The 288,358-nt window shown below is 38.2% G+C and overlaps 11 protein-coding genes, 1 long non-coding RNA gene and 1 pseudogene across 30 annotated transcripts; 8 read left to right on the forward strand and 5 right to left on the reverse strand.

Moving 5' to 3' along the window:
* Positions 1 to 1,234: 1,234 nt before the first annotated feature.
* rprd2a (regulation of nuclear pre-mRNA domain containing 2a) lies at positions 1,235 to 22,317 on the forward strand. 2 transcript variants are annotated; one of them, XR_015779476.1, is made up of 12 exons: positions 1,235 to 1,664; positions 7,725 to 7,854; positions 8,159 to 8,310; positions 9,879 to 9,931; positions 10,687 to 10,813; positions 10,962 to 11,137; positions 12,058 to 12,400; positions 14,180 to 14,383; positions 15,108 to 15,287; positions 15,410 to 17,461; positions 20,662 to 20,925; positions 22,121 to 22,317. XR_015779476.1 is itself a non-coding variant. In XM_042506857.2 (10 exons), exons 1-10 carry the CDS (start codon positions 1,490 to 1,492, stop codon positions 17,146 to 17,148), a joined length of 3,279 nt encoding a protein of 1,092 aa, XP_042362791.2. In that variant the 5' UTR covers positions 1,235 to 1,489; the 3' UTR covers positions 17,149 to 18,126. The 2 variants fall into 2 exon arrangements, 1 of the variants encoding a protein (XP_042362791.2); XM_042506857.2 differs by lacking the exons at positions 20,662 to 20,925; positions 22,121 to 22,317 and having other exon boundaries at positions 15,410 to 18,126.
* A 4,335-nt stretch (positions 22,318 to 26,652) lies between these two features.
* Positions 26,653 to 69,681, forward strand: celf3a (cugbp, Elav-like family member 3a). 8 transcript variants are annotated; one of them, XR_015779468.1, is made up of 16 exons: positions 26,654 to 27,131; positions 28,548 to 28,700; positions 35,028 to 35,110; positions 51,830 to 51,878; positions 53,163 to 53,201; positions 53,522 to 53,647; positions 55,467 to 55,546; positions 56,024 to 56,167; positions 58,369 to 58,513; positions 61,587 to 61,736; positions 61,968 to 62,060; positions 62,628 to 62,732; positions 64,223 to 64,366; positions 64,477 to 64,609; positions 65,730 to 65,814; positions 68,777 to 69,681. XR_015779468.1 is itself a non-coding variant. In XM_088090352.1 (15 exons), the coding sequence occupies exons 2-14, from the start codon at positions 28,556 to 28,558 to the stop codon at positions 64,602 to 64,604; spliced, it is 1,431 nt and encodes a 476-aa protein (XP_087946478.1). In that variant the 5' UTR covers positions 26,655 to 27,131; positions 28,548 to 28,555; the 3' UTR covers positions 64,605 to 64,609; positions 68,777 to 69,680. The 8 variants fall into 8 exon arrangements, 7 of the variants coding, with proteins under 7 accessions (XP_087946479.1, XP_087946478.1, XP_087946481.1 ...); XM_088090352.1 differs by lacking the exon at positions 65,730 to 65,814 and having other exon boundaries at positions 26,655 to 27,131; positions 68,777 to 69,680; XM_088090354.1 differs by lacking the exon at positions 65,730 to 65,814 and having other exon boundaries at positions 26,659 to 27,131; positions 62,001 to 62,060; positions 68,777 to 69,680.
* Positions 69,682 to 74,285: 4,604 nt separating this feature from the next.
* Positions 74,286 to 91,223, forward strand: cers2a (ceramide synthase 2a). The gene is made up of 11 exons (XM_042506189.2): positions 74,286 to 74,684; positions 83,215 to 83,388; positions 83,524 to 83,641; positions 84,377 to 84,495; positions 85,038 to 85,095; positions 85,285 to 85,335; positions 86,157 to 86,249; positions 87,033 to 87,161; positions 87,474 to 87,580; positions 89,245 to 89,398; positions 89,491 to 91,223. The coding sequence occupies exons 2-11, from the start codon at positions 83,216 to 83,218 to the stop codon at positions 89,629 to 89,631; spliced, it is 1,143 nt and encodes a 380-aa protein (XP_042362123.1). The 5' UTR covers positions 74,286 to 74,684; position 83,215; the 3' UTR covers positions 89,632 to 91,223.
* Positions 91,224 to 91,361: 138 nt separating this feature from the next.
* On the forward strand, positions 91,362 to 96,195 carry LOC148186656 (cortexin domain-containing 1 protein pseudogene; annotated as a pseudogene). 2 transcript variants are annotated; one of them, XR_015779405.1, is made up of 2 exons: positions 91,362 to 94,223; positions 95,772 to 96,195. The product of XR_015779405.1 is annotated as a cortexin domain-containing 1 protein pseudogene, transcript variant X2 (transcript). The 2 variants fall into 2 exon arrangements; XR_015779404.1 differs by having other exon boundaries at positions 91,362 to 93,922.
* A 984-nt stretch (positions 96,196 to 97,179) lies between these two features.
* LOC148186657 (histone-lysine N-methyltransferase SETDB1-B-like) lies at positions 97,180 to 103,235 on the forward strand. 2 transcript variants are annotated; one of them, XM_088090551.1, is made up of 8 exons: positions 97,180 to 97,544; positions 98,730 to 98,843; positions 99,239 to 99,592; positions 99,762 to 99,929; positions 100,011 to 100,212; positions 100,345 to 100,418; positions 101,704 to 101,894; positions 101,991 to 103,235. In XM_088090551.1, exons 2-8 carry the CDS (start codon positions 98,747 to 98,749, stop codon positions 102,096 to 102,098), a joined length of 1,194 nt encoding a protein of 397 aa, XP_087946677.1. In that variant the 5' UTR covers positions 97,180 to 97,544; positions 98,730 to 98,746; the 3' UTR covers positions 102,099 to 103,235. The 2 variants fall into 2 exon arrangements, with proteins under 2 accessions (XP_087946677.1, XP_087946676.1); XM_088090550.1 differs by having other exon boundaries at positions 97,181 to 97,544; positions 99,239 to 99,595.
* Positions 103,236 to 104,576: 1,341 nt separating this feature from the next.
* Positions 104,577 to 111,749, forward strand: LOC121958155 (uncharacterized). The gene is made up of 10 exons (XM_088090742.1): positions 104,577 to 104,686; positions 105,951 to 106,125; positions 106,624 to 106,721; positions 106,865 to 107,425; positions 107,812 to 107,976; positions 109,592 to 109,793; positions 110,127 to 110,200; positions 110,694 to 110,884; positions 111,006 to 111,129; positions 111,223 to 111,749. Exons 2-10 carry the CDS (start codon positions 105,956 to 105,958, stop codon positions 111,225 to 111,227), a joined length of 1,590 nt encoding a protein of 529 aa, XP_087946868.1. The 5' UTR covers positions 104,577 to 104,686; positions 105,951 to 105,955; the 3' UTR covers positions 111,228 to 111,749.
* A 1,983-nt stretch (positions 111,750 to 113,732) lies between these two features.
* On the forward strand, positions 113,733 to 125,469 carry clk2a (CDC-like kinase 2a). Its single transcript, XM_042506171.2, has 13 exons — positions 113,733 to 113,924; positions 115,026 to 115,243; positions 116,171 to 116,456; positions 117,623 to 117,713; positions 118,493 to 118,559; positions 120,044 to 120,160; positions 120,382 to 120,548; positions 121,160 to 121,254; positions 121,558 to 121,687; positions 122,196 to 122,278; positions 123,676 to 123,755; positions 123,872 to 123,962; positions 124,058 to 125,469. Exons 2-13 carry the CDS (start codon positions 115,026 to 115,028, stop codon positions 124,244 to 124,246), a joined length of 1,614 nt encoding a protein of 537 aa, XP_042362105.1. The 5' UTR covers positions 113,733 to 113,924; the 3' UTR covers positions 124,247 to 125,469.
* A 365-nt stretch (positions 125,470 to 125,834) lies between these two features.
* Positions 125,835 to 143,145, forward strand: LOC148186658 (uncharacterized). The gene is made up of 4 exons (XM_088090511.1): positions 125,835 to 128,061; positions 128,292 to 128,663; positions 128,987 to 129,074; positions 142,768 to 143,145. The coding sequence occupies exons 2-4, from the start codon at positions 128,437 to 128,439 to the stop codon at positions 142,921 to 142,923; spliced, it is 471 nt and encodes a 156-aa protein (XP_087946637.1). The 5' UTR covers positions 125,835 to 128,061; positions 128,292 to 128,436; the 3' UTR covers positions 142,924 to 143,145.
* A 317-nt stretch (positions 143,146 to 143,462) lies between these two features.
* Positions 143,463 to 179,088, reverse strand: dnajc8 (DnaJ (Hsp40) homolog, subfamily C, member 8). The gene is made up of 9 exons (XM_088090510.1): positions 178,954 to 179,088; positions 177,561 to 177,662; positions 176,931 to 176,987; positions 176,724 to 176,790; positions 176,467 to 176,561; positions 176,269 to 176,340; positions 144,267 to 144,358; positions 144,037 to 144,112; positions 143,463 to 143,930 (listed from the first exon to the last, which is right to left on the reverse strand). Exons 1-9 carry the CDS (start codon positions 179,023 to 179,025, stop codon positions 143,808 to 143,810), a joined length of 756 nt encoding a protein of 251 aa, XP_087946636.1. The 5' UTR covers positions 179,026 to 179,088; the 3' UTR covers positions 143,463 to 143,807.
* A 652-nt stretch (positions 179,089 to 179,740) lies between these two features.
* Positions 179,741 to 190,516, reverse strand: hnrnpr (heterogeneous nuclear ribonucleoprotein R). 4 transcript variants are annotated; one of them, XR_015779480.1, is made up of 14 exons: positions 190,314 to 190,490; positions 188,854 to 189,014; positions 188,622 to 188,740; positions 188,421 to 188,528; positions 188,194 to 188,307; positions 187,859 to 188,035; positions 187,534 to 187,669; positions 187,202 to 187,407; positions 186,250 to 186,399; positions 186,038 to 186,159; positions 185,415 to 185,953; positions 182,815 to 182,875; positions 181,819 to 181,879; positions 179,741 to 181,204 (listed from the first exon to the last, which is right to left on the reverse strand). XR_015779480.1 is itself a non-coding variant. In XM_088090509.1 (12 exons), exons 2-12 carry the CDS (start codon positions 189,008 to 189,010, stop codon positions 182,841 to 182,843), a joined length of 1,863 nt encoding a protein of 620 aa, XP_087946635.1. In that variant the 5' UTR covers positions 189,011 to 189,014; positions 190,314 to 190,490; the 3' UTR covers positions 179,741 to 182,840. The 4 variants fall into 4 exon arrangements, 3 of the variants coding, with proteins under 3 accessions (XP_087946635.1, XP_042362315.1, XP_042362314.1); XM_088090509.1 differs by having other exon boundaries at positions 179,741 to 182,875; XM_042506381.2 differs by lacking the exons at positions 179,741 to 181,204; positions 181,819 to 181,879; positions 182,815 to 182,875 and having other exon boundaries at positions 184,514 to 185,953; positions 190,391 to 190,516.
* A 1,262-nt stretch (positions 190,517 to 191,778) lies between these two features.
* Positions 191,779 to 196,583, reverse strand: LOC121957852 (ATPase inhibitor, mitochondrial-like). The gene is made up of 3 exons (XM_042506639.2): positions 196,422 to 196,583; positions 193,774 to 193,886; positions 191,779 to 192,088 (listed from the first exon to the last, which is right to left on the reverse strand). Exons 1-3 carry the CDS (start codon positions 196,491 to 196,493, stop codon positions 191,947 to 191,949), a joined length of 327 nt encoding a protein of 108 aa, XP_042362573.2. The 5' UTR covers positions 196,494 to 196,583; the 3' UTR covers positions 191,779 to 191,946.
* A 1,366-nt stretch (positions 196,584 to 197,949) lies between these two features.
* On the reverse strand, positions 197,950 to 204,751 carry LOC121957428 (uncharacterized). Of its 2 annotated transcripts, none has more exons than XR_015779479.1 (3): positions 204,671 to 204,751; positions 202,774 to 202,936; positions 197,950 to 198,603 (listed from the first exon to the last, which is right to left on the reverse strand). It is a non-coding gene; the product is annotated as an uncharacterized LOC121957428 (long non-coding RNA). The 2 variants fall into 2 exon arrangements; XR_006106774.2 differs by lacking the exon at positions 197,950 to 198,603 and adding an exon at positions 198,615 to 199,165.
* Positions 204,752 to 211,807: 7,056 nt separating this feature from the next.
* adgrb1b (adhesion G protein-coupled receptor B1b) lies at positions 211,808 to 236,136 on the reverse strand. Of its 4 annotated transcripts, none has more exons than XM_042506715.2 (32): positions 234,937 to 236,136; positions 231,004 to 231,896; positions 229,974 to 230,123; positions 229,777 to 229,875; positions 229,256 to 229,420; positions 228,663 to 228,827; positions 227,370 to 227,534; positions 227,108 to 227,272; positions 226,911 to 227,012; positions 226,716 to 226,822; positions 226,394 to 226,588; positions 226,216 to 226,284; positions 225,064 to 225,172; positions 224,475 to 224,618; positions 224,311 to 224,380; positions 224,025 to 224,127; positions 223,585 to 223,628; positions 220,449 to 220,575; positions 217,310 to 217,413; positions 217,098 to 217,200; positions 216,846 to 216,996; positions 216,666 to 216,735; positions 216,505 to 216,571; positions 216,312 to 216,397; positions 215,954 to 216,125; positions 215,723 to 215,818; positions 215,568 to 215,604; positions 214,751 to 215,373; positions 214,612 to 214,647; positions 214,403 to 214,507; positions 214,137 to 214,187; positions 211,808 to 213,907 (listed from the first exon to the last, which is right to left on the reverse strand). In XM_042506715.2, exons 2-32 carry the CDS (start codon positions 231,704 to 231,706, stop codon positions 213,710 to 213,712), a joined length of 4,581 nt encoding a protein of 1,526 aa, XP_042362649.1. In that variant the 5' UTR covers positions 231,707 to 231,896; positions 234,937 to 236,136; the 3' UTR covers positions 211,808 to 213,709. The 4 variants fall into 4 exon arrangements, with proteins under 4 accessions (XP_042362649.1, XP_042362650.1, XP_042362648.1 ...); XM_042506716.2 differs by having other exon boundaries at positions 215,568 to 215,607; positions 229,256 to 229,417; positions 234,937 to 236,134; XM_042506714.2 differs by having other exon boundaries at positions 215,568 to 215,607; positions 234,937 to 236,133.
* Positions 236,137 to 288,358: the final 52,222 nt, after the last annotated feature.

Raw genomic sequence — 288,358 nt, forward strand, 5'->3', positions numbered from 1 at the left:
CTCAGCAGGAAATATTGTAGTTTTTTTCCACCACTTTTATTTGACAGATATAGTTCATTTGCACATTAATATTTTAAATATGAAACAAATTATCATCGTACAAATGATGCATTAATACTCATTAATCTGCCCAACAGAATTTAAATACTTGAATAAATAAAGAAATACTTGTTTAGCTCAGAGATCGGGGTTGGTTGGGGAAAGTGCAGGACCCTCCCTCCACCATAAAAGAGTTAGGCTATTAGATTTCAAAAACTTATGCTGTGATGATTGAAAATGAAAAGTGCAAGCACTTTATTTTTGGCCAAATTTTGAATGAGTCATTTATAAAAAGGTGATTTTGGTAAAATATCAGAATTATAAGCTTAGATTTGTTTCTGTTTTTCCCTGAAGGAAGCACTTGTCCCATGTGATGTGTCCAAGGACAGTTTGAAATTTGAAAATTCAATGACACCTTCTGTTTTAACAGTTTCTAATTTTTTAAAAATCAGCGGCAAAATAAATACAAAATACAGCCATTTAAAGATGTATGCCCCTTCCCTAACACCTCAGTGCTTAAAAAATTCAACAAACCTGAAGCGACAAGCAACTTGGTATAAAAAAAAAACACATACTGCAAAAAAACTAAAATAAAATAAATAAATAAATATATGTATATATAAATGAAAAGGGGAGAGAAAATTACCTTGAAATTATTTTTTTTTCTTAAATCTAAAATGATAATAATTTTTGTAACATAATTTAAAATATGTAAATATGATCAATTTAAGTTGTTATCCCTAGCTTTTTTTTCTTCCTTTTTTCCCATACAGTTTTCCCAAACTTTTTAAAAATAATTTTCTAAATCTACAAATTTTTTGCAATTTGTAGTACATCTCTTACCAAGTTGCTTATTGCCCCCCATGTTTTTGAAAGAAATTCTTTATCTATTCATTTATTTTTATCTTTCTATTTAAAAGTTTGCCTCTGGTGTTTCCTCACTTATGGTAGCGTCTCTGGCTTTAGTTAGTGCTGTAAGTAATATAAAAATAGTCTGACTGATTGATTGACCGAAAAAAGCACTTTTGATTCTAATTCTGATTTTCTTCCTTCACCACTAATAACCATGGACGTATTATAGTGAAATGCTAATAACACGCAGCAGGTGGCGCTGGCAGACGTTACCCTCCGCGGCGCTGGGTGGCGCCATAGTCGTGTCGTGTTTGCGGAAGTGTCCTTCATCCCTCCACCAGCGACGAGTAAACAGACCTCCAGGATGTTGCGAGGCGCGAAGTTTTAGCCCTAAATGTTAGGTTACGACACTAATAAGTGTGATACAAAAGCTCATTATAGATAATTTATAGAGTTAAAAGGTGATTAGAGTCAGCGCAGCGAACATTTTAGCATTGTAACATTTTAACGGCAGCTGAGAGGCTGCTGAACGCGATGGTGTCTGTGCTACGGTAAGCTAGCATGCTAAGCTAAGTGGCTACCGCGAGCTCCTCCGGACATGTCAGCCGGAGCAGGAGCCGCTTCTGGCGGCTCTCTGGAGTCCACTCTGGATAGGAAGTTCCAGGGTGTTTCCAACACTATGGACTCAATTCAAGGACTGTCAACGTGGTGCATCGATAACAAGAGGTACCACAGCCTGATTGTACGACACTGGATGAGGATTTTGAGGAAATGTGAGTAGCTTTAATGTTACTAACCGTCCAACTGACCGTTGCTGCTTCAGTTAAATAGGTGATATTTTTACGGCACAACAATGGCTGTCATCCTAGTGTCTAAAGTTACTATTATAGTATGTTATTTATGTTATTATATTATGTTATTTGTCAAATGTGAGTAGCTTTAATGTTACTAACCGTCCAACTGACCGTTGCTGCTTCATTTAAATAGGTGATATTTTTACGGCACAACAATGGCTGTCATCCTAGTGTCTAAAGTTACTATTATATTATATTATGTTATTATAAAATGTTATTTATGTTATTATATTATGTTATTTGTCAAATGTGAGTAGCTTTAATGTTACTAATTGTCCAACTGACCGTTGCTGCTTCAGTTAAATAGGTGATATTTTTACGGTACAACAATGGCTGTCATCCTAGTGTCTAAAGTTACTATTATATTATGTTATTTGTCAATATTTGTGCTCCCCTACGGAAGGTGCTGTACGTCAAACGACACAAGAACATTTCGGTCGGTCTTACGTGATTACTCTGTGCTGCTAACGTTACTCACAAACATCCCCTCATCCCATTTTAGTTTGGCCTTTAATGCTACAGGTTTTAATTTAATTAACCAGTGTTCATATCATTGGTCACAGATGACTTATGTAGTGTATAACCATGCATACATGCACATACTGTGCATAAAAATCCATCCAGCATGGCCGCAATTAATTATTATGTTCATTACGATTAATCTGTAGATTTTTTCGATTAATCGCTTAATTGTTCTGTCTACAAAATATAAGAAAACAGCGAGGAAAGCCTGTTACAATATCATAGAGTCTGAAGTGACTTCATCGAATGTCTTCTTTTATCCAACCAACATTTCCACACTCCCAAATTTTACAGTTTCTTTAAAATGTAAAGCCAAGAAAAAGTGGCAAATCTTCACATTTTGGAACCTGGAAGTATGACACTTTTGGCATTTTTGCTTGCAAAATAATTATTCATTGATTATTTAAATAGTTGCAGATTTTTGAGTGTCTGTAGAATAACCTACTACTTGACTAATTGTTGCAGCTTTCATTCAGTTTTAATTTCTTTGCACTATTTGTGTAGTTTGTAACTTACTGAACGCTTTACTTGTATATTGATCTTTTATTTTATTTATTTTTTTCTCATTGTTGGTCGTTGGTGCTTTTTATATATATTCACACCTATTTTTTCATATTCACACTGTTGTCAGTGTATGTGAAAATACTTAGCCAATAGAGGTGATACTGATTGCTTACGCTTCCCCTAAATTAACTATATAATTGTGACAACTATATCTGTTACTTTTAAGTTGACTTTTTTCTCTTGTTGTGAAAGAAAGAAGTTAACTACTGCTGCCTTATCTGTTGACAGGACAAACTTCACCTACTTGATGTTAAGTTACTAAAGTCCTTGTTAAGGGGGGCGTTTGATTTTGCGTTGATAACTGAAGTAGCAAAGTGTTTTTCGAAACTTTGATACAAACCTGGAGAAGAATTCCAGGGTCCCAAGTATCAGTTGCTTTTTGGCATTTTGATTATTTGCAGATTTGTACTTTATTTTTACCATTTAAGTCCAGCATCAGCTGGGACCTGCAATATTACACTGTCTTGTGGTATTATCCTGCAGAGGGGCTTTGTGTCAAAATCTAATTTAACACATTTATTATTTGAGTTTAAATTGTGCTGCCATGATGCATTTTTATAAATTAAGTTGTGTCTCGGCAAATATCTTCAAACTCACTGACATACTGATAAACCAGGGACACTTAAAAGCATAACAGACATGTTTGTTTTCGGGTCACTGTGCAAAATGGATCAAAGCTGCCATCTATTGTGGGATTTGTGCACTGTGCTAGATGGTAACTTGGATACAACAGGGGCCAGACAGCAATGTTTTTTTTCCTCAGGGCCCCTGAAACAGTCTTATTCAGCCATTTGTGCTACAATGTTGTTTTGTCCTAAGCTGAGTCTCGAGGACTGCTGTAGTAAAAGTTATGTCATCTTATGAAACAGTGTTGATGAATTGCTTTGTAGTTTACTGACTGTTGAAATTAAGGTTGAAACATAACCTCATTTGTATGATTTATCTCAAAAACAAAACTTTTCTTGATGGTGAAGGTGCGTTGTCGTCAGGTTGCTCTCTATAAAAGTATGATAGGCTTTGGTAAGAATTCTTTGTTTCTTCATACCGTAAGTATTAGGTAACCATTCACCACTTAATAATAATAATTAACTTGCAACTCATCTCTAGTTTTGATGCTTTCTTTGATTTACAGAACAATAGCAGAGGGGGAAATACATGCTGAATAGTCTTGATTTTCACCAGTCCTCAAATACAATTGAAGCATGACAATGAACCTTCTGATCACTTTCCATTGTCGGGGGGGATTTCAGTGGGCACTGCACAAACAAGTTTTCTCAGTTTTGTATGAGATTCACGCAAGCGCTTTCTGTTGAGTTGAGGTCCTGAAGCAATCATCTGTTTTGTTGGTTTAGCTTTGTGTAACTTAAGCTTTTTGTGCTTCTCAAGTTTGTCACTGGTGTTTTGCAGTAACAGATTGTGCATTTCAGGCTGCGGTTGCAGTGTGGTGATGTCCCCCGAGATGCTGTATTCTTGTAGGCCTTGGTTACACATATGTTTACTTGTTTGAGTATCTCTTTACTCAAAAAAAGTATTGCATAAGCCTGTGCTGCAAGATCTGACAATATTATATGACTTGTAGACTTGAGTTCTCTGTGTGTTATAAAGTCCATCACAAATGGTATTTAAGTGGCCTGGTGCTGGACTAATCCTTGTTAACGGACTCACTGAAATCTTGTATGTGTCATGTATATTTTGTATTTGTATACTCTTTCTTTTTGCACTTTCCAAATACCAGTTTTTGGTCATTGAAGATTTGTTGAGAAAAAAAAAGATTCTTTTTTTTCTTATAATAGTTACCAAAAAGGAACATTTTGAAAGACAGCCGAGCTGTTACTAAAGGTTTTTTTTAGTTATTTTAGCAAGATAGTTGTGGATTTGTGATATGCCCTTTTCCTTTGGCATATCTGGCACTCAATTTTTTGGGGGCCATCTTCACTAATTCACCAAAACACAAAGTCAAATTCCTTGTATATGTAAATGTACTTGGCAATAAAACCGGATTCTGATTCTGATTCTGATTTTGAAACTATTTTAGATGTTTGACTTTTTCAACATCTGTAATCCTGTCACGTGCGGTCACAGTTTCGGCAGTGCTGGACTGCTGGTGACTGACATTAGTTGAGAGCGAGTCGGAGTCACAGATACTGAGATTAGATGTCTTTGTCTGAGAACAACCTGTAAAAATGCTGCTTTTCTGTGTTCTGTATCAATGTAAATTAAATGTATTTTAGTTGGTCAGACAAAACACATGTAAGACATCACCTTTGTAGGTAGTAAAATGTGACGTGTGTGTGCCATTTTCACTATTTTTAAAAAATTCATTTACTTTAAACAATTGTCAAAAAATGACACATAAATAGATAATGAACATAATTGTGATTTGTATGTGCAAGATAAGCGGACAAGTCATTTAAAAGAGCTGAATAATCATTTGATGCTGGACTTTAGCTATAACAACGTAGCATCTGTTTTTTGTTAGCTATTTAATCTACAGCTGCAGTTGCATTCAAAAGTACATTTAAAAAACAATTATATTCAGTTTTATTTAGAAAGGTTTATTGCAGATACCAACATACCAACCTGAAGAGCTTCTTGTTTTTAATGGAGGTTGTCCGGCCTCTGTCGTCAAAACAGGTGTTTGTTTGAAATAAAGTAAATAGACGAGTGACCCACTTGTGTTAATGTTATGCAGGAAGCTTTTATTTGTGTGTTGACCCCATTTTGTGTTTTTGGTGTGTTGCTGTTTGATGTACCAAAACATATCAGTGTCTTCACACCCGCTGTGGACAGGACATTTAACACAGACTTTTATGGGATGATTGGCTGGCAGATTTTACTTTAGATTTACTTAGATTTCGTTTTTACTCCCATACGTTTGTTAAAGAGAGAGAGCCTTGCCTCACGATTTTCTATCTTTCTCTCTCAGCTTGCTTTTTGTGTTTAAGTTAGATCAATTTTAATTTGACTGAGAATAGTCTGAAATAAGTCTGTTTATAACAGCTTTTTGTTTGTCCTGTTTTTCAGTCAAATAGCTATAACTTTCTTATGTTTGTGCTTTGAGTAAGAAACTTGTCCTCTATCTTCTATCACCTGGATGATTTAAGCAAATCAATGAAAACTTTTCATGTAAATGTGTTGGCTTTGAATTAAAAGCACTTTTTTTTTTTTTCTTTTTATCTTTTGTCACAATTAATGTTTGAAACAGATGGGGTCGATGTGGTAATTTCTATGATAATCTGTTTCCTATATATCTAATTCCCCCCAAATACCATTGCAGTCCAAAAATTGAGTTTGTGTCTATTAATTAATTAGATCTATTAATTAATAGAACAATCTAGCATTTGTATGGGGGGTTAGTGTTGCCCACATATTCTGTGATGAGATAATAACATTATCCAGCTGAGAAGTTTGATTCTTTCTGTGATTTAGAGAAAAGGTTTTGTGGGGAAAAGGTGTGGTCTGTGCGAAAAATATCAATTTGGTGTCTGATTCAGAACTCGGGTATCATGTCGGCACAGAAATCAAAACATTTCAAACTATACTCAGTCTCATGAGTGTGAAAACGAAGGAGGCTGTGAGGTTACCCCCTCTTCTTGAACACTCTCTGTTGTGGTATTATGTTGCGTAGTCTTCTTGTTTGTTAAATGTCATATAGCCATTGATCACATGCTCTCTTAAATGACTTGCTCTTTCTTTGCCCTCTGATCACTTTGGATCTCTGATATAACGAGGTGTTGCTTGAGAGTTAATCAGTCACAATTTTAAAAATTCATAAGAAACAATGGTTTTCACACAGTGTATCTGTCCTTAGGTTAAACAGTGTCTAATAAATCATTATTGTTATTTTTTTAAATAAAAATGCCAAACGGGGTGAAACGTTCAGGTGTTTGATTCAATTGGTTGGTGGAGTTGATCAGAAATATACTGGAATATATATATAAAACAGCTAAAAAGGATGTGTTTAGCTGTTTTTTCACTGTTTGCTTGATTGTCGATGGGAAAGTGAGTTTCTAGATTTACTCGCCAGAGGAGGTATTTTACTCGCACTGTGCAGTTGGGCACTCTCAACACTTATTGTTGTACCATGTTTTATATTTACAGTTTAACATAAACTAAAATTTGTTTCCTTTTTTTCTTTAATGTCATTCCAATATGAAAATATTCTTTGTTGTTTGGCCCCTTTAAATTTGTAACGGTCATAAATGATGGATGCGTCTCATTTTACATAGTCATTGAACAGTCAGCTAATCATAAAAATAGTCAAATATTTCAAAAATTGCAGAAAGACAAACCTGTTGAATCCAGCTGTCTTCTTCAATGTGTGCCGTCTATTGTTTGGACTGTGTTAATGTTTCAACTTAATCTGTGTAAAAGGTGTAATTCTGTTGTTTCTGGTGTCTGGAGGAAACAAAAATCTAAATTGAAAAAAAAATGATAAAAGATATGGGCCTCATTTGAAGTTATCTGGACTCTGCTGGTTCAGCAGAACTTCTGCCTGGTTGTGGCTTGATGGTAACCCCAGATCAGATTTTTGTAAACCTGCTTAGGTTTATGCAGAAAAAGCACTTGGTTAGAGCTGGAGAATGACAATGGTTTGGCTTAAATTGATCACTTAAGCTCACCTGGTAGAGCGGGCGCCCCATGTACGAAGGCTTTGTCTTTGCCGCCACAGGTTCAATTCCGACCTCGGCTCTTTGCTGCATGTCATCTGCTCTCCCTCCCCCTTTCACGCTGAAGCTGCCAAAAAGCCCCAAATGATCCTCAAACAAACAAACAAGCGAACAAAAAGCATGAAATCTCACAGCGTTTTTTGTGAATCTGGGGTTACCCTCTTTACACGACTCCTCTGCCGTCCCCGTAAACTAACATCACTGTCTCTCTTTCCTCCAACAGCTGATGCCTCACACAGACTCAACCTTTTTTACGTCGCCAATGATGTCATTCAGACCTGTAAAAGGAAAAACGCCATTGTTTACCGCACGGCATTCGCAGAGATTCTCCCTGAGGCCTTCTTGCTGGTCAAGTAAGTCGTTTTCGGAGATGTGGTTTTATGGAGGGCTCAGCTCTTTCAAAAATAACTGTTGTGTTAGACAGTCCTGATTTAATGTCCCACATATGTTCCTTTATTCTTCCTCCCCTTCATTTCGACCTCATCCTTTGACTTTAGCTTTTGTGTCTCACTTTCTCTGTCTCCTTTGTCCTTGTTTTTTTGTTTTATTCATTCAGAGAAATCCCTCACACATAAAACACAAATGTCATTACAACAACAAAACATAAATCCCTGCGCTCCCTCGTCCTCATTCTGTCTTTCTGTCCCCTTCCTCCAGCAACGAAGGTGACCCCAAGGTAATTAAATCGGTGGAGAGGATACTGTCCATCTGGGAGGACAGAGGAGTGTATTCAGGGACACTCATTACTGAGCTGAGGAGTAGCTTAGTCAAAGAGGAGTCCCCTCCTGTGACACCCGCGGAGCAAAAGAGTAAGTGTCTTGGCTTTTTTTTTTTCTCATTTCCTTTTGACAGTTAATTAATGCCTCCTCTCATCACTGATCTTGCAAAGTTTTGTCTTCAAACACATTTCATACACAGACTTTGTATCCACTTTGTTTTGTAAGTTACAGTATGTTGTTCTTCTGTTAGTTACTGTAGATTCATTCTTATGTGTTGTGAATTTGTATTATTTTATCCAAATACTGAATGGCATTTCCCTGATAACAGCTGTTTTGGTGGGTGGTGCGGCAATAGTCCTTCACTGAAATAAGTCAATAGGCGAGTTTCCATTAAACCTCAAATTGTGCGAATTGAAATAGCGAATATAAAATACGCTGAATGGAAACTCATCAATTTGAGGGGGTATTTCAGGCGATTTGAAAAAGTCATATTTCGCAAAACTGCAATGGAAACACTTTTTTCCACTTTTATAGGTAACATGATGCTATGGTTATGTGCTTGTTGTTAGGAACTGGCTTCCTTAGGCGTGATGTAGCAGGCTCATACATGGCCACCTCACGTATGAGGGATTATCGCTCGCTTAACACGCCTATGTTGCCTTCGAATGGAAATAATGACGGCTCGTGCGATGGCTGCAATAGAAATAAACTTGCTAATGTTATGAACATCCATCATGCTTATGGGAATGTTATCGTGAGAAGAGAAGTCTCATAACATCACTCGCTGGAAATGCAGTCATCTCGCAATTGTGTTTAATAGATGTTTCAAAAATATTGCTTCGTTTTGCACAACCTGCCCAGTGATTAGCCCAGTTCACACAAGGGTAGTGTTATCTGAGCACCTCTGGTAATTTGTAATAATTACACAGGTCGTTTGTGATATTAATCCCACGCAAATCTGCTATGTCAGTAATTTGTTAATTAAAAATTCAACCAAAAATTACCTACTAAACTTTGACAAACATATATGTTAGTATATCAGTCCCATGCAACTCGGTATCTCAGTGTTTTGGGATTGTATTTAGGTTTTTGATTTTTCAGCACCTCATTTCTGTGTCTTTTGTGGTCGAGAATTACGAAGGCTGTGTTGGCAATTATACATGAGAGTTTGAACAGCATTTTGGGTGCAGGATACCCATTTGGAGAATGAGCAGCCTTGAATCCATCAGAAGAGCGAAATCTTGAAAGATAATGAGACGGATGACGTGACAATCTGCAGCAGAAACAGTTGTTACACATTTAAATGCTTGTGGCCACAACTCCATATGCTACAAATGAAGCAAATAATGTTTTAAAGATAAACAAGTATGAAAAATTAAATTATTATTCAAATAATAAGAGAGCATTCAATAAAGCCATACCTAAACAAGACATGACTAAGGAACATTATTTCCACCATAAATGTCAAGTTTATTTCCAAATCTATTTATATTTATTATAAAAAAGAATAAATCCATTATACCATAGGCATGATGAAGATGCGTTCCCCATTTTAATTGTCGGAGAAACACTGCTGAATGTCGCACACCTTTGTGGGGATGCTCAATGTTTTCCGTGTGATGGGATCTCTAATTTTCCGTCTTATTTTTTTATTAAAGCTCCAGGGGAGTCTAAAGCAGATCTACAGTCCAAGGTTGTTGCTGAGTTTGTGGTAAGTAACACATTTAAATTTTGAACAGAACTAAACGGCAACTTTGTTAATTTAGATTATAAATAAGTATTTCCATGCTGGAAAGATGGTCATTTTATAAAACCGGGCTGTTTGTGCAGTAGAAAGACACAAATACTTTTGAAATTGCTGCTAAATGATCAGAGAAAAGAGCTGAGGCTTCCACTTTTGCTTAGGAGATAGACAACAACTACCAGAATGCACTGTGCTGCAGCAGACAAAAAAGGCTCCTTCTTGTGGGTGACGTACTATGAGTTTGCTTTGGCTCTTTTAAAAACAACATGGCCGGCTGGTAGCTAACAAACTGGTATTACAGTTAAACAGTGCACTAAGTTATGTTTCTGAAGACATTTTAGGTGAGAAATAGGCAACCCAGAAACAAAATCTTGGTTCATATTTGATCAGCACGGCCTAGTTTTACGGTTTGAGTTTGGTCTGCATTTGAGAGAAAAAGAGAGAAGCAGCTCCCTTCCCTTCTATACTCTTTGCGTCTGAATGCAGATATAATGCATGTATTATGAGCAACAGCCTTAGAGAAGTAATATCTGAGTGCTGGTAAGATGGAGGGAAGTTTAACTCATCTCATTAATACCCATATTGTTATGATGCAAATCTTTTTTGAAAATCATAAGTATACCTTTAAGCTTATATAAGAAGTCATTCTTGTTGCTATTTTTCTCCTTTACTCTAATACTATGTTGCTCTCACGTTCTGGCTGACCGCTCCCTCTGCTTTAGCCCCAGGCACTTATCGACGAACTGTCCAAGTATAAGAGATCTCTGGACGAGGTGGACCTGAGAGAAAAACAGCTGGCAGCGATGAGGATTAACATCTGCAGTTCTGATGCCCTCAAGAGACTCAAAGGTGCTCGCTTTAGTCGTCTTCTACTGTTGTACCATCTGTCCCGCTGCAACGCACAGATGGGTCTTGGTGTCAAGATCATCAGTGTTCCTTTTATTTATTTATTTTACATTGCCTCAAATATTATTCTTACATGCTTGATCCTGAACAGATAAGGCTGGGGGAAAGAAATTCTCCAAGGACTTTGAGGAAGGAAGTGCGCAACTGCAGGAGTTTGTCAAGTTCTTTGACAAACAAATCAAAACGGGGCCTCCTCTCATGGAGGCCCTCAGCAACGCAGATATCTTCTACGAGATGCAGTACAAGGAGGTCAAGATTGTTGCTAATGTGAGTGACAATGCATTTCTTTTTGGAAAATGATGTACCTGTACCTGTTCAAAATGATTCCTTCAGTTTGATGGAAGTATGAGTATAAATTTAATTTAAGATGAGATGAAAGGCACATTTTTTCATACATGAAAAGCTCCGCTGTAGGAAGCTGCAGAAAAAGTAGTAAATGATGCATGTATATGAAAGCAAAAAAGAGATGAAAATCCTCAAATTTAAATAGCCACTAAATACTTCAGAATGAAATTTAAACACTGCTGAGTCTATAGATTTCAAACATTTTAATTTGAAAGCAGTGTATTTAAATTTATTTGACCTGACTTAACCTCTTTGAAATTAAAATATGAAATCTCTTGATTGCAATTTCAAAAGCTGAATTATTTATTTATTTTTTTAAGCTCAAGTTTTTAAAACTTGGATCTAAAAATTCAAGTCTGAAAAATTAAAATAGCAAAACCCGAGCTACCCAGGATGATTTATGTACAATCAAATACATATAAACAGCACAAACTGGCCGACTTACAGCAGCTCTGTTGTTTTTCCTGGTCTGCATTTTTGGGTTTCGGTTTTTGAGCCACTTTCTTGTATCACATGTGTGGACAGACTGTGCTCTTATTCACTTATATCTTTTATTTACTTCCATTTATGTGTAGGTGATGCAATTATGTACAATAGATAAAACTTCTTATTAACTGAAATGACAGAAAAGTTATTATTATTATTATTATAACTATAATAATGATAATACTTGTTGTTGTTATATTTTTTAAAATGCTACAAAAATGTGTACATATTTTTTCTTTTTACAATTTTCAACACTTTTTCTGGTCATTTTCTATTATTTTAATTGTAATCTGGCTATAAAAGCTGTTGGTAGCTTGTGTTTCATTCACTAACACTTCATTAACGTTCCTCTGAAGGCTTACCAGACGTTTGCCAACCGGGTTGCCCACCTGAAGCGTAAACTGGACACTCTGAAGGCCACCTTGCCAGACCTGGACGATTCACCCATCCCCTCGCCCTCTGCAGACGCACCGTCTCCAACAGGCTCAGAGTCCCCTTTCCATGGTATGGATATGGCCGATCCTGATCCCGATCTTGATGGCTCTGCTATGGAAGACGAAGCGGAGCCGCCGGCCCCGAGCCCTCTGTCCTCACCCGGAGGATCCCCTAAACACACAGAGACTGTCGGGCAGAATGACAACCGTGACGTGGAAGACATGGATCTCTCTGAGGAAGAAATGGACAGCGGTGGTATTATAGGTAAGGAATGGACTCAGTGACGGCACAGTGAGAGCCTTTAAAATGAAATATTTTTTATAAATGTGGAATTCCTGTGGCAGCATTGTGCAGAAAATGTGTCAAAATAATAAAAAGCACCATAAACAATAGACATTTAAGGTACTAAATCACGCTAGAAATCCATACATGGTTAAAAATAATGTACGTAGCCACTGTGATGTTAACTGTTGGTCTGTGGACTAATGTTTTAAATTCTTGATTTCGCATTTTGGTCGTCGTGATCTTTTTTCTTTTTTTTTTTTTGGAGCCACAAGTGACCATATTTGCATGAAAGGGTAAAGCATATACTGTATACTATATACTATATACTATATAGCGCTAGCTTATATGTAACTGCTGGCAGGGAGGGATTCTTTGAGTGTTTTTTTAGTGCAGTTAAACGCTAAAAGTGACCAAAATGTTAGAATTTCATGAACTGAGATCACACAATGAAAGGCTCAAAAAAAGATTTTAAACTCTTTATTTATAAACAATTTTCATGTTTTAAGTACAGTACAGAACTAGGTAATAAAATAAAGAACACAAAGTAGAAAATAAAACAAACAGAGTTTTAAGATGAAAACATTGGACAACACCCAAAAACAATTTTTTACAGTTATTTAAATATATAGAGTGCTATGAAATAGGTTGTTTTGGTAGCGACCTGTCAGTCATGAGGTAGCCCCGCCCTAAAGCGTACCCTGCTTTATCAGCTATTTTACTGTAAATGGCACGAAAGCTTACGAAATGAACATCATACTGTTTTGAAGGAAACTTTAATCTTGTTTTTGAGACCATAAACTAATAAATCAACTAGGAAGTAGGGTCATTTTGCTATTGGCTTGTATACAGTCAGAATTCTTTTTGCGAACAGTGGCGTCACCCTCCTGCAGTTTAAAAAAAATGCAGGTTTCAGAGACTTCCACACTGGCTACGCCTACTTTTGTGTTTACAGCCTATGAGAAAATCACACAAAACTCACAAGCTTCATAAGTCAAGTATTCCTGACGATTTTTGTTCCTGACAATTTCCAATGACGATTTTGTTCCCCACATAGAAACACATATGCTGTTTTTGTTTTTGTTGTTTTGTTGTTTGTTTGTTTTTAATAAATAGATAAATGTTTTATTGCCTCGAACACCTGCAGCTCACCTTATAGGATCTGTGTTAACCACCACAGTCAACGCCACTGGGTTAAATATGACCTTTTATCAGCACGTACATTTACTGAAATTTGTTTTTAAGACATATGTTAAGATGATCTCATTGTTATACTACGTCTACTATATTTTACCATTTTATTTAGCTTTCACTGCTCAAGTAAAATTTTCACTGAATAAAATTAGCACATTAATAAATAATAAAAATAACTCTTCATGCAGCCCTACATCATTTCAACATCATGCACAGTATCTTATAGCTAGGATAGGATTATTTGCTATTACAGTGTCAGTGTGTTAAGAAAATTTGTATTTTAACTTGGTCGCTGCACATAAACTTTTTTATTCAGACTTCATTTTTTAGATGGATGACCTTTGTATTACAGTTTTGTTTTTCACACAAAGCTTGAGAGACTAACCTTCGGTGTTTTCAGTAGCATGTTCTCCTCCACTGATTTATTAGCGGTGCCTTTCATGCTCCCATAAATTATGTGTGCTTGTAGAAAAGAAATGACTAAATTAATTGTGGTGCTTAATAACAAATAACTATAGTTGTCTTGTTTCATCAAATAGAGTGTCTCACTGCTGTTTTTTTTCTCAGTTGAGGAGAGGATGGAAAGTCTCGCCCCCCCAAAGGTGTCCACTTCAAAAACGGAGCCATCAGTGTCAACAGAGCAGCCCGTCACGCAGGTCACGCCCCCTGTGGCGGCTCCTGTGGCGGCTCCTGTAGCAGCAGCAGTGGGAAGCATTGACCTCGGTAAAATTGGCTCCCTCCTCACCAGTTTTTCGATCAAGAAGAACACAGGTGAGCACTGGTGGCTGTTCCAACATCATATTAAAGCTGTAATAAAACCACAACCAACCAAAATTATAAAAATGTTAAAACAGAAACATTCAAAATATTTATTGTGTCACCTTTAAAAAAAAAAAGAAAATCTTTGCACGGATGATTGGATGGTGTTTTGTGACGTCTGCTATGAAAAATACTTTCCCTTTAATAATAATAAGTCTAAATTTAATTTCACCTTTAGTATCACAAAAAAGGATATATTTCTTTTCTTTATTCTAAATATAACTGGATGTCATTAGTCAATACCCATAAAGTATCAACCAAAATAACCCAGCATTACTGAAACATCTCCAGTCAAATGATCCTGTCTGCACTGTCCTATATCTCATCTGCCTCTGCCTGGATAGCACGAGTTAACACACACTCTCACAACTGTCCTGGGCTTGGAGCTCACACTCGTGTTGCAGCCACAACCGATACAGTCTGTGATGCGGTGAAGTCAAGTGCGGTGTATTTGATGAAGTTGAAGCTCTCTGTTTGAATCGGTCACACTTCAAAGTTACTGGTATCATATTCTTTTAAATGCTACTCAGCCCTGATTATAAATGTGGTTTGAGTCCCACCATTCTCCTGCAATAGTGCTTATTTCTAAGAAAGTGCTTTTGCTGATTAAAAAATCGTCTCCATAATCAGTTATGGCAATTTGCAGTTAAAGTGAGTGTCCCGCTCTGTCTCACAGGACCAGTAGTGGAGAGTCCTCCTGCAGCTGCCCCTGCTCGCTCCTCAGTTAAGACAACACTTGCCTCTGTAGCCTCTCAGGATGCCAGTTCGTTGGTAAGCCTTCTCTCCAAGGTGGACGTGAGCCCCGCAGACCTCCTCGGTGCTCTCTCCAAAGTCCAGAGCCAAGGCGGCCTTGAGGGTGAGAACAAGTAGTCGTTTGTTTAATTTGAAAGCAAAAACTTTCTTGTTATATTATCTCATACATTCAAAGCCTCAAGGTTGTTTAAAGTGCATTTCTGTGTTTTCTGTTTCTTCACTTAGGCATCACGTCTCTTCTGAGCAGCCCAGCTGCAAATGTCTCCTCTGACTCCTCCAGTTCAGGCAAGATCCCTCCCTCTCCCTTACCCACATCTGCATCCGCAGGGCCCTCTCAGAGCCTGTCTCTCTCCTCTGTCGCACCTGTGCCTTCTTCACACAGCTCCACTGTAAGACAGAGCACAAGCTCCCTAGCCCCCACTCAGACTCCCAACCCAGCCTCAGCCCTGGTCCAGGCTCTCCACAGAGACATGGATTTGACAACAGAGCCAGAACCGTCCCCGTCTTCAGAGAGTTTAGAGTCTAAAATCCACAGCTTCCTGCAGGGGAACCGTGCTTTCAGTGCGTTCAGCCTTGGTCTTTCCACAAACCCAGCACTTGGAGAGGACAACAGTCCAGTAATTGGGACAGACACCCAGGGTGGGACCCCAGTGCGGGATGAGGGCGGAGGAACCCCAACTCAAGATGAGATTATGGACAAGCCGGTGGTGGTCCCATTCACGTCCAACACAAATCAGCCATTGTTTGGAGAAAATGTCGAAACGGGTTCTCTCGTATACCAGAACCGCGGTCAGCAGAACCTCAACAATCCCCAACAGCAAGCTCACGTGCAGCCGAGCATGCCTCAGAACGGGCAGATCTACCAGCCGTACACATACGGCAAACACGAGATGTCAGAGCATGAGATTACTGCGCCTGTTGCACATTACCAGCAGATTTCTGCTCAAACAGGAGGGCCAGTGCCTGGAGAAAGAGCCCCGGGCAGCGCCAGTAGCACACAGACAATAATAGGCTTTCAGGGGGTGAGTGAGAGGGGTTGGTACGCTGACGCTTACCCAGAGGGGAGCTCCCAGCAACCCAGAGGCTACAGCGTGACAGCGCCTGGAGGGGCTGCAGAAAATAAGACCTCAGGACTTCATCCGTACCAAACAGAGAGATTTCAGGAACCTCAAGATTTGGCCTCCCAGCAGGGCGCCACCACGTCTCCTGGCATCCTCAGAAGCAACCTTCCTCCTATCCCAAGGTTCCCTCCACCTCCTCATGTCTTTGACGCGCCCCCTTCAGCGCCCAGCAGTATGATGATGCCACCAGAGCAGCAGCCGTCGCAGCAGCCGTTGCCTAGCCCGGGCTCGGGGGAGGTGATCGGGACCAGAGGCAACAGCGTCATCAGTGGGATGGTGGTCCACGACCATCAGCACAAATCCATGTTTCCTCCTGATGATGCGCCGTATGATCGTGACCGAGCTCGTCCTCCTCACCCCGAGCTTTTCCGCCCTCCCCCAGATGACCCGCGCTACCAGGACGAGCTCCGTCACCGTGATGCCCGTTTCTTTCAAGACGACCCTTACCGCCACCCGGACGATCCATACCGCAGGCCAGGCAGCCCTCCACACCACTTCCCAAGAATCCGAGGCCGCCCCACGCCTCCTCGCTCACCCTCTGATGACCCTTACTACGCCCAAGACTACAAGCGGCACAGCCCTCCTCTTCCTCCACACTACGCTCCAAGGAGACCACCACCGCCATCTAATTTTGAAATTCGCCATCCGGGTCCACGGCCTCCACATCGGCCTCTGCACCCAGCACACCACCCACAACCCAGAGCGCCGCCCCCACGTGCACCATTTCCTCATTTCCACGGCCCTGATCCGAGGTTAAGAGGCAAACGTCCAGGTCCAAGAGGAGGCGGGAACCCTGGTCCAATGTTCCCCCCGAAAAGACCCTTTCCACCCCCGCGGTACTGACTGCTTATGTAGCTTTGAGCTCTTCATCACTGTGGTGTCATGAAGTCAGAGGCAGCGCTTTTAAGACTGTTGGTGCACACCCTGTCAGGAGAAACCTGTGAAAAATCTGGGTGGATAAAAGCGCAGGAACAGAGGCGGGCACCGGGAGACGAGTGTGAATTAATTCAGCAGCTACCTGAGGAAAATGTGACCGGCGACGAATAAAGGATGGTGGAGAACAAGAGACAACACCAGGAGATGTGAGAGAAATCAGAGGCTCTGAGAGGGGCTGCTGAGCTGAAGAGTGAAGACAGAAGATTAAAGAAAATAAGAGGTGGATATATATATAATTCACTTTTTTTTGTGTTATTTGCTCCAGTACGAAGCATTGCATTAAATATGTAATTGGGCAGTCAGTTTGATAAAGGTCAGAGTGTGTGCATGGTGTGCGTGTGTGCATGCGCTCAAGTGTAAGTTTGAATCTAATGAGTTATTTTTGCTAAGAAAGTAACAAAAGAATGTAGCTGGAGCAATGTTTCTGCTGTTATTTGGTTTCTCGGTGAGCAGTTTTTACTGCTTCTCTTCACATCAGCAGCTTCCCGGTAGCTTTTGGTGAAACATCCAGTTTAAATTAAATCACTTTGGTTATGAAAAACAGAGTGTATGCTATAGAATTTATGTTCCTCCTACTCGTTAGCATATTTAGGGAAATTATTTTGTCACTACTCAAACTGCGGTTGTTATATATTTGTGAAGCGATGCCTTCTCCAGCAGCGCGTGAGATCCCTCCGGCGATAATTTTTTTACGTCTCGTTAAGATCCTTGAAGAAGAGCGGCACATGTCTACTCAAAAGGGAGAAAGAGGTGTGAAAGTTTTTTTTTTTTTTCCCTGCCTCCCAACACCGAGCCAGAAGAAGTGCATTTTCGGCGGGGATGAAGATACTCGTCTTCGGTTTCGTTTTACTTGTACTGACTAATAAAATCTGAGTTTAAAAAAAATGTGTTGTTTTATTTCCTTTGATCTTTGAACTGTGGCAGCACTGACCTAAACTCTTTGTTATCATCTATCCGTAGCATGTTAATGCATTTTGCAGGATTATTCTTTATTTGACGGCAGTATTTAAAGGCATACCTTCACCAACAAAAATTACAATTTGTATATTATTTAGTTATACTGTGTTTTCCACATGCCTCCACAACAAAAATATTGATTGATTGGGGACCACGTGGCACCACAGCAGAACTATATCAAAACAATTTTATACAAACTCACAGAACTCATGCAGTATAATCCAAGTCTCATTTATCCAGACGTACACATGCATTTACTCTAAAACGTCTCTCTTTAAAACTGAAGTGAACCTATTTGCTCTCTTCAGAGCCACACTCCAATAATGAGGGTATTTTTGTGAAAAAGCATTTGTTTGGAAAGCACTGAGATAAATGAGACTTGGATTATACTGCATGAGTTGTGAGAAAATTTGTGGGCCGATGTTTTGATGTTGTTTTGCTGTTAAGCGTGATCCCAAATCAATTCATAAATTATGTTTGCTGTTTTGTGTAGGGGTAAAAAAAAAAAACCTAATTTTTTCCCCACAAATTCAGCATAACACAGCATGACTAACTGATTTTGTGGGTAAAGTATTATTTTAATCACTGTTTTTATACTCATAAACTGATTTCAGTTTAGCTGTAAAATAGGCTGCTGTTTCAACATTATCCCAGAGAGGTAAAAGTAATCAAAGAATGAAAAAATATCTAACTCCTCTTACAAAGGCGCATTTAAATTGAAACAAGTTGAATAAAATGTACTTTTTTATATTAAGATTCTGCTATTTTAAAAAGGAAAAAATATTGTCATATTAAAATCCTTTAAAAAAAAGAAGAAAATAGTCTGTGCTCTAGCTAAATTGCCAGTGTTTGAAATAAGGTTTAAATTTAAGCCGCAAAGAAAAAAAAAATCACAATTTAGGGAGAAATATCCACACAGAGGTTTCTTGCTTTTCATACTTGGATGTTCCTGTTTGATATCGCTTTGTTTCTTTCTAGGTCATTTTTAGTTTTTGTGAGCTTTCTCAGATCACAGTTAATTCGACCGACCCTAAAAGTCTGTGTAGGTTACTTAGTTTAATCTAAGACAAACAAATCTCATATTGCAATCTTATTATTTTCTCTGATCCGCTTTAACCAGCACAATCTTGACATTTGTGCATAGGTTTCTGTTCGTTCTGGAAACAATAGATTTGTAGACTCTTATTTTCAGTGGAGTCCATTATGCTTTATTCTCCACTGATAATAAAGTTGAGACATTGCTTATGTTCATCTGTTCTTTTTGAGCCCGTAGAGTTCGCCTCAAATCAGCTTTTAAAAAATTAAACCAGCTACCAAATCTATTTATACGCGGCTTTCCTGCCTCTGCAAACATTGAGCATTAAGTCAATCAAAAAAAAAAAATCCTTCCTCACGTCCAGGTCACTGTTTTCTGTGCTGGTTGTGTGCTGAACATGTTCTCAGCTGAGGGTTCATTGTTTCCCTTTGGGGGAACAGATGTTTGTTTCCCTCATGGCACAGTAGAAATCTCTCTGGCTCCTCAGCTGTTTTCTGCCTCTTAAACGCAAAAGGGAGAATGAGGGCTCTTTAATTAAATTATGACCAAACTGACTTCAATATGAGAAATTGTGTGCAAGACAGTGATAATCAGTAACATTGATTGGACAATTACAAAACAACTATTTGAGTTATGCTTGATTAATTATTTTGCAAAAATCAAATCTTATTAATTAGAAGTTTGGATTTTGAAACTCTAGTGTACCTTGTTAATGTTTTAATTGTTTTATTTTATGCTCTAAAAATGAATAGATTTTTATGGCATTTATCAAAATAAATGTTTCTTCTAAGAGTCACTAAATTAATTAAACAATCAGATTGACCCAGTTTTACTCTAAACTCGTATTGATTTGAATTTTGTAAGTTTAGATAATACACAAAACCTCAACTCGTGGCCTTAAACGACACGCGGAAATGTTTATTTCACAACCACATTGCAACTTTAACAAAGCTTTTACTTATTATCTTTATTTGCTCTAATTAAGATTCACTCTGTAATCATTACAGTTTCATTCAGGGAAATGAGTGTTAACTATATGCGCGCGCACGTTTTCAAAATCCTATATTAGATGAAATAATAAAAAAATATTTTGCGTAATAAAATAAGGCGAAAAGCGATGATCAGACCGAAGTTAACCGTTATTGATTGTTTTTTTTATTTCTCTGATAAGAGGACGTGCAGTGAGCTCAGGTGCGCAGACCGTCGCCAGATGTCAGTAGATCTTTGCAGCATCACTTTCACTTTATCACTCTGCCTTTCAAGACGAAGAGCAGCAAAGAAACTCTTGTCATGGACGTTGTTAGTGTCGTTTATTGCGCTAAAAATGCATTATTATAATTGATGTTTTTGTTTATTTATTTATCCTGAGCTAGAATTTTAACCCCTTTCCTGTTTGATCCCATCCCTCCTCCTGTTGTCCCCCTCAGGGATCCAGAGCCTCACTTTGATGTGTCTGATGTGATGGGAACCTTCTCCACATGTTACTGAAGAAGAGGAGGAGGAGGAGGAGGAGGAGGAGGGAGTCTGATGCTGTGGATGCTCTCCTCTTTGAATCCTGCTCAGCTCTCCCAGTGAAGCCGCCTCATGCTCTGATGTGGATGCTGTGCACCGCAGCAGCTCAGTGAGTTTGGTACATCACAAACTGAGTGCCAGCAGCAGGACATCCAAAAAGCCAATACAGAAGATTGCTGGTAATAATTGTTTTGATTTATTATCCTTTGTTATGAAAAAGTGCAGATCCTCCCCTGGTCTCCATGTGCTTAACCCTTTGAAACCTGGGCAAATAGGCTTTATTTCTTTAGAAAAACATGAGGAGAAGGCAATGACTTATTAGAAAATGATGAAAATAGCAAGAATTTATTAAAGAGTACAAGAAAATTACCTGAAAATAAGCCCCAAAAAAATAAGAAAATATAACAAACAAACAATAAATAGCTCAGAGAAAATGGCTTAAATTTTATAACAACTCTGAATTATTTTAAACATATACCTGTGATAATTACAAGTAAAGTTCTCCGGACATTTTTTCCTAGTTTAAAAAACAAAACAAAAACAACGTCCCAATTCTATTAATTTCTTGTAATTTGCAGAATTTCTTGTCAAGTTGCTCATTGCCTTTTCTGCCATGTTTTTTTTTTTTTTTTTTTAAAAGAAATCAAATCAATTTGCTCAGGGTCCAAAGGTTTAAATACTTGTGAAAAGTGTCTGAGCGCTGCACAAGGAAAGTGATGTCAATCCAGGTTTTAAAGGGTTAAAGGAATCTCCTCCTACATGACATCAGAAAAAAAGTGAAATCCTAAAAGAAAATCACATCTCTTTAATAACTGCTGGTCTGGTTTCAGGAGCTCCATCACACGGTTTTAATGAGATTTGTCTAACAGTATAGACACTAATGCTTTTATTATGGCCCTTGTTTTATGGGATTATTATTATTTAACTGTATTTATTTTATCTTTGAAAATGCAAACTCTGTAATAGCCTCCTTTTGTGTCTCAAAAGTTAAAACCAAACGTCACCAGAGGACCTGAGGGCAGCAGAGGGGGTTGATATATTTAAAGCAAACTCAAGACCTTCCTTTTTAGTTTGGCTTTTAATCAAACTTTACTTATTTATTTATTAACTATGTATTATATATTTTAGTCTGTTTTACTGTATATTTTATTATTATTTTTAAACATTCTTATCTGTTACCTGTTCTAGTTTTGAAGCATTTACAGTTACAGTTTTGCTTGTATTAAAAAAGCTATACAAATAAAGTCTGATAGATTGAATGTGTGAGAAAAATTCAATAAATAAATAAATTAATTGTTAAGAAAACCCCCCACAAAGATTTGGAAACATTAAATGTTTGACTAGTTTCTTTTTCTTTCTTTTTGATGTGTTTAGGAGGAGAAAGGAGAGCAGGAAGGACGGACTAACAGGCCCATGTAAGTGAGTACATTCTGGATTATTATATACTTTTTAATGCACAATGGCTTCACATTGCTGTCAGCAAACCCGGGTATTCATACACACACAATTGGTGAATAAAAATCTATTAAATGCACATGTCTGTGAAATAAAGACTTATTGTTCAAAGTGAATCGAGGTTGTGTTGTGTGTTTATTTACGATATCTCACGTCGATCAGATCAATGCGCATCCGCTGCTTTATGTCCTATTGGAACCACTTATCTCCAAATTTCAGCTTTGCACTGAGCCAAGACAAACTGTCAGAAATAAATGCTACTTTATAACTGCTCCAGTTGACTACATGTCAAAGAGAAATATTTTATTCTTTACTTCTCTACATTTATTTAAAGCTCCCCAGTTGGATTGTAATATTAATAATTTTGTTTTTATTAGTTTATGATCACCTGATAATAAGGATTTCAGTGATTTTTTTTTTTATTTTACCTTGGAATGGACTATTTATAAAGTTTACAGCAACCTAAAAAAAAGGAAAAAAAAACTTTATGGGAAAAAAGGTCCCAAGTCAGATATTGACATAGACAAAAAATTCAGAAGTTCAACCAATTCATTCAGCCATTTTAATTTAGTTATAATGCTAATTACTAAATAAAATAAAATAAAATAAAATAAAATAAAATAAAAACTGCAAACAAAAGCATGGGATCCTTAGTTGTTAGTCAGTCGTCCCCCACCACTACAGCTCCCCTGTGTGTATACCAAATATACTTTGCAGGATCATGAGATTATTTATAGAATTCAGTAACCCTACATTGCTTTCAAAATAAAAATACCATTTTTGAGATTTACCCTCACAGAGTGACAAGCCTTACTTTAAATAGTCGTAATGTCTATATAAATCAAAATAGAAACAGCAGACATCATTTGTGTTTGCAGCTTGTCACCAGATGTCGTTGTTGGTTTCACTCTGGAATAAAATAATTTAAAAAAAAAGACATCCATTGTGAAAGTGGCACAAATCACGTTTTCTAAGCGCACTTACGTACAATAATTATTTTTGGTTAAAGTCAGATGAGCTGCTGGCTGCACTGTGGGCTTACAGTGAAGGGCGGAAGGCGGATAGGATTTAGTGACTGATGGCAGATGGCAGTCTTAACGTTAGAGACAAGCCGAGGAGATATTCAGCTGTGGGGAAACTCGGGAATTAACGGTTCAGTCTGTGGTGTTTTTAGATAAACAGCGAAATGTTGGTGAAGCCGAGCAGGAGCAGGTCGTGACTCGTTTGAAGTGTCGCCGTGTGCGCAGGTCGGGTGTGTGCAGCCCCCTGTGTGTGTCATGTGGGCTCATTGTTTACATGCTGTCGAGATCTCACAGAGGGCGTGTGCGCGTGTGCATGTGTCCACCCAAATTACGGTCCCTGCATTTTCGAGCACATTTATTGAAATAATGTGTTTTTTTTTCTCCACTGACTGAGAGGGAATGTAGTAGCCATGACAGTGTGTCACGAGTTGAGTGGACCCATTTCAGCACCACGGACAGCTCCACGGCGAGAACAAAAGGCGGATTTGCATCGCTTGATGTCAGGGACCGTCTGCTTTTTCATCGTGCACACGAAAAACGAAAAATAGGATAAATCTCAGAAAATAAGCCCCCTCCTCTTAAAGCTGTTATGAGAGTAATATATCATTATTAAAAACTTAACATAGATGCCATACGATTAACCAGCCACACATGTGATACAAAGTGTGATGGTTATGCCTTTATTTATTTATTTATTTTTATTGTTTTTTATTACAATGTTAAACATTTTAAGAATAGGAGAGATGCAGGGGGAATCTAGAAAATCCTCAAGGGGCTTGACAAGTGGAGTTCCCTGCTAAACTTTTAATCAGTACATACAATCCCTCAAAGTGGCCCAAACAATTAATATCCAGTGAATGAATGCAATCAGTAATGCAACTATTAATTTGAGATATTTTTTGTGTTGCAACATTATGGTGCTGCAATTATGCATCATAATGCATGTTACAGTCACGCAACCAGGTAGAAATTGGGAAAATTTACAGCATAATTCTTCCCTATTTACTGTTTGATATTTTGTACTTACAGTGTACAAGTACTTTATGTACCAGTAGATATAAGGGAACCAGATGTGGAGTTAGGAAATAAAGGCGTTACTATTAGGGAACTGTACTGGTATATTATGCAAGATTTTCATAAACAGAAAAATAACTGTTTCAAATCATCACCTGCTATTAGTTTATGCTGTCAAACAGCCCTATTTTTGTTCTCTATCTTTTGGCACCTAATAACATTACCTAACATACAGTATGTTTTGCACTCAAAGTGCCTTTCAGCATGATTTAAGTGTGTAGGTTTGTAATAATCCTGTAAAAGTCTAGCAGTGGCTTTGTTATCTGGTAATTGAACTTTAGAAACTGGTTGGACTTTAATGGCTCCATTTTAAATGGTGTCCTTCTGTGTGGATGTGGATGTTCTCTCCTCTGCCTGTGCAGTTTTCTTGGTGTCCAGACGTGTAGATTAGGTGAATTGGTGACTATTAATTGCCTTTAGGTGTGGATTTGCTTGCAAATGGTTGCCTGGACATAGACTGCACAGGATCAGTGGGTACAGAGAAAGGATGGGTTTGTGTGCATTGGAGAATAGATCTATAGTATTGAAGGGGTGCCCTGTTGATGTTTTTGTGTTATTGTTGTTGTTGCTATTATATATTTATTTGACGATTGCAGTATGGCACACAATTAATTTCCAAAATGACTCTATCTATCTATCTATCTATCTATAAATTTCATATCAGAGGAAATTGTGTTTAAAGTTATGAAAAACACCCATTTGGAGTCAGTTGCGTTAAACTCATTGGAGCCTCATATATTTTCTCTCTCTGGTGCGATTGTATTTTCATCATCATTCTTCTCAAATGTATTGTTATTAAAAACTTTGATTACATTTTTTAATTAGCCTCCAAGAAAGTGATACAAAGTACAATCATGTAATAAGGAAGAGAAGTGGGAGAAACAAGATGATTTTAAAGTTATTGTTCCAGTAAGACCATTTGTCTTAAATATTAGGGTATGAAAAGAAAAACAATGCATAATCATCAAGTCTGATTTTGATACGCAGTTAGTCATTTGAGTCATTCTTTTAAATTACCGGCACCAGCTTCTCAGGTGTAAATAAATATCTGCTAGTTTCTTCGTAGAATATATACAACTTTTGGACCACTGGCTGAAAAAAACAAATAATTATTACCAGCTTGGGCTTTGTGAAATTTAATTGGTAATTTACTTTAGTTTGTGACATTTTATGCAATAAATCAAATAATCTAAAAATAGTTGTTGCCATAATGTAAAAAATCATTAGTAGCAGGCCTAATTATAAGTGTTTTGGGTGCTGCCACTAGCCAGGACTGTAATGCATATGACAGTAGGGTAGCATCTGGGAAAAAAACATAATATGAAAGTTATGAAACAAATTACCACCAACAATGCACAGCAGAATTTACTATCAATTTACAGTGTCATTTTTAGTGTACCAGTACATTATGTACCCACAACGAACAAGATGCAGAGTTAGGGAGTGACTTTAAAGGTGTGCTATCCAGAGTTTGTGGCAGTGTTTATTTCTCTTCCCTCTGCCTGTATTTTCTTTTTCAAGTAAAATACAAGAATTTCTGTAATTTTATAATATATAATGCTGCATTAATTGATGTGAGTCAGGACACTCCTGCAACATGGTCATATTTTTTTCTGTCTTTCTTTATTTTTCCAGACACATATTCTCCTATTGAATAATATAGATATTTCAAAGGTTGGGTGGGATATGGGGAGGGGGTCGTCACCATTTATTTTACTTTGTTTCATTTTTTTTCTTTTGCTGTAATGTTGTGTGTCATGCATATCCTTGCTTGCAGATTTTCTTATAATTCAAAATTTTTAACAGCACAAATCAAATCACACATAAAGTAATCCCCAAAAAACACCAGACAAAGGAGAGACAAAAAATAAAATAAAATAAACAAGGATTGAATAACACCAAAAGACAAAACAAGAACAAAGCACTAGTGAATGATAAACTCAGGCAAATAAGGACTGAAGTATTGACATGACTTGAGAATTAAAAAATAAATAAATAAATAAAATATAGGAAAGTAAAAAGCTAGTTTTTAAAGGATTAGCGGCCCTACAAGGTCATTCGCTTTGCATATTGGGGAATCAATAAATACAGAAACTGAAAAATCAGAAAAGTCTGCTAGGGGAAAAGATACACACAAAAAGCCTATACACGTTAGCATACTTAAAAGCTTACCTTAATGTGTGAAGCTTCGATTAATAAGCTCTAAACACTAAGGTATCACATTTTGCAGCCATGACTGTGTTGTACTTACTGTCTTTTCACTCTCTGCTCCTGCCTCTCCGGCTGTCACAGGGCTGGTAGTTTAGCGACGGTCCCTGGCGGCAGACATCACGGCTCGTGCAGCCCAGGGGAGGAGGGATGGAGCTGAGATGGACAGGGAGGGAGACACCGGCTTACGACGTCAAAGGAGTACAGACACACACACACAGAGGGAGAGGACAGCCAACCAGACTGCCAATTCCCTACGGTCTGCTGAAGGAAATTCATCTATCACTACTCTCTGCACTCAGCAGCACCAGAGACAGAGATTTGTTTATTTTTTATATCAGATTTATTTGAAAGGAGAAAAAAAAAATCACGGGGCATCTGTCAGGAAAAATAACAACAACAAGCAGATCAAGAAAAAAACACGCTCATGCCGAAAAAAGGACCGTCGCTGGATGTTAGTTGTGTTGTTATAGGGGGGGTGCAGGCCTAACTTGTTACAGGATTCAAAGACGCTCTTACAGACAAATGAACTGAATAATTGACATCCAATAACTAAATAACAGCGGGGGGAAGAAGAAAAGGCATCCACCGATCTCGCCGATTCTTTGACACGAACAGCACCACAGGTATGGTTTGTTTTCTATATATTTTTTTTATTTTTAAACTCTTTGCTGTTTTTGGTGAAATGTGTGAAATCATGTGCGGGTCATTGTTGTTGTCACCCATGTCTTGACAAAGAGAGCGCGGGTCTCCAGCTGTGTTGACACTGTCATGTTTCTGTAGGGGCTTCAATGTACACGGCCTAGACCGAATATCAGAGCGAGGAAAGAGGATTGTGTGTGTACTATTATTTACTACAATACCACATGTGTTTTTAGAGTCATTTTTATGTCAGCTCTGTAGCTACAAATCATCATTACTGACGCCTAATGTGCACGCACTGCAAATATTATAAAAGTTAGCAAATAATAATTGAATCTTCTTCAATTGATATGTTTTTATTTGGTATTTTATGCAGTGAAAATGCAACACGGTGGCTCTAGATGGTGGAAATATATAAAATAATATGTATAATTGCATATAATTCCATGTAAAATACAATTGAATCACTATTACTGTAGAATTTATAGTACTTAGGGACTGTTCTCTATTTGTCAGGGCAGGGGTAGACAGGGGTGTGACTTTGCTTTTTTTATTTATTTTATTTTTTTTACCTGAGGGGGTGGGGGGTGGGGGTGGGGGTGCAGTGCATGACCCTGCCTACACAATGTAATAACTGTTGGATTTAACAGTTTATTTTTGCAAATTTTTAAGTGATTTTGAGGAAATATCACAATTTAAAACTCACGTTTGGATGTTTTTGGTGTTGTTTTTTTCTCTGACGTAAGCGTTCGTCACACATAATGTGTTCAAGGACTTTCTGAACTTTGAAAATGCAATGATCATTTCTATTTTTACATTTTCTGACAATGATGAATGGTATAATTTTGGTATTTTTTAAAGAAAAAATACAGCCATTCAAAGCTCTATGCCTCTCCCCTAAGCAAAAATTAAAAAAATATTAGTCTCTCCTCAGTGCTTAAAATATATTTGATATGCATCCCTCTTTTTGCACTTCGCCTTCCCCTCTCATAAATAATGAACAGTCCCTTACAGCTTTACTATAAGTGTGATAGTGAACGGTGAGTGTATAGTGGCCCAATGATACTTAGTAAGAGTTTAACTCATTAATATGTAAATATCATATTCTAATTGTATGTGTTCATTGTGACATCTCTATTCAAAACTCCTAAAAATCTACTATCAGATTAGTCTCCAAGGAAACGGTTATTTCAGCCCCTCACTCCCACCAAACGCTCCCATCTGCATCTCCATCCCCGGCCTCCTGTTTGCACCTCCTGTGCAGTGTGAATTTAAGCCCGCAGGCTCCTGTCTGCTCCTCCTGATCGCCTCCTCCACTCACTCTGTGTGTGTGTGTGTGTGTGTGTGTGTGTGTGTGTGTGTGTGTGTGTGTGTGTGTGTGTGTTATTATTCCTCCCCAGACTTCTCAATGAAGGAGCCTGACGCAATCAAGCTCTTCATCGGGCAGATACCCCGAAACCTGGAGGAGAAGGACCTGAAGCCCATCTTTGAGCAGTTTGGCAAGATCTACGAGTTGACGGTGATAAAGGACAAATACACGGGGATGCACAAAGGTGAGGGAGAAACGGCCAAGAACTCCTGCTTGATAAGATTTTGTCTCAGGGAACTCATCTGGGGGAAAAAAATGTTAATTTAGTGTTCATTATGTGGGGAATTATTGCAAAGGAAGGCCTGTTATTAAAATATTACTCTTATATGTCCTCCGGTTAGGATTTAATGCTCAGTAAATATCAGAGAGGTTAGACTATTCCTCATTTAGCTGTTGTCCCTCTGGAGACTTTCAGGGCCCCTGTGAGGCCAAAACCTGATATTAAGCACCATCGATCTGAAAAAACAAACCTGATTCACAGTTAGTGAAATGTTTGTATACTCAGGTTTCACGGTCTGACTAAAATCTTTAATATTTTATCCATGGACTGACTGAAATATAAATCAGTCTTGACATAACATTATTAAAATGACGTAATGATTGACACTAAATACTTTCAAGTCAAATCAACATAATACCAACTACCTCACTAACAATGGATTTTTAAGTCAAGGTAAACCATTTATTCAAATTGTATAAGAAATTTCCTTTGTGTGCTTTACATATGACCACATACACTCAAAAAACAAATTATTCAGCTAAAGATTTACGTAATGGTTTGCATCAATCTTTTTGAGTTATGATGATGACTTCTTATGAAATTAAGTCCCTCGAGTGCACTACATGGAGTTAGGGGAGTTAGTTTCTCTTGTACTATCAAATGCATTTTTAAGTCGCACTTACTTAATAAATGAAAGCAAAACACAAGTTTTTATGTGAGAAAGTAAGGAATGAAGTGTTGTAGTTGTTTGGCCTGCAGGTCCCTAACACAGTCCTCACTGTCTGAATGTGTCCAGGCATTTTAAATGGGCAGGAGAGGGGATTTTGAATCCTGAACTGAAAGTAAAAAAGTTAAATTATCAAGCCAAGTTTCATTACCTTACTATAACTTACAATTTGTTTTAAATCAATTAACATGTAAATTTGAGTTAAAATCTCACACAATATTAAGTTGATGTAATTATCCTCATTGTTATGTCAACACAAGTCATCAAAATTATTTTTTGCAACTTGCAGGGTTTATCTAAGATCAATAAACTAGATTTTTTATCCTGCAACCGAGCATTTAATTAGCTAGTGGTGACAGGTCCCTTGAATTACCTTTTAGAGTGAGAGTACAGCATTGTGTTGTCACACTGTCATACTTTGCAAGCTCTGGCCTGCTCATCAAGAAAATTGAAAGTTCAATGTCCTGACTGAGGACAAGAGGAGGAGACACAGGTTTTTTGCCAACAACTCTTAGATGAACAGCTGGTACACTCTTAAGGCCCAGACACACCAACCCACATCAAAGAATAGTGGAGACAAAGGCCGATTGTTGTATCACTTACATCTGCTGTGTCTCGAACAAAAAGTTGCACTTGAACACCCTGCAAAGAGTACAGCCAACAGCCAAGCAGAGCATACTTTAATAACTCTTTACACTAGCATGCGGCAGTTGTCTTGCTGACTCATTTTTTACATAACATAACATAATTTAAAAAATGAAATTTCAATTTGTTCTTGATCCTGCTACATCTTTGGAGATGAGGGATGAGTTGATTAAAAATCACCAGCTACTATGAAATTTCCATCCGGTTGCTTATGCTGCTGCTGATGGCATCATACATTCCTGCAGTGCATTTTTTGAATTTGCATCAGAGTCTTGTGTCCTGTCAGCTCTGAACAAGGTCCGCCCTTCCAGTGCAATAGCTTATCTGGGATTTTGGGGGTTAACCATGTCTCTGCAAAGGTGTGTGCAGAGCACTCTCTGATATCTCGTTGCTGAGTGAGCCTCAATCACATCTCATCCACTCCCGCGACCGGACTTTAGCCAGAAGAAGGCTTGGTAGAGGAACAGCTCTCAGTCCAAGTTGGGTCAGCCTTGCCCTGATGCTGACTCTCCTCCCTCTTTTCGTGCGGCACTTTCGGTTTCGTTTCTTCCCTCCGGTCTGACTGGCCAATTGGCATATGCCGTTGTTGAAGATCCTCCTGCGGTCTGTTGCATTCAGTCCAAAACCCACACAACTTTTCCTGATGTTGAGAAGTTGTGAGAGCACTGCTGCTAGGCAACGGTCACATGGATGCTACTAACAGGATCTAGAAGCCACCAAGGCCAACAAAATAACAAGTTAGCAAGTGGGTCACATGTTGCAGGAAATGTAAAGGCATAATAACAGAGGAAAAAGAAGGGGACATTTGGAATATCAACAGCTCCTTAGACAAACACTTACAAAACAGCATTTGTGGCCTCAGCCATTTCTTAAAACATCCACAAAAAAAGCTCAGACTTTTGGCACCAGTATGCCCTTATTGGCTTTTTCAGGTGATTGAGCATGTTGTATTAGCACCGAAGACGGCAAAGCCCGTCAGGGAATGAAATCACACTGATTGACAGTTCAGCTCCACGCACAAGAAAAGAAATGGAAGTAGGAAAGTCAAGAGATCAAAACAAACTTGTTATATTAGATAAGATTGTTTTTCTGAGCTCTTTAGAAGAAACGTTTCCTGATGGTTTATGTTTTTTTTCACTGACACACAGTCAATATTTGATCTTTGAACAACAGGGTTGCGTTGTTATTGTGCATCCTAAATCCGTCCTGTTGCATGTCCATTTTACTTCTGAATGACAAATACTGACTACCGCCTCCTGCAGGCATGGAAGTACACAGCCATAGAACTTAGCTGCTAGTCGGTCGTTGGCTGTAGTCTTTGCAGTGTGTGCAAGTGAAGCTTTTGGCTAACAAGGGCAGACTACTGCCAACGTTGCAAGACACACTGCAAAAACCAGGGGGACAGAAGCTTACTGATGACCCGACTTTGACCAACGGCTGACCTTCAGGGCCCTTAAACTCACATTGGGGAGCTAACTAACTACAACATCAATTGAAATTTGTAGAAACATTGTTGACCATAGTGTTAAGCACAACTAAAACACGTGAAATAAGGATTATGTTTCCCTTCACGCAAACCTCTGACAGTAATTGAAACCTTTAAGAACAAATAAGTCGTCTCGGGCTGTTGAATTTAAAAAAAATGTTGCTCAGCACTCTATTTTTATAAATTGTCAGAACCACAAAGGTGGTCGTCTAAAATCAGTCTCACAAAAAGTATTTTGTCAGTTTATAATTGACCTCACGCGGAGACATCATTGTCACCCACTACTACTGCACGTCGCTCACTGAAACAAGCTTCTCATATTTAGGAAGTAAAGTCTCAACACATTCAAAATCCTGCTCGACAGATGGACTAAAGCTGGTTCAGAGTGATCTAAGCTAAACAACGATCCTTACTGTCATTTCTAATGCAAATCTGAGCGCAGAAAAACAAAGGCTTTTATAAATCCACATAAACCATCAGACATTTGGGAGACGTATAGGCCAGGTGGTATCAGTCCTCTAACACCTATAACACCTATTCTGCATACATTTACATATTCATGATTTGTGGGAGCCCTAAAGGTTAATGAAGGCCTTTCTCTATTATGTGGGACTGCATACATTTGGCCTTAGCAGCATGATATTAAATACTCATTCAGCCTGCTTGTGTCTGAATAGTCTCCAGGTATTATGATTTAATAATCCCATAGATCTTCAGTGCCACAGGAGAACTGTTTAACAAAATGACAGTTGTTTATTGTTTTTATTTTTTCGTCTTTGTTTCATGCAACTTTAAATACATATTAATAATGATGGCCTGATTAAAGGCGGTAGGCATTTTTAGAAATTTAATGCTGACCCAGAACTGTTGCTAAGATAAAAACCAAAGCACATATATCAAATGGCATATTAATAATAGGACAATAAACTCCAGCAGCATGTTTCTGCCGCAGGTATTCAGGGCAAATGGCCAATTGAGATTTAGTTACAATAACATCTAGACATTATATTTAGAATATGAATCTGACATTAAAAATACATGGATTTATTGTCCTCTAGTCTTCTAGGAAACAAAATCGATTCTTGGATGTATCTTGATTCCTTCTTGAAATATTATGTCTCAATGGAGAAATAATTAATATTTAGAAATTTAACATGAAAATCTTGACATTATGATTGCACGCAACTTTTTTGTAAGACCAGGCTGTACATTCAGCATTGCTAAACCAACGAAATGGTAAAGTATAACAGACAAAAACAATGGATATGCAAAGAGAACCACACCCAGTGCTGGTCTTTGAAGCCAATTTTACATAGTGGCCAAACAGTCGAATTACAACCTCCGGGTCCAACACATGATGCTATGGGGGACATAAATACTTTCCATAGACTTACATTGTGAAAAAGAGTCTCTAAATCACTACAGATATATAACATTTACAGTTTCACATTTACAACTCAAACGAGTTACATCATTTTTTTCTCCCACGAAATGACTTGTTTCACTGTCAGGATTTGATCCATTTGGTCCAATAACATCTCCAAAATCTAGACAAGATTCACAACTAAATCAGTTTTTTCCTCAGTTTAGTTAACGGAGCACTAAACCACAGGTTGGTCTGCATGGACTTCAGCCGCTCGGCTGTTATTCTCAAGCGCCCCTGCTCTGGGCCCCAGACTGGAGAAGATCTGGGTAATTTCATGTGGCAGAAATCAAGCTTTTTTTTGGCTTCATGCTCCAATGAACAACTTTCATAGGAGGCCTGCCTCCAATGCTGTATCCATTTCTCTTTATACATCCATGGTTCAGTGGTCTATGAGGCCAAAAAAGTATGAATTCTCGGGTATAAAACGATCTGGATCATCCACATCCATGGGCCACAGAGCAGGAACACCATAGACTTCCACTGTTGGAGCTGGATGTGTAATTCCACAGTTTGGCTATCATGTCAAATTGGCTTCAAATCCTGGCGCCATTTTTGTGGACTTGATGTAAACGTGTCGTGTTTACGTTCCAAGCTAGGCAACTAAACAAGTGCAGCTTTTATTTTATCAAGTGATTCAGAGCATGCCGAAGTCCGTGTTGGTATACTACAGTGAAAAGCGCTCATAGTGGTCATGATTACAGCAATCAATCATTTATATGGATCAAAAACTAAAGAACAGAATTTCATACAAAAACTGTTTAAACAGTTTGCTTATATTGATCAAGTCTTGCACTCATACCGTTCGTTTGGGGTCTGTTTTTATATATGATAACCTGGAAAAGCAAATTTTTAACTTTTTTGTTTTTACTTCCATGATACTTTGCCTTGCGGTAACCAGTCTGCCTTCAGTTGGCTACCTGAAGCTGGTTCTGCATCAAAGTTGAAATCATGGCTGGAAAAAGAAAGTAATTTATTCAAAACAAAAAGTCTTTTCGGAGCTTCTGGTTGCCAAAAACAAGTCAAGATGCAGCAGTGAAATGTGGTGTTCTTCAGGCTACCTTGTGTAATCAAATGGTTTTCAGTAAAGGCAAAAAATGGCACACACACTGCAGGGCTCCAGTTATCACTTATTTAATGCACCAAAGTGACGTTTTGAGCTAGACAGCTCTTCATCAGACTAGATTTACACTGCTCATAATTCTTTGCAATGCTGGGAAAAGCGATGGCAAATGTAACTTTCCAGTTGAAACATGTCTGCCATTTCTTACTGCTGTTTATTAATAAAAATAATAGTAGTATTTTCTTCTGTTTATTTAAATTCTTTGGCACCTGAGTAAATAGGTTTGATTTCTTTTAAAAACACAGAGATAAAGGCAAGAAGCAACAAATCATTCCCAAAAAATTAGCAAAAAGAACAACAAAACAACAAGAAAATTACCTAAAAACTAATTTATTTGATGTATTTTACAGTATTTTTTCTTTAACATAATTTTATAATAATACTATTTTAAATAAATAATGAAATATAATTTAAAATTATTGATTAATAATATAAATTAACACTAAATTAATATATTTATAAATATCAATTTCTGGACATTTTCCCCAATTTTGGGGGGATAATTTTGTAATTATCCTCTCCTTTTTTTTAAACTAAATTTTAGGAAAGTTTTTGTCACCTTATACAAATTTCTTGTAATCTGTGAGACATTTTTTGCTAAATTGGTAATTGCCTTTTTCCCCCATGTTTTCAAAAGAAATCAAACTAATTTCCTCAGGTTTCAGAGGGTTAAATAGCTTGTGAAAGGCGTCTGAACACAGCACAAGAAAACTGGTGTCGATCCCAGTTTTCAATGGGGTTAATTTTGGATCATTACAAACACACTTTGTTTTTTTTAAGCAAATTAAAAAATAAAATCGTTCTAAAATTGCAGCCCTCTGAATCAAATCATGAGTTGCCTGGGGATTCCCGCCTGTCCTTCTCACACTTTGTCTCTTTGTCTCCAGGATGTGCCTTCCTGACATATTGTGCACGTGAGTCCGCCCTCAAAGCCCAGAATGCACTGCACGAGCAGAAGACACTACCGGGGGTGAGTGTGTCTTTTCCAGATCCTCAACAGCTCACATGTGTATATATAAAACAGGAGCAGAATAACTGGCATGCTCGGCTATGTGAACGCACCACACAGACACACGTGAACACACAGTGACACGGGAAAATTAACCGAGTTTGACATGCGGGCCTGACTTCCTCCTTTAGCTGATATGCTGCAATAAAGGTCAGAGGCTGCTCTCCCTCTTATGTTTCATATGTGATGCATCCAGACATATCCATCCAGTTAAGGCATGAGTCATCTTGCTACATGTCACGGGTCGAAAGAGACAGCTATGAGGCTCGCTGCTGGAGTGACTTTGCCAGTTCTTATTCTCTCTGATGTTTCTCTTCCTCTCTGTCTCTACGTCTCTCTCTCTTTCTTTCTTTCTTTCTTTCCACCCATCGCTCCCTCTGAATTCTAATCAAAGTTAAACCTAGCTTTATTAGCATAGCCAGGCAGCAGGTGTGCTGCCAAATGACATTTCCAAAGCTAAATATGACATGACAGCCGCATCTCTATAATAACCGACTATATGAGAGACAAGGCGACAAGGCAAGGAATTACTGAGACAGAGTGTGCTCCCAGACTGGCTGCTGCTTCCTCTTTTACTAACAAGGCTTCACCCCTGTTTCCTTTTGGTTATTTTTGTTGAAACCTAAATCACTCGCTTCTTTTTTGACTTCCCCCTCCCGAGTGGCAGCTCATGACCATAGTAGCATTTGAGGAAAGAGTGGAGAAGCAGGCGAACAGTGTAACGGTTATACGCCATATCGATTAATCTCATTAATCATTCATTAATCTTTGTGATGTGGTCACATTGCTTATATTTGTCCTATGAACAGTTCAGAACCCAAAGATATTCAATTAAATGTCACAGAAGACAAAGAAAACAGACAATATTCACTGCAGAGAAGCTGGAACTGCTGATTGAAAAATGTACAGATTCATCAATTTATCAAGTAATCGACAAAAAGATGATTAAGTAATTTTTCAAGCATCTGGTTTAAGCCTCTTAAATGAGAGGATTTGCTGCTTTTCTTTGTCTTAAAGGAGCAGTTTGTAGGATTTAATGGCATCTAGCAACGAGGATTGCAGATTGCAACCAGCCGAAATGTGCCAGAGTGAACTAGTTAATTCCTTCAATGTTCATTGTTCAGGAGGTTTTTATCAGGAGCTGAGTTATCCGCAGAGGTCTCTTACTCTGCAAATCAAACAAACCAGGTGATTTAAATTGGTAAATAAACTGAATAAAGCAGTTTCAGGTTACAAACATACACTGTATAAAACAATCAACGTAGTTTCCATGACATCACACGTTGTTCTGGGGACTGCCGTTCTGCATTTGAGCCGTCGCTTTCTTTGTGTTTTAGAGCCAGAAGTGACCATATTTAGGTGAGAGGGTGGAGCTGTGGAGGAGGCGGGTGGATCTGACCCACAGATAGTGGTTACACGGTCACACCTCGCAGACAGCTTTTCACTCACGCCACTCCACCCTTAAATATGCATAACTTTAAGCCTTAATAAAATGGAAACCGGTGAGTTCTAAATAAATTCGCCCCCACACAGTCGTCATGAATGTTGAAATTAAGTATAGAGACCAAAACTTTTTTGTACCAGGCTGTAAACATGTTTATTTCTGCTGTTAAATTGGGCATTTTAACATACGGATCTATGGGATTGACTCACTCTTGGAGTCAGTCTCAAGTGGCCGTCAGAGGAACTGCAGTCTTTGGTACTTCGGCGGTGGCTTCGTTTTTCAGCCACAAATCATTGTTTCCCCAATGCTGTACGGCTCGTCAAAGACAGGCCACTAGCTCAGCACCTGCTAATGTGTGCTCACCTTTTCGTCTGATAACCAGACGCTCAGGAGGTTTTTCCCTGGTGCTGAAATATCTGCAGAGTTCTCTTCTTCTCCAAAACAAACAGACCCGGTGATTAAAGCTGTAAAAGCACTGAATGCAGCAGTTTTATCTTTAGTAACATAGCAATGCAACATGGCGATCTGCACAGACGAGGGGATGAAAACACAACAACCCTTACTTTCAGAAGATTAGAAAAGAAACAGTATATTATATTCAATTTGTACCAATATATCCCCCTAAATCCTACACAATGGACCTTTAAAAAAGCCATTTGATGACGTTACCTTGTTCTCTGGGAAATCATGTTGGCCATTTTTCATATTTTCGGACATGTTATCGATGGCACAATGAATAGATCAATAAAAATGATCATTAGTTGAAACCCTAAAGCAGACATAAGCACCAACTCTCACATTTTGATAAATAAATGATTACTTGACAATGGAAATTGTTGACTTAATGTTTCAGCAGAAGGTTGTTGTAATGGCAGGCGGGGGGTTACAGAGGGACACAGAGGCAGTCTGTAGGAGCAGGCTGGTATTAGGGTTGCAACAAAAGAAATCCCATTGTTAGCGTGACAGTAGCGTGACCTTTCTGACCTCTCATAGGAGGATCAGCAGGGCCCAAGGCCCCCCCAATGCTAAAAACCCTCTCCCCCCTGGGTTTTCAACCCCAGCGGCTCTCCTCCTCACAACCTCTTACCTCTAAGCCGCGTGGAACAAGCTAAACCCTCCTGTGTTCTCTCAGTCCTCCTCTGCCCTCCCCCATCTCTTTCCAAAAGGGGAAAAAAAAGACGAAAACCATATTATTAGCTCCGTACACGCCCACACGGACAAGAACTGCCTCCCACCCCTGCTACCAGCTGTGGTGTAATTGTCATCTAATTGCACCTGCACTGCCAAAGAATAATTAACTTTGGCATCTCATGGTCGGGGCGATACAAAAGAAATAACATGAAAGCAATTATTGGACTGAGAGCTCGAATGAAAGCACACCTGAATGAGGAGAAAGCTGAAGGATGTCATTAACACTCAGTAACGCTTTTCTGTAAGCGTTTCTCCCGGCAGGAAAGTAAGAGTCGGTTTTAAGGCTTTCTGTTTCTCTTTGCTGTTTTACTGATTGATGATTCTGTGTCGACAATGGAAAAGACGAAAGAAAGAAAGAAAGAAAGAAAGAAGTCAGGCAGGGGCGAACAGATGGTAGTCTCGGAGCAGCACCTGGCCTTGTGTTTAATTTCAGGTGAGGGTCTCTAAGTGAGAGGGGGAGGAAGAGTGTCAGAAGTACATTCAGCGGAAAGTAAGGGAAGAAAGTGAGAGAGTGGTGGATTTGTGAAGGGGAGAAAAAAGAATGGCGGGAGCAATAAAGCAGATTCAGTCTGAGAGGATGTGTGGAAATGGAGGTCGGAGGGACTCGCATTCAGTCCTACTTGAACATCTTGTACTCTTGTCCCCTTTGTTCTTATCACTGTATCTCTCAGGCCACTTTGTCTGGCCGAGTCAGCTGTTATGAGGCTCCCAGAGACATTAACATCCAGTTTAACCAACATGAAATTCAACCACCTCAAATATTTTCATCATTCATTCATATTTTATAGCAAAATTAGCAAAAAAAAAAATCACTGGTTATAGCTTTATAAGCAGATATTTGCATATGAATGCAGAATCTGAAGGCAATGGGATGAGAATTTGGTATTGGAAGCATTTTGGTTTCTGTTTTGTAGTCCGAGTATCATTGACTTATTATGTTAAGAGCAAAAGAGGTGGTATGCATTGCTGAAATCCAATTCTGTTGGAAAAAAAATGCTTTGAGGTTGGCTTGGAAACCCAACATTTACCATATGTAAGACGATTTAACATTTTAATACCTTTCAAAAAAATTTGATTTACATTTTGTAAACAATGACTGGCAAACAAAAGAGAAGGTCTTGGCCTGCGGGCTACACCGAAAAATATCTAGAGGCTTAATCGTTGTCAGACCAATAGCCAATGGGTTGCAAAATTGCACTTAGCCTAGCATATTTGGGGGTTTCAGACAATTACACATAGGCTAATCAGGGTGCCCATTCCTGAGATGAGACCTTTCATTTAGATGAAAATGTAACTTAATGTGATATATTAACAATAAAACATTTTTTAAACATTTTTTGATGTTTATGAGAATGTTGCCCAAAGTTTTAAAAGAACATTTCAGGAACAAAAAGAAAACTTACCACTGAAAACCTTACTAAAACATTCAGTGGTTGCATTGTGCTATTCTGAGAACATTACTAAAACCAAAAATTGCTAGCTGGCTCTGTAGCTAACAAAACCCACCTAAATCTAAAGCTCACTAATAAACATGTTCAATCCTGTTTGTTTAAGAGTCGGGCTAGCTGTTTCCAGTCTGTATCCTAAGCTAAGCTAACAGGCTACTAGCTGTAGCATCATATTTGGCATACAGACATGAGAGAGGTGTCAATCATCCCATCTATCTCTCAGCAAGAAAGCAAATTAGCACATTTCCCAAAATGTCCAACCTTTCATCTGATCGATAAGGAAAATAATTGTCAGTTGCAGCCCTAAAGCTCATATCTGCTTCAGTGGAGACACAATATATTTCCCTTCATGAACACTCACTTACCTGAATTAATATTTGCAACAATGCCTCCCAGTTAATTTTAAATGTAATAAGTATTTAATAGTGCGACTGTGCCCAAGTGAGAAAGTGTGTGTGTTTGGTGTATTTTGCATGTGCAGCGGGGGGAAGGGAGGGCAGGTGTTCACACTAACACGGTTTAATGAAGGGTGTGTGTGCTTTTGTGTGCGTGTGTGCACGGCAGCGTGTGAAAGTCTGTTTGCTTTTGTGTGTGTGTGTTTCCATGGAGAGTACACATCCAAAGATATGGATGGGTGGATGGAAGTTGTTGGGTTTATTATAGGCTCCTCTCAGGTTTCTTCATTCATTATCTGCCCTGTGTGTGCGTGCATGTGTGTGTGTGTGTGTGTGTGTGTGTGTGTGTGTGCGCGTGTGTGTGCGCGCGTGTGTGAGTAAAATCTGAGCTGCAAGGCCTTCTGTGTTTAAGCTGCCCATACGAGAGGAAAGAGCCCTCTTTGAGTGGAACATCTGACTAAGCCTGACATTTACTCAGCCATAAGGACTTAGACGGAGCAGACAGAGGGGTTTTATCAATAGTCTGAAATAAATGCATATGCTAAATATAGCCCAGGCTTTTTACGCAGGATATGAGATGGGAAGTTGTAGTGCCAAGGCGTTGTGCTCTAATGTTTGAGCAAACGTTGTGCTGTCGAAACACGTGGGAGCCATACAGTTGCAGGGTGATGTTAACAGTGTCTTATAAACTCTATCTTTTTTGCATTTTTTTCATTATAACCACAGATGGTGAAGCACTTAGTAACTGTGTGTTTTATCAGAGAAATTATGATTATGATTATTATTAAATAGGAAACTGGTATTAAAGAGGACCTATTATGTCTATTTTCAGGTTTGTTTTTTTATTTTGGTCTTCCACTATGCTTTCATGGTCAAAAAACACTTAACTTTCCTCTTACTGTCTGTGCTGGGACACATGTATTCTGAGACGCTCTGTTTTAGTGCCGAAAAATGCTCAGTCTGCTCCAACTGGTTAGTGTTTCTGGGTCCTCTGTATATCGTGTCTGCACCGTTATTGCAGCCGTGGAATGACTGTAACGGAGGATAGTGGCACTCCCTACCAAGCAAAAAACAAACAATAAAAGCTTCTTAAAATGGTTGGACATGTTGCAGCAGCAATATAATCCAAAATCAGAGAAAAATTAGTAACATCAGCGACCGAGATTACATCTCACTGATGTTAGCATGTAGCTACATGTAGCAGTGTACTTGCAGCCGAGGAATAACTATGTAAAGCTGCACTTTATCCTGTTAAAAATCACTCATAAAAGCCTCTAATCACAGTCTGACATTATCTAGGGAGAACATAATCTGAAATTGGGGGGAACTTTACTTTTACAATAGAAGCAACTGAAATTATATGTTTCTCTGACCTTAGCATGAAGCTACATGAAGCACTGTGTAAAGCTGCACTTTCTCTTGCTAAAAAACAACAACAACAACAATAAATTCTTCTAAACACAACACAAGTGGACATGTTTCAGCAGGATTATCTGAAATTGGGGAAAAATGAACAACACCAGCAGTGATGGTTGCATGTTTCTTTAATGTTAGCATGTAACTACATGTAGCATTGTACATTGTGCATTGTAACATTTGCAACCAAGTTTGTCTGATAAAAGCATTTAGCTACATGTAGCAGAGTACTTGCAGCTATAGAATGACTGTGTTAAGTCCCTGAACCAAAATCTTAACAACTGGAAAATTTCCAGCACGAATATGATGAGAAATGGGGGAGATATTAACATTATCTGCTACCAAGAGTATGTGTCTCCCTGACGTTAGCATGCAACTTTATGTAGTATACGTTCACCTTATTATTTGAAACAATATATATGACATAAAAATAAATAGTAGGTCCCGTTTAATGTGCAACAAAGAAAAAAAAAAGACAAAAACACAATGTAGATGCTCAGATTTGGTTCACTGGGGCCCTAAAACACGCTGTCATGATGTAAACATGAGCAAGTAACATGCTGTAAAGTGTTACTTTGTGACAATAAGCAGATAAAGCAGCTTCTCCATATGTAGCTATGTTCTGATGTCAGTGAGCTGCGGGGATGATGATGAAAGCAATTAGAGCGACTGTGTTCACTTGATGAATCTATCTGGAGTTAAGTGTGCATTCATGCGTCGAGTCATTTACATATGCATGCATATCAATGTGTGGCGGGCACGATGCAGGACAGGCGGCCGCTGACAGACAACAAAAAGAGGTCCCGTCCCCTTTACGTCACTCCGGGGCAACTGTAGTGATGGATGCAGATTGGATTTATAGAGGTGGTAAATGGGTGTGAATTAGAGAGAAATTAGATAAATGAAGGAGGGAGGAGGAGGGGGCAATATGGGGGAAGGTGGGGGGTGGGGAAGGAGAGATGAATGAAAGTTTGACATAATGAACAGTGGGTGGCAGCGAGGGTGGAGGGGGTTGGAGGTGCACTGAGGCAGTGTGTTTATCAGCTTAAATACAGACATCTGTTACAGAGAAATAGTGTGTTTTGGGGGGTTGGGAAGTGTGTGTGTGTGTGTGTGTGGTAAGCAAATACACAGAAAAGTGGATAAAGGCTGCTGTCACAAAACTCATTAGGCTCTTTGAACTACACATACACTGGACTACGATGGAGTTAAAGTGTGTAAACGAGTGATACTCAATTTACAGCCCGTGGACCAAATCTGGACCCCAGCAGGGTGCTGGGTGGCCCCCCAAATATTTTCTAATTCTCAATAAAAATAAGTCTATTCACACTGGGAACCAGAGTGCATAAAACAGCATCAAAATAGAGCTTGTTTATGAAAAAAAAGTGCCAGTGGATGATCTCGGATGATGTCCTAAATTCCATCAAACATCCAAAAATTCTAGAAACATCCTAAAATCCCAGAAATGTCACAAAATCCCAGAAATACACTAAAATCCTAGAAGTGTCCTTGAAATGTCAGAAATGCCCCAAATCCTAGAAATTTTCTTAAATCCTAGAAACAAGTATGAGGCAGCTGCGACTGACCTCCCGTAATTTAGCAAAAGTGGCCCCCAAGCAAAACAAGTTGAGCATCCCTGGTGTTAAGGATGCCTGAATTAAAAACAAAGAAAAAACAAAAGTAGGACATGGACCCTATCTGTACCCTCTCACACACACACAGAGAGAAAAATGTGTCCGTGATTCAGTTTTTTCCCCTTCTGCTTCACTGAGTCGAGTCAAACAACACTTGACATGAATATTTAACAGTCAAAAGAGACAAAACAATTGAGAGTCAACTTGAGTGTTGTTAAAAATTTACTCTTTGATATTCTCCACTTTGAGGGATTTTTGTTGGCTGTCTGACAAAAAAGTGTCAGCTTCGAGGAGCTGTCAGCTTCGCCTTGATACTGGACAGACTAGTGAACCCTGTAGGAGAGGGAGACAGCGCTGGGAAAGCAGCTTTGACACTGAAGACTGGATCATTGATTAAATATTACTGAACTGTATAAGCGCTGTGCTGTCTTTGTGTCTGATTGATTTAGCGACTGGCTAAATCTAGGAGATGGTTTGTCTGTGCTTTGTGTGTCTGCCCCCCCATATGTGTGCAACCACATGTGGAAACATTAAGGGACTGTTCATTATTTATCAAACAGGAAGGGGAGGCATGTGTAGTCATTTTTTGAGCACCGAGGAGGGACTTGTGTGTAGTTTTCGGCTTAGGGGCATACAACTTTAATTGCTGTATTTTGTATTTATTTTACCACATGTTCTCTTTTTTAAAAGATCGCCCAATTACACAATTTATCATAGCCAGAAACTGTAAAAACAGAAATTATTGTTGAACTTTTACAATGGGACCCAAGCAGCAACCTCTGAGGCTGAAAAATGAAGCAAGTGTGAAAATGCCAAAAACTGCAGGCCATCAAATGGGCACTCAAGGTTGACTCCAATGCAGAGTCAATCCCCATAGACCCCCCAAAGTAAAATGCATAGACATGTTTACAGCCTCGCAAATAAAAATGTTTGTTCTATATACCTAATTTAAAGATTCATTACAACTGTACAGGGGGTGAATTTTTATATAAAATACTTGTTTACATTTTATTAAGGCTTAAAGTTACACATATTTGAGGCTGCTTTAGTGACAGGCTGTCTGAAAGTTGCCCCCACTGGTCGCTGCAGTCTGTGCGGTCCAGTCTAAATTTGGTCACTTCTGGCTTCAAGTAACCAACATGGTGACTCCCAAAATGGTGAGCTCAAGGCTTCAAAATGGCTTTTCACAAACCAACGGATGATATCATGGTAGCTATTGGCAGAAAAAAAACATCACTTTGTCTATATGTCTCATTTAGAATTTTGCCAAAAAGTGTTTGCATGAGCAAACCAGCATGCACAGCAAGACTGAAAAACCAAGGATTTTTAAAACTCCTAGGATTTCATCTTCAACTTTTCACGTTTATATAGCAAAGGGTATGTTTTTAAAATTTAAAGCCCCTCTCCCACTGCATAAATAACCACTAACACCTGCTGACATCTGAATTTTCAGCATTCACATCTGGGTCAGATGACTCTGCATTAGTGACAGTAATATATCGGCACCAACTGCGATCGGCATTGATGGAAACACAACACCGGGATGAACACGCTAATTTTAGTCCCCTTTACCCGCAAAATGCAATGACGTTTGTCTCCACCATAGCAGAGCTCAAATATTGATCAATACAGTCTGCACTGAGTTTGAAAGAAAGACTGAAGAAGTAGAAATATAAAAGCGAAGTAACCACTCTAACATTTTTCACTGGCTTCCATGCTGCTTTCAGCTGTTTACTAATTTATTTTAAGGCCTGGTCGTGACATAGAATGTGACACTCCAGCAAAAAAAAAAACAGAAAGGCAGAGACGAGTACACAGCTCTGGTCTACTGGCAATGGAAAAGTAGACTATTGCTAATTTGAAAAAAAATGTTTACTCATGCTAATTTTGGTGAAAAAGGGTTTAACAACTAATTTATGTTGGAGGGAGGTTCACACATTTTCCCCAAGTCACTAAGGGAGGCTCAAGGAGAAATATTTGTAGCTATGGAGAGGGTAAAAAATAAATAAATAAACAAAAAATGAAGTCACATCACAGCCAACCCTTCCTTTGATAAATAAAGAAAAGTCCCTAACCGTACTTGTGCATCTCTGCTTTTTTAGTCCCTGTCTCTCTTGCTTTGTTCCAACTCTTTGTGTGAGCTCACAATCATCTGTGTCTATTAATCTCCTTTTTTTTTCATCCTGCGAATATACCAATTTCCACCTGTGCTTGTTCTTTTCCCCCGGGTGAATTCACAAGTGCGTCCCGGCGTTAAGTGCATTTGCGATGAGGAGGAGGTGGATGGAGAAAAGCGAAGGGAGCAAAAGCAGCAGAGACGAGAACAGAACAGAGAAGGGAGGAGGGGAGGTGGCAGGTTGATTACGGTCGCAGGTCTCGTTGCCTGGAGACGGCGGGGACGAGGGATGCCAGGTTGCTAGGCGACCGGCACGATGCAATGACCAGCGCTGTGTGATGGAGCGGAGGGGAGGCGAAGACGGAAAATTGTCTTTGTGCCCCCCCCTCCCCTCCGCCCCACCCATAAATGTTCTTGAAAGAGCAGGGGAGATGGTCTCCGCTGATATATTTACCATTCAGAGTGGCAGAATGGATTGATATAGGAGAGAGAACAGGCGACAGAAATGTGTCACCCTCCCGCAGCAGCGGCAGCAGCAGCCGCCTGCTATATCTAGACTTAAAAACACCGGAGCTGAGAGAGTATAGAGATTATCATCTGCTGTGCTGCCTCATAATAGAGAAAAATATCACCACAAATATGCTTTACTCACTCCGACTGTAAACGATCCAAAACAAATTTAGGCAGTGAATGAAAATACATTTACATGGGAGTCGTATATGGACGTTATGGGGGGTCATGCATTATGGCGAAAGGGTCGAGCTGTGATTTGATTGGATAATCTATGGATTTAATATCTCATAATCCTAGCGAAATCCCCCTGCGGCATCACAGGGCAGAAAGATTAAGTAGATGTTGCTGTGAGCGACAGGAGCAGACAGAACATGTGTGTGTGGGAACAATGAAGTCAGATTGTATATAAATGTGTTTGGAGATGGAGCACAAGAGGGAGGGTAAAAAAAATCAGATGGGAAAAAAAGCATACTAAAATTGGGGCCGTTGATCAGGCAGGTTTTGCAGAGTAGATAGGAGAAGATTCCCCACTTAAGAACAAAGTCACTTCACTGTAAAATAAAATAAAAAATACTGGATTTGGAGGGGGGCAATATAGGCCTATATATATATATGTAAGCTTTCTATGTACGACTTAATATAAATACGGTGAAGTTATCTCATATGGGATTTAATTGTTTAAAAAGGAAAGAAAACATGATTGCCCCATTTTACCTGAACATGTCAGTGAGGTAGGGCTTCTCAATGTGTTTGAACTAGGGCTGTAAAACAATTTATTTTTATTTTATTGCGATTAAATGCAGACTTTCTATAGTTAATTACAATATCACAGTTAATTGTGATTCACATGTTTTTAATTGCACTATTTTGCATTACAAAATAATTTTGAAGTCCATATTGACAAGATGAAGCAATTCTTACCAGATTTTCTTAGATTATAAATCAAATGACAGTAAAAAACTGCATGAGACTAGCATAAAGTGGGCGTGTTTGTGAATGGGAGACCCATTTTCATTCAGATATCTTGAAGTCAGAGGTTAAGGGACCCCTGTGAAATGGCCATGCCATTTTTCCATTGTCAGAATTTAGTCTAACTTTGGTGCATTTTTCTGCCCCTTACTGAGAAGCCATCATAGTTTTAATACTCAGCCTATTGCAGCCTTTTTAAGACAGGAATGTTGGTCAGTAATTAACACAATTCAAAAAAATTAACAGACTTTAATTGCATCTAGATTTTTAACTCTGCAGCCCTACTTTGAACATCCAAAGTTTCTAAATTAATTTACTTTGCAACAATTTTTCTTTATTTTGCTAAATAGTCTTTTCTTGTTTTTTTGTTTTTTCTCATAAGAAATAAATCAGCTTCTGTAATTACAGTTTACTCTAATAACAATGTTTCACTCCCTGATGTGTCTCTTCTCCCCTTATTTATTTTTATTACTTTTTTTTCTCATGTTTTTTTCTCTTTTTATTTCCTTTTCTATTTTTTCTCTGTGATTTTTTTTCTCTTGTCTTTTACAACTAAAGTTGGGATGTTAGTTATAGTTTAAGAAAACTATGGTGATATGTAAACATGAAAATGTAGTGCTTTTTCTGTTTTTATGAATAGTCGGAAAAAAAAGAGAAATAAATCTGCTTTTTTTTAAGATTACTAAATTCCAATCTTTGCTGTGCTCATGGGTTTCTCAGAGGATTCTCAAGTCTGAAAACCTAAAAAATGCAAAAGAGTTAAGACTTGGATTTGATCACTGAGACAAATTTCTGAAATTGTACAGGCTCTTTTAAGTGCATCAAGTTTCCTTTAGCTCTTACTTTTATCTCAAATAAAGATCAGTGCAGTGAGGGAGAAAAAAATAGCATTTCAAGATCTTAAATCAGAATCAGGCTAAGACAATAAGAAGGTTATTTCTCAGGAGTTAAAGCTAAGAAGTATGAGAAAATAGTCAGATTCTCATATTGATGTTATGTTATGTTGAAGAGTATTTTCCTTTCCTCTGGGTAACACTTAAGGTGGTAATAGGAGTTTAAGGTGGCTTTCTTTCTACCAAAAAGTGTCCCAAATTACATGACTTCACCCTATGAGTGTTTGGAGATGGAGCACAAAAAGAGGGGGGAAAAATCAAATAGTAAAAAACAAAAAAAGAAACACTAAAATATGCTGTTGATCGGGCAGGTTTTGCCTCGTAGTGTGTTTTTCTGTGCACTGTATGGGACTGTTTTTGTAAACAAGCCTAAGAGAGAAAGGGGAGGGGAGCAACAGGAGGCGGAGGAGGAGGAGGAGGAGGAGGGGAGAGAGCAAATTACTGTAAAGTGTACGTTTGTGGTTTAGGCTTAGAGGGAGATATTTTTCTCCCTGCTTCTGCATCTGCTCTTCAGGCAGCGCCAACATTCAACAGGCACGAGCTCCCTCCATCTTTTTTTTTTTCTCCTCCTCTCCTCCTCCTCCTCCTCCTCGTCTCCTCCCTTTCCGCGTCTTTAATCCTTCCATCTCTCGACCTAGAAGCACCCTTTGTCCTCCCCATTTGTTTTTCACCCTTCTCTTCCGCACAACCTTGTTTACCTGATGTGGGGCTCTCATCACTGGGGTTGTCATGACGATGGCCATGCGCGCGCGGTCTTCGTCAGAGGAGTGGGGCCGGTTGCCGTGCCGATGTGAAGTGGCACAGCCTCGATGGCCTCCACTTCTCACTGTTTTCCCTCTTGTATATTCTAATACCAATCTCCTGAGCCATCTGCCGCGCTTCTTCTTATCACCGCCGCCGCGGCCTTCGCTGTTTGTCTTCCTGCAGTGAAATATGGGCCGTGGCATTTTTTTTTTTTTTTTACAGGCGTCAGTCAAACATGCTATCAATCAAAGGTGTCACATTAAACCACGAGGTCGTAGCATCAGCTGCAACTCCTTCACTCTGAGGTTAGACAAGATATTTCACTCGGTGTTATCTTTTATCTTTGCATTAAGCAAATCATCCAAGGGACTGTGCTCTATTTATCAGAGAAGGGGGGTGGCTAGTGCATGACTTTTTATTTTTTATTTTTATCCTGACCTTTCCTGGAGCTTCTGTAACCCTCCCAGCTTGCACAAAGAGTTGGAACAAAGCGAGCGGCAGGGACTAAAAAAATCAGAGATGCACAAGTACAGTTAGGGACTGTTCTATATTTATCAGAAGTGGGGGGTGGCTTGGGTGAGACCTGACTTTTTTGTTTGTTTATTTTTTACCCTCCCCCAAGCTATAAGTGTTTTTTTAGCCTCCCCGGGTGACTGGCAGAAAATATATGACCCTCCCTCCACCATTAATTAGTTGTTCGATTTTGAAAAGTTCCCTTTTGTGTTGGTAGTTGGACCGAATCACCAGCCCAAAGCGTTGGTATTTGATTACCCAAGAAAGAGACAACAACAACAACAACAATCAACTATCTTGCAAGAGTTACAGAACCTTTATAATAATTAAAGGATACGGATTAAATTTCAATGGGCAGCAGAAGAGTACAGAAACTTTAAAAAGTAAATATGTACAGCACAGGTTGCTATATTACGGTTGCTGCTAGACATGGGATGATATATAACTTTATCGTTCATCACAATAAAAAAAATATTTTAAAAACCCTATTCATAATAAGTTGACCGTGGTGAGTTGCCATTATCAAGATAAACAAACAGACTGCTGGGAAACCAACAATAAAAGAGACTCTGCAAAAACCAGCTTGGTTTCACTGCCACTCAGCAAATAAAGACGCAACGTCAGACACACAGAGGTGCCCTTTAGCGGTGGTATGAGACTCACCAGGTGGCACCATTTTTTTTACTTTGACTGTAGTATAAAGAGTTAAAAAGTTTGCATAATGGAGGGTGGACGGGAGGTGGATGGGCCAAACTGCAGACTCTCATCCAAGAGAGTCCCATGTTTATGTCCCAGTGAAACCAAAAGTCAATCGAGTTATTTTAATAACAACGTAGTGTGCTAGTATGTGTAATATACTACGCTAGTGATGTATGTCACATGTCCATACGTTGCGTTAGAAACAAACATACTTATTTTAAATCAAACCGTGATGTTTATTTTTAACCTAACCATGTACTTTTGTTGTCTGAACTTGAGGAAGTAAACCTAAAAATGAAGTGTTTCACTTACATTGTTGAAAAAACCTTTAACAAGTGGAAACTTTACATTCACTGTGCTTGTTTTTGAGCCTGTAAGCGTAAATTAACATGTTGTCCCTAAGTGTCCTAAACTGACACTGGTCGGGTACCTAGAGCATCATATTTTGACTTTTACTGCCACTGACCAAGTGTCAGTATTTGGTGATTTAGGAGAATGTATTGGCAATAACAGGCTGTATAAGCACCAGCCTCAAAAAGTACAAGAGATCTTAATCAAATTGGTATATTTCATATGAATAGTTAAAAATATTGACTTGTAAAGATCGTTTATTTCAGTGTGCTGACATGGACAGCGCCAACCCTTTAATAGTTGGGTGTATAAATTATCCTGTTTATGTGATTGAGCGTGTAAACATGTTCATGTTCAGTTTATGAGCAACCCAAATATGCTAGCTGGAGTGCTCAGAAAGAAACTGGGATGTATACGGGGAATATGAATAACCTGTTTCTCTGTGCTTGTGTAAATACCATATCTCGAATATGATAACTGGGATAAAAGCCTCATGTATGGGTTATTAATGTCCATGTAAACCAAAAAGGATATTCACCGAAAAAAAAATGTGTCCTATCTGTGATGCAATAAAAAATGCTTGCTTCTTTAAGTTAAGGAAAAGTGATTCCAAACTTGTTTTGTGCCATTTTAAGAGTTTTCAGCATATTTTGATAATTATGGGGATAATTTAATGAATCGCATTTATACAGAAGAACCATGACGTGAAACTTTCATATTGTCCCATGTTGTTGCTTTTGGCACTGTGGGCGTAGAGGAGCAAATAGCAGGAGCAGTAATAGTGGTAAACCTTTGGTGAATCATTTTCTAATATCATAAGTGATATTTGTCGAGTGCTTTTCTCCAAAGCACCTCACAAAACCACAATTTTAGGATGTGGGTTCAGTCAGGATGATGTAATCTTCACTGCAAACAAAACTAGAATTTAAACAAAAATTATTATTCACTGCCTGCAGGAGCAGACGCCTGCATTTGCTTGACTGATTGGAAGATGGTTTTGAGACTTTGCCCCTCCATCTTCGCTATCATCCCATTAATTGGCGCAATCAATTGCTTGCTCTCTGTGAGGAGACACGGGGGCCCTCTGCAGCAGGTGTTACTGTTTTTTTTTTAGCCGGTGGTTCGGAACGCTGGTGGCATGGAGGAGACAGTGATTGTGCATGCGGGTCCTGGCGATGGAGCGCGACCGATCAATAGTGTCTCCTGGTGACCGATCACGGCGGATCAATCAGTGACACAGGATCAGTGACTGGCTGAAATGTCACCAGCTCCATAATTAAGACCTTCATTAAGCCACAGTTAACAGAGTGTCACTCTGTCGCTCTCACCTCGACTCCTCACCGACATCACCCTCCCTCCTCCTGCTCCTCTTCACACACACACACACACACACACACACACACACACACACACACACACACACACACACATACACACACATCCCCCACCTCCATCCTCTCCTCCATATGCTCCTTCCCTTCAACTCAATCCCTCTCAATCCCAGCCTTCTCCCTTCTGACCTCTCGTTCTTTTCTTTATTTCACTCAATGCCTCTTTTCATCGAGCTCTATACATTTGAAAGGCCGGCGCTGTTTCATATAGAGGTTTTGTTAAACAGCGGGGAGGATAATAATTGTGAAGAAAAAAATAGTATTTCAGCAGCTTGTCTTTTGATGAATTATAAAAAGGTCGCCTAATCCCTCTCTGCATGCTCTCTTTTTTCTGTCATTCTCTTATTTGTGGGTTTTTTTTTTCAGATATTATTCCTTCCTTTCTAACACTGTGTACCCTCATCTCTGTCACTACTCTGCTGCTGCGTGCTCCTGTAATCCAGATTAGCCGGCGAGTGTTCTTAATCTTATCACTTCCCCAATCCCGCGTGGGTGTGTGCTTTTCCTGGTTTTGTGTGATAGGGGGAGAGGGAACGATAGACGGCAGGATTAGAGCAGATTCTGAGAGAGACTCGGAGAGAGAGAGAGCGACTGTACGACAGTGTGACTGTAATATCACACATATCGGTGTCAGCCGTGGTCTGCTGGAGTAGAATTGGCAGAAATTTGAAGTTAGTGTGGTATCGTAGGAGGCTGGAGCACAGGCCACAGTCACCAATATCCATACATGCACGCATCTGTGGCTGTTATGTTATATTAAAGCTTTAAAAGCATTTCTAGAGGGTTTGCATGAAGTCAGTACACATGAAAACATCTTCTGCAGTTTACAAAACAGTGGTGGCTTCCTTTTGATGAAGTGCCAGTGTAAATAAAGTCCATTTATTTTTTTATTTTTGTGTTAATATCACTATCTGTGTCTTATATTTAATACTGACCGTGCCATGTGGCCTCTGTCTTTTCCAGATGAACCGTCCAATCCAAGTGAAGCCAGCGGACAGCGAGAGCAGAGGGGGTAAGAGACACCTGTCCCCATCCAGAAACACAGCACCTGTCCAAACAACACCTTCACAGATGTACACAATCAACAGTATTGGTCTTAACAAGTCAAGTTTTTATTCCAACAAGTGAAATTTTAGCTTTTTGAGTTCAGTTCTTAAGAATGTGACACCGTAAAGAAACAGTTCAACCCCCAAAATCAAGACATATTTTTCCTCTTACCTGTAGTGCTGTTTATTAATCAGGACTGTTTTGGTGTGAGTTACAGAGTGTTGGAGATATCAGTAGAGTTGTCGGAGAGATGTCTGCCTTCTCTCTAATAAAATTACAAAGACGGCACTCGGCTTGTGGTGCTTAAAGTGCAAAAAAACACATTTGAAAAACTCAATGTTTCTTTGCAGAAATCATGACCCACTTACTCAAGATAATCCACAGACCTTGTTGTGAGAAGTGTCATAGTGAAACTATTTTCATTCTGCTGAAAAGAAGGAAGAGTGCATCTACTCATGGACGAGAGGCTCGTGCTCATGACAGCGTGAGATGCAAAGATTAATGGCATCTTCCTCAGCTGAGGTGTCATGTTAGTTAGCTCAAGGTCTGGATTATCTTGAGTAACTGAGTCATGATTGTTGAGTTTTTCAAATATATTATTTTGATGCTTTCAGCTCCATCTAGCTCCGTTATCTTGGAGTGAAGGCTGACATCTCTATGACCGATATCACCGACACTCTCGACAATCTCATAAACAGTAACACAGTTAAGAGGAAAAACATGTCTTTTTGATTCTGGGGTGAACTGTCCCTTTAAAATTTTGGGAACAGAATCACTCACAGATACTAAGCATGTCACAATCTGTTGTCATAATACATTTCTGCAGTTGTTACATGAGATTGGGGTTGAAAATGTGGGTTGGACTGAAAACTCTGCATGGTGTATCAGTGTGTTAGATTTGAGAGCTGGCTGTCTAAAGCATTACATTCACAAACTATGATTTAAAAAAAAAAAATACATGAAAAGTACAATTTGGTCATTTCTTGTGTAACATGTTGTGATTTGATGGCTGACATGCAAGACTCAACAGCACAAAATCAAAACTTGAATCTGTCGCTTTAAGTCTCTTGACTGATGATCCCAAAATGAATGGGAGAGAAATGGCAGCCTGAACGTTTGGAAAAAATAAACGCGACGATCTGTAAATCTGTCAGCATGCTTTGGAGAATATTCTGCTGGAATGCAGCGTGCATGTGATTTGTAGTGAATGGGCTAAAACATGCAGAAACGCTGGTTTGATCCTTCACAGACGGGGACAGACGGAGCAGCTTCTCTGACAACACAGAGGGTGACAAACATTTGAGTCACCGCCAGATGCTGTTTGTTTGTTGTGATGTTCATGTTACTGCACTCTGGTGGCGCTGCGAAGCATCGCAGGCTGATCCCTCCTGCTTTGTAGCTTCTCATCACACCGTTGTTGTCCTTTATTATTCATGCATGTACAGTGACGTGGCACTTCTCCCTTTTTCCCCCTTTTCCCCCGCCTGTATCACTTCTTCCATCAAACATCTACTCCCTCTTTTTCCCTCTGTGACCTCACTCACATTACCCACACATTATCCTGTTTTCTCCCCTCTCCCACCTCGGCAATCTCCTTCCCCTTAGAAGACAGGAAGCTGTTTGTGGGTATGCTGGGAAAACAGCAGACGGACACCGATGTGAGAAAGATGTTTGAGCCGTTTGGCAGTATAGAGGAGTGCACAGTGCTCCGCGGGCCCGACGGTACCAGCAAAGGTAAAGTAAAGGTTTACTCAGGTCTTCTAAATCCATCATCTAACACGGGGATGCAGAAACTAGGGGTTGGGAATCAAAAAAAGGCCCCATGATACGATATTGTCACAATACTTTGGTCACGATACGATATTATTTTGATTTAAAGCATTTTGCAATATGCAGAGTATTGTGGTAACATATATTTTGTGATTTATTATCTTTTTTCAACCGCAAATTACGTGTCTCAAGGAAACTCTTTAATTTTATCTAAGTTTTTGGTCTTTTCATCTCACTACAGTCATTTTTATTTAAGTCTGATAAGGCAATTGATTTTATCATTGTAGTAGGTTATCAAGAGTTTTGATTTGCAATATTTTAATAATTCATATAATAAAAAATATACTACAAACTACCTCACATCCTGAGCACTAATAATGTGTTTTTCAAGCTTTTCTCCACACTATTTTCAAAACACACTTAATTCAGGTTTCTTTGAACGAATGAATGAAACCTTTATTGCCCCTGAGGGAATTTGACTTTCATCAAGAGCATAAAAAACATGAATGACACGAGACACCAACATCCACAATGGAAAGCATATAAAAACATAAAACAAATGAGTAAAATACATTATTAAAAATATACAAATATATAACTAAAAACAATCTTTCAGCTTTTAAAATACTTTAATATAAAGCTGCATCTATTTTAATAATATTCATAATAAACTGCATTTAAAAGCACCTTCCCCCTTTTAAATACTGTCCTGTCTAAAAAAGGGGAAAAATAATCTTAAAAAAATAAAGTGCTTTTACAGTTTTTACAACACATTTAAAGAAAAACCCCAAGTGGAAGGAAACTAACCAGAATGTCGTACAATGTCACTAAAGTAAAAGATCAAATAACAGAAGGCTAAAACTATTATCAGGATAAAAAACAAGAATTAATATCACTAAGATGGCAATAAAATAGACAGACAGCTCTGATAAAATCAGGATATGCTTTCCGTTTTTAATAATCAAATAATTGTTTGCTGTAAATATATTAATAATCCGTAATTTTTAAGCAAAAAAAAAGACCAAAATTTTCAAGTTTCATGCTTCTTAATTGTGAGAATTTGATTCTTTTTTGTCATATATTTAAATCAACTGATCAGCTTTGGATGTTTGGACTGTCATTTTAAAGAAACCATTTAAAGATGTCTTGGGGCACTGAACGTATTTCACTTCTTTCTGACATTTTACTAACAAAACAATCGATTAATCGAGAAAATAACCGGCAGTTTGGTTAATAATAAAACAAACATTGGTTGTAGCCCTGCTCCTAATATGAAGTGATTACAAAGATCACGACTCTAAATGTGACACTGACGTTGCTTAACTGTTTTTATTTTTATCCGTCCCTGAGAATTAGGCCTCCGGCACTTCACCGTCACGTGAATGTAAATCACTGTTGTCACGAACAACAACGCTGATGATATTTGCCATGTAAATCAAAGTCCGGCGACAGTTCAAACACAGATGCTGGATTTTTCTGTGTCTGCTGCATGAGGCATGACTAATGGTGCAATAGGTTTTATGGGTCATGGCTAATGATGCGTTTGGTGGTTTACGGACTGTGATTGATGAAGCAATGAATGTTTTGTGGACCATGTTTAATGATGCCACGGTAACTGATGAAGCGCTGGTTGTAAGACGGCTCCTAATGTATTTTTAAAGGGAAGTAGTTTCTGTGTACCGCGTGTGTGTGTGTGTGTGTGTGTGTGTGTGTGTGTGTGTGTGTGTGTGTGTGTGTGTGTGTGTGTGTGAGGCCACGTTTAACAGTGTGTCATTTCATGTAGGGTGTGCATTTGTGAAGTACCAGAGCAACGCAGAGGCCCAGGCCGCCATCAATGCCCTGCATGGGAGTCGTACTCTACCAGTGAGTCCCCCCTACACACACACACACACACACACAGAAACACAAGGTCACACACACACAGAAACACAAGATCACACACGTACTCAAATACAGTATACACACTTTTAGATGCTCCAAATACAGTCATTTAGACACTCAATGTGGTGACTCAGCTAATAGTCGCCACTTCTCGTTTTTGTCCCCCTCCTCCACACACACACACACACACACACACACACACACACACACACACACAGTAGTTCAGGCTGACTAAATTACAGTTACATCTAACTGTCTGTGAAAAATAGATATTTCATCAGATATTTCATCCTTTCACCCATTTATTGTTTAAACATTAAACTGTGTTTTTCAGGGGTTTATTTTTCCAACAGAGGAGAAATGACTTGGCACATTGAATCCCTTAGATCAAAATGATGTTGAAAGTTATATTGATGTGAAAAGTGTCAAACAGATTTTTTTTTAACATTTCCTCCGCAGGGTGCCTCGTCCAGCCTGGTGGTGAAGTTTGCTGATTCAGAGAAGGAGCGAGGGCTCCGGCGGATGCAGCAGGTGGCCTCTCAGCTGGGTGTCATCAGTCCCATGACCCTGCACCTCGGGGCCTACAACGCCTACACACAGGCCGTGAGTAACAACCACACACACACACACACACACACACATTTCTGAAAAAACACACACTCTCCTTATTTATTTATGTATTTATTCAAACATTTTTTTAACCAGCTAATAAATCAGAGTCTCTTTTTGAGTATATGCTGATTACATACAGACAATAAAATACAAAACAATACATTTTAAAAGGTATAGATTTAAAACCACTGTCTGCGCATCAAAAGAAAAAGTTAAATTTTCAGATAATATACAGCACATACAGACAAAACAGCATCAACATGCCAAAATTGTTATGCATTGTAGCAAGACCAGTTTGTACACAGGACTTCTGTTAAGTCTAAGCCTGCAGGTCACTCCAAGACTGAAGGCCGTGATAAAATAGACCCCTTTTTCCAATAATAATAATAATAATAATAATAATAATAAGTTGCCAAGTGTGACAGAATATTCTGGTGGACCTTCTAATCCAATAAAAAAAATTGTCATAAAACAAAGTAAAATTAAAATGAGTCTGAGAGGTCCATATCTATTGTTTTATTTAGTAAATATCCACAATGACATACAGAGCAAATAATTTCATGTTTTACATCTTTTGTGCCAACTGATTGTCGATAACACAGTTGGTGATTGGTCCTCAACATGAAAACATGCTTTGCAAAAAAAGTTGGGTAGCTCTGACTTAACTTATATTTTATTTAAGCAGTAAAAGCTGATGTGACAAAAAGTGAAAAATATTAACTCAAAATGTACAAATTATTTCAGCAAGTGAAACTTACTATGTCCTGTGTGTTTTTACTAGAGAGTTTAATGTCATACAAGACGATTTTAACAGGAAAAACTGCAATTTACAGTGTAGAGTAAAATCACATTACTGCTCTTGTCGTTAATTGACCGTTTACCACAAATGGCTTCAGATTTGGCTCATTTACAGTCGTTCACTTTGTGATGTTTAAGGAGGCCTGAAAACGTGTTTTAGCTGTAATGGATGTGTTGATTTATTGTGACGCTCCATATTTCAGTAAAAGTTAAGCTAAAAAAATAAAATAGCTTTCTGAGAGGGTAATTTTCTGCACAGGTGCACTTAAAACTACACAAAACCGAGGCAGGATTTAACATGATCGTGTTATCCTCACAGCGCAGACACAGAGCACGCTGCACGATGTAAAGACCACTTATAACCTGATTTGTCACCAATTATGAAGATCATGAGGCATCTGGACAGGTCTGCAAAAACAGAGCGAATCACAAAGGACAACTGGTCTGTCTGTGTTGTGTTGCAGTGTGCAGAGAGGCGGCCCGATCAATGTTCGGAACAGTGCCACTGAAATTATATTGAACATGCTAGTTAATAATAGAAGCCTGATAATTAGTGATAAAAAAAAAAAAGAAAAAAAAATGGAAATTACCTGAAAAAAGTACTGTCTTTTTAAACTGTAACATAATTTCAACCCTTTGAAACTTGAGCAAAATTATTTGATTTCTTTCAAATAATCGGGAGAAGGCATTATCAACTTTAGAAAACAGAAAAATGAAAATAAGCACAAAAAAGTAAAAAACAAAAACAGAAAAGAAAATTAGTCCTGAAAATACAAAAAAAATGTATTTATTTGATATATTTATTATATATTTTCAGTAACATAATTTAAAAAATAAAATTCTTAAAATTCCAAATATAGTTTGCTGGAGATTTTGTCCCTAATTTAAAAAAAAAATTAATGATCCTCCCCCCTTTTTGAAAACAAATTTCTTGTCACCTTTTACTAATGTCTTGCAATTTTGTGGGGTCCTTTTTCCAAGTTTGTCATTGCCATTTCCCCCATTTTTTCTGAAAGAAAGCAAATCATTTTGCTCAAGGGTCAAATAGCTTATGAAAGGCATCTGAACATGGCACAAGAAAACTGATGCTGATCCAGTTTTCAAAGGGTTAAATATGTAATCAACTATAAAAATTATTTTTACTTTTTTCCCCTTTTTTATTTTTTCACTGGACATGTTTCCCTAATGTTTTAAAACTAATATTCTAAATATTCGAAAGCAGCAAAGAAAAGTGATGCTGCTCCAGGTTTAAAAGGGTTAAATTCCCCTGGTTTCATTTTTCTTCTTTACATGCCTGAGATTGCACACAAAAAAACACAGACAGATCCCTCTAAACATACTCCACAAACACCAAATATCCTGACTCCCTCCCTCCCCCCGCCTCTGTCCTCCAGTTGATGCAGCAGCAGGCCCTGGTGGCGCAGTCGGCCTACCTCTCTCCTGTTGCCACGGTGGCGGCGGTTCAGATGCAGCAGCTCGCCGCCCTCAACCCCAGCAGCATCATTGCCACGCCGATCGCATCCATCACCCCCTCCTCAGGTAATGAGAGGCAGAGATGTCTGGCCCCGGCCGGCCTTGATTAGATTTCTGTTTGAAATATGAGGACGGATACACAAGGAGAGGTGGACCTAAGAGGACAAAATAACAAACATCTATTCCGCAGGTTTATTTTTCTTTTTTTCTCAGTCTGTCATGATGTTAGCAATGTTTTTGATTTTACATTTAAGAGGAAATACAGCTAAACGGTGAGTGCTGCAAGTATAGTCTGTATTACAGCCATGTTGATAGTGGATATACTAATGTTGATTTTTGAAAGTTTGTTTTTGTTTATTATAAGGATCCTTGTTAGTTGACAGCTAGTCAACAAGCTAGTCCTCCTGGGGTCCAAGACAACATAACATTACACTACAACAAAAACAAACAGTAATAAAAATTAATAATGATAATAATAGTAGTAATCAATAAAATAAATAAATAAGTAAACAAAATATATTAATAATAATAGAAAAATAAAACTACATTAACAATAGTAATCAGAAGATAATAATAGTGACTTCACCAATCAGTCAACCAATACAAATAAAAAAAAAACACCAATCAAGTCTTATTCTTAACTGTCTTACTCAAAAATCAACTTAAAACAACCAATTGAAAAATAATTGGTGAAAAAACCGAATACCTAATAACCAACCAACACACCACAGCGGCTCAAAGAGGACAATACATACACAACAAAAACCTCAAATTAATTCATGTACACATAAAAAAGATCTTAATTTCTGTTTAAAACATACTTTGATTAAACTTTTACTTAAAGTAAAAAAAAGACTTTAGAATGATATGAAATAGACTTAAGCAGCAACTTTAAACTAATGAAACTGTAAACAGCAGATACACAGACATTAATGTCTCCCTCAGGATGAATTGTAATAACTTCGGTGATCCCTGAGCAAATTAATCTGGTGGCACCATCAGGCCAAAATTTCACTGTGTCCAACATTTTGATTCACGACCAAATATCTGCTAAATTTATCAGCTGTAGCCATTTTTGTGTGTAGAGCTAATGAGCACAAGATGATGATCGTGGTAAATGTTACCTGCTTAAAGGGGCCCTGTGGAGTTTTCATATTTACAGTGAACGATTTTCACCAAAATGCATTGTGTGTATCCTTTGGGTCTTAAAAAACACTGAATGCATTTTCTTTTTTTTACTATACATTTGCAAAGCTGATTTAAAAGAAATTCAATCCTGCATTGTTGACATCCATGTTACTAGCCTGCAGTCTTTGGGTCTGGCTGCGTGCCGCTTTTTTGAGTCCTCAAATCCATCATTGTCATGAGATGCATTTCCATACACCTCTTTTAATGCACACGTTTAATTTTTGCATTTAAAAAACAAAAAAGAATGTGAACACCAAATATTCAAGAAAAAAATGAAATATTGCCAAAAGGTTTTCTAGCTTGGGGGAGATGGAAAAGTTGATGTGTCGATAAAAGGTAAATGCAACTAAGTGCAAAGGAAACAGATTGTGCAAATAAATGATGACGCACAGTCATTGCACAGGCCGCTGCAAGTACTCTTTGTCATCTCTGGATGGCTTTTTAACATGTTTCTGCACATAGGGATGTTACCAGAACTCCTTGGGGAGCAGATAGCTGTAATATTAGTCATTTAAAACTTCATTGTAGAGTTTGGTATCTGTTAATATACATGCAGTGTTGTTCTTTGTTTGATGTTTGACTCTGACTCGCTCTCCTCTTCTACAGCGGTATAATAACACCTGACTGGAGATTTTACGCCCCCTGCTACTTATCTCAATGAAGCAACTCCCAATATTTGCAAAAGTCGACATCAATTTGCATTTTTTAACAGATTTCCTGAATATATAATTTGGACTGAAACCCAACTAATGCAAACGCGAAGGTGCGCTCGAAAGTGAGAGCAACTTTGTCTTGGTGACCAAGCATTCTTAGCGCCTATTTTTTGGGTTGCATCTTGTGTGCATCACATGATGACTCCTCATGTGACGAGGAACAACCAAACACAGCCGACAGACATATCTTTACTTTCTTGTGTAAATATTTGTCTATGGTAAATATGTAGGAGAAATTGATCATTTTACAGCAACACTAACAAGACCTTTACGGTCTGTCCCATGGACAATATTTTAATACACACTTATTGTACGGTTGGGTTCAGTGGCTATGGTTACTCAGCAAATCAGATATAACCTGCCTCCACAACCTTGAAATCTGGCACCCAGTCGGCACCAAGTGGCCAACCAATGCATCTTGTTTTTTGTTGGCTGTAAAAGCAGACCTCTAGGAAGTGCCAGGCTTTGAAGCCGCATTTTGTAGACGCCAAACTGTGGAATTACATTCATCTTGTGATGCCATGTGGCCCCAAAAAAGACTTTTTCTCATTGTCATTCACAGTGAAAGACTGTTTGTGTCACAACTCCTGCAAAATGACTCTGAATTTGATCCATTCTGTCCGATAACTATTGGACAGTTTGGAAGAGCTGCACAATTGAATCATTTTATCCTTATTCAAGTTAACAGAGCACTTAACCAGAAGTAGCTGGCTCAGTCGACAGAAGTCTGTGGTGCCAGCACCACAATTTGTAAGCAATCATCCAGTTCTCGGCCTTTTTTTCTTTGCGTCTTACAGCCACCTGTAGATCAGTGGAGTAGTTCGAAACTGAAGGCAAGACTGTGTATCATTTCCCCCGTGAGCATCGTAAAAAAAATGTTCCAAAAAACTACTGTATGTCAGAAGCTCCACAGGGTACCTTTAACATCAGCATGTTTGCATTGTCATTGTGAGCATATTAGCATGCTGATGCATGCATTTAGTCCAAAACACCGCTGTGCCAAAGTGCAGCCTCTCAGAGATGCTCGCCTGGTTTTAGACTTAATGGAAGAATCGATCGTCAAAAAGGAAATCAAGTAATTTTCTCTTCATTGACAAGTCTATTAATGTTCTCGACTCATCATTTCAGCACAAATCTGTGCTCATCTCCTCTTTGTCTTGCTCTAAATTCTGTTTTCATGCTGCGGTTTTCATTCATTTGAATAAAAAGATTTGCTTTTGCATTTAATTCGTGTCCAGGTACCAGCACTCCGCCCTCCATCTCCGCCACACCTGTTCCTGCTCTGCCTCCACCAATCGCAGTGAACAGCTACGCCTCTGTGCCAGCTCCACCCAACGGCCAATCAGCAACTGAAGCCCTGTACACCAATGGAGTTCATGCCTATCAAGGTACAGCCACCACATCCTCCACAGCAGCTACACTGCAAAGTAAAGAACAACTGTCATAAAGTATTCCTCCTCAGACTCACAGGCTTCCTGTTTTGATGTGCAACTGCGACAGTCTAATCAAGAGGAAATGAAATTATAGCTCTGAATGTTATTTGGAGCGTGCTGATATGCCCCAAATAGCATTCAAGATTTATTTTCTCTTTTTTTTTTTTTTTTTTTGTGTGCATATAGCAGTTGGTGATGAAGTGTTTACTGTGCACACAGCTCAGAGTCCTGTCCTGGACCCCCTGCAGCAAGCTTATACAGGCATGCAGCACTATACAGGTGAGTGTCACTCAGGATAAACTGTGTTAGATAAACATCAAAAACTGTGACATAGTTTGTCATTTATTTATTGAAATATAATTCTGTATACTCGTCTTATGGCTGTTACTGATAATAAGCTGTATATTTTTTTGAGGTGTCACTGTTTGTAGGATAAAAACAAGTAAATATACATAACATTTGACTGCTGGCATCAGTTTTTCTAGTTTCAGTTCTTAGAAATAACCTTCCAGTCTGTGCAACTAGAATGCAAAACAGTTTTATGTAACATAATGGGATGCAGCTCCATTACCTTTGCACTCCCCGACTACCCAACACTGCATGTGTAAAGTAGCAATTTACACCCAAAGTCAAAACATGCACATATATTACAAAACGTAAATACTTGCAGCTCTATAGAATGAGTCACACATCACAAACTGAATGCAAAGCATCTCCTGGTTTTAGCAAATCTGTAGGAGGGGATGCAGCACTCTGTCAGATGTTGTTTTGAGGAAAAAAGCTGATTAGTTTGCAGTCCCTCTCTCTCTCTCTGCTCTCTGCTCACCTGTTCCTCCTCCCCGTCAGCCACCTACCCTGCTGCCTACGGCCTGGTGGGACAGCCGTTCCCCCACCAGCCCACACTGGTGGCTCAGCAGCCGCAACAACCGCAGCAGCTGCAGCAACGAGAAGGTAAACTCAAAGTGCACAAAAGTGGAATAATCATATCTTAGAGGAACATCCCAGTGGTTCTGCATGTTTTAGCCCATTTACCACAAATCACACACACTTACTTTACTTCACAGATATTGCAAACAATGCTGCAGCTGTTCTAGGTATCTGTTTTCCTTCTTTTCTGTATGAAATTGAGTTTGCGGACTTGTACAACTTGCTTGAATGATATAATTTGTCACAGTCAAGATAAAGTCTGCATTAATCTTTGTCAAAACTTGGCTGCAATTTATGATTTTTTTCCATTACGGACCAATCAATGCAATATTTCTTTGAGTATTTGATTACTGTTTAGTCTATAAAATGTCAAGCAGCAGTGAAAAATGTCCATCAGTGTTCTCTAGAACCCAAATTAAATTTTCGGATCTTTTGTTTTGTCCAACCAAAGACCTACAGCTGCACAATTATGACCAAAATGATCATCACAATTACAGTATCTTTGAGATCAGTATTATTTACCACGATTATTAATTGAATTCAGGGACAAATCATTTTTAATGCACTTTCACAATAAACAGAGCACTGCTTTTACTTTTAATGTTGTGCTACATTCCTGCAGATTAATAGATATTTGAATGAGAATAAGACTTAAAATAAGAATCTTCTTCACCTGCCTAAAAATATACTGAATATGACACCACAGAATGAAAAACTTTGATCGCAATTAATATTTGATTTATTGTGCCGCCCTACAAAGACCCCAAAAGTATTCAATTTACAATGAAATTCAACACCCCTAATGCTCATTAATTAGTATTGGTATGCAGCTTTTGTTACCTTTGCACTGCTAAAATAAATTGACCAGTTGCTGGCTGTGGATTAGGGGCGAAAATAACAATAACAATTTATGAATGAATCTATAAAATATGAAAAAAAATGTGAAAAAGGCTTCAAATTGCTTCTTTTGTCCAACAAACACTCAAAAACCCAGACTCTTTACTTGCATAAACTACAAAGATCAGCGTCAAATTATCACATTTACGAAGTGAAAAGCAGCATGTTTGGCATTTTTTCTTAAAAAATCATACGCAAATTAGCTGGCGAATAACTTTCTTTCGATCATCTATTCAATTCATCGACAAGTCGTTGCAGCTCTACAGTCGATTCATATTTCCTTTGCAGATGCTCGAGTGGTATCAGTTGAGCTCACAGCAAGAAAACAAAGATGAATATTGCAAAATTTGGAACTATTCCTTGAACCTGCTTTTATTATTTGATTTTATGTCATCTATCCTGCCATTCTGCACTTATATTGTGTGTTAGTTTTTTCTTTCACTTCCCTGACTTGTCAAGTAAAACATCTCTGGGTGTCTATAAATAAATAAACTGTAATTGTTGCACATCGTGTTTCTCGCGCTGACTCCACACTGCATTTTTCACTGATCGTCGAACCCGTCTTGTCTTGTCATGTCATCTCTGTGTCGTCGTGTCTCTCCTCTATTTGCGTTCAGGTCCTGAGGGCTGCAACATCTTCATCTACCACCTGCCACAGGAGTTCACCGACTCCGAGATACTGCAGATGTTCCTTCCCTTCGGAAACGTCATTTCTGCAAAGGTCTTTGTCGACCGCGCCACCAACCAGAGTAAATGCTTTGGTGAGTCACTGTTTTTTTTTCACAACACACATCGTCTCAGCTCTATTTATTTCACCTTTTTTTTTTACAGATAAATGTTTGAGTATTTCGTTCTGTCACTTCCCCCTCAGGTTTCGTGAGTTTTGACAACCCATCCAGCGCCCAGACTGCCATCCAGGCCATGAACGGCTTCCAGATCGGTATGAAGAGACTGAAGGTGCAGCTGAAGAGGCCCAAGGATGCCAACAGGCCTTACTGAAGGAGGTGAGTTATTGTATATTGACATACTCGAGGGGCTTGGGGAGGGAATGATAGACAGCTGGGAATGTGTCTGGGAGTTCAAGTGACAGAGTGGCTGTAATTTGGGGGCTCAGTGCTTAAATGGCTGTCTTTCATGTGGAACTGAAGAAGTCAATAACTCTACAGTAGATTAACTTTAATGAGGTGGCAGCACTCATCAGTTTGAAATGCATTGTGTAAAAGTGGCTGCTCCTTTTTCTGCTAAGGGACATTTTGATTGAGATCTACAACCCCAGTTCCAAAAAAGTTGGGACGTTGTGTATAACTTAAATAAAAACAGAGTATAATGATTTGTAAATCTTTTTCGATCTATATTTAACTGAATGAGTCCGAAGACAAGATATTTAATGTTCAAACTGATGATATTTCCTTTTTTTTTGTAAAATAAACACTTATTTTGAGTTTGATGCCTGCAACAAGTTTTAAAAAATCACCTTTGCTTTTAACAACACTCAGTAAGTGTTTGAGCACAGTAATTGTTGAAGCTTCAGTCAACAGTCCGAGGGCTCCGTTGCCATATTTTCGGCTTTGTGATGTGCCACACATGTTCAGTGACTTACAGGTCTGGACTGCAGACAGGACAGTCCAGTACCCTCACTATATTACTGCGAAGCCGCACTGTTGCAACCAGACTTTATATAAAGTTTGATGACGTGTCACCACTTAGTGAAGCCAAAATATCCGGGATGTTGCGGCTGCATTCTTGCACTGGTGACATCATACGGAGCCGGAGTGAATTAACCTGTTTACACAGCCTTTAGTTTCCCCTCAACTTTTTTGGAACGTGTTACAAAACAATAAAGTTTATTAGTTTGAACGTTAAACATCTTGTCTTACGACCGTATTTAATTGAATATAAATCAAAAGAGATTTGCAAAATATTGCATTCAATGTATAACCAACTTTTTTTGGAACTGGGCTTGTAGATACTCAAATGTTGTGTCTAACCAGTGTTCTGTCGCAGGGTTGAATGCTGAAACTACTGTTCGTCATTAATTTTTTGTTTTATTTTTTTTTTCATTTATTGTTTTTGTGCTGTGCCATATGCCATTTTTCCTGAATAAAACATCACACCACTCTCAAGACTGTCCCGCCCATACATAAATCGTGTGGAGACGTGCGTCGATATGGCTATATAAAACCTCTCCCCCCTTCCTTCTCACTGCGTTGTAAGTTAATTGGCCTGTGTTGGTTGCTGTGGCGATATTGCCTGTGATGGTTGCCATTAGCAAATTTTTTTTTTTCTATTTTGGGCCGTTGCCTTGATTCACCATGCTCAAACTGCATGGCGGGTTACTGTGGCGACCATGAACTGTGTTTGGTGCGTTGTGAGTTTCCTCTTATTATTTTGTCCTGGTTTTTAATCCTTGCAAACACTGATCAATAACTGTCACTTTACCTCAGCATCTGTAAGTAACTGATTATCATGACATGCTGGTTGTTTTTTTTTTTTCTCTAAAAGCTTCAAAGCGAAGAGCTAAATTAACCCTTTTGTCCATTAAATATGGATCTATTAGAACTTTTTTCCTTTTTGGTTTCTGATTAGTTTCCTTTTTGTCTGTCATGATTATCATTCTTACACACTCCCTCTGTTTAGTTGGTTGGTGTGGTAGTTTTCGGTGAGTGCGGGGTTTTCGTTTGGTTGTAACTCAATTCCAAGTGACTTTGTGCCTGAACTTTGTTTGGTTTTTGTGAAACTGGAAATGTACTGCCCCTGTAATTGGTTGACAAAATGTGTGTGAATGACTGCGTGAGGCAACGAAAAAGGTGCGTGCATTTATATCCGTGTGTGAGTGTTTTTGTATTTGACTAGATGTGAAAAAATATTCATGTGTAAGTGAATGTGCGTGTGTGTGTTGTATCAACTGAGACACTAACCTTACTTAAGAAGGTTTTGGGTAAAGCTGTTTGGTTCCTGTGACACGTGCTGCTGGCTGAGGAACTGCATTCCTCTGTAGGAATTCTGGGACTCCAAAAACGTAACAAAAACAACCAAAAAACAGTCACAGTAATCAAATATTACATCCAAAAATGTCCATTTAACATTTAAAATAAAAAAAAACAAAACATAATGTGTCTCATGCACTCGGTATCTGCAGGTTCAAACAGGTAAGAAATTGATTCACATAAAATAAAGGACTTAAAAAGTCTGAAGTCTCACATCAGAACAGTTTGAATCCATTTGAACCTTTTAAACCAACTTGATTTGTATCATCTCTTACAAAACAAAACCCTAAATTCAATAAATCAATATTTTGTTTCAAATTAAGAACCCCTTAACATACGGTTTTCCATGTTTTCCCCCACCTTGTGTAATTTTAAAGTCATATAGTTTTATAGATATTTTATATATTAAAGCTATATAGGTTGGTTTTTTTTCATGGCTGCACTTTTTGTAAAATAGAAATTTCTTTCTTTGTACACACTTTCCTTTTTAAGGTCCGGCGTGTAGGATTTAGGGGCATCTGTTGGCAGAAATGGTGTTTAAAATATTCATAAATGTGTTTCTATTAGTTTAAAATCACCTGAAAATAAGAATTGTAGTGTTTTCCTTGCCTAAGGATGAGTTGTTGTACCCAATCTGCCATGTTATTCTGCAGTAACTGGGAATGGTCAAAGGAAAAACTGACTCTCGTTTGGGCCATTCACATTTTCACGTTTTACCGTCAGCCACTCGATGGCACTAAATTCTACGTGACACCTTTAAATTCACCCTGTCATACTTGATATCTTTGGAAATTTCAGTATCTAAAATTAGACAATAAACATTTGAGTATATATTTATTATTTATTATACTATATTTTAACGACACGATTATCATGGCTGAAAGAATTCACGATAACAATTTTATCGCGATATCTGTAGTAAAATTGAGGGGAAAAAAATTGCTGTCAGTGAAACTAATCTGCTGCTAGATTTATTTTGCATTTTGTCTTTTTTTGCAATGAATTATGCTCAAAATAAAGTGTTGGGAGGTGGAGAGAGAATCTGTAACCATAACTGTACAAAATAATAATAATTTTAAAAAATCAATAAAATTATTTGGATTATTTATATGATATTATTGGGTTCCTGCATATCCTTAAAAGGCCTTAAAATGCATTGAATTCATTATTCTAAGAAAAGGCCATAAGTTTTATAAAAATGACTTAAATCAGCATTTTAAACATCTTAAAACAACAGAATTTAGCCAAATTTATTTTGCATTAATGTCATCAAAGAGTCACGTTTTATGTTACAACAGTTATTTGGGTTAAATTGTCTCTTAACACATAGTAATTGGTATCGGTTCATGTTTTCTTTTTTTCTTTGTTAATTTCATTCTAAGTGACATTAAATGAAAACCTATTTAAAAAAGTCTTAAACCCAAGCTGTTTTAAGCTGTAGGAACGCTGGATTATCATATAAGTCTAATTAACTTTCGATCAATATTTCATTTTTACGTACCTCTGTTATTGTCAATACCAGTATACTGTGACATGAGTTAAGTCAAGAGTTAAGTGACTGCTTGTTAAGGGGTTTTAAAATATACAGTCAACATTTATAAGGGCACAGAGAATTAATGTTTTCTGCTGTGTCACAAACGGTGTTACATTTCGATAAACCTGCGTTACAAAAAGATCTTAAAAAGTAAAAAAAAATAGATTGTTGTGGTACCTGCAGATTCCCTGTTTGCAGCAACCTGCATCGCAAATAAATTACCTGGTGGATGATTTGAATAATCTTACCTCCCCGAGAAACTGCAGTTTGCTAAACGACACGCTTCTGAATCTCATTAGAATAAATGCAAAATGATATCCAACTGTTTTCTAAAATATTTTGGAGGTTACAGTGATCCCCACCAGAATTCCTACTGTGCATGTTCTGAATTAATTTGCCTGCCAAAAGAGATGACAGACTGTTTTCTAAGAACGTGCATACACTTGCAGCAGTATGACTGTCACTATTTGAGTTGCATGGACACTAGTTGATTACTGAGACTCCCCGTGAGGCGTCAGTGCAAGCAGTGTGTATTGCAGACACCACTCCACTTCCAAAGTCTTAAATGAATGTGTTTTTATGTGTGTGATTTGGTTTAAAATGCTCTGCTCCTTTTCTTTCTTTTCTCTCTTCTTCTTCTTCACCTCCAGGAAAAACCTAAGAGTTCAATCAAGAGAAACCACTTGGGATGTCCCAGCCTTTTTTGGTTGTTTGACCAACCGTATAGCACAGGAGCAACACTTCACAAAAAGCAGTATCACGTGTATGCGCTTACAGAAACAACAAACAACAGCAGTAATATCAGCAACAAAATACATCTACAGAATCCGCATCCGCAATATCCGAAGTGCTCCAGATTTCCTATCATTCCACAGCTGGATCCATTTATATTATGTACATACTCTATTGTCGGCAACGAGATCTACGTGTTAAGAAAAAGCATATCACTGATGTTATTCTTCTGAACAGGGTTCTACTGTATAGTGTGATTTGTGGTCATTAACAGAAGGCCAGTCTACACAGTCGGAGGCAAAAGAAAATACTATTCTGTATGATTACCATTGGTAATATTGTTATGTAGAGTTAGTTTTATTATTTATACGTAAATTAAAAAAACATGGGGTGATTAAACTGGAAGAGATTTCCTCTCACTGTATATACCTTGGTTTTAAAAATGAAGTCAAAGGAGTTGAGATTCTCTGCTGCCACTACTTTTCAAATTAACAAAGCGGAAGGAATGACTGGGAATTTTTCTATCTTGATTTTTTACGTTTAATTTATTTGGTAATCAATTTGATGAGGGCGGGCGGGTGGGCGGGGAGATGTGACAATTTTCTTTTTTAATTTAAGAAAAAAAAAAAGAAGAGGATTCCTGTGGTCTTCAAGACGATGAACACACTTATTATTATAGAGTTTTTAATTACATAAATGTACCTATGGAAGTAAAAAAAAAAACAAAACATAATGTTTCTTTATTTATTCTCTACAATCGCTGTTTTAAAACATATGTCTTTAAAAGAAAATAAAGTTCAATTTAGAAAAAACTGTCTGCTGCATGTGATTTATCAAAAATAAATAAATGAATAAATAAATCCCCTACACCAGGGATATTCAACATTTTTCACCACAGCTAATAGAAAGAGGGAGCGGGGACTCGCTAAAACAAATATTGTATAAAATTTAATTGCATATTTACTTTCTGAAACTTGAGCAAATTTTGCTTGATTTCTTTTAAAACATGAAAAGAGGGCAAAGTGCAACTTCACAAAAAAGACCCAAAAATCAGCAAAAACTCTGTAAAAAGAAAACTCCCTGATATTAATAATATTGAATATTAGTTATTATTCTTTACATAAAACAAATGTTGAAAAAGGAAATTACCAAAAAGTTTTTAAAAAAGAATAAAATAAATAATAAATATATATCATAATAAAATAATAATAAATATATATTATTTTTTAGAATATATCGCCATAATGATTATAAATATAGATTTCTGATGATTCTTTCCTTTTTTACCATGTTTTTGAAAGAGATACAACCAATTTGCTCACATTTCAAAGATGCTTGTGAAAGGTATTTAATTGCAGCACTGAAAAATGTAATTGTCAGTAACAATTATTGGTCGATTTCCATATTTGTGTGTTTGTTTCAGAGTCTCTTGCTCGAAAGGTTACACAATGAGCCCTCACAAGAATGTCGCACACTTGAAATAATAATACAACAAATTAGCCAATATGTTTCAATAGTACATTACTGTTAGAAACTAGTTCACTTGCTGTTATGAAAAGGTGCTGCACAGTGATTTTGCATCAGCTGTCTGACATGATTGCAAGGATTCATGGGAAACACTTAGACTATCAGTGGTGTGTGCTGTAAATTAAAAGTGTTTTTGTTGTTTTTTTAACATAAAGGACGATTTATCTTTGCTTATAATATGTTGGAGTCATGACATGTTCCATTTTTTAAAGCAAACATAAAGTAAAATGAATTTGACGGCCCCCCAGCAGTAACTCTGAGGACCCCTCAGGGGTCACAGGCCCCCTGTTGGAGACTCCACATGACAAATCAAAAATGACACTTTCTTTTGTTTCATTTGCTCAGGCGGGATCTCAGAATAGACAGTTTGGGTGTTTGATCATAAGTGAATTATCCAGGGGAGTTTGCTGCTCTCTATAGGCCTCGAAGAAGAACTGAAGAAAGTGGAAAACATCTGGCCTCCAGTCATGGTTGCATGTGGACCAAACTTACCAAGTGTTACAGGAAGTTAATTACAGAAATATTTTAGTGTTTTTATTAGCCCTGGGTGAATAAATTGTCATTGTTAAGTGGAGTATAATTTCAAGACTGCACACAGTGTCCATTATAACTGCACATAATTATGTTAAGTCATTGATAATCCCACGTCAGACATGATTTACTGACGAAGCTGCAGCAGAAATATTCAGGTGAGGTATGACGATGTTGGAAAAGGCTGAGGTGTGTGTCTGTAACCACAGCTGGTGTGTGCAGTAAGACCGTCTGCTTGAAGTTTTTGGGTTTGGTCTGATGCGTCCAAACACGCCTCAGCACTCTCTGGCATGTCTGAATGTATGACGGGTGATCAGTGCCGCAAACCACATAGCAGGGTGAGTAAGAGAAATCTGATGTGTTGACGCTGCAACCTGAGGAGAAAAGCAGCTGCAAATGACTGTAGTTTAAGATCTGCTGTTATTAATGACCATGACAGGGCAGAGAAAGCATCAGGGTCAGAGGTACTTTATTGATCCTTGGGGGTTAACTGTGGTTTGTTACAGTCGCTCTGACGTAAACAATAAAGAAATATAGAGATAAGTATTAAGTACAAGTACAAAGTCTTGAAAGGTTACATTTAAATATATGTGCAATATTAACCCTTTGAAACCTTGATCAGTTTTCTGGTGCTTAGTTCAAACGCCTTTCACAAGCATTTAAATCTATGAAATGTGAACATATTGGTTTTATTTTAAAACATGGGAGAAAAAGCCAATCAGAAAAATAAAAATAATAATGACCATAACAATAATGATAATAACAATAATAATAATAATAATGCATTTTTTGAAAGATATTAAGCCTTTATATAAGAAATTATATTAATTTGGCCAGGTTATAAACGGCTCACACGAGTAGGGTAAATATTTTAAAATAAAAATATGTATAAAGAGCGGACAGTGTGAAGTGTGTAAGAAATCTAAAATGATGTGCCTTTTGCCATCACCTGTTGACAAACTCTTGTAATGTATTGCGATTAAGGATGATGCATGATATTTCGGTAACATAGTCCATCACATTGTAAGTCGACCTTTAAGACACCATAAAGATAAATCAAGAACAGAGCACGCTCAAGATAGTTTTGATACAGAGCAGCATAAAGGTTACTGTCCTTGCACCTTATACATATTGAACCTTTGTTGCAGTACATTAATTAATAATTAGTCCATCGAGGTAAATGTACATACATTTAGGCTGGGCACAGAGGACAGATAACCAGGATAATGATTGCAGGATAAACACGTCCTCTGTGCCAACTAGAAAACCTACATAAACTCAGCGTGCTTAATTAAAGACCAACAAAAGAGAACAGAGAAACTCCATGTGAAAAGGGCCCCGGGGACATTCAAATGTAACATAACTGAGTCTGGCTCAACTTGAGTCCTGACTACCAGCACTGTTTCCTGTCTGAACATGCCCAAAAATAAGCAGCAGAGCTACAGCTAAAACTTTCAAGATAAAAAAACAAACCATACACTAGTTTTTAAAGGAATAGCCCACAAGAATGACACAAGTAAACTCAGTTAGTTTTGTTTTATTTGAATGAATTTTATCAGTCCCTGTATAGTCAACTACAGTTAGTAGGGGGGCCCTTTTGTGCAGAGTTTGCATGTTCTCATGTGTCTGCGTGGGTTCTCTCCGGGGTCTCCGGCTTCCTCCCACAGTCCAAAGACATGCAGCTCAGGTTGATTGGTGACTCTAAATTGCCCTTAAGTGTGACTGTGAGCGTGAAAAGTTGCCTGTCTATACGTGTTGGCCCTGCAATAGTCTGGCGACCTGTCCAGGGTGTACCCCGCCTTCCCCCCGATGACAACTGGGATTGGCTCCAGCCTCCCCGCGACCCTTGCAGGGACAGGCGGTTACGGAAAATGAATGAATATATGAATATACAGTACTGCGCAAAATTCTTAGGCCACCATAGATTTTTTGGTTTTATAAAAGTTGTAATGAGGACATAATACTGTATATGCATTTATTGCTTAGTCTATGAAGATACAAAGAATACAGCGAACATGTGCAGTGTTTTAAAACAGCAAGAAAGTTTAAAGAAAGTGGCTTCTTCTCACTAAAGTCAGTATTTAGCGTGAAACATGGAATCATACAACCATAACAAAAGGTAGCTCAAACAATCAATATTGAGCTTTGGACATGTCTTGAATGCTACCTGGTGTAAATACACCAGAAGATTAGTATTGTAAATCTCATATTGTGTCCCTAAGAGAATGGAAATGGAGGTCATGGTAAATATTTGCAACTTGAGCCTGATGAGGTTGTTTTATTCTGATATATTTGCATTTTAATACTGTATACTGTCATCCGCCAGTCAGTCATTTTCTGTAACCGCTTGTCCTCGTAAGGGTCGCAGGGGGGAGGGGCTGGAGCCAATCCCAGCTGTCATTGGGCGTAAGGCGGGGTCGACGTATATATAGAGAGACAACCATACACGCTCACAGTCACACCTAAGGGCAATTTAGAGTCACCAGTCAACCTGAGCTGCATGTCTTTGGACTGTGGGAGGAAGCCGGAGACCCCGGAGAGAACCCACGCAGACACGGGGAGAACATGCAAACACCGACACGCTGACCCTCTTGCTGTGAGGCAACAGTGCTAACCACGACACCACTGTGTCGTCCAATACTGTATACTGGTTGTATTTTAGTAAAGAGACTACTTAGAAATAAATATGTGTGATCATTATAACCTTTCTAAAATAAAGTTGAAAGTGGCCTAAGACGTTTGCACAGTACTGTACATATAGGCCTATACCGTGAAGACTGCGGTGGAGAGGAGGACACTTAAAAAACTGCTTGCCATCATGAACAATGCTGAGCACCCCCTCCACCGCACACTGGACCGACAGCGGAGCACCTTCTCCAACAGACTGATTCAGCTTCGCTGTCGAAAGGACAGATACAGGAAATCTTTCCTGCCACAAGCCATTCATCTGTACAATAACTCACCTCTGTCTGCGCTTTAAAATCCGGTCTTAGCTCCATGTCACTCTACACTGCTGACTTTATTTTTATTTTTATTTATTCAGATACTGTTCCGCACTTTACACATGTATATATGTATATATCTCTTAGTTTTTTTAGGTTTTTTTTTTTAAGCGCATTCCTTTATATTCTATTAATAATGTGTGCTCTTTATTCTCTGTTCTTACTGCATGGCGCTGCTACAAGATCAATAAAGTATATCTATCTATCTATAAGTTTTTTTGGGGTTTTTTTTGGGGTGTGGGGTGTGGGGGGGGGCAGTTTGCCTTATACGCCGAATGTGCCAGCTCCGGCACTGGCGGCACTAACCACCCCTCATACAGAGCAGAGGCTCACGTCACTTTAAATAGCCTGCCCCCCTCCCAACATACTACCATAATATCCACTATATCCGACCAATTGAACGACCCGGCTAAACTGCAACAAGCCGAAGGAGGCCCACCACTTTGATCAGACGGAAAAGTAAAGACCGAAACACTTTTTTCTCCTCGTCGGACCAGCCTGAAATCACAAACACGACACAGACTTTTCACGACAAAGTGCGACAGCGTTTTTTTTTTCTCCGAGAATGTGGCGAACCTGCGGTTAGAGAGAAGAAGAAAAAAAAAGGCGGATTGCTGCTCATTGAACGATCAACAAGTTGGAGTGTCTTTGATGGCGACAACTACATGAAACCACCACCGCTACGACAGGAACAGAGGACGAGCAGCAGCAGCAGGAAGGAGACATTTTAAGACTACAGTTCCCGCTGACAGTGAAGTGAAGAGAGGTAAGTTGGCTGCACCGTTAGCTGCGTGATGGACGTGTCAGTACGGACTTCACACGCTAATGTTGGTCATTTTCACGCCTCAAATCAGAGACTTCCTCCACTCAGGCTGCTATTTTTTGACAGAAACACGAGTGTTATACTCCCGGGAGGATTTATGTGAAGTTTTAACCGAAGTAAACCCGTAAAACTTTCGTGTCAGCCCTGTAAGTGAAGCCCTCTGTGATTCAGCCGTTGGGAGACGTTGATCAAAGTTAAGCTAGCTAACAGGCCTTTGCCTGATATCGATGTTTATTTAAGAACAACCGCGATAACAGAAGGTCACGAAACCATTCATGCCTAACCACCAAAGCTCAACCAGAGGAAATACAGAAGTAGTTTCCAACCGATTAACGGCCGTTTATGTCGTTTTATGGCGCAAAGTATCAATGCGCAAAAAAACTTTTCCAACGTAAAGTGGAGATGTCGCCGAGTAAAGTCGTCTCCGCGCTTTGTTAACACGCGGATGATACAAAATAGTACGTTTATGCGAGTCTTTGAGGGAAGTTTGTAATGTCAGGGGGATACTTTGGTGTTGGGAAACTTGTTTCAAAGCTCCATCTCACTGAGTCAGACTGTCTGTTCCGCTATGTCCGGGAGACTCCCCGCTTGCGCCATGCATGCGCACTGAGCCACTCCCTGCAGCCTGCGAGAGTTTACGCAAACAGCGTAGACACTGACAGACACAAAACTGCTAACTTTAAAAGATGACCAGAGGCGTTTCAAGAATTTAAGGACACCGAGGGATTTAGGGCGTCCCTCTGTGGCATTTTTTAAAAACATTTTATTTCTTTTTTTTCCTCTTCTTTTTGTTCTGCTTTGATTCTTTTTGTAATGCACCCTAGCACAATATTTGCCCTTAAAAGCCCCACTGGTATAACCTGGGGACCTCATGTTATTTAGAAATTACCCCCCAGGTCTGTGTTTTATGGGATCACGACGTCTGCATTTTGAAAAAACATAAACATAATATGTTACATTTATTTTGAAATCTTACAATAAGGCAAAAAAACATAAAATCCTGTTTCTCATGTCAGAGTATTTGTGAAAGATTGTTTTTAGACATTTTAATACCAATTAAGGCCTTAATTTTTTAGATTAAAGCTTTTTAAGGATCCACGGGGACACTTTTATATAATGCACATCTCCAGTTTATAGAAATACTTCACCCAAAAATGATCATTTGTAATTGAATACATAAGGAAAACTCTGTTTGTACCACCACAAAAAAAAAAAAAATTGATTGATTTGGGCTGGCATATAACATCGGCAATATGATATCAAAACATCTTTAGAAACTCTCACAAAACTCATGCAGTATAATTCAAGACTCATTTATTCAGTCATGTTTTCAGTACTTCCCAAACACGTGCATTTTTACTAAAACCTCAGTATTGGAGTCTGGCTTTGAAGAGAGTGTATTTAACTTTTACTTTCAGTTTAGTTTTATATAGTCAGGTTTTAGCAGGAATGCACGTTTACTTAGCATATGACTTTTTGCTGTTTTTAAATGTGGTCCCCAGTCAAACAATCAAGTAATGCTTGTGTTTTTTCATGGGAGAATGCAAGAAAAATATCTTTCTTCACAAATTCAAGGTAACACAGCTTGACTAAGTGATAAACAGATGTTTTCTTTGTGAGTGTAGCATTCCTTTAAAAGGGGGGTTTCCTGTTAAAGGTGCCATGTGTAGTTTTAAATAAAAGGTCATGCAATACACGTTCCTCACGCACTAATTTAACACTATTACACCAGTCTACAGGTGGTGGTAATGCGTCAACCTTTTTTAAAAATTGAACCAGCAAAATGGATTTTGGATGGATGTGGACAACACAGGTTTCAAATGTTCACAAAAAATAAAAGTAAATTCCTCAGGGCACGTGTACAAGTTTTAGCTCTCCAATGACATCATTTAAATTGCATTTTTATGGGTTTTCTTTCTTTAACAAAACCTTGAAGGATGTCGGCTGTCTTATGTTGTACAGGCTGTAAAGTCCTTGGAGGCTCAGGGACTGTTTGTTGTTTACGAGGGGGGAGGGGGTGGTGCAAAACTGGGGAGGCACTTAGATTGTTAAGCATTGGGGAGGGAATTTTATTTATTGATGTGGCTTAAGAGAGGGACATGCCACTTAAAACTGTTGTATTTTGTATTTATATAAAGTGATAATAATAATAATAATAATAATAATAATAAAAACCTGCAAAAAAATTCTCAAAAATCACAACATGTCACATAACCAGAAGCTGTGCAACATGGTTATTTATGGTAAAGGGAGGGTCAAGCATTTCCCCCCGTTCACTCAGAAAGGTTCATGATATAAAGAAGAACCAATGTCATGACCCAGCCACCTCCCTTACTCTGATAAATAAAGTACAGTCCCTAACAGGATAAGACTGATTTCGCAACAGGAGACAAAATACCAACCCAAATCTTCCATCTGAAATAATGTCAGATAGTCAACATTCCTCAGAAGTTGGAGGCCGTTGTATAATTTCAACTTCAGGATCGTTGTCAGGCCCTGGTGTCCCAGGCTTCAGCCCCTAATGGCCCTGATCTAAATGTATAATGAAGTATTCAATTCTGAAAATACCTTTACTACTAAATGCCTTGATCATCGCTTTTAATGAGTAAAATTAAAGAAACCTCAAAAAGAGCAACAGAGGAAGGAAGATCCCCTTTTCTTGGACAGACAGGCTATATATACAGTATATATAAATATATAGGTGTGCAAAGATGCCATTCACACAGAGGCAGGAGATGTTAAAAGAAGGTGAAGCAGTTAAATGCAGTGCGTCACGTTGCTGAGCTTTGAGGAGCGACATTGTAATTCACATTAAATAAGTGAAGTAGTCACTTTGGTGCCCGTCCAAGAAAACCACTCTGTTCCCAGACACCAAAGCCATTTGTGCCAAAGTGGCACAGTGCACTTTGGTATCTCCAAACACTGTTATTCAAGTTGGAAATGTGCAAGTACAAACTGAGTGGAGACTGATGATACCGGATTAGATTATATAGTCATGCCAGAGAGCAGATGGAGGATAATGTAACAAACCAATTAATACAGACAGCAGTAACACACAGATGCAGTGAGCACTGTTTGTTTCCATTTAAAATAGCAAAAATGTAGTCTGAATTTGCAATTTTTATTCAAAAAGGTCTCGCTAAGCTGCCTCGCTAACTGGTCTTACTTGTTTGTTAAACTTCATACTGGATGATCTGTCAACATAGCTCAGCTAACAGAATTAAAAGCAAGTTTACTTAAGCTTGGAGCAGTTGCACCTGCTAAAGTCAACCTGTTCTTCTGCCAACTATTGATTTCCACCAGTCAGTAAACTCTTGATGGAGCCAGCAGGAGCAGACATCATAACGTTGCTGTTTTTTTAATTGAAAAAGAAGTCTGCTGTCACTAACCTATCACACAAAAACACCCAAGGAAACAGGGACATTTAACTTAAATAATCCTTACACACTTAACGTTTGGTTTGGAGATCTTCATGTGCTGTTTCATACAATGACAGTGAGCTTTTTTGTTTCGATCAGTAGCAGAAAAATAATTATTATTTTACAATAGAGTTGCAAGATGAATAAAAAACAATAAAATCACGATCTTGATTCATACATCTATGCACATGTCAAAATGACAGTGATTCACTCACTCGTACTTCCCTATACGTTCATGTTAAGCTGCTGCAGGCTCAAAAAAACAATATTTCCTGTTTTGGCTGATTCGCAATAAAAGCTATTAAATGTAAAGAAAGTATAGGAAATGAAACATCCATTGTTTAACAGTTGCTTAAATCTCTGCTAAACGCTAGGCTAATTCATACAATGTAAAATGCCATAGGCTTGTGTTTATAACATTAGCATGTTGCATTTGATGTGGAAAGCAAAAGACAAGAGTTTTTCTCTGTGAATCTTGAAAGTTATAATGAAGCAGATTTGTGTACTTGTGTTTGGAATTGTTGCCAGTAAGCCATATTAAATGTGTGTTTTAGGAGTTTTTTGAATCAGTCAAACTTTACAGCAGCTCACAGAATCTCCACTGCTGAAAGTCTTTTGGAGATGTAAAAGCAGAGCAACACAGGACAGGTTTCCATTAACCCTCAAACTGCTAATACAAAATACCCCTAATGGTAACGCATCACTTTTGAAAAATTCCCATTTATCACAGAAAGGTTTTAACGCTCGCATGAGCGTGAACTCAAAATAGGAGTGGATCATCTTGAAGTTTTGAATCCACAAATTCTCTGAAGTTGTTAACTATCACCTCCCAGAAATCCCTCATACGTGGCTGCTCCCATGTATTCGGGGTTTGCCTTTCCATTATCGCTCCCATAACGTTGCCTGCCAGTGGAAATACTGACGGCTAGTGGCTGAAATAGAAATAAACCTGCTAAAGTTTTGAACATCCACCGCCATGCTTCTTGAAATGTTATCAGGAGAGGAGAAGTTGCATCCCATCACTCTCTGGAAACGCTCACAATTGTCTTTTATCGACATTTTGAAAATATTGCCTGAGTTTTCTGCAAATTTGTAATGGATCCCGCTTACAGACACACCATCACAAAAGTCACGATTTTTTTTTTTTTTTACTAGAGACTTTTAAGTTCAAATCCAGTGCTTCAATATAAGTTATAAGTAATCCAAATCTTATGTGAATGTCATTTGTTTAAAATAAGAATCGTAATCTCACTTCTATAGGAGAAAAATTGTGATTAACAATTTAGCAAGAATAGTGCAGCCCTATATTTGCACCTGAGCAGTGGGGATGTACCCATGAGAACTTTTGCAGCCCCAAGGTTGGTTTCCAGTTCCCGCTGTTAGACAGAAAAAACGTCCCAAATCCCATAACTCACTCTGGGACTGAATACAAAACTTGCACTCATTAACATATTTTAACACAATCCACAGAGAGCCCATTCTCTGCTCTCTGTTCGAAGCATTCAAAAGACTTAACATGATCTGCAGTCCGCTTAGCCTAACTGTGGACGCACGAGGGTGTTTCTTTAGAGTAAAAATACAAAGTTATGGTAGATTGCCGACAGGACAGGTGGCAAACAGGAGGCAACAGGTTGACGAACATCCCCGGACTGATTAACTCTGAAGGAAAGGAATAAGTTGATATTTCACTGCTGTTGTCTCAAGGTGAGGAGATCCTTTTGAAATGAAACCCCCCCTTGCTAACAAAGGCAGCCTGAATGAGTTTACTGTGTTTTCACAGTAAGCTTATAAGAGGTTAAAGTCCAACACACGCAGAGTCTTTATTATGGGATCTGGCAGGAAATAAGTGACAATGAATAAATGATTTGCTGATGCAGGAGCAAAGGTGCAGCAGTAATAGGAGATCATCTGATGATCAAAATCAGCTGATGCCACATTGCAAAAGTCCACAGGTGCCTAATGTTTTATTGAGGAACTGCCAGTGATCACAGGCGCATTAATTACACCTCAGATTGTTTGACAGCAGATCCTGTTGCCGCGTCTGCACTCTAACAACAAACTGGTACGAATGTTTGGGGCTGTACTTAGGCGCTGCGGCGCTTTTAACGAAACGATAAAGTTTGCAAATTAACAATCAAAGTGCAGCTGAGGCTTAATGTCATTAATTTTGCAGGTGTTTTATGTTGTAAATCAAAGTGTGAGTTTTAGGGAATCAAATAAGTGATAATGATTAATCATTTGTCCATTGAATTCAATAGATTTGATTATATTGCAATAAAAAGCAGAAATGTCACCCTTGGTGGCGCTATCTTGGATTTCTGAAGAAATAAATGGAAACACTGTTGGAGGTGGGGCCCCATTAATTGCTATAAAAGTTTCTTAGTGCCATAAAAGTTTGACTTCCCGGTAGAGCTGCTGCAACAATAAGTCAATTAGCTATCAACCATTTAATTATTTCCCCAACTAATTTGATTATAGATTGACCAGTTTGCATAGTTAATTTATTTTTTTTATATTTAAAGGAAAGTCAAACATTTTCCTGAATATTTTCTGAGTAAACTAAATGTTTTTGGGTTGTGGACAAAACAAAACCTTTGAGGCCGTCAACTAGAGCTTTTGGAAACACTGATCAACATTTTCTGAAATTTTATAGACCAAACAACTAATGAATTAATGGACAATGAAAATTATAGACAGTTGAAGCCCTAATGGCTATAAAAAAAAAAACCCAGATCTTCTGTCTCATTGAACGCTCATGGAGTCACTAAAGTCAGTAGCGTTTCTCGTCTTGGGACCACAACGTCAGTACAAATTTTCACGGCAATCCTTCCACTAGTTGCTGAGATATTTCAGTTTGGACCAAAGCGGTGGACCAACCAACCGACCACATCCCTAAAGCCATTTCGCAAAGGTGACACTGGCTGCTCGACCACTTTATTGGTGTCTTTCCAAGTCTCTAATCGTACAAACCAAGAAAGTGGATCACATCAATGTCGTTCTCAGGTTTTTGCACCAACCTCCTGTGTGTCGAAAAAATTGATTTTAAAATACTGTACTCGGTGGTTTAGGGCCAAAAAACATGTGCTGCAACGTTATGATTCATCCAGATCCCCACACCTCTAATATCTGGAACAAGCATTTTTTTCTGCGATTTTATTTGACCTCATTACAGTAATGTCTTTTCCTTGCCTTTTATTGCTTCAGTGTCTTTCACATCTCTGCTTAATGTCTTTTTTTATGTCTTGTGCAAAGCACTTTTTATACAAATAAGCTTGCCTCGCCTTCTGTAGTTGACATTAAGATAGTATGTATGTAAAATACTGAATATCTGACTGTGACATAATAATAAGTTTGCCAGAGTAGTTGTTTTTTATAGATAACTAACAAACTAAATGGCTTCCACTCAGTTCACAGTTAAGTTGTCTTGCTCAAGACATTATCAGGACATGGCATGTTAATTGTGCAATTTCCTTTTTCTATTACAGATACAGAGTGTGTAAGAAATAACAGGAATTTCTTCATAACGTAAAAATACCCTCATGTTTTTCAGCAGCCATTTACTGCTAAAACTATTGATAAAGGTTGGGTGTTGTTTGGGTTTTTCTGATAGTGGTGTGGTGCCTTAACAGTGCCTTAACTGATACTTATTGCAAAATAAAGCAAAAATGACAGGAAAAAAAGTGGAACAAATGGCTTTTTTTCATTGCAAAAGCAAATTTGAACTGGAAATGGAATATATTACCTCTTAATTATGTAAAGTACACTTAAATATATAAATATGAATGAATACAAAACGCTGTTAACAAATTCACACAACACTGTGTTTGTCTGACGGCTGCACACCCACGACACAAATAATCCGGCACCAAAATAAGTCACCGAATTCTGCGTCATGATATGATCCGGGAAGTGCCTGTTGCATAGTAACCAGCGCTATATTGGCGCCAGGTTTGGTATCCAACGCTAGCATAGAGTTCCCCAGGGATGATGTTTTTCTGTAGGCCGACCCAAGGGCTAACGTCGCCCTGGTTCTCTCATCAAAAAGCCCATGGGAATTTTCCATTGGATTTTTGATCACTGCAGAAAATGAGCTTTGTGGTAAACAAACGTTTATGATACTTGCATGTTTTGTTCGGCAAGATAATCTGGACTCATGAATTCAGGATTTTTGAAGTCTAAACGCAATTGCCAAAAGTAAAAAGCTAAAGCTAAGCTATAATGAACTACACTGCGGTTGCGTCACTAACACTATGAGGCTGTAAAGCCGCGTCCGTCATGGCTCGATGTGATGATGCTCTGTAGTGTCATTTAGACACTTGTTAACAACCAACTTTTTTAAGACTCATAAAACACACACAAATCAAACTTCACAGAAGGGTATTTATTGACTTATTTTATGTAGTAGAACAAAACATGAAAGTCTCTTAAGATGGTGTTAACCTCAGACTTTACTTAAGGCTTCTAACTAAAAACCATTTCAAAAAAACCCTTTAACTCTGAGACGAGGGAACCAGAGGTGCTAAAATTGCAGGTTTTAGGACTCATTACTGGGGCTCTCTATTGAGCGTTCATTATATCAGGAGAAGAGGGTGAGTGAATGGGGGAGTGATTTCTAACGCCTGCGTCTGAGTAAATTTGTCTTCCAGCTGCAGAGATATTTTCTCAAGAAATGGCTATTTATGCCAAACTCAAGTCCACGTTAGAGCTCCAAATGAAATCTCATTGGTTTTCTGATTGCGTTGTGTGCAGCATCGTAGAGCCCTCCCTTCATCATTCCTCTTCATCTGGAACAGGAAGTGCCCATCCACGGCGCCTGTTGCAGATGCCCAGCGAGATTAATCACTTCTAATCAATACTCAATCCTCTCAGCCCTCTCTGTTTCCTCTCCTTCCTCTCAGGATATTGTCGCAGCTGAATGAGCCGCTGTATTTATCTAACAGGAAAGCTCAATGGAGATCACAAAGCCAGACAAAACCGTCTTTTTTATTACCTCTTAATTTCCTTCCATGTGATACAAAAGCACTCACAAGTCCTTCCTCTGGTTCATCTTTTAGGATGTTGTCTGGGCTGAGAGAGATGATATGGGCCGACTGGATTTGGTTTCCAGAAGGCCACGGCTGGGCCGACCTGAAGGACCACGACGGCAAAGTTTTCCCCAAAACGCAGGACCTCTGGGCGACTGTACCCATCGCCCTCTGCTTCCTGGTCTGCAGACAAATATTTGAGAGGTGAGTCATCTCCAGCAGAGACTGCTTGTGACTCAGTATCATTTGCCTGTTAATTGACCTTTCCACCAGTCTGATTTGCATGTTTATCCCTGACATTTTGAAATGAAGTGTAAGCTGCGTTTTTTTTCTTTCCAGGACAGTAGCGACTCCTCTCGCCTCCCTGTTGGGAGTGAGTGACAAGCAGCAGGTTCGTGCTCCTCCAAATCCTGTCCTGGAGGCCTATTTCTGCAGCACATCAAAGCATCCCACACAGGTAATCATCCTGCATACTTCAGGAAACTAGCACTGCTTCATACATTTTTTTGTGTCCTTTGGCAAGAGCACAGCTTGAGCCTAATCGTAGAATTCAGAGATGTTTTAGGTGAAACATGGAGGAGAATGACAAAATGATAAAAATATCATTTTATAACTCCAGACATTAAAGACATCACTAACTAAGGGTTGACCAATATTGGTTTTTCAGCGACAATACTGATTATTAACGGTTAATGAGACTGATAGCCGATACATGTTTTTACAATAAGAATGAAAATCTTTCTGTCAATATTAAGAATTTGGTAGATAACAAACTCCAACGCAAAACTTTGTTTAAACGCCTTTAGCAAATGTTTTATCAAAACTGAAACATTCATCATACACAGCAAGTTCCCAGCAACTTTTTTTTTTTTGTGAAAGCAAGTGAAAATTTAAATAGAAGATGGATGAATAAAAATAGCTCCCTGAGGTTATACAAAGTAAAAGTTCTTCCCATGCTGACACTTTATTTCCACTTTTTATGAATTAATTTTATCGGCAGCCATTAAAATAAATAACTGATACAGATAATCGGCAAAATGCCAAATATCTGCCCCAATAATCGGCTGATAATCTGTCGACCCCTGATAGAAATATTATTTATCTTCACACCAAAGCTTATATCATCATTTTATAACTCCAGACATTGAAGACATCACTGACTCGTCTTTCCTCTTCCTGCTTTCGTTGTCAGAGCTCCATAGAGAGTTTAAGTAAACAGGCGGGCTGTTCAGTGCGACAGGTCCAGAGGTGGTTCAGGAAGCGGAGAAACCAGGACCGGCCAAGCAAGCTCAAAAAATTTCGGGAAGCAAGGTAGGTTAATGTCTTTTGCCAGAAAAGGAATATGTCACCCCCAAAAAGTGAGCAGCAGGTGGCACCTTTCCTCAGCCACCAGCGTGTAAATGTGACGTAGTAGTATTGTGCAAGCATTTTGAGTGACCAAACGAAATAAAAAGCTGAAAAAACTTAATAAATTAAACATTAAACTTAACACAGAGGGCACAAATAAGAAAGAAATGACACATTTAAAGTGCCATTTTCTAACCATGCTTTCTTTCAACTAACTCAGAAAACCGGAGTGAAATATGGCAGTCTGCTGTGATGTGTTTATCATACCAGTTGACATGTGTTGAGAAAAAAAAATAATACTAACAATTTGCAGCCCTACTGGCATCACCGATGAACCGCATCCACACATAATCATTTCTTAAATGCTGCTTTTAAGCAATCTGCAGTGAAAGATTCAGCAAAATGTAATCCAGGTGTCTCCCATCAGCTTGAAAATAACTGTTCAGGGCAGATGTTGTTACCGTGCTGTCTGTCATGATGTGTAACTGAATGTGATTCTCTTACAGTTGGAGATTTACCTTTTACCTTCTTGCTTTCTTTGCTGGCCTGGCAGCCCTTATTGACGTGAGTACTGTGTCCGAATCTGGGAAATCTAATTTTGACATTCTTTCCACAGTGCAATGCAGACACTTTGAGACCACACAAACATTGTTTTTCACTTTGTCTCTCTTTGGTGTTTGTCCATGAGAGTGCTTGTGGTGTTGTGTGGGACACATATACTCTCATTAATATTGAGTATCTATCTTTCTTCAGAAACCATGGCTGTATGATATGAAGCAGATGTGGGATGGCTTCCCGAAAATGGTATGTCAGTGCTTTTCAATTAAAGGGAAAATTTGAATTGGGGTTGTATGAGGTACTTATACATAGTCAGTGTATGAGCTACGAGAGGTGGCGGTCTACACGCCCCCATCAATGCCAGTTTAAGTGTACGCTATATTTAGAATAATTTGACCACTTTCCATCAGACAGCCCTTTCCGATGTGTTATATGAAACACCAGAGGCCGACGCTGTTGCGTCTCTTCCAGGATGCCAGCATGCTGTCTAAAATCACACACTGGAGTGACACATTGCCACCGTTATTTGGTTCTGTGTAAAAATGCAAAGGCAGCATAAAGAATGGGTTTCGTATTGGCCCTTATAGCACAGTCTCTGTTTAAAGAAAGTGTGACTTTGGTGTTTTAAAGGGTTAACTCGGGTTCATCAAAGTCACACAATAACACAAAATAAACCAGAGTCAGCGTTCTGCAAGGTCAGATTACTGTTTTTGTCAATGAGGTCTGGCTTTGAAGAGAGCATAGATAACAGCTTCAGTTCCCCGTTGCAAAGGCTGTCTGAGGCAAAGAGGTTCAAATATTGTAGATGCTGATATTGATTTTTCGCTGCTGTCCTCGTCCAGAGCAGTACGATATACTTCCGTGCTCCTGTCTGCTTATCCAAACTGGGGTTCAAGGTCCTGACTGAAATGTACTTTAGGTTACACTGACCACGGTACCTCATACAACCCCACTTCAAAATAATCTGATCCCCATCCCAAGTTTAGAATTGCATACCATTTTAGGATGTTAAAAGAATAAAAAAGTGCATAAACTGACTTTTTTTCTTCCTTCCTCTTTTCTTCCAGCCACTGTTGCCTTCACAGTACTGGTACTACATGATCGAACTAGGCTTCTATCTCTCGCTGCTTTTTAGCGTAGCATCGGATGTCAAACGTAAGGTAAACAAGCAAGTCTCCTAAACTTTATTATCTTGTGTGGGCGCACTATAAAACCCCTCAGAAACCCTCCATCGGGAGAGATCGCTCCCAGAGTGCATGTAATAATGAGAATGATCTGTTGTGTTGGTAGTGTATTTTGAGGTTTGGACATTGATTTCTCCATTAAGATGTCCTGACTGTGTTGAGTGGAGCCGTCTATTAAAGATATTCTTCAACTCCGCTTATCCCCCTTCACTTTATCAGTTTGAAAAAGTCAGAGTGAGTGTCCAGCAAACTAAACTGTCTCTCCAGTCAGGGATGTTGCATCTGAAGGAGCCCTGTGAGTTAATGTGTGACCGGAGCTCTGTGGCATATCAATCTGCGAAAAGGCAGATTAACCGTTTTGTCCAAATGTCGTTGTGAAAGATAGCGTGACCTTCGAGCCTGCCACTTCTGTGCCAGCTCTCGTTTTATAACCCCAGCTCACAAACACAACTAATCTTTTAAACCAAAACAACAGTTTTCTGGGCTTTTTCCGGAGATCCTCTGTGTCGAAATCTAAAGTGAGGATTTATTTTGTTTTGCTAAGTTCCTTTTTCTGCTGCCATTTATTGATTTAGTGTCTTTTCATAGCAATAAAGCCACATAATCTGCCATGTGCGGAGAGGTAGTCATCCAGAATCAGTAAGAACACACACTTGTCGATTAGTGACCGATCTTTACGGCTCAATCAATGAGTGACCAAATGGTGTTGTATTTTGTTTTTACAACATCCCTTTCCGTCCCCTTTTCTTGTCTCTACAGGATTTCAAAGAGCAGATTATTCACCATGTAGCCACCATTCTCCTCATCAGTTTCTCCTGGCTGGTCAACTACATCCGCGCAGGGACTTTGATCATGTTAGTTCATGACGCCTCAGACTATTTAATGGAGGTATGACAGAGTGCTAACACAGCAGAAAAAATGGAGCATCTCACTGATAAACATTTCTTGCAATGTCTCTTTGTTTTCGCATATTAATTAGTTTTTTGAGCAAAGAATTTAAATACTATAACACAGAAGTATACCTAATTAAAGCTACAAATGTGCTGCCCTCCCTCTGGTCTTAACATTTAACATTGCTGATAAATGATCATGTTGGGGTCAGAGCACTGAACACGTCACACAGTTCACTGTCTGCCCTCTAGAGGAGAATACATGAAAAAGGTGAGACACTGACTGATCTCTCGCTGTCTTTCCCTACAGTCAGCCAAAATGTTCAACTACGCAGGTTGGAGGAAAACCTGCAACTTCATCTTCACTGTGTTCGCTGCAGTTTTCTTCGTCACGCGTCTCATCATCCTCCCCTTCTGGTAAAAAACAATGTCACGGCAGATTTACTATAGCTGTGATGAGTCACTGGCTTTATTGTACGGAAGGAACAATTGAGAAATTTGTGCAACATTGACTTATTGCATACATTTTGTAAAAGCACTGTGGGATACTTTTAGCTGTTCTTTACAAGGCTTTTGTGTATTTATGGGCATGTTCAAGTTGTGCATTTAAAAAAATACAAATGGAAATAGCATAAATTTGAATAAGTTTGCATATCTTAAAAAGAGTTTTATGCCTGGCTCAGGTGGAGCAGATATGTAAAGAGAAGAAGTTGTGAGATAAAGGCTGAAAGAAACTGATGTTTCATAGAAACCTGAAAGGGTAAAGTTTCTAAATCCTGTGATAGTTAATAAATCCCATAAAAAGACCAAGACCAACAATGAGTGTATCCCAAAATTACACGTTGTCTGTGTAGACAAAGTGAATCAGGTTATTCCACTGTGGCTTTGAGCTCGCAGTTCGTCCAAGAGCGATTCATTATGATAAACACAGGTATTGTAGTCCCCTGAAGAAAATGTTGGCATTGTATGTTTCTGCAAACCACAAATTTGTTACATTTCCACTTTCATACCTGTCATATCAATGTTTTAAGAGTGACATATATTATGACTGTCATTGGGAGGTGGAAGGGATAAGGATGATCCTTTCTTATCCGTATCTAAGTGGTTGAAACTGGGCTCCTCTCACATCATCCAACAGCATGCGTCCATATCAGGTGCCTCTAGCTCAGGAACAGAGACTTTCCAAGGGAGAAGAAAAGACCGGAGCACCCTCATCAGTTTACAGCCTTTATTGTACAAACATACTAACTTTAAAACACCACTGTGTCTTCATCAGAGGCAGAGACTTGACTCGAGGACCCTAACCCTTGACCCCAACGCTCCTTTTCCATAACCAAGCTGTTACTGTGCCTAAACCTAACCACACAATAACTACATCCTTGAAACGAGAAGTTTTAAAATATCCATGACATGCAAATGAAACATATCTGTGGGTCGCAGAAACATATAACGCCATTTTTCCCCCTGCTGATAAACTTTGTTATTTTGAGTCAGTTCCACATAAACCACATCAAATGGATTTTAAATGCGTGGCTGCAAATAGTCCCCAACAAAGGCACTAAAATTTCTACTATTTGCTTAAAACTACAGTGCCTGGCTGCTTTAAGAAGCAACTAACCCTCTCGATATTTGTGACCTTCTTTTTTTACCGACATTTAGAAAAATGTAGAATAATACCAGCATCATCCTTTTGAACAGTGCCTTTTTTACCGAGATGACACATTTTTGATACGCTCCAAAGGTGTCATCGGTTGCATGTAACCCCCCCATCACAGCAGCTTAATAGATACATTTAATTCGTTAAGAAACGAAAAATGCTGCAATTAAATGCCATAATGACTTACTCGTGCTAAATGTTATGCAGTGTGGTCATTTCCACTTAAACATTTTGCAAAGAGGTAATGGATGAAACATGCAGTGATTTGTTTTGCAGAAATATCATGAAAACTTGAGCAACAATTTCATGTGAGCGTAACAACGGTCACATTGTGTACAGTGCTGGCTCCTCTCAAAGGCCCTCTGATGGTGACTGTAGGTGGCTCTGACTGGACTCTCTGTTCTGCCTTTGTCTTGTTGTCCAGGATCATATACACGACGTGGGTGTACCCCCTGACCCTCTACCCCCCCTTCCTCGGTTTCTACTTCTTCAACGGGCTAATGTTTTTGCTGCAGACTCTGCACATCTTCTGGGCCGCGCTCATCCTGCGCATGGTCATCAAATTCCTGCCAGGCAATGTATGACACGCCACTTTCAAATGTATCTACCACAAAACACTTTTACCTCAAACCAGCAATTGCACAAATTTTGTCTTGTTTTGCCCGTGCAGCACATTGTCGAGGACGAGCGGAGCGACAAAGAGGAGACAGAGTCGGAGGATGAAGAAGACGAGCAGAGAGAAAAGTTTAAGAACGGCCACGTGCAGAACGGCCACACCTTCTTCAACAACAACCACAGTAAGACGGACTGATCGGACTGAGAGATGAGGCTGTGTGAGGAGTGACGAGGGGCCCTCACATGTGGCCCTCAGCTGAAAAGCCAAAGAACGGGAATGTGGCATGTTAAAAGGGGCAACAGGCAGCAACACACACACGCACACACATACACATACACATACACATACATATATATACACACACATGTCTTTACCCTCCTCTCTGAAACCGCGCTAATCCAGTGTGGGTGATTTCAATCCCTGTGGATTAAGCGTCGAGAGGAAGACTGCGGTGGAGAACCACAATGATCTGTAGCGGAGTGGTAATCTCATTACACACTCCTTCTCTTCTTTTCTCTCCCCTCCAGTCTTTTTTTTGCTTTCCGCCAAGATTTCATGCCGTTTACCAAGTTGCCACATGCCAAATCTGCCTGCTTGTAGCTTTACGTTTTGTTCCTGGAGGTGTTTTAGAGAGACGCTGTTGTTAGGACGGGCACTCCCTTCCTGCACTGTCAGTTAAAACTCCTCCAAGTATTACTGCCCTTAAACTTGACTGATTATGTTGCTCTAAATAACCACACTGAACGCAGTGACACGGTGCGGAGCTCTAAGCTGAATGATGTCTTTCTATGGACCATAACCTGATTTACGTCTGTTTACTGAAGTATCAGATAATAACCAACTCGTTGGAAAGTTTAAAACAAAATAATTGGAGGTAAATAATGTTTTGTTTTTTGTTTTAGCAGTCTGGGGGAAAAAAAAAAAGTGCGAGAAGGTGCTGCATCCGCCACGTGTTTGAAATGTGCCTTGTGTGGAAGTTTGTCTTAATGCGTCGCCTTTTTTCGGGAAGCAGATCGCACAGAGATTATTTTTAAATGTTTTGTTAATATCTTTTTAGTTGTCTGATTTTATTTTATGTTTTATTTGTTTTCAGTCCAGTCGACGGTTTAAATTTGGGAGCAATTTGTTTTGAGTGTAACCCAAACCAATCAGTAATTGTTTATGAATTCTTTATGGGCTGAAGCGTCGATAGCATTTCCATTCAGTGTTGTTTTTCCCATCCATCCAAAGATGCACTTTATGGTTTCCTCTATAGTTCAGCGTTGACTAAAAATAGTAAACAAGCTTAATAATAGTGTTTGATTTCACTTCAAACCTGATTTATTTTTAGTTTAGCAATTTAAATTTTGTTTCATATTTATTCATATTATTACACCCGAGATCTTCCTCGTTGTCAGTGTTTTGGTTCATTTTGTAGAAAGAAAAATAAGTTTAATGAAATCTTATAGAGGTAAAAATGAAACACCAAAGTATGGTTTACATTTTGTGCTGTCTTGTCATTTGCAAGTGCCTTCATCATTTCAAATGTTAATTGTAAAGAGAAATGTTATTTCTGTCCCTTTTTTCTTTGTTTCTGCTGTCTTTGTGCCCCAACACGTCCAACACTCGATGCACTGTAACGCCCTGGGCCTCTAACTTTTCCTGCCGCGGCTCATGACGACCAATCACCTGCAGCAGCTCCCTCTAAAGAGCTTAGCTTCTACAGAACCTGTTTTTATTCTGCATTAGGTGTTGCTGAGATGTAAAATCATAACGAAGACGATGATAAAGATAATTGTGGATAACTATTCTGTGTCTTTAAAGGGTTTTTTTTTTCTTTTAATCAGAATCTGTAATGGCATGGAGTTTTTGTCTAATTATACAGAAGCTAATGCTGAAATTATTAGTTGATGAATTGATTAGTCCGTCAACAGGAAATTCCAGATGTGATTATAAATTGAAAACTGGTCAGATAAAAAAGCAACTTCAAGACTTCATTTTAGGCTTTAGGAAATGTGGGATCTGCTTTTATTTTTAACCTCTTAATTAACTGAGAAAACAATGAATAAATTTTGTTTTCATTCTCTTTTGTTCTTAAAATTCCCCAGAAGTTCTAAAATCCTATAAACATCCTATAAAATCCAAGTTATGTCCTATGACATCAAATGTTTTGGGACATACTAAATCTTTCTCTGGCATACTAAATAGTAGCCTGTAGTAGTTTGGGTTTTGGAGCGCACAGTCAGTCACTGTGGCAGTGGAGCAAACGCCGTCTGGCAGCAGCACCATCCATCAGTCACTGGTTCCGCTGGTGTAGAGTGGACCTGAGGGCTCCACGGAGTCATTACAATATCAGATGGCACAGTGTAGTGATGACACACTGAGCACCACCTCGCTGGCACACCTTTGGAGGTCAAACAGATGCTTTTCTATTCATGTCCTAAAAATCCTAGAAACCTCGCAAAATCCGAGATTTCCGACATTTCTAGGATTGTAGGAGTCAGATGGATAAAAAAAATCTCAGATTTTTGGAATCTGAGAGAAATTTTAGGATTTTTGGACATTTCTAGGAACTTATAATGTTTTGGGGAATGCCCTAAAATCCCCAAAACGCTCTAAAATCCTAAAATTGTCCTTAATTCCTAAAAACCTCCTAAAATCCTTGAAGTGTCCTAAAATTCCTAGACACCTCCCAAAGTCATAGAAATGTCACAATACCCTAAAAAACGTCCTAAAATCCTAGAAGTATCTTAAATCGTGGAAATGTTCTAAAACCCCCAAAACATCCTAAAATCCTAGAAATGGCCCAAAATCCTACAAACGTCTTAAAATCCTAGAAATGTCCTAAAATACTAAAAACGTCCTTAAATCTAAGAAACCTCCCAAAGTCCTAGAAACCTCCTAAAATCCTAGAAATGTCCTAAAATACTAAAAACGTCCTTAATTCTAAGAAACCTCCCAAAGTCCTAGAAACCTCCTAAAATCCTAGAAATGTCCTAAAATACTAAAAACGTCCTTAAATCTAAGAAACCTCCCAAAGTCCTAGAAACCTCTTAAAATCCTAGAAATGTCCTAAAATACTAAAAACGTCCTTAATTCTAAGAAACCTCCCAAAGTCCTAGAAACCTCCTAAAATCCTAGAAATGTCCTAAAATACTAAAACCGTCCTTAATTCTAAGAAACCGCCCAAAGTCCTAGAAACCTCTTAAAATCCTAGAAATGTCCTAAAATACTAAAAACGTCCTTAATTCTAAGAAACCGCCCAAAGTCCTAGAAACCTCCTAAAATCCTAGAAATGTCCTAAAATACTAAAAACGTCCTTAATTCTAAGAAACCGCCCAAAGTCCTAGAAACCTCCTAAAATCCTAGAAATGTCCTAAAATCCCCAAAACATCCTAACATCCTTTGGAGCGCACAGTCAGTCACTGTGGCAGTGAAGCAAACGCCGTCTGGCAGCAGCACCATCCATCAGTCACTGGTTCCGCTGGTGTAGAGTGGACCTGAGGGCTTCGTGGAGTCATTACAATATCAGATGGCACAGTGTAGTGGTGACACACTGAGCACCACCTCGCTGGCACACTTTCGGGACGCAGACCAATGCCAAAAATCTCTCCGATGCTTTTGTAATCATCTCAGAGTGAAAGAACCCATCAGCCTCAAAGTTTCACAGCAGCCTCTTTTTGAATCCATCCTAACAGAAATCTTCTCGTTGCTCTGCCACTTTCACCTGCAGTATTTTGGCCGCAGTCTTAAAGGCCTCCTTGGCTAATTGCATATGGAGTGGGATCACTTTACCCCTCTGCCCCGCTCTCCAGCCTCCACACTTCTTGTCACTGGCAGCCTCACTGTAACAATCTCCATTTTAAAGCGGCAGGGTCAATTTCCAGCCTGCTCTCGCATCTGGCTCTGCAATTTAATTGCTAATGCGTCTCCTGTTTCTGCTGCTCCAACGTCTGGGCTTTCCTAAACACACCCCCCTCCTGTGTCCAGTCTTACTACTCCTCTTTAAATCTTTCTTGTCCTTTCTTGTTACGCCTCCCTTCCTTCCTGTGTTTTCAGCCTTGTGTAATGAATAAGCTCAGTGTCACCTTAAGGTGCTTGAGGTATAGGGGTGTGAAGTCCAATTGCTGACAGCGGTGGAGGTCCTTGTGACAGGAGAACAAAGGCCGAGGGGTGTTTGATTCACTTGTGAACTGTGTAGACCGTTATTCAATTCCTGCTTAAGTATTAATAAAGGCTTTACACGCCAGCGGGAGGTCGTAAGGTGCAAGTGTATGCTTGTGTATCTTGCATGTGTGTGTGCAGGAAGCTAATTTGTGGGCTGCTCATTTTTCCTGAGATGATGATTAGAGGAGGAGGACAGTAAAGACTCTGGTAACTGATGACTGTCTTATGTAACTGGAGAAATAAGGAGACTCGGAGGGATCCGGGACGGAGGTGCTATGAAAGTTTTTCAAAGGTTTGGACGGGCGGTGGAAAGACAAACACCTGATGACACTGAAGAATGGTGAGTTTGAGATTATATCTTTTTGTCTTTATGTGTGTATTACTTGTTTTTTCTTAGAAATCAGGAGTTGCTGTCAGCTCTTGCTGTGGTTAATTCATTTTTCAAGCAAGAAATATCAAAATTTATTACTAGAAAGTTCAGCATTTGCACTGTTTTTGTTTTATTAGATGGTCAACCAAACATTTTGGGGATTTGGACTGTTGACTGCACAAAACAAGCAATTTGAATACAATATTTTGCAGAGATGTGGACTCGAGTCACATGACTTGGACTTGAATCAGACTGGGGTCACAAATTTAAGGTTAGTCTTTAGTCTTGACTTCACAATAGGGATCAATATTTGGGCCGATATTTGGCATTTTGACGATTGTATCTGCATTTTATCTAAATGATCACCAGTAAAATTAATTTAAAAAATGAAATGAAAGTTTCAGCATGGGAGGAACTTTTACTTTGTAAAACCTCAGGGAGGCATTTTTATATGTTTTTATCTAAATATTCACTTGATTTATTTGAAAAAAAGTTCCTGGGAACTTGCTGTATATGATGTGGAAAGTTTCAGATTTGATTAAACATTTGCTAAAGGCATTTAAACAAAGTTTTGTATTGGAGTTTGTTATTTTCCAAATTCTGAATATTGATAGAAAGATTTTCATTTTTATTGTAGATGCATTTCGGTTCCAAGTATCGTTCTCATCAACTACTGATAATCAGTATCGGTATCGGCCCTGAAAAACCAACATCAGTCAACCCCTACTTTACAAAATCAAAAAAAAACTTGCAACTCAACTTGGACATAAACACCAATAGTAACTTGTGATTTCACTTGGACTTGATTCTTTTGATTTGAAAATACTTGGTACCTTCCCTCAAGCCTAAAGAATTAAAACCATCATATATTTTCCTTTCATAAATCAAACAACATTAACGTCAGTAATTCCCAGCAAGTTGACACTTTTTTCCCCTGATGATTCCTTTTGTTTGAACTAATCCCACAGCACCCAGTCAGGTCGCCTTACTGGGCGCCAGTTGGAAAAAAAATATACCAAAGATAATTTTGTTCATGTATAAAAACAATGCAGTGGTCAACAAAAAACAAATTGCAGTATGCAAAATGTACAGGTCAGAAAGTACTAACAAGGAAGTGAATACTTCTAACAGAGTTGTTTTTCACAAATAAAGACAGATTTTAAAATGTATTCATGAATTTTGTAAATGTAATATATTATAATTCTGTTAAAATGGCCTTACATTTGCTAAAGAGCATATTATGGATTGTTTAGGACTCAAAACTTAAAGTTTGGGGTACCTAGTAGCTCAGTTGATAGAGCGGATGTCCCATGTACCGAGGCTGAACCCTCGCTGCAGTGGCTGTAGGTTCAATTCCAGCCTCGGCCCTTTGCTACACACTTAGACTGTCCTATCAATTAATGGCTAAAAAGCCCCCAAAAATCTTTTTTAAAAAAACCCCAAAAAAACAACTTAAAGATTAGGACTCAAACTTAGGGCATGGGACTTGTTGGTCTTGACTTGGGACTTACCTGTCTTGATTTAGGTCTTGACTTGGGACTATTTGGGACTTACCTGTCTTGACTTGGGACTACTTGAGACTTGCCTACCTTGACTTTGGGCTTGACTCAGAACTATCCCGTGTTGACTTGGGTCTTGACTCATGACTTGCCTGTCTTAACTCGTGCCAAGTGCAAGACTTGAGACTTGTGACTTGAGACTTGAAAAATAGTTACTTGGTCCTGCATTTGCTCTGCAGGACGCTGCAGTAACTTGGTCTGCATGTTAAACAGGATGCTCAAAACTGTCTGTCTTTCTGATTTGTATTTCCAAAATCAAGTCATCACCATCGTCTCCGGAGCATGTGTCCACACACCCCTAGAGCGCTGCTGCTGAACTGACAGGTCAAAGGTCAAAGAAGGATCATCAGTCATCGTTGTCCACATGGACCAGGCCGCTCACCCCGCCCCGCCTCCGTTTGAGGTGGACGTGGACTTGGGCTTCGCTCTCTTCTTCCTCTTCCTCCTGTGCTTCTTCCTGCTGGTGACGGTGGTGCGCTGCGCTCAGACTGTGGTGGATCCGTACGGCTCCATCTCTACCTCCACCTACCAGGAGGAGCAGATCACCTGAGAGAAGGAGAGAGAGGAGGAGGTGAAGACAGTCAGGAGTAAGACTCTGCAGGACAAAGAGCTACGTCATAAATAACGATGTCCTGATCACGTTCATTCACCTCTGATAATAATAATAATAATATAATAATATGATCTGAGTCTGTTGATATTAAGCAAATCTTAGGTGCAATTGTATATTTATTATGTTAGATTTATTTATTTTTTATATGTGTGTGTGTGTGTGTGTGGGGGAGGGGGGTTATTAGAGGGTGTTAACATTTTTAAATTTAATTTCAGTTTCAAGTCAATTTTATTTGTACAGCACATTTCATACACATTTAACCCTCTGAATCCACAGCGAATTGGTTTGATTTCTTTCAAAAACACAGACGGAAAAAGGCATTGACAAACTTGACAAGAAATGTCCTGCAAATTGGCAGAAATAAGTAATAGGTGATAAAGAAAATGGCCTGAAAATGTGTTTATTATGTATACTGTCTTCTTTGGTACTCATGGTTTCAGTAAAGTGATTGAATGATTGAACTGTGGAGAATCTTACAAAGCGGACATTGTGAGTGCTATGTCCATGTTGCCAGAAGTTTAAACATATATACTGGTATGTATGCATTATCTCCAGCAGGTATCCAGTAGTCTGGTTTTATACGTCCAAAGAACTTCTGTAAAAATGAACTGAATGGTAACCAGACTGGGCCTCTAATGGAGACAGACATTTATTTGTCAAAATGTGTCGCCACACCCAGCTTGTAAAAAGGACTGGGTGTTTAATTGGGACTAGGCTTTTATTTGATGTTTTTGCTTTTCAAATGCAGTGGAGTCAAAGTATTACGTTTTTAAAAAATACTCAAGTAAAGTACAGATAAAAACTTGTCCTGAAGTGCAGAACTTAAGTAAATGTACTCCCTTGTTGTACACTGCTGCCAATTACATTTCAAAAGCAACCTTTTTAACACAACTCAAAACTGAGAAAGCATGATGCAGTGCCATATAGGCTACCCTATGCAGGAAAACAACATTTCTGCCCCTTTTTAAAATGATTTTCGCTCCTGCCAAACAAAACGCTGCAGAACAGCTGGTGGCGCTGACGCATTATTTCGCTGTTTTTCTACCTTAATAAAAACCCACGAAGAAGAAGCGGCGGACTGCAGATGAAGACACAACAACAACACAAGTCTAAAATGGAGGAGACTGTCGTGGATATGTTAATTTCGTATTTTGCAGTCCATTAGCAGAATCAATTTCCAAATCTTTTTTGCATGATTTTCATTCAGTGACTTAAAATCGAGACGCCGGTTTGTCCGCGCGCGTCTTAAACCTGCTGTATATTCAGAGCTAAGCTAGCAGTGCCGGCTGTTGGTGTTAGCCTGATAGCTTCAGCAGCCAAACGTTGCGTCAGTCACAAAAACACACAAAATATATGTTTTGCACTGTGTTGTGACTAAACTTTTGTCCATTTCAAGAGGATATTAAGGACACGACAACAGGTAAGCAGCGAGTTTTTAATACGAACACTTAACGCTAAGCTTTTAGCTTTTAGCTTTAGCTCACGGCAGTTGGTGTAGTTCCTTAAATTAATGTGAACGACAAATGTTTTGGTCGTTTTAAAAGATTAAAACACATCAAAGCTCCTGCGGTCATCTCATATGAAAATATCTACTGAGTGTCTCTAAAAACAGTCAGAATTTGTTAATATCCTCATCGCAGTTTTTACCTGCTGTACCTGCACATTTACCTGAAGCTAACAGTTATAAGCAGTTACAACGTGCAAACTCATATTTACAATTACCAGCCTTTTTTCTGTTAAAACAATAATAATCATAATAAAAATAATAATCAGGAGCATGTAGAAGTGTTAGAAATGGCAGCCAATGCTAAGTATTGTTAATTTATATTTGCTGTGTTGAGGAGTAGTGTATGTAATTAACCCTTTGAAACCTGATCAAATTGGCTTGATTTCTCTCAAAAACGGATGAAGTAACAAAAGAAGAAATAATCTCAAAATTAGCAAGAAATCATTAAAAAATGTACAAGTAAATGAACTGAAATTATAATTTTTTTTAAAAGTTTTAAAAACCAAACAAACAAAGAAATGACATGGAGAAAGTGCTTAAAACAATTTAATTTACAAATCTGTATTTATGATAATGCAAATAGTTTGCCCTGAGCTTTTTCCCATAGCTTTTTAAAATAATTTTCTAAATTCACTAATTCCCTGCAGTTGGTGGAACATTCTTTACCAAGATGGCAATTGCATTTTTTTTTTAAAAAAAACGATAGTTATACGCACATCTCGTAGGTGTAAGGCTTTCAAAAAACAACAACTTTAATGAGGAAAAAAAGGACTGCACACTTAGTCCATGTCACACAAGTTTATTGAATCCAACGTTATTATAGAATAATTGCCTTTTTCCCATGATTTTGAGAAAAATCGCATTACTTTTTTCAGGGTTCAAAGGTTTATATACTTATGAAAGGTGTTTAAAAGTAGCACACGAAAAGTAATGCCACTCAAGGTTTCAAAGAGTTCAGTAGTTTAACTACATTTTGCTGCAGTTTGCTATTAGCTGAACTATGTTCACATTTGCATAGTTTTTTGAGTAGTGAAATGACTTTTTGCTATTTTTTGTAATATAACCACTGAAACTAAAAATGATTTTGGGCCATAAAAGAAAAAGTTACAGAGGTTATGGAGGTGGACGAGATGAGAATGCCGGAGCTCCAGGAGACGAAGGAGAGGGTAGAAATCAAGATAAAGACAGACCCTGATGAAGAAAGAGATGATGGTGAGCACGTATTTGTGTTATTGAAAAATAAACATGTTCGTTTTTAAATAAGTTTGACCTTATCATCCAAAAAGTAATCTACCATTTGCTTTTTTGTCAAATTTATAACAAAGTTATGTCCTAAATTATAAGTAAAAAAAATTCCCAACTCCAAAATGCTTTGTTAACTATACATGAGATAAACAAGCTCCAAATTCACATATTTGAGGAGTTGGAACTAGGAAGTATTTGATGTTTTGGCTTGAAAAATAACCAAATTACTCAGTTATCAAAATGTGTGCATTGATTTTTAACTAATGGTTTAATTGTCTGATCATTGCAGCACTAGAATGTAATAATCTTTGCTTTGGGGTTTGTGTTTCACACACAGTTTCACCGCTGTTTCTTCTTTGCAGATAATATGTGTGATTCTCCATGTGGGTCTGTTCCCTCCACAAATGAAACCCCCGGTAAAGAGACGCATATGGAGGACGGTTCTGACTCTCTCAGTTTAATAAAAAAAGCGGTGGTGGTTTTGACCCGGCTCCCTGAATATAAGATCAGCGCCCTGCGACCACCAACGCCTCAGCAGTTCTACAGTGAAGACGAATCCCTCAGCAGCTCGGATTCTGACATGCAGTGGGAACCAGAAGATGATTCTAGTGATTCAGATTTCTCTCTCGCACAAAATAAACAGAAACCTTGCAAACACGCCAAGAATGACACAACAAAGAACAACAACAACAACAACAGCAGCAGCAGCAGCAGCAGTGGTAATGCTTTGACCTGAACATGAACCCCACTGTCACTCACAGAGGGAAATAGCAGATTAATCGCCACTCGTATGCATTTATCGTAAAATTCCCTTGACTACTATTTTACAGTCTGTCAAGCTCGTGTTTTTAAACAAAAACATTTTGTGTTTTTCCGTGTTGTCAGAACCAGGACCCATTATAGTATCATCAGCTTTTGCTCATAGCTCCAATGAAACGACAAAGGTTCGTCCAAACCTGCCAGAAGAAGAGGTCAAAGTGGACATGATTGTCCTGGCCAGGAAGAGATCAATGCGGTGGCAACGTGGGAAAATAGTGGATATTGTAACAAGAGGTAAGAAAATTTGTCTTTTTGATGTAAAATGCTGATGTTTAACAAAGGTGATTTAACTCATTGACGTTTTGCTCCTTGCAGAGGATGGACGGTTGAAGTATAAAGTTTGTTTTGAAGAGAAGGGGAAGAGTCTGGTGTCTGGACACCACATTGCCTTTGACAGCACTCCGAAGCTGGAGCAGCTGTACGTCGGCGCTCGCGTGGTGGTCAGGTGTCAAGATAACAAGTTCAGGTTCCGGCCTGGTGTTTTGGCAGAGCTCCCCAGCAGAAAGAACCGCTTAAGGTGTGTGTTTGAATGTTTGTTGCTACATCTATGAACCACCAGAGCTTCTGAGCAATTTCAGAAGAAACTCATTTCTGTTTTCTTCAGCGAAGGTTCGATTTGCTGTAAAAACACTTTTAAAATTTTTTCCAGGTTCTTGATCTTTTTGGATGATCACACGCCGGTCTATGTTGGCTTACCTTTGTTTCACCTGGTGTGCAGACCACGTAAGTTTGGCTGTTTTTATACTCTGACCTGTGAGATTCTGTAAATTCTCAAATCATGTCCAGGGCTTTTATTTATCTACCACAGAGAGAGACTGGCCTTTATTTGAAACATGCTCTCATTAAAGAAAGACCTTTATTTCTAATTACCTGTTTTGTTTTATCTGTCAGTTATTTATTTAAAATGAATTATTTTTTAAGGTACTCTGCAGAGTTTTTGACCTATAATAGCAGGATAGAGCAGCTATGAGCAGGTACCCACGTTGTTTGTATTGTGCACATACAACAGGTCCCAAATCTATGCTACATTCAAATAATCACGTTGACTTTGGGGGGAGGTGCCTAGGTATATTAACGGTGGTTTAAGTATATTTTGCTATCCATTTTAGTATTTTTGTTCAAATTTTTTTAAACTAGTCTGAGACAACAGCGCCGTCTGCAATCATTTTGTTAGTGAACAATCTCCCCGCTCGCCATCTGTTCTGTATCTGTGCGTTGTGCTTCTGTGGCCGAAGCAGAAGCACCCAAAAGTGCCAATGTTGTGTTGAAGTCTGTCCCCTCATCGATAAGTGTTTCCCTCTTGGTAAAATGGTGCTTCCCGAAATTCCAGAAAGCGTGGGGTCCTTTTCTAAAAGCGCTCCAGACCCTGTAAAGTCTTGACTTTTAGGTTCGGCTTAACCACGCCGCACACAATTCATTCACTCAAAGTGTGGCAGTGAGCTCATACTTAGTCCAGTACACTCAGGAGAGGGAATATTTTGTACATTTCTGTGTATTGTTTTGTTGAACTTTTCTGGTTTTTTTTTGTCACCTTTATTTATGTTTACTCAATCCACGTTCTTTTACATTGATGGCAGCTGCTGTTGATATGCTTATCTCATATTCCTACAATGACTGTTCAGCACTACACTTGTGATATATACTGAGCTTTTTCACTAAAAAAGATTTAGTTTAAAAAGAAAAAAACAGGTGCTTCCTGGAGCCCCCCTCCGTCTTTATAATAAACAATAATGTAAATTATCTCGTTATCTACAGCAAAAAAAAAAGCATAAGAATAATCTATTATAAATGGCATAAAGGATATATGTGATAGACAATATTTTGATTCTAAAAATGTTAAAGTATGCATACCGTGCTCTCTAACTCTTTTGATTTTCCTGCCCCTCTCAGCCTGCTGTTGTTGAGTTTTCATTTACTCAGATTTTTAGCCCCCACCTCCTTATATGTACATTAGAAGAGAAAGAGTCATTTTTGTCATTTTTAAATTATTTATTATTATTTTTAACAGAGGAAAATGTTTTGGACGACGTTCCAGACAGCCCTCACAAGTCTTTCATGACACAGTACCTGAAGGACTGGCCGTACCCACATTTAACCCAGTACAGGGCCGGACAGACCCTCAATGTGGAGTTAAATGGAAGCCAGCAGAGGTGTGAGGTGCAGGTGATCGACTGCAGCATAATGCAGGTCGTTTTTCTGGTCAGTATCATTTAACACTGCTGTTGTTTAAACTTCTCATGCCACTTTAGATTTGATTTTTGTGGTAAAATATTGTGTTTTTTTTGTCATTTGCAGGAAAATCAGCATAAAGAGTGGATCCATCGAGGCTCCATGCGACTTGAACACATGGCTAGATTTTTGGAAATGAAAGGAGCGGAAGAACGCAACAATGATTCTGATTAAAAGTCCACAAACACAGGAGGAACGTGGCTCTAGAATATAAAAATAAATACATTTTCAGTAATATTCAGCATTGTCACCTTGAAGTGATGTGCCGTTGGGATTTACGCTCAAATTTGCAGTTAAGAGATGAACACACTAATTACTCAAGCCCGACATTTGATCCAATCTGATGTTCTTTGGTTTTCTTTTTTCAGACTTAAAGCAGATGTAATTATTTGGTGGTTTATTGTGTTTTCAACTTAAGTTGTGCACCATTAAAACATCGTGAACAATTATCATTTTCAGTTTTTCCCAGAAATATCAAATTATGGCAGCAAACTCAAGCGGTTGCTAATTCAAACAAACAACCGTGCATGTTGCAGACAACAACATTAGCTTTGTGTTTTATTTTCATTTTTGCAGAGTGACTAACCAAGCCCAGATCAGTGATTTAAATGATTCAATTAATGCTCTGTGAATTAAAATAAAATACAAAAGTGAAATTAAATACCAAAAACATTTTTGAAAAAGTGAAGGAAGGTGCTACGTGATGTTTTTTTTAAACATTTTTTTATTTAATTTTGGGAAGCTGGAACGACAGAGCTGGAATTCACTGTAAATGTTTTTTGTGTAACATCCTGCAGTTTTATCAGTTTTATTTTTTTAAAATGTCCTATTTACATCACATTTATTTAACTGATGCTTTTATTCAAAGCAATTTGCAACAGGGACATTCAACTGTGTTGGTACATAAACAAAAATTGAAAAGATGCATGCAACAAGAAAGTGCATCAATTTCATCAAATATGCTCAAGTGTTAAATTACAGACAATTAAAGATGAAAAAAAGCTGAAAGTGTGTCAAGCTTCTGCTGTCCTGATTGTGAAGCCAAGACAGCCAACAGTTGTGACTTGAGCAGCATTTGTGTTTATTCTTGTAAACTGTTAAAAAAAAAAGTGGGAACAAATTGTCCACCAAAACTCCAACAGGTTAGAGATTATTTATCGTATGCACTTTAGAGTCAACAGCATTTTCCTTCCTTGTTGTGTTTCTCCCTTCTAAGCATCCAGTTTGACTCCAATGTATGTAAATGCTTTGTTTTGTCTGTCATTCTGTTGTTTCTTTTTGTAAGTAATAAACATAAATAACGCAGGATGACCACTGCTCCTCCTGACTTTATCTTGACGAAGTGTCAGTGATGGGAGAGATTTAAGCACACACTCAGGTCTATGTAGTGTGTGCTTCAGCCTACAGGCGTCAGTATTACACTGTTATGCCAGATGTTTATTTTTTCATGTCTTATTTTGAGTTTGGGGTCTTTGGTTCATCCCCTGGTACCCCTCTAAATCCTGTTTTTTTTCTAATGGTTTGGGGATCTCTGAGTAATGATGCCTTCAGAGCCTCATGATGACATTTTATGTTACTATAAGGTGCTTCCTAATTGTATGTTTTTATGCCTGTGTGCCGGCAACAGCCATGACTGACTGGAGGCATTATGTTTACGGGTTACAAAGCTAAGAAACGGGTTTATTTTGGATCAACCCTCAGAAACCTGAAATGACATCAGATTTCTAGTGCTGCGCTCAGAACGCTTTTTGCATGCACCTGAACAAAAAATTGGTTTAATTTCCTGAAAATCCTTTTTTAAGAAAAGAGATGGAGGAAAAAGTGTTCTTAATTAAAGATTAGGAAAAATATCCAATGTATTGATTTTTTGAAACTACACCCCCCTCCCCCCTTAAACCCCTTTTCTTATATGTTTTTCTTTCACATATATATATATATATATATATATATATATATATATCAGCATCAGAATCAGAAAAAGGTTTATTGCCAGGTATAGTTAACACAATACGAGGAATTTGTTCTGGTGGGTTGGTGCAACATAAATATAGAAAAAGAAAACAGATAAAATAGAAGATACAAATATAAAATATAAAATATAAAAAGTACAAGTCTTACAGTGCAAAACAAAACAAGTAACACAAGTAACAGTGTAACAGTGCAAGAAACAGAACCATGGAATTAAAGTATATATATATATGAGATATATATGATCTCCTGATATAGACCATGGATGTATTATAAGGAAGTCATATAGACTTGTTGGTGTCTGTACAGGCACAGAGGGCAGCAATGAGCTCGCGGCTCGTTGCAGCAGCACGAGCCGAAGAAACATCTACAGTAACATCTGGGCCCGATGATTATTTTTGCCCTCATTCTTGCCTTCAAGGCATATTTATCATTGTTAGTATCATCACATTTATATACCTTTTCACTTTTTTGTTGAATTTTTATTAGAGCATAGCTTTGCTAGCTCAAAGCAGCTAGCCTAATTAGGTTGATTCAACAAAGAAGTAAACCCTCGCTTTGTTTTATTAGTAATTTCACATATGCTAGCTAAATTTTTCATCACAAAATGCTTAAATAACACAAATTAATTTATATCTTTTAAAAGTATCGATTACACTCTGGATTGTGCTGGTGTTGCTGTGATTGCTTTCCAGGCAGTCGCTGCCTTGAAGTCGACGGTGAGGGCAAAAAGCGTCCGTGCAACCACATCGGTGCTTGTTGCTTCACACAGCACACCCACCAGACATCCGTGGGTAAGACTTTTTCTTCTTTTAAAGTATTTTAAAACTTAATGCTTCACTTTACAATAGAAACCGCGTCAAGGACATATTCAGATGGACATACTCCAGCGTAAATGTCTTGTTTGTGGTCCGTTGTTAGCTAGGGACTTCACATTTTCTGTGTTCAGGTGTATCGGCTAAACTGGTAATCTAACGGTTTTTATATTACATCTGTTACTTTCGTTTTAGGTTTGAAATTAACACCGCAAAATGATGTTCATGTAGACTGCAGTAATACTGGACGGCTGTTTTTACTTTCATCAGTTGAATGGAGAAAGTTTCTCTGTATGTTAGCTTGTCACTTCAAAAGGTAAAGTCAGCTACTTTACCCATTATGGAGAATCAATAATTTAACTTATTTTTTGTTAAAGAAAGAAAAAAACACGTCAGACACAAACAGCTACTGAAAGCAAAGCGTTTTTGTCAGTTATACTCAAGGTTACAGACATTCAGCTTAGCTTAGCATAAAGACTGGAAACACTGGGAAAGACCCCACTGTTTATCAGTGTTTCAGGTGTTGTGTTGAAGACTTTTCCCCCATCGATATGTGTTAACCTTACCTAAACATGACTCACACCATCTAAGGGACTGTGCTTTATTTATCAGAGGGAGGGAGGTTTTTTTTTATCTTGACCCTCCCCAAGGCTATAACTGTTTTTCCCAATCAATCATCCCCTCTCCACCATAAATAACACCAAATGTAGGTCACACTGGAGCCAATGCAACTAGCAAGCTGCACAGGTGTTAGCTGTCAACAAAACAGAAATCGAGTTTCTTAAGTGAAATGCAAATCCTCCCTCAAAATTATGTGTTAATGGATCATTGGAAATGAAAAAAAATATTGTTTTCTGTTTTTTGCATTTCCTGGCAATGATAAATTGTGTGATTTCGCGAAATTTTAAAGAAAACATGCCTTTCAAAATTGCTCCAGAGAGTTGTGGGATCAGAGGTTATTTAAGGTAAAAGCAAAATATTACCATTTAAAGTTTTATGTCTTTACCATAGTAGTACCATAGTAAAAAAAAACAACCCATAATTCCCCACTAGGTACTTATTTATTTATTAATTTTTTTAAAAATTGATTTAGCTGTTTTGCACCACCTCTTCCTCACTCATTAATAATGAACAGTCCCTAACACTTGCCAGCTAGGGAGGTTAGGGAGGGAACGCTTTTCAATGGGGAGAACTCCTAAGCATTGCACCTTTAGCACACAATTTAAAACTTTGTGTGTTGCAGTGATCATGGAGGGGGATGAGATGGAGATGAGCACAGAGGAGCTTCAAAAGTGGATCAGAAAGAAGGTGAAGAAGAATGATCTGTTCACCTCAGATGTTCTGCAGAAATGCAAACTGCTGCAATCTGTGCTGGACAGGAGGGAGAAACAGGCTGCCCTCTTCCTGAAGCTCTGCGAGTGAGTGTTTTAAGTATATGCTTTTATCCGTCTCATGTAAAAACTCTGTGTTTGGTTACCTCTGTGAAAACAACTTCTCATATGTTGTTTATTGCTTTTTGTAGATGGCATGAAAGAGCCAGCTAATAGGAAAGAACATATGATAAGACAATGGTAGCAAAACTGAGTGAAGTCTCCTCTATAGTGGAATTAACATAATATTATTCACACTCCTATAATGATGGCCCAGCAGCAGATGGAGACCTAAAATACAATGCGTCACTGTATATGTAATATTATTCTTTGTGCAAAATAAGAAAAATACTTCAACTTAGGGATGGTGTGCCCATGTCCCTATAAAAAATATATATATTTGTATTAAAAATGTAAACTTGGTTTCTTTTATTTATTTAAAAATGAGTACTGCTCCCTTCTGAGTACTTTAAGTACATTTGTTTTCTCTAAATGTTTCTCTCTGTTTTTCACTTGGTTAATGGTGTTTTTGTTGATGTGGCTCAGGTCTGTGTCTGCGTGTGAAGCGGTTGTGAAGAAACTCTACTCTATGCTGGGGTGGGAGTACAGAGAGACGGATTCTGATGATGAAGATAATGCATCAGGTTGTGGTTAGCTGCAAATTGTTGGGTCAATTAAAGAAATGTACTTTTTGTATGTATGTGTCAATTGTTATGTGCTCAGTTTTTTCAAACATGCAAACTGGCTTATTTTAGTTTGTTTGTCCTTTGTTTATTTTCCTTTGTAGGAAATATCATCCCCAACTCTCCGACTCCTCCTGGACCTACTCCTAAGGGCAGTGAGAACCTAAAGGGAGATAATGGCAAAAAGATCGCTCTCAGTGTCTTTCGAAAGAGAAAACTTGTGGTTGTCTTGAACAGACTTTCTACAAGTGAGATCAGGTCTTTACTTAGTTGGACAACACAGAATAAAGTCAGCGAAGATGAATTCTCTGACAGTTCGGGTTCTGATATGGAGTGGGAACCAGAACATAACTCAAGTGATTCTGGTAATTCTCTTTTAAGTAGTAACAGAAAGTCAAGCAAGAGGAGAAAAATGGACAAAATGTCAGAAAAACTTCTCAAAAGTCCCGCATCACCCAACGCAAGTACGAAAAGCAATGCAACGAAAACATCAACACTCCAAGCAAGTGCCAATACCGATGCAAAGGTCAACGAAACAAAAACATCAAGTGCGAGTACCAATGCAAAGGTCAAGAAAATGAAAACATCCACACCACAAGCAAGTGCCAGTACTGATGCTGAAACCAACGTAAAGAAAACATCAGCACCAACATCAAAAGGTAAAGGTAATGGCCCCAAGATACAAAAATACTAATCAAATACTGTTTTGTTGCATTAATTCCTTTAATTCTTTATTTCCTATCGCTCTTTTCATGGGAAAACCCAGAGAAAGACATTTTATCACCAAAGTTTATGTGGTCATTTACGTCTGTCAGCTGATGCAAAGCAATTTTGCATTGTTTTGAGTGTAAAGTGATATTTTCCTGCCAATTGGCAAATTACAGTATAGACCATCGACGTGTTTTGTTTTTTGTAACTGTAATTGGAAGACATTTTCATCCTATTGGGCGTACTAAGTCTGATTGTTTTACAATTGTCTGATATGGTGGTTATTTGATCATCGCTTCATCGGTTTTGGTGGTCACATATTGTTTTCCTTTTCTACTGACAGAGTCACGCCCTGTCGTAATATCATGTCTTCGTCAAACCTCTGACAAAGATACCAAGACCCCTCCCAGTGTGCCACAAGTAGAGCTCAGCGTGAACATGGACGTCGTGGCCAGAAAGAAGGACATGAGATGGCTGCAGGGGAAAATCACAGAAATGATAACAACAGGTAAGAAAAAAAGATTTATTTGGTTGCAGAATGCAACACGGCTGTGGCTCAGAGGTAGAGTGGGCGGTCCTCTAATCAGAGGGTCAGCGGATTTGATCCCTGGCTCCTCCAGCCAACATGTTGAAGTATCCTTGGGCAAGATAGTAAACCGCAAATTGCTTGCGATGCTGCGTCACTGGAGTGTGAGTGTGTGTGAGTGGTTACTGAGGAGCTGAAACTGCCACTTTATTCACACAGCAGTAAATAAGACAAATAATCTGTGAAAAAAAATCATATTCCTCTGCCTACTCTGTCACCTTGTAGTGCTTCCAATGGCCTCGCTGCATGTGAATGAAAACAACCAGTCAGAGCTGAGGAGTCAAACTCCGCATCACTGATCAAATATAAATCAAGACTCTGTAACTGCCTCAAATGTTTCAAAAACATGCTTTAATGTGGTGGTTAGCCATAAAATGAGCAATTTCTCATTTTGAGAAATAGGCAATTCAGTAACAAACTCTTAATTCATATTTGATTAGCGCTGCCTAGTTTCAAACTTTTACTGCAGTTTACGAGCAGTGATAGATATGATTGAAAGCTGCATTAGAGGCTTCTCAGCTGTGACTGGTTGTTTTAGTGCATTGTGGTTGATGGTAGTGAGTGCCATTAGAGGCAGGAGGAAGAAGAGAGACATGGTGGATCATCTTTTTTATGTACTTCTCTTTCTTTGCAAGTTATTTTCATAAAAGTTATCAGCTGTAACTCTAAAGGTTCTCTTATTATCCAGTTGTCCCAGAGCTGGCAAAAAATAGGTTTGTCATAGTCGAGAGTGTTTATCTCCCAAATTTTCATCTGTAGAACTACTACTACTATTACTACTACTACTACTAATAATAATAATAATAATAATATAGCACCTTTAACTTTGACAAACAGGGCAAAGCAGAAGCAAGAATGGTTTGCAGAGGCAACATAGCTATAAAAGCCAAGCAATAATGCCCAACTAAGGCCAGACAAAATTGAAAGTAGATTTAAAAAAGAGAAAAACAATTACAAAACATTAACGACGCATACCAATAAGAGTAAATGCAGTTAAAAGAATATTAGCCGTAAACACAGAAATAATAGCGCTAATAATAGAATTAAACAATTGAGATGGAATAAAAAAATAAAAGACAAACTAAAAAAGATTAATTAAAATAAACAACATCACATAAAAGCAAGTCTATAAAATGGGTTATAAGACGTGATATAAAAGAAGTCACTGATTCTGCGAGTCTTATCTCGTTCGGGCAGGTTGTTCCGAAGCCGAGGGGCCCTGATGGCAAAGACACGGTCACTTTTAGTTTTAAGCCTCGACTTTTCACCGGCCATAAGAGCCCCACCCTTGTCGCCTGCAAACTGGCTTTTGGAGTCAACATTTCTGTTATGTAGCTTAGGGCCAGACCCAAATGAGCTTTAAAAGTGATCAATGAAAACTTAAAAATCAATTCTAAAAGGAGCAGGATTGGGTTGAAGTGATGTCGTCTGTTAAAACTGGTGAGATGAGGAATAAGTTCATGAAATGTAGAAACCACTAATGACTGATGCGCGGATATGACATTGCTTAAAGACGGTTTTGTTTGTTTGTTTGCAGAAGACGGGAAGTTGAAATACCAGATCTACTTTGAGGATAAGAGGAAGAAACTACTCTCTGGTCACCACATCGCCTTTAACTTCAAGCCAAAGGTAGAAGAGCTGTATGTTGGTGCTCGAGTGGCGGTCAAACGTAAAGCTGATCAGTGCCATTTCAGCCCTGGCATCATGGCGGAGCTCCCCTCTAGAAAAAATCGCATGAGGTGTGTGTGTGTAATGCATAACTTTTTAAGATGTGATCAGATTAAAGTGTGAGTAGTCGCGGCTCAGTGGATAAAGCAGGCGCCGCATATGTGAAGGCAGTGTACTTGCCGCGGCGGGATTGATTCCAGCTTGCAACCCTTTGCTGCATGTCATCCCCTCTCTGTCCCCCTTTTACGCTAGCAATCTCCTGTCCTATCTAATAAAGGCAATAATACCAAAAAAAATAACATTAAAAAATATGAGCAGTCAGTTTCTGAGATAAAATACAGCTGGTTTAGCAGCTGAATTGTTTGATTTAAAAAAACCAAAACAAACATGTTTTCTTTTTCCAGGTTCCTGGTTTTTATTGATGATCACAAACCAGTATATGTTGGCTTACCTTTACTTCGCCTGGTGAGCAGACCACGTAAGTTTGGGTGTTTTTATTAATATTTCAACATTGATTGCATAGTATTTGTTTGTATGTTTGTGTCTATCTATCTATCTATCTATCAGAATCCAGTTTTATTGCCATGTACATTTACATATACAAGGAATTTGACTTGGTGTTTTGGTGCAAAACAATTAACATAAAGGAAGAATAAAAAATATTGAATTTAAATAGTATAAGAGATAAAAATATAGAAGCTTGATCTATCGTGATAGAGATAGATAGACCCTTAATTCAAAATCAGAGCTCCCATCTTGCACTGGTCAAACAGTTTTCCACTTATTATTTTACTACCAGTAGGCTTGAAAAGTATCCAGGTATACAGGATATGATGGCACTTGAGGTGAGAAATAGGCACTATGCACTACATACAATGAGTTTCATTGAAAGAGGAGCGCCTGTATTTATGATAGTATTAACATACCTAACTGCCAGAGTGACTAACTTTGATCCTTTTTCCCTCCGACAGTGAAAGACCCTTTGGATGATATTAAGAATGACACCCACAAGGATTTCCTGAAGCAGTATATTAATGACTGGCCTTACCCGCGTCAGACCCAGTACAAGGAGGGACAAATGATTAATGCAGAATTTGATGGAGTCCTGCAGAAATGTGAGGTGCAGACGATCGACTGCAGCTTGATGCAGGTTCTCATTCTGGTCAGTATCTGTGAACATCATTTTTTATTCTTTATTTCCAGCTTGTTCTGGATATATTTATCCTTTGTTATATTTATTTAAATCCTGAGACTCATACTAGTTTGTGTGTCATCAATCTTAGAAAAATCAACGTAAAGAGTGGATTTACAAAGGGTCCACATACTTGCAACACATTAGTAAGCTGACCAAGCTTCAGGAGGAGAAAAGGGAGGAGGAGCAGGAGGAAATGTCTCCCACAGTCAAAGGTAAATTACATTTTTAAACTACTGAAATCAACATTGAGTTATTCGTAATATTCAAGTTATCTCTTCTGTGTTTCCCTATCTTTTATACTTAAGAATAATCAAAATCATCACGCTGATGGGACCATTAATGTGTAAAGAGTACCGGATGCTGGTTGCTCTTACAAAAGCCAGAGCGGCTGTTTTTGCACGTTCCAGAGGGGCTGGCGAGACCCCACTGACTCATTCCCACCTGCTGCGGTCAGCACGGCTGTTCTTCATCGACGCAGTTGCCTTTGGAGAAAATTCCTTTAGGTCAGACATGCCTGATGTTTGTGACAGGTATCAGTTCATATCACTGTGGAGCATTTCAGTAAGTTTGAAACCAAGTTTGTTAAGTGACCTGCAATTACTTCTCTGGCCAAGAAGACAAAAATTGCTTTACAGTCCAGCGTAGCTCCGCAGGGCCACGATGGGACTCATAGTATGTGCTACTGAAGGTTTTACCTCCGTGGAGCGGCTAAAAACTGTCAGCTGTCTTCACATAATGAATGCATACATTGTTTGTTTTTATAAGTTGATTTTTAAAGTATTTGTTCTGTAGTTTTTGTGCTCTTAAATAGTTATTAAAGTTCTTAAAAATGTTTAAGCGTAATTTAACTTTGTTGAAAATATAGCATCCACTCTTGATGTACCTGCAACCAAAAACCGCAAACTACAGAAGCCCATTTACAGAGGCAGGAGAAAGTCTTTGTTCTGAAGTCCCAAATCAAGTCCCAAGTCCTACACTTTTGAGTTTCAAGTCCTAAACAAGTCATAATGCATTCCTCACAAAATGTAATGACATCTTATCAGAGTGATAACAAATTAAATTTACAAAAACCATGAATGCTTTCTAAAATTAGTATCTCTTTGTTAAAACAATTTTGTTGGAATGTTTCTCTTTATGTAATTTTTGACCTATGTTTTGTACATTGTAATTCATTTTTTGTTGACCACCACATAATTTTCCATATGTGAAGGAAACCCTGGTATAGTTTTTTCCATTTTTTTTTTTTTTTTTTTTTTACAGTTTCTGGCTACCAAAAATGTTAAAAGATAAATGTTAAAGGAAAAATGCCATTAAAAGTAAGTGAAAATCATATAGGTTTGCCTTAGTAGTCAAAATGTGATCTGGCCCTTTAAAAACTGACCAAATTGTGTTTTTTTTTTAAGAAAAACATTAGGAGAGGGCAATACGAAGCTTAACAAGAAATTACTCAAAAATTGCAAGAATATTTTACAAAAAAAATGATAATGAAAAAATAAATAAAGAAAATGAGCTGAAAGTTTGCACAAAAAAAGATAAAAAAAAAAACAAAACAACAACCAGGAATAAAATAAAAGAATAAAATAAAAAGGAATGTCTTGAAAAAATGCTAATTTACAAACACATGTAGGCTACATATTTCCTTGACATTATTTTAAATTTGTTAATTTTCTGAAAATTTCTCCCATTTCTAAAAAAAAATACACCTTTAATAATGTAACCATTCCTTTTAAAAACAAAAAAAAATGAACAAATAAAATATTTTCGCGTCATTTTCTTGTCATCTTTTCCCAATTCTTTGCAGTTTCCACGGCTCCCTATGCCAAGTTGCTCATTTTTTTCATTTTTTATTATTATTTTTTCTTTCAAATTATTTAAGTGCTTGTGAAAGGCGTCTTGAACACAGCACAAGAAAAACTATGTCCGTCCCGATGTTAACCCTTTGAACCCTGGATCGACATCAGTGTCCTTGTTCTGCGTTCAGACGCCTTTTGCAAGCTGTTCGACCCTTTGAAACCTGAAACAATTTGGTTTGATTCCTTTCAAAAACATGGGGAAAACAGGCGATGACTAACTTGGCAAGAAATGTCCCACAAATTCCAAGAAAAAAAAAAATTACCAAAAAAATGCCCAAAAAACAGTTTTAAAAAAGAGGGGAGGATTATTGGAAAATTATTCAGAGAATATGGAAAAATGTCCTGACAACAACATTTATAATTGTATAATATAATCGTAATAATTTTATATTTAAAATCATGTTACTGAAAAAATAAACTACATAAAAAATATATAGGCTACTTTTTTCATCACTTTTAGGCTTTTTTAACACTTTTTTTTTTACATATTGTACGGTGATTTCCTTGTAATTTTTTTCATCACTTTCAGGTCCTTTTTTTTAAAAAACAACAACTTTTTTTTGCATTTTATCCGGTGATTTTCTTGTAACTCTTTACATTTTCATCACTTTTAGGTCATTTCTGTTTTTAACTTTTTTTTTGCATATTATATGGTGATTTTCTTGTAACTTTTTAACTTTTTTTTCCTAACTTATAAAAATATCTTGTAAAGTTGCTCGCTGCCTTATCCCCGTGTTTTTGAAAGAAATTAAACCAGTATGCTCATCTTTCAAATGGTTTAAATGGTCACAGATATGACTTGTTTATATATAAAATACAAAAAACAACAGAGTCTAGCTAAAGATATATTAATCAGTCACCTTTTATACTTATTCAAAACTTGGTTGACATGCCATTCTGACCTGATGTATTTGTGAGTGTTGCAGAGTCCTGCGCTAACATGCTCATGCGGGACTGAGTTTGACTCTGGGCGCAGGGAGGCGTCAGAGCCGCCAGTCTGAACCAGAACTACGAGCGAAAGGCAGGAAAAAAGCTGGCTGCCTGCTAGCAACACAGCTTTCAAAGACGGGCTCAGCAAGACGTTAAAAAGACAAAACTGGAACGCCAACACGGATTTCTTGTGGGACAAACGTACAGGCCTCGCTGCTAAAACGGTAAATATGATATATTTGCTGTTAAATCAGCGTGAGTCCGATCAAACGGTTAGTAGCGAAAGTCTGTTATGCTAACTGACCGACGTAGCTAAGCTAAGATGGCGGTCAAAGTATTTACATTAGCTAATGTTGCTAACAGCATGCTAACAGCCAGTGAGTCGCTTGTTGGGCAGTTAGCTATCTGGTTAGTCACTTTAAATCTATTTTGCTGTCATATATTGGTATTTTAAAACTAAAATGTGTCGGTGCTTACTGATATAAACATTAAAAACGCATCGGTAGGAAATAAGCTTTAACGTTAGCGACGGTTGCACAAGCGTATTATGAACTAGGAGCGCGGGTTTGTTGTAGATTTTTCTAAGTTAAAGCTTAACTCACAATGGCACAACGTTTTATATACTATGTAATGATAACATCAATGTTAAATGGCCGATTCACAATCGTTATAAGTAACGCTTTTTTACGTTAACCTGCGGTTGGTTGTTAATAGTCAACAGGATCATGCAACAGGGTTATTGAGATGCATCCCTACATTTGATCACTGTTTTCTTTTCGTATACTTCTTGGCCTGCTTCAACAGTTGTGTCTGTAGCTGCAGCGCAGATTTATAGGTTACATTTCTCATAGTTATGCTCCTAAAGTCGTTGAACTGCGTGTTTCTTCAAATGTAGGCCTCCCTCACAACCACGTTGTTTTTCTTGTTTAAACTCATTTATTTACTCAACTGTTGTCGTCAATCAGCCCATTTGATCTGAATTTTGTAGTTAGCTTGTTTTTCTTTAGGGGTAGCTATTTTTAAACGGCGGAGTTATTATTTACTTTCGAGGGGTTGCATGTGCAGTTCGTTTCGGAGCCAGTTTGTTTATTTGTATCTCCTACAACTCTTCCTCCTACTGACTCCCACAACTCACTTTGAGTCTGGCAGTGTATAGCTGTCCCACTTGAGGGAATATTTGGCAAAGAGAAAAAGTTGAACAGGGACTAAATGTAAAAAGGGATCTCCCACAGTGCTCTGTAGTTCTTATTTCTTTCATCTCCTGAACTTTTAAGAAAATATATTTTTTTTAAAAAGTCTTAAAAACTAATTTTTTTTCCTTCCAGATGCCTCACAATAGACGTTACTCGTCTTCGGACAGAGACAGTCGAAGCAGCTACCAAGACCGTTACAGAGACAGAGACAGAGACAGAGGGCGAAGACACCGGCACAGAAGATCACCCTCTTACTCCTCCAGCAGCGACAGAGACAGAGACAGAGATCGAGATCGAGACAGGCGGGGACGAGGACACAGACAGGAAGGAAGCTTTGTACGCTCAAGGAGGTATGTATGTGTGTAAACAGGGTTCCCACTGATCCTTAAAAAGTCTTAAAAGGCATTTGATTTGTAAATCTGAAAATAAGGTCTTAATTAGTATTCATATGTCTTAAATAAGTCTTTCAAAAACCATAAAAATGCAAACACATGGGAAGAAAGATTTTATGATTTTTCTTCTAACATTGTATTGTAAAATCTCAAACTAATAGTTAACACCTATTTTTAATAAAAAATAATTTACTGCATTAATATCAGGAAGATCAGCATAGAAAAAACAAAAACACTCATTATGTTTCTGGCCGGGACACTCGGGGCAGAGTAACCACTGTCTGCTAGCTTACTGTCATTGCGTCATTGAAGATATGGGAAAGTGTAAATTCAATAAAAATTAGCTACTTAATCAAGAATTCGTGGTATGTCTGAAACCTGTACAAGCCAAAACATATGAAGCTTTGTGTATTTAATGCATAATGGGAATCAAGGCAGTGAAATCCCACATACAGTGAGAAACACACAGCAGCCAAGGAAACCTGCCAACAAACACCAAGTATTTCCCAGTTCTGTTCTCGTCTCTGCCACGAAAAGAAGAAATTATGTTTTTTTGTTACAATAAACATTTAGGCTAAATTTTACCTAACCCTAAACCACTGATGTTGGGTCATTTTTTTGCCCCTCTTCAATTTCATATTTTGTAAAAATTATCTTAAGTTTGATTCTGAGTGGCATTAAAAAAGTATTTAAAAGTCTTAAATCTAACCTGCTTTAGGTTGTAGGAACACTGGTATAGTGAGATTTATTTGATCTGTTACGCTGCAGTTTTATGTCTACATTTCTGTAGTTTCAGTCACAAGAACCAACTTTGCTAACTTTTTTGGGGGTTTGGTTTTGTGTCAGTTTTTGGGTTTTAATGTATGCCCCTGTCCTATGATTCAGTCGTAGCTATGACAATCGCTCTACGGAGCACCGGCCTTTTGACCGACGATACTGCGAGGGATACAGACGTTTGGATCAGAGCCGAGATCAAGACCGCGACAGAGAGAGGGAGCCCCATGGAGCAGCTGAAAGTTATTATCCACGCGACTTCTCCCCAAACGTGTATGACTACCGACGTGGCCGCGAGAGGGAGCGCGAACGGGACGAGTCGTACCGGCGGAAAGGCAGCAGGCGTAAGCACAAACGAAGGCGGCGTAGAACCAGGTCCTATAGCCCATCCTCCTCGGTGAGTACAGGCAGTCCTGAGATTGTGTCTTAACTCTCTTCATCCTCTCTTCCTCCATCTCTGTCTCTTCCCCTCAGCTCTTTCTGTCTCTGTCTTTCTCTAACCGTTTCTTCTCCACAGCCCCTGGAATTGGTAAGTAGTACAATCTTTATGATTTATTTTTGTTCTGTCATAGGGGTTTTGTTTATTTATTTTTTGTTACGGTGTTTTTTTTTTTGAGTAAATTCACAGTTCTTTTTGGCAGAGTATTTTCATTTTTATGCAGATACTTTTTCAGTAGTTCATTAGAGATCATCCACTAATTCTTGATGCTCTTTATACACACGCCCATCACAGCTTTCCCAACTTTTCCTTTAAAAGCCGAGCACTTGGTCACATCTAAGTGTGTGTCTGTGGCCCTACCTTTCATAAAATTAATTTTTTTATGTTGTCATGATTCTTTTGTAAAAGGCCTAAATGCTGTGGTAACAGTTGGTTGGCCACTTGTGAACATTAGTGCAGATAGGCTAATAAAAGTGAAAATGTTCTGCCAAACACTGCAAATTTTTTATTCAAAGAATGCATTTTTTTCTTCGAATTTATTGACATTTTAAATGTCTTAGCTTTGTTAAAATATATTTTTTGTGTGGGTTATTTTTAGCCACACGTTTGTATTAAGTAGTATAATTTAAAGTGAGAAAGGGGTTGAAGTTGATGCTTTATATATGTTGGGGTTATGGTTAAATGTTTCCTGTTTGATTACATTTGGTCCTCTTATTTTATTTTCCATCTTGTCTAATCTGAAAGTCAACCTGATAAGTTTTGAGTTAGTTATATTACTGTTTTTTTTTGCGTTGATGAATGGATATGCCAGTTGCTTCCTTGTTTGTAAGCAGCTGTGGTTTAAAGGTAGAGGGGGGAGAGCAGCAGAGGACAACATGTAATCTTTGACTTGTTCCCTTGCACTATATCCCTATCGTTATATATTTCCTTCACGTGGTGTCATGCGTGAATCGCCCCATGACCACCAAACCCACCTACAACCACAACTACCACCAACACCACCCTCCTCTTCCCTCCTCGTCTACCTGTGCGGCCTGACGCCGTGGCTGCGGCTGCCCCCGAAAACCCCCTGTTCCCTCCGGTCGTGTCGTGACCTGCTGATGGCGGTTTGGGTGTGAAAACAGCGGAGCGACAGTCGGACGCGGGCACTGAGTGTGAGGGACGACGAGGAAGGGCACCTGATCTGTCGGAGTGGGGACGTCCTGCAAGAGAGATGTACTCACTGCCACTACTCTATCGTAACCCTTCTCCATATGAGTATTAAAGCATAGAGCATTTACATGACATGGGAGTGCCTGATGATGATGATGCCTTGCTAGAATGCTCTTCGCTCTAGCTGAAATGGTAGGGTGGATTGCAAGAATGATGACGATTTTGAGAGGGACTTTAGATACCTTCTTCTTTTGTTCTAGGATTTTAAGCTGTGGAGCATTTTCTGTGTTACACAGGTTACTAGAATCCCATTTTGCAGCTGTTTCTCTCTGTTGCGTTTCAGATTAAATCTCAGTTGCAGTTCAAAATCTGTAACTTAAAATAGCTTTTTCGTACTGTGAGGGTTTCAGAGATTTTATTTTCATTTTTTTAGTCAACATCTGACATGCACATTCCTAAATTAGGTACACATTTAGACAGTAAAATTCTAATAATTTTCCAGTTTTACACAATATCCCGTGACAGCCACATCTTGAAAGGATGTGCACTTATTTTTGATGGCTGCAAATTGGTCATCAAATGAAGGGAGCGCTTTACATGTTCTCCCTCATTTTGTTCACATGTATCTTCATAGTGTTATGCTTTTAATATTCATAGATTACCTCAAAGTGCCTGCCAGATTGAATAGGCAGCCATTTGAAAAGGGGATGGGCGCTAGAATTGATTCGCCTGTCTACACTTTTGCATTATGTATTCCTGCTTAAGTCCACATGTCTAATGCTGCTGCTCTTTCTTTCCCCGCCCTCCCTCTCTCCTCCTTTTCTCTCTGTGTTGTGTTGCAGATGAGATTGTCAGCACTTTGGGGGAAGGCACCTTTGGGAGGGTGATGCAGTGCATTGACCACCGCAGGTGTGTATCAGTCGACACAGTCGAAAAAACAACCTGCTTATTGTTTGATTTTTAGAAACAAGTGTGCTTGTGTCATTCCTCAGGGGTTAGACTCGAGCCGAAATAGAAGAGTATTTAACATCCACCTTTAATATTGATTACTACAGTTGTTTCCAGTGGCTGTTTTACATTTACAAACCTCTTCATCAGATTCTCCACAGCTGCAAAGTTTTTTCCCGCTGGCTCGTTGATAACATGGTACAGTTTACTGCAGGCAAATGATCTCAGCCTCGTGACTGTGTGCCTTCTCCCTATTAGAGCCATAATGGAAGATTCATTTTCTCATGATAGTGCTACAAACCTGCAGTGCTGTGCCAGAGTCTTCGGCCATCCTAAACTTTGTCACTTAAGCAAGGTTATAATGATCATGCGTATTTATTTCACAGCAGTCTCTTTACTATAATACAACCAGAATATACAGGAATTACATACAGTAGTAGTCAGTAGTAGTAGTAGTAGTAGTAGTAGTAGTAGTAGTAGTAATCGTAACAAAAGGTAGCTTGAACAATCAATATTTAGCTTTTGACATGCCTTGAGTGCAAGCTGGTGTAAATACACCAGAACATGAGTTTTATAAATCTCATATTGTCTACCCAAGAGAGTTTAAGACATGCTAAGTGGAAAGGGAGGTAACACTTCATAAATACTTGCAACTGTAGTTGTTTTTTTTTTCTGAAATATTTACATTTTTAATTCTGTACACTTATTTCCTGTGTGTTCTGGTTTTGTTTTGGTATAGAGACTACTAAGAAGTAAATATGAATGAACATTTTTGCCGTGTTAAAATAACAAAGTTAAGGGTGGTTCCTTCAGAACGTGACACAAATTCTTTGTTCATGTCTGTTCTAAAGCTGCAACGATTAGTTAACTAATCGATAAGTTGATTACACAAAGTAAATGCCAACTATTTTGATAACTGATTAATCGTTAAGGTGATTTTTCATGCAGAAAATGGTAGAAAATGCCTCAGATATGGAGATTTCCTTTTCTTTGTTTTATATTGTATCAAAGTGATTATCGTTGGGTTTTGGGCTGACAGAACATGTCATGTAAAGACATCACCTTGGGCATATAGAAACTGGGATGGACATTTTTTATTATTTCTGACATTTTATAGACCAAAAGATTAATCAAGAAATTAATAGGCAGGTGCTTGATGATGAAAGTAGTTGTTAGTTACAACCCTAGTCTGTTCACCAACTGAAGCTGCATTGATAAGGTGCTTATTTCTTGGAGGGACTTCTAATATTCCCGGTTTTAGAGATGTTGCTGTCATAGTCACAATATCAAGATTTGTGTTTTATCGTAAAGTTAAATCATGTCAATTTTGTGTCTGCAATTTACTCACACCCTTTTCTGCAGCATCAACTCCCTCTAAGGAGGTTTGCTTACAAATATAATGTATGTTCTCTGATTTACTTAAAAATGTCTTATGATTTTTTCAGAGGAGGAGCCAGTGTTGCTCTGAAAATTATCAAAAATGTGGAGAAGTACAAGGAAGCCGCGCGTCTGGAGATAAATGTACTTGAGAAGATCAATGAAAAGGACCCTGATAACAAATTGTGAGTTCTGGCTGCTGCAGTCAAATTAACTTCTTAACCATAAGCAACACTCCCTTAATGGAGTGCAGTGATACTGTAGTTCTTGTTGTTCGATAAAAGCCTCACCCAGGAAATGATGTGCTAGATTAGCCTTGATGAAAATATTAGATTTAGCTGTGTTTGCATTTAAATGATCCACTGCACCATGCTCAAACCTCCTGTATCCTGTTTATCTTTTGCAGCCTGTGTGTACAGATGTATGACTGGTTCGACTACCACGGTCACATGTGCATCTCCTTTGAGCTGCTAGCTCTCAGCACCTTCGACTTTCTGAAGGAGAACAACTACCTGCCGTACTCAATCGGTCAGGTCAGACACATGGCCTACCAAATCTGTCTCGCTGTGAAATGTAAGTCTATTTTTATGTCCTGTATTTGGATTTAGTACAAAATAAACTTGTATGATAAGCAGAATTAAGAAATCAATAAAAGCAAGAAATATATAAATCTCAACATATTGCTAATTAGTAAAAGCAGTCAATTAAGCATGTTCAGTGTAGTCATAACGTAAAGTAATTACTTTTTTTTTTCAATCTTGATGTCCTTGAAATAAGTGTAGTTTTCTAACAAACACCCCCACGCGATGACATGTCTTCATTAGTTGCCCTTAAGTGGCTGGACTGAAAGCCTCTATTGTTTTTGGTAGACAGCAGTTAGCCACATGAGGGCATTATAGTATCTCTATCAACTTGTTAAGCTTCTTATGAGGAAAATGATTTTGTAATGTAGAACTCCTGGTGAGGTCTTTTTTGAGTTTTCCAATTTATTACAATCTCACATGTCAATATTTGCTTGTATTCTGTGGGTTTTTACTACTTCAGTGTTGTTTTCCATTTTCTTTTTTTAAATGTTATCTTTATAATGATTATCATCAGAAGATGGATTGTTTTAAGTAGCTGCAAGTTCATTTGCTGGCAAAAGTTAAGACTTAAAATCCGTTCTATTGTTTTTTTCTTTGTAGTTCTCCATGACAATAAGCTGACACACACAGACCTGAAGCCTGAGAACATCCTATTTGTCAACTCAGACTTCACAATGTCCTTCAATGTAGAGAAGGTAAGAGGCAGTAGAGTATAAAGGGAAAAGAGGTGAAAACATCTGTTGTTTATAGACCTCAGTGGAGGCCTGAAACACTTTTATTGTGATGTTGAACATTGTTTATCTTGGTTGAAATGTTGCCAATAAATGTTGTGTAGCAGTCTCATGAATAAATATAAAAAACCCACAGCTGCAGTTTTGGGGGAAAAAACTGCTGGACTAAAAATTTCCATAAACCAGCATTACTTAGAGACACACTTTGCATAATGCTTCTTAGGAAAGTCCATCAAAGCTCAAGAAACACTGTTTTCTTTATTACAGAAGCGAGAAGAGCGGACGGTTAAGAGCACAGCAGTACGTGTGGTGGATTTTGGCAGTGCCACTTTTGACCACGAGCATCACAGCACCATCGTGTCCACGCGGCATTATCGTGCCCCTGAGGTCATATTAGGTGAGGAGGGGCATTAAATTAATTGAAAACCTCTGCTCAGAAAGGACTATGTAATTTAACCAAACACAGAAAGAGGTCCATACATCCAGTAAGGAAATCAGTTTGGAAATAAACACGTCTGTCTGTTTTAGCTGGCACAAATCAGTTCTCTGTCGATCAAAGATTTACCTGCAAGTTCTTGTAGGAACAGAATGAGCTTTACCAGTTGAAACAAGCACAGCTCAGCATTCCTCTGTTGAAAAGCGTTTTAAATCGCCCTGTTCTGCAGGAGATAAGGGGATTTTTTTCTTCTTTTGATTCAGTTCAGTGTACATCAGGAGATCTATTTGGGCCGCATAATGTGATAAGTAAAAAGTAACACACTTGTTTTAATCTATGGATTACTGTGCTCGTATTCATGCCATAAACTGAATTGCCCCACGTGGCTTTAATACTGAGTTATTTGAGTAATTTTGTGTGATGTTCAGCGTGGAATGGTTAATTTATTCGACACGTTTTCGGCCTTCAGAGCTGGGCTGGAGCCATCCCTGTGATGTGTGGAGTATTGGCTGTATCCTGTTTGAGTTCTACCTGGGCTTCACCTTGTTTCAGGTATGACACCCCACTGCAGCCAAGACCTGAGGCCTCATTCAGATAAGAATTTTACAGGGTTCTCATGGTCATGGAAAACCTGGAAAAGTCACAGAATCAGAAAAATCACAGAAAGTTTCAGAAAAATGATGGGATTTTGTTGTTTGGAACAAAATTGTTCGGGAAGCTCATTCACTGTTCATACGAAAAGAAATGCCCAAAAATTCGTACATATCCCGCGCAATGATGATCCATCGATTCATGCAAAACCTTCATATTTTGGAAGGCCGCGATCTCGTTACCCATATGCACTGATGGGAGTAAAGGGGGAAGTGTTTTTTGTTTTAGTTGCTGTGAAAGTAGAGCGTGCTAGTTTGCAGGTATGGAGCATATTATATGTCTTTATTTGACCAAATGAGCTGTTGGGTCAACCAGACTGTGGGTTGCCAGTCTCCCACTGTGGGAGCTCTACTGGTCCATGTTAGTGGACAGTCTATAACGATATCATAAACATTTTATGTGAAGTATACTGTTCATGTTATACATTGTGAATGGTCATGGGCATGTTATATCAGTCCTGAAAAGTCATGACTTTTTTTTCTTAAAACTAATTTTATTCTGTATCAAGAGAATACATTGATCACACACAACAGCTCATTTAACATTTTCAGATACAAATCAAAGTTCTGAGAGAGAAAAATACATTTCAAGAGAAAAGCATTAGGGAAGACAGGATAGAGAGAGGGAGAGAGAGAAAAGAGAATGGAAGGAAAAGAGAAAAGGGGGAAAAAGGTGTATGTATTCTTCTGTTTAGTCAACCACAGAATTACAGGTGTCCATCTGTGTACAAAAATGTCCTTTTTCAATTGCAACTGCACAGTAATTTTTTCCATTATGTACATGCGTCTCCTAATCCATTGTTCTGCACTGGGTGGTTGAATTTGGAACCAGGAAACAATTTTTTCGCGACGAATACCAGTAGACAGGATATACAATTTATCCCCATAGAGTGTACTTCTTGGTATACATCCCAACATATAATGCAGTGGTATCAGAGGTAAATCAACATTTAAAATGACTGTTATCTCATTTTTGATATTGTTCCTAAATTTCTACAGTCCCAAAAGATGTGTTTATTATCCAAGATCGCTGAGAAAAGTCATGATTTTAGACCAGTTAGGACTATCTTAGGACTTTTCTACTTTGATATTGATGATCAGGCCTGTATCTAACCAAACAGTGAAACATACACGTGTGCATGGCTCGTGTTAATCTGGCAGGAATTAACTCTTAGTGGCACTGTGAGCTCTGACTGTCTTTGACACTATATGTGGCAGTAGTTAAACCCTGATTATCTTCAGAATCAGTCACCCTCTGTTTGTCCCTCTTTCCTGCTGAATCATGACTGTGTTTTGCAGACTCATGACAACAGGGAGCACCTGGCCATGATGGAGAGAATACTGGGACCGGTGCCCTCTAGGATGATACGTAAGACGAGGTGAGAGAATTTATAAACATACCAAAGTGTTGAAAGAGCCACCAACACACACCAATGCCTATTTTTATATAGAAAACAACAATCACACACTTACACTGATGTCTGTGCCCTCCCAGGAAGCAAAAGTATTTCTATCGCGGCCGTCTGGACTGGGACGAGAGCTCCTCAGCAGGGAAATACGTCAGAGAAAACTGCAAACCTTTGCGGGTAAGGGGGAGTGGAATGAAAAAATGTGATGGCTAAAAAGTAAAAACTCTGCAGTTCTGCTCTTAATATGGTCCTTGCTCCCTTTCCCCTGTCAGCGATACTTGCTGTCGGAGGCGGAGGAGCACCACCAGCTGTTTGACCTCATTGAAAGCATGCTGGAGTACGAGCCCTCCAAGAGGCTGGTGCTGGCTGACTCCCTCAAACACCCTTTCTTTGAGAACGGGGGGATTGGCGAGGCGGGGAGCAGCAAGAACTGGGAGGGCAACCGGGACATCAGCCGGTGACCCACGAGTCTCCAAAGACTGAATGACAGAGGAGATCAAGTCTTTTTATATGTGGAGCAGGTGAACTGTTAAATTAAATGGGGCTTTGGATGTTTTCTGTCTTTTGTCATTAAAGCATGGACACCTTAACTTCTTGCTCCTCCACCCTGCCCCTCTGACGTCCACCTCTGCAGCCACAAGAGGCATGTTTTTGCAGCAGAGAGACCAAAATACACCCACAGAAGACTGGAGAATAATTGAAAAGAATTAATCTTTTCTATCCACCACAGCCTCTTTCAGAGGATAAAAAAAGAAGATTGTACCCAAAGTAGCCCTCTATGCAGCTCCCGTCTTCCTTTTGACTTCTGAACTACCTTCCGTCCATCTGTCTACTATTTTCATCAGCATGTAAAGAAAATAATTCACCTTTATTAAGGTAATGAGCACTTCAAAACCAGTTACACAAGTTTTGGGGAAGAAATGTCTTTGGATTCTGAAGTCTAAGGAGCGGATACAAAGGCGATAGAGCTGTATATGCAGCGCAAGTCCTCACAGAGATAATTCTAAACATGCAGACATGCAAGATTATTATGCTGACATCGAATCGTTCAAATTGAATATTGTATTTCCTCGGAAATTGCAAGCATTTTCAGCAGAGACACGTGTCTCAAGTTTCTGTTTACATTTTTGTTAAGTGAGCACTTGCATTGCGTAAAATTTTCCATGTTTCTTTTGTACGTCTGAAAGGATTATCCCTCATGAGGAGACTCTTACCCTTAACCTTGTGTTTATAGGCCTGTTATTATTCGCCAATGAGATCATGATGGTAATGGACACTCCACACTCACACAGGCCTCTGTGGTCTGTCTTATTGATAGATATATGTTTGTTATGTTTTGCAATGCTTTCTGCGTGGGAGTGTGTGCGTGCATGTGTGTGTAGGGGTGGGATGGTGTGGGTGACACGTTCATATTAATGTTTTGCTCAGTGACTTCTTAGTAGTTCAGCATTAGTCATGGGAACATTTAAAACAAAAAAAAAATCAAACTGCCTTTTCCATGTGTGATGTAGTTGGACTGGAAGTGTCTCCATTGAGGTAAAGCACACAGCTCCTGGTGGTAGCCAATGAGCCACACACAACTCCTGTTGCCGGTATTTATTTTTGAGTTCCAATAGGTCATAGTCCCTGTTCCCCCACCTGTACATTGTTTTTTTTGTATGAAATTAAAGCGTATAAAACTGTATATATGTATGATTGTGTAGAATTAAAGTTAAGTCCTCCTTACCAAATTCTTATGGTGCTCTCAGTATAAGTTGGGGCCTCTGGTGGCTAAAGGGAGGCACTCTGTCTTTAAATACCATCACTGTGTCTGAGTCCATCTCTTACCTAACTAATGCCACTGCTGGATGATGTGCAAAAGGATAAGAGGAATGTGTGAGTGAAGGTCGGACCTATGGCATCTACATTGTTCTGTTTGAAGTGAATGAATACAGATAAATATATTCTTGCAGGAAAATGACAGTTAATTGTAATGACAAAATAACAATCCTGAGTTTCAGTTTAGAGATTTGCATGATGATTTTCCTTCCAAAAATGTTTTTTTATTCACTGCTTGAAGGATCTTTTAATATTAGTTTTAATTTATTTTGATTTTTGTTTTAAGTCCTCTTGGCGGTCAACATGTATTTACTTCCTGTTGATTTCTTGTTAATTTGTGTGGAAAAATAATCTCTCTGTTATTTCCTTTAAAACCTAAGCTCAGCTGTCACCCTCGTAAAGACAGGAAGGAGAAGGAAACCTGGAAGATCTACTGCAACAGATGCACCGGTTCTTGGTCACGTAAGCTTTCCCATCTGTCAGTAATGTACCATTGCTTTATTAACCTCACACACTGCCCCCTTTCTTTATCTCTACACTGTAGTCCTGTGAATAAATGGATTATGCTGCTGGGGTGCTCTACGGCTAAAAATACAATTGGGTTTGTGAAGCATTAAGATGGGATATTAGCAAAGGACCCTGCTACATGACGAGACTGAAAACTAGAAATACTGAATAACTCCTGCCAGTTAGTAAAAATTGTGCTTAGACGCAGAAATGCTGGGACCTTTAGGAAGGTTGGTTGTCTACGTCACTGGGGTTATTTACACGCCTTGTTTGGTTGGTAATTAAATTTTTATCCCATCCTGTCATGGTCACAGAAGTACAGGGGGTCTGCAGGACCTTAAAGAATGCACTAAATAGCATTTAATTTGAATTTGTGAGGTCTCAGTTGCCATAAACACTGTATCAAAATGTATTTATCTATCTCTATTTAAGGTATGACGTACAATTTTTTTAAGGGGAATATTGATTTTTGCATTTCATTTTCACTGAAAATGTGTAATCAATTATGTGATCTTTATTAGAGACTACCAAACAAGCTTGTTCCTTCATGTCTGGAATATGATTCATGGGCCATAGCATCTCTTTAACACCACAATGCTTCATTTTTAATGGCATGTAGTGACACATTTGTACCTTGATCAAACTGCTACAGCTCCTTCAATTTGGATATTGCACTTGACCATATTGTGATTTTGATACATTTCAGATGTGGATCCCTACTCTGCATGGAAGTACATATATACTACTTACCTTTGTACTTACCTTCAATACTTGAAAACAAACTTTGTCCAAAAATCTTTCTTAAATTTGGTTTAAAATGCCCTTTAAGTGTCTAATACCTGTAGACACCCTGGAAGGAGAAAATCACACATGAGCAGATACAATTAATAATATGAGATTTCTCCTTGACTCAATGTTGAAGTGCTTACAGCTGAAGAATGTCTGTATCCTATTCTGTAAATAGGAAACTTGAAAATATAGAATTAAAGTCAGTACTATGGTAACATATTACGAATTAACAGTTTTTATTATTATATTTGCACATATATTAGATCCAGATAATGACAAATAACTCAGCAGAGGTCAAAAAGTCACAGGTTTCTACAGCTGGTCTCCAAAAAAGGTAAATTAACAAAAGGAAAAACTAGCAATTTAGAAAAATACAACAACAAAAAAATAAGAAGAAGCACACAAAATTAATAGAGAAATCAACCAATCGGTGGACAAAAATCCATTTAAAAAGAAAAAGAAAAAAAACCATAAAAATCAACACTTTTTTAAAAATATAACCCCCCAGTGGAATTGTGAATGGATTGGGAGTGTTATCGCTCTTGACCTGGATTCAGTTTTGACCACAGTGAGTCATTGAATCAATGAATTAAACGACTCATTCAACTTTGTGACTCAGCTGCAGTCAATGAGGCGGTGTCATGTCTTGGGGGACAAGGTGGAAATCCTCTCTGCGTCATGGAGGCATCACCTTCCACCTTCTCAGTCTGTCCACGCTCCATATGTCTGGTATCTTCTCTGAGAAATTGTCACCAAATCATCAGCTGTAACACAAACTACACTTTTTTTTTGTTTTTACCCCCTGAAATTAAAATTGTGACTTGTGAAATAAGACGAACCAGCATATTTGAAGTCGAACTCACTGCTGTAAATAAGAGCTATTTTAGTGATCAGATGTCAACAAGCAGCTGTTTTCCTGTTCAGGTTTGTTTGGCACTTCTCTGCTGTTAATGAGATAAACTCTTACGTCCTCTGCTAAGCCTGTTTGAGGACCAGTGGGATCAACAGTCAAATCCCCATAAGAGCTGACGGTGACAGAGCAGAGGTGTATACATGTGCACACACTGAAGCACTGGAGGCAATGCAACGGCTGGACTCCTCACTGTACAGTTTTGACAATTGATATAATCAGCTGACTGGTCTACAGGAGATAAACTTGCAGGTAAGTGCCATTGTTTCTTTAAAGCACATTATGTTCATTTGCTCTTTTGCACAGGAGCCAGACAGATATGTAGAAGACTATTAGCTGATCCAAGATGTTCTAACTGTTTATCTAAGTAAATAATCAGGTGTTTTTTCTGCATTGCTATTTTAAAAAGAACAATGGAAAATTGCTGTTAACACGAGCTGATATTACTCTTTAGTGGACATTAATATTCTTTGTATTTGCAGATAAAAGCCTGAATTCTAGTTTGACAGTAAAGAAGAGCAACAACGCTTACTTTTTTCCTAAACTTGAAAAGAGTTAAGTTAAATTCCCTGAAAAACCCAACCTGCTACGTCACACAAAGGACATCAGCACAAGACAACTCTTGAAATGGATTCGCTGATGTCGCTGGGTGCTCCTCTGAAGCAGTTCACCACCAGCTGCGTGTCAGGGAAAAACCCCCCTAACAAGAGAGGGACCAGTGGAAGCCAGTCTGTCCGCAGAAACAGCTTCACCCGCAGGAAGAGTGTAAGCAGGCGGAGAAGCCTTCCCTGCAGCAGCCAGAAAGTGCCGGACTCCTGGCTGCGATTGTACCAGGCTGAGCTGAAGAGAGAAAGGTAGGGTAACACATTCATTCATTCACAAAAATGTCATCAGCTCGAAAACACTAATTTAACTTTTTCATTGTGCTGTTTTGTCATTAGGTTACAATTTGTTTCCATTGTTGCATTTAAAAAAATTTAAAAAAAGAATTTCATTCATATCTCACGGACAGTGTGATAACTCATTGAAGAAGTTAAGAATTCAATTACTGTCTTGTTGTACAGCTGAGACTCTTGGCCAGACGGGCTTGGCTTAATGAGGATAATGCTGCTTCTCACATGAATAAGCTGCTTCCCCATGTGCTGTTCCTAATGTTGCTCTGTGCTGTTTGCCAAAGGAAACGACAGCAAGCCATACTGGCCAAGAAGAACGCGGAGAGGACAGTTAGAAGAACTCACTTCAGGAGCCACCACTGCCTTCCAAGGGTAGGTGAACGGCAAAATCAAAAGTAACAATTGTTTTTACAACATATTATACAAAGACTTTGTGATGACACAAAAAACCCAAATATATTAGTTTAGGATTTGAAAAAAAATCATAGTATAGTATGTTAAAGAGACTATAAAAAAATTGTCATAGTATATCATGTCTAGGGAAAAAAATGTCATAGTATTAGCACGTGAAAAAAAAAGCAATAGTGTATTATGTTAACTTAAGAAAAGGCAATTGTACATTATGTTGAAAAAAATAGTAAAACTGTCATAGTGCAGTATGTCTAAAGAAAGGGGGAAAAAATAATAATATAGTGTAATACTACACTACTAAAAAAGTCAGTGTACTGTTCTATACTACTATAAAATACAGGAAAAAACGTCTTAGTTTAACATGTTGAAAAAGTATAGCATGTCAAAAAAAAAAGAAAAAGCAGGTCATAGTATACATTTTGTTTAAAAAGAGTTAAAAAAAAAATGGAATAGCATAGTATGTCCAAAAACTTCAGGATGTAGTATGTAAAAAAAACAAACCAAATAAAACCCCTCATAGTATACCATATCAAATTAATAAAAGTCATAATATAGTATGACAATGAAACGACTATGTATATGATGTTCAGGGAAAAAAATGAATAAGAAAATGTGTATAGTATGTTGAAAAAAGGTCATAGTATAGTATATTGAAGATATGTCATGGTATAGTATGACGAAGTAAGGTAAAATAATCTGAGTGTGGTTTCTTTCAAAAAGTCATATTATAATTTTTTCTTTTTTTAAAATATTGAGAACACTGAAAGAAAAATGTCATATTGTGGCATGTGATCAAAGTAACAGTAAAGTATGTCTGAAAAAAGTGAAAATTGTCGTAGTAAATGAATTGTAAAAAACATCATGACATAGTATGTTGAAAAAAAGGTAAAAAAAAAAAAGTAATGGTATGTCACAAGAACTGTAACACAATGTCATAGTATAGTCTGTCTATAAAAAATGATCGTATGGTACATTTTTCACCATACTATAGTAGGGCATTTTTGGTTGTTTTGTAGACATGCCATAGATATGCTGTTTTTACAACATGCATGATTGTTTTGGCAACATTCTTTGCTATGGCGTGTCTCAGCACGCTATTTTACGGTGTTTTCAGCTGTTTTTGGGACATATTTTGACATTTTTGCCATACTATAGCCTTGCCTTTTCGTTCATTTTTTTCAACATGCATTATTATGGTGTTTTGGGCCATTTCTGTACCATTCTATGCTATGGCGTGTGTCAGCACGCTATTTTATGCTATTTTGAGGTGTTTTCAGCTGTTTTTGGGACATGTCATATTTTGACATTTTTGCCATACTATAGCCTTGCCTTTTCGATCATTTTTTTCAACATGCAGTATTTTGGTGTTTTGGGATGTTTTTGCAAAATTCTATGCTATGGCGTCTCTAAGCAGGTTATTTAAGTCTGTTTTGAGGTGTTTTTAGCTATTTTTGGGACATGTCATATTTTGACATTTTTGCCATACTATAGCCTTGCCTTTTTAGTCATTTTTTTCAACATGCATTATTATGGTGTTTTTGGATGTTTTTGCAAAATTCTATGCTATGGCGTGTCTCAGCAGGTTATTTTAGGGTGTTTTGAGGTGGTTTTAGCTGTTTTTGGGACATGTCATATTTTGACTTTTTTGCCATAGTATAGCCTTGCCTTTTCAGTCATTTTTTTCAACATGCAGTATTTTGTTGTTTTGGGATGTTTTTGCAAAATTCTATGCTATGGCGTGTTTCAGCAGGCTATTTTATGCTATTTTGAGGTGTTTTCAGCTGTTTTTGGGACATGTCGTATTTTGACTTTTTTGCCATACTATAGCCTTGCCTTTTTAGTCATTTTTTCAACATGCATTATTATGGTGTTTTTTGGATGTTTTTGCAAAATTCTATGCTATGGCGTGTCTTGGCACGCTATTTTATGCTGTTTTGAGGTGTTTTCAGCTGTTTTTGCGACATGTCATAATTTGACATTTTTGCCATAGTATAGCCTTGCCTTTTTAGTCATTTTTTTCAACATGCAGTATTTTGGTGTTTTTGGATGTTTTTGCAAAATTCTATGCTATGGCGTCTCTAAGCAGGTTATCTAAGTCTGTTTTGAGGTGTTTTTAGCTATTTTTGGGACATGTCATATTTTGACATTTTTGCCATAGTATAGCCTTGCCTTTTTAGTCATTTTTTTCAACAAGCAGTATTTTGGTGTTTTTGGATGTTTTTGCAACATTCTATACTATGGAGTGTCTCGGCAGGCTATTTTATGCTATTTTGAGGTGTTTTTAGCTATTTTTGGGACATGTCATATTTTGACATTTTTGCCATACTATAGCCTTGTCTTTTTAGTCAGTTTTTTCAACATGCAGTATTTTGGTGTTTTTGGATGTTTTTGCAAAATTCTATGCGATGGTGTGACTTGGCACGCTATTTTATGCTATTTTGAGGTGTTTTTAGCTATTTTTCAGACATGTCATATTTTGACATTTTTGCCATACTATAGCCTTGCCTTTTTTGTAATTTTTTTCAACATGCCGTATCTTGGTGTTTTTGTATGTTTTTGCAAAATTCTATGCTATGGCGTCTCTAAGCAGGTTATTTAAGTCTGTTTTGAGGTGTTTTTAGCTATTTTTGGGACATGTCATATTTTGACATTTTTGCCATACTATAGCCTTGCCTTTTTAGTCATTTTTTTCAACATGCAGTATTTTGGTGTTTTTGGATGATTTTGCAAAATTCTATGCTATGGTGTGACTTGGCACGCTATTTTATGCTATTTTGAGGTGTTTTTAGCTATTTTTGGAACATGTCATATTTTGACATTTTTGCCATACTATAGCCTTGCCTTTTTAGTCATTTTTTTCAACATGCAGTATTTTGGTGTTTTTGGATGTTTTTGCAAAATTCTATGCTATGGTGTGACTTGGCACGCTATTTTATGCTATTTTGAGGTGTTTTTAGCTATTTTTGGGACATGTCATATTTTGATATTTTTGCCATACTATAGCCTTGCCTTTTTAGTCATTTTTTTCAACATGCAGTATTTTGGTGTTTTTGGATGTTTTTGCAAAATTCTATGCTATGGCGTCTCTAAGCAGGTTATTTAAGTCTGTTTTGAGGTGTTTTTAGCTATTTTTGGGACATGTCATATTTTGACATTTTGCCATACTATAGCCTTGCCTTTTTAGTCATTTTTTCAAAATTCATTATTTTGGTGTTTTTGGATGTTTTGCAAAATTCTATGCTATGGTGTGACTTGGCACGCTATTTTATGCTATTTTGAGGTGTTTTAGCTATTTTTGGGACATGTCATATTTTGACATTTTGCCATACTATAGCCTTGCCTTTTTAGTCATTTTTCAACATGCAGTATTTTGGTGTTTTTGGATGTTTTGCAACATTCTATGCAATGGCGTGTCTCGGCAGGCTATTTTATGCTATTTTGAGGTGTTTTTAGCTATTTTTGGGACATGTCATATTTTGACATTTTTGCCATACTATAGCCTTGCCTTTTTAGTCATTTTTTTCAACATGCAGTATTTTGGTGTTTTTGGATGTTTTTGCAAAATTCTATGCTATGGTGTGACTTGGCACGCTATTTTATGCTATTTTGAGGTGTTTTTAGCTATTTTTGGGACATGTCATATTTTGACATTTTTGCCATAGTATAGCCTTGCCTTTTTAGTCAGTTTTTTCAACATGCAGTATTTTGGTGTTTTTGGATGTTTTTGCAAAATTCTATGCTATGGTGTGACTTGGCACGCTATTTTATGCTATTTTGAGGTGTTTTTAGCTATTTTTGGGACATGTCATATTTTGACATTTTTGCCATACTATAGCCTTGCCTTTTTAGTCATTTTTTCAACATGCAGTATTTTGGTGTTTTTGGATGTTTTGCAAAATTCTATGCTATGGTGTGACTTGGCACGCTATTTTATGCTATTTTGAGGTGATTTTAGCTATTTTTGGAACATGTCATATTTTGACATTTTTGCCATACTATAGCCTTGCTTTTTAGTCAGTTTTTTCAACATGCAGTATTTTGGTGTTTTGGATGTTTTTGCAAAATTCTATGGGATGGTGTGACTTGGCACGCTATTTTATGCTATTTTGAGGTGTTTTTAGCTATTTTTGGGACATGTCATATTTTGACATTTTTGCCATACTATAGCCTTGCCTTTTTAGTCATTTTTTTCAACATGCAGTATTTTGTTGTTTTGGATGTTTTGCAAAATTCTATGCTATGGTGTGACTTGGCACGCTATTTTATGCTATTTTGAGGTATTTTTAGCTATTTTTCAGACATGTCATATTTTGACATTTTTGCCATACTATAGCCTTGCCTTTTTAGTCATTTTTTCAACATGCAGTATTTTGGTGTTTTTGGATGTTTTTGCAACATTCTATACTATGGCGTGTCTCGGCAGGCTATTTTATGCTATTTTGAGGTGTTTTTAGCTATTTTTGGGACATGTCATATTTTGACATTTTTGCCATACTATAGCCTTGCCTTTTTAGTCATTTTTTTCAACATGCAGTATTTTGGTGTTTTTGGATGTTTTTGCAAAATTCTATGCGATGGTGTGACTTGGCACGCTATTTTATGCTATTTTGAGGTGTTTTTAGCTATTTTTCCAGACATGTAATTTTTTGACATTTTGCCATACTATAGCCTTGCCTTTTTAGTCATTTTTTCAACATGCAGTATTTTGGTGTTTTTGGATGTTTTGCAAAATTCTATGCTATGGTGTGACTTGGCACGCTATTTTATGCTATTTTGAGGTGTTTTTAGCTATTTTTGGAACATGTCATATTTTGACATTTTTGCCATACTATAGCCTTGCTTTTTTAGTCAGTTTTTTCAACATGCAGTATTTTGGTGTTTTTGGATGTTTTTGCAAAATTCTATGGGATGGTTTGACTTGGCACGCTATTTTATGCTATTTTGAGGTGTTTTTAGCTATTTTTGGGACATGTTATATTTTGACATTTTTGCCATACTATAGCCTTGCCTTTTTTGTCATTTTTTTCAACATGCAGTATTTTGGTGTTTTTGTATGTTTTTGCAACATTCTATACTATGGAGTGTCTCGGCAGGCTATTTTATGCTATTTTGAGGTGTTTTTAGCTATTTTTGGGACATGTCATATTTTGACAAATTTGCCATACTATAGCCTTGCCTTTTTAGTCATTTTTTTCAACATGCAGTATTTTGGTGTTTTTGTATGTTTTTGCAAAATTCTATGCTATGGTGTGACTTGGCACGCTATTTTATGCTATTTTGAGGTGTTTGTAGCTATTTTTGGGCCATGTCATATTTTGACATTTTTGCCATACTATAGCCTTGCCTTTTAGTCAGTTTTTCAACATGCAGTATTTTGTTGTTTTTGGATGTTTTTGCAAAATTCTATGCTATGGTGTGACTTGGCACGCTATTTTATGCTATTTTGAGGTGTTTTTAGCTATTTTTGGGACATGTCATATTTTGACATTTTTGCCATACTATAGCCTTGCCTTTTTAGTCATTTTTTCAACATGCAGTATTTTGGTGTTTTTGGATGTTTTTGCAACATTCTATACTATGGAGTGTCTCGGCAGGCTATTTTATGCTATTTTGAGGTGTTTTTAGCTATTTTTGGGACATGTCATATTTTGACATTTTTGCCATACTATAGCCTTGCCTTTTTAGTCAGTTTTTTCAACATGCAGTATTTTGGTGTTTTTGGATGTTTTTGCAAAATTCTATGCGATGGTGTGACTTGGCACGCTATTTTATGCTATTTTGAGGTGTTTTTAGCTATTTTTCAGACATGTCATATTTTGACATTTTTGCCATACTATAGCCTTGCCTTTTTAGTCATTTTTTTCAACATGCAGTATTTTGGTGTTTTTGTATGTTTTTGCAAAATTCTATGCTATGGCGTCTCTAAGCAGGTTATTTAAGTCTGTTTTGAGGTGTTTTTAGCTATTTTTGGGACATGTCAAATTTTGACAATTTTGCCATACTATAGCCTTGCCTTTTAAGTCATTTTTTTCAACATGCAGTATTTTGGTGTTTTTGGATGTTTTTGCAACATTCTATACTATGGAGTGTCTCGGCAGGCTATTTTATGCTATTTTGAGGTGTTTTTAGCTTTTTTTGGGACATGTCGTATTTTGACTTTTTTGCCATACTATAGCCTTGCCTTTTTAGTCATTTTTTCAACATGCAGTATTTTGGTGTTTTTGGATGTTTTTGCAAAATTCTATGCTATGGCGTCTCTAAGCAGGTTATTTAAGTCTGTTTTGAGGTGTTTTTAGCTATTTTTGGGACATGTCATATTTTGACATTTTTGCCATACTATAGCCTTGCTTTTTTAGTCAGTTTTTTCAACATGCAGTATTTTGGTGTTTTTGGATGTTTTTGCAAAATTCTATGGGATGGTTTGACTTGGCACGCTATTTTATGCTATTTTGAGGTGTTTTTAGCTATTTTTGGAACATGTCATATTTTGACATTTTTGCCATACTATAGCCTTGCTTTTTTAGTCAGTTTTTTCAACATGCAGTATTTTGGTGTTTTTGGATGTTTTTGCAAAATTCTATGCGATGGTGTGACTTGGCACGCTATTTTATGCTATTTTGAGGTGTTTTTAGCTATTTTTCAGACATGTCATATTTTGACATTTTGCCATACTATAGCCTTGCCTTTTAGTCATTTTTTCAACATGCAGTATTTTGGTGTTTTTGTATGTTTTTGCAACATTCTATACTATGGAGTGTCTCGGCAGGCTATTTTATGCTATTTTGAGGTGTTTTTAGCTATTTTTGGGACATGTCATATTTTGACATTTTTGCCATACTATAGCCTTGCCTTTTAAGTCATTTTTTTCAACATGCAGTATTTTGGTGTTTTTGGATGTTTTTGCAACATTCTATACTATGGAGTGTCTCGGCAGGCTATTTTATGCTATTTTGAGGTGTTTTTAGCTATTTTTGGGACATGTCATATTTTGACATTTTTGCCATACTATAGCCTTGCCTTTTTAGTCATTTTTTTCAACATGCAGTATTTTGGTGTTTTTGGATGTTTTTGCAAAATTCTATGCTATGGCGTCTCTAAGCAGGTTATTTAAGTCTGTTTTGAGGTGTTTTTAGCTATTTTTGGGACATGTCATATTTTGACATTTTTGCCATACTATAGCCTTGCTTTTTTAGTCAGTTTTTCAACATGCAGTATTTTGGTGTTTTTGGATGTTTTTGCAAAATTCTATGGGATGGTTTGACTTGGCACGCTATTTTATGCTATTTTGAGGTGTTTTTAGCTATTTTTGGAACATGTCATATTTTGACATTTTTGCCATACTATAGCCTTGCTTTTTTAGTCAGTTTTTTCAACATGCAGTATTTTGGTGTTTTTGGATGTTTTTGCAAAATTCTATGCGATGGTGTGACTTGGCACGCTATTTTATGCTATTTTGAGGTGTTTTTAGCTATTTTTCAGACATGTCATATTTTGACATTTTTGCCATACTATAGCCTTGCCTTTTTAGTCATTTTTTTCAACATGCAGTATTTTGGTGTTTTTGGATGTTTTTGCAAAATTCTATGCTATGGCGTCTCTAAGCAGGTTATTTAAGTCTGTTTTGAGGTGTTTTTAGCTATTTTTGGGACATGTCATATTTTGACAATTTTGGCATACTATAGCCTTGCCTTTTAAGTCATTTTTTTCAACATGCAGTATTTTGGTGTTTTTGGATGTTTTTGCAACATTCTATACTATGGCGTGTCTCGGCAGGCTATTTTATGCTATTTTGAGGTGTTTTTAGCTATTTTTGGGACATGTCATATTTTGACATTTTTGCCATACTATAGCCTTGCCTTTTTAGTCAGTTTTTTCAACATGCAGTATTTTGGTGTTTTTGGATGTTTTTGCAAAATTCTATGCTATGGTGTGACTTGGCACGCTATTTTATGCTATTTTGAGGTGTTTTTAGCTATTTTTGGAACATGTCATATTTTGACATTTTTGCCATACTATAGCCTTGCTTTTTTAGTCAGTTTTTTCAACATGCAGTATTTTGGTGTTTTTGGATGTTTTTGCAAAATTCTATGGGATGGTTTGACTTGGCACGCTATTTTATGCTATTTTGAGGTGTTTTTAGCTATTTTTGGGACATGTCATATTTTGACATTTTTGCCATACTATAGCCTTGCCTTTTTAGTCATTTTTTTCAACATGCAGTATTTTGGTGTTTTTGGATGTTTTTGCAAAATTCTATGCTATGGTGTGACTTGGCACGCTATTTTATGCTATTTTGAGGTATTTTTAGCTATTTTTCAGACATGTCATATTTTGACATTTTTGCCATACTATAGCCTTGCCTTTTTAGTCATTTTTTTCAACATGCAGTATTTTGGTGTTTTTGGATGTTTTTGCAACATTCTATACTATGGCGTGTCTCGGCAGGCTATTTTATGCTATTTTGAGGTGTTTTTAGCTATTTTTGGGACATGTCATATTTTGACATTTTTGCCATACTATAGCCTTGCTTTTTTAGTCAGTTTTTTCAACATGCAGTATTTTGGTGTTTTTGGATGTTTTTGCAAAATTCTATGGGATGGTTTGACTTGGCACGCTATTTTATGCTATTTTGAGGTGTTTTTAGCTATTTTTGGGACATGTCATATTTTGACATTTTTGCCATACTATAGCCTTGCCTTTTTAGTCATTTTTTTCAACATGCAGTATTTTGGTGTTTTTGGATGTTTTTGCAAAATTCTATGCTATGGTGTGACTTGGCACGCTATTTTATGCTATTTTGAGGTATTTTTAGCTATTTTTCAGACATGTCATATTTTGACATTTTTGCCATACTATAGCCTTGCCTTTTTAGTCATTTTTTTCAACATGCAGTATTTTGGTGTTTTTGGATGTTTTTGCAACATTCTATACTATGGCGTGTCTCGGCAGGCTATTTTATGCTATTTTGAGGTGTTTTTAGCTATTTTTGGGACATGTCATATTTTGACATTTTTGCCATACTATAGCCTTGCCTTTTTAGTCATTTTTTTCAACATGCAGTATTTTGGTGTTTTTGGATGTTTTTGCAAAATTCTATGCGATGGTGTGACTTGGCACGCTATTTTATGCTATTTTGAGGTGTTTTTAGCTATTTTTCAGACATGTCATATTTTGACATTTTTGCCATACTATAGCCTTGCCTTTTTAGTCAGTTTTTTCAACATGCAGTATTTTGGTGTTTTTGGATGTTTTTGCAAAATTCTATGCTATGGTGTGACTTGGCACGCTATTTTATGCTATTTTGAGGTGTTTTTAGCTATTTTTGGAACATGTCATATTTTGACATTTTTGCCATACTATAGCCTTGCTTTTTTAGTCAGTTTTTTCAACATGCAGTATTTTGGTGTTTTTGGATGTTTTTGCAAAATTCTATGGGATGGTTTGACTTGGCACGCTATTTTATGCTATTTTGAGGTGTTTTTAGCTATTTTTGGGACATGTCATATTTTGACATTTTTGCCATACTATAGCCTTGCCTTTTTAGTCATTTTTTTCAACATGCAGTATTTTGGTGTTTTTGGATGTTTTTGCAAAATTCTATGCTATGGTGTGACTTGGCACGCTATTTTATGCTATTTTGAGGTGTTTTTAGCTATTTTTCAGACATGTCATATTTTGACATTTTTGCCATACTATAGCCTTGCCTTTTTAGTCATTTTTTTCAACATGCAGTATTTTGGTGTTTTTGGATGTTTTTGCAACATTCTATACTATGGCGTGTCTCGGCAGGCTATTTTATGCTATTTTGAGGTGTTTTTAGCTATTTTTCGGACATGTCATATTTTGACATTTTTGCCATACTATAGCCTTGCCTTTTTAGTCATTTTTTTCAACATGCAGTATTTTGGTGTTTTTGGATGTTTTTGCAACATTCTATACTATGGCGTGTCTCGGCAGGCTATTTTATGCTATTTTGAGGTGTTTTTAGCTATTTTTGGGACATGTCTTATTTTGACATTTTTGCCATACTATAGCCTTGCCTTTTTAGTCAGTTTTTTCAACATGCAGTATTTTGGTGTTTTTGGATGTTTTTGCAAAATTCTATGCGATGGTGTGACTTGGCACGCTATTTTATGCTATTTTGAGGTGTTTTTAGCTATTTTTCAGACATGTCATATTTTGACATTTTTGCCATACTATAGCCTTGCCTTTTAGTCAGTTTTTCAACATGCAGTATTTTGGTGTTTTTGGATGTTTTTGCAAAATTCTATGCTATGGTGTGACTTGGCACGCTATTTTATGCTATTTTGAGGTGTTTTTAGCTATTTTTGGAACATGTCATATTTTGACATTTTTGCCATACTATAGCCTTGCTTTTTTAGTCAGTTTTTTCAACATGCAGTATTTTGGTGTTTTTGGATGTTTTTGCAAAATTCTATGGGATGGTTTGACTTGGCACGCTATTTTATGCTATTTTGAGGTGTTTTTAGCTATTTTTGGGACATGTCATATTTTGACATTTTTGCCATACTATAGCCTTGCCTTTTTAGTCATTTTTTTCAACATGCAGTATTTTGGTGTTTTTGGATGTTTTTGCAAAATTCTATGCTATGGTGTGACTTGGCACGCTATTTTATGCTATTTTGAGGTATTTTTAGCTATTTTTCAGACATGTCATATTTTGACATTTTTGCCATACTATAGCCTTGCCTTTTTAGTCATTTTTTTCAACATGCAGTATTTTGGTGTTTTTGGATGTTTTTGCAACATTCTATACTATGGCGTGTCTCGGCAGGCTATTTTATGCTATTTTGAGGTGTTTTAGCTATTTTTGGGACATGTCTTATTTTGACATTTTGCCATACTATAGCCTTGCCTTTTTAGTCAGTTTTTTCAACATGCAGTATTTTGGTGTTTTTGGATGTTTTTGCAAAATTCTATGCGATGGTGTGACTTGGCACGCTATTTTATGCTATTTTGAGGTGTTTTTAGCTATTTTTCAGACATGTCATATTTTGACATTTTTGCCATACTATAGCCTTGCCTTTTTAGTCAGTTTTTCAACATGCAGTATTTTGGTGTTTTGGATGTTTTGCAAAATTCTATGCGATGGTGTGACTTGGCACGCTATTTTATGCTATTTTGAGGTGTTTTTAGCTATTTTTCAGACATGTCATATTTTGACATTTTGCCATACTATAGCCTTGCCTTTTAGTCAGTTTTTCAACATGCAGTATTTTGGTGTTTTTGGATGTTTTTGCAAAATTCTATGGGATGGTTTGACTTGGCACGCTATTTTATGCTATTTTGAGGTGTTTTTAGCTATTTTGGGACATGTCATATTTTGACATTTTGCCATACTATAGCCTTGCCTTTTTAGTCAGTTTTTTCAACATGCAGTATTTTGGTGTTTTTGGATGTTTTTGCAAAATTCTAATATGGTGTGACTTGGCACGCTATTTTATGCTATTTTGAGGTGTTTTTAGCTATTTTTCAGACATGTCATATTTTGACATTTTTGCCATACTATAGCCTTGCCTTTTTAGTCATTTTTTTCAACATGCAGTATTTTGGTGTTTTTGGATGTTTTTGCAAAATTCTATGCTATGGTGTGACTTGGCACGCTATTTTATGCTATTTTGAGGTGTTTTTAGCTATTTTTCAGACATGTCATATTTTGACATTTTGCCATACTATAGCCTTGCCTTTTTAGTCAGTTTTTTCAACATGCAGTATTTTGGTGTTTTTGGATGTTTTTGCAACATTCTATACTATGGTGTGTCTTGGCAGGCTATTTTATGCTATTTTGAGGTGTTTTTAGCTATTTTTGGGACATGTCATATTTTGACATTTTGCCATACTATAGCCTTGCTTTTTAGTCATTTTTTCAACATTCTGTATCCTGGTGTTTTTGGATGTTTTGCAAAATTCTATGGGATGGTTTGACTTGGCACGCTATTTTATGCTATTTTGAGGTGTTTTAGCTATTTTTGGGACATGTCATATTTTGACATTTTGCCATACTATAGCCTTGCCTTTTTAGTCAGTTTTTCAACATGCAGTATTTTGGTGTTTTGGATGTTTTGCAAAATTCTATGCTATGGTGTGACTTGGCACGCTATTTTATGCTATTTTGAGGTGTTTTCAGCTGTTTTTGGGACATGTCGTATTTTGACTTTTTTGCCATACTATAGCCTTGCCTTTTTAGTCATTTTTTCAACATGCAGTATTTTGGTGTTTTTGGATGTTTTTGCAACATTCTATACTATGGCGTGTCTCGGCAGGCTATTTTATGCTATTTTGAGGTGTTTTTAGCTATTTTTGGGACATGTCTTATTTTGACATTTTTGCCATACTATAGCCTTGCCTTTTTAGTCAGTTTTTTCAACATGCAGTATTTTGGTGTTTTGGATGTTTTGCAAAATTCTATGCGATGGTGTGACTTGGCACGCTATTTTATGCTATTTTGAGGTGTTTTAGCTATTTTTCAGACATGTCATATTTTGACATTTTTGCCATACTATAGCCTTGCCTTTTTAGTCAGTTTTTTCAACATGCAGTATTTTGGTGTTTTTGGATGTTTTTGCAAAATTCTATGCTATGGTGTGACTTGGCGCGCTATTTTATGCTATTTTGTGTTGTCTTTAGCTATTTTTGGAACATGTCATATTTTGACATTTTTGCCATACTATAGCCTTGCTTTTTTAGTCAGTTTTTTCAACATGCAGTATTTTGGTGTTTTTGGATGTTTTTGCAAAATTCTATGGGATGGTTTGACTTGGCACGCTATTTTATGCTATTTTGAGGTGTTTTTAGCTATTTTTGGGACATGTCATATTTTGACATTTTTGCCATACTATAGCCTTGCCTTTTTAGTCATTTTTTTCAACATGCAGTATTTTGGTGTTTTGGATGTTTTGCAAAATTCTATGCTATGGTGTGACTTGGCACGCTATTTTATGCTATTTTGAGGTATTTTTAGCTATTTTTCAGACATGTCATATTTTGACATTTTTGCCATACTATAGCCTTGCCTTTTTAGTCATTTTTTTCAACATGCAGTATTTTGGTGTTTTTGGATGTTTTTGCAACATTCTATACTATGGCGTGTCTCGGCAGGCTATTTTATGCTATTTTGAGGTGTTTTTAGCTATTTTTGGGACATGTCATATTTTGACATTTTTGCCATACTATAGCCTTGCCTTTTTAGTCAGTTTTTTCAACATGCAGTACTTTGGTGTTTTTGGATGTTTTTGCAAAATTCTATGCGATGGTGTGACTTGGCACGCTATTTTATGCTATTTTGAGGTGTTTTTAGCTATTTTTCAGACATGTCATATTTTGACATTTTTGCCATACTATAGCCTTGCTTTTTTAGTCATTTTTTTCAACATGCAGTATTTTGGTGTTTTTGGATGTTTTTGCAACATTCTATACTATGATGTGTGTCGACATGTTTAACCATGTGGTTTCCAGCCCTTTTTCATGACATCATGATGAAAAAATTATAGTACAGTATGTAGTTAAAAATAATTGTATAGTCATAGCATAGTATGAAGAACAAAGCTTAAAGAAAAAAAAGTCATAATATACTTTGATATTTTTCATGGTATAACATACAAAGCTGACTATCCTTTCCCTTTACCACATATAGCAGACCACCGCTGCCAGAAAACCTGCCCCAGTAAAGGATGATTCTTTCTTCGGAGCTTTTCAAGGCCTCCGTTTAGACGAACTGCTGGGAGGCAACAACGGATCTCCTGCTGTCTCTTCTGCTGCTGGTGGAGGAGATCAGTGCAAAGTCATGTGAGAACTGAACCATCAAACTGTTGAAATGATCCTCATGATCAAGAGACTTCATGGACAAAAGGGCTTTTGTAACAGGTTCACACCGTCTTCATGTATTTAGTTACAATCGCTTGTTCTTGATTCCTCTGTTTGTTTTGCGGATTGCACTCTGTATTACTCTTTGAACTGTCTCTTATTACTTGTTTTTGTGAAATATGAAGGTCATAAAATTGAGCAAATCTAATACATTGTTCTGTCATATCTACAGTTTTATTGATGCAGCATTCTCTCTCCTGAGTTCACTCCTATGTGTGGATTCATCTGACGTCCAAAGCAGGAACTGAATAAGTAAAAGGATTTTATTCAACATTAATAAAAATTATGTGCAATAAACACCATTCAGGTGTTTGTCTTTAATGGACAGATTTGTAATGAATACATTAAAAAAAATCCAGAGCTAAGACATTCGATGTTAAACTACATTTGTACTGTAGGATATCTGAACTGATGTATCAGAAATGCAAATTTGCGTGTGCTTCGTAGACCACTGTTAACGGAGGCTTGTTAACACCAAGCTTTATTTAGTTAAGAAAAAAAAGATCAAAAAGCAAAGACAATGACAGACCACATTTTTGTCATCAGTTTACATAAGTGGAAGATGCATCATTTCTCTTTCTTACATGAGGCAGGTATGATCTCTGGGTCCAGATCACAAATATGTACATTAGAAAAACAAGTACAAAACTACGTTTGTGAGGGTCAGGATGAAGACGTTTCTTGATGACTGTGTAATGACGACTGTAACGTTGACTGCAGACAAAGAAGTGAGGGGAAACTTAACTGTTTTTTTTTTTTTTTTTTAAATAACGGTAGGTTTATCCTTTACAAAGTCCCAATTTTAGAACATCATTCCCTCTGTTCCATCTTGACTTTTGGGGGCTTAAGGAAGGACCTGTTCTTTTTCTCCTTGCTCTTCTTGCCTTTGGCCTGAAAGGTCCTCCAACTGTCCACACGTCCATCTCTTGTTTCCTGAAAAATGCGATGCAAAAAAGAACAGTCATTTTAGAAAAGGCAAAAGCAATCATGTTTCTATTTGTGAATACTGAAAAGTCACTACAGTCATAGAGAAACACACCTCAAAGTTTTTCTGCCATTCTCTCTCCCGCTTTGCTTTCTCCGCAGCCTCAATTTCTTCCTCTCTCGCCCTTTTTCTGGTATATTAGCAGGAGACAGACATTCATGACAATGTAAATAATATATTCTTTTTAAAAAGTGAAATCTTTTGCAATATTTTGATCATATAGATGTTTTTATACATATAGTAAAAATAGAAACTGTGTTATGAACCTAATGTACGTGATTTACCTTTCATGCATGTCCTTAGCTTCCCTTTCCTTCCTCTTGATTTCAAGTTCTGCGAACAGCTTCATGGTTTGTTTGTAGACGGCTTGCTTATACTGGAAAAGGAAAAGATAAGCATTTGCACATTTTTGGGACATGTCATATATTTAGCATCTTTTGCCATACTATAGCCTTGCCTTTTCAGTCATTTTTCAACATGCATAATTTTGGTGTTTTGGGTTGTTTTTGCAAAAGTCTATGCTATGCTGTGACTCAGCAGGTTATTTTAGACTGTTTAGAGGTGTTTTAGCTATTTTGGGACATGTCATATTTTGACATTTTTGCCATACTATAGCCTTGCCTTTTTAGTCATTTTTTTCAACATGCAGTATTTTGTTGTTTTTGGATGTTTTTGCAAAATTCTATGCTATGGCGTGTCTCAGCAGGTTATTTAAGTCTGTTTAGAGGTGTTTTCAGCTGTTTTTGGGACATGTCATATTTTGACTTTTTTGCCATACTATAGCCTTGCCTTTTCAATCATTTTTTTCAACATGCAGTATTTTGTTGTTTTTGGATGTTTTTGCAAAATTCTATGCTATGGTGTGTCTCAGCAGGTTATTTAAGTCTGTTTTGAGGTGGTTTTAGCTGTTTTTGGGACATGTCATATTTTGACTTTTTTGCCATACTATAGCCTTGCCTTTTCAATCATTTTTTTCAACATGCAGTATTTTGGTGTTCTGGGATGTTTTTGCAAAATTCTATGCTATGGCGTGTTTCAGCAGGCTATTTTATGCTATTTTGAGGTGTTTTCAGCTATTTTTGGGACATGTCATATTTTGACATTTTTGCCATACTATAGCCTTGCCTTTTTAGTCATTTTTTTCAACATGCAGTATTTTGGTGTTTTTGGATGTTTTTGCAAAATTCTATGCTATGGCGTGTCTCAGCAGGTTATTTAAGTCTGTTTTGAGGTGTTTTTAGCTATTTTTGGGACATGTCATATTTTGACATTTTTGCCATACTATAGCCTTGCCTTTTCAGTCATTTTTTCAACATGCATTATTATGGCGTTTTTGGTTGTTTTTGCAACATTCTATGCTATGGTGTGACTTGGCATGCTATTTTATGCTATTTTGAGGTGTTTTTAGCTATTTTTGGGACATGTCATATTTTGACATTTTTGCCATACTATAGCCTTGCCTTTTTAGTCATTTTTTTCAACATGCAGTATTTTGTTGTTTTTGGATGTTTTTGCAAAATTCTATGCTATGGCGTGTCTCAGCAGGTTATTTAAGTCTGTTTAGAGGTGTTTTCAGCTGTTTTTGGGACATGTCATATTTTGACTTTTTTGCCATACTATAGCCTTGCCTTTTCAATCATTTTTTTCAACATGCAGTATTTTGTTGTTTTTGGATGTTTTTGCAAAATTCTATGCTATGGTGTGTCTCAGCAGGTTATTTAAGTCTGTTTTGAGGTGTTTTTAGCTATTTTTGGGACATGTCATATTTTGACAAATTTGCCATACTATAGCCTTGCCTTTTTAGTCATTTTTTTCAACATTTAGTATTTTGGTGTTTTTGGATGTTTTTGCAAAATTCTATGCTATGGCGTCTCTAAGCAGGTTATTTAAGTCTGTTTTGAGGTGTTTTTAGCTATTTTTCAGACATGTCATATTTTGACAATTTTGCCATACTATAGCCTTGCCTTTTTAGTCATTTTTTTCAACATGCAGTATTTTGGTGTTTTTGGATGTTTTTGCAAAATTCTATGCTATGGCGTGTCTTGGGACACTATTTTATGCTGTTTTGAGGTGTTTTTAGCTATTTTTGGGACATGTCATATTTTGACATTTTTGCCATACTATAGCCTTGCCTTTTCAGTCATTTTTCAACATGCATAATTTTGGTGTTTTGGGTTGTTTTTGCAAAAGTCTATGCTATGCTGTGACTCAGCAGGTTATTTTAGACTGTTTAGAGGTGTTTTCAGCTGTTTTTGGGACATGTCATATTTTGACATTTTTGCCATACTATAGCCTTGCCTTTTTAGTCATTTTTTTCAACATGCAGTATTTTGTTGTTTTTGGATGTTTTTGCAAAATTCTATGCTATGGCGTGTCTCAGCAGGTTATTTAAGTCTGTTTTGAGGTGTTTTTAGCTATTTTTGGGACATGTCATATTTTGACAAATTTGCCATACTATAGCCTTGCCTTTTTAGTCATTTTTTTCAACATGCAGTATTTTGGTGTTTTTGGATGTTTTTGCAAAATTCTATGCTATGGTGTGACTTGGCACGTTATTTTATGCTATTTTGAGGTGTTTTTAGCTATTTTTGGGACATGTCATATTTTGACATTTTTGCCATACTATAGCCTTGCCTTTTTAGTCATTTTTTTCAACATACAGTATTTTGTTGTTTTGGATGTTTTTGCAAAATTCTATGCTATGGCGTGTCTCAGCAGGTTATTTAAGTCTGTTTTGAGGTGTTTTTAGCTATTTTTGGGACATGTCATATTTTGACATTTTTGCCATACTATAGCCTTGCCTTTTTAGTCATTTTTTTCAACATGCAGTATTTTGTTGTTTTTGGATGTTTTGCAAAATTCTATGCTATGGCATGTCTCAGCAGGTTATTTAAGTCTGTTTTGAGGTGTTTTTAGCTATTTTTGGGACATGTCATATTTTGACAAATTTGCCATACTATAGCCTTGCCTTTTTAGTCATTTTTTTCAACATGCAGTATTTTGGTGTTTTTGGATGTTTTTGCAAAATTCTATGCTATGGCGTGTCTCAGCAGGTTATTTAAGTCTGTTTTGAGGTGTTTTTAGCTATTTTTGGGACATGTCATATTTTGACATTTTTGCCATACTATAGCCTTGCCTTTTCAGTCATTTTTTCAACATGCATTATTATGGCGTTTTTGGTTGTTTTTGCAACATTCTATGCTATGGTGTGACTTGGCATGCTATTTTATGCTATTTTGAGGTGTTTTTAGCTATTTTTGGGACATGTCATATTTTGACATTTTTGCCATACTATAGCCTTGCCTTTTTAGTCATTTTTTTCAACATGCAGTATTTTGGTGTTTTTGGATGTTTTTGCAAAATTCTATGCTATGGCGTCTCTAAGCAGGTTATTTAAGTCTGTTTTGAGGTGTTTTTAGCTATTTTTGGGACATGTCATATTTTGACATTTTTGCCATACTATAGCCTTGCCTTTTCAGTCATTTTTCAACATGCATAATTTTGGTTGTTTTGGTTGTTTTTGCAAAATTCTATGCTATGCTGTGACTCAGCAGGTTATTTTAGACTGTTTAGAGGTGTTTTCAGCTGTTTTTGGGACATGTCATATTTTGACATTTTTGCCATACTATAGCCTTGCCTTTTTAGTCAGTTTTTTCAACATGCAGTATTTTGTTGTTTTTGGATGTTTTTGCAAAATTCTATGCTATGGCGTGTCTCAGCAGGTTATTTAAGTCTGTTTTGAGGTGTTTTTAGCTATTTTTGGGACATGTCATATTTTGACAAATTTGCCATACTATAGCCTTGCCTTTTTAGTCATTTTTTTCAACATGCAGTATTTTGGTGTTTTTGTATGTTTTTGCAAAATTCTATGCTATGGTGTGACTTGGCACGTTATTTTATGCTATTTTGAGGTGTTTTTAGCTATTTTTGGGACATGTCATATTTTGACATTTTTGCCATACTATAGCCTTGCCTTTTTAGTCATTTTTTTTCAACATACAGTATTTTGTTGTTTTGGATGTTTTTGCAAAATTCTATGCTATGGCGTGTCTCAGCAGGTTATTTAAGTCTGTTTTGAGGTGTTTTTAGCTATTTTTGGGACATGTCATATTTTGACATTTTTGCCATACTATAGCCTTGCCTTTTTAGTCATTTTTTTCAACATGCAGTATTTTGTTGTTTTTGGATGTTTTGCAAAATTCTTTGGTATGGCATGTCTCAGCAGGTTATTTAAGTCTGTTTTGAGGTGTTTTTAGCTATTTTGGGACATGTCATATTTTGACAAATTTGCCATACTATAGCCTTGCCTTTTTAGTCATTTTTTTCAACATGCAGTATTTTGTTGTTTTTGGATGTTTTGCAAAATTCTATGCTATGGCGTGTCTCAGCAGGTTATTTAAGTCTGTTTTGAGGTGTTTTTAGCTATTTTTGGGACATGTCATATTTTGACATTTTTGCCATACTATAGCCTTGCCTTTTCAGTCATTTTTTCAACATGCATTATTATGGCGTTTTTGGTTGTTTTTGCAACATTCTATGCTATGGTGTGACTTGGCATGCTATTTTATGCTATTTTGAGGTGTTTTTAGCTATTTTTGGGACATGTCATATTTTGACATTTTTGCCATACTATAGCCTTGCCTTTTAGTCATTTTTCAACATGCAGTATTTTGGTGTTTTTGGATGTTTTTGCAAAATTCTATGCTATGGCGTCTCTAAGCAGGTTATTTAAGTCTGTTTTGAGGTGTTTTTAGCTATTTTTCAGACATGTCATATTTTGACATTTTTGCCATACTATAGCCTTGCCTTTTCAGTCATTTTTTTCAACATGCAGTATTTTGGTGTTTTTGGATGTTTTGCAAAATTCTATGCTATGGCGTGTCTTGGCATTATTTTATGCTGTTTTGAGGTGTTTTAGCTATTTTGGGACATGTCATATTTTGACATTTTTGCCATACTATAGCCTTGCCTTTTCAGTCATTTTTCAACATGCATAATTTTGGTGTTTTGGGTTGTTTTTGCAAAAGTCTATGCTATGCTGTGACTCAGCAGGTTATTTTAGACTGTTTAGAGGTGTTTTCAGCTGTTTTTGGGACATGTCATATTTTGACATTTTTGCCATACTATAGCCTTGCCTTTTTAGTCATTTTTTTCAACATGCAGTATTTTGTTGTTTTTGGATGTTTTTGCAAAATTCTATGCTATGGCGTGTCTCAGCAGGTTATTTAAGTCTGTTTTGAGGTGTTTTTAGCTATTTTTGGGACATGTCATATTTTGACAAATTTGCCATACTATAGCCTTGCCTTTTTAGTCATTTTTTTCAACATACAGTATTTTGGTGTTTTGGATGTTTTGCAAAATTCTATGCTATGGTGTGACTCAGCACGGTTATTTTATGCTATTTTGAGGTGTTTTAGCTATTTTTGGGACATGTCATATTTTGACATTTTTGCCATACTATAGCCTTGCCTTTTTAGTCATTTTTTCAACATACAGTATTTTGTTGTTTTGGATGTTTTGCAAAATTCTATGCTATGGTGTCTCAGCAGGTTATTTAAGTCTGTTTTGAGGTGTTTTAGCTATTTTTGGGACATGTCATATTTTGACATTTTGCCATACTATAGCCTTGCCTTTTTAGTCATTTTTTTCAACATGCAGTATTTTGTTGTTTTTGGATGTTTTTGCAAAATTCTATGCTATGGCATGTCTCAGCAGGTTATTTAAGTCTGTTTTGAGGTGTTTTTAGCTATTTTTGGGACATGTCATATTTTGACATTTTTGCCATACTATAGCCTTGCCTTTTTAGTCATTTTTTTCAACATGCAGTATTTTGGTGTTTTTGGATGTTTTTGCAAAATTCTATGCTATGGCGTGTCTCAGCAGGTTATTTAAGTCTGTTTTGAGGTGTTTTTAGCTATTTTTGGGACATGTCATATTTTGACATTTTGCCATTCTATAGCCTTGCCTTTTCAGTCATTTTTCAACATGCATTATTATGTTTTTGGTTGTTTTTGCAACATTCTATGCTATGGTGTGACTTGGCATGCTATTTTATGCTATTTTGAGGTGTTTTCAGCTGTTTTTAGGACATGTCATATTTTGACATTTTTGCCATACTATAGCCTTGCCTTTTTAGTCATTTTTTCAACATGCAGTATTTTGGTGTTTTGGATGTTTTGCAAAATTCTATGTTATGGTGTGACTTGGCACGCTATTTTATGTTGTTTTGAGGTGTTTTAGCTATTTTTTGGGACATGTCATATTTTGACATTTTGCCATACTATAGCCTTGCCTTTTTAGTCATTTTTTCAACATGCAGTATTTTGTTGTTTTGGATGTTTTGCAAAATTCTATGCTATGGCCTGTCTCAGCAGGTTATTTAAGTCTGTTTTGAGGTGTTTTTAGCTATTTTTGGGACATGTCATATTTTGACATTTTTGCCATACTATAGCCTTGCCTTTTTAGTCATTTTTTTCAACATGCAGTATTTTGTTGTTTTTGGGTGTTTTTGCAAAATTCTATGCTATGGTGTGACTTAGCGCTTATTTTATGGTATTTTGAGGTGTTTTAGCTATTTTGGGACATGTCATATTTTGACATTTTTGCCATACTATAGCCTTGCCTTTTTAGTCATTTTTTTCAACATGCAGTATTTTGTTGTTTTGGATGTTTTTGCAAAATTCTATGCTATGGCGTGTCTCAGCAGGTTATTTAAGTATGTTTTGAGGTGTTTTTAGCTATTTTTGGGACATGTCATATTTTGACATTTTTGCCATACTATAGCCTTGCCTTTTTAGTCATTTTTTCAACATGCAGTATTTTGTTGTTTTTGGATGTTTTTGCAAAATTCTATGCTATGGTGTGACTTGGCACTTATTTTATGCTATTTTGAGGTGTTTTTAGCTATTTTTGGGACATGTCATATTTTGACAAATTTGCCATACTATAGCCTTGCCTTTTTAGTCATTTTTTTCAACATGCAGTATTTTGGTGTTTTTGCAAAATTCTATGCTATGGTGTGACTTGGCATGCTATTTTATGCTATTTTGAGGTGTTTTTAGCTATTTTTGGGACATGTCATATTTTGACATTTTTGCCATACTATAGCCTTGCCTTTTTTGTCATTTTTTTCAACATGCAGTATTTTGGTGTTTTTGGATGTTTTTTGCAAAATTCTATGCTATGGTGTGACTTGGCACGCTTTTTTATGCTATTTTGAGGTGTTTTTAGCTATTTTTTGGGACATGTCATATTTTGACATTTTGCCATACTATAGCCTTGCCTTTTTAGTCATTTTTCAACATGCAGTATTTTGTTTTTTGGATGTTTTGCAAAATTATATGCTATGTGTGTGTCAGGTTATTTAAGTCTGTTTTGAGGTGTTTTCAGCTGTTTTTTGGGACATGTCATATTTTGACATTTTGCCATACTATAGCCTTGCCTTTTTAGTCATTTTTTCAACATGCATTATTTTGGTGTTTTGGATGTTTTTGCAAAATTCTATGCTATGGTGTGACTTGGCACGCTTTTTTATGCTATTTTGAGGTGTTTTTAGCTTTTTTTTGAACATGTCATATTTTAAAATTTTTAGTCATTCTATAGCCTTGCCTTTTCAGTCATTATCAACATGCATTATTATGGTGTTTTTGGTTGTTTTTGCAACATTCTATGCTATGGCATGACTCAGCAGGTTATTTAAGGCTGTTTTGAGGTGTTTTCAGCTGTTTTTGGGACATGTCATATTTTGACATTTTTGCCATACTATAGCCTTGCCTTTTCAGTCATTTTTCAACATGCATAATTTTGGTGTTTTGGGTTGTTTTTGCAAAAGTCTATGCTATGCTGTGACTCAGCAGGTTATTTAAGTCTGTTTTGAGGTGTTTTTAGCTATTTTTGGGACATGTCATATTTTGACATTTGCCATACTATAGCCTTGCCTTTTTAGTCATTTTTTTCAACATGCATTCTATTGGTGTCTTGTGATGTTTTTGCAAAATTCTATGCTATGGTGTGACTTGGCAGGTTATTTAAGTCTATTTTGAGGTGTTTTAGCTATTTTTGGGACATGTCATATTTTGACATTTTGCCATACTATAGCCTTGCCTTTTTAGTCATTTTTTCAACATGCAGTATTTTGTTGTTTTTGGATGTTTTGCAAAATTCTATGCTATGGTGTCTCAGCAGGTTATTTAAGTCTGTTTTGAGGTGTTTTTAGCTATTTTTGGGACATGTCATATTTTGACATTTTTGCCATACTATAGCCTTGCCTTTTTAGTCATTTTTTTCAACATGCAGTATTTTGTTGTTTTTGGATGTTTTTGCAAAATTCTATGCTATGGCGTGTCTCAGCAGGTTATTTAAGTCTGTTTTGAGGTGTTTTTAGCTATTTTTGGGACATGTCATATTTTGACAAATTTGCCATACTATAGCCTTGCCTTTTAGTCATTTTTTCAACATGCAGTATTTTGGTGTTTTGGGATGTTTTTGCAAAATTCTATGCTATGGTGTGACTCAGCAGGTTATTTTATGCTATTTTGAGGTGTTTTTAGCTATTTTTGGGACATGTCATATTTTGACATTTTGCCATACTATAGCCTTGCCTTTTAGTCATTTTTTCAACATGCAGTATTTTGATGTTTTTGGATGTTTTTGCAAAATTCTATGCTATGGCGTGTCTCAGCAGGTTATTTAAGTCTGTTTTGAGGTGTTTTTAGCTATTTTTGGGACATGTCATATTTTGACATTTTGCCATACTATAGCCTTGCCTTTTCAGTCATTTTTTCAACATGCATTATTATGGCGTTTTTGGTTGTTTTTGCAACATTCTATGCTATGGTGTGACTTGGCATGCTATTTTATGCTATTTTGAGGTGTTTTTAGCTATTTTTGGGACATGTCATATTTTGACATTTTTGCCATACTATAGCCTTGCCTTTTTAGTCATTTTTTTCAACATGCAGTATTTTGGTGTTTTTGGATGTTTTTGCAAAATTCTATGCTATGGTGTGACCAGCACGCTTATTTTATGCTATTTTGAGGTGTTTTAGCTATTTTTGGGACATGTCATATTTTGACATTTTTGCCATACTATAGCCTTGCCTTTTTAGTCATTTTTTTCAACATGCAGTATTTTGTTGTTTTTGGATGTTTTTGCAAAATTCTATGCTATGGCCTGTCTCAGCAGGTTATTTAAGTCTGTTTTGAGGTGTTTTTAGCTATTTTTGGGACATGTCATATTTTGACATTTTTGCCATACTATAGCCTTGCCTTTTTAGTCATTTTTTTCAACATGCAGTATTTTGGTGTTTTTGGATGTTTTTGCAAAATTCTATGCTATGGTGTGACTTGTGCACTTATTTTATGCTATTTTGAGGTGTTTTAGCTATTTTTGGGACATGTCATATTTTGACATTTTTGCCATACTATAGCCTTGCCTTTTTAGTCATTTTTTTCAACATGCAGTATTTTGGTGTTTTTGGATGTTTTTGCAAAATTCTATGCTATGGTGTGACTTGGCACGCTATTTTATGCTATTTTGAGGTGTTTTTAGCTATTTTTGGGACATGTCATATTTTGACATTTTTGCCATACTATAGCCTTGCCTTTTTAGTCATTTTTTTCAACATGCAGTATTTTGTTGTTTTTGGATGTTTTTGCAAAATTCTATGCTATGGCGTGTTTCAGCAGGCTATTTTATGCTATTTTGAGGTGTTTTCAGCTATTTTTGGGACATGTCATATTTTGACATTTTTGCCATACTATAGCCTTGCCTTTTTAGTCATTTTTTTCAACATGCAGTATTTTGGTGTTTTTGGATGTTTTTGCAAAATTCTATGCTATGGCGTGTCTCAGCAGGTTATTTAAGTCTGTTTTGAGGTGTTTTTAGCTATTTTTGGGACATGTCATATTTTGACATTTTTGCCATACTATAGCCTTGCCTTTTCAGTCATTTTTTCAACATGCATTATTATGGCGTTTTGGTTGTTTTGCAACATTCTATGCTATGGTGTGACTTGGCATGCTATTTTATGCTATTTTGAGGTGTTTTTAGCTATTTTTGGGACATGTCATATTTTGACATTTTTGCCATACTATAGCCTTGCCTTTTTTGTCATTTTTTTCAACATGCAGTATTTTGGTGTTTTTGGATGTTTTTTGCAAAATTCTATGCTATGGTGTGACTTGGCATGCTATTTTATGCTATTTTGAGGTGTTTTTAGCTATTTTTGGGACATGTCATATTTTGACATTTTTGCCATACTATAGCCTTGCCTTTTTAGTCATTTTTTTCAACATGCAGTATTTTGTTGTTTTTGGATGTTTTTGCAAAATTCTATGCTATGGCCTGTCTCAGCAGGTTATTTAAGTCTGTTTTGAGGTGTTTTTAGCTATTTTTGGGACATGTCATATTTTGACATTTTTGCCATACTATAGCCTTGCCTTTTTAGTCATTTTTTTCAACATGCAGTATTTTGTTGTTTTTGGATGTTTTTGCAAAATTCTATGCTATGGTGTGACTTGGCACGCTATTTTATGCTATTTTGAGGTGTTTTTAGCTATTTTTGGGACATGTCATATTTTGACATTTTTGCCATACTATAGCCTTGCCTTTTTAGTCATTTTTTTCAACATGCAGTATTTTGTTGTTTTTGGATGTTTTTGCAAAATTCTATGCTATGGCCTGTCTCAGCAGGTTTTTTAAGTCTGTTTTGAGGTGTTTTTAGCTATTTTTGGGACATGTCATATTTTGACATTTTTGCCATACTATAGCCTTGCCTTTTTAGTCATTTTTTTCAACATGCAGTATTTTGGTGTTTTTGGATGTTTTTGCAAAATTCTATGCTATGGTGTGACTTGGCACGCTATTTTATGCTATTTTGAGGTGTTTTTAGCTATTTTTGGGACATGTCATATTTTGACATTTTTGCCATACTATAGCCTTGCCTTTTTAGTCATTTTTTTCAACATGCAGTATTTTGGTGTTTTTGGATGTTTTTGCAAAATTCTATGCTATGGTGTGACTTGGCATGCTATTTTATGCTATTTTGAGGTGTTTTTAGCTATTTTTGGGACATGTCATATTTTGACATTTTTGCCATACTATAGCCTTGCCTTTTTATTCATTTTTTCAACATGCAGTATTTTGTTGTTTTTGGATGTTTTTGCAAAATTCTATGCTATGGCCTGTCTCAGCAGGTTATTTAAGTCTGTTTTGAGGTGTTTTTAGCTATTTTTGGGACATGTCATATTTTGACATTTTTGCCATACTATAGCCTTGCCTTTTTAGTCATTTTTTTCAACATGCATTATTATGGTGTTTTTGGATGTTTTTGCAAAATTCTATGCTATGGCGTCTCTAAGCAGGTTATTTAAGTCTGTTTAGAGGTGTTTTCAGCTGTTTTTGGGACATGTCATATTTTGACTTTTTTGCCATACTATAGCCTTGCCTTTTCAATCATTTTTTTCAACATGCAGTATTTTGTTGTTTTTGGATGTTTTTGCAAAATTCTATGCTATGGCGTGTCTCAGCAGGTTATTTTAGGGTGTTTTGAGGTGGTTTTAGCTGTTTTTGGGACATGTCATATTTTGACTTTTTTGCCATACTATAGCCTTGCCTTTTCAATCATTTTTTTCAACATGCAGTATTTTGGTGTTCTGGGATGTTTTTGCAAAATTCTATGCTATGGCGTGTTTCAGCAGGCTATTTTATGCTATTTTGAGGTGTTTTCAGCTATTTTTGGGACATATCATATTTTGACATTTTTGCCATACTATAGCCTTGCCTTTTTAGTCATTTTTTTCAACATGCAGTATTTTGGTGTTTTTGGATGTTTTTGCAAAATTCTATGCTATGGCGTGTCTCAGCAGGTTATTTAAGTCTGTTTTGAGGTGTTTTTAGCTATTTTTGGGACATGTCATATTTTGACATTTTTGCCATACTATAGCCTTGCCTTTTCAGTCATTTTTTCAACATGCATTATTATGGCGTTTTTGGTTGTTTTTGCAACATTCTATGCTATGGTGTGACTTGGCATGCTATTTTATGCTATTTTGAGGTGTTTTTAGCTATTTTTGGGACATGTCATATTTTGACATTTTTGCCATACTATAGCCTTGCCTTTTTAGTCATTTTTTCAACATGCAGTATTTTGTTGTTTTGGATGTTTTTGCAAAATTCTATGCTATGGTGTGACTTGGCACGCTATTTTATGCTATTTTGAGGTGTTTTTAGCTATTTTTGGGACATGTCATATTTTGACATTTTTGCCATACTATAGCCTTGCCTTTTTAGTCATTTTTTTCAACATGCAGTATTTTGTTGTTTTGGATGTTTTGCAAAATTCTATGCTATGGCCTGTCTCAGCAGGTTATTTAAGTCTGTTTTGAGGTGTTTTTAGCTATTTTTGGGACATGTCATATTTTGACATTTTTGCCATACTATAGCCTTGCCTTTTAGTCATTTTTTCAACATGCAGTATTTTGTTGTTTTTGGATGTTTTTGCAAAATTCTATGCTATGGTGTGACTTGGCACGCTATTTTATGCTATTTTGAGGTGTTTTTAGCTATTTTTGGGACATGTCATATTTTGACATTTTTGCCATACTATAGCCTTGCCTTTTTAGTCATTTTTTTCAACATGCAGTATTTTGGTGTTTTTGGATGTTTTTGCAAAATTCTATGCTATGGTGTGACTTGGCATGCTATTTTATGCTATTTTGAGGTGTTTTTAGCTATTTTTGGGACATGTCATATTTTGACATTTTGCCATACTATAGCCTTGCCTTTTTAGTCATTTTTTTCAACATGCAGTATTTTGTTGTTTTTGGATGTTTTTGCAAAATTCTATGCTATGGCCTGTCTCAGCAGGTTATTTAAGTCTGTTTTGAGGTGTTTTTAGCTATTTTTGGGACATGTCATATTTTGACATTTTTGCCATACTATAGCCTTGCCTTTTTAGTCATTTTTTTCAACATGCAGTATTTTGTTGTTTTTGGATGTTTTTGCAAAATTCTATGCTATGGTGTGACTTGGCACGCTTATTTTATGCTATTTTGAGGTGTTTTAGCTATTTTTGGGACATGTCATATTTTGACATTTTTGCCATACTATAGCCTTGCCTTTTTAGTCATTTTTTTCAACATGCAGTATTTTGTTGTTTTTGGATGTTTTTGCAAAATTCTATGCTATGGCCTGTCTCAGCAGGTTATTTAAGTCTGTTTTGAGGTGTTTTTAGCTATTTTTGGGACATGTCATATTTTGACATTTTTGCCATACTATAGCCTTGCCTTTTTAGTCATTTTTTTCAACATGCAGTATTTTGGTGTTTTTGGATGTTTTTGCAAAATTCTATGCTATGGTGTGACTTGGCACGCTATTTTATGCTATTTTGAGGTGTTTTTAGCTATTTTTGGGACATGTCATATTTTGACAAATTTGCCTTTTTAGTCATTTTTTTCAACATGCAGTATTTTGGTGTTTTTGTATGTTTTTGCAAAATTCTATGCTATGGTGTGACTTGGCATGCTATTTTATGCTATTTTGAGGTGTTTTTAGCTATTTTTGGGACATGTCATATTTTGACATTTTTGCCATACTATAGCCTTGCCTTTTTTGTCATTTTTTTCAACATGCAGTATTTTGGTGTTTTTGGATGTTTTTGCAAAATTCTATGCTATGGTGTGACTTGGCATGCTATTTTATGCTTTGGTGGGGTGTTTGTCTGTATTTTTGTGACATGTCAGATTTTGACATTTTGCCATACTATAGCCTTGCCTTTTTAGTCATTTTTTCAACATGCAGTATTTTGGTTTTTTGGATGTTTTTGCAAAATTCTATGCGATGTATGCGTCTCTAAGCAGGTTATTTAAGTCTGTTTTGAGGTGTTTTTAGCTATTTTTGGGACATGTCATATTTTGACATTTTTGCCATACTATAGCCTTGCCTTTTTAGTCATTTTTTTTCAACATGCAGTATTTTGGTTTTTTTGGATGTTTTTGCAAAATTCTATGCGATGGCGTCTCTAAGCAGGTTATTTAAGTCTGTTTTGAGGTGTTTTTAGCTATTTTTGGGACATGTCATATTTTGACATTTTTGCCATACTATAGCCTTGCCTTTTTAGTCATTTTTTTCAACGTGCAGTATTTTGGTGTTTTTGGATGTTTTTGCACAATTATATGCTATGGTGTGTCTTGGCACGCTATTTTGTGCTGTTTGAGGTGTTTTTTGCTGTTTTTGGGACATGTCATATTTTGACATTTTTGCCATACTATAGCCTTGCCTTTTTAGTCATTTTTTTCAACATGCAGTATTTTGGTGTTTTTGGATGTTTTTGCAAAATTCTATGCTATGGTGTGACTTGGCACGCTATTTTATGCTATTTTGAGGTGTTTTTAGCTATTTTTGGGACATGTCATATTTTGACAAATTTGCCATACTATAGCCTTGCCTTTTTAGTCATTTTTTTCAACATGCAGTATTTTGGTGTTTTTGTATGTTTTTGCAAAATTCTATGCTATGGTGTGACTTGGCATGCTATTTTATGCTATTTTGAGGTGTTTTTAGCTATTTTTGGGACATGTCATATTTTGACATTTTTGCCATACTATAGCCTTGCCTTTTTTGTCATTTTTTTCAACATGCAGTATTTTGGTGTTTTTGGATGTTTTTGCAAAATTCTATGCTATGGTGTGACTTGGCATGCTATTTTATGCTATTTTGAGGTGTTTTTAGCTATTTTTGGGACATGTCATATTTTGACATTTTTGCCATACTATAGCCTTGCCTTTTCAGTCATTTTTTCAACATGCATTATTATGGCGTTTTTGGTTGTTTTTGCAACATTCTATGCTATGGCATGACTCAGCAGGTTATTTAAGGCTGTTTTGAGGTGTTTTCAGCTGTTTTTGGGACATGTCATATTTTGACATTTTTGCCATACTATAGCCTTGCCTTTTTGGTCATTTTTTCAACATGCATTTTTATGGCGTTTTTGGCCATTTCAACAACATTCTATGCTATGGCATGACTCAGCAGGTTATTTTAGTCTGTTTTGAGGTGTGTTCAGCTGTTTTTGGGACATGTCATATTTTGACATTTTTGCCATACTATAGCCTTGCCTTTTTAGTCATTTTTTTCAACATGCATTATTATGGTGTTTTTGGATGTTTTTGCAAAATTCTATGCTATGGCGTCTCTAAGCAGGTTATTTAAGTCTGTTTTGAGGTGTTTTTAGCTATTTTTGGGACATGTCATATTTTGACATTTTTGCCATACTATAGCCTTGCCTTTTCAGTCATTTTTCAACATGCATAATTTTGGTGTTTTGGGTTGTTTTGCAAAGTCTATGCTATGCTGTGACTCAGCAGGTTATTTAAGTCTGTTTTGAGGTGTTTTTAGCTATTTTTGGGACATGTCATATTTTGACAAATTTGCCATACTATAGCCTTGCCTTTTTAGTCATTTTTTCAACATGCAGTATTTTGGTGTTTTTGGATGTTTTTGCAAAATTCTATGCTATGGTGTGACTTGGCACGCTATTTTATGCTATTTTGAGGTGTTTTTAGCTATTTTTGGGACATGTCATATTTTGACATTTTTGCCATACTATAGCCTTGCCTTTTTAGTCATTTTTTTCAACATGCAGTATTTTGTTGTTTTTGGATGTTTTTGCAAAATTCTATGCTATGGTGTGACTTGGCACGCTTATTTTATGCTATTTTGAGGTGTTTTAGCTATTTTTGGGACATGTCATATTTTGACATTTTTGCCATACTATAGCCTTGCCTTTTTAGTCATTTTTTTCAACATGCAGTATTTTGTTGTTTTTGGATGTTTTTGCAAAATTCTATGCTATGGCGTGTCTCAGCAGGTTATTTAAGTCTGTTTTGAGGTGTTTTTAGCTATTTTTGGGACATGTCATATTTTGACATTTTTGCCATACTATAGCCTTGCCTTTTTAGTCATTTTTTTCAACATGCAGTATTTTGTTGTTTTTGGATGTTTTTGCAAAATTCTATGCTATGGTGTGACTTGGCACGCTATTTTATGCTATTTTGAGGTGTTTTTAGCTATTTTTGGGACATGTCACATTTTGACATTTTTGCCATACTATAGCCTTGCCTTTTTTAGTCATTTTTTCAACATTCAGTATTTTGGTGTTTTTTGATGTTTTTTGCAAAATTCTATGCTATGGTGTGACTTGGCATGCTATTTTATGCTATTTTGAGGTGTTTTTAGCTATTTTTGGGACATGTCATATTTTGACATTTTGCCATACTATAGCCTTGCCTTTTAGTCATTTTTTTCAACATGCAGTATTTTGTTGTTTTTGGATGTTTTTGCAAAATTCTATGCTATGGCCTGTCTCAGCAGGTTATTTAAGTCTGTTTTGAGGTGTTTTTAGCTATTTTTGGGACATGTCATATTTTGACATTTTTGCCATACTATAGCCTTGCCTTTTTAGTCATTTTTTTCAACATGCAGTATTTTGTTGTTTTTGGATGTTTTTGCAAAATTCTATGCTATGGCGTGTCTTGGCACACTATTTTATGCTATTTTGAGGTGTTTTCAGCTGTTTTTGGGACATGTCATATTTTGACATTTTTGCCATACTATAGCCTTGCCTTTTTAGTCATTTTTTTCAACATGCAGTATTTTGTTGTTTTGGATGTTTTTGTAAAATTCTATGCTATGGCGTGTCTCAGCAGGTTTTTTAAGTCTGTTTTGAGGTGTTTTAGCTATTTTTGGGACATGTCATATTTTGACATTTTGCCATACTATAGCCTTGCCTTTTTAGTCATTTTTTCAACATGCAGTATTTTGTTGTTTTTGGATGTTTTTGCAAAATTCTATGCTATGGTGTGACTTGGCAGCTATTTTATGCTATTTTGAGGTGTTTTAGCTATTTTTGGGACATGTCATATTTTGACAAATTTGCCTTTTTAGTCATTTTTTTCAACATGCATTATTTTGGTGTTTTTGTATGTTTTTGCAAAATTCTATGCTATGGTGTGACTTGGCATGCTATTTTATGCTATTTTGAGGTGTTTTTAGCTATTTTTGGGACATGTCATATTTTGACATTTTGCCATACTATAGCCTTGCCTTTTTGTCATTTTTTCAACATGCAGTATTTTGGTGTTTTTGGATGTTTTTGCAAAATTCTATGCTATGGTGTGACTTGGCATGCTATTTTATGCTATTTTGAGGTGTTTTAGCTATTTTTGGGACATGTCATATTTTGACATTTTGCCATACTATAGCCTTGCCTTTTTAGTCATTTTTCAACATGCAGTATTTTGGTTTTTTGGATGTTTTTGCAAAATTCTATGCGATGGCGTCTCTAAGCAGGTTATTTAAGTCTGTTTTGAGGTGTTTTTAGCTATTTTGGGACATGTCATATTTTGACATTTTGCCATACTATAGCCTTGCCTTTTTAGTCATTTTTTTCAACATGCAGTATTTTGGTTTTTTTGGATGTTTTTGCAAAATTCTATGCGATGGCGTCTCTTAGCAGGTTATTTAAGTCTGTTTTGAGGTGTTTTAGCTATTTTGGGACATGTCATATTTTGACATTTTTGCCATACTATAGCCTTGCCTTTTTAGTCATTTTTTTCAACGTGCAGTATTTTGGTGTTTTTGGATGTTTTTGCACAATTATATGCTATGGTGTGTCTTGGCACGCTATTTTGTGCTGTTTGAGGTGTTTTAGCTGTTTTTGGGACATGTCATATTTTGACATTTTGCCATACTATAGCCTTGCCTTTTTAGTCATTTTTTCAACATGCAGTATTTTGGTGTTTTGGATGTTTTGCAAAATTCTATGCTATGGTGTGACTTGGCACGCTATTTTATGCTATTTTGAGGTGTTTTAGCTATTTTTGGGACATGTCATATTTTGACAAATTTGCCATACTATAGCCTTGCCTTTTTAGTCATTTTTTCAACATGCAGTATTTTGGTGTTTTTGGATGTTTTGCAAAATTCTATGCTATGGTGTGACTTGGCATGCTATTTTATGCTATTTTGAGGTGTTTTTAGCTATTTTTGGGACATGTCATATTTTGACATTTTTGCCATACTATAGCCTTGCCTTTTTAGTCATTTTTTTCAACATGCAGTATTTTGTTGTTTTTGGATGTTTTTGCAAAATTCTATGCTATGGCCTGTCTCAGCAGGTTATTTAAGTCTGTTTTGAGGTGTTTTTAGCTATTTTTGGGACATGTCATATTTTGACATTTTTGCCATACTATAGCCTTGCCTTTTTAGTCATTTTTTTCAACATGCAGTATTTTGTTGTTTTTGGATGTTTTTGCAAAATTCTATGCTATGGTGTGACTTGGCACGCTATTTTATGCTATTTTGAGGTGTTTTAGCTATTTTTGGGACATGTCATATTTTGACATTTTTGCCATACTATAGCCTTGCCTTTTTAGTCATTTTTTTCAACATGCAGTATTTTGTTGTTTTGGATGTTTTTGTAAAATTCTATGCTATGGCGTGTCTCAGCAGGTTATTTAAGTCTGTTTTGAGGTGTTTTAGCTATTTTGGGACATGTCATATTTTGACATTTTTGCCATACTATAGCCTTGCCTTTTTAGTCATTTTTTTCAACATGCAGTATTTTGGTGTTTTTGGATGTTTTTGCAAAATTCTATGCTATGGTGTGACTTGGCACGCTATTTTATGCTATTTTGAGGTGTTTTTAGCTATTTTTGGGACATGTCATATTTTGACAAATTTGCCTTTTTAGTCATTTTTTTCAACATGCAGTATTTTGGTGTTTTTGTATGTTTTTGCAAAATTCTATGCTATGGTGTGACTTGGCATGCTATTTTATGCTATTTTGAGGTGTTTTTAGCTATTTTTGGGACATGTCATATTTTGACATTTTTGCCATACTATAGCCTTGCCTTTTTTGTCATTTTTTTCAACATGCAGTATTTTGGTGTTTTTGGATGTTTTTTGCAAAATTCTATGCTATGGTGTCTCTTGGCATGCTATTTTATGCTATTTTGAGGTGTTTTTAGCTATTTTGGGACATGTCATATTTTGACATTTTTGCCATACTATAGCCTTGCCTTTTAGTCATTTTTTCAACATGCAGTATTTTGGTTTTTTGGATGTTTTTGCAAAATTCTATGCGATGGCGTCTCTAAGCAGGTTATTTAAGTCTGTTTTGAGGTGTTTTTAGCTATTTTTGGGACATGTCATATTTTGACATTTTTGCCATACTATAGCCTTGCCTTTTTAGTCATTTTTTTCAACATGCAGTATTTTGGTTTTTTTGGATGTTTTTGCAAAATTCTATGCGATGGCGTCTCTAAGCAGGTTATTTAAGTCTGTTTTGAGGTGTTTTAGCTATTTTGGGACATGTCATATTTTGACATTTTTGCCATACTATAGCCTTGCCTTTTAGATCATTTTTTCATAATTCAGTATTTTGGTGTTTTTGGATGTTTTTGCACAATTATATGCTATGGTGTGTTTTGGCACGCTATTTTGTGCTGTTTGAGGTGTTTTTAGCTGTTTTTGGGACATGTCATATTTTGACATTTTTGCCATACTATAGCCTTGCCTTTTTAGTCATTTTTTTCAACATGCAGTATTTTGGTGTTTTTGGATGTTTTTGCAAAATTCTATGCTATGGTGTGACTTGGCACTTATTTTATGCTATTTTGAGGTGTTTTTAGCTATTTTTGGGACATGTCATATTTTGACAAATTTGCCATACTATAGCCTTGCCTTTTTAGTCATTTTTTTCAACATGCAGTATTTTGGTGTTTTTGGATGTTTTTGCAAAATTCTATGCTATGGTGTGACTTAGCATGCTATTTTATGCTATTTTGAGGTGTTTTTAGCTATTTTGGGACATGTCATATTTTGACATTTTGCCATACTATAGCCTTGCCTTTTTTGTCATTTTTTTCAACATGCAGTATTTTGGTGTTTTTGGATGTTTTTGCAAAATTCTATGCTATGGTGTGACTTGGCATGCTATTTTATGCTATTTTGAGGTGTTTTTAGCTATTTTTGGGACATGTCATATTTTGACATTTTTGCCATACTATAGCCTTGCCTTTTCAGTCATTTTTTCAACATGCATTATTATGGCGTTTTTGGTTGTTTTTGCAACATTCTATGCTATGGCATGACTCAGCAGGTTATTTAAGGCTGTTTTGAGGTGTTTTCAGCTGTTTTTGGGACATGTCATATTTTGACATTTTTGCCATACTATAGCCTTGCCTTTTTGGTCATTTTTTCAACATGCATTTTTATGGCGTTTTTGGCCATTTCAACAACATTCTATGCTATGGCATGACTCAGCAGGTTATTTTAGTCTGTTTTGAGGTGTGTTCAGCTGTTTTTGGGACATGTCATATTTTGACATTTTTGCCATACTATAGCCTTGCCTTTTTAGTCATTTTTTCAACATGCATTATTATGGTGTTCTGGGATGTTTTTGCAAAATTCTATGCTATGGCGTCTCTAAGCAGGTTATTTAAGTCTGTTTTGAGGTGTTTTTAGCTATTTTTGGGACATGTCATATTTTGACATTTTTGCCATACTATAGCCTTGCCTTTTCAGTCATTTTTCAACATGCATAATTTTGGTGTTTTGGGTTGTTTTTGCAAAAGTCTATGCTATGCTGTGACTCAGCAGGTTATTTAAGTCTGTTTTGAGGTGTTTTTAGCTATTTTTGGGACATGTCATATTTTGACAAATTTGCCATACTATAGCCTTGCCTTTTTAGTCATTTTTTTCAACATGCAGTATTTTGTTGTTTTTGGATGTTTTTGCAAAATTCTATGCTATGGTGTGACTTGGCACGCTATTTTATGCTATTTTGAGGTGTTTTTAGCTATTTTTGGGACATGTCATATTTTGACATTTTTGCCATACTATAGCCTTGCCTTTTTAGTCATTTTTTCAACATGCAGTATTATGGCGTTTTTGGATGTTTTTGCAAAATTCTATGCTATGGTGTGACTTGGCACGCTATTTTATGCTATTTTGAGGTGTTTTTAGCTATTTTTGGGACATGTCATATTTTGACATTTTGCCATACTATAGCCTTGCCTTTTTAGTCATTTTTTCACCATACAGTATTTTGGTGTTTTGGATGTTTTTGCAAAATTCTATGCTATGGCGTGTCTCAGCAGGTTATTTAAGTCTGTTTTGAGGTGTTTTTAGCTATTTTTGAGACATGTCATATTTTGACATTTTTGCCATACTATAGCCTTGCCTTTTTAGTCATTTTTTTCAACATGCAGTATTTTGTTGTTTTTGGATGTTTTTGCAAAATTCTATGCTATGGCGTGTCTCAGCAGGTTATTTAAGTCTGTTTTGAGGTGTTTTTAGCTATTTTTGGGACATGTCATATTTTGACAAATTTGCCATACTATAGCCTTGCCTTTTTAGTCATTTTTTTCAACATGCAGTATTTTGGTGTTTTGGGATGTTTTTGCAAAATTCTATGCTATGGTGTGACTTGGCACGCTATTTTATGCCATTTTGAGGTGTTTTTAGCTATTTTTGGGACATGTCATATTTTGACAAATTTGCCATACTATAGCCTTGACTTTTTAGTCATTTTTTTTCAACATGCAGTATTTTGATGTTTTTGGATGTTTTTGCAAAATTCTATGCTATGGCGTGTCTCAGCAGGTTATTTAAGTCTGTTTTGAGGTGTTTTAGCTATTTTTGGGACATGTCATATTTTGACAAATTTGCCATACTATAGCCTTGCCTTTTTAGTCATTTTTTCAACATGCAGTATTTTGGTGTTTTTGGATGTTTTGCAAAATTCTATGCTATGGTGTGACTTGCACGCTTATTTTATGCTATTTTGAGGTGTTTTCAGCTGTTTTTGGGACATGTCATATTTTGACATTTTTGCCATACTATAGCCTTGCCTTTTTAGTCATTTTTTCAACATGCAGTATTATGGCGTTTTTGGATGTTTTTGCAAAATTCTATGCTATGGTGTGACTTGGCACGCTATTTTATGCTATTTTGAGGTGTTTTTAGCTATTTTTGGGACATGTCATATTTTGACATTTTTGCCATACTATAGCCTTGCCTTTTTAGTCATTTTTTTCAACATACAGTATTTTTGTGTTTTGGATGTTTTGCAAAATTCTATGCTATGGCGTGTCTCAGCAGGTTATTTAAGTCTGTTTTGAGGTGTTTTAGCTATTTTTGGGACATGTCATATTTTGACATTTTGCCATACTATAGCCTTGCCTTTTTGTCATTTTTTCAACATGCAGTATTTTGGTGTTTTTGGATGTTTTTGCAAAATTCTATGCTATGGTGTGACTTGGCATGCTATTTTATGCTATTTTGAGGTGTTTTTAGCTATTTTTGGGACATGTCATATTTTGACATTTTTGCCATACTATAGCCTTGCCTTTTTTGTCATTTTTTTCAACATGCAGTATTTTGGTGTTTTTGGATGTTTTTTGCAAAATTCTATGCTATGGTGTGACTTGGCATGCTATTTTATGCTATTTTGAGGTGTTTTTAGCTATTTTTGGGACATGTCATATTTTGACATTTTTGCCATACTATAGCCTTGCCTTTTTAGTCATTTTTTTCAACATGCAGTATTTTGTTTTTTTTGGATGTTTTTGCAAAATTCTATGCGATGGCGTCTCTAAGCAGGTTATTTAAGTCTGTTTTGAGGTGTTTTTAGCTATTTTTGGGACATGTCATATTTTGACATTTTTGCCATACTATAGCCTTGCCTTTTTAGTCATTTTTTTCAACGTGCAGTATTTTGGTGTTTTTGGATGTTTTTGCACAATTATATGCTATGGTGTGTCTTGGCACGCTATTTTGTGCTGTTTGAGGTGTTTTCAGCTGTTTTTGGGACATGTCATATTTTGACATTTTTGCCATACTATAGCCTTGCCTTTTTAGTCATTTTTTTCAACATGCATTATTATGGTGTTTTTGGATGTTTTTGCAAAATTCTATGCTATGGTGTGACTTGGCACGCTATTTTATGCTATTTTGAGGTGTTTTTAGCTATTTTTGGGACATGTCATATTTTGACATTTTTGCCATACTATAGCCTTGCCTTTTCAGTCATTTTTTCAACATGCATTATTATGGCGTTTTTGGTTGTTTTTGCAACATTCTATGCTATGGCATGACTCAGCAGGTTATTTAAGGCTGTTTTGAGGTGTGTTCAGCTGTTTTTGGGACATGTCATATTTTGACATTTTTGCCATACTATAGCCTTGACTTTTTAGTCATTTTTTTCAACATGCATTATTATGGTGTTTTTGGATGTTTTTGCAAAATTCTATGCTATGGCGTCTCTAAGCAGGTTATTTAAGTCTGTTTTGAGGTGTTTTTAGCTATTTTTGGGACATGTCATATTTTGACATTTTTGCCATACTATAGCCTTGCCTTTTCAGTCATTTTTCAACATGCATAATTTTGGTGTTTTGGGTTGTTTTTGCAAAAGTCTATGCTATGCTGTGACTCAGCAGGTTATTTAAGTCTGTTTTGAGGTGTTTTTAGCTATTTTTGGGACATGTCATATTTTGACAAATTTGCCATACTATAGCCTTGCCTTTTTAGTCATTTTTTTCAACATGCAGTATTTTGGTGTTTTTGGATGTTTTTGCAAAATTCTATGCTATGGTGTGACTTGGCACGCTATTTTATGCTATTTTGAGGTGTTTTTAGCTATTTTTGGGACATGTCATATTTTGACATTTTTGCCATACTATAGCCTTGCCTTTTTAGTCATTTTTTCAACATGCAGTATTATGGCGTTTTTGGATGTTTTTGCAAAATTCTATGCTATGGTGTGACTTGGCACGCTATTTTATGCTATTTTGAGGTGTTTTTAGCTATTTTTGGGACATGTCATATTTTGACATTTTTGCCATACTATAGCCTTGCCTTTTTAGTCATTTTTTTCAACATGCAGTATTTTGTTGTTTTGGGTGTTTTTGCAAAATTCTATGCTATGGCGTGTCTCAGCAGGTTATTTAAGTCTGTTTTGAGGTGTTTTTAGCTATTTTTGGGACATGTCATATTTTGACAAATTTGCCATACTATAGCCTTGCCTTTTTAGTCATTTTTTTCAACATGCAGTATTTTGGTGTTTTGGGATGTTTTTGCAAAATTCTATGCTATGGTGTGACTTGGCACGCTATTTTATGCCATTTTGAGGTGTTTTTAGCTATTTTTGGGACATGTCATATTTTGACAAATTTGCCATACTATAGCCTTGACTTTTTAGTCATTTTTTTTCAACATGCAGTATTTTGATGTTTTTGGATGTTTTTGCAAAATTCTATGCTATGGCGTCTCTAAGCAGGTTATTTAAGTCTGTTTTGAGGTGTTTTTAGCTATTTTTGGGACATGTCATATTTTGACATTTTTGCCATACTATAGCCTTGCCTTTTTAGTCATTTTTTTCAACATGCAGTATTGTTTTTGGATGTTTTTGCAAAATTCTATGCTATGGTGTGACTTGGCACGCTATTTTATGCTATTTTGAGGTGTTTTTAGCTATTTTTGGGACATGTCATATTTTGACATTTTTGCCATACTATAGCCTTGCCTTTTTTGTCATTTTTTCAACATGCAGTATTATGGCGTTTTTGGATGTTTTTGCAAAATTCTATGCTATGGTGTGACTTGGCACGCTATTTTATGCTATTTTGAGGTGTTTTTAGCTATTTTTGGGACATGTCATATTTTGACATTTTTGCCATACTATAGCCTTGCCTTTTTAGTCATTTTTTTCAACATACAGTATTTTGGTGTTTTGGATGTTTTTGCAAAATTCTATGCTATGGCGTGTCTCAGCAGGTTATTTAAGTCTGTTTTGAGGTGTTTTTAGCTATTTTTGGGACATGTCATATTTTGACATTTTTGCCATACTATAGCCTTGCCTTTTTTGTCATTTTTTTCAACATGCAGTATTATGTATGCTTTTTGGATGTTTTTGCAAAATTCTATGCTATGGTGTGACTTGGCACGCTATTTTATGCTATTTTGAGGTGTTTTTAGCTATTGTTGGGACATGTCATATTTTGACATTCTTGCCATACTATAGCCTTGCCTTTTTAGTCATTTTTTTCAACATACAGTATTTTGGTGTTTTGGATGTTTTTGCAAAATTCTATGCTATGGCGTGTCTCAGCAGGTTATTTAAGTCTGTTTTGAGGTGTTTTTAGCTATTTTTGGGACATGTCATATTTTGACATTTTTGCCATACTATAGCCTTGCCTTTTTTGTCATTTTTTTCAACATGCAGTATTTTGGTGTTTTTGGATGTTTTTGCAAAATTCTATGCTATGGTGTGACTTGGCATGCTATTTTATGCTATTTTGAGGTGTTTTTAGCTATTTTTGGGACATGTCATATTTTGACATTTTTGCCATACTATAGCCTTGCCTTTTTTGTCATTTTTTCAACATGCAGTATTTTGGTGTTTTTGGATGTTTTTGCAAAATTCTATGCTATGGTGTGACTTGGCATGCTATTTTATGCTATTTTGAGGTGTTTTAGCTATTTTGGGACATGTCATATTTTGACATTTTGCCATACTATAGCCTTGCCTTTTTAGTCATTTTTTCAACATGCAGTATTTTGTTTTTTGGATGTTTTGCAAAATTCTATGCGATGGCGTCTCTAAGCAGGTTATTTAAGTCTGTTTTGAGGTGTTTTTAGCTATTTTTGGGACATGTCATATTTTGACATTTTTGCCATACTATAGCCTTGCCTTTTTAGTCATTTTTTTCAACGTGCAGTATTTTGGTGTTTTTGGATGTTTTTGCACAATTATATGCTATGGTGTGTCTTGGCACGCTATTTTGTGCTGTTTGAGGTGTTTTCAGCTGTTTTTGGGACATGTCATATTTTGACATTTTTGCCATACTATAGCCTTGCCTTTTTAGTCATTTTTTTCAACATGCATTATTATGGTGTTTTTGGATGTTTTTGCAAAATTCTATGCTATGGTGTGACTTGGCACGCTATTTTATGCTATTTTGAGGTGTTTTTAGCTATTTTTGGGACATGTCATATTTTGACATTTTTGCCATACTATAGCCTTGCCTTTTCAGTCATTTTTTCAACATGCATTATTATGGCGTTTTTGGTTGTTTTTGCAACATTCTATGCTATGGCATGACTCAGCATGTTATTTTAGGGTGTTTTGAGGTGGTTTTAGCTGTTTTTGGGACATGTCATATTTTGACATTTTTGCCATACTATAGCCTTGCCTTTTTAGTCATTTTTTTCAACATGCATTATTATGGTGTTTTTGGATGTTTTTGCAAAATTCTATGCTATGGCGTCTCTAAGCAGGTTATTTAAGTCTGTTTTGAGGTGTTTTTAGCTATTTTTGGGACATGTCATATTTTGACATTTTTGCCATACTATAGCCTTGCCTTTTCAGTCATTTTTCAACATGCATAATTTTGGTGTTTTGGGTTGTTTTTGCAAAAGTCTATGCTATGCTGTGACTCAGCAGGTTATTTAAGTCTGTTTTGAGGTGTTTTAGCTATTTTTGGGACATGTCACATTTTGACATTTTTGCCATACTATAGCCTTGCCTTTTTAGTCATTTTTTTCAACATGCAGTATTTTGGTGTTTTTGGATGTTTTTGCAAAATTCTATGCTATGGTGTGACTTGGCACGCTATTTTATGCTATTTTGAGGTGTTTTTAGCTATTTTTGGGACATGTCATATTTTGACATTTTGCCATACTATAGCCTTGCCTTTTTAGTCATTTTTCAACATGCAGTATTATGGCGTTTTGGATGTTTTTGCAAAATTCTATGCTATGGTGTGACTTGGCACGCTATTTTATGCTATTTTGAGGTGTTTTTAGCTATTTTTGGGACATGTCATATTTTGACATTTTTGCCATACTATAGCCTTGCCTTTTTAGTCATTTTTTTCAACATGCAGTATTTTGTTGTTTTTGGATGTTTTTGCAAAATTCTATGCTATGGCGTGTCTCAGCAGGTTATTTAAGTCTGTTTTGAGGTGTTTTTAGCTATTTTTGGGACATGTCATATTTTGACAAATTTGCCATACTATAGCCTTGCCTTTTTAGTCATTTTTTCAACATGCAGTATTTTGGTGTTTTGGGATGTTTTGCAAAATTCTATGCTATGGTGTGACTTGGCACGCTATTTTATGCCATTTTGAGGTGTTTTTAGCTATTTTTGGGACATGTCATATTTTGACAAATTTGCCATACTATAGCCTTGACTTTTTAGTCATTTTTTTTCAACATGCAGTATTTTGATGTTTTTGGATGTTTTTGCAAAATTCTATGCTATGGCGTCTCTAAGCAGGTTATTTAAGTCTGTTTTGAGGTGTTTTTAGCTATTTTTGGGACATGTCATATTTTGACATTTTTGCCATACTATAGCCTTGCCTTTTTAGTCTTTTTTTTCAACATGCAGTATTGTTTTTGGATGTTTTTGCAAAATTCTATGCTATGGTGTGACTTGGCACGCTATTTTATGCTATTTTGAGGTGTTTTTAGCTATTTTTGGGACATGTCATATTTTGACATTTTTGCCATACTATAGCCTTGCCTTTTTAGTCATTTTTTCAACATGCAGTATTATGGCGTTTTTGGATGTTTTTGCAAAATTCTATGCTATGGTGTGACTTGGCACGCTATTTTATGCTATTTTGAGGTGTTTTAGCTATTTTTGGGACATGTCATATTTTGACATTTTTGCCATACTATAGCCTTGCCTTTTTAGTCATTTTTTTCAACATACAGTATTTTGGTGTTTTGGATGTTTTTGCAAAATTCTATGCTATGGCGTGTCTCAGCAGGTTATTTAAGTCTGTTTTGAGGTGTTTTTAGCTATTTTTGGGACATGTCATATTTTGACATTTTTGCCATACTATAGCCTTGCCTTTTTAGTCATTTTTTTCAACATGCAGTATTTTGGTTTTTTTGTATGTTTTTGCAAAATTCTATGCTATGGCGTGTCTCAGCAGGTTATTTAAGTCTGTTTTGAGGTGTTTTTAGCTATTTTTGGGACATGTCATATTTTGACATTTTGCCATACTATAGCCTTGCCTTTTTAGTCATTTTTTCAACATACAGTATTTTGTTGTTTTGGATGTTTTGCAAAATTCTATGCTATGGTGTGACTTGGCACGCTATTTTATGCTATTTTGAGGTGTTTTTAGCTATTTTTGGGACATGTCATATTTTGACATTTTTGCCATACTATAGCCTTGCCTTTTTAGTCATTTTTTTCAACATGCAGTATTTTGGTGTTTTTGTATGTTTTTGCAAAATTCTATGCTATGGCGTGTCTCAGCAGGTTATTTAAGTCTGTTTTGAGGTGTTTTTAGCTATTTTTGGGACATGTCATATTTTGACAAATTTGCCATACTATAGCCTTGCCTTTTTTCATTTTTTAAAACATGCAGTATTTTGGTGTTTTGGGATGTTTTTGCAAAATTCTATGCTATGGTGTGACTTGGCACGCTATTTTATGCCATTTTGAGGTGTTTTTAGCTATTTTTGGGACATGTCATATTTTGACAAATTTGCCATACTATAGCCTTGACTTTTTAGTCATTTTTTTTCAACATGCAGTATTTTGATGTTTTTGGATGTTTTTGCAAAATTCTATGCTATGGCGTCTCTAAGCAGGTTATTTAAGTCTGTTTTGAGGTGTTTTTAGCTATTTTTGGGACATGTCATATTTTGACATTTTTGCCATACTATAGCCTTGCCTTTTTAGTCATTTTTTTCAACATACAGTATTTTGTTGTTTTGGATGTTTTTGCAAAATTCTATGCTATGGCGTCTCTAAGCAGGTTATTTAAGTCTGTTTTGAGGTGTTTTTAGCTATTTTTGGGACATGTCATATTTTGACATTTTTGCCATACTATAGCCTTGCCTTTTTAGTCATTTTTTTCAACATGCAGTATTTTGGTGTTTTTGGATGTTTTTGCAAAATTCTATGCTATGGTGTGACTTGGCACGCTATTTTATGCTATTTTGAGGTGTTTTTAGCTGTTTTTGGGACGTCATATTTTGACATTTTTGCCATACTATAGCCTTGCCTTTCTAATCATTTTTTTCAACATGCAGTATTTTGTTGTTTTTGTATGTTTTTGCAAAATTCTATGCTATGGTGTGACTTGGCACGCTATTTTATGCTATTTTGAGGTGTTTTTAGCTATTTTTGGGACATGTCATATTTTGACATTTTTGCCATACTATAGCCTTGCCTTTTTAGTCATTTTTTCAACATGCAGTATTTTGGTGTTTTTGGATGTTTTTGCAACATTCTATGCAATGGCGTCTCTAAGCAGGTTATTTAAGTCTGTTTTGAGGTGTTTTTAGCTATTTTTGGGACATGTCATATTTTGACATTTTTGCCATACTATAGCCTTGCCTTTTTAGTCATTTTTTTCAACATACAGTATTTTGTTGTTTTGGATGTTTTTGCAAAATTCTATGCTATGGCGTCTCTAAGCAGGTTATTTAAGTCTGTTTTGAGGTGTTTTTAGCTATTTTTGGGACATGTCATATTTTGACATTTTTGCCATACTATAGCCTTGCCTTTTTAGTCATTTTTTTCAACATGCAGTATTTTGGTGTTTTTGGATGTTTTTGCAAAATTCTATGCTATGGTGTGACTTGGCACGCTATTTTATGCTATTTTGAGGTGTTTTTAGCTATTTTTGGGACGTCATATTTTGACATTTTTGCCATACTATAGCCTTGCCTTTCTAATCATTTTTTTCAACATGCAGTATTTTGTTGTTTTTGTATGTTTTTGCAAAATTCTATGCTATGGTGTGACTTGGCATGCTATTTTATGCTATTTTGAGGTGTTTTTAGCTATTTTTGGGACATGTCATATTTTGACATTTTTGCCATACTATAGCCTTGCCTTTTTAGTCATTTTTTTCCAACGTGCAGTATTTTGGTGTTTTTGGATGTTTTTGCACAATTATATGCTATGGTGTGTCTTGGCACGCTATTTTGTGCTGTTTGAGGTGTTTTCAGCTGTTTTTGGGACATGGCATATTTTGACATTTTTGCCATACTATAGCCTTGCCTTTTTGATCATTTTTTCAACATCCATTTTTATGATGTTTTCTGCTATTTTAGCAACATTCTATGCTATGGTGTGTCTTGGCATGCTAATTACTGCTGTTTTGAGGTGTTTTCAGCTGTTTTGGGGACATGTCATATTTTGACAATTTTGCCATACTATAGCCTTGCCTTTTTGGTCATTTTTTCAACATGCATTATTATGGCGTTTTTGGCCATTTCAACATTCTATGCTATGGCATGACTCAGCAGGTTATTTAAGGCTGTTTTGAGGTGTTTTCAGCTGTTTTTGGGACGTGTCATATTTTGACATTTTTGCCATACTATAGCCTTGCCTTTTTGGTCATTTTTTTAACATGCAGTTTTATGGCGTTTTTGGCCATTTCAACAACATTCTATGCTATGGTGTGTGTTGGCACACTATTTTATGCTGTTTTGGGGTGTTTTCAGCTGTTTTTGGGACATGTCATTTTTTGACATTTTTGCCATACTATAGCCTTTCCTTTTCGGTCATTTTTTTCAACATGCGTTATTATGGTGTTTTTGGATGTTTTTGCAAAATGCTATGCTATGGTGTGTCTTGACACACTATTTTGTGCTGTTTCAGGTGTTTTCAGCTGTTTTTAGGACATGTCATATTTTGACAATTTTGCCATACTATAGCCTTGCCTTTTTGGTCATTTTTTCAACATGCATTTTCATGGCGTTTTTGGCCATTTCAACAACATTCTATGCTATGGCATTACTCAGCAGGTTATTTTAGTCTGTTTTGAGGTGCTTTCAGCTGTTTTTGGGACATGTCATATTTTGATATTTCTGCCATACTATAGCCATGCCTTTTTGATCAGTTTTTCAACATGCATTTTTATGGCGTTTTTGGACTTTTTAGCAACATTCTATGCTATGGTGTGTGTTGGCACGCTATTTTACGCTGTTTTGAGGTGTTTTCAGCTGTTTTTGGGACATGTCATATTTTGACATTTTTGCCATACTATAGCCTTGCCTTTTTGGTCATTTTTTCAACATCCATTTTTATGGCGTTTTTGGACTTTTTAGCAACATTCTATGCTATGGTGTGTGTTGGCACGCTATTTTACGCTGTTTTGAGGTGTTTTCAGCTGTTTTTGGGACATGTCATATTTTGACATTTTTGCCATACTATAGCCTTTCCTTTTCGGTCATTTTTTTCAACATGCGTTATTATGGTGTTTTTGGATGTTTTTGCAAAATGCTATACTATGGTGTGTCTTGACACGCTATTTTGTGCTGTTTCAGGTGTTTTCAGCTGTTTTTGGGACATGTCATATGTTGACATTTTTGCCATACTATAGCCTTGCCTTTTTGATAATTTTTTCAACATCCATTTTCATGATGTTTTCTGCTATTTTAGCAACATTCTATGCTATGGTGTGTCTTGGCATGCTAATTACTGCTGTTTTGAGGTGTTTTCCGCTGTTTTTGGGACATGTCATATTTTGACATTTTTGCCATACTATAGCCTTGCCTTTTCGGTCATTTTTTCAACATGCATTATTATGGCGTTTTTGGTTGTTTTTGCAAAATGCTATGCTTTGGCGTGTCTCAGCAGGTTATTTAAGGCTGTGTTGAGGTGTTTTCAGCTGTTTTGGGGAGATACAATATTTTGATATTTTTCCATACTATAGCCTTGCTGTTTCGGTCATTTTTTCAACATGAAATTATTATGATGTTTTTGGATGTTTTTGCAAAATTTTATGCTATGGTGTATCTAAGCAGTCTATGTTATGCTGTTTTGTATGTTTTTAGCTGTTTTTCAAACATATCATAATCTGACATTTTTGCCATACTATAGCCTTGCCTTTTCAGTCACTTTTTTCAACATGCATTATTATGGTGTTTTTGGTTGTTTTTGCAACTTTCTTCGCAATGGCGTTTCTCAGCAGGTTATTTTAGACTGTTTAGAGGTGTTTTCAGCTGTTTTTGGGACATGTCTTATTTTGACATTTTTTTGCCATAGCCTTACCTGTACTATACTTTAGCCTTATGAAACAAAACGGCACAGTATAGCATGTCTTCCAAAATCGTATAAAAAATGTCATAGTATATTGTGTTGTCCAAATGGCACAAATACATCATAGTATAGTATGTTGTAGTTTATGATTAGCTTTTTTGTTTCTTTTAGTCCTGGCCCAGTTAGTTTTTCTATAAGTTTTACTTACCACTTCAGGGTCATCCTCCTCCACATACTGCGGCTTCCCATCCTTCTTTAGCTGTTTCCTTTTCTCCTTAACCTGTCGGGAGGACAGAATGGCAGAAAATAAAATCTTACCAAAGCAATACAGAGCTGGAAATTTGAGTTACATGGAGTGAAAATACCTCGAAAGTTTAAACGGTAAGGGAATGTGTTGGATACTCACGATATGCTCCACATATTCCTGTCCTGCATGGATCACATCTAAGGCTCTCTTCCTTTGTTCTGGTTCCAGAAGGAGTTTGTATGCCTTGTCCACAGCTACACCAGTGAGACATTCAGGTGAAATTAAACTTATATGACAGCATTTCAGTGTGTTTGTTAACATCACACAAAACCACAAACATGATCTGAGTTCATCAGTTTCACAGCAGCTGATGCATGTTTACAAAATAAACATAATCAGGGATGGAAGGAATTTACCTTCAAAGGCTTTCTGTGCTCTGTCGGGATCATCCTGATTTTTGTCCGGATGAACCAAGATGGACAACTGGGCAGTCAAAAAGACCAAATATTAGGAATCAAGAATTAAAAAATCATGATGGCGCTATCACTACATCAACAGCATTGTCATGTTTTCACAGTGAAGACCAATGAATTTTGTGCACACTTTTTCTTTTGTTGGCTTACCGCCCGAAATCTTTTCTTTAATTCGTCATCTGTTGCCTCGGGATCAATTTGCAGCACCTGCAAAATGATGTGAAGATGAGTGTGTTTATCTTACGCAGATGTCTTAGCCAAAGTGACGATATGAGACGTTTATTACAGTGGATTGAAATCGTTATGAGGGTACTGGTGGCTCTAATGAAGGTTTGTGGACAGCAGATTTATTATTCTATGGAGATTGTGATCAAATCCCTTTTTTTCTCAGATTCTTATTTTTGAGAAATGCACACAGTTGCAACAGCACGTAAGAGGAAACACTGGTAATGAAATCTGAAAGTCTGACCAATTAAGTTAAAAATGAACTTCACATTTATTGTCCATTTTACATATAAAGACATCAGTCATGTTAGTAATTTACAGAGTAGAGACTTAAAACAACATTTTTAATATATTTCAAGATGTAATGCTTGTTTACTCCACATTTCATGCCATTATAAATCAGTACTTGAGGTTATCTGCCTACTGATCAGATCTACTTTGAGTCTAGTAACTTGATTGTTATCCAGCAGTATTTTTTGCATTTACTGAATAAATACAAAAGAATAATTAATACAAGAATGAACACTTAAAGTACTTAATTGGTGGCCCACTTACCTCAAAGGGATTGAGATTGAAGTAGGACGATCCAGGTCTGAGTAATCTGTCAATTTGCTGCTTGGAGGTTAACACAGAGTCTCTCTTCTCAATCTGCTTCACCTGTCAGAAAAACACAATGAACAAGAAAACTGTCAAAATATAACCAAAGTCAAATAACAACTTCCACTTGAAGGTGCACTTTGATATTCTAATATTACTTTCTACTAGTGTATGAGTACAGCATGAATTTGGGTCGTTCCTGTTATGCAGCAACATTTCTTTTTGAAAGGAAAAAAAAATCAAGTTCTCTTGCATTATAAGAATAGAGACGTGTGTGACTGTCATCGCATCAAACATCTAGATTGTCTAGAGAGTGCTATTTCACAAATGCATTTATAACAGGTGATGTCTAGATCAAAGGACATATAAGACCAAAAAAAAGAAGGAGAGATCAGATTTGTACTCTGCTTTGTGATCAGTAAATCATAACAAAAACAAAAAATACCAAGACACACTGCTTTGCCAAAATTATAAAACCTCTAATAAATGGGCTTTGCATCTCAACTCACAGTCTTCATCGGGATATGTTAAAACAAGTGGCAGCTCACAGCTATAACAAGACTGGAGCCAGCTGCCAGACAGTCAGACTATCACCTGATATACTACTACTGTGTAATACAACAAACAAATACACCCCCCAACACACACACACACACACACACACACACACACACACACACGCTTAAACTGTCCTGTCCATTAAAGGCAAGACAAGAACCCCCCCCCCAAAAAAAATCTTTTTATAAAAAATATATTCATTGTGTGTTATAATTTTATTGCTTATGTTGTAACAACTTTGCACTGGAACCGTTGTAAAGCAGATCAATCAAATACAATAAAAACGACAACAACAAAAAACCCTGTGTTTTCCTCCGGGTTTCTAAAAAAAGAGCGATATTTTGATAAAATATATATGGCATCTGATGTAAATATCTGAATTACATTATAATGTTGAAACATGACAAGAATAAACATCCACGATATGATGTTGCTGGTTAAAGCGCAGCTAACGTTACACTGCACTGTGATTGATAAAGATGCTAGGTAAAGGGGATGCGGGGCACAGGGAATAAGTATTTTTAATCAAAGTGTGATTTAGATTAATCTGACTTGTTGTCGGAAGCATGTAAACACAGACGATCGTCGGTGGTGTCATCGTCCCACCAGAAAAACGAAAGCTGCTCACAAAACATCTCAGTGAACGTTAGCTTCTTATCGTTAGCCGATGCTCAAGTCTGCGAGGCTTCATTGGCGATTAACACGAGAACCTTCGTGTTAACCGACTTTAGCCGATTGTTCGAAGGGTGATCAACACTTTCGAAACACACAAGTCGCATCAATTTTGACGTACCTCCGTGTAAAAGTTTTGAAATAATTCATCCGACACATTAACGGTCGAAGGCTCTCCACCGGCGGCCGCCATCTTGCCCCTGGTTTACATGTGACGTAGTAGCATCACGTGACTATGCAGTTCGTTTTTCTCGCGCGTGCTCCGTAGATGTGACGTATATTTTATGTAACAAAATATTAATAATGAAGAATAAAAATCGTACAAAATAAAACCTAAATAATATTGAATAATCTATTTAAATTGTAATTAATAGAAAGCTAATTTAGAATTGTTGTAAAAATGTGAAATTAAATTAGATCGCACACAGTTGCTAAAATATAGGAAATTATCGCGACGAAAAATTAAAACACGAGACGTGTTTATTCGTTTATTTTCAATTAAAAATATAGCTTGCCTTTTATTGAAATATCGCTTAGACTCGGGCATGGCTCGTTATTGTCGTTTCATGGTGTTACAGGGAGAAAAATGAAGGACCATTAGTGTGTTATCTTGCACAATATCACTGCATTTGTTATACCGTGCAATTATATTTTTTAAAGGGCAGATTATTTTACGATTTTATTGAAGACATTCAGACATTTTCACGTAGTGCTGTGTTAAGATCTACATGAGCAGCAGAGCATTATATTGGGTTTCTCTGGTATAAAATGACATCTACAAGCAGCAGCTGGCAGCAACCTTTTTTAACCAGCTATTACATTTCCGTACATGCATGTTGAGATCATCCTATAAATAAACCCCCTTAGATGGTCAGCGTTTCCTTGACAGCACGCTTAACTGCTCAATCATGGACTGGAACTGAATTTTATTGCTTCCAATTTCTGCTCCTCCAAACCAATGTCTTTGAAACACCTGCATCCACCTTTTATTTAACAACACTTATGCAGGAATGGGTGACCACAGTTAACAGGATTAGTACAGGTAGGCCGCTGACACCTTACAGTGGCCCACCCTTTGTGTTTACATGCCCACCCCTAACTTCCATCCTTTGAATGATGAAGTTTGCAATACATGTTTATCATTTACTGTAGGAACCACTACTAATGATGTTGCACAAAATTCTGGATGAATTCCAACATGCGGACTCACACACCTTGAAGTTGTGCACATGCTTCAATGTTTACAAATTCAATATCACTATGTAAAGTAAAATAGAATTAACAAAATGCATACACAAACACACAATTACGTGGTTAATAAAATGTATTGAACAATCATGAGAAACAAATCATCCTCTTTCTCAATAAATTGTTTTATCTGGATAAGGAAGCTGCAGTCTGCTTTTGCAGACATTGATCATTAGTATCTTAGTTATGGTCTGTGCAAGTCTGAATGAAAAAAAGGATAATAATAATAATCAGAATTGTAATAATAATACATTTTATTTGTAGGCTCCTTTAAAAACACTCAAGGTCACCTTACAAGGCAGAGTTAAAAAAAGCAACAACAGATCAAATAAGTGAAGAAGACAAAATTACAAATGAATCCATAATTTTTTTTTTAATATGAAATTTACATTAATTAAAACCACGAAACAGTCAAAACAAAAAAGACTAGGGTTGCAACAGTATGAGATTTATTAAGATATCAAGCTATCACTGTATTCCACTATTATTTTAATAATTATCTGTTATGATGACGCTAAAGGGAATGAAAAAAAGAAGGGTTTTCTTTTTCTGGTTAAACAAATGCTTTATTATGATGACTGAAGCCATTTTTCAAATCAATCAATCATTTATTTGTCACATGGAAATTTTACAGGGTGCAGCTCCAGTGAAATGTGAACTTATCAGCTCCTTTTACTTGTGCACTGCAATTTAGAACTTGTGCTGCTTAATTACTGTCCATGTTTCTGAATGGTTCTGGTAATCCACGGTTTCTGGTTATGGGATGATTTAATGGGACTTTGTGGAAAACGTCACAAGCCACTGAGAAAAGGAGATGCACTGTGCAGGTGAGATTCTCCATCTCATTGCAATTGCGCATAAATGACAGTTGTCAATTTCCATACTGAGGTGTACTGCTGCAACCCTAAATACTGCAAGCCCAAACATTCTTAAATACATAATGAGTAGCTGCACCAATCTGTAATTATTTCTCACCTGTGTCTTCTGCTGAGCAGCGAACAGGGAAGCCAGCTGGTGTTCCCATGAGTCCTGGACCTGAGGCGTACGGCCCAGTTAGTAGTTCACTCAGAGGGATGTGAAACTCTGTGATGACTGACTCGCAGCGACAGTCTCCTGCCTGGGAACTAGAAGAGGGCCACACAGACAAGAGCATGTTAATAAATCTTAGATACCGAGTTTGTACATATCGCATTATTATTGCATTATCATAGCATACAACAGTATTAAGCAGTACAACAACATAATGGATTTTGCATGTTTCTGTCATGCTTTGCCGTTATTTAACTCATCTCATATTGGAAAACACACATTGCCCATATCTCTGCCTAAAGGTATCCAGTATTTGCATGTCAAAAGGTTGAAATCAAGTCATGTCTAAAATCATCCAATTTGTGACTCAAGTCAGACTTTAGCACGTTATGTGACTCGAGTCCACACCTGACTGTTATCTTTAATATGCAGTGTGTGTAATATATACATATACACACACACACACACACACACACATACACACACACACACACACATTCTCAAACATACAAAAAAAGTGTATGCCAGATTTGTGACTTGATTCAGAGTAATTATACAAAAACCCAACTTACAGAATTAACTGGCTCTGGGAGGTAAAGAGGTCATAAAGAGACATCTAGGACATCAAACATGTTCTAAAATATAACATTTTTAAGCAGGAACATGTTGAGACTTTCTGAGCGTTAGTGCAGATAATGAACAATCTTACCAATCAGTCCCTTCCATTTGTGTGAACTCATTCACATGGACGGGGGCAGCTCCTTTACTGCCTGGTGACAAGAGGCAACATATAAAGACACAGTTCTGACGTGAGAGACTGTAAAGGACACTCCAGCATTTGATGGTACTTCAACACAAACCAAAACATGTGTCAGCTGATACAAGAGGCTTTTCGGCTGCAATACTGTGCTCCCTACTTCACTCTTACCTGTATAAAAACACTGTAGCCCATTTGCTGCCATCTTGTGGCGTTAAAGGGTGATGACATCTGTTTTTTTAGGCACAGCTATTGTTCTAACATCAGCCAATTTAATCAGCATTTCATTCAGTGTCCCCACTTCTTTTTGGATAATTTGAACAATAGCTACTGTAGTTAATATCTACGGTGTAATTAACACCTTTCCGGCTCAGGAAACAGTCAATAAACGCAGCGTTGTATATAGGAACAATGGAGCACTACTCGTGCTAGTGTTGAATTGCTACCTCTAGCGGTGTAGGAGGGGAAATGACCACCCCCACCCCTCCATTCACAGAATGTGCGTGCAGACAGCTGAGCTGATTTTGGTGCAGTGAGCCAAGACTCGCAACAGGTGCTTGCAGGGTTTATAGCTCTTACCAAATCCTTGACTGCGTGCCTTCTGGCTGTTTAATCCGGTCTAAACAAATTTTAAATTGTACGTGACTTTTCATTTTGGCTTAAGGAGGAAATATGCACGGCACATGTTGTTCTCTAAACCGCAGAAACATGTTGATAACAATTAATTTTAATATTTCCAATGATTCTTCAGTTGACTTTAGTGACGTGCTTTCTTCACAGCCTGGAAAGAGATCACACTGCTATTGAATGGAAAAAAAAAAGCTTGATTCGTAGAACAAATATTAGTAAGGAAACAATTAAAAGAAAGTATAATTATGGGTAGTGTTTCTCCAGTGATTACAAATAGCTACAGGAGAGGAGACAGTACTCTGTGCAAGGCTAGCTCACCCTTGAGTACCGTTCAGGTGAGTTCCTCATTCTAGTGGTGCCGCTCTCAATGCTTCTCCACCTAGGCAGGTTGGAATAAGAGGACAGACACATGAAACAAAATACAATGATACCATGGTACCAAAAGGCATAGATGCTAAAAACAGTCTGCTACGGTAAACAAATTCAGACAGGTGGCGCTTGCTATGGCAGAGGTTTAAGAATTTTAACCCTTTGGGATGTACAGATCCTTGGTGTCTTCAAATAGGAGAACACAGGTGGTTGAGATGATTTGCAGATTTTGGAAATGATTTGGAGAAAACTCAGCATACAATAAAAGTCCATTCAAAGTCAAATGTGTTGTTGTAACGGCTGTAAGGGTGTCAGCATCAGGACCATACCAGTGCAAGAGACTTTTCACCATTATCCAAGATTGTGCTTGTCTGTCAAGTTCGTGTTAACAGGTTTCACAGTATATGCTTCAGTAAATATCAGCCTGCCGTAATAAACAGTTTCTGATTTAAAAAGGTTGAGAACAAAACAAGTGAAAATAATGATTATTTTCCACTGAACTGCTATGTAATATCCCACAATAATTTGTACCAAATCATCAAATCTGCAAATTTTTATGCTTGTGCATGAGAAACGTTTCCCTGGCTGCATCCCAAAGATGTTTTTCTGGCTAACTAAAGCAGCAAAAGTACAGACAGGAAACATGAGGCAATATGTTAAGTAAAATGGAAAATTTCGGGCTGACTCGATTGCTTTGAAGCTTTGATCGTTTGTAATAATCAATGTCAAAATCAGTATTTCAATTCTTGTTTTTTCGTTTGTTTTTTTTTACCAGTAAACGGGTGGAGTAAACTACAACTGAGGCCAGTGTCCTCAGTATAGTCACTGACTCCCACGCTAAGCAATTAAATTGGCTCTTTGACGATGACAGGGAACAGATGAGATGTGTTGCAGACCGTTATTCACGACTGGAAACTGTAGTGAAGCGCTTGCTTTGCATCTAGTGACGTGGCCTGACCCACTGCATTGCAAATTAACTAACAGAAACTTTGCATGAAATAGTCCACCTCCTCTTCCCTCTCTCTATCACACACACACACACAGCAACGCCAAGTCCCACTAAAGTTGGTGATTGGTGATTACACATAACTGTCCCAATTTCTTTTCAGCTTCAGATAATGTTTATCATTTACTGTAACTGTACTGTAGCTGCAGATAATTATCTATAAAGCTTCAAAAATGGTATTTTGAACAACCCTAGAAATTTTAGTTAGAGCTCATTGCGAATCCACAGTTTTCACAAAAATAAATGTCCTATAATAAGTGCTAAAGAGCATTTAGCGAGGGTGGTGTTTACGAAAGCATACAGTTTACCTGTGAACACAAATTTTGAAAGGCAGGTACAATCTTGAATAATCGCAAGAAGTCAAAATTAAACTTTGACACTTTCATAATTGTTTGTATTGTTGTCATATTCACTATATGAATTCTGAGTGCAGGAAATGACTGTAGTCTGATGTAACATGCACTGAAAATAATCAAGGGTTAAAATCCTGTTATGATCCAACACCTTTCAAATTCTCTCTTACACAATTTGTTTTTGCAATTGTCCTTTGGAGGCAAAAAAATTTGCTGATCTTCGTCCAAATAAGAGAATTGAGGTAGAAATCAAATCAAATACTGAATGACAACACTGAATTTGAGTATCTGACAATTGACTGATGCTCAGCTGAGTTTTATTGAAACGGAACAAACGTAAAAGTTATAAATACAAAGAACATCAGAACAAACTGCTATGGCTCTTAAGGTAAGCCAAACCAAATTCTATTGGGCAAGTTCAAAGAAAACATAGGAAGTTATGGTATCAGTTTTAAAAAAACACAATTTGTCTACCTCTAGAAATGCTAGGCATACACTTTGAACATTACAAAACTTTGATTTCGTCCTTCCTGTGGATTCTTTTCTCCACCATTGCAAAAAATGAAGTATGAAGCTCTAACCATATGCATTTATTTACAAGCAAGTCCCTAAGCAACTATGAGAAACCACAAATAAAGGGAGTACAAGAAGGGGAAGGAGGAAAGGGGGCATGGACAAAAACTTCCTGCAAGGCAATGTCATTATTTAATGTCCTCTCAGACTTTTGAGAATGAATGTCCACTTTTTTTTTTCTTTTTTTTGTAAATGTTCATTGTTGGCTTTAAAAGAATCAGGAACAAAACGTAACAATAAAAGTGTTTTGTGTGTATGTTTGTTTTTTTTAAGACACATGTCCCAATGTAACCGTGGGAGTAAGAAATGATTCACCACAACGGTTACGTTCACTTCTTCAGCCAAAAGGCTTTCCAGCCAATCATGTCGAGCCAATTCTGGGGTCTGTCCGTTTTTTTTTGGCGATATATACAGATTTTTTTTTCATGAGGGGTGAAGAATAAAAAGTCAATCAAAAAATTGTGGCCAATCTCCTGTTTGTTTTTGTTTTTTTTTTTCTTTTTATTGTTGTTTTTCTCTTTTTTTGTTGCCAAATACCTTTGGGTGCATCTACTTCCACTGCTGCCCATAAGAATCCTGTGAAAACTCCATGGTGTCATTACTGTAACCATAGTTACCGGAATAGTCGGCCCCTTGCTGCAGGGGCTGCTGGGCGATGGGCTGGGACCCCCAGTTCTGTTGGTTGTTGGTCTGGCGGCGCTTGGAGTCAGGCTGGTTAAACACGTCTGCCTTCCTCTTTCCGCCGACGTTACCACCACGGTTGCCTCTGGCCCCGCGAGGACCGCGGCCCCTCTGTGGCTGGAAAGGGGCTCCCCGCCCTCCTCGGCCACCCCTTGGACCACCAAGGGGTGGCCCTCTTTGGGCATAGCCCCCGCGGCCTCGCGCTGGGGGCGCTCCACGAGCTCTAGGTGGAGGAGGCCCCCCCCTGCTGGGACGAGTGCCGCGGCCCCTCATGCTGTACACATCTTCGTAGCCGTAGTAAGGGTCTTCATAGCCACCACGGTAGTCATGATAGTCGTAGCCATAGTAGTCATCATAGTAGTCATCATATCCATAGTAATCTGGAGGATAGGCATAGCCCCCTCGGCCACCACGACCCCTGCCTCGGCCTGGTGGCGGCATGCGAGGAGGAGGGTAATAGTAGTAGTCGTCATACCTGCAGAGGAGGGATAGTGTTACATTAAATGAACTCTAATGAGACAGTCGGGCAGTTGACGAGTCACATGTCTCCGTCCCTCACCCTGCATTCCTGGTGGTCTGCCGAGCTGCTTGGCGCTCTTTCCTCTTCTTGTCTGGGGGCTTTGCCAGGACGATCTCAATTTCTTCTCCTCCCAGCTCCTTCCCGTTCATCTCATCCATCGCCTGACCAAACAAAACAATCCATTACTTTAAACACACACAGAGTCATTAAACATGAAAAAAATATCCCATCCATGGCAAAAATAAACCCACCTTTACGGCAGCATCCCTTTCTTCAAAATGAACAAAAGCGTAGTCTTTCAATTTCTTCACTCGCTCCAACTTTCCAAACTGAGAGAAAGTCTTTTCAAGAAGCTCTTCTGTCACTGCTGTGGCCAGCTTCCTAACAAAGAGCACCTTGACCTGTGAAGACAAAAACCAGGATGCTTGTTGCCCTGTAGAAAAGTGCTAGTTTGTTTTTTAAAGCTGTACTATGCAGGATTTTCCCTTTAAAAAAAAGTACAGAAAAAAATAATCCCTCTCATTCATCACTTATGATCCACTAGTTGTGTGTGGTGATGTATTTCTCTGCAGAGACTCTTTTCAGGACATTAATGGGAGTGTATCGCCCACAGCTCTCAGGTGTTTATAAAAAGGTGCCAATCTGTAAGCAGCAGGTATCCAAAAGACACAATGCTGAAAAAACACAATCATAGCGAGGCAAAATAACAGAGGCTTTTACTTTCAGCGGGTCCGCAACGCTGTACACCTGCAGTGCACTAAGTGGATTCTGCAAACCAATCGACGGGTACCATAAGCAGCAGGTACGCAGCATTCCCTGCTTAATTTGAGCAGGAGCGGCTTATATGTCACCTCAACCACATGTTCAATACAAACACAAGCAAATAAAGGGAGACTGAGAAAACAGCGAACTGCTGAATGTCATTCAGGCTTTAATAAAAACATTACTGTCCACAAAGGTAACTATTTGTCAACTAGGAAAGCTACCATGGCCTTGTAGTCCATCATTATTGCAACTGACAATTAAGTGGTTGCTGCCGCTGGCTGGCCGGTAACACTCCGGTTAAACAGCTTTCCCATTGGGTCCTGAGCAGTTCAACGGCACGCAGAAACGGAGCACACTCACTTTCCCTGGTGAGAGTGTTTACAAACGGAAACACAAACAGAAAAACCTGAATAGCACGAGAGAATCGTTGGATCTTACCTTGGCCATGACCTCCGGGTCTGGCTCAGCAACAGGGTCGGCCCACTCCACAGTGACTGGGTTTCCCCACACCTTGACCTTGCCGCTCATCAGGCGGCGACGAGCCTGTGCTGCGGACTTGTGATCCTCGTACTCCAGGAAACAGAAGCCACGGTTCTTCTTCTTGTCGTCTGGCTGGTGGTACAATATCACCTCTTGGAGACCCTCTGTAAGATTAAACAGTAACATCTGTGACTTCCAAAACAGCTGTCATGTCTCACATCCTTCATCACTAAGAAATTGTTTTTAAAAAGTGTCTGACACAGATCCACCTCTGTGCATTTGAGACTGACCTGTTACTTTGCCAAAGTCTTCCAATATACTTTCCCTTGTCTTGTTCTTTGGAATTGATCCAACAAACAGGCGATTGTTTGCAACAGATATACACACTCCCAAGTACTTGCCAGGGCGGATTTCATGGTTATCACACTGAAAATAAAATGCAAATGCCAAAAACTGTGTCAAATTCATTGTAAATAAACAGCTTTGGGCAATTTTAAGCTAGAATTCTGTCCTTGAAGCGATAAAAACAGACTGTTTTCAAAATATTAACAATATTTCTATGAAACTAATATCCATTATGAGTTTTTGTGTCCAGTACATTGCCATTCTACTTACAAGCTTTACAGCCTTTTGTGCATCATCTTTATTGCAGTATGTGATGAAGGCGTAACCTCTATTCTGACCAGAGAGAGGGTCCATCATTAGCCTGAGGTCCCAGATGGCACCTGCAGACTCAAAGAGCGGCACCAGCTCATCTTCATACAAATCCCTTGGAATTTTTCCGACAAACACCTGAGGAAGAAGAGAGAAACAAGTGAACATGTGTAAAGACTGAAAAGTCCTGCTGGATTCTGGATGATACCGCAACACAAACCCAATACCTTTCCCCAAATTCAACATTAGAGCCTTGAAAATCTTGACAGGCTGCTATATGTATATTACTTATCTACCTCAGTTCCAATCCCTGGTTGTGTTCCTTTGAACACATCCTCAGGTGGGGGACCTCCATATTTCCTTTGTCCTGTGGTGACATCCAGGGTGTATCCTGTCCGCTCCAACAGAGCCTGAAAAACACAAAACAAAACATTACCTAAACAGCATGGCTGCTGATGCACGTTTACATGACATTAATTCTGACCTGCTCGGCGACAAAGCTCAAGCACATTACTTTGTTTACCTTTATTTTCGCCTCATCGGGGCCCTTGGTGGACTCTTGTACTTTACTTCCTTGTTTTTCTCTCTGTCTGTAAGTCTTCATGACTCCACAAAGGAAAGCACTTTTATTCTACATTTAAAAACAAAAGAGATATTATTATTTATGATCATCGTAGAACTCCCCTAAAAGACAAAACAGTCTGTAATCCATCCATGTGGTTACCTGTACGTGGGACAGGTCGCTCTCTTTGAATTGCTGCAGCACAGTAAGCGCGCCCTCTTCATTGAACTCACGCAGTGCATCTATGGCCCTTTCGTCGAGGTCAACATAGGCCACCAACCCTACAAATACAAAGCATGTTCACAGTCGGTCTCAGCCTCAGTCGACACCTATCCAGCACAGCTTGTCGATGTGATATTTCATAGCTTTTTAAGTCAAAACATCTGTCCCCCACCTGTCTGGAAGATGTTATCTAGACTTTCAGCCACTTTCTGGGGCAGCCCGGCGTCAATGAGCGTCTGGTAATTCTCTGTGTGTGTTGTTGTCACATCCATGGGCTCTTCTTCTTCCTTAGGCGTGGCAGAGCTGCCGTTTACCTCAGCGGCAGCCATTGTCCTGTAAAGTAATATATGGCAACAATGAAAAAGTATTTATATTCAGTAAACTTAACATGTCAATTTTTGAATGAGGACAAAAAAACAACACTAGGATTTCATTTTCCTAAGCTGATAAATTATTAAATAAAGACGATGTTAATATATGGGACTGTTTGTTATTCACAAGAGGGGAGGTGGTGCAAAAAGGGGGAGGCATGTCAAATAATTTTTAACCACTTGGGAGAGACTTTGTTTATTTTTAATTTTGACTCATGGAAGGGGCATTCAACTTTAATTTGCTGTATTTTGTATGTACTTTAGCATCATTTTTTAAAGAAAACACACACCTCCAATATGGCAGCATTTATCACAGCCAGAAACAGTAAAAACAATAATTATCGTTGGATTTCCAAATTTCTGACAGTTAATGAACACATTATGTGGAACTTCTGTCAGATAAAAACATAACCAAATCTGAGCTTTAAATGCCATTTCATCAAAATCACTTCATTCTACGTGTCTCATTTAAGATATAGCATAAAAAATGTTTGCACTAACTAACTAGCATGCACGACATGTATTTACAACTTGAGGATTTCATCCTCAACTTTCCACTTTCATAAAGCACTTTTTCAAATCTAACAACTAGTTTATAGTAGAGGGAGGGTCATGCATTTCTCTCGTGTTTCGGAGATGGTACAAAACATGCACACAAACAGACAAATTAAATATATATTTTTTAAAAATCGATGTCACATCCCAGCCTACCGATCCTCTGATAAAGGACAGTCCCTTACTGCTATTAAATGTTTTCAAGTTTCAGTTTTCTGACTTTTAATTGATGGCCTTTGTAACTTAAAACCATCACTTACATATGAAATTCTAACAATACAAAGAACTTATAAATGTTACAACAAACATTCTACTGTAATATTTATTTGTTTAAACTCTGCTATATAACAGAAATTGACATGAAAACGTGCAGGTATTTGACGGTAACATAACACGATCACTTCAAAAAAGCACCGTCCCGCCCCCTTCACATGCAGCTTGCTAGCTACCGAGGTGAACACATTTTGTTTTCACTTTCACATGCAACGAGTTTTACTGGGTAAACTGAACATCTGTTGGATGCATTTTGGTATTTACAGAGCCAAATAGATCTCCGACATGTTTATCTTGCACTAACAATAGTATTAGTTAGCTTGCTAGCTAGCTAACGAGCTCATACGAAGGCCTCGCCGTGCAGGGACAGCTTTCACACACACAAACACACACGCTCCGTACAAGGTACAAAAAGATAGTTAGCAAAACTCACCAATCTAATTCGGGACACTAAAAGTGGCGTGTGTTAAAATGTGGAGCGATTAACTTGTCGCACGAACAAAAAATTACCTAATATGAAGAAAACGTTTGAGTCTAACCCACGAGACAAATTTCCAGACAGCTTCGGTCTCGTCGTCGGCTCGCCCGAACAACGCCACCGCTCGGCAAACATCGCGAGATTTGGACAAAAAAAAACAGTTAAGGCGGTTATTCGTTTTGATCTCTTCGCCTTTCAATGGTGAATTGCAACCAAGCGCAGTATTTTGGGCAATAAAACATAATTAAATCTGATCAACAGTCATGCGTCTCGTCTTTTTAAGGGACGAAGACATGCCTCAAAACCGAATTTCCATAAATGTTGGCGTATACTTGATTGTGCATGCATAATCCAACCATATCTGAACTGACCTAATTAAAGCAAAATCAATATTTCTTAAAGCAAGCCTACTGGCTTCCCAAGCATTATATTTTACACAAGGTAGGAGATTTGCTCCTACTTTTGCACGAGGTAAGAAAGTAGCTTTTGTATTATACCAGCAAAAATAGTGATTAAAAACGAGCGCTTCATCATCGACTGTCCAATAACGTTGCTTGAACTTTGATTGACACGACTTTAGCCCAATGAAATTCGTCTTTCCGTGCAGACTACAGTCAGGAAACGCCTCATTATTCCAGCAAACACAAAACTGATATTTCCATAATAAATAAGAGGAATATACATGACCATATATTATACTGAACTTATGCCCTCCTCGTGAATTGTTTCTGTATCTTCAGTATACATATGATTCCAGAGAGCATAAAACAGCATAAAAATGGAGCTTGTTAATCAAAAAAAGTGCCAGCGGAGGATCCCCTGCATCCTTAGACAGAAGTCCTGGATAAGCCCCCAATGTCCTAAAATCTTAGAAATGCCCTAAAATTCCAGAAATTCCTTAAAATCTGAGAAACGCCATAAGATCCTTGAAACATCCTGTAATCCTACAAGGATCCTAAAATCCTAGAGACATCTCCAAAATCTTTCAGACGTACTAAAATCCCGGGAACGTCCTAAAATCTTTAAAATGTACTAAGACACTAAAAATGTCCTAAAATCCTAGAAACGTCCTAAAATCAGAGAAATGTCCTAAAAATCTGAGAAACATCCTGAAATCCTAAAAACTTCCAAAAATGTAAGAAACATCCAAAAATCCTTGAAATGTCCTATGATCCTAAAAACATAGTTAACTCCTTAAAATGTCTTAAAATCCTAGAGATGTCCTAGAAACCCTGATTCCTGAGACTGGCCCTTGGCCTTCTGTCACTTTGCAGAAGTGGCCCCAGAGTGGCCCCAGAGCAAAGCAAACTGAGTATCCCTGACATACTGGATACGCCTCATTTTCCCCAGCAGACACAAAACTGACATTTTGACAATAAACAAGAGGGATATACAAAGAGTCACACAAATGTTCCAAAAGTTTCATGAAAAATGAAAAATTAAGGGCTTTATTGGTGTTGAGGATGTCAGTATGAGGTCTTATACAGGCCCTGCCTTGACCAACAGTAAATCAATCTCTCAGTATTGGATAATCATTGACTTGGCAATCAGACAGTTGGAGGGAGAAGTGATAACAGGCTTCCCCGCTTCAGTCGTCATGCGACAGCTTTCTGATTCTGCCCTGGTGGCGGTTGATCTCCTTTTGTAGGCGCTCAATCTCTTTTTTGTGGTGCTCAATCTCTTCTTGGTGATGTTTCCTCAGAGCCTCCATCTGCTCCTTCTCTTTCTGCCTGCAGGTGGAAACAAAGTGAAGAGAAACTGAATGTTGTGGCAAATCAAGGATGCAGGCATGAGTCTTTGACAGTGGGATTACTAATATATGAAGTACCTGAAAGCCATAGTTGAGTAAAAGTAAAGATATTTTACCAGAAAATTACTTTGATAGAAGTTAGATGAGACTTTATTAATTCCACTCAAGGGAAATTCACACATTACGGCAAGCTCGAGAGTCGGAAGTCAGAAACAAAAAGTGATTTGAGTGCCAAAAAAGGGTATAAAATATTACAAATTAAAAGTTAGATAAAACAAGAATAATCTTATGATCCACTAGTAGTGTGTGGTGGTGTATTTCTCTGCATTAATGGGAGTGTATCCCCCACAGCGCTCACGTGTTTATAAAAAAGTGCCAATCTGTAAGCAGCAGGTATCCAAGAAACACAATGCTGAAAAAACACAATCATAGCGAGGCAAAATAACAGAGGCTTTTACTTTCAGTGGGTCCGCAACATTTCCACGTCGGTGTACACCTGCAGTGCACTAAGTGGATTCTGCACACCAATCGACGGGTACCATAAACAGCAGGTACGCAGCATTCCCTGCTTAATTTGAGCAGGAGCGGCTTATATGTCACCTCAACCACATGTTCAATACAAACACAAGCAAATAAAGGGAGATTGAGAAAACAGCGAACTGCTGAATGTCATTCAGGCTTTAATAAAAACATTACTGTCCACAAAGGTAACTATAGGTATAATAAAACAAGAATAATATAAAATCACAGTACAACTGAAATACACACATGGTGTGTGGTATATTTACTGTGAAAATAAAGAAATATAGCCTATAAATATTATTGTAGGGTAAGTGGTAAGATATTGCATGGTAGGAATTTACATTGCATGTTACACAGTATAAATATTTAAAAAATACATATGCTATGTAATACAACAGCATTACGTTAAATTCATCTATTAAAACATTACTTGAACAGAATATTTTAAGTATCTGATATTTATTGTTCTGAACTATCAAAAGTAACTTTACTATATTAAATATAATTATGTATTGAAAGGGGAAGTACAGGAGTATCTGCTGGTGATACACCGCCTTGAAAACAGAGCGTTCACTGCACCCGTAGAAAAACGAGGTCTTCTTCACAACATGAAGGATTTAACCAAAACCTTTGAGCTCAAGGTCTGACACACTGCTGCATCGTGCAGCTACAGGCCACAAATCTTGTTCTCCTTGAATCATTACTCGTCCTCTCCGCTGTGGGACGACATTTTCTGCTTCCATCGTGCAGCGATTGAAATCTAGTCGCTCGCATGTTGTATCTGATCTGACAAGCAGCCTGGGCTTGATCGAAAATCGAAACTTAACTGCTGCTTTTGACAGCACTTGTCATCATGTGATTATCCTATTATATAACGTGCAAGTTTGTACTAATAATTTGCCAAATCTCCCAATTTTATCTATTTACTAATGAAAGTAATGAAAATGCTCAGGGCATAGAAATCCATAAATACTAGAGTAAAACACTTTTACTACAATATGTAGAAATGAAGTGGATTACAAGTAAAAGTTGACAGAAACATTCAAGAAAAGTACAGATACTCCTCACAAATACTTAAGTATTGTAACAAAGTATTATTACTCTTTTATATTTCACCACGGTACACAATGGCATGATTCTCACCTGAAGTACCGTTCCTCCTCTGCCACTTCTCGCTTTCCAAAAGGACCCCCCGCCTCCCTTATCGAGCCTCCTCCTCCGCCACCTTTGCCCGCGCCCTTACCCAACTCGCCAAGCTGGAATAAGCAGAAAATATTCTCACAATCCACATATAAATACAGTAGCTATTATTCTATGACTACCTTCGACTGGTCAAAAAGTTTTTAGATTCGTGTTTTTAAAGAAAAAGACGTTCAACTTTTACTTATGTAACAAAACTGCAGTTTTTTTTTCTTATTTACCCGTTGTGTAAAGCTAAAACAAATTTACTGCTGGCCCGCCAAAGAATTTGTTGTACATGTCTGTTAGCTACTTCAGTAAACTAATAATTTCTCTGAATTCATAGTATTCTTTCTGTCTGCTCATACTAACAGTTTTCATTATATATTCGGCATATAGTTTTGTACTTTTTTAATATGTGGCTGTAGTAGTCAGTTCAGCTTCTATTATTTCTTTATTGTATGTTGTTTAGCCTAACGCCCTCATAAAGCACTTTGTGGCCTATGTCTGTGAAAAGTGCTAAACAAATACATATAAATTACAAATTCAGAACAAAACAGTTTTGCTAATACTGTTTTTAATTGTTGTGGAAAAACATTACGCCATTGTCATACAATCTTTGTGACAGAACAAAAAGAAAACCCTCCATCATTATTTGTTGGAAGACTTGATAAGTAAACATTTGATTTGTTGTGTGTGTGTGTGTGTGTGTGTGTGTGTGTGTGTTTTAATGTATTATTTAGTTGTGCTGTGTGTTATCCTGCATTCAGTGTTTAGGCTGCTGGACTTTCAATTACTGGTTATGTTAACCTCTGCAAAATTTGCATTTGTATTTAAGATATTTACCTCCCAGTATTTTAATATTCTACTTATGTTTGCATTTTCTATTTTCCAGCTTTCCTTATTTCACAGGGTTCTTACTTTTAAGCACCCTCTACAAAAAAATTAAATTAAAGAATACAGTTGAACTACAAGCCATCAGCTATGTTAGCCATATGCATAATCTGTATTTACATTGGTATCTGTTCATATTTTCATCTACAGTTTGTATTTTATATTATGCATAGCATAGTACTCACTATTCCCAAACTACTGATAAAATCTTAGTTAAATCACTTAACATTGCAATACCTGCACTGTCATTCATTAAATTTGCACTATCATCATAAGCATATCTACTGTAGTAACGACGCTGTAATCCTGGGACCAGGCTGTCATTTCACTGCTGTGTGTTTTATTATTGTGTTTTTATTCTTACGCTTATATTCTCTATCCCTTTTGTGTATATCATTTCTACGACTATGTAATAAACTACTGGGTGCCTAAATTTCTCTCAAGATTAATAAAGTATTTATCTATGCATCAAATGTCTAACTACTACTAAACCCATTTATTGTCTATGCAGATGTGTTTACTGACATACATGTGCCTGTTTTATATTGTTCAATTAAGTTCTTGAGGGGGGGCATATTTCATTAGTACCCCAATCTTTAACCCTTTGAAACCTGAGTAAATTTGCTTGATTTCTTTGGATTAGGGCAATGAGCAACTTAAGAAGAAATTACCCCAAATATTAGCAAGAAATCAGTAAAAAGGACAAGAAAATAAAGTAAAAGAAAAAAAGAAAATTACCTGGAAAAATGCAATTCTGTAACATAACTTTAAATATGTAATTGTGATAATTACAGTTTACAAGAAAAAAAATCCCTGGCTTTAAAAAAATAATAATAATAAATTTCTAAATCAATTTATTTCTTGCAATATGAGAAACATTTCTAACCAGGTTGCTCATAGCCTTATCCCTCATGTTTTTTTTAAGCAAAAAGAGAGAGAAAACAACAGCAAAACCCCCCAATATTCTCAGGGTTCAGAGGTTTAAATACTTGTGAAAGGTGTCTCACAGCCGCACAGGAAAAGTTAAAATACTGATACCACAATTTTAAAAAAAGATTGCTTACAAGTTAAAACCTCTGCAATCAAAATCTCACACAAGTAAAAATACACAAGTATTAGCAGCAAACTGTGCTTAATGTATCAAGTAAAATATTGCGCAAAATAACTCCATTAATATATCATAAATTATTTTTTTATTCTGATGTGTTGCTGTCAAACGCATCTGAATGCTGCCATGGTACAACATATACTGTTGGTAAGTTCAAATAAATTGACTGCAAGTTTCAGATACATATAATGGAGTAAAAAGTCCAGTATTTCTTTGCAAAATATACTGCAGCAGGAGTGTAAAGTAGCATAATATGGTGCCAGTATGTCAAATTTGTAGTAAACCTTTAAACAGATTTTTTGAGTAAATGATCTTAGCTAACCTCTACCACAGTGACGTAACCTCTCACCCCTCCAGTCACACAGGAACTTCATTAACCGGATAATTAGCAACATTTCTAAAGTTTCAATGTGGCCAAGAGCAACATGCTGCAACCTTAACGTGCACACACAAAAACGTCACCAATGAACCTGAAAAACAAGTCGGTCCCTGACTGCACACGTTAGCAGCTAGCTAACCGTGCTAACTCCACCGCCAACAACTGTTCTGAAGTTAGCAAGCTAATGCTAAAGAAGCTAAAAGTCATCTGTCAGCACCGTTTCAGCGTTACCTGTTCAGATGCCATTCTTATTTGAGAGGCGAGGCATTTCCTCATGTTTAATCTCAGAAGAAAGTTTGCCATTATTCTCTAAAATTTTAGGCAACTGCAGCGGGGAAGGGTGAAGTGTGGTGTTGCAACCCCTGCGAGCGCTGAATGCGGAAATGTGAAGGGAAAAAACCCTAATTTATGGGCGTAAAGGAGGTGGAGACGTGCACGTCTGATGCATTGACGCTTGTTGCTGCCATCAGGCGGTGAGGCGGGTGAACTGCATGCCAAATGCTATGGTTTAGATTAAAAAAACGAAAAGAAAAAAAGCACCCCCCCTACGACGGAGGATTAGGGCCACATCAAGGGAATTTTTTTAAATTATTTACGAGAAAAAAGTCATTATTAATAAGAAAAAAGTCATTATTTACGAGATTAAACTCATTATTAACGAGAAAAAAGGCATTATTAATGAGAAAAAAGTAATTATTTACGAGATTAAACTCATTATTAACGAGAAAAAAGTCATTATTAACGAGATCAAACTCATTATTAACGAAAAAAAAGTCATTATTAACGAGATCAAACTCATTATTAACGAGAAAAAAGTCATTATTTGTGAGAATAAAGTCATAATATTCAAACCTGCTGCTTTTGGAGACACTTGTTAACATGAAGGCTACGGAGGATTTGGTTTAGTTGTATTTTAGGATAGGTTTCACAAACAAGGAGATACTTAATCTTTTGGCACATCAGCATCACATTATCATACGTATCAGGACTTTAAAAAGAATATGCAAGAAACTGCATCTTTTCCGGCGAAAGAACCAGTCGGACTTGGAGGATGTTGCTGCTTTTCTGGAGGGGGAAATGGCTGAACTGGTCAACTGCAGGGTTATCGTTGGATGCATATACGGGCTATTCAGAGGGGTTTCGTTGTGTCTCAAGAAACAAATCCTCCGTAGCCCTCATTTTGACAATGGTCTCCAAAAGCAGCAGGTTTGAATATTATGACTTTATTCTAATAAATAATTACTTTATTCGCGTTAATAATGAGTTTAATCTCGTTAATAATGACTTTTCTCTCGTTAATAATGACTTTTTTCTCATTAATAATGACTTTTTCTCGTTAATAATTAGTTTTTTCTCGTAACTAATGACTTTAATCTCGTAAATAATTAATTTTTTTCCCCTTAATGTGGCCCTAATCCTCCGCTGTACGCAACAGTTTGCATAAATCTTTTTTGAATTAAGAGAACTTCTAATGAATTCAGCTAACACACTATATTCAGTTAGGGAAATTAGCTTTTCTTCTACAAGCAAAGGTATTTTTAAGTAGCGCTAACTTAATAATTTATTACATAAGCACACATTTTTTAAATTGATTTTATTTTAGTTTTGATGAATTCAAATATCATTTGTGTCATAGTTGTATGGCCTACAGGTCTCTGAGTCTCAACTGTCTAAATTTTTTCCAGGCATGTTCAGTGGTCAGGGGAGTGGACTTGAAATCCTGAACTCAAGGGGGGAAAAAGTTAAATTATCCAGCCAATTTTATTAAGACAACTTGAATTTTGTTTTAAATCAAGTAATGTAGACATTTGCATTTAAATTGCACAAAATATTAAGTTAGCGTAATTATCAACATTATTACATCAACACAACTCATAAAATAGTGTTTGCAACCTAAAAGTAAGTCAATGATTTAGGTCATGGAGCAGCATTTGTAAACATGTAAAAAAAACAAAAAACAAACAACAACCTGCCAACAAATTGTTTTGTGGAAGAAATCTGACCTGCAAACAACATTTTAATCAGTTAATTTCAATCAAGGAAATTATCTGGTAGGTGCTTGAAATGTATATTTATTCCGTAACATAATTTTGTACATTAAATTGTGATTATTATAAATATTGGGGTTTTTTTTTGGTTTTTTTAAAAAACTATTTTCCCTAGACATTTTCCCTTAAAAAAAAACCCAAATATACTAATTTCTTGCAGTTTGTAGAACATTTCTTACCAAGTCTCTCATTGCCTTGTTTTCATGTTTTTGAAAGAAATCACACAAATTTTCTCAGGGTTCAAAGGTTGAAACTCTTGAAAAAGGCAGCTGTAAGCAACAACAGGAAAGGGATGTCGCTCCAGGCTTCAAAGGGTTAAGAAACTTGCAGGCCAAGGCTCAAGTCCAAGACAGATAAGTGGGGCACTATACAAACAGTGGGAAAACAAGCACACTCCATAACATCTCACTGATTTGTAACCTTGTCTAATGCAGCGATACTGAGGATAACAGTTTTGCAACCATAGAAAACACACAGATTTCCCCTCCTGATCCCTCCTAAAAAGCTGCACAAGCATATCTAAATAATTTCATGATCATGTTTTGTCTACGGACCTGTGCAGCAATATGACATCCTTGTGTTGTGGGCTTGTTACTCTAGAGGATGACACCCTGTGCTCATATCTCAAGTGCTGGATGAGACACACTCCACAGCACAGAGGGAAGCTTCAAAGAGAAGCAGTGGGTGTTCAGTACAGATGAGTCATAATAGAGTTTCCCTGATGAAGAGTCCTCCCTATCAGACAATGCTCAGACCGGCAGCACAGTGCCGTATGAGCTCACCGTCCCTGACACCCCCCTGTCCCCCCTCAGCGCCTGAATCCAGCAGAGTTGATGGTCAATGAAAGAGTGTGGGAGTGGTGCGGCTGTGATGACGTGCTTCATGCCGTCAGATTGTTTAAGTTCAGCAATTATGATCCGGAAGCGCCTGTGAAAAGCATGCATTCTCGTTCAGCTGCTGTGTTCTGTAATGCAACAGCCTTGGTTCATGAATGGAGGGGGGGCAAAGATGAGGAAGGTATAAAAGCTTGTGCACAACTTGGAGACAGTGCAACAAGGTCAATGGGAGCAAATATGAGCCGTATTTTCTGAAATAAACAAGGTTACCTGCTTTTCAGGGTTAGATTGGAACACTTAGGGATTGTTCTCTATTTATCAGATTAGAGTTTGGCTGCTGTGTGACTTAAAAAAAAATCATAACCCTCCCTAGAGCTACATTCATTTTAGCCTGGGGAAAAATGCATGACCCTCACTCAACCATAAATAACCATATTTCACAGTTTCTGGCTTCCACAAATGGTGGGATATTGGAATTTTTTTTGAGGGTATTTAACCCTTTGAAACCTGGACATATTAGCTTGATTTCTTTCAAGAACATGGGAAGAGCACAATGAACAACTTATGGAAAAATGACCCAAAAATTAGCAAGAAATTAGATAAAAAAAAACCCCCAACAAAACAAAAGAAAAAAAGCACAAGAAACTTACCTGAAAATTAGCCAAAACAAACAAAAACAAAACAACAAATAACAAAAAGGGAAAAAAGGAAATGACCTGAAAAAAGTGCTTTGAAATTATAATAATTATGTAAAATGTATATTTCTGATAATTAGAAATATTGTTTCCAGACATTATTCCTTAGCTTTAAAAAAAAAAAATCTAAATCTACTAATTTCTGGCAGTTTATTGGACATTTCTTGCCAAGGGAAAGGGTTTGAGGGTTTAAATACTTATGAAAAGTATCCAAAAGTGATGTTGATCCACAAATATCTCACAAATAATGAGAAGTTCTTTAAAAGATACTTTTTTGGGGCATTACTTTATACTTCTCCACCCCAGCTAAGAGGAGACTGCGCATCAGAGGCAGTAACGCTCTTGTAACAAATGGGGGCAGTGTGCTCTCATACAGATATCTGCTGTGTCCTGCAGTGAATGAGATAAGCTTCATATAGCAGTCATATATAACAATATCTTCTCTTGTACTGGGTGACAGCAAGGGAAGTGACACACTCACTTTGCTTCAAATGAGGATGGAAATTGAGTTGCACAACACAGTGAATATATAATCATTATTATTATAACAGAAGGCTCCAGTATTTGGAGAGTTAGCTGATTTTGCCTTATATAACTCAACTGAAAGAAAACAAAATAACTTGATAATAAATCTTTCAGAAAGGTTAATAATAGTAATCAGCAAATATCATCTATTAGGATACTATTCACATACTCTTTGACCATTTCCGTTGTTTTTAGTCATTATATCACAATGAAAAATGTGTGGCATTTAACTCAAGCAAAATGAGCTTGCTCTACCATTCAGTTTAGATTTATTATGCTAAAAGAACCCACTATAGTCACTAAGTCTTTAAGGCTTTTTAGTACGCCCCCTACAGGAAGTTAATGACAAAAAAATAACGCCACACATGAGGGCTCCGTGTGGTGGATTTTCAAAAGAATGCATATTTTTTGGACATGTTATCATAATTTCAGAGGTCTTACTGAACAGATTTATGTAACTTTATACAAAAAAATTAAAATTCAATAAGGGTCGAATAAACGTGCCATCAAACGGTAGATTTGGCCTCTTATGGTACAATTTATCTAAAATAAAAATCAGAAATATTAACTGTTATTAATGCCATATATCTAATGTTATTCCATTATATGTTTGATGAAAAAGTTATTTCAGTATGATTTTCTGACTGTAATGGTAAATATCTAGAGTTCATATATTAAAAAATACAAGTACTTATAATATTACTAATTTCATGGTAACAAATGGATATATGTTGGTTTACTTAAATAATTTGTCACTATAACTATACAGGGTTTGCAATTTAGATTGTTTTATGCAGGGAAAAAAGAAAAAAGCTATGAAAAAAAAACTATGTTTATTATTATCATAATTACATATTTTAAATGATGTTATAGTATTACATTTTTTTCTTTTCTTTTATTTAAAAACTAATTTCAGGATTTTGTTTGGTACTTTTTTTTTTCTTTTTTTTTTACTAAATTCTTGCTAATTCTTGGGTCATTTCTCCTTCCCATGTTTTTGAAAGTTATCAAGCCAATTTGGTTAGGTTTTCAAGGATTTAAAACCCAGATGAAATAAAAAGAAAATGCAATAAAAAAAATTCCATGCTTTTTTCTTAGTGAGAACATTACAAGGTTAATGTGAAATTACCTCTGAGGATACAATTAATCATGGCTGAACAGAACTGGAAGTCATTTTGTAATATTTGGGAGAAAATATCAGCTAACACAATGAGGCAAACTGAACTTTGAGGGCTGTTTTTGTGTGTGTGTGTGTGTGTGTGTGTGTGTGTGTGTGTGTGTGCCCGTTTGTGCATTTCTCTATGGTCATGTATAGACTTCCGGTCCACTGGATACAGAGCAGCCAGTTATCTGGATCCTTTCAGAGCTGCTCACCTCGCCGGCTCAAGTGTTGCCATAGGAAATAGTATCCTGGCAACAGCACTAACCTCAGCAAAGACAAAGTAAGGTCATGCAGACAACAAGATGTGGTACAATGTTCCTGTGCGAGCGACTCATTTTCATAACCTCTGCTTGCAAGGACATTCATTATACTTTTGTCATATTATCCTTTCAGCTTTTTGGCATTATTATTCTGCGTGACATTTGCCGTGAACTCACATTAAACTTGCAACAGCCTTTTCTGGTGCAGTCTTTCATAAATCTACGTTTGGATGTAATGCTTATAATCTGCCTCCTTTTTCCAGTGCACTTTCAATAATTGCATGAAATAGCGCTCTCATCTGAAATTCATTGGAGGGAAAAGCATGTTGATATACCCTTGGGGATGTAACTGAACCCTCTGTTCAGGATTTTAACATATTGTTGAAGTAATAGCACTGTTTTGGCACAGAGTCACTCTAGTTCGGTCATACTAAACAGGGTATTAAAATATTGTTAAGACAATAAAGTATTGTTAACTTGAGACGCTTAAAAAGAAATATTAAAAAGTTTCAGCATGCCCTTCTCTTTGAAAAAACACCCAAAAAACAATCGAACAAGACTTTCAAAGCAATAAAAAAAAAAAATCCAACTATAACAATGCATAGGCCTGCTGTTAGCGATTCACCATTTCAATAAGTGTTTTCAAATAACGACATAATGAAAGAACAACAGCACGCTATGCCATTTTTTTTTTGAGAATTTGGGATCAAATAAGTGTACATGATGCTGCGCCCACTTATATAACATAACATTCATGAGACAATTTTCCTTATAAGATGCCTTTTCAACAATGCGTAAGTATTGCTTTTGAGTTATTTTGTGTATTCATTTAAAAAAAAGTAGAAAATACACATTGTAAGTTTAACTGTTAAAATTTGCCAGGTGTCCCAATTTACTCAACCATCATGCATTTCCTAGAAGGATTTTACTTAGGAGTTCATTCCTTAAGCATGGAATGAATGGCAATTCAATTGCACAGAACTGAAATGCATTAAACGGTATTTTAGTTAAGTGTAAACCCTGATATCTTAAATATTTAGGCTTCTTGGTTTCTTACCTGCATTCAGCTCATCTAACTCTCACAATGTGCTGGTGCTGTAACTCCTCATTCTTAATTGCCCTCATGAACCGTGTTGATGTTGCCACTGTTGCCATGGTGATCATCAGGGTTGATAAAGATGTTCAGATTCTTTGTGTTCTGTACATACAAGGTCTGTTGGCTGAGGAACAATTACCAAACATTATTTACTGGATTCACAGACAGCTTGGCAATAATGAAATGAGAATTAATGACTCACACTCATTCCAATGTGAGGAGTGCGTCCAAAAACAGCCAATAAGTTCTTTCAAAACAGTAAAGGTACAAAACTAATGTCCCAACCTGGCAGCAGAAACTCAGATTGCTCTGTAAGTGCTGTTGTAGCAATCGTTTATGGACGGATTACTGAATAAGCCAATGGGGCACAGGCCATGGGACTACAGTGTCTGACTAAGAATGGATTTGAAATTACTACAGAGACACAAAAAGATCACAAAGAAATGCAAAGGAACAGCAAAGACACACAAAACCTATAAAACAGGCAAAACCACCACAAGGAGAGACAAAACAACTACAAGATTAAAAACAAACCAAGAGACACAAAACAACCACAACGAATCTCAACACAACAACAAGGAGACACAAAACGAATAAAAAGACTCAAAACAACAACAAGGAGACACAAAACATTGACAAAGACACTCAAAATAACCACAACGAGATGCAAAAGAACTACAGAAAGACTCAAAATGACCAAATTTCCATTCAATCCACCAAACAGTTTTCTCGAGATTTCTTTGAAATACAAACATGTCAACCTGCTCAAAGCACAAGAGGAAATTCGGCCAAAGAATCACCGAAGTCTGTAGGTTTCACCCTCTTGGGTTCATACATGTTACTACAACATTGCAATGCAATATATTTAACATAGTTAATTCTGGACATATGAGAGCAATGCAGTTAGCTCTTCACAAAGCACCGTCTGTTTTCCATGTCTCCGCTTTAATATCACCACTGACTCACCCACTTGTGAACACACTGAAACTGATTTTATCGTTTGAAATGTCTTATACTGTTCAATAAATAAAGCCGTCTGCATTCCATTAGTACCAAAGCTAGTCATTAGCTTCCCCCAGTCCAGTCAACCCCTGGGGTTTGCATACGGTCTGAAAGTAAGTGGTAAGTGGTAATACCCTCCAGAAAACCACTCTCAAGAGACTGCTGGCATTTAGCTATGACGCACAGACACAGCTGAAATTCACCTTGTTTGATATGTCGTCATTCATATGTAAAGGAGTCACAGCAGGAGGGAAAGTAAAAGAATGAAAGAGAGTGTGTGTGTGTATATAGATATATCTAAGTGCTTATTTCCGACCATTTAATATGGACCTCTACAGCCCTCCTCATCATGCCTGCCCCCTGTGCTGACTCTCTGAGTGGTTTCTGATTGCTTTAAATATTTGTTGACATTCAAGAGAAATTCTGCTGTACACAACAGACATGCGAGAGGTTTAAGCATCTCAGAGTCTTGCTTTTGGATCTGTTACGCTCTGGAAGACAAGAGTATCATTTGAGCTGAAGGACATGCTGTGCCACAGCTGAATACAATGGATGGAGATAATCTTCAGAGCTGAAGTTTTGCTCTCCGGCAAGGACTCGAAACCAGAACAGTTTTGTAAGAAACACAGAACGACGCGATACGTTCAGCTGAATACAATGCAGTCAGTTTTTGTTAAGACTGGTGTGAGTATTAATATTATAAATTTTACTTTTTTACAAGAATATTGTGAATACAAAACCCTAGTTGCCAGACTAAACTTTTGACATTAACACAAATCACAGTTACATATGTACGTTTCATAGGTATCATATTCTAAAGTGATCAGATTACATGTATATGGACTGAGTGACTCACCAGGAGGAGGAGGGGATGGTGGATGGTATGATATCTTGGCCAGATGTCTGCCAAGCAGCAGACAGCAGTGGACCCCTGTGTGAGAGCAGCAAAAGCTGTTATCTCCAACCGTGTTTCCAGCGACAAAAGCAATGAATTTTTAATGAGAGTTTGGGACATGTCCAGCTGTGTTTATGGCAACCAAACTGGGCCATTTAAGCCAGAACATGATGTTTTTTCTAACCATAATCAAGTTGTTTTAGTGCCTAAACGTTGCATTAACCACAAAAATGTAAAGAAAAAGTGTAAAGAAGGGGCAACATCTTGCGATTGGGCTGCAGCCCTAACAAAGGAGAATTCAACACCACAAAAATGGCACAGGGTTTGAATCAGAGCTGCTCTGACGCAGTCACAAAAAGTCAACTTTAAGGTTCTGTATGTCACATTTTGCATATATTCAAATTTTGATTGAAAATGGGTGAACAGGTTGTTCTGTAAGTTAAAAATCTGTTGCATCTAAGCAGCCTATACACTGATTTCTATGTGTAAAGGACTCAGGATGAATTTTCTGTGAAAATCCAAAGGATGTGACGTTTATGTACACTCCCGAGTGTACTCTGCTACATGCATGTTTTTATTTGGTGGGTGGGTCAATTTAGCAGCAGTTCTTGAACGTTTCGTAATGCACAATGACAAACTCAGTCTGCTGACGAGGACTGTGTGATGTGACTGAAAGCTCCACAAAGCTACTAAATGGACTTTGTGATGGTTTCCAGGAGTACTGCTGGAATTATGTTTTGGTTTATCGTGTCCACACCTGCATGTAAATAAAATTATATCACATAACAGTACACAGACATGAAGCTGATGTTATAGTGAGTGGTGGTACTTTGGTATCGTACTTGTGACAGGTTGCAGTGACACTGGTTAAGAAACATTGACTGGCTCCAGAGATTTAATCATGAACCAATCCTGTGATTGTATAACAGTCTCTCTAATCACTGCGTCTGTCCACTATTCCAGATAAAATTTCACCTCACAATGTCGTACAATTTTTAGGTGACAGCATGCCGATAGCAGGAGTGTTAATGTGTTCATGCATGGACAGCTGAAATTACGTTTACATCCACTGCTCTCCTCAGCCTTTTTTTCCCTCTTAATAATATTGTGTGCTCAAAGAGAAAAAGAGAAGAAATCTTGGTGTGGTACCATGATAATGATGAAAAACAAAGCACTACTTCTGAAAACAAATCTAAATCCTTTATTCCTTCTGCTAACAGGCTGCTAAATGTTGGCAGCAGTCTTTTTAAATGATTTATTTTGTAACCACATAGTTGGTTTATAATGGTCTGTTTTTGCTAACATGGCTGGCAAGTCCATGCATGCATTTTATGAACGTATTGAGTAATGTGCAGTGCATTAGAAGATCCTATTTATGTTTACTAACATATGTATTGAACCATGAGAATTTTATTTATTTATTTTTAATTGCTCCTGCTTGGCCCTAGTGTGAGTCAGTATGCACGGGACCACACGAGGTGCCAGTGTACGTCTTTGCCCATGTACTGATCTCTCTGACATACTACTGCTGCTGCTGATGATTCCTTCTTGTTTCTGTCTGTGAGTTTGTGTATGGTCTGGAAATTGATTGTAAAACTGAACAGCCATTCTGGGATAAATGAATCTGTACAAACTATTAAAAAAGAAGATAGTTACGTAATCAGACCTTCTCTTTTCATTGTATTTCATTTCTTTTCCTCCTTTAATAAAAAAATATTAACAACAGGAGACAAAAAGCAATTCAGAACTTGACCTCGCTGCTGTTTTATATTGATAATTAGAATAATTTCATGTTCTGCTGGCAATCATTAAGAAGACATTAGTGCCTGTGGAAAGAAATGGCGTCTTCACTTTCTGTTCTTTCACTTCTCTTTGGGAGTTTAAAGACCTTCTCTCCTTCGCCTGTCTTGAGGATTAGCATCTGCTGTTTCTATAGCAACGGTCTTCAATTAAGACACAGCACAAGACCTTGCTGTTACTGCCAGCAAGGTGCTAATTGATACTGGATTTCATGTCGAGACGGGTGGGGGGTTGAGATGAGAATGAGGAGTTATGTGCATGTGTGTGTGTGTGTGTGTGTGTATGTGTGTGTGTGTTGGATGGTGGGGGGTAGTTAGTCATCGACAGCTTTAGGATGTTATTAGCACTGGGACTCTCTCTCTCTGTGTGTGTGTGTGTGTGTGTGTGAAAAACAGAGAGCGAAAGAGAGAAACTGCATCTGCATAAACTAATTATTGCGATTGGATTTGATTTGTTGACGGCTGATGAGGAGAGGAAGGCTGTGTCCTTATAGATAATATTAAACATGCAACAGTCTGCGCTTCTTTATCGCTGCAGACAAACTGTCTATGTGGGTTTATGTGGGTTTATGTGGGTATACAGTACGTGTTTAATCTGCAGTTACACCCACTTTCAGCTTAAAGGGGAACACCACCTAAAATCAAGAATGCCAATATGTTATTTCTATGTTCTAGCAAAGTTTAATATCAATATCTGTGAGCATGAGCCACTTTCTCTCAAAGCCACAAACCAGAGGAGTGAGTCTTAAACTTGTGACGTCATCAAGTATGGCATCCCCAGCTGTGTGGAGACAATGAATGGAGGCCTTACTGCGTCTGAAATCACATACTATGGACCACACACCCTGTGTATGCACTGTTATTTTCCATTCTTTTATGTACATAAACACTAGGTACTGAGCTGTAATTACTACGTGACTTCCTGAGATGCCCGCCGCCATGGACACAAAGAGTATAAAGGAGAGATCCACCCCTCTATCCCTCTGGCCTTTGCACATTGAATCACCTTTTTGTTGTCTGAAATTGCTGCACATCTAAAACAAAACAAAAAAAAAAAAAAAAAATGACCTCACGTTGTGCCAGTCACGTTTGCTTCACGTCTGCTTGTACCACTTTCATCCGTCATTAAGTTTTTTGGAACAGGTTTGATTTTCTGCTTTTTGTCGCATCCATTCAAAGCTGGAGGACTTTATTTACCGAGAATCAGAAAAGAAAATTTGGATACATGAGGACCAGTCGCACAGTATCCCACTCATAACTCAGACAGCCCTCTTTATAAGTAATAAGTAATATTCAGGTGGGTGATGATGAAGAGGAGGATGTACTAGAGGATGAGGATCGCACACAGACAGCGTGGAAACAGAGAGGGAAGGGCAGCTCAGCCCCTTCACACAGCTGTGGTGCCAAATGCAAAGCACAGGGAGAGTGGTGATGGTGAGGGAGGTACCTCCAGAGAAACAAGGGAGGAAATGTGTCTTTACATTTTGTCTAAACTTTCACAACGAATACAACAATAAAATGCATCGGACTCAGTGTGCAAGGTTTCTCTGCGCAATATTTTCTTTCGGGTGACGGATTTAAAAAACGCATCTGAAAAAAATGGCCTCAGTGTGCAATGGCCTATTTCTAGCCTATAATGTCATATTTTAGTGCACTGTTTGCCATGCTATTTCCTGTTTTGTAAAAATATGGGCAACCCATATTATACCCATGTTTCAGCTTACTGTTTAACTGTATTACATCATTGTTCGCTGTCAACTCACTGTCTATGGAACAGCTCCACACTTGAGACTTAATGACGTCATATAGTTAACTTTTTCAACTCTCAAGGTTTTGAATTTGGTAGCAAGTTGTTCATTTTTACCAATAATTTTGAATTATCTGTTTTTTCTGTATGAAGCACTTTGTGTTCCAGTCTGTTTGTATGAAAAGGTATAGGTAAAGTACTATACAAATAGTCTTAATAGTCTTACTATTAATTGATTTAGGGAGAATTTGTGTGTCATGATGAAACAAGCCTGCAGACAGACAATTGTGCTTTTTTTAAAATGTGTATACATCGTAGATTATACAGAAAATGTAAATGTACAAACATTTCAACACTATTATATTCATATGTGCACATGAAGCAAGTGTTGCACTTGCCTTTTTCCGCATGCTCTCTCTTCTGTCAGTCTCTGAACATGTCCGGCCATTTTTCAGTCCATCTGTCTTCTGCTCACTGACGACAACTATCTGCAGGTCATGACGTGAAAAAAACATGAATAATGATGGGCCGCAGTGACTCATTTTTTGGAGTCACATTTTTCAGATGCAAAATTGCCATTAACATGAGTGCTCTGAATTATTACAAGCAGGCTGCACAGACATTGCACAGATGACTTTTGGTGTGAAAATAAATTAGCACAAAATGTTCCACAAAGCAAAAATATATTCAGACGCTACTGAGAAAATGGTGCACACCATGTGACTGTGTAACAAACATGAAATGCAATGAAAGATGGCTCCTACAGTACAGCACCATTGGCACACAAGCCAGTCTGTTCTCCAGCTGACCTCACAAAATGAGCAGCGCTACACAAATGGATGATGTAAATCTCCTTTTGCTTATGCCTTGCAGCAGAATTACAGCACACTGGTTCAATTAAAACAGGGAACAAGAACTGATTATATGGAGAAGAGAGAAAGCAGAGTGGCAATACTGCAAAGCAGGCAAAACTAAATTTAAACTGTTGACAGCATGTCCTATTTTTAAAGAGGTCAGAATCATATTCTGGCCCCTGTCAAATTTGTTTGTTTTCTCATTACTCAACTTCACAGCTCTTTTTTTCTATGTAATGATTTGAGTCCCTGCAAAGCATGAAAATAGAACAGAGGAGAATTGCACTTTTATCATCTTAAGAGGTGGCTGTTTTTGTACCTGCAAATCACATCTATATTTAGAGAGCGAAATGTTTGCCAGGGGCTTTAATGTGGCAGGGGTTCAAAATCTATTTCTCCATGTTCTCTCTCACTCTCTGCATATTGCAATATGGGGTTTAAGATGGGTTTTACCTTTAGTAATGTGTTTATTCACAAAGCCGGATGGAAAAAATGGGGAAAAAAAACATCCATTTAGTATTTTTAGTTTGTTGTATCAGCAGGATAAACTCACAAATGATGACCACTTTCAGGATTTTTGAAGCCTAAATGTAATCGCCAGAAGTAAAAAAAGCTAATGTTTAATGGCTACAAACAAACTACACTATGGTTGCATGACTTAATGTCAGCTGTAAGGCTGTGTTTGGCATGATGATGTTTTTTAGTTTACTTTAACTACTTGTTAGCAACTGCCTTTTCAAGAAATATAGAAATTCAAGAAAATCAAAATTCACGAGTGGGGAATTTACTGATTTATTGTACGTCGCAGAGCAAAATGCGAAAGTCTGTTAAGCTTGTTTTAATCACAGACTTTATTTCAGGCATCCAGCCAAATTAAAAAAGAAAAAGAAAACATTAAAAGAAACCCACTGACATCAAAACCAGGTAACCAGGAGTGTTAAACTGCTAATTTCCAGGTTTTAGGACTCATTCCTGGAGTGCACCATACTGAGCAAGCTGGAGTTACAGTATCTCAGAATGAGATAACTTTGCATGTTTTCTGTTCACCTCACAATGGCATCATACAGTTTACAAGAAGAAAGTAGGTAAACAAGGAAATGAAAGATTACCTCACAGCAGACATTTCCTGCTAGGTAGCAAACACGGTGTGTAGAAACACTGGTGCTGAAAAATGCAGCAGGTTCCTTTTGCAGCAAAGAATTTTAAAACAGGCATTAAATAAGGTGTGTGTGGTTATGGGCTAGGATAAAAACATTGTGGCTGCTGTGCAAAGGAATTAACAAAAGAAAGGAGGCAGAGTATGTAGCCTCTGATTAGCTAAACTGCTTGCACCTGAGGGAGGCGGTCCTTTCCAGACAGGTGTGTTTGATATATCCACCCTGCCTCAAGTGGGTCAGGTGATCTAATTTGGGGACTTTTAACATGGCCACAGCAAAAATGTCAGCAAGGTGGACTGTTGCTTTTAGGAGTGGTGGAAAGTTGAATACCTTTTTTACTGAAAGACAAAATAGTTTCTCTCATTTGAGTGTGAGTATTGTTTTTTTCTTCTTTTTTTAATGACCATATGATGATAGAAGCAGGCCCCAATTTTAAAAAAAATTGGACACCGTCTAGAAAGAGAAAAAATACTTTAGAAATTGCTGCTACACGACCAGGGGAAACAGAGAAAAAGGCTATGGAAGTTATTTTCCGTCAATAGGGAGAAAACCCACAACTACAGGAATGCAAGGCCATACCAGAACAATAAACACTGGTGGGTGACGTAATGCGGACTGGTCCATGTGAAAAAGAGGCAGCTGTTGAATAAACAGTCCTCATATAATAGCTAAACAGTAAGCTAAAATATGTTTCTGAAAATATTTGAGGTGAGAAACAGGCAACTCATAGAATCTTGTTTTTTTCAGCCTCTGTTTTTAATGTGCAGGAAGCAGTATGGCGCCCACTTCCTGTTTACAAACTCTCGCCATTACAGCTAAACATGCCACCTAACTGTATTCCCAGCCAGCAGGGGACGTTCCCACAACACTGGCAAACATTACTTATAAGCTGCAATCAGTTTTTGTTGTTTTTTAAGAACATAGAATGTTACCTTGACTTTATGAATCGATCTGGTAACTAAAAGAAAACTGAAATGTTGCATTGGTTGCATTGTACCGTTCTCAGACGTTTTTAGAAACAAAAATTGCAAGCTGGGTCTTCTTTTACATTTTAGGAGACAAATAGGCTGTGCAGTGACATAATCTTTATTTATATTTGATTAGCCGTGCTTAGATCTGCCGTATAATCGGATTTTGGCACGAATTTGAGAGAGAGAGAGAGACGGGTAACTCTCTTGATCTCAGCTCTATACTCTTGGCGTCTGCAGTGGTGTGCAATTCATAAAGAAGTACAGCCTTTAGTTCGAGCAACACCCTGAAAGCCAGTAAAACCCCACAGATGACACGCTTTAGTCGTCTGGCGGAGTTTCACTGTGGTGGGAGGAGGGATGTCTAGGCACTGGTTAAATGGAGGTACGTTTACCACAGTTCATCTACACATACTATCCATATTGTTTAAGTTCAAAGCTGGTTGAAAATCGGCAAAGTATCCGATTAAGTTTCAGTTCTGCGACCTCACTACCAGATGCCACTAAATCCTACACACTAGACCTTTAAAATTGTAATTTCCTCATGACAATAATTAAGCATCACAACCTTCATGTAATATAGATAGTTTTTTATTAGAAATAAGTCACATTCATTTTGTGCTGTGAAAACTGTACATTTACAGGAGGTAAAACAGAACATAATAAACAGAGCTGTGACAAGAAAATACAAATGGGTATTCAGTACAAGTAACTCGAGGTATGAATCGGGCCGAGGGTTCAAAGGGACGGGGAATTTGGCTGGTGGTACATACTATTGAGTTACTGACAAGGTTATCAAAAACACAGTTACAGAAGACATGAGGATTAATTACTCTCTGCTTAACAGCGGAGAGTAATCGCAAAGATATCCTGAAGCACAGATATTCATAGGTTATCATTCATCCTACGTAATGTTTGCTTTATAGAAGTACAATTATCTACCTGTCACAGAGAGCTCCAAATATGGAGTCTTGCGCTAACAAATCTCTAGTGAATAAATTCCTTGAATTACTAATACAGATTTGTCATACAATATTCCCATAAAGCATCTATATGCTCTGTAAATATGAGGAAGATGGTATAAAAGTTTTGAAACATTGGTAAGAAAAGATTCTGCCTAAATCATAATATCAGTCTTGCTTGAGCATCAAGCGCCCATCATATTGCACTATTTCACACTGATGGCTAGAAACACAAATGTGTTGAAGTCTCGAGGACCCGGCGCCGCATTGGAAGTCACATCAGCGCCGGGAGCCTCTTGCTCGGTCCAAGAGTCCTGCAAGGCTGAGAAACAAAAGGGCGATGATGAAAGGTCTCGTTGACCCCTTGAATCCACATGTACGACATGGAAAAGCCTGCATCTTGTGCCAGCTGAGAGGGGCGGTATCTCCCCACCGACCTCTTAACATTTCCACCCAGCGTTTTCCCAGAGTGCACTGCTCTTCCTGCACGAGAGTCTGTGTTCATCCTGGTGCTGGTGTTTTGGTATCAGAACGCTGGACACAGCCAGGACACTACAAGCACCTCCATCACCACTCAGTATGTTTGTCCCAATGCAGTCCATATGGGCTCACAACACAGTAAAGATGCAATTTTTGGAGCCAAATGTTGTAGGTCACAACACAAAATAATAATTTTGTGCCTGACAGAAATGAGGGGGATGATCAAATCAGAATGTAAGTTCTAAACTCAATAATACTGAAATCATAGCACTGACAATAATCATCAGAATAATAATAACGAAAGCAGTGAGAAGCTTTATTTGTGTGATTAAGCCTGTAGAGGAGTTATAGTCTCTTGGAAGAGTCTCATTTTAGAAGCTTTGAAGCAGTTCCAGGTGTGAAGCAAAAAAACCACAAAAACAGAAGAAAAAAAAATCCCAGAAAAACAAAATGTGTGCGCCCATCTACCAAAGTGTTGGACTCCAAGCATGAATCTGGTCTCTTATGCTTTCTCGCCTTGTTCTATTTTGGAAGTTAACTCGGCTGAAAGAGCCAAGAGTTCCGGCTGTTCCTCCCGAGAAGCCGGGAGGACACACCGCGATATATTATCTCATTTTTCTCCAAAGTTGAGTTGAAGGAAAAAAGAAGCACAGACATGTTGACCACATCTTCTGAACCAGGAGTTCAGGAAGCTCCCAGTGAAGCGTTAATGGAACCACAGCCAGTCCTGGTCCGTGGAAACCACCGTCCGCTCCACTTACCCTCCACCTACCTACAGAGCACTCTGACACGAGATGCTTTAAGTCCACACAGAGAAGCTACATTAAACATCCCATCACCACCACATCCTCTCCTCCATCACTCCTCTTTCTTCTCTTCCTGCTCTGGTTGAGGGTTTGAAGACACTGATTCTGGGACCTACTCTCTCACTTCCTCCTGGTTTCCTCTACTCTATCCATTCAGGATCCCATTCCCAAACCAAAAAGGTGAACGAGGTGAAATCAGGTGGCTTCTCTAGCCCCCCTCCTCCCCCTCAGACCTCCGTCTGCAGGTCGATGATGTCCTGCCCCACCAGAGGGATGGTGGTGCCGGCCTTTTCCCACTCCACAGAGTGCAGCTCCAGAGGCGAGGCAGCGAGGGGCTCCAGGTCTTTGCGCACCCACGCGGGGGGCGACTGCTGTATTCCGCGGACTCCCTCCCACGGCCTCTCCATCGTGCCCTGCTGTTTGTCCTGTTGAGAAAGAGAAAGACACTTTAACACAAGGTGTCACCCACCAGCCCTGAGCAAAATTCCTGATTTAATCAAAATGAAATGGGCTTCATTACATCGGAGGTGTTTTTCTAATAATGAATGTCATTTGGAGGGAAATGATTCCTCCTCGAGGCAAGTGTAATATCTGATTGTGTGTCTGGTTTATAGGTGAGAATTTGAGATTGTGAGTTTGTACATAAACACTCACACTGTGGTTCGTTTTGTCACTTCCTCCTGAAGACACACTCCATCTCACAGACTGTAAGAAGGAAGGAAGAAAATACAGCCTTAATCAAATGACCACAACCGCTGTTTAACACACAGATCACTGGTTGTTTTAGAAGGTCATTCTCACACCAAGGAATCTTTTAACGTTAGGATTGCCTCTGCTGTGTTCCCCGTGTTTTGTTCTGCGTTTCCTGGAAATGAATGCCTATGGAAATGGATGATGAGCTCAATATCACGATATGTTACCTTGCTGTCAGAAGCAGGCGACTCCCTGTCTTTCTCAGCGTGATGTAGCTTCCTGTTCAGGTCCTGGAACATGTTCTGGTGGCGTTTCTTTGTGTGCATTATTTTCTAGAAAAGACAAAGAACAAAAGTTGTTACCCTCAAAATACAAATGCTTGCCACAACACATTTAATACATGTCTTTAAAGGCAGCATCCAAAACAAATATTTACCTCAAAGTCCAACTCAGCGTAACGAGATTTCTGCCTCTGCAAAGAAAAAGAAAGGAAATGGGTTTAGTTTTAGAAACATATTACAGACACTGCACAAGGTTTTTTCTGCAAGACGTCCAACTCTTCCATCTCCTCTTACCTCCAAGGAGCTCATGGACAGTGTAGAGATGGTCTCACTCTTGGACATCATTGAGTTCATGGACTCAAAGGTGTTCTCCAGGCTGCTGTGGGTGATGTGAGACTCGCTGGACATGTTGTGGATGTTCTGAATTGGTGAGTCCCTCTCGGAGTACGACACGCTGACCTGGTCCAGAGGGATCGACTTCATCCCGAAGGCGGCCTGCGGCTCGGCGAAGGGCCCGCTGAGGTGCATGAGTCTGGCCTGTGGTAGCTGCTCCACGCTGATGTTATACTTCGTTGGGTCGTCCTTGGGTTTGGACCTCAGGGTTGAGGTGGTGTTGGGCATGAGGACGTAGCTGCTGCCATCGGACAAGGTTCCTTCTGCCTGAGCGCGAGCGAGATCGGCATCTAGCTGCTTGAAGAGTTCCCCCTCGCAGACATACACGGGTTTCCCGCAGGATGGGTCGACTCCTCCGGCCAGGCGGCTCTTCTCTCTCTTCAGGGTGAGGGTGTGGCTGGAGTATTCGGGGACGGCCTGCATGTGGCTCTTGTTGGGGTTGGATGGCAGGGTGTGGAAGTTGGAGCCCATGGGGAGAGGCAGCTGAGGAGGAGGCATCTTCTCCTCAGAGGAGCTCTTCATTCCTTTGAAGAAAAATTGTACAGGAGAGACTTAAAAAACAATAAAGAGCAATGCCACATCCGAATTTAAAAAATGGCTTCAATAATACCTTCTATTTTTATGCATGATCAGACGTTTTAAGTGCAAGGCTCACAGAAATTGAAATGGAAAAATGGTTAAGAGCTAGAAAAAGAAAGCTGATGTAAAAGAGGCTTACCTTGTCGGCTTGAATCTCCGTCCTTTTCGTTATCAGACTGCTGATAAAAGAATAAAAAAAGTTCTATCAGTGCTTAATGTATGCACACATTCATTTAGGGCTTAAATGCAAGAAGCACTCAAGACATTAAAAAGGCAATAAGCCAAGAAATTTACCATATGCTGGGTGTGGCCATTGTGGAGGGAACTGCCAGAGTCTCCATTGCCGTCGTCCTTGCGGTCGACCACTCTGCACTTTACAGCTTCTTGAACCTAATGGATGGAGGGGAAGAAATTCAGGGAATTGCATCCGAACCGCAGCTTGCGTAACCTCATCAAGAAAAACCATGAGAAGTAACTTTCCTTTTGATTTTAACTCCTGTTACTTTGTCTATTGTTTTTGCTTACCTCTCTACGCAGAATGCAGTGAACCATGACAATGATGAAACCCTCCAGAGAGTCAAAGACGGCGAACAGGATCTGGAAGAGGGCAGAGCGGCGGTCGGTGATGGCCAGCACAGCAGACATCCATGTGAGCGCCAAGAGGGGCAGAACCACACAGGAGCTCCAGAGTGATGCTCTGCAAAGGGGGAGAAAACAACAGATTAGAATCACAACAGACTTCTGTTTCTCGCAGCTCTATTCGCTCCTGTTGTTTGATTGTGACGCCTGATATCAAAGCACATCATCAATATACCTGTAATGGCACTGATGAGGGGCGATAAGCGCAATACTCTTGTGTACAGAGAAGATCAATAAGACCTACCCGGCTCTCTCCTTCAGCTTCACGTCGGTGATGCCGTCCTTGGATACCAGCTTGTTGAAGACCAGAATACCAATGACCATATTCACCTGTTTGTAAGAGAAAAAAGAAAAAGGATGAGACAATGTAATAAGAGGTAATGCATTTAAAAACAGACTATTGTGATGGATTGGGATGCCAAAGTCGGGATGTGTACCAAAACAACAGCTGCAGCAGGGCCAACAAAGGAGTAGAGGAGTCCGCCCTCAAGAGACAGCCAGCAGCTAGAAAAGAGAATGAATATTAATACTCAAGCTAAGGAGGAGCTTTTCAGAATAAAAGCAGAGAAAAGAGGAAAAACAGCAGGTTGAGACTTACTAGTTGACAGTGCCATATCCTTTAGCCTTTGTGAAACCCACAGACACAGCCACCACCAGCGCAGGAAGGCCTGCAAGATAGAAAACACGCAAAGTTAGAGCCGAGTAAGATAAAAAGCCTTTCAAGAAAAGTGATGCAACATAAAAAAAGAGAGATGAACATAGAGACAGGTGCTCTTACCCCAGCCCAAACACAAGAAGCGCTTGCGGATGATGCGGTTGCGCAGACGACCAGTGACAGCCATGTAGGACTGCCAAGCTTCTGTCAGCACCCAGCAGAAAGAGGAGAGGAAAAAGAAGTGCAGGAGAGCAGCAACGAGAGTGCACACCACCTGTGGGAGCCCAGAAATGAGAAATCTGTGTCAGCGGCGCTGATGCTTCCAAAAATCCCCAAAGCAGAGAGGTTTACAAGAGAGGTGGAAAAGTGTCTTACCTTGTTGCGAGCCTGAGTTTGTCCGACGAGAATGAGGGCATTGGAGCATATGATGGAGAGGCAGAAGTTGATGAGGATAACGGAGCGCTCGGAGCGGATGTACCTGGAGTATTGAGAAGGGGAGAATGAGTTTAGGGAGGTAGAAGGGAGAGAAACAACAGTATATAATGTTAGAGGCCAACATGCTGGACTTTGCTGCTAGGGCTACTTACTTCCACACGGAGACGTAGATGATGATGAGGAGCAGCAGGGTGAGAGAGGAGACCCCACAGCCAACGATGAGAGTCACGGACGGGAGCAGTGCCTTGTCCATCATCTACAGAGGGGAGACGAGACCAAACGTGCCTCTTAGAGCTGATTACAAACACGCATTCATTCACTGAGATCAACACACGCACTGGCGAAGCCTCTGGGTGCTGCGCTATCTGGAAGAGCAGACAGCTCCCCGTAGGCGAACGGCTGAATGGCACAATCAGGCCACGGCTGAGGCAAGGTGACCCCAAGGTGAACATGTCAGAAAGATGGAGCGGCAAACTAAACAAATGGTCAGGGTCACTGCGTTCCTCCAGTGCGCTTTTGAGTCAGCAAATGAGGCGAGGAGGATACTGCACATATATCTCTCCGCTAAGCAAAGAGGGGGGTTGTTCGAGTCCCAGGGGGAGTTCATGAGGGCCGCTGTGTTCAGTCATTAGTGTGGACAACCTTCTAATCATTGACAGACATCCTGAGCTCCTCTTTTTCTCCCTCCTTTAGCTGCTTTTTTCTAGCTTTTTTGTGCAGCCCACCCCTGCAGGAGCGAACAGGTGGACCATTATCACCTGTGCATTAATCTGCCACCACCTGCCCTTCTGATCTCTGACAGCAGCTTAGCGCCTGCTTCTGCCAGCGGCGCTGACCGCCCCATGTTTCAAATAGCCCTGGCACCCAACCTCTGGTGGAGCAAACCGAGGAGGGATTGTCTTTTGCCTGTCGGACCGACGGGTCACGGCTGCACACACAAATCTCAGCTCCTAGAGATTTCACAAAGCCCTCGCTGCCTGGCAAACACACCTAGAAACCTCCCTAGCAGCTAATTGTGTGTCCATAATCCTCGTCTGTCTCACACCTACTCGAGTGGCTTTAAAGGGTTTTGAGTTAATCTAACACCTCTGATCAAGTTGTCATCACCGCTGTGAGCATGACAGGATGAAGCCCATTCACAAATGGTGTGATTATATTTTTGATAATGTGTGGAGGGAGAAAAAGGGCTGCAGGTATCAAATTAGCACAGATAGAGGGGGATGAAACAGACACCGCTTTGGCCTTCATTTGATTTACGACAGCCATAAATCCTTATAGTGCGAGCGTATGTGGGGCATGGTTTCTACAATGTTTGCCATTGCTGATAGTGATTTAAACGGCACTATACTGAACCTTTAAAGGATTGTTTCTTGCGTGCTCCACATAGGTCTTTCTGATATCGAAGCACAGCTGGTGAAGTCCAGCCCACGGCAGCCAAAGACTAATTTAGTGTGGCAAATTTGTTTCAAAATCTATCCAACTACATTAGAAGCGCCCCGAAACAGATGGCAGATAGCAGAGCGGCGAGCTGTCGTTTTGCCTCAGCCTTTACTGAATCTGGGGAGAGAGGGGAGAAAATAACAAGGGCGATACAGTATGTTCTGTTCCCTCTCTTCCCAATCTCTGTATCTGGGTTGATGCTTGCACCATGGGTCTCTGAGTGAAATCCAGACAGCCAGTTTGACCTAAATATAACGCATGTCTTCTGCCTGTCCTTGACCGAATCACATGCTCTAATTCTGAGCAAATGTGAAGCAGGTAAACGTGCAGAGGTTTAATTGATTAACCCCGTGGACAAGGGCATGTGCTGCACTGACTGTGTGGGCTGCTCCCTCTGGACCATCATGCCTCCAACACACATGCTGCTACAGGACTATATCGAATTAGAGCTAACACACTGCAGTATCTGGCTGTTTTTTCCACATCTCTCTCTCTCTTCTTCTCATACATGGGAAGACGTTATTGAAAATGTCCACGGTACACATCAAAGGATGGCTGGAGAGGCGGGCGGGCTGGAGAGGCGGGAGGGAGAGAGAGGAGGAACCATCAATGCATGACCAGACGTCTGTCTCTCATTGGTCCGCCTCTCTGGCATTTTCAGGCTCGCTGCTGTGGCCGAAGAGGAAGGAGGAGGAGGAGGATGAGGAAGAGGAGGAGGAGGAGGAGGAGGGTGGGGGGGTGGATGTAATCGAGAATTCAGAGATACTGGCAGACTGGAATGATTGGCGCAGCTGCCTTTTTTACTGTTGCAGGAGGTTGAAAGGAGAAGGGGGGGTTGTGTGCAGCCTATAACAAATATGGGAGGCGCTGTTCAGACTGGCAAGACAAATCAAACCGAGGATGTAAACAACAGGTTGGGGGGAAGAAACAGAGACTGAATTAGCTTAGCTGCAGAAAAACACTGCAGTCTGAATTCATGAGCTTGTTTTGCCACTAAAAGGAGGAAAATAATACAGACTTGAAATATGCATTTTCTCACACTAATAGACATGTGTTGATTGTTGTTGTGCATGCAGAGGCAGTCAGATGCACAGCAGAGATGGGCAGACAATTTCCTATGTGCTGGGGGCTGTTCAGAGTAGAGATGTGTTTTCTTCCCCCCCTCAGCATCTCAGTTATCAAAAATCACACAGGCCGAGTTTGCGCTGCAGAAGCCGTTGCCACGGCAACAGGAGAACGAGCAGCTCTAGAGGCAACACAGTCTACAGGGGAAAATTACACATTGTCTTTGCGCATGAAATACAGCCATGATTTCGTTAATAAAGGCATCCGGTGCGCACAGTTTCCCCAACACTCTTAATCTTACATGCATTATTCAAAAATCATGCATAGACATTAAATGCATAGCCAGTTTACACGACAATTGTGTCATTTTGAATGACTAAATTAAGAATTTTCATGCAAGCAAGCGCTATTTCCCATGATCATATTTATTCTGTCGATTATGCAGCTGATTGCAAGCAAATGTGCATCTCGTACAAAAAAACCCCAAAAAAAACGAAAAAAGATCGACACACCAATATGCAATTAATAAAAAAAACAACTAAATGCAATCCCCGCATATCAACATGTTGCTCGATTATTTCATATATAAACAGGCTATAATTCTCCGATCAGCAGCAGCAGCACCTGCACGGAGACAAAGAGGTGCTGGCAGGCAGCGCTACAGCAAACCGCTCGAAAACAACATGCACTGCACCGCATTCACACACACACGCACACACACACACACACTGCAAACAATAAATGTCTAACAAAAATGAGCATATTGTTAAAAGACAGTAGACTTACCGTGTCGAAGTTGACGCGCGCTAAAATGGCGAAGGTGGAGAGGCTGTCACACACGCATTTGGTTCTGAATGAATGAACGGGGACCGCTCTGCAGCTCCGAGCAGACCAAGACCCGAGCAGAGAGGAACTGCACAGGGAAGGAGAGGGAAAGGACGGGTTAGGAGGAGAGCAGAGATCTGACAAAGCTCTCATGTGAATGTCTCTTAACTTTTTTTCTACTCATATATATATATATATATATATATATATATATATATATATATATATATATGATTAAGAAAAATAAATTCAGAACATTTTTAGGATTTCATATTAGATGGCCCAAGGTAGACATTGTTTTGATTTTATATAACATACTTAAATATTAGATCCAATGGGAAAAATGTTATGTTATTAACTTAAGGGTGCCAGTGAGAAAAGCCTTCATGGTGGGTTTTCACATTTAAGTGATTAACATCCATCTGTGCTGTGATTAATCACGACAGGCTTTAATAAATCTCATTATTAGCATAATCTGTATCCTTTCTTGTTATGGGAAAAGATTATTGGCAACACTTGCACAGTGCACTTGGGGACAAAGGACAATGTGTTCTCTCTTTTGAAAAAGAAGGAGGTGGGTGATTTATGATTTCCATTTATCATCCATCACTCCATCTCATGATGGGAAAAGGGGGGTAAAATTGATATGGCATATTGCGATATTTTGCGTGGCAATATTGTATCGCCATGGATCAATTTTTGGAAATTTAGGCCATATTATACCTTTGGTAGCCTATTAGAATAAAAAAAATCAATGGCCTTTTCAGTCCACTACATACATTTTGCAGCAATAACAATGATTGAATTGAGGAACTTCGTCCTTAAAACTTAATCTGATAAGATTAAACAGATGTAGACAAATTTGTCCTTTTCACAGTTAAAAAGTGTGATAAACCGCAATATATTGCAATATATGTTATAGCAACACTCAGTCTAATCGCAAAACATTTAAAATTGCAATATTACTGTATTGTGACAATATTGTATCACGATAAAATTGTATTGTATCACATGACCATGTATCGATTGGTCATTATAGGAAGAATTAATTCTGTAATCACAAATTAAACTTTTAGTACTAGAATAATAAAATCAAATGCTCTTTTAGTCCACTAGATAAATCTTTCTACATTAAAAAAGTGAGGTTAGAAACTTAACCTTAAAAGTCTTATCTTATTAGATAAAACACAGTTTTTTCCTTCGGGGACATAATTTACACTTGAAAAAGGTAATAAATCATAGTATATGTTGTAGTAATACTCAGTATACTGCAAAACATTGTAAATCAATAATATTGTCTCATGACAAAGTATCATGATAATATCGTATCCTGGGACCACATTTATGCAATCTAAAGCAAAGTTAAAGTATTAATGAATAAAAGACCCTTATGAAGAATGTTAGAATTTAAAAGTGTTGTCCATAAAAGGATTTTTAACTTTACATCAGATTGTATTGGTTGTTTGTCAGACTTTCAACCTATACCATGTATTTCTATATAAAGTAAGCTTGTTCTTTTTTTAATAAAAGCGACTTTTGACACAATACATATATGATATCTGTCTTGATGGTCCTCAGTCATACTGAGCCAACCCTGATCAGACAAAAAAAAAGAATTAATTACATTGCAAGCAAAATCAATAATGACAGCTTCATCAAGGCCATCTTTTAAATGAGATGCACTTCCTGTCTGATGGCAAATCAGCTTCTACAATTGCCTGAATCTACAACATTTGTGTGTGCAAGCAGGATCAGCAGCAGATGCCACAGAGCACAGAGGAGGTTAAGGCAATGAGCAGCACCCTCCGGCTCTGACTGACTGGTAAATACAGAGAGGCATCATAGCCAGCAGGTCCGGCCTGGTGCAGAGTGTCATGTGCGCGTGGGCCGCGGGGCAAACTCATCGTGCCAGTTAACTGGAATGGCATCTCAGCAGGCTTGGCTGCACAGTTTAATGCGTGTTATGTTGGAGCTGTCATATCATGCAGATGGGTTAAATGTTGCATGATGAAAAGTAAGCCAAAAAAGCATGTGCGGGTGTGTCGTGTTTTTCCTCAATCTTTTGTCACAAAAAGCTGCAGATCAGTTTCATCCATCTGGTTAAAGTTCAGAGACACTAATGGAGTACTTCCTGTGATCTGACATATGCAAACATTGACTCCCAACTCTGACATCAGCTTCCTCTCCTCTGTCTGTATCCTCATGTTAATCACATCCGCTGTCAAAAATGAATCTAATTTGACTTGAGGCACATTGCACTCCATCCAAAAGCATTATTACATTTTCTCCTCTAATTCCTTTTTTGCTTTTGCTTTGACTCTGGTTGTTTATGTAAAAGAGGAGTGTGTGGGGGGTCTCCGGGTACAGGTGCATTGTCATTTCTTATCTGTCCTCCACAAGTGTGCAAATCTATCTAAATGCAAATGGTCCACCTGTGTATTCTTCAGGAGGGCAGAGTGGGCCTGGGGCTGATTGATCCACGCCAGGCCACCAGCAGCTCCTTTCATAAGTCATTCAAATGCATTTAAGCATCTTTAAAAAACTCCCACGTGCCTTAGCCATTAACCCTGGCGGTGACACATGAACGTGGCGAGAGAGGGAGAGCTGTCTTTGTGTTAAGATTGACACTCTGCGGTGTGACATATAGGGACACTGCGATGAGTTTACTCACTGATGTATGTAATGAGGTTAGAAGGTATGCCTGTGTTTGCTTCCCTCCTCAGGTTGTGGTTCATTTAAAGATCGAAGTGAAGTGTCACTCAACTGGAACCACTGAGGATCACTGAGGTTGTCATATAAGTCGTGCAGTAAGTGTGTCAGACAGCCGAGGGAGGCCTGGAGCTTCCGGCTGGGAGTGATGGGTCAACATGTTGTGGCATTGCTGTGTCGTCCTTGTTGGGAATGACTGACATGAGTGTAGATCTGGAGGTAGGGGGGTTGTATGGGCATATGCAGTGAGAGATGCATGACTGAAAGGACCTCAGCTACAACTGAGTAGATGAACACGTGCCTTACGAGGTCACCCAGGACAGGAAATAGATGTGAGTGATGGTTTGACGCACGTTTAAGAAGAAAAACAACTGTGGTCAACACTTACGCATCGCTCTCGTCCCATGAGAGGCATGTCTCATTCATGGTGCCCTGCAAAAAAAAAACAAGAGAGGCAGATGGAGAAGTCAGTGTGAGGAGTCTCTGCAGAAAAAGGAAACAAGTAGGCTGGGATGCCGTACTCAAAATGTGTGAAATGCAACAACTTGGTGACAGCCACCTGCCCACATTTCTCGACTCCCTCCCATCATAACACACGCAAGAAACTAAAAACAGATCCTTATCAGCTGCAGGGACTTAATTACTGCGTGTGATATCCTCATCATCAACTGACCGGTTGTGATCTTTGCTGGGTTTCGAGTAAAGTAAAAGTCACAGTGTCACTGCAAATGTCAACAAAATGTCAGGCCCTGTGTGCCACGGCTAGCAAACACCCAGAGGGGGGTTGATATTTTTTGTAAGGCTCCATCAGATTGGGGAGAGACTTACATTTTGGAGGTGGGGGAACTCGATCTCAACGGGGGAGGACAGGAGAGCAGGGGTGGGCTTGACGATCACTGTCACCACTTTGGAGTTCAGGAGGGAGGTGTTACTGTGGAGAGAATTACTCGTCAGTGTCCATATGAGACGCTGAATGAATATAGCCAAGGTTTCACATGAGATTTCTGCAAGGCCTAAAGAAGTTAAATTGTGAGTGAGGCGCCATCTGGTGGCAGAAATATATATTGCATGTTGGGCCAGTTACATGCATATAAAAGCAGAAAAATTGCATTACCTCTGGAAGGACAGCAAAGAGGCGAGGTTTCTGTAGAGGACGATGCCAGTCACAAAAGCATCGTTGCCGTCTGGAAATACAAAACCACATGCTTAGACTCAAATTCATAGAAATTCACACTGGTTGATACAGTATATAAAAAAATGATGCCTATTTGATCTTACCAGTTTGTTCGATGGAGAGAGCATCACGGGACACAGAGATCTTCTCCTCTGACGTCCTGACCCAGTCCAGCATGCCCCTCCAGCCTTTAACAGGGAAGGTGAAGTTGGAGCTTGTGGTTGTTGGGCGCTTGTGGATGCTCAACACTAAGGAGGACACAGATTGGGAGACAGGATTTGTTAGCGAACAGCACTTACAGAAGAGGTCACAGTGTGTGTGTTATTTTAATACTCATCTCATGCCAAGGACATTTTGGTTTCATGTGTGTCCAAACTGAGTAGTCATCCTTGCTAAATCCTGTGCGAATGTCACTGAGTCCAGACAGTCACACAAGTCACAGTGACTCAGAGTGTAAAATTTACAGTTATTTTTTACAGTATTTGATAAGTTTATCCCAAATTTACTTGCACGGCATCTTGGAGATGGCACAAGTGATATGGTGACACCCTTGTCAAAGTGAAAACTGATGCATTCTGCTGCTTTTATGGACTCGAGATCCACAAGATGAAGATTGATGCACTCTCCGGCTGCGGAGAGGACAAATCATCCTGACTGAGCAGAGAGCAGCTGGCAGGGGAAATTAGGGCTCACCTAAATTCTCAGTGACTTCATAAATGTCCTGAAAGCCGCTCATCTGCATGCCGATCATGTTCACAAAGTCCTCGACAAGTCGGAGGAACTCCTTGATGTTTGGACCCATCTGGAGAAAAGGAAGAAGAGTCAGGACTAATTTGTTAATTATATGCAATTGAAACATTTAGTGTAATTAAGCACTTAGACTATTGATCACATGCTCATATCTATATTTTCTGTTCTTATGTCAGTCCAGCTTATTTTCTCAGAGCACTCAGCAATGGAGTAAAAAAAAAACCACTGCTTGCTGCTATGCAACCTCAGAACTTCCTTAAGGCCATAAATGGGCAGGCTGTTGATTCATACTCAGGTTTTTTGTCCTCTCGCTCACTCGGTGGAAGGGAGGGCTGCCTGACTTGCGTGTCTCTGACGCAGAATTGCAGCGATGTGGGCGCAAGGTGTGTGCTTGTATGCGATGTGCTTGTATGCGGTGTGCTGTCTACGTCCCCCTTACAACCGCCATCAGTATGGCATAGAGACACAGATTGCAAAGTGGGCGGCAGTGATTCTCCCTGATTCAATCTCTCTCTCTCTCCTCTGTCACCTTGAAGTGTTTGCTCTCTCCTGTCATAACAGCCTCCACAATCCAGTTTCCCATTTGTGCACAAATATGTGTTTACTCTGCAATAGGAGTATTTTCTTTGTCTAACTTTTCTGCACTTGCTTATCGATATTGGGGGCTGTGTCTTCCCTCACTTTAGCCAGATTTGTCATGAAAAAAGTGAATCAACAGGTGGTCAAACTAGTCAAAGCTCTATGAAGTCTGTTTTAAGTGTAACTTTTGAATAATCTATAAAAATGAGGTAAAACCAGATTTTAAGTTGCCCTCTAGACATGTTATTTAATTTGTTTGCTTATCATTTTAGCTCTTGGTGTCACAATTTAATCCTCATCCAATGTTTGGGTGACTGAAAGACCATTTGGGAGTATTAATCAGTGCAAGTGCACCCAGTCATTGATACCCTGCAGCCTCTCATTTTCAAATTTTTCCAACTAACTAAAACACACTCAGTTCCTGAGTTTGTCCTGCACATGCTCATCTTGTCGCAAGCACGTTTGCACAGCAGATTTATTTTCGCCCCTGCTCACACACACACTCTTATCACGTACCAGCTGGGCCTCTTCCCATTTTTCACGATGTTCCTCCTTCAGTAAGTTGCTGATTGTCTGGACATAGTTCTGCAGATCATTAAACAGGAGGCAGAGATGTGACAAAAAATCCAGCTTAATTAGAAACTATTTTTGGTCAGAGAAGCACATGTTTTATTGCTCTTTAATCTCAGTTTACCTCGACGTCAGCGTTGCTCAATCTCAGCCGGGTTCCCTTGTACAGCTCAGTTGTGTTCTTCAGAATTTCCATGATGGCCACAAGGTCGCCGCTATACTTGGCCCCCTCATCGGAGGAGAATCTGAGGCGGGAAATCACCTCAGCGACCCCATCCACGCTCTGCCCCATCTGCGCCTTAGAGTTGTAGTCCCTTGACTGCAGAAGAGGAGTCTAGGGGTTAATCTGAATCTTTGACATTCGCTAGTTTGACTTCACTTCTGGGAAATTAGCTGTACGAGGACATAACAGATGAGGCATTTAACATTTTAATTAGGGGGCTTACCAGCATCTGAATGTTCTCATAGTTCTTGGAAACACATTTGATGTGAGTCGGGTTTTCCCAGGAGGCAAGACCTACAGCGTCCAGAGTGCAGCGGCGCAGAATCAGACCTGTTAATGAGAGGAAGCATATACTTGTAGTTTGCATGTCGGGGAGGATGATAAACAGTGTAACATGCAAAAGGAAAAGCCTCTGTACCGGCAGCATCAGCAGGGCAGGCGATGGCAGCCATGTCTCCAGCGGGGGTTTTCTTCCACACAACATCTCCAGTGCTCTCCTCAGGGCAGATCTCATGGGGCTCTACAAAGTTTGAATAAGTAGAAGGATAAGTTCTCTTCCTTATTAAATTGTATTCTACTGCAGCTACCTTTATGCATTGTTTTGGAGCCACTTACCAGGGCATCTCTTCTCATTGCAACGCTTCTGCTCTCCCTTTTCACCGGGGCAAGGCTCTCCACCAAAGAAAGGCCCTTCACACACTCTCTGTCTCTGCTGGATGCCTCCACCACAGGTCTTGCTGCAACTTCCCCAAGAGCTCCACGCATGCCAGCGACCATCAACTAAAGACAGGGAATGTTTCACAACATGAATTTTGGCATTCTAATTCATCTTTTATTTTGTGACTCTTAATCTGTGACTTTGGTATCTGTTTTTTACCGGGGCATTCTTTCAGGAAGCAGTTGATCGTCTCTTTCCAGCTACCATGGCACTCAGAACCCCCATATGATGGCCCGTTGCACTCCCGGACTCTCTGCATGGTGCCATTAGAGCAGGTAGCAGTGCATGGGCTCCAGGTAGACCACTCATTCCAGGTACCGTCCACTAGAGGGAGGCAGAGGCAAGGCAGTTACAGCAGAGTGCAGGGACCAGATGCACCCTCAGGCTATGGGCATCACAGCACACTCACTGATGCTATTAACATTTCACATGGCCTACTTAAGTCTGAGTTTAAGTGAAACAGAAAGTTGGGGCTGCATTATCTCTCCTTCAAGGATGACTGTGTGTGCCTTTTAACCTCTAATATACACTGTCCAGAAAATAAAATCAAGCTGATGTCATTATGAGCATTATTAAGAGCACCTGAGTCAGCTGAAAAGTGTTTTTCTGGTGTAAAAAGGTCCAACAGACCCATATTTTTGTCTTAAAACTCTATATTGGGCATTTTAATATAGAAAAAACAATTAGGGGGAATCATGGTTGACCTAAGGAAAACACTTTTAGTCTTCAAGATATAATTTAGGGATTAAAAAACCTTTAAAGATAAAAAAAAAAGTAAATCACTTTTGCTAGTAAAGTCTCCCTTACAGATTAAATAAAGTTCATAGTCCAAAAAAAGTAAGATTGGTCAAAATATTTAAAAAAAAACTAACATGGTAAAAGGCCTATTAGGATGACTCAATTTTCTAAGCTTTTCACTTCCAAATGAGAAGTGTAATCATTTCTCAGTAATGACTTTGCCTAACAGCCCTTCCTCCCTTTCAGACAGTAATTCAGCTGTGGCACATTGAGACATCTGCTGCTGCTAACATGCAACAACAAGGAAATATACTGCTGGGTAGATAGAATAAGAAGCATACATGTGATAATAATAACCACCAATCCTGGTATGGAAAAAGTTGAATAAACCAACTTTAAAAAGCTGTGCTTTCAAAAAGAGTGAAATCCTTTCAGAAACACAAGTAGGTGGCAGAGTAGGAAAACGTCTAATGTGTGAGTGACCAAGAGCACAGCATGAGTCACCTGCAGGTATTATAAAGCCAATGAGTAATACCCACAGAGGCTTTTATTCTGTTGATGAGTCAGGTGTCATGTCAACCTGCCACTGCAGTTGCTGTTTGTGATGTTGGTGATACTAATGAGTGGTTTAATTAGCGCTCGTGTATGAATCAGTTAGTAGAAGGGTCAAATATTGTTTATTGTTATACATATGAAAAATCTTCCCTGATTTACCTGGACAGACAGCGATGTTGCAGAACTTGGTTTGTCTTGAGGGGCCGCGGCAAGGCTCTCCTCCATTCTGGGGTGCCTTGCATGTACGGGTACGGTCACGATAACCACGGCCACATGTGGAGGAGCACAGGCTCCAGGGGGTCCACTCATCCCAAGCACCGTCCACTACACATGGGGAACACAGAGAGATATTTTCATGAAGACTTGTTGTTGTTTTTTTCACAGCTGGTATTATGAAGGTTTCACAGGCTGCAGGAAAATTTTGCAAGCTGTCCACTAGGTGAAGCAGTTCTTCACAAAATCCCTAAAACACTAAATGCACAAACTATTAGGGAGATTTACTTGAAACTGAGTTACAGCCTCTTTGCAACAATCCAAATCTCAGAGCGTGAAAGCTCAAAAACGCCTCTCTAACGCCTTCTCTTTACCTTTGTGATTGGTGTTATATAAAGAGAAACCATTTAGGCATAATGGCTTTTACCTCTACTTCAAAAAGACTAAGAGAGTGTCATCTTGAAAATGTGTCCACATTTTCAAGATGACACTCTCTTTTCTCCTCTTGTCACACTCACATTAGAGAACCAGGCACTAACCAGGGCAGACGGCGGTGTTGTTGCAGGGCCGGTTCTCACGCAAGGGGCCGGTGCACTGGGTTGTGAAGGAGGAAGTGGCGCAGACTCGGGTGCGGCTCTGCCCGCCCTCTCCACAGGTGACTGAGCATGCGCTCCAGGTGGACCACTCATCTGTCTTAGCATCTACTGCAGAAAAAAAACATAAATTAGAGGGTCAGCACACCAGCACGCTGCTGAAGACGCACATCTTTTCATTGGCATATGATTGACTCATGCATGCTAACTTAAATTTATTCAATCTTTAGTTGTGCCTCATCATTAGTTGTGCTGAAAATTGCTATGTAATGTTCATTCTCTCCCATGTTCCTACTGTTGTTTGCACCTGTATTTATTTTTGTATTCTGACTGTTAAGCACTTTGTTCAACTGTGGTTGTTTTAAATGTGCTCTACAGATAAAGTTTGACTTGACTTGACCAAGAATCTCAACATTTTAAAGCATTTTAACTAGATTAAAGTGTGCAAAACACCCTTCCTATCTCACCTGTTTGGGTTGCAACAATTCCATGGTTAGCATCATCAGCATTGTCTCTCTTCAAACCAACGATGGCTCTCAGACCCTGGCTCCTGTTGCGCTCTTTGCCTGTGAGAATTTGAAAATTGTGTGATTACTGCATTGAATCAGAGCCACCTGCAGTCAAGTGCTCCCAGATAAATGACTGAATGGCAGGTGGGGCTTACCAATGCAGGGCTGAGGGTTGCAGGCCCGTCCTTCTTCAACTGTTCCCTCGCACACAACATCCTCGGGCTGGCAGGCTCGGCTGCGCACCTGGACTCCACCGCCACACTCCTGGCTGCACACAGACCAGCGGCCCCAGCCAGCCCAGCCCTCTGCAGGAGGAGAGAAGAAGTAGAGAGTTTGGATATTGTTGCAAGAAATTAAAGCAAGCTTGAGTTATTCTTTTGACTTTTTCTGTATAAAAAAGTGCAAAAAAGCATAATGGAGCAAACATTTCCTTTATAAACTTGCATAAAGACAGGAATTGAGTATAATTTGTGCAGAGAATAAGCATATTTGTAAGCAGCACCGAGGACTTAAGCTGACAGATATTGCATTTGATTGTTTGCTTTTAACCACTTGGTGTGAACCACGGCAGAGTGGTGGGTTTAGGGCCAACAGGTGCGTTGCTATGACAACCACAAGTGCTGCACTTCGATTTCCGCTGCCAGCAGACTGGGAGGTCTTTGTGCTCTTTTCTACCCCTCCTTCCTCCTCCCGCCTAACACACAAACATGCCCTCTATCCCTCCCCAAATCCCCACGTTCCTTGCCAAGCGTTAACAAGCCTGCCTTAGACATAATGCAGACCCGGCAATGTGTGCGGTTCAGGCAGTCTCGCCAATGTGGCCCGAAGATGCACAAATACTCTAACACCTTTCATTTACTTCTCATTACTTTGTGGCGGCGGAGTGCACATCCTCCGCCTGTGCCCCTGCTCTACAGACATGGATCATTACTTTCAGCAGCTTCTGAGAGACAGCAGAGCTGGAGACCGCCTGCAGAGCTGTGTGGTCCTTGAGACATGACCTCCCCGTGTAGCCTAGTGGATGTCATTATAAAACAACTTAGCAAACGCCAAGGAACACACTGTTTATGTTTGTTTCTTTTGAGGCGAGACAGTTAGATAAACCTACTGAGATTTTTCTTTTTCTTTCACTTTTAAAAAAGTTTACCCCTGAGATTAATCAAAGCAAACTTGTTACAAACTTACTGATAATCTCAGCATCGCGTCCGTTGTCTTTGGGAACAGGAAGGCATTTCTCAACGTAGACTCCGCCCCTGTAGCAGCTTCCTGGCTTCCTCTTAGGGGCCTCCCAGCACTGGCAGGGTGTGTTCATGATGCCGCAGGGATAATCATGGGTGCTACTGGACAGACACTTCTCCAGCCACTGGCACAACATCTGGCAGGCGGGCATGCTCGGGTTCCTTTTCCCCACGACCAGAAACTCAGCCTTGAACTCACTGACTTCATTCTGCCCCTCCAACATCTCCACGCCATTCCTCGCTGCCACCTTGCGGATCTGCAGGAACTGCTTGCTGGACTCAAGGTAGGTGACAGTGGTGGATGCGTCACACAGCCTGACGACCTCGTCGAAGCTCTCCATGCCCAGGTAGGTACGGGAGGTCTCGATGAAGGAGTCGAACTGGAAGGTTCTGATCTGGCGGGGTACGCAGGTGTCGGTCGGCTTGGTGATTTTCATGTAGACGGTGTAGCGGCGAGGGTCAGGGTTCTGCAGGGTCCAGGAACAGGGTGTGGAGGGCAGGGTGGTCGTAGAGGAGAAAACACCGAAGAAGCGACTTTGTTCCAGGGTAGCGCAAGTAGGGGAGGCCGGTCCGGAGGGAGTGCAGGAGGTCAAACCGAAGAAGAGTAGCACGAGGGCCACACAAGGGCCGGTAAGAGCTGACCACGCCATTTGGTCGGCTTGGATCAAGGATGGTTTTGTTCTTGTTTCTGTAATTGCTGGTTGGACCAGGTCGTTTCTTCTTTGTTGCAAGTTACTGCACTTGTCTCAGATCTTTTGATGTTTCTATGAACCCCCTCTGGAGAGCTGTTGTAGGCTTTAGTGCATCAGACACACTGTCATGTCTGTATCAAAGAGGGATCTGCACAGAAACAGGGAATGAAAGAGAGGAAAAAAATCTGTCAGAATGCTCCAACATCTGAATTATCAAAACAAAAACACATCAGTATGCAGGATAAGAGCTTTCTCTCCACAATATTCATGATGTGCATTTTAGTTGGACCCATTGTCGATTTGATATTTATGCATCACGGATTTGCCTCAGATCAGGATCATAGTGTTTCGGGGCAGATTGAATGATCTAAAATGCCCAGTTCTTTGGGACATAATTGCTCTGGCACTGCAATTACAGTCCTTCACAGCAAGCTGGTATCTCCAAGCTCTTGCTCTTTCCTCCCACACACAGAACTGAGCCGTGAATCATGTGCGTCAGTCTGACGTCTGTAGAAGCATTGCTACTGGCAACCACAGACGCTTATTAGTTCCATTATTTGTGCAATGCACTCTTCCTATTGAGCAGTAAACAAGAGAAATGGTTAGAGTGCGTCCATGGCGAAGTGTGATTACATGCCCTGCTGTTACACCTGAAATTGCTTTTGGGAATATCTCCTGCATTGCATACCAGAGCACAGAGTGAAATGTAATGTGCATCTAGAGTGAATAAAATGACAGTCACTCTTGCGTATTGATGCAAATGCATGCATCATAATAAAGATGCATCAATTCTCAAAAGATGCATTTTTATGCTTCTCTGCAGAGGGGCTAAATGCATTCAAATGAAGCACCCAAAGTCTTTGTATTTTTTTTGACATGCTTTATGCAGACTTAACTTAATCTTGTACCAACTCTGGCTTTGTCACTGAATAACTGACCCTTCACAGAGAAAGAGTGCAGAGTCAATATCAAGGTCTCTGTACCTGATAGGACCAGCTAATGTGCCTTGGAGCAGTGATGAGGGGAAAAACTGTTGCTCAGCAACATCTTTCACACGTGTGCTGCCTTTTCATGCCTTCCATCTTATTCTTTCCTTTGCAACTGACTACTGTCAGTGTCAGCAGACCAGAGACATCACATTGTCTGTATAAAGTAAGGTGTTATTCAAGGCTTAACAATAAATACCTGTGCTTGTTGTAAGTGCCAGTGGGGCTAATCATAAAGAAGGGGCACTACAGAGACACGGTGGCACAATTGATGCCTACAACGATGTTCACTTTGACAAGCACCTGCACTTTTCAGGCAGAGAACTCATAATTACATTCCTCACATCTCCGCCTCACTCCAACCCTCCCTCTCTCCGCTCTGTGAGCAACACAGCAAAGACCTCGGCTTTGTGTAGGTGGGTGTTTCTCTCCCGCCTCCCGACAACCGGAAGCTCCATGAATGGACATCTGATGAGACACGCAGTGAAAAGAAAGAGGTCCAGCTGTCGTAAGAGCACTCTGTGTTTCTGTGTGGCTCGTTTTCTACACAATCTCTCACTTTTTCCACCTCCCCGCCCTCCCTCCCCATCTTCTGTCCTTTTCTCCTGCTTGTCCATTTGCTGTCGTCAACAACATTTTTGCAAAGCAGGCAGCCTGAAAAGTGGGGCATTTGTTTGTATGAAGACAGGCTGTATTTTTTGCAGATCAGTGTGAAAAGAAGGGAAGTGCAAATTTGCCATCATGCTCTCGATTTATGCTGCCGTGCACAGTTTGTAGCAGCCTGTCTCATTCCAGATACACAAGTCATAGTGGGTGTATAACTAAGACAAACAAGACTACACTGTAAATAAAAAATGTGCAGGCGTGAGATCAGATGTGACAGGCTGCAGATTGTTAAGTAATTTGCATGACTACCTGAACCAGAAAGCTGGGAAAAGATATGTAAGACAACCTGAAATGAAAATGAATCAAGACAAACTGATTGCTGTTCATCTGATGCATACAGACTTATGATTTTCCAGCTAGACTTGTAGATTATAAGCTTTTCTATCAGACTTTCTCTCTGTTGACTGATACATTTTTGCCTCGTGTGTATATGTTTGTGAGTGCAACAAAGACAGAAAAGCAACCACAATTCCCTGACCTCACTCTTTCGTTTGCAAAATGCTGTCTTTTGCTGAACTCAAGGAAACACAATTTTATGGCCATTACAGGTCATCCTTTATCCTACAAATTGCTCATGCCTTCTCTTCTGTTGTGCCCGGTGCAGATAATTGCACACGTGAGCAGGAAACTGGACCACTTGGAAGCTTTTGTTGCAAATCCATGTGACAGCAAAAACAGCAAGTAGCAAAACTAAATAAATCACGGCAGATTGCTGACAGCAACTCCCTGCATGATGGGGTTTAAAGTCTGTGTGTTTGTTCAGATTCATGCAAGGATGTCATGACGAAATATCACTTGTCAGGCATTTATGGTGAATCCTATAATGCAGGAGTCTTTCCTCTCTTGAAGAAGAGTGAAACAAGCAGAGCAAACAAACTCCAGTCTGCTGATTGCTGTGCAAGTTTGTCAAAAAGCAGTGTTTGACTTAAACACCTACAGGGAGAAATTCATATCTGTGTTTAAGACATCATTGCAAAAGCATCCTCATTTGGCAGCAGGTGGCTGCTATGAAACTTTATAAATCTTCATCATGCAGGTCTTACTGTTCTAGCATCTCCCACAACCACATCCCAATCTGTAATGCAATCTAGGAGATACAAGAAAATCAGAAAGTTGTAGCCAGTAACCTGTTGCTACAGTCTAACTTTCTGCTGATCGTTCACGTTGCGTCGTCACCCAGCGCATCACTACAGTACTAAAGTACTACAGTGATGGCGGATGATGATGATTGAATTTTCCAGAAAATCACAAATCTGGAGGGAAACGGACATTTTGGCGATCAGATATTTGCAAAAAGCACTGCACTTTGCAGAAGCCGCCTGAGAGATGTTAGAGAGAGCTTCAGCACCACGGACAGCGACACACGAGTCAAAGCAGACAGAAGTGCTGAAACAAACTGAGAAACTGCAGGAAAACACTCACATATTCTCTGTAACTTCCAATGTTCAGCCCAACAACACTTAAAAACATACAAACTCGTATTCACAGAAAACAGACATTTAAAAGTAAAAGGAAATAAATAAAAGCTTGTCTTACTTTGACAGCGTCTCTTGGAGGTCTTCTCAGTGGCTCTCTATCCGCTCGCCCAGGTGTGTCGACGCCTGGCTCGGGTAGCAGCTGCTGAGCGTCTTCTCAAAAACTTCAGATCTGGACAGAAAACTTTCGCCGAGCTTGAAGCCGCTGAACGGATGGTCCAAGCCCGAACCCCGGCACGGCTCGATCCCAAGCTTCAGTGCAGTCCACTCTCACAAGCAAAGAAAAAATAGTGACTCTAACCAAACTCCAAAGAGTTTACTACCAACTTTGTTTAGCTGCTATATCCAGAGGAACTGGCGTATAGCGGAGTGATCAATTGGTTGAAGCGGAGCTCCAGCAGACAGTCCGGTGGAAGCAAAAAACGCGGTCTTGTCTTTTCTCTCTAAGCTCCAGGATAAATGTTGGTACTTCTACTCCCGGCTTCGGAGTCTTCTTGCTTGTGGTCTTTGCACTGCAAGCGGGTCCAGTCTCAGTGTAGCTTGTGGCCTGCTCGTGGAGGTATATATCCAACCCCGCCCCCCCTGCTCCAAGTTGGAGTTAGTGCGTGGATGGCGTACTGAAGTGAATGAGACAGCAAGCAAGACGGAGGGGGGAGTGTGCGGGGGAGAAGTGTTTGTGTGCGCGCGCGCGTGTGTAAAGTGTGACTGTGTCAGCACACGGAGGAGGGAGGGAGGGGAGGGACTTTGAATGTGAGGAGAAGGGAGGGATCTGTGTGCATGGAGACAGAGACAAACGATTATGAACACCAAACTACGCAGATATCAACGCAGAGCCAAAGGTACCGGAAAGAGGATCAGCGGAATCAATGTGCATGGTGCATGCACGAGGATGAGACAAGGAGAGGCACTCTTTCCATTGAGATATGACAGTGCGCAATCACTGCAGAGAAGGATTTAGTTTAATGGTCACATTTAACCATGAAATATTAAGTTACTTTAGAAGAAAGTTGTATTTTCCAGTGAATTTCACACACATTTTCACATACACAAAGCTGGATTCAGGCTCTCTCGCCAGGTCACTGGGGGTATAAAGGGATTGTCTCCGTTTTAGGGTTCATTAAATAGCAGTCAGAGTTACTAAACGGTCATATGGGATTGCTTTGTAAACTGTGCAGATGTGCAGAGGCATGATTTTCGACGACACTAGTCATTTAACCCTTTGCAACCTGAGCAAATTGACTTGATTTCTTTCAATGAGCATTATACGAGAAATGACCCGAAAAAAGATTTAAGAAGGTACAAGAACATTACGTGAAAAATAGAAAGGAAATAAAAATAAAAAACAAAAATAAAAAATAAAGTGACTAAAGATTAAAATATACATACATATATGCATTCTATAACACAATTTTAAATATATAACTATAATAATCATAAATAAATACATTTATACATAGATATCAAATTGTTTTAATATATTTTTATTTTTTTAATATATACATCTAAATATAAATATATATATTTGCCCTGTTTTTAATGTATTATTGTCTCATAATTTTCACTTTGAAAACTAATTTTGAGGTCATTTTCTTTTCACCTTTCATCAGTGTCTTGATCATTGTCTTTTTTTAAATGTTTTTGAATTAAACCAATTTGCTCAGGTTTCAAACTTTTAAATGCTTGTGAAATGCATCTGAGTGCAGCACAAGAAATCTGATGTCAATCCTGGTTTTAAAGGGTTAAGGTGCTAGTTAAGGTGAGGCACAGAGAGTGAAGTAATGCAGGAGAGGAAACACGCTCCGTCTGTCTCTCTCTCTCTCAGTCACACACTCACATTCTCAAGCACACACAGCAAAGCGCGCGCGCGCACGCACACGCACACACACACACACACACACACACACACACACACACACACACACACACACACACACACTCACACACACACACACACACACACACACAGAGGAATCAGGCGTCCCTCCCCTCCATCCCTCCCTGCTTCCTCCTCTGTCTCTCTCTCCGGGGATGTGGGCGGATCTGGGTAGTTCTCCGTGTGAAAGGGATAACCTAACGTGGGTGTCTGGCTGTTGCTGTAATGTTGGCTTGTTTCCTCTTCGAGTCAAACTCTGAAAGAAAGAGAGAGAAAAACCCAGAAATAATAAAAAACTGTCCAAACAACATGAGTCAGGAAGTGCCCAAACAGAACAGTGATCTTCCTCATTATTGTCCCTCATCAAGAAACCTGAGCGTGGTAGGACTGAGGAGTCATGCTGTGCCCTGCTGTGGTGGCATGGGAATATTTAGATGTCACGTCTTGTTGGGGGGAGGCATTACTGTATACTTTACAGAGAAACATAAAAGAGTCATTTCCTCCTTCGATAATTAGTCTTTATGGTAACATAATCCCACAACCTACAAAGTAAGGGTACCCAAAGACCCCAGAGGGAGACTTTTTTGGTGTCATCTCTCACAGGTGCTATACGCTATGATTCCAATTTTTCACGACTTTGTTAGTCAGTTTGTTCCTAATTACTTCATATCATAATTTTCTGCTTTAATTACTGCCTCCTGAAAGTCCAAATGTTTTGGATGCCAAAGTCAAAATCATCCAATTCTGCCTATGAAGATTCAATAGATGGAGCTGTTTATTGAGTTTCCAATAGGTCTTAAATCACATATTATCAGTGGCATGGGCAGAATCTGAGACAAAAGGCCCTTGTGCACAGATATGCAAAAGGACTAGCACCTGTCCTACATAAGAACAAAACACAAGACTTTATGGGGGTTTTGCCTCTGTTTCGTGGCTCTGGTCATTTTGTGACTCATTGGGTCTCTCTGAAGTCATGTGCCTTTTGAGGTAATTCTGTGTCTTCATTGGATGTTTTTTGTGACTGTAGTCTTTTTGTATCTCTTAGAGGTTGTTTTGTCCATTTATGTAGTTCTTTTGTGTCTCTTTGCAGTTCCTTGCATTTATTAATGATATTTTTGTGTCTCTTACTGGTCAGTATATTTTAATTTCAGTGACATTTGGCAGCTGAAGATTGGGACCCTAACACTTTGGTGCCCCTGGGCCTGTGCCTGGTAGGCCTTTTCAGTAATCTATCCATGCAAAGCGCACTTTTTCAGTCATTACAGACAGAGACTCCCTCTTGGGCTCTTGACGACCTTAAATACTGCTCTTCCTAAAGTAGCATGATGTCAACAAAGTCAACAAACTGTAGCAATCCTAAAATAACAATAACCAGTTTTTCTTTTTTTCAGATGACATTACATAACTAATAATGTTTTAGGAGGAAACAAATTGACATTTGCTATGATGGTTGTGTCTTTCAGTAGTTTATTTTGGGAACCCAGTTACTAGTCCTTGTATGTTTGGCAAATGAGGGTTAAAGCCATGTATTATAGTAGATTCAGAGCACAGATTTGTCCAGTTTAAGTCTATTTCCGAGAATAACTTGGGGGTGATGGTGACCTGCAGGACCGGAAATTTCTCTGTAAATGTCATTTGGAAAATGTGCTGTTTTTTCAGCACATACACCAAAGCTGGACAAGGCACACAAGTTCAGGTTGATCCAACAGAGTCACAATTGTGGATTTAGGGTAATCTATTGGCATAGATGGTATATAATATTCATAACTATGTTTTCATTTGTTTATAATCACCTGAAAATAAAAATAGTTATGTTTTATTACCTTTGTTACCTGGCACTGGCCATTTGTGTTTTTGCGTCGGCCGCGGTGATTCTCCTACATGCTTGGCACATGGGAGAAGTTTCAGTTCTGAAACTTGCCACTAGATGTCACTAAATCTTGCACACTAGACCTTTAATCTCTTATTTTAAGAAGTAATAAAATGTAAAATTGTGCTTTTTTAAAAATTTTGTTTTTTGTCAATTTTTATTGCCTTCACTGTATGTAGTAGTCTAATTTCATCATGACTGTATTTAGTGTTGAAACATTTAGCCGTCAACTATTTTGAAGATTTTCTCTGCCTTTATCACTGTAAATTTAACACCCATAGGTTATGAACTGTTGGTAAGATATAAAATAAATGAATGATTTTAATAACGTCAACTTAGGCTCTTGAGATTATAGTCTAAGAAATTAATTTAGCTCTGATGGTGTCATATATTTTTATTAGTATCATGGCACACGCAAAATGTTATAATAATATTCTAAACCTTCTATCATTAGAAGTAGCACTCTACTTCTATTCAAGGAAACTATCACTTTTTAAAATTAAAGATAATTTGAAACTCGTCTCTATGACCTAATAGCATGCATTAAAATACCAGTGCAGAAAATCTGTCTTGTCCCCTTCCAGGCTTCCCAGCAGTGTGGATATGTGAGCGTACAGCCAGCCAACCTATTCCCTACAGTGAGCCACACTGCTGTGAGTTATGAGAACAGCTGCAGCAAAATTGCATTTGTTGTTTGGACTGGAGTGGACAAACGGGCTTATGACGCTGGCACCGCAAGAAAAACAGAGCAGCATTAGTATTAATTCACACGTTTGGATGGCCTCAGAGTAAAATGTGTCACTATGAAACAGTTTCTTGTACAGTGGGACACAATAAGTCACGCCACGCTTACGTAGAGCTGCTTGTCACCATCATGTCTGCAGCCCACACATTTGTGCTCTCTCCCACTGTAAATTATATAGATTAAACCCCATCTTTTGTAGATTACATATAAATCCCAAAAACACATGATAGACAGTAATTACAATCATATCCAACTCATTCTCACTCTGCTTCTACTCAGTATTAGTCATAAATGTACACATTGTCCTCTATCAGTGTGAAGTGGATGTGTCATGCACCTCAGATCTCTCAGTGCGCACATTCAAGTGTGTAGGTTTCATTTCAACACTAGGGAGGAGGGGGGCCCATATGTAATGGAGGGTTGGGGAGTCCTTTACCAGAACATTTTGAGTATCAAACAATACATTTCCTACATTCTGGTGAACTCTGATACATTTTTTTGCATCACTTCATGGTGTAAATGCTTTTCAAGGGAGACACCCAGGGTGCATTTTCTAACTAATAGACATCAGCATGAAACTTCCCCAGTCAATTAATTTTAGTTTTCTGAAATGTCATGTTTTAATATGCAAATAAGATATGCACTGATTTGCATACATTTCCGGAACAAAAATCCGAACATTGGATTGAGCCAAAATTATTGCTTCACTTTGTTATCATATAAGAGTTCAAAGGGTTTTTTACAGAGGGGATTTTGGATATCTTTTTTTTTTTTTTTTAATCACTCCATAAATCAGAAAAGCCTTTCACCAGCCATAAAGGATGTATTTGCTGGCAAAATTTTGAGGGAATAAAATATGATATAAAACAGACTATGAATGAAATATGGACAAACTTTAGTTTAAACCTTCAGAATGTAGATAGATAGGAATAAAAATGGAACGTTTGGTGTACATAAGAGACACTTTTGTCTCAGAGAATAAAAACGAGCACGTACTAACCAAAAACCCAAAAACAAGACAGTATGGCAAAAGTTTTAACCAAAAAGTACCATCATGAAACCTCCCCAGTTGATTATTAAAATCAAGACAGATATTTTTATTTTACTTTTTTTCTAATTTATTTATTTAGTCAAAATATGCAAATGAGGAATTGAATGTGCACTTTCTGAATACATTTCCAGAACAGAAATCCGAACTAAAATACACCATAATGCATCATTTGGACGTTTTCTTTCCACTAGTCTGACAGAAGACGAAGCAAAATAGTCCCAAATCTCAAAATTGACCGATGCATAGAAAAAAGATGCTTTAACGAAACAAAAGTCCTCTGCTACTTCATGTTATTATTGGGTAGACAAGGGCACAAGGTCTAAATATTGAGTGGGACATGTTCCCTGAATCACCCCCTAAATCTCGGCTAAGCGGAAATTAAATCAGAAAAACTCCACTTCTCTTTCACACCAACTCATTAACGTCATGAAATAGGAAATAGAAACTTTTCTCAGGTTAACGTGAGAACAAAATCCTTTCTAAATTGGTAGGAGATTACCTCCATAACCTAGTTAATACCACTAGTAATATTGCCGTATCAGGCTTTTTCATGCAATAAAATTCACAAACCAACAGGCATCCCCTGTCGCTCTGTAAAGAAATCCTCGGGGTTAACCTTAGCTCACATTTCAGTCCTCTGTTTGCGCAGCTGAATGGATGTACCACATTTATGTCATGCTGAGTAATCAGATGAACTGTTAGATGCCGCTTAGAAGCTCCCTCTCTCTATGTAGCTGAGGGTGATGTATGTGCATTTTTAATGGCAGTCAAAGGGGAGTGGGCGAAATAATGAATTGTGATGATAATCTGACATTCAATGGGATAAACTGGACAAACAGCAGTAGTCAGTCTTGTGGGAAGTCTCTAGACAGTCTGGGAAAAAGAACAAACAAACAGATCATCCCTTTGTTAAACATCTATGATTAAACTGCAGCTAATTTAACCCCCAGATCAACTGCCAGAGCTACAAGTATGAGGCCATGTGGACTCCTGGAGTAACGTGGGTGTAATTAACAAATTTATTTTATGTGCTAATGAACATTAGTCTAATTCTAAACAACCAACTTGTTGCACCTGCTTATTTGAATCGAGAATGCCCTTTGGTTTGTCAGAGTTCATTTAAGTGGGTGGTGTGGGCCGCTGCAGGCACAGTTACATAAACAAATGCCCATATAAGACAATGTGCGAGAAAAAAAGTTTAGAGGAAACACCACTGCACCCCTGCACCTTTCGCCTCCACACTCTTCTCCAGCAGGAGCCAGGACAGCCCTCTCACTACACAAGTATTTCGGAGGCAGGATGAAGCAATCGTGGACCCAGAAAAAGGCGAATCCCCGCTGAATCATGTTTGTGAATCACAGGATGTAGATTTCTCACTGAGGTGGGAGAGAGTTTCACAAATTGTTTGATTTTGGTATAAAATTGGCAACAGGCTACATTTAATACTATTTTAACCATCAATTTGTTTCTCCATCACTCTTTTTTTTTTTTTTTAAATGGTGCCTGTGTTGCACAGTCTGCGACTCCCTCAGAACATCTTGTGCTCGAATTATACCACAATTTCTCGATCCTGCTTTGCCTACATGGATGTTTCTTACAGCGATGAGGGTATCTGGACCCTAGATGGTGCTGTTTTTAGATGCTTTATGCTTCCCCGAATTATGAGGCTGCTACAGGTTGTGCCTGTGTAGTGTTTATGTGCAAACCGGCAGAAAAGAGAGGAAGGTTTCTTGATCACACACAGAAAATGATTAACACTGAAATATATAATCACACAACTGCAAAAACATATATTTGCCGAAGTCACATGTTGAATGTAATACATGGAGGAGAACACTGAAATACTGAGATGTACTGAATCACTTTAACTTGCAAAATGCAGAGTGCAGATTATGTGTCATTTGCATAGTGAGCGAGGCTCTAAATGATTGACTCGGTGGTAATTTGAACCAAAAGTGTTGCACAGTCTTATGGCTGCATGTGCAAAAGAGCACTTAAAGCAGCCCCTGCTGCGTTTTGGGGGGATACAAAGAGGCTTGAAGAGGGTTAAGCCTCAATGTTGATGCCGCTTGTGATGCAACAGATGTAAAGCCATAAGTCTGTACTCATAATTTCCAAGTATATATTTCATCTCACTTGTCGTCTATTTCATGGTAAAACATCTGGTTTAGCAAAATGTGTACCCTGCAGGTGCTGTGTCAGAGTGCCATGGAAGCAGGCTGTCTTAATAATCCACTTTAATAAGATGCTACTTGAATTGTTTAATACTGCACACCTGCTGCAGCTGTAAAGTGACTGTACGTCTGCAAGAGACAGAAAAAAGGAGAGTCCATGGAGGAGTGATTTAAAGCTTTTAAATGTTTACTTCTATTGTGTTGGTAGCTTCAATATTCTGTCACCATGGATCAATTCAGCAGTGAAGAAGTAGAGCAGACACAGCAAAGCGGAAAAAAGGGGCCAGGCTGGTGCTTCTCCAGAAACCAATTACCATGACCTGTGCCTGCAAATCACTACTCACAAACAAGGCAGCGCCTCAGTCTGTTAAAGAAGTCTCAGTCCTGTTGTTAGCACAATATAAACTAAGTGCAGCAGCTCATCTTTTTTTAAATGCAGCTGAGGTACCTGGAGAAGGCGAAGAACTGTACCTGGAATACAAAGTAAACGTCTGTCTTGTCGTTATGAAAACAAATAAGATTAATTATTTGAGAATAAGTTCTTGAAATCCTCAGAATGAACAATATATAGAACATGATAACAGCAGACTATTAGATCTTTGTAATAATGAATCAGTGTCAATGCCCAGACACTGCATACTAACCATTCCTGATAATTTCATCCTGATTAACTTCATTATCTCTGCAAGTGTAAGCCTGCAGGGGATCATGTGAGTGAATGTGTGTGTGTCTGCCAGTAGCTAATCTTGCAAATTATTGGACAAATCAGCCTAATATTTCGTGTGTACAGGTATGACTGCATGCTAAGGATTTGTCATGGCTACGGTGATGTACAGTTAATGAAAAATGTGTTTATAGCATCATTGACTGCTGACTCATCACTCCTCTTAACCAGCTGGTAGGGTCTGCAAGTTTTCCTGAAATTAGCTCGGGCAAAAAATCAAACAAGCCTGAGCGTCTTTCATAGGCCACATTTTAATCTTTGTTGTGGCTCAAAAACTAACATGCATATAAATGTTGGGTCTTCTTTTGAACCAAAGCACCTGCAGATTGATCCCATACCTGATGTGTTATAATCCACTTAAATTGGACACAAGCATTTCAGAGGTGGAGCATTTTGCCTACCTGATTTTGAAGACTTGCAGATTTTGTTGATTTGGTTGTTTTTTCTTGATATTTTTGCTTCTACTGTAAGTAGGTAAGTAGGCCATATAGTTAAATACTTTATTATTTTTTGTTTTTTATTATTGTTTTATTGTTTATTGTTATTTTTCTACTATGTTGTGCTGTAGCCTACAGACAAAGCTAATACCATTCAACATGGATCAAAGATTTATCGCTGTGTTTTTGTCATTAAAAATAGATTCATCCTTAGAATTATATTATATCTCTATTTTACATACAGTATCTGTTTGTAGGAAAAACTCAATCTGTTCTGTGCAACGCGCTAAAGCTCCGTCAAAAATGGACAAGACGCATAGTTTTATTGCTTTTGGGATGCTTCTGAGATGTGCTCCGGAGTGTCTTCTGGATTTTAATAATTGTTTAGGGTGGTTGAAATCAGCTTAGATGGTCGCCTGGTGGAGATCTGCACTCTGATCTGAGTGCACTTCTCGAGATAATACTTTATATGGTACATAGCTATAATAATCCCCCGCCCCCCCATATGTACATATAAAATAAATAAACACATTTGCACCCCTTAGTGAAAAGTCAATCCGAATCACCACAACTACTGAGTGTTATTAAGCATTGATTTTAATTTCATCTATGTAGTTTGTGAACTGACAAGATTTGAAGAAATATTTGTGTTATATGTGGGTTTTCTGTGTTGGCCAAGATATCATAGCAACCATTTGAGACAAAGCGTGAAAATAAAAAGACAAAAACAGACCTCCTGGGTGGGTGTTTGCGGGCGTGAGCGACGCTGCACTCCTCCGACTGCTCTGCTTGGCACTGACTTTAAATGCGGCTAAAATATATTTTATAAAATAATTTTTTGATGCATCATTATCTTTTGAAAATCAATGCCAGATATTGTTCTGGTGGAGGCCAATTATCAAAAAAGATTGCCTTTTCCATCACAAGAGAGAGAGGCAGACAATGAGCTGCTGTCTAATTTCACTTACAATGACCTCCTGCTCTTCCTTCCTGACTCCTTATTCCTCTCTTCACCCAGTCCCCCTCCTTCATGTGGCAGGAGTCACAGTAATAGGTTCAGAAGTATTATTGGGAGTACAGGCTGCCCTGTCTCTTCACTTCAACATAAGAGCTCTCCTGAAGGCAAAGGAAAGAGCAGAATGTGAGGGAAAGTCAGCCAATTATATCATTTTACCTTAAATGTACAAATAAATGGGGCTGTACAAGACATGAGAGTAAGCACAGCGTATTTATAAATACAACCGCAAGACGTTACTTATTTAGTTTAAACATGGGAACACTTTAAGTCACTTTTAGTGACAAAAAAAAGACCTCTTTAAAACTGAGCTGAGAGAGGAGACTATCTTCAAAAGTCTCTTCAGATTATATTGTGACAACTTCCACCTCTCATCCCAGTGAAGCCAGCCACAGTCTTGTACTGTTTGCCTCTTCAGTTCTTGCTTTGCTCTGAGCTCTTCTGTCCTTCATCCCTCTTGCACAGATTGACAAGGAGAAGAGCTCAGACACTGAAACACAGTGGATAAGTTTCAGAACTTATATGATGTGCGAGGCCGCTCTCTGAGCCATACTTCACTCTCCCTCGCAATCATACCTTTGAAAAGAAATCTTTAAAAGTACAGTGTCCCACCAAATTTAAAAATACATATTTTCCCTCTTACCTACAGAGCTATTTTATTCGTCTAGATTTTTTTGGTGTAAGTTTTGTTGATATCGGCTGTAGAGATATCTGCCTCCTCTCCTATATAATGGAACTAGATGTCACTCCACTCGTGGTGCTCAAAGCGCCAAAGAAAAAACATACACTTGAAAAACTCAACAGCAATTTCGCTTTCCAGAAATCATGACCCAGTTAGTCAAGATAATCAACTGAATGTTTTGATAGCAGTTTCATGTAGGAACCGATTTCTTTCTACTAAACTACACCCTCAGACCATATCACAGCACAGAAGGAAGCATGCACCTGGTCATAGACAGGAGGCTTGGGCTCTTGAAAGTGTGTGATGTAAACATTAATGGCGTCTTCCTCGGTTGAGCTTTAATGTTGAGTTAGCTCAGTGGTGCCCGGTGAGTTAGCAGTGGTTGCATGCTTTCTTCTGCACACTGATGCCGTTAATGGGTGTAATATGGTAGAAAGAAAATAGTTCCTACATGAAACTGCTCACAATCGCTCTCATCAAGGTCTGTGGACTCTCTTGAGTAAACAGTTAATTTCTGGTAAGAGACATTAATGTTAAATTCTTAAAATGTATTTTTCAGGCTTTTTGAGCACCACAAGCCAAATCACATCCAGTTAGGGTTGGGTACCAAACTAATACTTTTAAGGGTACCAGCCGCAGTACATTGGTACCACCAAGTGCTGGTTAACGTTGAATCGAGTGTTGTGAAATGTTGAGGCAGAAGAGGTAGAAGTACTGCAAAGTGCCTGTAGGCCAGCCATGGAGCTGCTGGGTTCATTATTTTAGTTATAGCCTAGTATCACTGCTAAATGAGGAGATACACAAACACAAGCAGACAGACAGATAAGCTGGGGTGAACTGTCCCTTTAAAGTGACCGAAGCCTGTCAAACAATGTACTATAGTATTTGTGAATCCACTTGCCATTTATCCAGTAGTGCACTGTAGATTGGTCGCTCACAAATTAGTAGTATTATTTAAACATAATTTCTAGGAGACCGGGGCCTTCAAAACATTCTTAAGGTCTCTAGATTCATATATTTTCAGACTCAGCTGGACAGACACTAAGATGGAGTCTCACTCCTGTAATCAATGTCTCACAGTGCTCATCAGCTGGTCACAAACTCTGCCATTGAGTCCGATTCCCATTCAGTGCTGCCTATACTAAACATCTTGGGTGGCAGCACAATTGTTTTGGCGATCAATACGTACACAGAGAAGAAAAAGCCCTGAAATGCTGCCATTTGATTTGAGGCAGGAAATTGATTTTTTTCTAATGCAGCATCCAGCAGAGCTCCACTGAACCCGCTGACTTCTTCCTCAATAGCAGGAATGAGTTCACCTGGCCCTGTCATGCAGTCAAGCTGAGTAGGAAAGATCTGTGATTTTTGCAAAGAAAAACAGAGCAAGATGGAGCATTGTGAGCCAGCTTCATTTTGGTTTGTGTTGGTTTATATCATGCATATGAGCGATTTTGCCAAGAACACAAAGCCCATTTTAATCCAGTGGAGGCTTCCCTGCTGTTTATCACTTTCAACAACAACAACAAGCTAACAGCACAAACCAAACTGTTCTTAAACACTGTCACATCTATGAGAGGGACAAAATTCATTAGGACTTGATGGGGCAGGTGGTGTGAATTTAATAAACACCAGAGAAAGAGAGAGAGAGAGTAGGCATGTAGCAGAATGACTCACAGGAGTTTCGCTACAGTGAGTGCCAGAGAAAGGCCTCTCCACAGCAGGTTCACAGGGAGGAAACTGATTCAGCTGCAGGAAAGACATACATGGTGTTACCTGTGGATGATATGTCCAGAAGGTCCCTGAAGAAAGCAGAAAAAGATAAGCCAGGCTGGCCTTGAAGCTCTGATTAAGTTTTTGAAAAGAGTTACACATGCTTCGGCAACCAAACAGACACTGACACAAGAATTTTCACTCGTATAAAAGACCACATTAAATATTCACTTTAACCCTTACACACCAGTCAGGTCAAATTTGACCCATTTTGACATCTGACTGCAGCAAAAACACTCATAGAAACACTATGACCAGAGAGAAAAACACAGGAAAACTATCAAACAGCAACATGCTGAAAAACATTTGCTGAGAAGATTGAACACTCTTATCAGGACATTACATATAAAGTCTTATTTATACTTAAAGTTAGACTTAAAACCCCTGACAGGTGGAGTGCTCAACACTGATCACCTTGTTACAAATGCAATATTAGTGGGCAATATCACGATACACGAAATATATCTTGATATTTTGAAATTTCCTCTAAACCAATGCAAACTACGAAATACAAAATTAATAAATTAACGACAGGTACATTAAGTTACATTAAGGAGCTACTGTCATATAATTAATTTCAATAAACCACTCTGAAATTAAAGCTAAATGAAGAACTGTTATAGTACAGTTAGATAAAGTATTGTTATAATTAACAACTAACTTTTTCTTCTAACTTCTTTTTTTTTTTGAAGGGCCTGGCTCGTCTCGGGCTGTAAATCCTGATGTTTTTGTAGTGGACTTGAAGCTTCTGGTCAACATTTGGATGTTAGCATTAGCAACAAGTTAAACTGTTACCGCCTTTAAACACGAGCGGGAAACAAAGTGACAGCTCTCCAGTTCATATATGAAAAATATTTTCATGTCACACTGGTCCAACAAAGTTTGACTAAATAGTAGCAATCTGAGCTCCGAAAAAATAGAAACGCACGCCTCACCTGCTCACACTACTGCTACTACCACTCAAAAAGTTAAGACTGTTACTGCTGCGCTGTTACATGTGATGATTTATTCACTGTAAGCTGGAAACAAACTAATATCTCTCCAGTTTGTACTTTAATAGTATTTGAAAGTCAAAGTGGTGTTCGATCACAAAAATGCCTCTAAATAGTCATGGTGCGGGGCTGTCAGACCTGACAACTCTCACATGAACAGGAGACTCCAACAGCCAACATTGCTACCGCTATTTCATAAGATTAGCTCACAGTGTGTTCCCACGAAAAGTGAAAATATAGAAGGACTGCCATTGCTAACAGTAAAACAGACTAAAAATATAACAGACATTTCAAGACGTAAATGTGTGGTATGAATGTCATTAGCGAGTTTTTCCCACGCAGCTTCACCTCTCTATGGGTGACGATACCTGTACATCAAAGACTAGATTTGGCACTCAGTCCCTCGCTGCTTGGCTGTCATCCCCAAAGAAAAAAAAAAAAAAAAAAAAAATATATATATATATATATATATATATATATATATGTATAAGAAATGAACGCAATGGGAGCTACAAAAGATAGCCCAAATCAACATTTCCTCCATGTGCAATTGAAATGATGAAAAGCCCTGTAATGGAAAAATATCCCAGTTCGGCTACATTTTGGAGACAGTATAAAATCATGTCTCATGGCACATAAACAACAGAGAGACGAGCTGTTCTGGCTCAGACGGGATTACACTCATTCCCTCCAAAATGAGACGTCTAAGAAGTTAAATTATGTGGCTCTAAGCTGTCCAAAATAATTAGTGGCAATTTTCGATTGTGTGAAGCATCATTGTATTTCATTACAAATCCTTTGGGTTAATTATTACCTTCTATTAGGAATTGGGTTCTGTTGCATTTAATTTGAATGCTGAACCTGTAAGAACTTCACTTAGTGGTTCGACACTGTACAGTGAAATATCTCAACTACTTCTGGATGGCTTGCCATGCTATTTGGTGCAGTCAGCCATGACTTCCAATGAATGACCAAAGCAACAGTTTGATATTTTAATAAATACACTTAATGTTAGATGAGAGGATTGATAGCGCTCTCATGTTTGTACGGTGATTATGAACCTACCACCAGAAGGCAGTTAACTTAGCACAAAGACTGGGGGAAAGTTGACAAAATCTCTCTTCCATTAGCTCTAGCTCACTATTTTGGCATCACTGTGAGGTTGCCAGGTAACCAGCGAGCCTCTGGGAAGTTGCTGCTCCGTCCAGAACATAACCCTCTGTAAAACTGTATGTTTACACTTTGGTCAGGATTTTCTTGCTTCTTATTTATTATTTTTCTCAAAAATGTTCTTAAAAACTGATTTTAAAAAAATAGCTTTTTCATAGCTGATTGCAAGCATGTTAGCAAGCTAGTTTTCAGCTTGAACCAGCTGAGCCTCAATACTGAGACTAACAAAGCTGCAGCTGAAATGATTTAGGAGGTAAGGAGCATACCTCTCAAGCGACTCGGGGCAGAATTTAAAGTCCCCCCTTTAAAACATTTTTAAAATATTTACGATAATATTTAGTTTGACATGCTTTTCCTACATAATAGTTAAAAATTTTTCCCGATGGCAACTCACGGTATTGCAGCAAAAAAATCCCCCAAGTCCCAAGAAGCATTTTCTCCCTAGGCCACCGTTGAGAAAGACATGTCTGTAAAACTGTTGACAAGAACACCTCAAACTTTAAAAAAGATCAATTAAGAATCTTTCTATTCTGAATTTTTAAGTTCAGTTTACTCAAGCTGAAAAAAAGATTGAAACATCATCACCTCTGGTGACAAACTTTGCACAGGTACAGCAAGATAGTAAAGACAAGGTGAGACATTTTAGGGGACATAATCAAAAGAAAAACCCATTTTGGACTTGAGGGGGACTTTAAATGATTTATATTTTATCACTCTATTCTCCTCTCAACATTATTCACTTTTTTCCAAAGACCAAGTTAAAAAAAACAGAAGTGATTTTTAAGGTATTCCATAACTTCAATTTCTTAGTGCCAAACTCAAGCACCAAGAGCACCTTGTTCAAACCCTGTGTACCAGAAGTTAAGTTATCTCCTCATTTTTCATCCTTGGAGCAATTTGTTTTCCAGTGCATGAAGAGAAACACTTAAACAGGGCCGCTTATTGCAAAACTTATCATTACAGCATTTGCATATCAAACTTTAAGTTTTAAAAGTCAGTGTTAAAGGGGGAGGTCTAGTAAAGATGAATGAATCTGACTCAAAATGATCCTAAAATGTGCAATTTAGTCTTGACTGCACAATTAGCCAAAGACATATTATTTTCCATTTTGCATCTTAATGCACTGCAAAGTGCATGACACAGCAAACGAAGGGCGGACAGGCTGGTGTTTTAGTGGTAGAACGGTGCAGCAGCAGCTATCTAAACAGAGGAAAAGGGCTAATATCAAAGAGTGCAGAGACTAATGTTACACACAGTCCTTGCTGCTGTCCTGCTCGTTATTACACTGGTGCAAATGTGTGGATGTCACAATGTGAACACCATTACTTGGTTCGCAGGTTAGCTCTAAACTGTTTTTGCAGAGTTTAGTCTTCTTTATTCTTTTGCTGTCTCACTCTGTTTTCTCTCCCTCTCTGTCTTGCACACATGTACGGCTGGGAAGTGTGGGAGTCTGAACGATGACTCATCCGCTGCACACCTCATCGCTGCCTGGCCATATTTGGGCTGCCCGGAAATCCATTTTTCTGAGCTTGTGTAGTGAAGAGGAGCCGGCAATGCGGAGACAACATGATGAGCTCTTTTCTACTTTTTCTCTTCTTCTCTGCTATTTTTCCAGAACAAGGACCTCTAATTCAATAAGTGAGACGTCTTTATTATCACAGGGATAAAATATTGGGCCTCTTTTACATCCAGGTTTACTTTTATCCTGGGAGCACAGATTTTAAACTATGATTCGGGCTTGCATATATGGCATATGTTCTCTCCCACACACAAGCAGATATCAACAGATGCAGAGATACAGTACTCTAAATCTTTCTCTCACATAAATACACACAGGCTAAACTAGATTCACTCAATTTATTAGGCAGATAAGCAACAAAAGAACAACAGGTTGTCTGTATGTTTCCTTATCATCATATCTGATGGATCAATGTGATATTTATCTTCAGTAGGCTATATTTTTGATGGTGAGTCATATTTGAGTTATTTCTTAGAGAAACCAAAACACAGGACACATTTTGGAACTGGTGTCTCTGTGTGCAGAAAGAATAATTTTGACTGGTATGCCTGTCTATCGGTTTATTTTGCTACTTTTCAGTTCACTGCACTGCGCACCATTCAGGTTTGGTAGGAGCTAGCTAGCAGTGCTTCTCATTCAGCAGTTATCTCTAATGCTGACCTGACAAGAGCTTTACTGTGGAAACATGGTGCACACCCCCAGGGTTGCCCTGGTGAGTAAGCAGCTCAATTTTGGGCCTCAAACCCCCTTTAGCATTGTGAACTAAAGCCTTATTTGCACTTCACAAAAAAAAACCCTGCTAACACCCTCAAAATCTGGCTTTTTAATGTAACAGAAAAGGTAACAGCATTCACACACTGATGGAAACACAACCGAGTGAACGCACTGATTTTCAGCTTTTCACCGGTGAGATGCAATGATACACTGCCACTACTTTTCGTCCATCTCCTCCTAAGTAGCGCGAAAACATCAATCCAAGTTAGTCTGCACTGAGTTTGAAAGAGAGGCTGATTAAGAAAAAGATATATAAAGAATAGTGACCGACATTAAGTCTTCAAAGGCTCCCATGCTACTTTCTAGCATTTACCTGTTCTCTGGCCTGTCCATGCCGTCCAACGGACACCCCAAAGGCATACTCATCTGCCATAAAGCCGTGTAAACAGCTCTGCTCTACTAGCAATGGGAAAGAAGTCTATTGCTTACTTTTAGAGAGTTTACCTGTGTTTAAAAAAACATGCATGCACATGCTAATTTTGGTGGAAAAGGGGTATGTTATCACTGTTAGCAGTATCAGCACAGTATTTAACAATGTTAAAGGGGTTTTGAGGTCAAAATGTTTTTGCAGCAACACGGTGCCACCAGCTAACCAACATTAGCTCCCACCTGACCTGAGTGATACGCAGTGTGAAGCGGCCGAGGAACCAAGGAGACCGAAAGCAGTGGGCATGTTTCCATGTTAAGGAAACTTCACAAACATGAAAATTTCAGCACCTCAGACATTTTTGTGTCTTGACTCACAATGGGACAAAACCATTTTGAGCACGAATGTGATCTAATGCGCTGCTTTATTTGATCTTATTGTTTCTAGATGTTTCTACACGTGCACACACGTGCACACAAACAGATGCACACACAAGGCTCCGTGTGGCTTTTTCATCTCATGTAAGATGTCTTCTCCCAGCAGGCTTCCCCCTCAAATGTCATGTTATTATCTCACCTTTGGGTTATTGTTGTTGATTTGGGGGTATATTAGTGTTTCCTGTGTCCACTGTAGTTGGGGGGGCACTGTGTCAAAATGACACTTTGATCAGATGATTTCCGTCTGTGTGGTCTCTCTGCAGGTTTGCCCTACTTCCTGCAGGTCATCAGCCCCTGGTTATTTCATATATCCATAACATCCAGCCAAACAGAGACAAGCTGCTGCTGGGACAAACAACATGCAGTGGAACAGGCAGCAGCAGCGGCTGGCTGTGACTGACACACTGGTGGACATTAAATTATTGTAAGAATAAATGGATTCAGATGAAATGATAACTCTTTACCTTGAGTTTTTTTAACACAGCAGCACAATGACTACACAGTCTCCTAGAAGCGAGATGCGAAATGATTTGAGTCTTGCATTTCTGTTCTGCATTTCTTTGGGTTTTTAGAACGTGCTTCACTTTTCTGCCACAGTCTTAAGACATGCTAGGGGGCAAAATGAGGCATCTAAATGGTGCATAATGCCCATTTGTGTGTCAGTGCATTATAGAATATCTTTCCTCTAACACTACATAAGAGGGGAGAGGAAAATGAATAAGGAATTCTTCACCTACAAATTGATCATTTGTATATCAATTACTCACCCCATGTTATGTTGAATTTGTGAAGAAAACTGTTTTTCTTACATGCCTTCCATGAACAAAGATTTCGAAAACATTATTGGTAAATCCAAATAAATGGGGGCAGTATTTTAAAGTAAAACTACATCAAAACATCTGTTTATGCTCAGAAGTATTTTAATGTTTTAGCAAAAGTGGATGTTTGTGGGAAGTACTGAGCACATGACAGGATAAATTAGGCTTGTATTACATTGCACCAGTTACATTGGAGTTTGTAAACAGATATTTCTCTGTAGTTTTACTCGTGTTAGATGCAGTTCCCCTTTTCTCAATAATCTGGATGCTTCATTCACTATAGAGCTATGTGAGAAAAACGTCTTATTCATAAATTCAGTGTAACACCAGATGACTAAAATTGGCATTTCTCAAACTATTCTAGACTAAGGCATACTCTTTATTTAATTTAGATTTTTTTAAACACGATCATTAAAGTTTAGATTTAAAAAAACTCACCTTAATTAAGTTTTAATAAAAGTCTATGTCAAACCTTTAATTCAAAGCAGTATTAATGTTTTTTTTAGCAGCTTGGGGCTTATAAAACAAGTTGTAAACAAAATATTAACATATTTTTACCATTTGGAATTTCTATTTGGGTATGCTCCCAGGAGTCATTTTTTTGTCCATCTGATGATCTAAAGTGTCATTTTTATGAGGAATAACAAAACTTAGTTGTAAGGTATTGACAACAAAACTCAATGTCTGCAAAATGTCATAATGCCAACTCCTCAACATGAAATTAAATCATTAGACCTTTAAAATATGGCAAACCTGATTTTCATTCCAACCAAAGTCTGATGTCTGTCTGACAAAGAGTCAAACGTCTTTCTGGCATCTTTCTGGTGTTATCTTGACGTCTGGTGGCAGCCAAAACTCAATGATCTTAAATAAGCTTAAATGCTCCTCAAAGCTAAAGAAAATGCAGTCAGGCGACACTGTATTTAAAAAGCCCTGTAGTCACTTTTCTTATATTATCTCCAGTAACAATAGTAGAAGTCTATTTGACATGTTACACACTGTTGTACTACAAAGTACTAAAGCCTACTACCAGCAAATTAACAAAGTTGAGCACTTGAGAGTGGAATTTCACTCATCATTTTTCGTCATTTAGTTATATCACATTTAGTCATCTGATCATTTTGCGTCTGTGTTGCAAAAATATCTCTTGGTTTGGCTTGGTCACTGGCAGAGCCCACTCACAGATACTGGTGTGAAGTGGGCGACAAATAAAAGACTGCTGAAAACTAAGCCCAACTATTTATTTCCCAATCATGCTCTTGTTTTCTGCTTTTCATTCCCTCCCCCTCCTGTCAATCTAGGCTTATTGTTATCGTGACTCTTTCTGTTTATTCACTTGATTGATGTGACATCTCATGTTTTTAACCAGCAGGCCTGGATGCTTTATATAACATGAGTGTCCATTAAATATGTACATCTATTTTTACAAAGACAAAAATACACTCATGTATTAAACTCCACACATACTTAGTTTAAAGGGATCTCCTCCTTCCCTTTTATCTGTAGTGCTATTTTTCAGACTAGCTTGTTTTGGCATGAGTTGCCAAGTGTTGGAGATACCGACCTTAGTGGTGTTTGCTGTTTCTGCCTTATTATGAAACTAGACAGCGCTCTGCTTGTGATGCTCAAAGCACCAAAAAAATACACCTGGAAAGCTTAACAACAGCATCTCTTTACAGAAATTATGACCCAGTTACTCAAGATAATCCACAGACCTTGTTGTGAGCAGTTTCATGTTACTATTTTCATTCTCTCAAAGTAAACCTGTCAACCATACCACAATGCAGAAAAAAAAAACGTGCATAATGGGCAAGAGGCTCGTGACAGCGCAAGATGTAAACATTAATGGCGTCCTCCTTGGCTGTGCTGTAATGTAAGCTAAATCAGTAGTGCTAGGTGAGCTCGCAGTAGATGCAGTATAAGTTTGGCCTACTTCAACCTGCCAGGTTTGGGCCAATCCAGGCTGTAATTTCTCATTATTCCCCTGGGCTTGAATCGGGTCGGTTTCTCCAATTTCCCAGTGTGCGTGTTTTTTTGTACTGAAAGTGGCAGTTTTTGTCCATAAATGGCAGAAGTTTTAAAGGACTTAATGAAGACGAGAAGGACAGAGAAAGAGAGATTGGGAAAATGATGGAACAACAGAGCAATACTATGGGGAGCTGGAGGAGAGAAATAGAGTGCGTGCTAGAGAGGCACAGAAAAGGAGAGAAAGAGACAGGGGGCTGCAAGGCGACTTGGTTGGCAGAGTTTGTGGCAGAGATGTGCATAACATGCAGCAAAGAGCGATCATCATCATTTGTGTGCCACATTGCTATGGACCGCCGTGCACATTGGATGCAACGAGGGGCACAAGCCACTTTGCTGAACCTGTTTTGCACAAGATGACAGACAAATGAAATAAAGTAAGAGGAAGAGAAGTGGTGCAAAGAAACAGGTCAGCCCTTAGCTTATAATAAAAGTTTTAATATACAAAATATACAGTAATATAATAGCCTATATACTTTTTTACATTATAAATTTGGGTTTCTAATCAGGCCCGGACCCAAAACTGCTGCCTTGGCTCTGGTCAGGCTTGTACAGAGACTGTGTTCATGTAAGATCGGGTCTGAGTTTTTGGGTCCAATCAGAGCTCTACTACACAATGATATGGTTGCAGCTATAGTTTGGCAGAATGAAAATAGTTCCTTCATGAAACTGCTCACAACAAGGTCTGCGGATTATATTAAGTAACCAAGTCATGATTTCTGGGAAGAAACATTGCTGTCGAGTTTTTCAAATGTATTTTTTGGTGCTTTGAGCACCACAAGCTGAGTGACATCTCATTCCATTGTATTGGAGAGAAGGCAGACATCTCTATGTCAGATATCTCCAAACTCAGCAACTGACACCAAAACAATCTAGATTATTTAACAGTACTAAAGAGGAAAAATATGTATGCTTGACTCCAGGGTGAATTCATTCTTCAAATATGCACAAAAGACAGTGGAAAAAGGAATGTAAAGCAAGAAGAGTGCTTATCTTAACTTAAACATTGTATCTATACACTACTTTGTACCATTTTTATGAGAGAAACAAATTTTTAAAGAGCACAGCTTTACTTTTATAAGTGAGATGCGAAAGGTTGGACTTATTTGACTTGTTTGCATACAGATGGTTGAACCAAGGTCAGTTCAGTCACATTGGACTTGACTTTGCTCTCCCTAATGTTCAGTTGTTCTTTAATCCAGCTATTTTCAGAAGCAAAAACAAACATTACTTTTGATGGAACAAAGCGGTGGCAATTCAATTACTCTATATACTTATTTTTCAGAGCCAAACATATTCCTTGAAACATGTTTTGCTTTGGAGAAGACGGAAAAACAAGAAAACAGCGAAACTGTTGGGACATCAACACAGAATTTGTGATGCAAAGAACAAAAGAAAACAAACACCAGGGAGGCTGTTTGTAGAAAAACGAGGCTGTGGCCGCTGTGTCTTACATCAGCCAGTAATGGATTTGGAAATGTTGCAGGACTGTTGATTTATCCGATTTTAACAAAGGACTCCTGTCTCTCCCTGATGATCTGTCTCAGCATGTTGTCTCTGAAACAATGGGTAACGATTCCCTGTGTAGTGTTACACAATTACAAAAAAGAAAAAAAAAAAATAGCTCCTGACTTCTGTGAATTACTAGATGTTAAGATATTGAAATGTTAAGAATGAACATGGCTTTAACATTTTTTTGGACTAATGCTTTAACAAGATAAAACCCTTTAGAGTCCTATGACATACTCTTCTCTGCCACATTTCTCTTCACTATCTGTTGAAATTGGAATAATTTCATTTATTAGTTCAGTACTTGTTCACTAATCTTTATACAGCTTTTCATCAGTCATTAAAATAATCAAAGAGGAAACTGTGAATGTCATCATGAATAATAGTAATTGAATGAATGTACGATTTATCAATGGTCATGGTTAGGTTAGGTATTTTCAGAGGCCTCTGAGTCCTTCACTGTCTGTAGGCAGGCATGTGAGAAGCTGCAGGGTGTCTGAAGGTTAAGATACAGTGAGATGAAAACCTTGTGATTGATCAGACTGCAGTGGTAAACAAACCGGACCAAGGGTTACAGGATGTTATTTCAATTCCTCAAAGATGGCGTGCTTGCATGTGCCTTTGTATGACGCGGGAGATACAGTACACTGTAAAACCTGAATGATCGTTCTGTTAACTTAAGTCTCTGTCCAGGCACACGTGTTGCACCAACAGCTTCTCGGATCCAATTTGTGTTGTGATTAAACCTATATATTCAAGTAAGAAAAAAACAACTTTATTTTATCATTAATCATAATGAAGATTAACAAGAGCAGCATTCTACATTTATCACTCATCCGTGTCAGGATGCATTATTGATCATTGTGTAAGATTTAGGGGGAATTAGTGGCAAAATTATGGCCAAATTATTCGCAGAGGTCTCTTACTGTCCAAATCAAAAGGACTAGGTGCTTAAAACCAGTAAAAAAAAAAATTAGTTTCAAGGAAAACAACAAACAAACAAACAAACAAAAAAATTTGCACACTGCTTGTTTGCTATAGTCCTGTGGTGTTTTTATTTCTGGGGGAGTTAAATAGGTGTTATGTGCAATGTGTGCACAATATTGTGTTAGTGTAGCTGGGATTATGTGCAATGGTACATCAGATGTTTTCTTTTTGTTTAGACCGCTCTTGTGGAGGCATTATTGCATTGTATCGTATAGTATCGTGTATCATATCGTTTCGTCTCGTATTGTATCGTATCAAGTTCGGTGCATCCACCAATGCTCTCCTATGCTGGAATACTTGATTTGTGATAATGTACTTATTTTTATTAAGGTGACTTTGAGTGACAGGCTGTCAGAAATGTATCACTAATATCACTATTGCTTTTTCCACAGAGATCACATGATAAGGTCGCTATGAGGACCCTTCATAATGCTGCCTTTGATTTTTTTTTTTTCAAACAGAACCAAACAATGGTGGCATAATGACAATGCAGTCTGTGAATTTAGAAAGCATGCCAGTGTCACAGAAGCAAAACAAATGTGACGAGTAACACAACAGCGTGAGTGTCTAATGTGATAAATACGAGGTTCCCTCGGTCATGAAAGTCCTGGAAAAATTACAGAAACAGTTTTCCTGGCCTGGAAAGTGCCTGTTTAATAATGTATGGCTTTTCAACGAAAAGTGTAATGCATGGCTCGAGAGAGGAGACACAAGCTCTGCTGAATAATGGCCAAATTCAGGTGTAGGAAAACAAAGTGTGTATACCTCTCCACATTTGGAAATACGGCTACATAAATAAGGCTATTTTAAAGCATTTACGTAGTAAAGTATTATGAAAAGGTTATGGAAAAATACTGAAAATTCATTGGTTAAAATGTGTGGACCTGTATATATCATACATGTGAACAGCCCTTTCTCAACAAAAACAATAGCATAACGTGGCAATAACAATCATGTACTGTCCCTGTTATATGGCGGCTGATCTCGCCCTCTGCTAGGAGGGTAAGGAGCTCCTGTTCCTCATTGCCTCCCCATTTTACAGACATTTTCAGCTGCTGTTCTTTGGGTTAGCTGCTGAGAGGCGTTAATTTAATTCTACAGTAATTTCTGAGGCTCTTCAGTAGTTTGTGGCGGTGGTGTTCTGAAAGCCATTATATTGAAATATGTTTCTAATATTTTGTCCACCCACACTAAAGCACACAGGAAAATCCTTTTAATATAATGTCAGTGACTGTGCTTCCTCGCCTAATGGCTTCCTCACTCCCTCACTGATCCATTCAGTTGCTCCCTTGGTCATAGACTCGCAGAGAACGTGAGTTGTTACGACATTTAACCCCCCCTGACTGAGACAGCATCTTGATATGAGCCATGGAGGGGGTCTACCTCAGCGGTCTGAAGCAGCCCACCATGACTGTTCATGTTAAACGTTACGCTGGCTCTTGGAAATGTGCGTCATGACTTCCCAATTACAGCACATTTCTTTGCTTTTAATTGACAGCGGGGAAAGACGGGTGCTGTTCTTGGTGAGTGATGTCAGGGTTAGTGCAGTAACACGTTTAGTCACGTACAATACAAGAGATTTTGAGTTGTATATTAAAGTCTAAAGGGCTCTGAGGGAGCAAAAGTTGCATTATTGCTGACGTGCTGAAGGTCATCAAACTGAAGTTTGTACATCACTGACACACAGTTTTTAAACAGAAATTTAACCAAGCTCTAAGTGTCACTCATTTTACTACTTTTCATTGAAGACTATAGAGTTAAGAAACAATATTAAAGAGTAGTCTGACATTCTGTTAAGTATGCCTATTGACTTTCTTGTTTAGAGTAAGATATAAATACTCTCTTTTCTGCATGTTAAGGGTCATTTAGGCTCTAACAGAAGTAGTTATGACGCACTGTCTGACTATGTTGTAAATCAAAAGTGTTTCCGGCTGCATACGAGCATAAAAATGCGAATGACAATTTGTGTTTTTAAAATGTGTTACGTGGTGTAACGTTTTTTTTTTTTTAACAAAGAACAGTTTATCCTTCTGTTACCAGCTGATCAGAACAGATCAGATCTTTATGAAGACCCGAGAGAAACATGGGGGAGAAAAAAGTAGATGATTGAAAAAAAATTAGATGTGCAAAAAAACAGATAGTGGGGGAGAAAAAAAACATGGTGGAAAATAATTTCTCACCAGAAAGTTCCTCGTTCTACTGAGAATTGAAATAAGAAAAAATCTCCCGGAAAAGAAAGTTTCTCGCATTTTTTTCCACCATCAATTGTTTTCATCTTATTGTTTTGTCAACATCAAATTTCTTTTTCACCATCATTTTTTTTCCACAATCACATTTTTTCCACCTTAAATATTTTTTCCCACTATCAATTGTTTATACACAATCAATTTTTTTTTCACCATCTATTTGTGTCTGTTGTTTTCTGCTCCCATGTCCTTTTAGGGGCTCCGCAGATCTTCAAACTTTGACACAGAAGAGTAAAAATTTCACTTTCACTGTGCCTGACATTTTGCTGCTCTGTCTGTGCCCACAGTATACTCTGTGCTCCAACCGTGTGACAACACACGGTGCAGTTCATATTTCTATTTATATACAGCCATTGCATTAAAGTGGTGATATGATACGAAAACCTGACCAGCATGGTTACACATGAAACTTTTCACACATAAAAACGCCACACGGTTGCTCACTCGTCTAGCTCAGTGTGGGTCAATATCGGACTCATATGCTTCTACAATATCATTTTGACAGCTTCTCAGAGGGAAACTCCAAAAAGTTCACAGTATCAAGCTGTAGTCCAAGATTTCTGTAACTGCACAGGGAAAGAGACTCTTGGGTTACTACATGCCACGTGCATCAGGTGTTTTTACTCTGTCTATCATATGTGTTTTAGGCTATAAATACAGTTTCTTTGATTTCCTCTTAAGCTTTAGAAGAAAAATATCCTTCAAGAGTTCAGCATTGTCAAAAGGCAGCAATTAGAGGTCAAAGTAGACATTTGTGATAAAAGACCTGTGGAGAAAAATGTTTTAAAATGGGAGCTGTAAACCGAATTGCAAAATAAAGAGCAATTTGGTAGACAAGGGCAGGATTATACAATTGAGCAGAATGGGAATTTATTTTCCAACCGTTTCACCATTTATTTATTTATTTATTTTACTGGCCAGCATTTTCGCTTTTCCTTTTTTTTATTTTTGCTTGTATTGTGAAAAAAATAAAATTACCCATGCATCTTTCTCTATGAAAACTTGAAGGCATTTTAAAAGTACTGGATATGGTAAAATTTCATTACACATTTCCCCCCTCACACCCAAACAAAAAATAATATGAATGGGTTTTTTCCTCCCTCTTTTGGCGCAATCAGTCTAGTGTTACCACTCAAGTGAAAACTGCCATTTGCTCCCTGCGGGGACAAGGAAAATTACTGAAAGCTCAGTCAGGGGGCACGTATTTTTAGACTTGTGTTTGTTATTCAAGGCTCAGGAGTTGTCCTCAACACATTCTGTCTGCATATTATATAAATAATTTGTTGTAATAAATGTAATTGTTGTGCAGATGACAGGTGAGTCTTAAGAACAACAACACAGACACACACACACACACGCGTAATACACACATGTTCATATAAAAACATACATCCAGCACAAATGTAAAAGTCTGTTCTCATCTTCAGTTTGACATTGTGCCCACTCACTGATTCCGGGGGAGCAGTATTCGATTTATCCTGATCAATCACGAAAGACCAATGGATCTGGATCTGCCTGAGTCTAATGCAACTTTAACATCTTACATCATCGTCCTGCCTATTTATTCATCCTCTTAACTGTTGTTTTTATCTGTGCAGTATGCAAATGGAAGATCCTTCTATCACTGCCCAAAATAACAGCATGGCCATGCTGTGAGGTGTTGTTCAGACAGCCAGTGACGGAGAAGTCTGCCCTGTGAGGCTGTGTGGTGATAAAAGACAAAAGCGGGGAGTAAATGATGCTTTAGTTTACACCTCTACCCACGCTGCCTGTGGCTCAGGCCTGACTGTCGCTGACCATCCCAGTCAGAATACCACTTGATTCATTCATCACATGGCACCCATCACTCCAATACGTACACGTGGTTAGTGACTGATCACTCGGCCCAATGCCCAGAACAGGACGCCGATGGCTGGCACGTCCCCAATTCAAGGGACCACTCTAACTTAGTCTTCGTCTTTGCAGAAGGTGCCATAAGGACTGAATCATCAGTGGGTTTGGCACACAATGGCAGGACCTCCCACCCACACAATTGCTATGAGTGGCTCCAATGTGGACTCATTTGAGTAGACAGGACGTCACAAGGCGCCACCCACTGTATTTCCTACAGTTTATCGTGATGTTATTTGCATTCATGCAGACATCAACCTGCTGTCATCAGGGGGACCTCAAGAGTCATTTACCACCCACTGTTCTCTCTGTGGGACGTAAGCACGATGCTCAGCTTTCACTGATTGCACTACACTGTAAACAAATGAAACTTGAAGAGACAGTTGACCCCAGAATCAAAATATTTTTCATCTTACCTGTGGTGATATTTATCTATCAGAGTAGGCATCAGTGTGAGCCTCAAGTGTTGGAAATATTGGCTGTAGAGATGTCTGCCTTCTCCAGACTACATTGCACAATGCTTGCGGTGCCAAAAACCTGTTTATCTGACAGCCTATTATATCAAAAACAAACGGCCATTGCTCCGAAGTCCTACTTTTTTCTGAAATACACTCTCCCTACAATAAGTTTGTGGCACAACTGTGGGTGTTTTGAGCCAAAACATGATCTTCTGATACGTACGTAACGTAAAATGCAAATAAACAAATGTGGGTTGTCTGATTGCAGGGAGTGTGTATTTTTTGAGAAATGGGATTGGTGTTTGTTTTTAGAGTAATTGGCTGTTGGAGAAATGGACTTTTAGTCTGGCGGGACATTTTTCAAACTAACAGGGCTTTGGAATATTGGGCTGTCAGAAAAATGGGCGGTCCCTCCAAAAAAATACATTAAAAAAACTCAACAGCTATCTGTCTTTCCGGAAATCATGACCCAGTTACTCAAGATTATGCAAAGGTATTGTTGTGAGCAGTTTCATGTAGGAACTATTTCCTTTCTGCCAAACCACAACCACCAACTGTATCACCATGCAGAAGAAAGCGTGCATCTACTGCTAACTCACCCAGCACCACTCAGAAAACGAATATTTCAGCTCAGCCGAGGAGGACGCCATTAATGTTTACATCTCATGCTGTCAAGAGCAGGAGCCTGTTGTCCATGAGTAGATGCATGCTTCCTTCTGCACAGTGATGTAGCTGAAAGTATAGTTCAATGAAAAGAAAACTGAAACTGCTCATAACAAGGTCTGTGGATTATCTTGATTTATCAGGATTTCTGCAGAATCATTGCTGTTGAGTTTTTCAATTTTATTTTTTTTGGTGCTTTGAGCACCACAAGCTGAGTGCCATTTAGTTCCATTACATTGGAGAGGGCAGACATCTCTACGGCCAGTTTCTCCACTTGACAACTCACAACAAAAGCATCTAGACTGATAAATAGTACTACAGATAACAGGAAAAAACTGCCCCTTTAAGAGAAACAACTGAACATTTCTAGAAATATTTTTTTGTCATACATATTACTAAAGCTATCCCCATTTTACATTTTGTGTGCTGTGCTATTTGCCTGCTGACTGTAGCTTCAAATTCACTGTACAAACATAACAGTGATATCAGTCCACTTATGTACTTTCAAAGCAGTCTGGCAGTCCAATAGTGTAATCAGTCCTTCTAAATGCATGTTTGAATTAACTGCAAACAGAAATAGTCTAAAAGAAAAGGCATTTGCTGCATGCATAGGCACCTGCCTGCACACCCACACCTGTGCACACCTCCATATCGACACTCAAATATCTACACTTAAATATCACCCACTCTTGCAACCAGTAACACACACACACACAGTACAAAGCAAACTCAAACAAACACTGAGATTCAAAGGCGGTTGCTAGACTTAGTTTTGATTCAGTTGTTTTTACTGAGAGAAGAAGCAGTTGGACTCAGCTTAGCAATATAATCCGTTTAATCCTTTCGGCTTCTTCCACAGCTGGCTGCCTTTATTTGCTCTGTCTCTGTTTCCCTTGCAACCCCTCCTTTCTCACCAAAATCATAATTGAAGTGTGGATGGAAGTTAATTTCCTCTAACTATTCTGTTAAACAAGAGGCAATTTGCTGGAGTCCTCAGTATAGGCTGATGGATTAAAACACTTTTGACTTGTGGATTTAGTTAATGTGCCAAAAAAACACCTTGTTAAATGTGCAACGACTTACTTTTAAAACTGAGCCTGAAATCAGATATTTTTTTGAGAACTGTTAGCGGTACATAGCAGTTGATTTCCTAAATAACCTCGAGGCCGATAATTCCAATAATTACCTTTTTTTTGAGAAGATAGGATGTAGTTAATGCATTTTGTACCTTGCGAGGGCGACTGCTGCAGCTTTACACCAAGATTACCTGTAATGATTTTGCTTTTGTGTGCTTGAATTACAAGTCGTGGTGCGGATATCAGAACCTGAACTGACATGAAACCTGGGCACAGACTCGTGACTTCTGTCCCTTTGTGATGCCCACATGCTCCTTTTGTAACAGAGTTGTTTATTTCTGATTGGGAATCACGATCTGCTTTCCATGGGATGTTCATTTCCGACAATGGTCCTCAGATAGCAGTTTATATTTAAAGGGCTCAGACACTGATTTCAGCTTTGGGAGTTGTTATATTACTGACCTTTATTCTAAGACAGGGGTGTCAAACTCATTTTATCTCATGGAACAAGTCCCCGCCATTCTGATCTCAAGTAGGCTGGACCAGTAAAACCATTGCATAACAACATATAACAACACCACCAAATTTTTCCCTTTTTTCACTGTAAAGAAGTTCATTGTGACAACTTCATCCATTCACAAAACAGTTGATAAACAGTCTCGGAAATCCTGAGAAAAATAAGTGTAATATCTGTCAAATCTGGCTGGTAATATTATGTCTGACCCCTCTCACTCGTTATTTGAAGACTATCAGCATTTGAAATCAAATAGGAGATTTAGAGACCTATAAGCTTGATTGAATAGGTTGAGTAATACTTTTTTCCCTCAGTCTGTTAACCTTTTAAATCAAAATATGACCATGTGCCAGGGTGCCATGTGCCTGGATTGAACACTGAATGTAACAGGGAAAGATTAACATGTTGCACTGCATCCACTTTTATAATGTCTGATGTGATTTGTAGCATTTATGGTTTTGTTTTATTGGGTGGTTAAAAGTTGTTAAGAGGTTTTACATTTGACAACCCTGTTCTAACAATTGTGTGATATATGAACAATGATATTTCACATTGATTTTAGCTGCTTGTCCACCACATGAAGCTACAAATAATTTAGTGACAGTTGAGCCTTACGGCATCGCTTGTGGTACCCTCCATCCGGCCCTGGCTGCTGTACTTTTCCATATTTGTTATCAGTGTACCAACTGTTAAGCCTTAATACGTGACGTACAAAGCTATCACTGTGCTGTGTTGTGATGTGTCCAATCGACAAAACAAGCCTCTCCTAACAAGAGCTAATGAGGGAGTTGCATGCAGCGGTAGCAAACATGATAATATGCCACTGACCGGCGCCTGAGTCATTCACATCTGCTGCCACCTTGACCCACTCTTTTAGAGACTGCTGTCTGATTTGAGGATAATAAAGCTGTCATCTTGATATCATCCTGTTCAAAATTAATCCAGCAGAAAGCAAAAAAAAAAAAAAACTGCAACAAAAAAGTATTAAATTCAATCTCAGAGGGATGACTGTACTCCCTCAAGTTTTCATAAAAGTCCCTTTAAATTACTTTTGAATTGCGTGGCTCAGTTAAGTTTATTGTTCTGTACTGATTGACAGAAAACCCCACACTTGTTATTAAAGCATCAGGATGGCATTATTTTATCTTTGTATTGTTTTATCAAAAAGTGCCCTACGGAGATCTAAAAAACACTGAATTCATCAGAAAGTACAAAGCCACGAATTCCGATATCATCAAAGAGCTGTTAAAAACATTCAAGATCCAAACTGTTGGGGATACATTCCCTTATTACAGCAAACGCAGTCAGTGTTGCTGTATTTTCTAAAACAACTTTAGCTGCATCTCTAGGGAGCAGCTCTGAGTAAACCAGAGGTCACTGTGTGCTCGAGTCTATTTTAATGAGAGATTATGTCACCAAAATGTAACTATTTTTTGCTTTCTTATTAGATTTGGGGTGGATTCTTGCTAGTACAATAAATTTAATATTAGTTTGTGGTTTGCATTGGATTTGTTAATAATAATAAAAGATAATTGCAACCCTTATCATGTAACCTTGTTGACATTTCTAGGGTTGAAATCAACCAAAGAAAATCTTATAACATAACTCCATATAGATAACTCTAAAACTGAATGTCGTCTATGATTTTTCATCTGTTTTCCTATTAAAAATGATAGTTTAAAATGTCTAATTTTGGTTAAAAATGCTGCACTTGTCACTGTCAACAGCCATCTGTACAGTGGACAAGGGGCAGGACAAATATCACAAAGACCAACTGTCTCAGAGGAAAAATACAAGTGCTGAACAACAACTGGTGTTTTCAGCTGTGGAAAAAAACACTTTTGTGGACGCACAACCTTATTAACGAAACAGCATCGATTGTGCGACCAATGCGAACCTTGCTGGACAAGAGCATACTGAGCAACCAATCGACCAAACCTTTACAGCCCTAGAGCTGTAATTTAACAAGTCCTTATGTAATAAAAGTAATTTTCATATGATTGAGTAAAAGATGAAGTGTGAAAAGTCAAATAATTGGCCAAATTTACTGTGTCAGATTAAGCATCTGTCTAAAGCTGCCCTGGGAGCTCAGATAGGAATTGATTCTCTGCAAACTTTGACTCTGTGACTCTGTCACGCTGCAAAGATTAACCTTTTGCCAAGTTCCTCCCAGTTGTGTCTGAAACATCACACATATCACGGTCGTGGGTGTAGAGAACACGTCTTTGCACTTTGAGATAAACGGTGCTCGGTGCTCAGTGCTCAGTGCTCAGTTACTTTTCCCCATCTGCTTTAACCAGCAGTAAACCACAGACTGTGGCATTATGAGAACACAATGTGTCATTCCTTTAATGAATGTTGGGAGTTCATGCTCATATGCGCTTGCCAAATTAACGTCGAATACATCTGTGATCGGCATATTACTCATTATGGGTCTGACTGTATCAATTGAATCATGGAGGGTCTGAGAACAAACAAGGAAGATGCACATTAAAAAAAACAGTTCCTAAAGTAATGCCAGAGTTTAGACAGGGTACATTACCAGCTTAGAACTGGTTATTGATGCTTTTTCTTATATATTTTAATAGAATTCCTCTTCATTTACCCCTTTTATTGCCACACTGTATGTGTGTATGTATAAGTGTACTCTAAGGAGTGTCTTTTTTCAATGCTTCTTTTAAAAAAATAAATTATTAGGGGATGCAGGTACAAAACATGTGAAGGACATTACAATGACAATAGTATGTGGGAGGAAAAACAGTGTGAAAAGAACAATTGACACACAAGATAAACAGGCATATTGGTGTATTGGTACAATGTATATTGAGGGTGCTGAATGGCTATGTGGTGTGTGTATGTGTAAATGTATTTATTCCTATATTTTTCTTTCCCTCTCTTTTTTTAATCCTTACTTTATTTTGCTTAATCTCTCTCTTTTGCCCATTCCACTTGCTGTAATCCATTCCAAGTACTATAAGAAATATGTGTGGGAATTTTCCTTTGTTTTCTAAGAGCAAACAAACAAAAACTAACAATAAGGAGCTGAAAACAATGCTGCAATCTTTATTCAACACTCTCTTTTTTTATGCACAGTTAATTTAGTAATTCCCCTGCAGGAGCGGTCTAATTTAAGTTTGCATGATGACTGTTTTGTGTATACATACTTAACTTAGTCAATTTCCCTGCGTATCAGAGTCTGCTTATTGTCAAACAGGGACACGGCTCATTTCTATAGCACATTCTAGTTCATTCTGTTGCTTTTTTCATCATATACCAACTATGAACAACATTGCTTGAGTGGGAAATTAACTGTTATTTTCCTTTGGTGTGGCCTTAAAACAATCCATGTGATAAAAACAGCTCTGTGCACCATTCAGGGTCCTTTGATGACATCCTACATGCTGCAGGTCGACAGGTCATAGTCAGGTTTTTTTTTGTTTGTTTGTTTCACATATCATGTAAAGGAGTTGGTGATTTATCTGAAACACATACTTAAAATAGTAGCTAGGAAACCCTCCTCCCTACAACCGAGTCATTCAAGAGCAGAATGTGTGTAGGAGACACAACCATACAAAGAGATATCCGGCTCGCACAAATTTTACATCTATTTTTCCCCCTCTCACACTCCTCCATTCATACATTTATCATGAGATTCCTTGTGTGATTCGTCACCGCTGTGTGTTAACTATATCTGGGCTTGTGTGGGTTTTCTTCACGAGATGCCCACAATGCAGTGCAGGGGCAGGCAAAAGCTTACAGGGTCAAAGCGAATGGTAGGCGGAAGAGAACAGGATAGAGGGCAGGTGACGGGGTCAGCTGGCACATATTTGGAGCTCAGGAAGAGTGTGCTATTTTGCATGAATGTAGGATATTAGAGCGTCAATGAGTTTTTTATTATAATCTATCAATGTGTGGAGCTATGACTTCAACTATGAGGGAGTGCAGAACAGACAAACTGAGAAAGGGTGATTAGATTGTTGTCATGACGAGGGCCACATGCAGGTACAGTCATTAAGTACTAATGTGGCAATCAGCGTGGAGGAGTAAAAGTACTTTAGCAGGGAAAAAGAGACATACAGGCTGTGGGAGGGGATGACGACCTTTTGCGGATTGCCATGGAATCTCCTGGTGATGTCATCTTCCTTAATGACATCACAGTTGGAGTGCTAGAACACGAAAACGGGGAAGCGGAAGCTTCCTGGTGATTCATTCATAAAAAAAACCTCCTTCGCTGCCCTCTGATATCTGTTATCAATGTTCCAGAAGTGGATCATTGACATGTTCCAAAGCAACGTAATAGTTCTTTTTTTTATTTCTGATATCACCATGGCGACTTGTCCATGCATGGTAAATTTTTAAGGAACTGGCAAGTTTACAGTATGAATTAATAATTCCTTTCTGTCCGGGCAGCTTGTGGTGGGAAAGAGCCAGAAGGCATCTCAGAATAAGAAGCCTTCACAGTTTCTTTTTATTAGAGGGGGATCACGTGTGATTCGTGACTTTCCTTTAAAAAAAAGAAAATGACTTTAAAAGCACCTGGTCCGCCAATATCAGACAACTTTCCTCAAAAGTGTTAGGCTGTTTTGCCCTGTAAAAGCTGTTGTCCCCAGCATTGTGATATGTTATCAAGTCTTTTCTTACTGCCTTATGGTTTACATTCACATCTCTGCTTTCATTTTACTTTGGAATTGAATTCTGTAACCTGTTATTCAGAACAGGCTTCAAAGCAAGGCTGTGGTTGCAGCCACAGTGGGTGGAGTTACCAATGATTAGTCAATTAAAATATCGCCTCCTAAAAAATTGCATATATTCTCAATAAAAGAACGAACTTAATGTTTTAAAGCAGCATTTACTGGTTTTTTTGTGTTTCGGAGGCCTGATGCAAAATACAGAACATGAAACTAAACATTGAAACTAAACCTTATAGACAGAATCACTGTGACGTCTGGCAATAACAACAACAACTTCTGGGTAGATTACTGTCAATTGATTTGAATTGTGAAGATGTAAAATCGGAAAACTTGTTTACTTCTGTTGTCATTTTATAGCCATAATTGTAACATCCAAAGATATATTGTTAAACATGGTGGTATGACCTATTTGATGCATCTGCTGTGCTTTTTTGTGTTCTGTGTTGCTTTGCCAGTATCTTTAATAAGCCAAATCTACGGGCAAACACGCTAAGCTGCTGAAGAAGGGGGCTGCAGAAAAACATATTTTAGCTGTCTAAAAAGAACGTGTCAGTTTATGTGTACGCTATATTTGGAATATACGTATACATACTAAACAATGCTTACAATTTCTTCACCTTAAGATTGAGTCTCTATCTCCCTCTGTGCCTCTGCCTGCATGTCTGCAACTGCCAAGAGTGGTGTGAATGATGAGAGCGCTCATTTCACAGTAAAATCTGGGGACCAAAACGTCCCCAAAAGAACACTGCACAGAAAAAATGGAGTGCTCGACTTGAAGCAATCTCCATTAACGAAGGGTCTCCAACTGATGATTAGACCCTCCCCAAAAAACAAACAACAAAAAAACACAGAGCTACACGCATCAATCTGTTCACTGATTCATTTTGGTGCCAAATCCTGTGGCACAGAGCATTCAGTGTGTCCAAAATCTCCCACAAAAGTTTTTTTTTCAACATACTTAAGGCAAATTCAAGAACCAAAAAACAAAGTTTTGCAAAACACATCAGAGATTACTGAGGTTATCATAGGAATTAATGGACTTCTGGTTGACTCACATAAGTACACATCTGCTGTTATCATGGTAATACTGACTTCTGTAGCTTGAATATTTTTTTCCAAATTTGTTAATCTCCGTGGAGAAATGACCCATTTGCGTTTCACCCATCTTAAGTGTTTGTGCAGTGTGCAGCCATAATGCATCACAACTGACCAAGTCACAAACTGACGTCCAACAGCAAGAAAGCGCTTCATCCCCGAATCAACTCAGGCCTTTCTTAGTGGGAGCGAACAGTACTGAGCCTCCATGCCTCTATTTGTTCAGTTTCAGTCGTCATAATTAGATAAAACATTTAAATTTGGAATATGCGTAAATAGTGGTATTGATCTTAAAAATAACGCTCATCAACACTCTTTGACCGGGGGTTTTCCATTAACAGATCTGGTTAGATGCATTGGTAGACACAAAAGCTTTATCAATTGGAAACTTGAGACTCTTGAGAGATCTCATCTGGGGAGCCAAAATGATTCGCTGGCTCTTTTATAAAGCTCTTGCTAGGCAACATGATAATACCATTGGGGTAAGTCCATTAAAAATAACTGCTGGGATGTTATTCATGATCCAGTTGCTAGGCCAACCGGGACAAAAATAATGTAAAAATAAAACTTGATGACAAGGTGAATCAGCAGGAGAGCTTCCTGGAACAGCAAAGTTAACTTATGAAAAATACGAAAGGTTCACATGGTCCTTACTCCTGAGTGCTCAGAATAGTATGAAGTAAACATGGTGACTGACGTGTCCAGGCAAAATAACAAAGGCCGAGGCCAGCTTCCGATGTGGAAAAAAATGGTCAGTCGGTCAGTCAATTCACGTAGTTTCTAAATTACAAAAACACATGCACTTCTGAAATACTGGTGTTGGCCAGTCTGTAATGTTTTTAAATTGCAGTTGTTACTCTGCAGGGACTGATATTCAGGGGACACTTTCAGATAACACGCATTCCTATCCAATGATGCAGTGGGTGGTTAAATGAGACCTCCAGTTAAACTGACACCAATAAAGTGCAGTTAATTATCATGTTCTCTTCATTTAAACTTAATCAGTTTGATAAAGAAATTCTCTAGGGCTTTTCACTCTGAATATTCTCAGCCCCTTTTCACAAACACATTGTTAATCCCGAGTTAACCTAAGCCCTGGGCCATGAAGTATGATTCATACTCCACTTCCACTATTCTTGGGTTTAATGTCCATTTGAACACATGACTAATGTGTACATTGTAGAAAATGTGGCCATTAGCAGGGCTTTTTGTGAGGGAGAGAAAAAAGCAAAAAACAGAGAGACAGCAGTGGAGAAAAACAAGACTGTAAACAAGATGACTATTGTTTTACTTTAAAGTAAGTATTTTCCTGCAATATTGTTCTTTTAAATGAGCTAGTTTGCTCAGTGACTTTATTTAACATAAATCTAAATAAATATAAATGCGTACCAATGATGTGACAAAGAAGTTGTGTGATCAGACTATATAAATGCGACGCACACTACATTTGCTTTGTATCACTGGCAACTTTTAACTCAGTGCTCCGTTACTTTTCGGCGAACTCAAGATTAACCTGCTAAAGTTGGTTTTAGCCCACTTCGTGTGTGCCAGGATTGTGCCAGTGTGAAGGTTAACAATCATCCCATACCTCTTTTCTATCAAAATTAGTCTGTATAAGTTTTTTTAAACATGAGGAAACACACCAACAATCGGCAATGGACTCCTTTGCCATTGCCAGTAGACCAGAGGGCTCTGCTGTAGACAGTATGCCTTTCTGTGGTTATATTTTTTAACTTTTTTTTTTTTGTGTATCACATTTGACATCACAGACAGACTGGAAGAGGGTTAGTAAACAGCAGAAAGCAGCATGGAGGCCAGTGAAAATGTTGCAGCTGTTCTTTTTTATATATATCTGTCTTACTCTCGGTCTGTTAAACTTAGTTACGATTATTTTGGAATGATGCTTGAGTGCTGCTTGGGCAATGATGGACAGTATTTTCTGACAGTCCATCTTTGCATTGCACCAGAAAAGGGGCTAAAATTTGTACGTCCACCCAGGTGCCAGTGCCCATGGAAGCTGAAGCTGTACTGGGTGTGAATATTGACTGTAAACTTTCCCATTACATAAAAAAAGCCTGATTTTTGTGGGTATTGGTGGTTTTTGTGCAGTAGGAAAAGGGGTTTTAGCCCGGGGCAAAGTGCAGTGTGAGTGTCAAGTTAAGGATTTTAACAAAACTTGGTTGATAGCAATGACAACTGATGTTCTTTAACAGAAACCTGCATTAATTAATATTTTGGCTGACACAATATTGACATATTACTACCTTAGAAAGTTGATATGGTGAACATGTTTAAAAACAGTGCTTAGTTACAGATTAAAGTCAATATAGAACAGCAGAATAATTTTTGAGTCATATTTCTGTTCCCGTGAATGTAAAACCAATATTCACTCTTTGGCTTTTTTCTCTCCATCAACTCTTGAGAAAAATATCTCTCTCTATATCTGCTAAATGCTCCACTAATCAACACTTACTCTGTAATTTTGTCTGTCAGCTGTTAAGTGTGTGGCAGGTAGGGTTCAGTGGGTTCATCTGAGCTTTTTGGCTGTGAACGGCTGCCTGCATCATCTGGAACAGAAGTTGACAGGAGCAGTGAGAGTAAACCAAAACAGAAAATGTGCTGGCCAGAAGACCAAAATGAAAAGCAAACAAACAAACACACAAAACTCCATAAAGCTCTAAACTGCAGAGTCATTTGATAATTGGGGTGGCTGTGGCTCAGGAGGAAAGAGCTGTCATCTAATAATCAGAGGGTCAACAGTTCACTGGCCGCTGCTGTCTACATGTCAAAGAGTCCTTAGGCAAGATACTGAACCACAGATCTCCCCTGAAGGCTGTGCTCTTAGTGTGTGAGCGTGAATGTTTATCTGATGAGGAGGTGGAACGCTGCACAAAAAAAAGTATACATTTGTATGGACATTTTTAGTAGGATGAAATTAAGTTGAGAATAGCTGAAATAAAACAATCTGACCATTAAAAATGAATATAACTTTTGGATTAAAATTTAGGTGACTTGAACTTAATTAAACTTTAAAAGGCCAAAGCAAGTCATGTTGGTTGTACTACACTAATTGGGTTTGTCAGACTATATAAAAGTCAAAGGATTTACTTAATAATGCCATAATGCTCAGTGATCAGTGTGCAAATGTGTGTGAAGGGAGGAAAGGTGCCTGTGTTGTAAAACACTTTGAAATCTTTCTAAGACTAGAAAAGTGCTGTATAAATGAAATCAATTGTCTGTGGTTTGACCCTTTAAGAAATCCCATTCACACTGAAGTTATCCTGTAATCAACTGTTACTATAAAACACTGACTATAGCTGCTTCAACTTGTGATAACACTAATTATGTCAGTCAAATCAGATTTGGCTGTTCAACGCAAATACATGACTTTTTTTCCATATAGAGTTTAGGAGTTTGAACAGGGTAAGGTGGAGTGTGCAGAGGGACCAGTGACGTTCGTGTAATATAGTAAAGAAGCCCATTTAGACCCGTGAGCTAATGTATTCTGACTATGCTAACAACAGATCAGAAATGTGCAACATTTTTTTGCTGAAGCTAGATATGAAAATAAAAGCCAAAGACTGTATTGCATTGAGTTTCTGTGAGCTGTAAATTCACACTTCTACGCAGAAGATTATGTTATCTGAAAACAGATCAGACAAAGCCTTTCCTCCTCCTCAGGCTCACTCATATTCACCCTGGGTCTCTGCAGCTGCATGTCCTAGCATGACAGCTAGGAGAGCTCACTCTGCAACTAAATCCGGAGACCGAATCGAAAAGTACGCCGACGAACAAACCCAGCAGACAGCAGTCAGTATCAGGCCTTCTGTACTCCCTCTGATACTGATGGAGCAGCAGTTGTTGTTTTATGTTCTTAATAACAATTCTGAGTTAGTGCGCAGTGCTGGTGTAAAACTAACATTAGTGGGGGTGGAAGAGGGACTGGGGTCAGTTTGTTGAATGGGTGCATTGATAAAGGATTGGCTTTTTCCTTGCAAAGGTTTTATTATACTTAGTTTAACGAGCAACATTGTCGTCAGCTCGAGTTGTCTTCATTTCTCTGACTCCAACACGGCCTATCAGCTCTGGTGTTTACTCTATGTTTGTGTGTGTGTGTGTGTTTGTGTGTGTGTGTGTGTGTGTGTGCGTGCGTGTGTATATATGGAGGTGCAGTTTACTACAGGTGAGATTAATGGGGTTAAAGCCTCACAAATCAATGGGAAAAGGCAGCTATTAAAAGATCGATCTTGGATTTTATGAATCAATATCAGATCATTCAAATGAGGATTGATCTATATCAAATGAATCAATAATTTTAAACCAGCTTTAGTCTTTGACTGATGATTTGAATGTTGGCGTTTCAGGGACCAGCCCAAGTTAAATATAACTAAAATACCAACCCACCTCATCTCCCTGTTTACCCCCCGTGATCTCTGCTTCAACACAATGGAGTGATAATGGACTATTAAAAAATTCACAGCAAAATTTGTGTATTTCCAACTCACCAGGATATCGTTTCTGGACAGACATGCTGATGTTGAGTTTAAAGGCTTTAAAGGCTATGAAATAAACATTTCTTTCACCTCTACTGTATTTCAGTTGCAGATAGCTCAAAACCTCAGTAAATGAAACCACAGCACAGAGGTAAATGTGGTTTAAAAGACAACCATTTAAAGTCAACACCCTCTTACAATGATTTAACATGTATGCTAATGTGTCTAAACCAGGGCAGTGCAGTGTAAGAAATGGTTTACCGAAGAAATTAGGAGAGGTGAAGGTGTTAAAATGACCAAAGCAGAGGCAAAGCAAGGAGGCCTTTAATGAGGACACCAGGCACAAAGACAACCCTGGCCTCTGCCAGGTCATTAGCTGTACTTGTGTTTGTAGCAAAAAATGTCTATGCCTGTGTGTGAGGTTGCAGACAAGTGTTTGGTATCACAGTCTGATTTTTAGCATTTCTGATCTCCTTGCACCAGTCATGCCGCTAACACCTACGTCCTGACAGGCACAAAGTCAACATCTTTGATTAACTCCACCACCTCCCCGGTCTTTTACCATACTTATGCAAGACTCCCAAATGTCACAAGAGGCTGTTTCGTCTTGGTTAAATGTTAATGGATGTTGCAAAATGAGAGCAGCAGCAAAAGATTTTGGGTTGCACAGTCAGTAATGGCAATTGTAAGGCCCAGTTACCAAATGTGACATGTGCGAGCAGATAAATTTGAAGACTGAATACATGACTTTCAATTTTAGTACTCAGACAGACGATTACTGACGACTGTGAACATTTAGGGTGCAGAAGTAGAGGAAAAGAATCACTGGTTGTGTCATCCACAGCTAAGTAGCTCACTTCCTGTTACAATTTCTAGTCATGACGATCGACTTAAGAGTATAATGACTCCAAAAATAATTTCTCGGAAAAGGTCTCACAGTGACATCATTCAAAAAATATAAAAAGATCTGCATTTGAAAATGCTTTGTGTAAGAGCGAACCCCCCCCCCCCCAAATTACTTTAGTCAGTTTAAATCACTTCAGTTGAGAAATTCACTCAATTTTGTGATGCAGTAGGGAGCGATGCCAGAGCAGAAAGATACAACAACACAACAAAATCTGATAATACACAATTACAGGTCCTTAATTCAAAATCCAACATTAGCATACTTAAAGTATTAAAGTAGAAGTAATCAATACCAGTATTTCCCGTACAATAAACCTTAGCCACTAAACATTCCAGCTATTATTTTGTTTCAGGGCAATGTGATTGAGTCTGTCTCCCATATTAACACCTGGGATTGTTTAAGTGTCTCTTTTTTAAGCCTCAAATTCAGCAAACTGTAAAGACACTGAAGCTGAGGTTGGTCTTTTATTTTCAAATCTTTCTGTTCTTTTGATACAAAAAGAAGGACAGTTGCTGCTACTTCAGTCTGTGATTGACTGGCGATGTTTGCATCTTCGTAATACCTTCACTGCTTAAAAACTATGAACCACGGAGCATTGAGGTTCATCACAAATTTCAACGCCCTTACTCACCAATGCTAGGGATGAATTGTGCATTCCTAAACTTTAAGTCAATTCTTAAACTTGCTTCCCTCTTATCTATGTAGCTTTATCCATCTGAAAATGCTGGAGGCTACCGTCTTCACTCTGTGACATATTTCGCAATACTACTTTAGTTATCTGTTCCCACAGTTCAACTTCAAATGGAAAAAAGGATTTTTAGGTATGCTGTCCCTGCAGCTTGGAGTCTGCCGCATACTGATTTGGGTCTCAGGGAGTTGCTGGTCTCTTAAAGTGTTTTCAAATATTCAGAAATATTTTGGCTGGATTACTTGGTATGATGTGATATCTCTATGTAACTGTTGTTGTTTGTTGTTTGATGTTGTTTGTTTAATGTGCTGCTGTCAGGTCTTGCAGGGCAGGATATTGCTATCTATATGAGGCCTTCAAGGGTTTAAGTAAAAAATGAATACCTATGCAACAACGTCAAAGACAAAAATGAAGGTATGAGAGAAAGGAAATTTGTGCTGATTGTTTTACATTGGATGTTTGCGCCTCTTTAGGTGTCATACCACTTTTTTTTTTTTTTTTAAATTAAGCCATTTAAGATGTTTAGACAGGAAATCCATCTTTGGTGGAAGTGCAAACAATTCAAAGAGATCTGAAATGCTATATGATGTTCCTGCATCAGCTTGACTCCCTGGGATGCTGTGCCAATTTCTGCTCATTTCATTTCTGCTAGAATTTTGTCCTCTCAATTAAAATTTCCACTACCACAGGAAATCTACAGTTTCTGCTCCTTAAATGCATACAGCTTCTTTTCAAAATAAACTTAAAACATGGGTAAAAACACTTCATCTTTAGGTTTTCATCCTTAAGTTTTTGGCAGCAAAAGTATGTGGTTAGATTTAGAAAAGAAAATCAGGTTTTGGCTTAAAATAAGTACCTTTGTTATGCAACACATACTAGCACACTACGTTGAAATTAAAATATAACTCAACTGACTTTTGGTTTCACACTGAAAATAAAGCATCAGGCTCCTGGGTGAATGACAGAGTTTTTTCAACCCATTTATCCCTCCTCCCACCCACCTGATGTGGCCCTTTGTGCTGTATATACTACAACAGTTGTGCTTAGTGTCAAAAAATGCTGCCGTCTTTGCCGAGGAACACTGACCAAGTGTCGGTATTTAACGAGTGAGACCGGGTTTAAATGACCATTGTTAGTGATATAGGCTATAATCCATTGTCGATACGGATGCAACAATGACAGAGATTAATGAAATAAAATATGAAATGATTTTTTTTCTTAATATTTTTTTTGTAGAATATTGGAAGATTGCAACTGGTTTAATTTTTAACATTGCGGTATGTTTGATGATATCATGTTTTAAGATTATTTTTCGGGCTCTTTGCCTTTATTATAGTGGAGAGCTGGAGAGAGACAGGAAAGTCGGGCAAATTGAATTGGAATTCAACTCGGGTCACTGCAAAGACCTCAGCTTACATGAGGTGCACACTCTACCAGTTGAGCTAGTGGGAGCCCCATATTATCATGTTTTTATTAATCAAAATAATAATAACAATGATGATAATGGATAGGACTTATAAATTACTTTTTTAAGTACATTTACATAAGTACTTTACATGAAATTCAAAAAGAAAAGAAAAACAAATAAAAAATAGAGAATACAAAATACTGAAAGATGCTTAAATGAAACAGAAGAACAAATACCAGAACAGAAAACAAAAACTAAATATTGAGGGCATGGCAGTTCAGATTTGGGGAGGCAGTGGGAAGCAGGTATTATTGGCTTAATGCTAAATGTTGATAAGTGACTACAGTTGTCAAATAAATGTAGAGGAGTTGAAAAAAACTCTGAATTTTACTAAATATTTTTTGTTACTTCCACCTGCATTGGGTATTGCTGACCCTGATTTTGTCAGCCTCTAGTTTTAGATTTATGCATCACTTCCGCACAGTCTGTGACGGCTTCATTAGAACTGAATCAATGCGTTTGTGTTGCTTTGCAATTCTAAGCTTAAAAGTGGGCACTATAAGTACATTTTCATTATTTCAAGAGGTAGCAGAGTTTACAGCAGAGGGATGAACGACTAAAATGTTTCTCACTAGGAATGACTAAAGCAAAGCTTACAAATAATGATTTAATTACTGAACTTTGGTCTTGCTGAACAGACTGGAGTGGGAGGAGGTAAGGTAATGCGTTGAAAAAAAAAAGAAAATCTGTTGTTAGCAGCATCACGTCCATGGCAACTAACTGGGATTGTCCGTGTGTTGAAGTGTTAAAGCGATCTGTTCTGCATGTGAACGTGGGAGGAGACTTTTTGGGGATCACCTGTGGAGGTTCAGAGCTCATCAGATGGTAATAAGTGCTGTTCTCTGAGCAATGAACAGGAAATCCCTTTATCGCCATGACAACACCGTGCACCTGCGTCGGAATGGCGTCAGAACAGTCCCTGAGCCTCACAGCAATACTTTTTCCCCGCTACAATCAAAAGCAAGCTTTCCCTTCAGCTTGAGTCATGTTATGATCTTAGTGTTGGGAACAGGATATGACAGGAGCACAGGCCTTGGTGCTCTGATTAGACCAGTTATCGCCGGAGGCTTCGGCCTGGCATTTTCCAGGCCACTGATGCAATCCTAATCAATAACAAATAACTCAGCCACACTGTGGCCAGCTTTTCAGTTTTAATTTTATAGTTGTCATAATCCTTCATGGACTAATCCTGAAAAAGTCACTCCTATTCTCTCTTAATCCTTTAATCTCCTTTAAAGTAATTTATTCCTGATCGGTGTACAATAGGCAAAATTTGTGGACGTTAAACTGAGAGATGAAGGACAGCGGATTAAAGGGTGACAGTGATTTTCCGCCAAAATCCTCCATCATCCATCAATCCTGCTCTCTTCCTTCTCGCTCACTTTGTGGACAGTGCTCGTAACCCAGTGCCAAATGAAACTTGAATCTCTCATCAACAGGCATTCAATTTCAATGTGTAATCAGAGACTGTTTACTCTCAGGTAAATTGAGGTCTCTGACAATGGAGTCTTAAGGTGTCTGGTGGTGGACAAGAGCCTCTTTGATACCTTTGGTTCCGTAACCTGCGTCTTCGAGTGGATCCCTCTTAATTAGACTCAGTGATGGCACAAAGAGACATCAACTCTTATCCTCTTTGTACTTTGAAATTCATGCTAATCCCAACGTACAACAAATTCTCTAAATTGGCACAGTCAGAGTGTTTTCTTCTTTTCTTAAATCAAGCAGTAACATTCGCCATGCCCTTTTTAGATAGACTATGTAACATCTCTTGCTTCATTAAGTTGTTGTGACCGTTGTCAGTAATTCAGACATAGCTGATTTTGAAGTAAATGTCATGAATTTTGTCACACTCTGATCACATTTACCAAAATTTCCACATATTTGGAAAACAGTGGTTAGTTGAAAACTTTAAAGCGATCACGATATGTTTTCTGTCCTCTCACAGGCTGTATAACTGCTGAATGTCACATATCAAATTATTTTTGCATTTTAAGCCTTAAAGGAATATTGCGCCCCATCAGATGATAATTTGCATATCAATTATATACCTTGTGTTACAGTGAATTTGTAAAAAGAAAACTTTGTTTTTCTCTCATGCCTCAGGCAAATGAAGGACCCAAAAATCTAAGTCTCATTTATCTAGTCATATGCTCAGTACTTACCAAACAGACAGCCCTTTCTGACAGGAAACTTAACCAAAAGTGAACCTTAATGCTCTTTTCAATGTCAGTCTCCATTGACAAAAACAGTGATTTGGAGCTGCTGGTCTACCAATGCCTTGATCGGCACTTTGTTTGTGTGACTGTGATCCAAACCAACCCTTTAAAACACCAAAGTCACACAATGACACAAACAAAACTAACCAGTCAAATCAGCAGCAGACTAGCAGCTCCCATGTTCAGAGAGGTCACATTACTGCTTCTGTCAATGGAGCCAGGCTTTGAAGAGAGCAAAGATAAGTTTTACTTTTAGTTCAGTTCCCTGCCAAAAAATGGTTGTCTGTCTGATGCATGCTAATGACTGAATGACACTTGGATTATCCTGCAGGAGTTGTGTGAGTTTGTAAAAACGTTTGATATAATTTCATTAAAACGCTGTCACCTCTAAATTAAATTCATCAAGATTTTTCTCCATTTTTGAACTCCTCATTCACCAAAGACATTAGAGAAAAACATTTTCTCAATAAATTCAACTTTAAATACAGTGAGTAACTGATGCACAAATTATCAGTGAATTATTACAGAATCTCCTAATGCAATTTCCATCACCTTTATCATTTATAATAGAAATAATTTTGCTGCTGACAATCAAACAATTTTCACATATGGGCTTTTACATTAATGAATTAATTTGGGACTCCCAAAACTCCCCCAAAACTTTTTTTTAACCTCTTTGGTACAGCACCTCAAGGATAAAAATTATTTTGCAGGCGGACTCATCCACAGAATTTCACATTTCACAGATGCAATTTTATTTGAGCGTATAAAGTGGTACTTTGGGGAGAAACGTAATGTACAACAAATGTGTCATTATCAAGATTTAAGAGAGTGAAAAAAGGGCTTTGATGACTTGGCTTTTCTTTCACTGGAGTAACCTAATATTGCAGACACTTGTGGCATGTACAGGCTTCTTTTTCATTCTTTAAATGTTTATTAATCCAATAGACTCTGGTGCACGAAAACCCAACGGACATCCGGAAGGATACTGTAGTATAGGAAATATAGAGATTTTAATTATCACTATCATCCTTTGAATAATTCAAAATGGACCTTTGAATGTCATGCAAGAGTCATGCAAGACAATTTACAGAAAATCTCAAGACATGGGGAGAGATGGATAGAGTCTCGCACAATAACATCTGTACACTCCCACAAGACCTTCACACTTCGCCTGGTGACTAGAGCCTTGCTGCTTATTCAGTACTCACCCTTCACACTCACTTGCAGAACCAACACATTTCCACCCTCAGACTAACACTTAAGGTCCCCCTCATTTGAACTGTGGATGACTGCAAATGTAATCATCCAATTTGCTATCTGTCAAAGTCCTTTCATTTTTACACCTCATGTCTGACTTGCTTCACCTCTGCCAAGTCATACCTCTCTGTATTTCAAACATGCATGCTTTTAGGCAAACACTCAGCTTTCCCTGCTTCATACACACACAAGACCTGTTTACTTTTTAACCTCTGTTAATCCCTGAAGCTCACAGCAAACCCCACTCAGACTGTCTGGGTTTTGGTAGAGACGAAGAGAAAGCAGATGGCTCAAGTAGAAGATGAGAATCTCTCACAGAGCATGGAAAACATGGCGGTAAACAAGCTGAGTCGGAGTATAGTATTGAAATGTTAGATAAGAACTGGGAGGTGTAATATGTGATGATTGATGGGGGGGGGGACTTTTGCTGAAATTATGATGAGGAAAAACACACTTGCATGAAAATCTACTCAGATACAAACAGAGACTTTGCGTTCTGATCAATGATCAAAGTGTATTTACTGTGGAGGAATCTCTACCAGCCGGAGGGGTGTACCACAAAGCGAGATACTGTAAGTAGGTAAGTAGTATTGTGCAGCCAGGCCTATCTCCACAGTGCTGGGTCACTGCAAGAGACAGGTCTGCAGGCACACATTATCAATCTGCTCTGCTTGTTTGTTTTGCAATGGTGCCCTTGCAAAATTGTGTTAGGGGGCACTTGCACATGTGTGTGAGTCCTGCCATTAAAAAGGGTTTTGCAAAAGAAAATGCCACTAAACATTAACAGTTGTGTTTCAACTGTGATTCAATTTTTACTGATAAAAAAGACAAGCATTATTTGAAGTGGTGCCCTCGAGGTGAAGCATGACTACTTTAGCTCTAGAGGAGCTCACTCGATTCGTTAAATCCACAGATGATCTGCTAGCTGTATGTGGCTCTTGCAGAACATTACTATGTCAATATCACTGCAGCTGGAAGTGGTCGGTAGAGTCAGCATCACTGGTGCATGCTGCTGCCTGGGTAAAAAGTGGCAATTTAAATCCTTTTACTTTTTCAAGGTGCATTCAGAAGTTGTTTTATTCATTGTAGATCTTTATAAAAAAAAAAACCAGGAATAACCTTTTTGCAAATCTAAATTTTGGTCAGACTTGCCATTTTCAGCATGTAGGTTGTTAACTCTGAGGTTGTTGTTATTTCCCATAGCGAAGGGATTTTGGAAAACAGTAATGTGCCATCGTAAGAGAAGGATAATGGCGGTCCAAATAACTGGCCAATTGCAGTTTTATAGCCACAGTCTACATCAGGTGAGTAAGACTAGTGGTGTTAAGAAGGTATGTTAAGTCTAAAGCCAGAGTTTTCTGTGTAATAAAGGATCTTTTTAACCTGGCTAGATTTCCATAGTGACTTATGATATTTTAACAGTTACACAAGTTGTAATATACTTTTACTTGTTTATCTTAGAATTCTGTTTTGTTCATCACTAACATTTGGCAAAGTTCAGGTCACACGCTACAGGATTAAAGACACAAATGCAGACACTGAGACTGAACTGTGACACTTCAGAGGTGAAAAAAACAGGTCTGCAAATTTCCAGCAGGAAGTCAGTAAGACCAGAAAAACAAAAATCTCTAAAAATCAGCAAGCAGGCAGGACATCAGCAACATGAAAACAGAGAAAGTAGTAGGGCAGGTAGGTGGCAGGAAACAGGCACACACACCACAGTAGCTAAGCAACATCAAAAAGGGTAAAGTAAATCCTTGCTGGAAACAATGAGGAGAACAGAAGAGGACGAAGCTCTGATGCCCTAAAACAGGGACAGTGAATGATTGTTATTGACATGTTAAGCCAGTGTCATTTTTTAGAAAAAGCTGCCGACGTGTGTTTTATGTCACACTTATATCTCATACCCATCAGACCCTGTTTTGCTTCTGAGATGCCAGCATGCTGTTTAAAATCACAGCCTGGAGCGGCATGATGCAGCTTTTCCTTGGTTCTGTGTATAATGCAAAGGCAGCACAAAGATGGGCCTTCATTGCAGTCCTGTAGCCTGATCTCTGTGTAAAAAGTAACCTGAACCTGAACCTAAACCTAAAAGGGGCATAATCCTTTATAACTTCAGCAAATTAGCTTTATTCCTTTCAAAAACATGGCAAGAAGACAATGAGCAGAAAAATAAGAAATGACCCCAAAATTTGCAAATAATTGGTAAAACTTACAAGAAAATACCTGAAAAATAGTAAAATTAAAAAGTGACCTGGAATAAGTGCTTAAAAATTATTATATTCCTTTAACATAATTCTAAATTTGTAATTATGATCATTATTATAGTTTTTCCCTAGCTTTTTCTTTTTCTCTAGATTTAAAATAAAATAAAATTTTCTTGCAATATATGCCACTTTTTTCCCCCCAAGTTGCTCATTGCCTTTTTTCCATGTGTTTTTGAAAGAAATCTTGGATTTAAAAGGTTTAAATACTTGTGCTTAAACTAGCACAAGAAAAGTCACATCAATCCAGGTTTCAAAGGCTTAAAAAGATCAAGCTCCAAAGAAAAAGTTAATTCCCACATACACTTATCACCTCTACACTGAGTGCAAGAATTAACTTCTTCTTTTTAAACAAGTGTGAAATGGTCCCAGACTTGCGTAACAGCTTTTAGCTGATGCACAGCAGTACATGCAGACTGCAGAGGTGAGCACATTAGATGCCATTAAAATGGAAAAGAGTTTGTTAAAGGCTCTGTGATTTATACACGTGGATTAAAAAGACCAGGCTCTTCATTGTCCGACACCCACGCCCTCAACAAGCCCACTGGCCAGACCAAACAAAATACTAGACCACCACCTTTGTTTTCTTGTCTTTATTAGGTGTGTGTGGTCAGCAAACAGTGTGTGGGATACATGGACTGCCTTAATATATTCCTTAGTAATTTATATTCATTATGCCATTTTTCCTGCCTAATTGTGATTGTAACAGAGGGGGCACAGAGAGACCAACTCTTTGTGTCCTTCTCTTTCTCTTCTGTCCTCTCAATTTTAATGTGACCTCTCTGCCCATCTTTTTGAATCTGTCTCTCTCTGCTTTTTTTTGTTGGTTTCTCTCATTATCACTTTCTGTCCAGCTTACTGTACCCAAGCCTCTTTCAGAGGGGGCCATCAGTATGTCGCTGCCTGTGGGTCAATAAGCGACCAAGGAGTGGGCAGCAGTGTGGGCACTGTGATCCTTCGCCTGGCAGACACTTCACATGCACGCTCTTTACTCAGACACACTCACTAACCAGGACATGTGATGCGTCAGAGGCGGGGGAAACACAGTGCCCTCGATGTGAGTGAAGTGGACAGAGTGGAGGATGTAAGGGGGGGAACAAGGAGAGCCGTAAGTTCAACCACAGGGAGGAGAGGGAGGGGTCCGGGGGGTTGAGATCAAAGCAGAATGGTTGATCAGAAAGATGAGATACCATTTCCTCATTAGCATCAGCGTGTGTGTGGAGCACCGTGGTAGCAAAATACTCAGCAGGGGCTGCTGCTGGCAATTTGGGTGCCCTAAGTGTAATTTCTTTGTTTCACTGTAGCAATTAGGGATGATAAAAATTAATCGCCGATTGATTAATCAGTTGCAAAGAATTTAATCGACCATGTGAAATTTAATTGATTAATGGATAGGCTATGAAATGCTGTCAAAGTATGTTGCTGTGAGCTTTGATTGAAAAATTTTATTTGGTATTGTTCAAAAAAAGCAACGTTTTTTTTATGTTTAATTAATTTTTTATGTTTAATTTCACCGATTAATCGATTAAGGTAAGTGCTTACAATTTGCAGCCCTAGTAGCAATCCAAAGAATAACGACAGGACAGGAGAGTGAAGTTTTGGCCAACAAGGGAAAGAGAGAGATGTAGCGCTGTAAAATCCAACATCTACTTGGAAAAAATACAAAATCAGTGCCATAGAAGCAGCAAGACACGGCACTGCAAAGTGCATAGTCGTAGTCTAAGAGACAACCGACACAACAACACATATCAGCTGGAGTTCATCTCCTCACAGCTCACACTACGCCTTCTCATTTACTACAGACCTATGATGCACACACACACACACACACACACACACACACACAGACACAGGTTAATTACTGTTGCTTTATTTGTATTGTTGCTAATATCCATCAATATGTTAAGCCCACAATGGATACTGTAGTTGACATGGCTCCTGTATTTGCACTTTAATGTTAACATGTTTTGCACTTTAAAACAGCACTTTTCCCTTTTTAAACCACCCTATAAAATGTGCTTTGCCGATTCTATGTTTTCATGTGGTCATGCCATTAAAGCCGAGAGAGAGAGAGAGAGAGAGAGAGAGAGAGAGAGAGCTGAAAGCAGAAACAGAATGACGGACAAAACAATCTCATTTTTTAGTGACATTGTGACCCTGATGCATCATTCATTTTGTTATTTCAAGCAATTATGTATACTATCTTCTTACCCATAATGGTTGAATGGTGCCTATTGTAGTTGTAGCTCATCATTATGATTATGACTGCTGATCATTACTTGTTTTGGAGCCTTCTCCAGCACTTGTTATCCTACACACAGTGCATGGTGGTGTGTTGGTGGATGCAATTGCTACGTTCGGACAGAACAAGGCTTGCCATTTCTCCGTTTCCAGTCTTTATGCTAAGCTACACAAATTAAACACTGGCTGTTGCCCTAATAGTGGACACATCTAATTCTCAGCAATAAACCAAGACAGCACATTTTCCAAAATGGCAAATTATTCCTTTCATGAAAAGATACTAATAACCAGGCGTCTGATTATCTGTTTTAGTTCACTAATTACAAATCAAATAAAAACCAATAGACATTTTTATTATTCACTCATGCGGAAATTTTTCTCTGACCTCACATACACTTTAAAACTTCACAGGCAGTAACACACTTTATATTACTACCTATGATTTACCAAAGGTCACAATACTGTTTGTTTATAGAATAACATCCCTCCTTCCAGGCAATAGTTTCTATTTATTTCAGATTCCCAGAAGACTCCGCGCGTAGGAACTTGACATTTGCAACTTCATCACGATGAACAGTTTGTTGCCTTCATTTCTGGATATGCTTTAGGTCATAATTCTTAATGACCAATTTTGCCTTTGCCATTTTCCAAACTGAGTTATTTCAGCAGCACTTTACTGCAAAGTGTCACTCTGCATGGAGTCAGACTTGCAGCTGTGCAGGACACTCTGCATGACGAGGGCGAGTATGAGAAAGAAGGTTAACTTTGGGAAGCGTTCACCATCTCTACGCAGGAAGCATCCGTCACCATAGATACTAATTGATCTGTTTTTCCCCAGCTGTCTTTTTTTTAAAAATACAAGACATACTGTAGTGGCATGGATTTTCTGTGTATATTTTTCCTGGATTTTTGCTGTGTTTTCTGCTGCTGTGTTTCTGTGTGTGCTTTCAGAGGCTGGGCGTGGCTTCCTGATGCTGGAGCTCTCTGTGTGCACACCTGCTGCTCACTCCACACTCATCAACAGCAGCATAAAAACCCCAGTCTGTCTCTTCCACACTGCCAGATTGTTTCAGCTCATCCTAGTGGTATTGTTGGCTCATCTTCAGTGTTGTTTCAAGTAAAGTACAAGTAAAGAAAGGGGTTGCAGCTTCCTCTGTAAGCAACTGTGTTAAATGAGCACATAATATCGGCTCATATTGATCGCAGGCTCCTAAATCCAAATCCAATCGAAATCATAGAGGCAGACATTGTGATATCAGCAAATATTGAATCATTGTCCATAGTATCAATATAGTATCAGATTGTGATGAATCAAGTGATTTCCCAGCCTCAGCTACACCTCAATGTCTCAGCCACTTCACTTCCAGGCTCTCGCCACCAGCCTCAGCTTTCTACAGTCTGCCTCATCCACCTGCAAAATCACTACAATAAATTCCTTTTGCCCTTTTCCCCATGTCTTGTGGTCATGCTTTTGGGTCCAGTTTAAAACCTCAGTAAACTGTGAAAGAAACTTTGTTATTTTTTTTTTTTTACATGATACATTTGGCTGCAAAATAAAGTTTATAATTAGATTATATTTATGATACCATAATACGTCTTAGCTCACTTGGTTCAAAGCAACTCTGAAACCGAACACAAAAAACACTGGTAATATTGTTAATCAAGTTTTATAGTTTCATATAGACATTATACGGCATAGTTAGAACACATTTACCAAGGAATAAGTGACAGGATACCAAATTTATTATGAATAGATGCATTATAGGTTTCTGGAGATTACGGACTAGATTTTTCAATGTGACAATTTTCTATTTGAACATGATAGGCGACTCATGGATCACTGAGGTTTTGTTCAATAAAAGAGGAAGATCATCAAAGTGGCTGGCACACATTACCATCCTCGGGCACAGGTGCTGCGATGAATAGAAACTGATAGCTGCATGGGGAGCTATTCTCCTAAAAGGAATTGCAGTATGCTTCATACAATTTGTGGTTTATGGGTCAGAGCAGCAAGTTCCTGCAATAAAGCTTGGCGCAGCCCACAATAATCCTGGTTTGAATGTGAATTGTTAATTCTTCTCTTTGGACAGTTTTCACCAGGGTAAATTAACTGAATTGTTTGCATTTTGTCACCTGGTTTCAACATAATTACTCCATTAAGTAAGCATCACCGGTGGTTATCAGTGTGATATAGGTCAGAGTCCTACTGCTACAGCAACTAGGTTTAGAGTGCCATCATTAGTAAATAAATAGCTGTGTTTGTTGTTATGAGGCGACATATATACTGTATATTAGCTGACTTTGTCATAGGATGGTGGAGGGGATCATGGATGGAGAAGGCTGCAGAGACAAACAAACAACACTGTTTGTTCCA

The sequence above is a fragment of the Plectropomus leopardus genome, chromosome 17 (assembly GCF_026936395.1).
Source record: "Plectropomus leopardus strain MGB_pleo_1.0 chromosome 17, ASM2693639v1, whole genome shotgun sequence".
Taxonomy (NCBI): Eukaryota; Metazoa; Chordata; class Actinopteri; order Perciformes; family Serranidae; genus Plectropomus; species Plectropomus leopardus.

Excerpts from the sequence above, each read along its gene's own strand:
- LOC148186657 (XM_088090550.1), top strand. The coding sequence starts at position 98,747 with ATGGAGGTGGACGAGATGAGAATGCCGGAGCTCCAGGAGACGAAGGAG. Across the intron at positions 99,930-100,010 it reads AGTGGATATTGTAACAAGAG|AGGATGGACGGTTGAAGTAT; the intron begins GTAAGAAAATTT and ends TGCTCCTTGCAG. Across the intron at positions 101,895-101,990 it reads TAATGCAGGTCGTTTTTCTG|GAAAATCAGCATAAAGAGTG; the intron begins GTCAGTATCATT and ends TGTCATTTGCAG.
- dnajc8 (XM_088090510.1), bottom strand. The coding sequence starts at position 179,025 with ATGGCGGCCGCCGGTGGAGAGCCTTCGACCGTTAATGTGTCGGATGAA. Across the intron at positions 176,988-177,560 it reads TCAATCTCAATCCCTTTGAG|GTGCTGCAAATTGATCCCGA; the intron begins GTAAGTGGGCCA and ends ATCATTTTGCAG. Across the intron at positions 143,931-144,036 it reads AATGGCAGAAAAACTTTGAG|GAAACAAGAGATGGACGTGT; the intron begins GTGTGTTTCTCT and ends CGCATTTTTCAG.
- celf3a (XM_088090353.1), top strand. The coding sequence starts at position 28,556 with ATGAAGGAGCCTGACGCAATCAAGCTCTTCATCGGGCAGATACCCCGA. Across the intron at positions 53,648-55,466 it reads GCCCGACGGTACCAGCAAAG|GGTGTGCATTTGTGAAGTAC; the intron begins GTAAAGTAAAGG and ends CATTTCATGTAG. Across the intron at positions 58,514-61,586 it reads ATCCATCACCCCCTCCTCAG|GTACCAGCACTCCGCCCTCC; the intron begins GTAATGAGAGGC and ends ATTCGTGTCCAG.
- clk2a (XM_042506171.2), top strand. The coding sequence starts at position 115,026 with ATGCCTCACAATAGACGTTACTCGTCTTCGGACAGAGACAGTCGAAGC. Across the intron at positions 115,244-116,170 it reads AGCTTTGTACGCTCAAGGAG|TCGTAGCTATGACAATCGCT; the intron begins GTATGTATGTGT and ends CCTATGATTCAG. Across the intron at positions 120,549-121,159 it reads AATCTGTCTCGCTGTGAAAT|TTCTCCATGACAATAAGCTG; the intron begins GTAAGTCTATTT and ends TTTTCTTTGTAG.
- rprd2a (XM_042506857.2), top strand. The coding sequence starts at position 1,490 with ATGTCAGCCGGAGCAGGAGCCGCTTCTGGCGGCTCTCTGGAGTCCACT. Across the intron at positions 11,138-12,057 it reads AGGTCAAGATTGTTGCTAAT|GCTTACCAGACGTTTGCCAA; the intron begins GTGAGTGACAAT and ends GTTCCTCTGAAG. Across the intron at positions 15,288-15,409 it reads GAGCCAAGGCGGCCTTGAGG|GCATCACGTCTCTTCTGAGC; the intron begins GTGAGAACAAGT and ends TTCTTCACTTAG.
- adgrb1b (XM_042506714.2), bottom strand. The coding sequence starts at position 231,706 with ATGGCGTGGTCAGCTCTTACCGGCCCTTGTGTGGCCCTCGTGCTACTC. Across the intron at positions 226,589-226,715 it reads ATGAGAACATTCAGATGCTG|TCAAGGGACTACAACTCTAA; the intron begins GTAAGCCCCCTA and ends CCTCTTCTGCAG. Across the intron at positions 224,619-225,063 it reads TGAAGTCACTGAGAATTTAG|TGTTGAGCATCCACAAGCGC; the intron begins GTGAGCCCTAAT and ends TGTCCTCCTTAG.
- LOC121958155 (XM_088090742.1), top strand. The coding sequence starts at position 105,956 with ATGGAGGGGGATGAGATGGAGATGAGCACAGAGGAGCTTCAAAAGTGG. Across the intron at positions 110,201-110,693 it reads TCGCCTGGTGAGCAGACCAC|TGAAAGACCCTTTGGATGAT; the intron begins GTAAGTTTGGGT and ends TCCCTCCGACAG. Across the intron at positions 110,885-111,005 it reads TGATGCAGGTTCTCATTCTG|AAAAATCAACGTAAAGAGTG; the intron begins GTCAGTATCTGT and ends CATCAATCTTAG.
- hnrnpr (XM_042506381.2), bottom strand. The coding sequence starts at position 189,010 with ATGGCTGCCGCTGAGGTAAACGGCAGCTCTGCCACGCCTAAGGAAGAA. Across the intron at positions 188,741-188,853 it reads AGATAACATCTTCCAGACAG|GGTTGGTGGCCTATGTTGAC; the intron begins GTGGGGGACAGA and ends TTGTATTTGTAG. Across the intron at positions 185,954-186,037 it reads CAGACCACCAGGAATGCAGG|GTATGACGACTACTACTATT; the intron begins GTGAGGGACGGA and ends CCTCCTCTGCAG.
- cers2a (XM_042506189.2), top strand. The coding sequence starts at position 83,216 with ATGTTGTCTGGGCTGAGAGAGATGATATGGGCCGACTGGATTTGGTTT. Across the intron at positions 83,389-83,523 it reads TGCAGACAAATATTTGAGAG|GACAGTAGCGACTCCTCTCG; the intron begins GTGAGTCATCTC and ends TTTTCTTTCCAG. Across the intron at positions 84,496-85,037 it reads AAAAAATTTCGGGAAGCAAG|TTGGAGATTTACCTTTTACC; the intron begins GTAGGTTAATGT and ends ATTCTCTTACAG.
- LOC148186658 (XM_088090511.1), top strand. The coding sequence starts at position 128,437 with ATGGATTCGCTGATGTCGCTGGGTGCTCCTCTGAAGCAGTTCACCACC. Across the intron at positions 128,664-128,986 it reads GCTGAGCTGAAGAGAGAAAG|GAAACGACAGCAAGCCATAC; the intron begins GTAGGGTAACAC and ends TGTTTGCCAAAG. Across the intron at positions 129,075-142,767 it reads GCCACCACTGCCTTCCAAGG|CAGACCACCGCTGCCAGAAA; the intron begins GTAGGTGAACGG and ends TACCACATATAG.
- LOC121957852 (XM_042506639.2), bottom strand. The coding sequence starts at position 196,493 with ATGGCAAACTTTCTTCTGAGATTAAACATGAGGAAATGCCTCGCCTCT. Across the intron at positions 193,887-196,421 it reads TAAGAATGGCATCTGAACAG|CTTGGCGAGTTGGGTAAGGG; the intron begins GTAACGCTGAAA and ends TGCTTATTCCAG. Across the intron at positions 192,089-193,773 it reads GAGGAGGAACGGTACTTCAG|GCAGAAAGAGAAGGAGCAGA; the intron begins GTGAGAATCATG and ends TTCCACCTGCAG.